The sequence below is a fragment of the Stomoxys calcitrans genome, chromosome 2 (assembly GCF_963082655.1).
Source record: "Stomoxys calcitrans chromosome 2, idStoCalc2.1, whole genome shotgun sequence".
In the NCBI taxonomy this organism is placed as follows: domain Eukaryota; kingdom Metazoa; phylum Arthropoda; class Insecta; order Diptera; family Muscidae; genus Stomoxys; species Stomoxys calcitrans.
This window is the reverse complement of record NC_081553.1, coordinates 125,748,812-126,034,035: the sequence shown is the minus strand read 5'-3', so window position 1 is coordinate 126,034,035 and position 285,224 is coordinate 125,748,812. Positions and strand designations below refer to the sequence as shown.

At 38.4% G+C, this 285,224-nt stretch overlaps 2 protein-coding genes across 3 annotated transcripts; one reads left to right on the top strand and one right to left on the bottom strand.

The window, feature by feature from the left end:
* Nucleotides 1-43,033: 43,033 nt before the first annotated feature.
* LOC106084478 (DNA-binding protein D-ETS-4) lies at nt 43,034-167,516 on the top strand. Of its 2 annotated transcripts, none has more exons than XM_013248182.2 (5): nt 43,034-44,578; nt 146,512-147,565; nt 152,678-152,838; nt 161,375-161,531; nt 161,591-167,516. In XM_013248182.2, exons 1-5 carry the CDS (start codon nt 44,519-44,521, stop codon nt 162,022-162,024), a joined length of 1,866 nt encoding a protein of 621 aa, XP_013103636.1. In that variant the 5' UTR covers nt 43,034-44,518; the 3' UTR covers nt 162,025-167,516. The 2 variants fall into 2 exon arrangements, with proteins under 2 accessions (XP_013103636.1, XP_013103637.1); XM_013248183.2 differs by lacking the exon at nt 43,034-44,578 and adding an exon at nt 141,619-141,825.
* Nucleotides 167,517-177,874: 10,358 nt separating this feature from the next.
* On the bottom strand, nt 177,875-200,038 carry LOC106084470 (UDP-glucuronosyltransferase 2A1-like). Its single transcript, XM_059363190.1, has 6 exons — nt 199,552-200,038; nt 199,292-199,475; nt 185,509-185,823; nt 178,624-178,986; nt 178,148-178,584; nt 177,875-178,075 (listed from the first exon to the last, which is right to left on the bottom strand). The coding sequence occupies exons 1-6, from the start codon at nt 199,680-199,682 to the stop codon at nt 177,916-177,918; spliced, it is 1,590 nt and encodes a 529-aa protein (XP_059219173.1). The 5' UTR covers nt 199,683-200,038; the 3' UTR covers nt 177,875-177,915.
* Nucleotides 200,039-285,224: the final 85,186 nt, after the last annotated feature.

Below are 285,224 nucleotides of genomic sequence, written 5' to 3'. Positions count from 1 at the left end.
GGGCCATATCGGTCCATGTTTTGATATTGCTGCCATATAGACCGATCTAGGATGTTGATTTCTTGAGCCACTCGAGGACGCAACTCTTATCCGATTTAGCTGAAATTTTTTATACCCTCCACCATAAGATGGGGGGTATACTAATTTCGTCATTCTGTTTGTAACTACTCGAAATATTCGTCTGAGACCCCATAAAGTATATATATTCTTGATCGTCGTAACATTTTATGTCGATCTAGCCATGTCCGTCCGTCTGTCCGTCCGTCCGTCCGTCCGTCCGTCTGTCTGTCGAAAGCACGCTAACTTCCGAAGGAGTAAAGCTAGCCGCTTGAAATTTTGCACAAATACTTCTTATTAGTGTAGGTCGGTTGGTATTGTAAATGGGCCATATCGGTTCATGTTTTGATATAGCTGCCATATAAACCGATCTTGGGTCTTGACTTCTTGAGCCTCTAGAGTGCGCAATTCTTATCCGATTCGAATGAAATTTTGTACGGCGTGTTTTTTTATGATATCCAACAACTGTGCCAAGTATGGTTCAAATCGGTTCATAACCTGATATAGCTGCCATATAAACCGATCTTGGGTCTTGACTTCTTGAGCCTCTAGAGTGCGCAATTCTTATCCGATTAGAATGAAATTTCGCACCACGTGTTTTGTTATTATATCCAACAACTGTGCCAAGTATGGTTCAAATCGGTTCATAACCTGATATAGCTGCCATATAAACCGATCTTGGGTCTTGACTTCTTGAGCCTCTAGAGGGCGCAATTCTTATCCGATTGAAATGGAATTTCGCACGACGTGTTTTGTTATGATACCCAACAACTGTGCCAAGTATGGTTTAAATCGGTCCATAACCTGATATAGCTGCCATATAAACCGATCTTGGGTCTTGACTTCTTGAGCCTCTAGAGTGCGCAATTCTTATCCGATTGGAATGAATTTTTGGCACCATGTATTTCGTTATGATATCCAACAACTGTGCCCAATATGGTTGAAATCGGTCCATAACCTGATATAGCTGTCATATAAACAGATCTGGGGATTTGACTTCTTGAACTTCTAGAGGGCGCAATTCCTATCCGATTTGGCTGAAATTTTGCATGACGTATTTTATTTTTACTTTCAACAACTGTGTCAAATAAGGTTCAAATCGGTTCATAACCTGATATAGCTGCCATATAAACCGATCTGGGATCTTGACTTCTTGACCCCTAGAGGTCGCAGTTATTACCCGATATGCCTGAAATTTTGTACGACGGATCCTCTCATGACCATCAACAAACGTGTTTATTATGGTATGAATCGGTCTATAGCCCGATACAGATCCCTTATAAATCGTTCTCTCTATTTTACTTCGTGAGCCCAAATGAGCGCAATTCTTTTACGAATTGGCTGAAATTTTACACAGGTCTCCAACATATAATTTAATTGTGGTCCGAACCGGACCATATCTTGATATCGTTTTAATAGCAGAGCAACTCTTTTCTTATATCTTTTTTTGCCTAAGAAGAGATGCCGGGAAAAGAACTCGACAAATGCGATCCATGGTGGAGGGTATATAAGATTCGGCCCGGCCGAACTTAGCACGCTTTTACTTGTTATGAGTTGTTTTGTTATGATTTCCAACAACTGTGTTGAGTATTGTCTAAATCGATTCATAGAAAAAGATACTGGGAAAGAAATCGACAAATGCGATCCATGGTAGAACTTAGCACGATTTTACTTGTTGTTTTTAATTTAATTAATTGAAGATAATGTCGGTAGGCTAGAGGATCCGTGCTAGACTACCAAACATGAGATCCTGAGTTTCTGTTCTAGGGCACCAAAATTATTATAATTTTTTTTAAGGGTAATAAAAGAGAGAGAGAGAGTGACATAGAAAAACCCGGAACAGCAGTAAAACGAACGAGACAAAGCAGCGCGAGCCGAACAAAGAAAATAGAAACACCACCACCCTAAGCAAAGCACATGTGGAGGTGGTGTTGTCGTTGTTATATGTTGTAACTCCTCGGAATATTCGTCTAAGACCCCATAAAGTATATATATTCTTGATCGTCATGACATTTTAAGTCGAACTAGCCATGTCCGTCTGTCTAACAAAAGCACGCCAATTTTCGAAGGAGTTAAGCAAGCCGCTTTAAATTTTGCACAAATACTTCTTATTAGTGTAGGTCGGTTGGAATTGTAAATGGGCTATATCGATCCACGTTTTGATATAGCTGCAATGTAAACCGATCTGGGATCTTGACTTCTTGAGCGGCTTGAGGGCACAATTCTTATCCGCTTTGGCATAAGGTATTTTATTATGATTTCCAACAACTGTACTGAGTATGGTTCAAATCGGTCCATAACCTGGTTAAGCTGCTATATAAATCGATTTGGGGTCTTGACTTCTTGAGGCTCTATAGGGAGCAATTCTAATCTGAAGTTGCATGACGGGTTTTATTATGACTTCCAATAACTGTGCTAAGAATAGTTCAAATCGGTTCATAACCTGATATAGCTGCCATATAAACCCATCTGACTTCTTGAGCTACTAGAGGGCGAAATTATTATCCGATTTAGCTGAAGTTTTGTACAACGGCTTCTCTTATGACCTTTAACATACGTGTCGAATATGGCATGAATCGGTTTACAGCCTAATACAGCACCTCTATAAATCGATCTCCCTATTTTACTTCTTCAGTCCCTAAAGTCCACAATTCTTACTAGATTTGGCTGAAATTATGACACAATGACTTCTACTACGGTCTTCAATATTCAGTTCAATTATGGTTCGAAATGAACCATAACTTGATATTGTTCCAAGGATAATACTTTTTTCCTTTGTTTGCCTAAAAAGAGATACCGTGGCAAGAGCTCGACAAATGCGATGCATGGTGGAGGATATATAAGATTCGGCCCGGCCGAACTAAGCACGCTCTTACTTGTTTTCCCATCCCATTGTGCGACGGTCGCTGCTAACATTGGCACAAATAACGCATACGCAATTTATGTATGTTTAACTTTTATATAGCTTATATGATCCTTTTAGATATGACGTACATAAATACATCGTTTTTGCTTTATTCGCACTCGTATCAATCCAAACTACTAACTAATCATACCAACTAACAATCAGCTGAACGTGCTAGCAGAAAACAATTTTGAAAATTGATAAAAAGCAAACAGGATAGCGAAACAAAAAAATTGAAATTTTCATTTCCTTATGGAAGATAGGATGTACACATAACCTGCGCCGCAAAAAGGTTTTGCTGCTAAAACGCTGATTTTTTTTTGCTCTTAGCATTGTTTTCCGCATTTTCATCTTTAGTCTGTGAAAATAGAGTTTAGGCGTTTGCTTAGCTGTGCGCTCAGATTGCCTTTACTGCACATGTTTGCCATATACCTTTCCCGGAGATGGTGTTCCTTCCCTTCTCGATTGGTAGTCTGTGCGGTAATGAAATTACAATTTTTATGGCTCTAGCCATGAAAAATAAATGAAGCCTAAAAACGTTCAGCCACAATATTACCTGTTCAATTGAACATTGCGATAGAATGCATTCTTATTTATGGATTGAAAATGTCTCAGTCACCCTGTGTGAATTTGCTTTTGAAATGAGATGGAACAGATAGAATTCCTTAAAAGCTTGAAATTTGATGCCAAAGAGTTGAGGCACCTGTAAACAGTAGAGGACATTTAAATTAAATTATAGGCAAAATTGTATAAATTATTGTATAATGAACAGAGAGAATAAATGCTTTACAAAATGCTATAGACATGTAAAATATGTGTGGCTTTTCAAATTCGAAAAACCACAAATCTTTTGAAGAATTATGTCATTGGCTGGAAATTTTTGAATGACAACTTCATAGGAAATGTTCCAATGAGGCCGGGTCGGATTCCCACCTATATGAGTTCTGCAAATAATTTAACTTAATTAACTTAGCTCATATGTCAATTATTATACCCGCCACCGAAGGATGGGGGTTTATTCATTTTGTCATTCCGTTTGCAACACATCGAAATATCCATTTCCAACCCTATAAAGTATATATTCTCGATCAGCTTAAAAATCGAAGACGATCTAGCCATGTCCGTACGTCTGTCTGTTGAAATCATGCTACAGTCTTCAAAAATAGAGATATTGAGCTGAAATTTTTCACAGATTCTTTTTTTTGTCCATAAGCAGGTTAAGTTCGAAGATGGGCTATATCGGAATATATCTTCATATAGCCCCCATATAGTCCGATCCGCCGATTCAGGGTCTTGGGCCCATAAAGGCCATATTTATTATCCGATTTTGCTGAAATTTTGTACAGTGAATTGTGTTAGGCCCTTCGATATCCTTCCTCAATTTGGTCGGTGCAGATTTGAATATAGCTGCCATATAGACCGATCCGCCGAATTAGGGTCTTAGGCCCATAAAAGCCACATTTATTATCCGATTTTGCTGAAGTTTGGGACAGTGATCTGTGTTTGGCCCTTCGATATCTTTCTGCAATTTGGCCCAAATCGGTTCAGATTTGCATATAGCTGCCATATAGACTGATCCCTGGATTTAAGGATTTTGGCCCATTAATGGCGCATTTATTGTCCGATGTCGCCGAAATTTGGGACAGTGAGTTGTGTTAGGCTCTTCGACATTTTTCTGCAACTTGGCTCAAATTGGTCCAGATTTGGTGCCATATAGACCGTTATCTCGATTTGAAGTCTTGGCACCAAAACAGGCGCATTTATAATCCGATTTCACTGAAATTTGACACATTGACTTATGTTAGGCCTTTTAACATCCATGTTATATATGGTTCAGATCGGTTTATATTTAGATATAGGCACTAAAAAGACCAATATTTTGTTATACACAATTGAACAATGACTTGTACGTATTTGGTCCAAATCGGATCATATTTCGATATAATTGCTATGGGACATAAGGTATGCAATTTTCACCTGATTTTGATGAAAGGTGGTTTACATGTATATCCGAGGTGGTGTTTACTTTTAGTTAACTCATCTTGCATAACAAATTAAGTAGCAGTCGTTTTCAGAAATTTAGCAGATTTTTCAGCAGTTATACTGCTGTTCTGATATTGCAAACATTTAGCTATGTCACCCTCTAGCCTCTAAGTCTTCTCCCGTGCTCTAGATTAGACGCTTCATTAGAAACAGACGCAGATCATCAACCGCCCAATGGATAACACTTAGTAGTTACCCTTGAGTGAGTTAACTTATTTTTTTCTGAAAGTAACAAACTATTACGAGTTAGAGAATATTCTTGTGGAACAAAAAAGGAAAAATGTCTGCCCCACTCAAAGATTTAAACAAGAATCTAAGATATGGTGAGTAACAGAATACTACTCGCAAAATTTCAGCCCAATCGGAGAGCGATTGAGGCTTCTAGAGGCTCAAGATCTCAAGCCGGCAAATCGGTTTATATGGGAGCTATATCCAAATCTGAACCTATATTGTCCGTTTGCAATCTCCAACGACCTACATCAATAAGAAGTATATGTGCAAAATTTCAAGCAGATATCTTTAGTTGTTCGGCCTCTATTTTGATTTCGACAGACGGACGGACATAGCTAGATCGACTTAGAGTGTCAAGACGATAAAAAAAAGATTACACCCTATTGTAAAGTGTTGACGAATTCAAATCTTATGGGCATGGACAAGTTCCAAACTCCTTTTAATACCCTCCACCATAGGATGGGGGGTATACTAATTTCGTCATTCTGTTTGTAACTACTCGAAATATTCGTCTGAGGCCCCATAAAGTATATATAATCGTGATCGTCGCGACATTTTATGTCGATCTAGCCATGTCCGTCCGTCCGTCTGTCTGTCGAAAGCACGCTAACTTCCGAAGGAGTAAAGCTAGCCGCTTGAAATTTTGCACAAATACTTCCTATTAGTGTAGGTCAGTTGGTATTGTAAATGGGCTATACGGTCCATGTTTTGATATAGCTGCCATATAAACCGATCTTGGGTCTTGACTTCTTGAGCCTCTAGAGTGCGCAATTCTTATCCGATTGGAATGAAATGTTGCACGACATGTTTTGTTATGATATCCAATAACTGTCCCAAATATGATTCAAATCTTGGGTCTTGATTTCTTGAGCCTCTAGAGTGCGCAATTCTTATCCGATTGGAATGAAATTTTGCTCGTAGTATTTTGTAATGATATCCAACAACTGTGCCGAGTATGGTTCAAATCGGTTCTTAACCTGATATAGCTGTCATATAAACAGATCTGGGGACTTGACTTTTTGAGCTTCTAGAGGGCGCAATTCCTATCCGATTTGACTGAAATTTTGCAAGACGTATTTTATTCTTACTTTCAACAACTGTGTTACATAAGGTTCAAATCCGTTTATAACCTGATATAGCTGCCATATGAACCGATCTGGGATCATGACTTCTTGAGCCTCTAGAGGTCGCAATTATTATCCGATTTGCCTGAAATTTTGTACGACGGATTCTTTCATGACCCTCAACATACGTGTTTACTATGGTCTTAATCGGTCTATAGCCCGATACAGCTCCCATATAAATCGATCGCTCTATCTTACTTCTTGAGCCCCCAAAGTGTGCAATTCTTATTCGAATTGGCTGACATTTTACACAGGTCTCCAACATATAATTTAATTGTGGTCCAAACCGGACCATATCTTGATATCGCTCTAAAAGCAGAGCAAATCTTTTTATACCCTCCACCATAAGATGGGGGGTATACTAATTTCGTCATTCTGTTTGTAACTACTCGAAATATTCGTCTGAGACCCCATAAAGTATATATATTCTTGATCGTCGTGAAATTTTATGTCGATCTAGCCATGTCCGTCCGTCTGTCCGTCCGTCCGTCCGTCCGTCCGTCCGTCCGTCCGTCCGTCCGTCCGTCCGTCCGTCCGTCTGTCTGTCGAAAGCACGCTAACTTCCGAAGGAGTAAAGCTAGCCGCTTGAAATTTTGCACAAATACTTCTTATTGGTGTAGGTCGGTTGGTATTGTAAATGGGCCATATCGGTCCATGTTTTGATATAGCTGCCATATAAACCGATCTTGGGTCTTGACTTCTTGAACCTCTAGAGTGCGCAATTCTTATCCGATTTGAATGAATTTTGGCACGACTTGTTTTGTTATGATGTCCAACAACTGTGCCAAGTATAGTTCAAATCGGTCAATAACCTGATATAGCTGTCATATAAACCGATCTTGGGTCTTGACTTCTTGAGCCTCTAGAGGGCGCAATTCTTATCCGATTTGAAGAAGTTTTTGCACGAAGTATTTTGTTATGATATCCAACAACTGTGCCAAGTATGGTTTAAATCGGTTCATAACCTGATATAGCTGTCATATAAACAGATCTGGGGACTTGACTTCTTGAGCTTCTAGAGGGCGCAATTCCTATCCGATTTGGCTGAAATTTTGCATGACGTATTTTATTCTTACTTTCAACAACTGTGTCAAATAAAGTTCAAATCGGTTCGTAACCCGATATAGCTGCCATATAAACCGATCTTGGGTCTTGACTTCTTGAGCCTCTAGAGTGCGCAATTCTTATCCGATTGGAATGAAATGTTGCACGACATGTTTTGTTATGACATCCAACAACTGTGCCAAGTATGGTTCAAATGGGTTCATAATCTGATATAGCTGCCATATGAACCGATCTTGGGTCTTGACTTCTTAAGCCTCTAGAGTGCGCAATTCTTATCCGATTTGAATGAATTTTGGCACGACTTGTTTTGTTATGATGTCCAACAACTGTGCCAAGTATGGTTCAAATCGGTCCATAATCTGATATAGCTGCCATATAAACCGATCTTGGGTCTTGACTTCTTGAGCCTCTAGAGTGCCCAATTCTTATCCGATTTGAATGAATTTTGGCACGACGTGTTCTGTTATGATATCCAACAACTGTGCTAAATAAGGTTTAAATCGGTCCATAATCTGATATAGCTGCCATATAAACCGATCTTGGGTCTTGAATTCTTGAGCCTCTAAAGTGCGCAATTCTTATCCGATTGGCATGAAATTTTGCACGACGTGTTTTGTTATGATATTCAACAACTGTGCCAAGTATGGTCCTAATCGGTCCATAACCTGATATAGCTGCCATTTTAACTGATCTTGGGTCTTGACTTCTTAAGCCTCTAGAGTGCGCAATTCTTACCCGATTATAATGAAATTTTGCACGACTTGTTTTGTTATGATATTCAACAACTGTGCCAAGTATGGTCTTAATCGGTCCATAACCTGATATAGCTACCATATAAACCGATCTGGGATCTTGACTTCTTGAGCCTCTAGAAGTCGCAATTATTATCCGATTTGCCTGAAATTTTGTACGATGGATCCTCTCTTGACCATCAACATACGTGTTTATTATGGTCTAAATCTGTTTATAGCCCGATACAGCTCCCATATAAATCGATCTCTCTATTTTACTTTTTGAGCCCCCAAAGGGCGCAATTCTTGCTCGAATTGGCTGACATTCTATACAGGTCTCCAACATATAATTTAATTGTGGTCTAAACCGGATCATATCTTTATATCGCTCCAATAGCAGAGCAAATCTTTTCTTATATCACTTTTTGCCTAGGAAGAGATGTCGGGAAAAGAACTCGACAACTGCGCTCCATGGTGGAGGGTATATAAGATTCGGCCCGGCCGAACTTAGCACGCTTTTACTTGTTTTATATCTTTGTTTTTGCCTAAGAAGAGATGCCGGGAAAAGAACTCGACAAATGCGATCCATGGTGGAGGGTATATAAGATTCGGCCCGGCCGAACTTAGTACGCTTTTACTTATTTTAGTCAGAGTTATTTTGGCCATATCTTAAAAAAGTACATCAATCTTAGTTCAAATTTAAATAAATTAAAAACAAATTTATTCAACTTTCTACAAGCTTTGGTTATTGAAAGCTTTGCAATAATGGGGAAACGAGTTTGCTTAGAACTACTAGATTATTCATTTAAGGAAAAACGATAAGTCCCATTTAAAATTTTTCATCTGTTGAAAATCATTCAATATTGTTATCACATATGTATTACCATAACATACCTCAATCACAAAGATACCCCTTTCATCACATTTATTCTCCTCTTCTCTGTTTAATAGCATTGTAATCGATATAATAAAGAATTTTTTCTTACACACAAACCAAACAAAAATTGCAAACAATAAAAGAGCATCAAATGTAATCCCGTTTTCGAAAGAAAAAATTTGGTTTGAATACTCGTACATGATAGACATCAATGATGCAAAAATTGAAAGGAGATTTATTTTCGTTTTTGTTCACTTCATGTATATGCAATTTAACAATACTGAAACTAAACCATTTTTTACATTTATTTTTTTTTTTGGTCTTGAGGGAAGTATAGTTTGTAAAATAACACAGTAATTGAAAAAATTTCCTTAAAATTCTGCATCGAAATTTGACTTAATGTTGAATTCATTGATCACATAGTGATAACTAAGAACGAAAAGACGCATATGTCGCATACAGTCGCACTATGGCGAAATGACCGATCTATCTGAAGACTACTTTCAATTCACCATAAATGCTCATTAATTTCTGCACAAAAAGGTTCTCGATGTTTGATGATTTAGTCGATCTAAAGAGCTCATGCACATGGCGGTGGCAACTGATGAACTGGGGTGACCTTTCTCTTCCAAACTTTGCTGCAGTCGAACTAAAACGCATTTCATTTTGCCGATATTCACGCTTGTTGAACTCATTTTACACATTCTGGAGTTCTTCTGCGATTGTTTGAGATTTCCCAACTTTTATTTGAGCGTAGTCAACTGAATTTCTTTGGATTTATTCTTGAGTGCCACAGCCTGATATTCAACGCTCTCAAGGCATTTGCCGTCAAAGTGCACGCCTCACTTCTCTAAAAAAAGCGTGCTTACTTAGTACTCCTTCACCCGAGCAGCTTTCCTGTATATAACTTTGTGGATTCCTGACTGACATGGGTTGGTATTTCAATGCCCTCAACGAAAAGCTGTTAGACCATTGCTGCTCCGTGGGACGACAGCTTTCAGCTTGTGACAAGACATTTTGCAATGCTTAATGGATTATGCTTCCTTTTACTGGTTGATGTGGCATTGTACTACTACTTTCAGAACAATCGGGTATCGCTGATTTGGTCGAAAGTCGCTACCATTGCCCTATTTCCCTTGGATGGGTTGATGGTATTGGCACCAGCAGGTTTGCCGCTGGTTCCTTGTCCAGATTTCCTTGTTCTTCTCTGTGTTAAAAGAGCTCCTCTTGATTGAAATGTTATATTATTTTCAATAACTTGAATGGAAAATGACTTGCCGCTATACAGGTTTGTCTGAACTTGTGGAATAACACAAATCGATCAATGAACACTTATTTATACTACGCATTTTTCCATATTTTACTAACAGGGATTCATATATAGGCGCTTATTATTTTGCTGTGGGTATATATGTGAGTTGGCACGTGTACATTGCAAATTTTTCAAAACATCTAAATTAATGATCCCTTATAAATTTGGGTTCTATAACAAAATCACCCTCAACAAGTAAGAGCGTGCTAAGTTCGGCCGGGCCTCACTAGGGTCCTCAAAAAGTTTCGTGTACATTTCTCTATCGGTTTAATTCCAGATTTGATTCCAAGATTTTTCGATTTGGCAACACTATTCATTGGTTAACCACCACCATGCATTTTGTTTATACTTTAAAGCACGCACTTAGGCGCAGTATTACTCTTCACCCGAAAACAGCTCGTTGTATTGTAAAGTACGACTTCTGCCTAAAACAGGGGACTAATTCTCGCATCCGCAATCGACTTATTACGATCGAGTTTCGTATTTTTATACCCATCACCATAAAATGGGCGTATACTAATCTAATCATTCCGTTTGTAACACCTCCAATTCGTCTAAGACCCCATAAAATATATATATATTCTTGATCGTCTCGACGTTCTAAGTCGATCTAGCCATGTCCGTCCGTCTGTCGAAATTACGATAGGGGTCGAACGCGTAAAGCTAGCCTCTTGAAATTTTGAACAGATACTTAATATTGTTGTAGGTCTTTGGGGATTACAAATGGGCCATATCGGTTCAGTTTTAAATTTTATTTTAATTAAATTTTACATGCGGTATTCTGTTATGACTTCCAACAGTACGGTTCAAATCGGTCAATAACCTGATTTAGCTCAAATATAAACCGATCTCCCGATTTAACTTCTTGATCCCTTACAAGCCGGAATTTTTGTCCGATTTGGCTAAAATTTTTCATGTGGTGTTCTGTTAAGAATTCCAACAACTGTGCCGATTACGGGCCAAATCGGTCTATAACCTGATATAGTGTTCTGTTAAGACTTCGAACATCTACGCTAAGTACGGTTCAAATCGGTCTATAAACTGATATAGCACCCTATAAACCGATCTTCAGATTTTATTTCTTGAGTCTTCACAAGCCGCAATTTTTTCCGAGTTGGCTGAACGTTTGCATATAATGTTTTGCTATGACTTCCAACAACTGTGCCAAGTACGATCAGAATCGGTCTATAATCTGATGTAGCTTCCATATTAACCGATCTCCCAATTTGACTTCTTGAGTGCCGCAATTTTTGTCCGATTTGGCTGAAATTTTCCATGTGGTTTTTTGTTACGACTTCCAACAACTGTGCCGATTACGGTCCAAATCAATCTATAACTTGATATAGCTCTCATTTAAACCGGGCTCTCGATCATCCTTGCTTTGTTCCTAGATGCTTCAATGTTTGCTGATTTGACAGAAGTTTGGTATGTAGAATAAAATTATTCAACAAAATGCATTTTGTTAAAATTTTTAGCAGAATCCATGGTGGTGGGTTCCCAAGATTCGGCTAGGCCGAAATTAGCACGCTTTTACTTATTTGGATTATGTTGTTGTTGCTGTTTTAGACACATTTTCATGTGGAGGTGGCGATCCTCGTCAAGCTCCTTTTGGTGAGCAAGCTCTTTCCGGTTCAAAGGACCGATCAACGCGGGAACAAGGTAGCTATTGGCTATTTAAAGCGACAATGACTCGCTTTGTCATCGAGCATCATAGGCACTCAGTATTTGTTCAAGAGTCGGTGCAGCCCGGGCTCTCACCGAGTTTCTCCACTCGATACCGCTGATTGTCCGCAACTGCCGTTGCATCTAGCCTGTATGGGGCATTCTATTATCCGCAACTTGTGGACCCGCCCGGTAGCTCGCAGCTAAGTTTCTCGTGCCAGCCTGTGTTGATTAGTTTAATAATAACTAATGTAAATAACCAATTATCGTCTATTTTCAAGAAGCTAGTCAAAAAATAGAACATCAAAGTATTTATTTTATAAAATAAAATAATAATTTTAATATATTCACATTTTTGGTCCAAATTAACTTTGTGCTTAAGCCAAATTTGGCAAAGCAAATGATCAATTTATCTGCAAACTTGGGCAAACAAAAAATTGTGTCATTTAACCACTAAATCTTTCAAACTAACCGTTGAGTTTCACGGACGTGTTTTCATTTCGCTCCTCGAAGAAAAATATCCGTACCTCGGAATAGGTACCCATTAAGAAAAATTTTGAAGGCAAAGACCTAACAGCTGCGGTGATGGCACCAGACCGTAGCATGTTGTCCACCTCTTCTATAGGTGTGGGTGCCTTGGCAGCAGTAGTCGGGAGTAATGCTTCAAACGCACAGCCAGTCGTCAGACTAACTAATGGGGTAGAGACGGATAAACCAGAGGGATGCGCAGTTGCTCCCCAGGCTATAAATAAAGGTTATGTTTTCGATTCAGACATCGACAGTGTCAATAAAACAGTCATCGCAGCCGAATCGGGAGAGAGAGAGAACAGCGGGATAATGGCAGAAGTGAGCGAGGGCTTCCTTAAGCTCACAAGAAGAGACAGAGGATGCTGGAATGGATAGAACTGACATCCCAAGCACTTTGACGGAAGCTGAGAAGAGAATCAGATCTCCCGAAGAACATTACACTGCTAAAATGCTGAAGAAGAAAAAGAGCTCCCTGCTTTAATGTACTCTGGGAAAACCAAGCCATTTCTCCCGTAATGGAGACTCCAGACAGTGTACTGCTGAGGGAGACGAAGTTGGTACAGGAACGAAGGAAGCGCGAACGGCCCCCGAGTCTTCATGGAGGACGGCGACTTCCAAAAGGAGGTGGAAGGGGAAGATGGTCGCTTAGAAAGGTAAGGAGCCGCCGTCTTATGTCAGAGGAGCAAGAAAGCACAAGAGAGATAAGCCAACTTATGCAGTCATCAATATCGGCAGTGCATCTGGTAGGATTCCATGAGATCGTCGAAAGATACGGAAGACAGTGCAGTGGCAGGCTAAGACTTGCATATACTCCAAAAGCATGAAAGGAGGCAAGTGTGGTATTTATACCAAAGCCCAGCAAGGCAAGTTATGCGACACCAAAAGAATACAGACCTGCAAGCCTTACGTCCTTCCTACACAAACCATGTAACGTATTGTGGACACCATGATAAAGAGCAGCACATCCAGCGAACTGTTCAAATTTTAACAGTATGCCTATGTCAAGGGAAGGTCGGGGCAGACTGCCCTGCACATGGTTGTGCAATAGAAAAATCGTTCGATGCCAAGACAAACACGTTGGTTGTTTGACGTCTACGGGGCTTTAAACAATGTGCGGACCGACACATTGATCTAATCCTTAGACCAGTACCGGGAGGACCCAGTCCTTATAGACTGGATAAACCATATGCTAAGGAACATATGGATAAATTGTGGGTCCTATGACGCAAATATAAAAGTGAAAGTGGCACAGGCCACTCCACATGGGAGCATTTTATCGCAACTCCTATGGGTGACCACCATAAATAATCTACTACGGATGCTGACTGAGAAGAGACTATAACCCGTCTGCTACAAGGACGATGTTATAAGACTTCTATTAGGTAAGGATCCGAACCAGCTATACAAATGGGCCATGAGGGTCTTGGAGATGGCATACGACTGGGCTATACCTGGAGGTCTTAATATTAACCTAGAGAAGACCGAAATTTGCCTGTTCACGAGGAAGACAAAGGTGGGCCATTTTGACGCACCAGATTTGCTCAATATAATGATTTCCATATCTGACAAGGTCAAATACTAAGGAGTGATCTTTAACAGGAAACTGAATTGGAAGTGTCACATTCAGGAATGTACCGAGAAGGCTCCTAAATGTTAGGTAGACGGCCTGAATCCGTGGATAGTCCACTGGCTCTACAGGAGCGTGATTAGACCAATATTTACTTATGCCTCAGTAGTTTGGTGGACTGTGATGTAGAACATTTTGTCTTGGCATAGACGGAGCGATGAGTACCACGCCCACTAGGGTCGGATATGTAGAATAGTCTCTATTCTAGATATCCGACCTATAGACATGCAGATTAAGTGTGAGGTGAAGTGCCACTAAGGCTATGAGACTTAAGGCGATGGGAGAATGAGGCACTGCTGCCATCGACACAGTCTTGGATTAACGGAACCCTGGTATTGCCATCAGGAAGATTATTTGGCATAGATGGATCAAAGCTAGAGAACAGAGTGTGCCTGGGATCTACATGGTGAATGCAGACACTGATATTTCTTTTTAACTGACTGACCATAATACGGTCCTGCAGGCGGAGATCCGGGTGATCACTGAATGCTTGAGGTGTTGGGGTATTTACGCGAGGACGCCCAATATAAATATCTTTACGGAAACATAACTGGCCATCACGGCAATAACAACAAGGACGGTAAAGTCACAAACAATCTTAGAGTGTAAAAAGGTGATTAACGATCTGCATCGTTTGGTTGCCGGGTCATAGCGGAGTAATGGAGAATAAAAAAGCAGAAAAATTGACGGTGAAGGCCATAGGACTGCTGCCAATAGACTTGGTTAACCCGAAGCCTTTCGGATCGACGCCGACCGAGTTAAGGGCGTGAACTACCAAAGCGCATTTACCGTCCTGTGGAACAGCGAAACGGACGACGATAACCCTATGAGGAATCCAGATTGTGAGAAGACGAGGCTATTGCTGAAAGGTAGTAAACATGAGGTCAGTGAACATTGCCGTATGTAGAAGAGTCTGGATGGGTGCCTTAGCCACCCACAGAGAATCCCCCAGAAGTTTAGTTAATACATATATTTTTAAACCCACCACCGAGGGATGGGGGCATATTCATTTTGTCATTCCGCTTGCAACACATCGAAATATGCATTTCCGACCCTATAAAGTATATATATTCTTGATCAGCGTAAAAATCTTAGACGATTTAGCCATGTCCGTCCGTCTGTCTATTGAAATCACGCTACAGTCTTCAAAAATAGAAATATTGAGCTGAAACTTTGCACAGATTCTTTTTTTGTCCATAAGCAGGTTAAGTTCGAATATGGGCTATATCGGACTATATCTTGATATTTAGGGTCTTAGGCCCATAAAAGCCACATTTATTATGAGATTTTGCTGAAATTTGGGACAGTTAGTTGTGGTAAGCCCTTCAACATCCTTCGTCAATTTGGTCCAGATCGATCCAGATTTGGATATAGCTGCTATATAGACCGATCCTTCGATTTAGGGTCTTAGGCCATAAAAGCCACATTTATTATAAAATTTTGCTGAAATATGGAAATGTTAGTTGTGATAGGCCCTTCAACATGCTTCCTCAATTTGGCTCAGATCGGTCCAGATTTGGATATAGCTGCCGATAGACCGATCTCTCGATTTAAGGTTTTGGGCCAATAAAAGGCGCATTTATAATCCGATTTCGCCAAAATTTGGGACAGTGAATTGTGTTAGGATCTTCAAAATTTTTCTGAAACTTGGCCCTAGTCGGTCCAGATTTGGATATAGCTGCCACATAGACCGATCTCTCGATTTAAGGTTTAGGGTCCATAAAAATCGCATTTATTGTTGGATTTCGTCGAAATTTGGGACAGTGAGTTAAGTTAAGCCCCTCGATTTACTTCTGCAATATAGCACAAATCGGTCCAGATTTGGATATGGCTGCCATATAGACCGATCTCTCAATTTAGGGTTTTGGGCCCATAAAAATCGCATTTGTTGTCGGATTTCGACGAAATTTGGGACAGTGATTTGCGTTAGGGCCTTCAACTTCTTAAATTTGGCCCAGATCGGACCAGATTTGAATAGAGCTACCATATAGACCGATCTCTCGATTTAAGGTTTTGGGCCCACAAAAGGCGCATTTATTATTCGATTTTGCTAAAGTTTGGAATTCGAATTCACTGAAATTTGACACAGTGACTTATGTTAGGCTTTTCGACATCCGCATCGTATATGGTGCAGATCGGTTTATTTTTAGATACTGCTACTAAAAAGACCAATATTTTGTACTTATTAGTATTTGGTCCAAAGCGGAACATATTTCGATATATGTAGCTGCTATGGGGAATAAGGTATGCATTTTTCACCGGATTTTTACGGAAGGTGGTATACATATGTACCCGTGGTGCTGGGTATCCAAAGTTCGTCCCGGCCGAACTTAAGTTTATTTATACCCTCCACCATAGGATGGGGGTATACTGATTTCGTCATTCTGTTTGTAACTACTCGAAATATTCGTCTAAGACCCCATAATGTATATTCTTGATCGTCATGTCATTTCAAGTCGATCTAGCAATGTCCGTCTGTCCGTCCGTCCGTCCGTCCGTCCGTCCGTCCGTCCGTCTGTCTGTCGAAAGCACGCTAACTTTCGAAGCAGTAAAGCTAGCCGCTTGAAATTTTGCACAAATACTTCTTATTAGTGTAGGTCGGTTGAGATTGTAAATGGGCCATATCGGTCCATGTTTTGATATAGCTGCCATATAAACCGGCCTGCGATCTTGACTTCTTGAGCCTCTAGAGGTCGCAATTATTATCCGATTTGCCGGATATTTTGTACGACAGATCCTCTCATGGCCATCAACATACATGTTTATTATGGTCTGAATCGGTCTATAGCCTGATACCAGCTCCCATATAAATCGATCTCTCTATTTTACTTTTTGAGCCCCCAAAAGGCGCAATTCTTATTCGAATTGGCTGACATTTTACACAGGTCTCCAACATATAATTTAATTGTGGTCCGAACCGGACCATATCTTGATGTCGCTCTAATAGCATATCAAATCTTTTCTTTTATCCTTTTAGTGCCTAAGAGGAGATGCCGGGAAAAGAACTCGACAAATGCGATCCATGGTGGAGGGTATATAAGATACGGGCCGGCCGAACTTAGCACGCTTTTACATGTTTATTTCCAAAGTGAATGAAAGGCAAAGTCATTGTACCACATTTGACAATATGCCATAACTCAAACTGAATAGAAACACCAAAATGTATTATGACTGCAACCCTAAAAGATTAAAGCTAAATAAAGTCTAGCATTAATACTTTATGTATTTTCAAGACAATGAAATAAATGTTTGTAAATGAAAAGGAGGATTTCTATAATGCTACTGCCAAAAATCAAACAGCCTTTCTGTGTTTCTCTATTCAATTTTACAATTTTAAGGATTTGCTTCACAAAGTGCACAAAGGATTTTTTTTCCTCATTTACCAATGGTTTGTATACCCAGAACCATAGGATGGGGGTATACTAATCTAGTCATTCAGTTTGTAACACCTATAAATATTCGTCTAAGACCCCATATACTCTTGATCGTCTCGACGCTCTGAGTCGATCTAGCAATGTCCGTCCGTCCGTCCATCTGTCGAAATCACGATAGCGGTCGAAAGCATAAAGCTAGCCACTTGAAATTTTGCAAAGTTACTAACTATTGATGTAGGTCATGGAAAATTGCAAATGGGTTATATAGGTTCAGATTTAGAGATAACTCCCATGTAAACCGATCTCCAGATTTGACTTCTTCAATCCTTACAAGCCGCCACTTTTGTCTGTTAAAAACTTCAGCTGTTCCAAGTATGGTCTAAATCGGTATTAACCTGATATAGCTCCCAAATAAACCCCTTTTCCGATTTGACTTCTTGAGCCCCTGGAATCCGCAATTTTAATCCGATTTGGCTAAAGTTTTTGTCCGATTTGGCTGAAATTTTGCATGTGGTGCTCGGTTATTACTTCCAACAACTGTGCCAAGTACGGTCCAAATCGGTGTATAACCTGATATTGCTCCGATATAAACCGATCTCTCGATTTGACTTCCTGAGTTCTTGCAAGGCGCAGTTTTTGTCCGATTTGGCTGATGGTATTCTATTACAACTTCCAACAACTGTGCCAGTTACGGCCTTAGTCTGTCTATAACCTGATGTAGCTGCCATATAAACCGGTTGTACGATCATCCTTGTTCGGTTCCTAGCAGCTTTTATTTGTGCTGGATTGATAGAAGTCTGGTATGTAGAGTAAAATGATGCCCTTCAACTAAATTTATTTTGTGTAAATTTGTAGCAGAATCCATGGTGGTGGGTTCCCAAGATTCGGCCTGGTCGAATTTAGCACCCTTTTACTTGTTCATATTTATAAGTTTTTTTTTTGAGGGAATCAACTCACTGTTATTGTACCCTACAACAGATATTGGTATCATAATGAAGTATGGTCTGGGGAGCTACATTAATTCCTGTTTAGATAAAAATTCCACGAAATTGGATGAGAAGCTTGATTTACTTGTTGAAGAAGGCAAATCAGAAAATTACAAAAGATTCTGAATATAATGTTATATTCTTTTTATTTCAGTCAATATATATATATTCAACAAATGAGTTGGCGACTGAAAAGTAGGAATCGAAGGTGGAAAATTTTGTGTGGTGTTTATTTATATAACTTATCATATTATGATATCATAAATTTGCAAATTGGAGGATACCGTGTTGCAGAGGTTAGCATGTCCGCCTATGACGACGAACGCCTGGGTTTATATTCCTGTGTGAACATCAACAAAATTTTAAGCGGTGGTTATGCTCTTACTAATGCTGGCTACATTTGTAAGGCATCCTGCCATGTTAACGTCTCTAGCAAATGGGGTCGCTAAGCGGCACACCGTTCGGACTCGGTATAAAAAAGGATGCCCTTCATCATTGAGCTTATACCGTAATCGGACTGCATTCATTAATATTAGAGTAGTATCCCAGGTTCCTTAATGGAATGTTCATGAGAAATTTATTAGTAAGTTAGGTTAGATTAGGGTGAAAAGAGGGTGCGGTTTCTATCCGCCCCATGCTACTATGGCCATACACCTAAGCCAGAAATCGGCTTGTTGTCCGCTTTAAAAACTAAAAAGTTACCTCAAAAATTAATTTTTAAGTTAGGAATTCCGTGCTACCTACAAAATCCTGAATTGTTTTCCATACCACTCCCCTAAGTTGGTTCATGTCTGGTATCGTTACAAGCGTTTGTCGCCCACGCCCTTAAATCGGACTGCGTCGACCCGAAAGGCTTCGGGTTAACGAAGTTTATCGACGGCAGTTCTCTGGCCTTCACTGCCAAATCGTCTGCCCTTTCATTCCCCCTTACTCCGTTATGGCCCATCACCCAAACGGTGCGGATTGTGTCATCCTCAGAGATTGTTGCTTCAGTAATAACAAGTAGAAAGGCGTTAAGTTCGGCCGGGCTGAACTTTGGATACCCACCACCACCTTTCATCAAAATTCGGTGAATATTTCAAACCTTATGTCCTATAGCAGTTATATCAAAATGTATTGCGATTTGGATTAAATACTAATAGTACAGTAGCTATATCTATAAATAAACCGTTCTGAACCATATGCGACACGGATGTCGAAAAGCCTAACATAAGTAACTGCCCAAGACTTTAAATCGAGATATCGGTCTACATGACAACTATCTGGAACGATTTGGGCCAAGTTGCAGAAACATGTTGAAGAGCCTAACACAAAGCACTGTCCCAAATTTCGGCGAAATCGGACAATAAATACCCCTTTTATGGGCCCAAAACCTTAAATCGAGAGATCGGTCTATATGGAAGCTATATTCAAATCTAGACCGATCAGGGCCAAATTAAAGAAATACGTCGAAGAGCCTAACTAAACTCACTCTCACAAATTTTAGCGACATCGGACAATAAATGCGTCTTTTACGGCCCCAAAACCTAAAACCTATAAGGCAGCTAGATCCAAATCTGGACCGATCTGGGCCAAATTGACGAAGGGCGTCGAAGGGTCCAACACAACTCACTGTCCCAAACTTCAGCAAAATTGGATAATAAATGTGGCTTTTATGGGCCTAAAACCCTAAATCGGAGGATCGGCCAATATGGCAGCTATATCCAAATCTGGACCGATCTGGGCCAAATTGACGAAGGGCGTCGAAGGGTCCAACACAACTCATTGTCCCTAATTTCATCAAAATCGAATAATAAATGTGGCTTTTATGGGCCTAAGACCCTAAATCGGAGGATCGGTCTATATGACAGCTATATCCAAATCTGCACCGATCTAGGCCAAATTAACGAAGGAAGTCAAATGGCCTAACACAACTCACTGTCCCAATTTTCAGCGAAATCGGATAATAAATGTGGCTTTTATGGGCCCAAGACCCTAAATCGGAGGATCGGTCTATATGGCAGCTTTATCTAAATCTGGACCGATCTGAGCAAAATTGATGTCGAAGGGCCTAACACAACTCACTGTCCCAAATTTCAGCAAAATCGGATAATAAATGTGGCTTTTATGGGCCTAAGACCCTAAATCGCAGATCGGTCTATATGGCAGCTATATCCAAATCTGCACCGATCTTGGCCAAATTGAAAAAGGATGTCGAAGGGCCTAACACAACTCACCGTCCCAAATTTCAGCAATATCGGATAATAAATGTGGTTTTTATGGGCCTAAGATCTAAATCGGAGGATCGGTCTATATGGCAGCCATATCCAAATCTGGTCTAGATCGTCTTTGATTTTTACGCTGATCAAGAATATATATACTTTATATGGTGGGAAATGGATATTTCGATGTGTTGCAAACGGAATGTAAAAATGAATATACCCCCATCCTTCGGTGGTGGGTATAAAAATTGCATTTCTCACTATCTGATGGTGATACCAATTTTGGAATGATTGTATATCTATATGTAATATATCATTGAACTTAAATTTGAATCGGACAGCTGCCAGCGATATGTGTGAAATTGCCCCTGTTCCTTAATGTTCATTGGCAAATTTCCAATATAATGGGTGATTTGTTTGGCTAATACCTTTATGGCATCACGCAAATTCTGTGTTTTGTTTCACTGTCAAGCATCTTCAGTTTGGTGTATAATTTAATCATGAATCGTTTTAAATTATTGAATCTGTCCGGACTATATCTTAATATAGCCCCCATATAGACCGATCCGCCGATTTAGGGTCTTAGGCCCATTACAGCCACATTTATTATCCGATTTTGCTGAAATTTGGGACAGTGAGTTGTCTTAGACCTCTCGACATCTTTCTTTAATTTGGCCTACATCGGTTCAGATTTAGATATAGCTGCCATATAAACCGATATCTCGATGGACTTCAACTCAATGGAAATCGATGCATAACCTGATAGAGCTGTCATATAAACCGATCTGGACTACTTGAGCGTTGAGACGTCACAAATTCTAAGCGATTTCTCAAAAATTTTGCACGACGTGTTTCGTTTTACTTTTAACAACTGTGCAAAATATGGTTCCAATCGATCTATAACCTGATATAGATGCCATATAAACCGATCTGGGATCTCGATTTCTTGAGCCCCTATAGGGCGCAATTATTATCTGATTTGGGTGAAATTTTGTACAACAGCTTCTTCCATGACATTCAACAAACGTGTCAAATATTGTCTGAATCGGTCTATAACCTAATACAGCTCCCATATAAAATGATCTCCCTATTTTACTTTTTGTTCCCCTAAAGGGCGAAATCCTTTTTCGATTTGGCTGAAATTTTACACAATGACTTCTACTGTAATCTCTAACATTTATTCCATTATGTTCCGAATAGGACCATAACTTGATATAGCTTCAATAGCATAGTAATTCTTTTCTTTTATCCTTTCCTTTCCTTTGTTTGCTTAAAAAGAGACACGGGGAAAAGAACTCGACAAATACGATCCATGGTGGAGGGTATATAAGATTCGGCCCGGCCGCTTTTACTTGTTTTCTGTTGTTCTTGCCAGGATTCGAACCCAGGCGTTCAAGTGGTCATAGGTGGCTTTCCATAACTATGCATTGAAGCTATATCTAAATCTAAACCCATTTTCAGCAAAATATATAGCGTTTGTCCCTAGGATAAGAGAGTGGTGTGGTAAAATTTCGACCTGCGCCTGCAATATTTTAGCCGAGTTTACATTATTCCACAATTTGACAAAACTGCCTAAAACAGAAGTCTTCAGATTTCTACATAAAGGTGGATGGTATAAAAAGTTCCATTCAGTGTAGCCTATTAATGTGTTTAGTTGTTCTTATTATATTTAAAGTCTATACTGCATGGATAAATTCTTAGTTATACGGTGCATGCATTACGACCATGTTCTTTTATGCCAGTGACAAAACCGTCTTGATCTCATCACTCGCTCGGCTTCTTAGGTCCTTTTCTTCTTATTTTTATGAAATCGTCTTAAAAACTTGTCGAGTGTAAAATTCATAACACAAAGGCAATAAAGTCATCTTTTTCTGGGTTCTGCTTACGATGATAAAGCAAGAAGCCGCCCTCAGTTCGTTGTCATTATTCCCATTTGTGTATCAACAGAAGACTTGGTCTATCCGAAATATCTGCAAAATGCAGATGGTTGTTATTTCCGTATACAATGGCTGAAGCAATTCAGTCTGAAAAGACTGACTGAAGCAGTTGCTGCCACTGCTCCTGTTGGTTCTTGGTAGACAGAATGTCTGGAATTGTGAATTTTCAGCGATTATTGTGGATTTTTGTTAACTTTGCCTATGTCGGCATTGCTGGAAAGAAAGCATTCCATTGCAAAGAAAAGTTGGTGACAAATTAACACTACATTTCACAAGTAAAATCATTCGCCCTAGACAATAATGGAAAACTTGAAATTGTATTTGAATTCTTAAAGGTAGCATGGTGAAGAAGAATTTGATTGGCAACGAACATAATATTGCACATTAATTTATAATACCCAACCTACTAACTGCTTGGGTCACCGACACACAGTGGAGCGGATAGAGTAAACAGGTGACAAAAATCAATATTTTCCAACGATTTAAAAAATGGTATAGATATGTCAGATTTTAAGTTAGGGAGTTTTCGAGATATTACACTTTAAGTCGGACTAAACTACCTAAAAATGTTGTGTTTTTTTGAAAATCGGAATTGGTGAACTTTTAACATATGACCGATCATTCAATTTCGATTTTCAAAAAAACACAACATTTTTAGGTAATTTAGTCCAACTTAAAGTGTAATATCTCGAAAACTAGTTAAGGTATTGACAATTTCATTTTTTCTATTGATGGATATCTTATATATAAAACTAGCTGGACAGGGCCCGCTCCGCTGCGCCGTCTTTCACTCACTTTTATCAGATTCGTCATCTAGTCTCAAATACCTTCCATTTGAGCCACATATTGTCATTATTGGTTTAAATTTCCTTTTTGAAGGATTTTGGAGGTGGAGCGGCCCCCCTAGATATCCCACCCTTAATAGGGATACCATTTTTCTGGTTTCGAGTTATAATAAACAAACCAAATTTCGCCCCACTCACCTCCGAGATCTGACATTTTTCAAAATATGGTAAAGGTAGGGTGCGCCCATTAAAGTTTGGATGTTAGATCTACTTCATTCTCTTGGTTTTGGTGGTGGATTAGAGTTGCCAAACGCTTTACCCCGAAAGTGGATGTTAGATTCAAACACCACATTTAAGCTACATATTGCCATAGTCGGTATATATGTATCGTTTAGAGGAATTTTATGAGGTGAGACGTCCCTGAAACACTTGGCCCTAAACAGATACCAAATTTGAGCCCCTTTTTAGCATAATCCACAAACATATCGAGTGGGCGGCAACCCACGCACTTAGCCCTGAAAAAATATCAGCATCGTGCTCTACTCTCAAATTTCTTTTTTATACCCTCCACCATAAGATGGGGGGTATACTAATTTCGTCATTCTGTTTTTAACTACTCGAAATATTCGTCTGAGACCCCATAAAGTATATATATTCTTGATCGTCGTGACATTTTATGTCGATCTAGACATGTCCGTCCGTCTGTCCGTCCGTCCGTCCGTCCGTCCGTCCGTCCGTCTGTCTGTCGAAAGCACGCTAACTTCCGAAGGAGTAAAGCTAGCCGCTTGAAATTTTGCACAAATACTTCTTATTAGTGTAGGTCGGTTGGTATTGTAAATGGGCCATATCGGTCCATGTTTTGATATAGCTGCCATATAAACCGATCTTGGGTCTTGACTTCTTGAGCCTCTAGAGTGCGCAATTCTTATCCGATTGGGATGAAATTTTGCATGACGTGTTTTGTTATGATATCCAACAACTGTGCCAAGTATAGTTCAAATCGGTTCATAACCTGATATAGCTGCCATATAAACCGATCTTGGGTCTTGACTTCTTGAGCCTCTAGAGGGCGCAATTCTTATCCGAATGGAATGGAATTTCGCACGACGTGTTTTGTTATGATACCCAACAACTATGCCAAGTATGGTTTAAATCGGTCCATAACCTGATATAGCTGCCATATAAACCGATCTGGGGTCTTGACTTCTTGAGCCTCTAGAGGGCACAATTCTTATCCGATTTGAATGAATTCTTGCACGAGGTATTTCGTTATGATATTCAACTACTGTGCCAAGTATGGTTGAAATCGGTCCATAACCTGATATAGCTGTCATATAAACAGATCTGGGGATTTGACTTCTTGAGCTTCTAGAGGGCGCAATTCTTATCCGATTTGGCTGAAATTTTGAGTGATGTATTTTATTTTTACTTTCAACAACTGTGTCAAATAAGGTTCAAATCGGTTCATAACCTGATATAGCTGCCATATAAACCGATCTGGGATCTTGACTTCTTGACCCCTAGAGGTCGCAATTATTATCCGATATGCCTGAAATTTTGTACGACGGATCCTCTCATGACCATCAACAAACGTGTTTATTATGGTCTGAATCGGTCTATAGCCCGATACAGATCCCATATAAATCGTTCTCTCTATTTTACTTCGTAAGCCCCAATGGGCGCAATTCTTATACGAATTGCCTGAAATTTTACACAGGTCTCCAACATATAATTTAATTGTGGTCCGAACCGGACCATATCTTGATATCGTTTTAATACCAGAGCAACTGTTTTCTTATATCCTTTTTTGCCTAAGAAGAGATGCCAGGAAAAGAACTCGACAAATGCGATCCATGGTGGAGGGTATATAAGATTCGGCCCGGCTGAACTTAGCACGCTTTTACTTGTTTTTTTTTTTTGAGCCCCAATCTCTATTGGTCTAGTGGGAGTTTATGAGATGAGACCCCCAATCACTTGGCCTTAAAATTGAATATAAAATTCTTTTTCTACTATCAAATACCTATCATTTGCTCCCCTTATTGCCATAGTAGGCAAATATGGCTGGTTTGAAAGGAGTTTAGGTGGCGGACACTGAAATAATATCACTATCGTGCTGGAGTACGATTTTGTTTGGCACCATAATGTCAAGCAAGCTACTACTTGGGATATCACATTTTTAAAGATCCATAGGTCCTCCTGTGTCACTTTTTACTCTTAAATTGGGATTAAGAGTAAAAAGTGTACTCTACTCAGACACCAAGGAATAAATTTTTATGTTAGATTTGTAGTCTACTTTTAAATACCGTTCCTTTGATACCCATATTCCCCAAAGCGGTGAAAGAGTTCTCTTGGGGTTTTTTTGGGGTGGGGGACCCCCTGTACACTTCGGTCGAAGTTTGTATACCAAGTTCGTACTCTTCTCTTAAATACCTTTCGTTTGATACTCATATTGTCCTAATCGATAAACATGTCCGTGCGGGGGGTTTTGGGGGTTGGAGAGGCCCCTCAGACACAAAGGGATTCATTTTTATGTCAGATTTGTACTCTACTTTTAAATACCTTTCCTTTGATATCCATATAGCCAAAGAATTGAAAGAATCCTGTTTGGGTTTTTTTTTGGTTGGGGGACCTCCCCGAACACTTTGGGCGAAATTTGTGTATCAAGTTCGTACTCTATTCTTAAATACCTTTCATTTGATACCCATATTGCTCTAATTATATAGCCCATGTTTCCTCCAGACCAGCCTGCGGACCGCCCCCATAGCCCAATTTTCAAAAACGCCAGATCTCGGAGATGGGTGCACCGATTTAAGCGGTGGGTTTTGTATCCCACCTTATGGTATCCTAAAAACAAGAAATTGGTATACGGGAGTATATAACGAATCTGGCATATAAACTCATGTCCAAGTATAGGGGGTTACCCCACCCCCACAAAAACCCCCAAATTGGGCACATTAGCCAATCACGGATATGTGGGACTCGGTTTGTTTGTTCCGTATAGACTGAAAAAAGAACCGATTTTCTCGAACTTTTCGCATATTCTGTAAGTTGGTCTGGAAGGAAACATAGCCTATATAATTTTTCGATACGGACGAGAGACGAACTCTCCCCCTTATGCCAAAACCAATCGGAACAATATATCAAATGAAAGGTATTGGAGGGTCGAATACGAATATGGTATTCAAATTTGGGTCCAAGTGCCCAGCGGGTCCACCAACCTCAAAACTCCTCTAAACAGATATATTCGAAGTTCAAGTCAATATGGGACCCAAATGAAAAGTATTAGGCAGTATATTACAAATATGGCATAAAACATTAGGTCCAAGTAATGGGAGGTCGCCTACCCACAAATACCCCCAAATGGGCATATTAGCCGACCATGGCTATATGGGACTCAAATGAAAGTTATTTGGGAGTAGATTACGAATATGACATTAAAATTTTAGTTCAAGTCTAAGTGGCGCTTTTCTTCCTAAAGATAGGTCAAATGGGTTATTTTACCTATTATGATAATATGGGACTCAAATGAAAGGTATTTGAGATTAGAGAACTAATTTGATATCCAATTTTGGAGCAAAGTGTTTTGGGGTACTCCCCAAAGTACCCCCTAAACTGAACTTAATTTTCGTTGGGAATAAAATACGAATTTCATATCTATTTTCAGCGCAAAGTGCCGGTGGCCGCCCCAGCCTCAAATACCCTTAAAATGGTTCTTATTTACCGGCCCTGGCAATATGGGGTTCAAAACAAAGGGATTTGGAAGTGAAGCACGAATTTGATATCGAAATTTCCATATTGCCCTGGCAATATGGGGCTCAAAATAAAGGGATTTGGAAGTGAAGCACGAAAATATTCGTTTAAGACCCCATAAAGTATGTATTGGTTTGCCCAAAAAGTAATTGCGGATTTTTAAAAGAAAGTAAATGCATTTATAATAAAACTTAAAATGAACTTTAATCAAATATACTTTTTTTACACTTTTTTTCTAAAGCAAGCTAAAAGTAACAGCTGATAACTGACAGAAGAAAGAATGCAATTACAGAGTCACAAGCTGTGAAAAAATTTGTCAACGCCGACTATATGAAAAATCCGCAATTACTTTTTGGGCAACCGAATATATTCTTGATCGTCATGACATTTTAAGTCGAACTAGCCATGTCCGTCCTACTGTCTGTCGGTCCGTCTGTCTCGAAAGCACGCTAAATTTCGAAGGAGTAAAGCTAGCCGCTTGAAATTTTGCACAAATACTTCTTATTAGTGTAGGTCGGTTTAGATTGTAAATGGACTATATCGGTCCACGTTTTGATATAGCTGCCATAAAAACCGATCTGGGATAAAAACCGATCTGGCTGAAATTTTGCATTAGGTGTTTTGTTAAGACTTTCAACAACTGTACTAAGAATAGTTCCAAATAGTTCATAACCTGATAAAGCTGCCATATAAACCGATCTGAGGTGTTGGCTTCTTGAGCCACTAGAGGGCGCAATTATTATCCGATTTAGCTGAAATTTTGTACAACGTCTTCTCTTATGACCTCTAACATACGTGTCGATAATGGCATGAATCGGTTTATAGCCGATCTCCCTATTTTACTTCTTCAGCCCCTAAAGTGCGCAATTCTTATTAGATTTAGCTGAAATTTTACACAATGACGTCTTCTATGGTCTCCAATATTCAGTTCAATTATGGTCCGAAATGAACCATAACTCGATATTGTTCCAATAACATAGCAATTCTTTTCTTTTATCCTTTGTTTATTTAAAAAGAGATACCGTGGCAAGAGCTCGACAAATGCGATCCATGGTGGAGGGTATATAAGATACGGCCCGGCCGAACTTGGTACGCTTTAACTTCTTAGTATTTAGAGCACACAACAAGCCGATCACTTGCTCAGGTGTATACCCATAGTGGAATGGGTCGGATTTATATCAGCCCCCATAAAAAAAATGAAAAAAATTTTTCATTTCATGTTTTTTATAGAAAGAGAATTGAGGCAAATTTCTATAATAATTTTTAGCAGAATCTTTTTGGTTAGTTCCTAAGACTCTGCATGGCGCGTTTTGCTTGTTTTGGGCTTATTTAATCAAATACTTAAATCATCGTGGGTTTCAAATTAAAATTCCATAATAACCGAGCGTCTAAACAACGCTTTCTAAGAACGATTAAATGTTGAATTCAATTGAGGTATTGTATTTGCTTAAATCTTCCTCTTTACTTCTCTATATTGGACATTGATATTTTAAATAAACTTTCTTGCTGTTCATGTAGTTTATTTTGATTCCTTAAAACTTACTCATCCATAGTTGGCTAATTACATAGATTTATAATTAGCTGTCCTAAAGAGAACCAGGTAGACGAGCTTAGGCAAGCATAAAAACAATCCTTTTGGGGATATCTCAATAAGCGCACCACAGCAGAAATCCTCTTCTAATTAAATGATAAATATAGAGCTCCCATTGAGGCAGTTCGGCAACAAAGACACCTTATTAGCCTATTTAATCCCAGATATCTTAGCATAGGCAAAATTCAGTTCATGTGAAACTCTTGTCGGTAACAAGACTAAAAATATAACAAAAGCACTGTCATCAGTGATGCTCTGAAGGCAATGAAAAGACACATTCGAAATTTTTAATTCACAGAGCGGTGATAATGGCAGTGACAACTGAAGCGTTTATATCATTCCCGCAACATATTTAGGCAAAGAAATTATTTCAAAGTGACGTTAGCGTTTGTTTCTAAAAAGCAGTGTGGCACCTTTGAGATTAACATTACACTAAAGTTGCAGAGCACAGTATTTTCATACACTTATCATTATTTGGTATGTTAAAAAAGTTCTGACATTTTCAATATAATAAACTCCTATTGAAATATGACAACAATATAAAAGAATTCTAAGTTCGGCGAATCTTGGGAATCCACCACCATGGATTCTGCTAAAAATGTATTAAACTAAATTTAGTTGAAGGGCATAATTTTAGTCTGCATACCAAACTTCTGTCAAACCAGTCAAAATACGAGCTTGTGGGAACCGAACAAAGATTATCGAGAGATTGGTTTATATGGGGGCTATACCAGGTTCGGATAAAAAGAAGTAAAATCGGGAGATCGGTTTATATGGGAGCTATATCAGATTATGGACGGATTTAGACCGCATTTAGTACAGTTGTTGGAAGTCGTAACAGAACACTATCTGCAAAGCATCAGCTAAATCAGACAAAAACTACTGTTTGTAAGAGCTCACAAAGTCAATTCGGGAGATCGGTTTATATGGGAGCTATATCAGGTTATAGACCTATTGGGACCGTACTTGCACAGATATGGGAAGATATAACGGAACACTCTACATGCAAATTTTCAGCCTATTTAGAAACAAGTAAAAAGGCGTTAAGTTCGGCCGGGCCGAACTTTGGATACCCACCACCTCGGGTATGTATGTAAACCAATTAGGTGAAAATTTCATACCTTATGTTCCATATCAGTTATATCAAAATATGTTCCGATTTGTACCAAATACTAATAAGTACATTAGCTATATCTAAAAATAAACCGATCTGAACCATATACGACACGGATGCAGGAAAGCCTAATATAAGTCACTTTGTCATATTTCAATGAAATCGGATTATAAATGCGCCTTTTATGGGGCCAAGACTTTAAATCGAGGTATCGGTCTACATGGCAGCTATATCCAAATCTGAACAGATTTGGCCCAAGTTGCATAAAAATGTCAAAGAGCATAACACAAAGCACTGTCCCCAATTTTGGCGAAATCGGACAATAAGTGCCTCTCGTATAGGCCCAAAACCTTCAATCGAGAGATCGGTCTATATGACAGCTATATTAAAATCTGGACCGATCAGGGCAAAATTGAAGAAGGACATCGAAGAGCCTAACACAACTAAATGTCCCAAATTTCAGCCAAATCGGATAAAAAATGTGGCTTTTTTGGGCCTAACAGTCAAAATCAGAGGATCGGTCTATATGGCAGGTATTGGGAAGCCCAAAAAGTAATTGCGGATTTTTCATATAGTCGGCGTTTACAAATTTTTTCACAGCTTGTGACTCTGTAATTGCAAATCTGGCCTATATGAAGATATAGTCCGATATATCCCATCTTCGAACTTAACCTGCTATTGGACAAAAAAAGAATATGTGCAAAATTTCAGCTCAATATCTCTATTTTGAAAGACTGTAGCGTGATTTCAACAGACAGACGGACAGACTTGGCTAGATCGTCTTAGATTTTTGCGCAGATCAAGAATATATATACTTTATAGTGTCGAAAATGGATATTTCAATGTATTGCAAACGGAGTGACAAAGTGAATATACACCCATCCTGCGGTGGTGTGTATAACAAGTAAAAAGGCGTTAAGTTCGGCCGGCCCGAACTTTGGATACCCACCACCTCGGTTATATATTTAAACCACGTTTCGTCAAAATCCGGTGAAAAATTTATACCTTATGATCCGATTTAGACCAAATACTTATAAATACAAGTCATCGTTCAGTTGCGACTTTTATGAGGCCAAGACTTTTAATCGAGATATCGGTCTATATGGCAGCTATATCCAAATCAGGACCGATTTGGGCAAGTTTCAAAAAAATGTCGAAGAGCCTAACACAACTCACTGTCCCAAATTTCGGCGAAATCGGACAATAAATGTACCTTTTATGGCTCCAAAACCTTAAGTCTAGAGATTACTCTATATGGCAGCTATATCAAAATCTGAACCGATCCGATCCAAATTGAAGAAGGATGTCAAAGGGTCAAACACAACTAACTGTTCCAAATTTGGGCGACATCGGACAATAAATGCGCCTTTTATGGCCCCAAACCTTAAATCGAGAGATCGGTCTATATGGCAGCTATATCCAAATCTGGACTGATCTGTGCCATATTGCAGAAGTATGTCGAGGGGCTTAACCTAACTCACTGTCCCAAATTTCTGCGACATCGGACAATAAATGCGCCTTTTATGGACCCAAAACCTTAAAACGAGTGATCGGTCTATATGGCAGCTATATCCAAATCTGGACCGATCTAGGCCAAATTGAAGAAGGATGTCGAAGAGCCTAACCCAACTGTCCCAAATTTTGGCAAAATCGGATAATAAATGCGCCTTTTACAGTTCCAAGACTTTAAATCGAGAGATCGGCCTATATGGCAGCTATATCCAAATCGGGACCGATCTGAAGCAAATTAAAGAGGAATGTCGACTGAACTAAGACAACTCACTGTCCAAAATTTCATCAAAATCGGATAATAAATGTAACTTTAATGGGCCTAAGACCCTAAATCGGTGGATCGGTCTATATGACAGCTATATCCAAATCTGAACCGATCTGGGTCAAACTTAGCCAGAATGTCGAAGGGCCTAACACAACTCACTGTGCCAAATTTCAGCAAAATCGGATGATAAATGTGGCTTTTATGGGTAAGACCCTAAATCGGCGGATCGGTCTATATGGGGTCTATATCAAGATGTAGTCCGATTTAGCCCGTCTTCGAACTTAACCTGCTTATGGACAAAAAAGAATCTGTGCAAAATTTCAGCTCAATATCTCTATTTTTATAGACTGTAGCGTGATTTCAACAGACAGACGGACAGATTGACATACGGACGGACATGCCTAGATCGTCTTAGATTTTTACGCTGATCAAGAATATATATACTTTATAGGGTCGGAAATGGATATTTCGATGTGTTGCAAACGGAATGACAAAATGAATATACCCCCATCCTTCGGTGGTGGGTATAAAATGGCAATGGAAACATAGTACTGGGAGAAAACGTACGTTTAGTACTGCAATTGGTATCATTTGGTACTTTGTTTACAGATGGAGTTAGAGGTCTAATATTTGGCATGTAGGTACAACTGGGAAATATATGATGGGTGACTAAATGATCGATTTACAACTCAAAAATTTTAGTTCCAAATTGGTACTTTCTTTACAAATTGAGCTAGAGGTCTGACATATTGACGGCAGTCCTCTGGCCTGCCAAATCGTCTGCTTATTCATTCCCCCTTACGCCACTATGGCCCGGCAACCAAACGATGCGGATCGTGATGGGTGACAAAATGTTTTATTCGTACATATTGTTATCGAAAAGCGATAAATAGTACGAAATAGCTTATCTTCGCCTACAGCGAGAGGGGACAGCTAGAATTAAGCACCTTGATACGAATTATCAGTCTTGACAAAAATACGATATGTCGTAACGGGTCGTACCAGAAGTGGAAGAAAATTTACCAATTGTGGAGTAATTGGTACCTTGAAAGCATATATTGGGCGACTTTTTTTTGGAAATCGTTCGGTCTCGGCTATAAAATGGAGGTCCCTTATCATTGAGCTTAAACTTGAATCGGAGTACAGTCCGATGTGATATGTGAGAAGTTTGCCCCTGTTCCTTAGTGGAATGTTCATGGGCAAAATTTGCACTTGTATCAGTAATTTTTTTTTTTTTTATTTTATTCATATGTATATATTTTTAGTTTGAAAAAAAAATCGATTTTTTTCATTTCACGTTTTTTAGGGCTGTGTTTATTTAGCACAATTTATTCATTTTGGACTCACATGCTTTGATTGACTCGTTTTTGTGGCAAACGAGTCGTTTTGCCCTTCCTGTAAAGGAAAGACGAGTCGATTCCTCAAAACAGCTTTGGTCTGAACGTAGTATTAGTGTCGTGCTTATATCGTAGACATGTTTTCGTGGTATACTCGACATAAGTACGACCTACTAATGAGTTATTCGGGAAATGGGCTATAAAGCATTTATTCCTAAATGGAAAAGTCTCAAAATTTAAGAGAACATTCATTTGAAATTTGTGAATATGATAACGTAAAAAAAACAACCATCGTTTTCGGCCTTAGTTATTTAAATTATTCAATTTAAAGCGCGTTTTTCTCAATTACTCAAAATGGCGTATGGAACAAGTTAGCATTGGTCAATGTTACCTACATCAATGGTGGAGGGTAAAAACATACTTCCACATTCTCGAAAACACTGTGCACGATGTTCAAGGCTTTAAAGGATTTAACGCGACAGCAACTGTGCTATCCTATAAAGGCAGTTAAACACAAATTAACATATCATCATCATCATTACAACAACAAGGCAGCAAGGGAAAAAAACGACAAAGACAGAGTGAAGGCAAAGCAAAGCAGAGCAGAGCATAAGGTAAATGGAATAGACGATTTAATGTTGCCAAGATGAAAGCAAACCCAAGACAGGAAAACAATGGAAATCATTAAAAAGAGTTACCGAATAAATGAAAACGCAAAGCCTGATGGTGAGCCAAGGTGTAGGGGTTGGCAAAGAAGTTTAAAATATCTCTCACAAGGGGTTGAGGGAATTATTCACACTCTAATTACTTTAAATGCCACCCATGCCCTTGCCCATGCACACACACACATCTACTACCTTTGGAGAATATATAGATATCTACCTATTCCTCCTGCCACCTTATGAAAATAACAACTTGCTGCTAATGAAAACTTAGATAGCATTTACAAATATGATATGAGATGACAGCAGACAGGAGTGACTTTGAGCATGATCGATTATTGCAATCAAATATTTCCATGGACAAAATATTATAAGAAAACTTGTAAAAAATGCTTTACAAAATAAAAACCAATCAAATGAAATAACCCCCCCCATTGCGCATTCAAGTTCAAAATTTTTGGAAATAGCTTCATCACTTCGGCGACTTAAATCATTTTTATACCCACCAGCGAAGGATGGGGGTATATTCATTTTGTCATTTCGTTTGCAGCACATCGAACTATCCTTGATCAGCGTAAATATCTAAGACGATCCAGCCATGTCCGTCCGTCTGATGAAATCACGCTACAGTCTTTAAAAACAAAGATATTGAGCTGAAACTTTGCACAGCTTCTTTTTTTGTCCATAAGCTGGTTGAGTTCGACGATGGGCTATATCGGACTATATATTGATATAGCCCCCATATAGACCGATCCGCAGATTTATGGTCTTAGGCCAATACAAGCCACATTTATTATCCGATTTTGCTGAAATTTGCGACAATGAGTTGTGTAAGGACCTTGGACGACCTTCCCCAAATAGCTGTCATATATACCGATCCTCCGATTTAGGGTCCTAGGCCCATAAAAGCCACATTTATTATCCGATTTTGATGAAGTTTAAACAGTGAGTTGTGTTAGGCCCTGCGACATAATTCGTTAATTTAGCCCAGATCGGCTCAGATTTGGTTATAGGTGCCATATAGACCGATCCTCCGATTTTGGTTGTTAGGCCCATAAAAGCCACATTTATTATACGATTTTGCTGAAATTTAAACAGTGAGTTGTGTTAGGCCCTGCGACATACCTCGGCTCAGATCGGCTCAGATTTGGTTATAGCCCCCATATAGGCCGATCGGCCGATTTAGGGTCTTAAGTCCATAAAGGTCACATTTGCTATTTGATTTTGCTGAAATTTGGGACAGTGAGTTGTGTGTTAAGTCATTCGACATCTTTCTTCAATTTGACCCAGATCAGTCCAGATTTGGATATAACTGTCATATATACCGATTTCTCGATTTAAGGTCTTGAGCCTATAAAAGGTGGATTTATTGTCCGATACGCCAAAATTTGGGACAGTGAGTTGCGTTAGGTCTTTCGACATCCCTCTTCAATTTGGCCAAGATAGGTGCAGATTTGGATATAGCAGTCATATAGAACGATCTCTCGATTTATAGTTTTGGCCCCATAAAAGGCGCATTTATTGTCCGATGTCGCCGAAATTTGGGACGTCAGTTAAGTTATGCCCCTCGACTTATATCTGCTATTTGGCCTAGATCGATCAAGATTTTGGGCGTATAAAAAGCGCATTTATTTTCCGATGTCGTCGAAATTCGTGACAGTGAGTTGTGTTGGACCCATCGACATTCTTCTTCAATTTGGCTCAGATCGGTCCAGATTTGAATGTAGCAGCCATATAGACCAATCTCTCGATTTAAAGTCTTGAACCCATAAAAGGCGCATTTATTGTCCGATGTGGTCGAAACTCGGGACAGTGAGTTGTGTTGGACCCTTCTACATTCTTCTTTAATTTGGTTCAGATCGGTCCAGAATTGGATATAGCTGCCATAGGGACCGAACTCTCGATTTAAGGTTTTGGGCCTATAAAAAGCGCATTTATTGTCCGATGTCGTCGAAATTCGGGACAGTGAGTTGTGTTAGGCCCTTCGACATTCTTCTTCAATTTGGCTCATATCGGTCCAGATTTGGATATAGCTGCCATATAGACCGATCTCTCGATTCAAAGTCTTGACCCCATAAAAGGCATATATTTGGATATGGCTACCAAAAATACCAATATTTTGTTTTTCAAAATTAAACAATGACTTCTATTTATTAGATCGCTCAATATCCGTGTCAAATGTGGTCCAAATCGGACCATATTTCGATAAAGCTGCTAAAATTATGGCATAAATTATGCATTTTTCACTGGATTATGGCGAAATTTGGATTTCATATATTTACCCGAGGTGGTAGGTATCTAAAGTTAGGCCCAGCCGAACTTAACGCCTTTTTATTTGTGTTTTGCATTGTTTTTGTCAAAAAAGTGTTTTCATTCATTAGTCTTTATTGAAAAAACTTGCTTAATTACCTTTAATATACCCCCACCTTCAATTAGGGGTATACTTATCTCGTCGTTCTGTTTGTAACACTTCAAAATATGCGTCTAAGACCCCATTAAGTATGTATATTCGCCCGTCCGTCTGTCTGTCGAAAGCACGCTAACTTTTGAAAAAGTAAAGGTAGGCGCTTGAAATTTTGCACAAATACTTTTTAATTAGTGTAGGTCGGTTGGCATTGTAAATGGACCAAATCGGTGCATACTTTGATATAGCTGCCATATAAACCGATCTTGGTTTTTGACTTCTTGAGCCTCTAGAGGGCGCAATTCCTTTCCCATTTGGCTAAATTTTTGCAAGTGATGTTTTAATATCACTCCCAAACATTATTCTAAGTATGGTTCAAATCGGCTCATTACGTGGTATAGCTGCCATATTAACCAATCTGGGATCTTGACTTATTGAGCCTCTGGAGGGTGCAAATCTTATCCGGTTTGGCAGAAATTTTGTACAACGGCTTCTCCCATGACCTTCAACATACGTTTTCAATATGGTCTGAAACGATCTATAGCTTAACAAAGCTCCCAAATAAACCGATCTCCCGATTTTGTTTCTTGAGCCCCTACAACGCGCAATTCTTATCCAATAGCATAACAGTTCTTCATTATTATTTTTTGTCATAAACGAGAACTCGACAAATGCGATCGATGGTTCAGTTGCAGCACAATCTTACTTGTTTTATCTGCAAAACTAGTAAGACTTTGAAGTGTGACATTAACTGGCATTTGACCGTCAGTAAAATGAATGAAATTTGAGTAAATATCTGCTTTCCTTGACAGGATCTTATAAGAATTAAAGTAGTTGCCTCAGCCTGAAAGTCATGCTAATAAACACTTGGCGTTTTACACATACAGGAATATAGAACGGAGATAAATATCTCGAAAACCTGTTTGAAAGTAAAGAACAAGACAAAAACGTTCTTTACTTTCCCATAGTTTAATTAAAAACAACTTTCAGCGGATTATATGAAAATCGCAATTTTACAGAAAAAGTTGAATTTTTACAGAAAAAGTCGCATTTTTACAGCAAAAAGTAGAAAAATAGGAATATTTTAAACTAGGAATATACATTTCAAAAAGTCTTACAAAAAGTCATTTGACTCCCACAATGGTTAAACTGTGCCCGGCGGCAATTCTAGAGTTCGGTCTAACCAAAACTGTCCCGCTGGCACCATTGCTCCGAGCTCGTCTTCAGGTATCCGATCGGAAACCTCTACCAGGATTCCTGGTATAGTGAATTCCAATATTTGGGAATCAGCTTATGACACTTACCATGTTTTTAGCAACATTTTCCGACTATGGGATCAAAGAGGTTCTTTATCCCTTTTTGGACATTAAATTCTCCAAAAACGATTTAAATATCATGGTCTCACTACACTTCTTAGTATATTCGTCCTTGTTTTTGGGATTAAATTCTTCAATCTAGTAAGAAATCTTCACAAGGGGTACCTGTGTGCAATTCAAATTTCAAACATGCCTAATGGGATACCTTTAAGGGGAATAATGTTGTGTCACAGCTGGAAAATCATAATTTGGATTTAAAATTAATTTACGATTACCGGTGTTATGAGCACAAAAAACGCATTTCAATTTAACATCACATCTTGAATACAATTGTGTATTACGAATACATCTTTACAATTAGTTATACAAATATACTGTAGCACATACAATAGATACGTATATATGTTCGTATTCATACACATGTATGCAGATGGAAACCATTTTGATCCTGCAAATGCCTTTTGCGCCCAAACTGTTTCAAACGATTCCATGATTTTTCAGCACCCACCCAGACTTGCTGTGGCGCTACTCATTTTTTCTGCTTATGCGGAGACGTCTGTTGTCTACGAAAATACCGTAGTCGGGTGGGGGATGATAGGGGAAGATGTTGCTGTGACAATTGAGAATTTAATTTCTATTATTTGCCTTGTAGGTGTTGTTGCGTTTGTGTGCTCGACTGAACAAAATTGGTCTCAAATCATAATTTCTTTTTTGGTTCTTTCACATTTATTATTTGGAATTCTGTGAAAAGACGGCAATAACCGTAAGAATCTAGCTGGTGAAGGACACCAGAATCAGGCAGGTGAAAAAAATGGCTCACAGTCTGTGATTATGATTGCACGAAAGTAAGGGAATCGAAATGGGAGTCATCTGTGGGTGTAGAATCTTTTGCTTTTGTAGATTCAAAACATGGACTATTTTTGTTAATGTCTATTACCAACATTGGCTGATATGTATGTCTCTGATGTAGCTGCGGAAAATGGAAGTTGGTAACAAAATGAAAATTTTCATGCTTATTGAAAATTGTAAAGTTAGTCGTATTTGCCTTACCATACATACGGTGAATATTGTTTTTAACTTCTAACGAAGAAAATAAATACTTGCTGGGACTGAAAAAGACTGGTGAATCTGCATTTGAATGGTGAATCTAGTTAAAATTAATTTAGGAATTGAATATGTTGTTTCTAATTCCGAGGAGAGAGAACAAGTAAGGAAAGGCAAAAGTAGGGCTGAGCCAATTGCATAATATCTTTGAGCTAAACATATATTTGGACTGTCCACAATGATAAAAGAGTAATCTCTCTTTTTACTTCATGGAATCAAGCCGATGTCCCCACCTGGCTGCGTCCCTTCTGGGCATAATATATGGATATGGATTCTTCCAATTCAATTCATTTAATGCATTCAGGAAAAGTCACAGTTAGGTGCAGTTTATGGGCTGGTGGCATCATTGGAACGTACTTCTTTAAAGATGATGGTAATCACAACGTAGCTGTGAATGATGAGCGCTACCGTGAGATGATATCCAATTTGTTTGCATAAAATGCAAGAGCATGACTTGCATGACATGTGATTTTAACACGACGGTGCCCCACAGCACGCGTAACAAAGGACTTATTGAGAGGTGAGTTCGGTCAACATTTTATTTCACGTTCGGGACTGGTCAATTGGCAGCCTAGATCGTGCGAATGAACACCTTAAGACTATTTATTGTGGGGCCATGTTAAAGCTCATCTCTATACAGACAAACCCTAATATTGAAGCATTTATTCGTGAGATACCGGCCGAAATGTTGGAAAGAGTATGCAAAAATTGGACTACGCGCATGGAGGAGTCGCGGTCAACATTTGCATGAAATAATCTTCGAACAGAAAATTATATGGACCGTTCTATAGATTCAAATAAAGATTTCATTCATTTTTCTGAACAGCTATATCAGGTTATGAACTGATTTCAACCATACTCCACACAGTTGTCGGAAGTGATAATAAAACACCTCATACAAAATTTCAGCCATATCGGATAAGAATTGTGCCTTCTAGAGGCTCATGAAGTCAAGATCCAAGATCGGTTTATATGACAGCTATATTAAAACATGGACCGATATGGACCATTTATAAACCCAACCGACCTACACTAATAAAAAGTTTTTGTGCAAAATTTCAAGCGCCTAACTTTACTCCTTCGGAAGTAAGCGTGGTGTTTTTTTTCTGTCAGCCAACACGCAGGGTATGTCTATGCTGTGCATTGCGTTGGTGAGAGGAAATTAGGAATTGGACGGGGGAAAAGGATCTAGTGCTTATTGACATTTGTCTTAAATCTTTAGATGTCAAAGTTGGTGGGAAAAATATTAGCCGGAAGTCGATTCCACATACGTATGGGTTGGGCAAAGAATTCTCTCTGTAATGCATTGTGCGGTCCGCTGGCCAATCAATTACAAACGGGTGTGAGTTCCTGGAATGTCTAGTATCCCTGACATACATCCTACCATCAGGAATAAGAAGACGAATATCAGACGAACACACACACCATGAAAGTACCGATAGAACAGCGCCAAACAACCCACATTGCGACGATGATGAAGGGACGCAATAGAGTTGGATACCCCACTGTCCCCAATCAACGCCATCGTTCTTCTCTGTACACGGTCCAGTTGCTCCAGAGATGATTTTGAAGCTCCAGCCCATATATGTGAGTTGTACTCCGTTTTCGGCCTTATGAAAGTGGTGTAGATGTTAGGAAGATCAAATGTGAAGATGTTAAGAAGATCACTTCAACTACATGTTTAGCCCAACGGACATCATATTGTATTTTCATGCCCAAAACATCAAAAGCTTCTGATTGCTCAACATCTACACCGTTGATAGACAAAGATGATCGCAATGGGTCAGCGAATCGTTTGTGTGACAAGAAGCAGCACTGAGTCTTCATTGGATTGAAATCTACTCGATTCATTCGACCCCACTCAGAAATGGCCAGCAAATCCTGGCAGAGTGTATCGTCCATAAGCCGCTTCTTGTCCTCAATCTGTCGAAGACTCTGCCTATGGTCGAATGAGTACGAATGACAGAGATTACTGTCATCCGCAAATGAGTAGATCTGATTCGATGTCTGACCCAACAGATCGTTGATTAAAATTAGAAAAAGAGAAGGGGAAATAACATAGCCCTGGGGTAGACCTGCGGTTAAATTGTGCTCATTGGATGAGAACCCATCTATGACGATTCGAATAGTGCGATCTCTGAGAAAGCTTGAAATAAATCGAACGAAGCCATTACCGACAAACAGACGGACGGACAAACGGACGGACAAGGCTAGATCGACTTAAAATATCATGACGATCAAGAATATATATACTTTATGGGGTTTAGACGAATATTTCGAGGAGTTACAAGCAGAATGACGAAATTAGTATACCCCCAACTTATGATGGAGGGTATAAAAACACCTGAACCATCTTCCAAGGCCTGGAAACTTTGACAAAGCTTATACCAACCACGTTAGTGGTGTAGGGTATAAAAATAAATTTTTATTCCTGATCAAATTTGAGAGCCTTTCATCATAAGCAAAACTTTTTGTTTCGAAATATTACAAACATTTTCCCTCGAGTGTTGTGCCAGAGCTTTTGGCAAAAGTTCTTCACAGGCACTGAAGAAAATGTTCAATTTGTGCTTGGCTTAAACATGTTCCAAACCATTAACAAGCCAATAACAAAAGCTACTGGTGTTAAGCACGATCTCGGCAAAAGCTTAACGCCATGCTTAATGAATGGCTGGCACAAAAGAGGCGGGTGTGCAAAAGCAAAAATTAACAAGTAAAATCGTGCTAAGTTCGGCCGGGCCGAATCTTATATACCCTCCACCATGGATCGCATTTGTCGAGTTGTTTTCCCGGCATCTCTTCTTAGGTTAAAAAGGATATAAGAAAAGAGTTGCTCTGCTATTAAAACGATATCAAGATATGGTTCGGTTCGGACCACAATTAAATTATATGTTGGAGACCTGTGTAAAATGTCAGCCAATTCGAATAAGAATTGCGCCCATTGGGGCTCACGAAGTAAAATAGAGAGAACGATTTATATGGGATCTGTATCGGGCTATAGACCGATTCAGAACATAATAAACCGTTTGTTGATAGTCATGAGAGGATCAGTCGTACAAAATTTCAGGCATATCGGATAATAATTGCGACCTCTAGGGGTCAAGAAGTCAAGATCCCAGATCGGTTTATATGGCTGCTATATCAGGTTATGAACCGATTTGAACCTTATTTGACACAGTTGTTGAAAGTAAAAATAAAATACGTCATGCAAAATTTCAGCCAAATCGGATAGGAATTGCGCCCTCTAGAAGCTCATGAAGTCAAATCCCCAGATCTGTTTATATGACAGCTATATCAGGTTATGGACCGATTTTAACCATACTTGGCACAGTTGTTGGATATCATGACGAAACACGTCGTGCGAAATTCCATTCCAATCGGATAAGAATTGCGCACTCTAGAGGCTCAAGAAGTCAAGACCCAAGATCGGTTTATATGGCAGCTATATCAGGTTATGGACCGATTTAAACCATACTTGGCACAGTTGTTGGATATAATAACAAAACACGTCGTGCAAAATTTCATTTCAATCGGATAAGAATTGCGCACTCTAGAGGCTCAAGAAGTCAAGACCCAAGATCGGTTTATATGGGAGCTATATCAGGATATAAACCGATTTGAACCATACTTGGCACAGTTGTTGGATATCATAACAAAACACGTCGTGCAAAATTTCATTCTGATCGGATAAGAATTGCGCACGCTAGAGGCTCAAGAAGTCAAGACCCAAGATCGGTTTATATGGCAGCTATATCAGGTTATGGACCGATTTGAACCATACTTGGCAAAATTGTTGGCTATCATAACAGAACACGTCGTGCGAAATTCCATTTCAATCGGATAAGAATTGCGCACTCTAGAGGCTCAAGAAGTCAAGACCCAAGATCGGTTTATATGGCAGCTATATCAAAACATGGACCGATATGGCCCATTTACAATACCAACCGACCTACACTAATAAGAAGTATTTGTGCAAAATTTCAAGCGGCTAGCTTTACTCCTTCGGAAGTTAGCGTGCTTTCGACAGACAGACGGACGGACGGACGGACGGACGGACGGACGGACGGACGGACGGACGGACGGACGGACGGACAGACGGACGGACATGGCTAGATCGACATAAAATGTCGCGACGATCAAGAATATATATACTTTATGGGGTCTCAGACGAATATTTCGAGTAGTTACAAACAGAATGACGAAATTAGTATACCCCCCATCTTATGGTGGAGGGTATAAAAATAAATCGAGGCATAGCCAAAGCTTAAGTAAATATTATGGGAAACCTGTTTAGCGAATACAACCCAACCAAGCGAGCAACCAACCAAGCACACCCCGTCGCCTCAAAGCAAAACAAACATGCCAAACCAAGATCAGCAAAACAACTGAAACAAGCTAGAGCCCCCTGATCAAGCAACTAGTCAGCCAGACCGCCCCACCGGCAACAAGAACGAGCGAAGCGAGTAGAGAGCCGACACAAAAGCTTCCCCAACGCAAGCCAAATCATAAGACGGCGGCAATTGTCAAGATCTGCAAAATCTCAACTAACACAATTGAGCGAAAATACTAAGCGAACGGTTAGATAGCGCGGAGATTTGAACAAAAATTAAACATTTTAAGCACACACAAATATTGCAAAACCAAAAACAACAATTTAATATTAAGCGCAAAAAAACAAGAGAAAAAAACAAATAAATAAAAGAAGAGGGCAACGAAAATGAAATGATAATAAAAACCTAAAAAAACACAAAAGCAAAATAAATAAAAAAAAAATTATCTCATACCAAAAATTTTAACAACAACAAAAGAAACAGAAAATCACACAAAAGAAAGGCGCATGCGCGGCTGATTTTGCAGATAATTTGACAAATAAAAACACAATTGCTGCCAACTGACAAAGTTCCAGGGGTTTCAGTAACTCAATTGAAAGATATTTTTTTTTTAATTTCTAGCAAAAGAACATGACTTAAAAGTTGATGAAACAAAAACATAATAAACCAACGAAATTGTATTAATTTAATCAAAAAACTTAGTCATAGAAATCGAATTTCCCGCCGCTGCTGACACCATAAAAAAAAAGAAAATTTCTTGAAAAAAAGAAAACCCCACCAGCAAGAACATGATAAATTAACTGGAAAAAAAGATCATAAATAAAAGTGAAGCTGTCAAACACGTCAAAAAAAATCCACAAACAAACAAACACTCGAAGTCAGTTATCAGTGCGCATGCGTCTGGTCGGCCATGCTAATTTAATGATTGCATGTGTTATTAGACTACACTGTCTCCCCAGCACCGTCCTTGACGGTAGAAAATGCTAATGCTACTGCAGCTCCCCACAACGACAGTGGAGATGACGACGACCGTGCCTGCACTTTCAGCCATTGGTGAATGTAATGCATGAAGAGAGCCCATCAGACAGACAGACAAACAGACAACAATGCATAAAGTTTCCTACATTAGCTCACCTGTCTATTGAACATCGTACATTGTCTGCTCAGAATTCCCACTGTGTGATCTCATAAGCAAATGTAGTAGACACCAAGAAAAAAAAACAACCAATCATCTTTTACAACAACAACAACATCAATTCACTATCACCAGACAACGGCAATGTGTAGATTGTTGTGGTTCTGTTGTTCTTCATACGCCAAGCGATATATGTCCACCTCCCCCGCCCCTTTGCCTGTCATTACCACTGCGGCCCAGAACACCCAACAACACCATCATTATTATCAGTCTCGTCTGAAAGTCTAGGAAAATCTCGTTTTTGTTTTCTTTTTCTATGAAAACTGGTCGATCTGTTGTTCTTTTTTATGCTCATTGAGTTTCCTGTACAAAAGAAAACGAATTGCTTAGGCGCAGGCGCACATTCACTTACTTGCACACAAGAGACACAAACAACGATAATCTAGTGCAATATCCACTACGTCTACAAGAAAAGAAGAACTCCTCATACAATAAGAGAGCATCTTTGGTATTGAGGTCCATTACCAGATATTTGAAATTCCCTTTTTTGTTTGAATGGAAAACGGCGAGAAAATGTTCTCTTTTACAGCAGCTACTTCGAATTCTTCTCAAAAGGTAAGTCATTGCTATTTTATGTGCTACAACGCAACAGCCTTTGGCTATTGAATGATGATGATAGTTGAGGAATAGAATCCATAAGGAAATAATTAATTAGATAATTAACTAGATGACATAAGGCACAGCTTTTGTATAGGTTAAAAAAAAGTGTGCAGCATGATTTCTAAACACGGTCCCCAAGAGGTGAATTCTTTACGGATTATTCTTGGTGCGAATATATAACAATTTTGTTGATCTTTAAGGGAACTTTTGGAGACTCCCACATGGGGATTTATCTGCTAACAAACTTGTTCAATATTCTAGGCCAACTTTTCATATTTTTATCCACCCAGTTCCTTAGTGGAATGTTGATTGGCAAAATTTGCATTTGTATATAGAATAGGGGATATACTAATCCGCTATCCCATTTCGTTTGTAACACCTTAAAATATTGATCTGGAACCCCCCGTAAAGTATATATATTATTGATCGACTCGACATTGTGAGTCGATATAGCCATGTCTGTCAGTCGAAATCACGAATGAAGATATCCCGCTAAAATTTTGTCCTGATTCTTCCTACTAATGTAGGTCGTTGGGGATTGTAAATGGGCCATGTCGGTTCAGATTTCAATATAGCTCCCACATAAATCGATCTTCTGATTTAACTTCTTGAGCCCCAGGAAACCTTATTTGTAATCCGATTTGGATTTCAAATTTTACACAGAGTGGTTTATAATGACTTCCAACAACTGTACCAAGTATGATCCAAATCAAAGTAACCGTCGAGTTAAGAAAAATATCTGTATTTCAGAATAGGTACTACCAATTATGTAAAAAGGCTTTCAGGAGTAGGTTCAAAATGGATTCCAAAGAACCAACAGCTGTAGTGGTGGCATCAGACCATATCCTGTTGTCCGCCCCTCCTGTAAGTGAGGGTGCCTTAGCACCTGTAGACTAGAGTTATGCTTCAAGCGCACAACCAGTAATCAGACTAACGAATGAAGAAGAGACGGATACTACCAATTATGTAATAAAATTAAATGCTTTCAGGAGTAGGTTCAAAATGGATTCCAAAGAACCAACAGCTGCAATTGCGACATCAGACTATATCCTGTTGTCCGCCCCTCCTATAATTGTGGGTGCCTTAGCACCTATAGACGAGAGTAATGCTTCAAGCGCACAACCAGTAATCAGACTTACGAATGAAGAAGAGACGGTGAAACCAGAGAGATGCGCAGCTCGTCCCCAACCTTTAAGTAAAGGTGGTGTTTCCGATTCAGCTTCTAACAGCGACGTGTCAATGAGGCAGTCATCGCAGCTGAATCGAGAGATGAGGACAACGGGATGACGGCTGAAGTGAGCGAGGGCTTTGATAAGCTCACAAGAAGACCGAGAAAGCAATTCAGGGCACGACGAAGGCGGCAAAGGAGTATGCACCGTATGGCAATCGGGCTAAAGCGCAGGATGCCTAAAAGGATAGAACTGACATTCCTGGCACTTCTACGAAAGGTGGGAAGAGAATCAGATCTCCCGAAAAGCATATCACTGCTGAAATGCTGAAGAAAAGAAAGAGCTCCCCGATGTCAAGTACTCTGGGAAGAGCAAGCCAACTAGCGGATTTTCGAACATATGTGGAACTCTGAAGAGAGTCCAACCATACGAATTATGAGCTCCGACTATAGAGGCGACATCTTAATGCTTCGCTTTGCTATAGCAAAATGTATTGCTATCGCCAAAAGGCTCGTTGGAAGTATCCAAACTCCCTGGGAGGGCACACAGCTCGACCTGGTGAGAAAGATGGACAACCCCAAACTCACAAAGGCGACGGTCTTCATTATGGGATGGGAAGACTAAGGTAGGCAAATATCCTCATATAGAGACTAACGAAAAGAGATTTGACGACGAAACCATCACCGACATTCTCAATATGGGGAAGACTAGGATAAGCAAAGATCTTAATATTGATACATCAATGCAGCCTAACGAACACGGAGCCGACGGTGAAAGCATCACCAACTCCCAAGAAGCCCATTTACTGGAGGACCAATGATTGAGGTCATTCACATAAACCTCCAACGGGGCGAGACAAATACACACGCTCTGATGAAGAAAGTCATAAAGGGCAAATTTCATATTGCCTTAATACAGGAGCCATGGACGATTCGGAACATAGTTTCTAGACTTAACCATATCACTACCAATTATGCTAACACTGGTACTCGGCAAAGGACCTGCGTTTTTTATAATAAAAATTTTAATTATATATGTAGATGCAGCAGTGATGTGATAGGGAGACTTTGGAGCATACCTAGAATCACTTTATCTACCTTTCGACTCTCCGACATCACCACCCACGTCGGAGCTGCATTTTTTAGTGAGGAAGGCAAAGTAGAATGGAAATAAAGTACCAATAGACTACTCGGAGGAAAACTTGGGTAGGGTAAGGTACTGAATGGTCCAAGCATAGAAGACACTGACGACATTGTCAACAGGATTACCACTGCCATAATGGAAAGGAAAGAAAGGAAATCAACCCAAAAAAACAGTGGGTACCAGGGAGACTAACAACATTGGGAAAGAGGTCCGCAGACTTTATAACAGAGAACGTAGTGAAAAGTTGCAGGGATGTGTAATACACTGAAAGAGTTTTTAAACCCACCACCGAAGAATGGGGGTATATTCATTTTGTCATTCCGCTTGCAACACATCGAAATATCCATTTCCGACCCTACAAAGTATATATTGTATATTTTTGATCAGCGTAAAAATCTAAGACGATCTAGACATGTCCGTCCGTCTGTTTTTTGAAATCACGCTACAGTCTTTAAAAATAGAGATATTCAGCTGAAATTTTGCACAAATTCTTTCTTTGTTCATAAGCAGATTAAGTTCGAAGATGGGCTATATCGGACTATATCTTGATATAGCCCCCATATAGACCGATCCTCCGATTTAGAGTCTTAGGCCCATAAAAGCCACCTTTATTATCCGATTTTGCCGAAATTTGGAACAGTGAGTTGTGTTGGCCCTTCGACATCCTTCGTCAATTTGAGTCAGATCGGTTTAGATTTGGATATAGCTGCCATATAGACCGATCTCTCGGTTTTAGGTTTTGGACCCATCAAAGGCGCATTTATTTTCCGATGTCGCCGCAATTTGGGACAGTGAGTTGTGTTAGACCCTTCGATATCCTTCTTCAATTTCACTCAGATCGGCCCAGATTTGGAAATACTGCCATATAGAACGATATCTCGATTTAAAGTCTTGGCCCCAAAAAAGCGCATTTATAAACCAATTTAACTGAAATTTGACACATTGACTTATGTTAGGCTTATCGACATCCATGTTGTATATGATTCAGATTGGTTTATTTTTAGATTTAGCTACCAAATAGACCAATATTTTTGTTATACATAATTGAACAATGACTTGTACTTACTTAGTATTTGCTCCAAATCAGTTCGTATTTCGATATAACTGCTACGGGACATAAGGTATGCAATTTTCACCGAATTTTGATGAAAAGTGGTTTACATATATACCCGAGGTGGTGGGTATCCAAAGTTCGGCCCGGCCGAACTTAACGCCTTTTTACTTGTTTTTTAGTAAGAATGTCTGCTACAACAATATGAGGCCAGCTAAAGAATAGATAGCAATAATTTTTGCCAAAATAGCAAACATTTTCTGCTATTCTCAATTGGTTAAAAGTTTAAAATAGCGATTCAATATAAATTATATCTAAAAAAATCTATGTTTCATCTATAAGCGCATATAGATAGATAGCAGCAAACAAAATACCAACTAAAATGGTATTTATGCCTTCAAAAAAGAAACATATACTTAAAATTCTTAAAAATTGCCCTTAATATATGTAGCAAATGCTTCAATTGTTGTTTAAGCCTAATACTGACATCCACTTTTCACACGAACAACTGTCAAGTCAGTACTAGGCTTTGGAAGTTAAAAGATTTTGAAGGGCTTCGTTCTAAAGTAGAAAATTTCAAAGTAAATGGCAGCACACAAAGCTGATATCAGCAGACTAATTTCTTTGGGTGTACATACTGTTCAAGGAATACATTAAGATTATCAGAGCTGCACGACGTGCTTTCTGGAAGCTTTTCTGCCAAGATGAAAAATTTCTCTCAAAACCCCATGTCCAAACTGACACTTTAGTGGATGATATGGAAGCGAGAGTAGACACAACGGAAAACATGTTGAGGCTTTTGATAAAAATGCATTATCCGCATGATGCGACGGCACTCACGGCGACTCCGGAATTTTGGAATAATGAGGTTGATCTAAGGCTTATCGTAATAGAATGTACGATAAAGAAAGCCTTGAGAAGATTCAAATCATTTAAGTCACCAGGACCTGATGGATTATTTCCGGCGTTACAACAGAGGGAGGCCGACTATCTGGCGCCCCATCTGACCACTTTTTTCACAGCGTGCCTAGGACATATACTCTAAAAGCCTGGCAGGAGACAAGGGTGCTATATATACCCAAGCCCAGAAAGGCAAGTTTTGCGACATCTACATTACTATACAGACATACAGTCTTTTAAAAATTACGTCCTTTCTACTCAAACCCATGGAACATACTATTGATACCATGATAAAGAGTAGGACACCCACCCGAACTGTTGAAATACAAACAACTTGCCTTTGTCAAGGGAAGGTGGGTGGAGACTGCCATGCACGGGATTGTACAAAAATTTGAAGAATCTTTCGATTCATTGACATCGTGGAGGCTTATAATAATGCTTAGACGAGTACCGGGTAGACTGGGTTCTTAGAGACTGGATAAACCATACGCTAATGAACAGCTGGACAAATTGTTTGTTTCATTACAGAAATATTTGGAAAAAAATGTCACAAGGCGTGCAGCAGGGTGGCATTTTATCGCCACTCCTAGGGGTGACCACGATAAATAACCAAGCAATGTTGACTCCAGAGGGATTTGGAACGATGTTACAATACTTCTAAGGCGTAAGGATCCGAACCAGCTATGCAGAAGAGCCGAAAGAGTCTTGCAGATGGCACACAACTGTGCTAGACCTAGGGGTCTCAATGCTTACCCAGAGATGACTGAAATCTGCCCGTTTATGAGGAAAAAGAAGGTGGGCCAATTTGACGCACCAGTATTTCTCAACAGAACTGTTTCGATATCTGACAAGGTCAAGTACCTAAGATTGATTTTGTACAGGAAACTGCACTGGAAGTGTCCCTCTCAGGACCCTTCTCTGTACGGTCCTGAGATATTGCAAAAACGGGTCGTGGGCTCGAAGTAGAGCCTAAATCAGAGGATAGTTCACTTGCTCTATAGGAGCATGATTAGAGCAATACTTACTTACGCCTCAGTAATTTGGTGGATTGCGATGGACCAAAATTTCAACGTATGGATAATACAACAGGTTCAGAGAACATGTTGTCTTGGCATAGGCGGCCAACCCATAGATAAACGATAAACAGATTTACTGTGAGGCAGCCACAGCGGCTGTGAAACTTAAGGCGATGGGAGAATGGAGGATATGAGCAGATCACACCGTTATAGTCGAGGCGACGATAGGAAACCCCAAAGAAATGGAAGTAGTTTGCAATCGGATACCTGAGACGACACTTGAGCTCGAGTGGAAGTTCTTGCTACACGGATGGATCAAAGACAGAAAAAATAACAATACAAAGCCCGAACAAAGAACACGAAAACACCACCACCCGAAGCAAAGCACATGCGTTAGTTAGATGGTTTTTTGCTTTGCTTATGGATATATTGTTGTTGTTATATGTTGGCTTGCAAATAGTGTCTTTCAACAACAAATTTTTACTTTGGGTCGTTGAGATTCCAAATAAATTGTTGCAGGAAAATTAAAACTTTCGTAGTTGTTTTTGCGACCAAAGTTGTTGTTTTTCAAAATTATTTTTATCTGTGAAATCATGCAGGCGGTCATGGAATGCGTGCGCTGGTGTGGTGTTAACGAGAGGACGGCTAGTGTGAGTATTGTTACGGACAGTAAACTGGCCACCACGGCTTTAACAACCAGGACGGCAAGGTTACAAACAGTCTTGAGGTGTAAGAAGGAGATTAACTTTTCCTCTGGGGATACCTGGGTCCGCATTGTTTGGAAGCAGGGCCATAACCGAGAATGAAAAAGCAGGTGATTTGGCAGTGAAGGCCAGAGGGTGAAGAATGTCCATCATACATTGTGGAACAGCGAAACGGTTGGTAGGTCGAAAATTTTATGAGAAGATCGTGAGAAGACGAGGCTATTACTGAATGGAAGAAGGTGCGAGGTCATTATAGCTTTCGGTATCATATAAGGACACATACTTATGACTTATGCAAAATATGCGCAGCAAGTGATAGCATGTAGGAAAGATAATGAAACGTTGGAGCATTTCCTATGACATTGCCCGTCCTGCTTTCCCGGCTTACAGACACCGGCTCTTAGGTTGGCACATAGTACTCGTACTAGACATAATTTGCATAGAAGAGAAAGCCGCATTTGTACTCCTCTAACTGGGGTAATATGTATATTTATTACTATTTTTCAGATGCAATTAGGAGATTTAGTTGCTCTTATTTGCAATTCCAAAGTATTCCCCTAAGTTTCATGAACATGTACATTGTAATTCATAAGTTGGCTGCTGTAACTTATACGACATGTGTAAGTGCCTCCATTTCAAGTGCCAACTTCAAATAAGGAAAGAAGATGCGGTACATATACACACGCATGCCATTTTATCTTTCTGCCTAAGTATGTGGTAGATTGTTCTAATTATCCATTTTCCTTACAAGAAATTACTTTTCAAACAGCAATTAATTTCCTTTGAATGCTTGTGTCTTTTTTTCTACAGATTTTGCCGCCTAGCCTAGAATGTAGTTATTTACCCACAATGCTGTTGTTTAGAATTTGTTTGGCATTTAATCTCATTTTTGTTTGAAATGCGATCACATGCTAGCATACTTGCTCAATAAGAAGCTGTTTTTGCTTCTTTGTGAACACTTAAAAGAGAGTGTTCTTTGAGCGATAACCCCAAAATGGACACGGCTCGAAATGTTATCAATTTGATGTTTCTGTTTTGAAATTTTTTGTAGAATCACAAACGCACAACATAGATGTTTACACTAATATATAGTATTTTAGTTTCACCCATATTGAATGTTTTTGAAAAAACGTATGATTTCAGGGTTCAATTTGTTAAAAACTCAAATATAGTAAATTTTTCAGGGTAGAAATGATACTAGGTCTGGGATCGATACTATAATATGTCTGCTGGTTTGAGAAGTTGAAAGCAGGAGTTGTAATGTAATATCTCAAATAAAGATGTAAGTCAATTGGATTGGTTTATGTTATAGTGGTAGTTTGAAATCAGTCCCACTTGGCCAATTTTTGTCCATTGCGATACCACAGTAGCGACAGACTAGAACCTCTTGTGTTAAACAAACCCACAACCCCTGCAATGGAACTAGCTACCAAAAACCGGAGAGTTTTATTACCTGCATTATTACATTTTCCAATGAGATTGATAAAGGCCAGCGTGGCGCAGAGGTAATCATGTTCGCCTATGAAGCCCAACGATTGGGTTCATATCCCGGCGTGAACATCAGAAACATTTTGAGCGGTGGTTAACCCCTTACTAATGTTCAAACTTCTCTACAAAGTGGTGTCGCTATGCGGAACACCGTTTGGTCTCGGCATAAACAAGGAGGATATGAGAGAAGTACCCCCTGTTCCTAAATGGAATGTTTATGGGAAATTTAGTATTTAGTTTAGTAGTTGTAGATTGATAGTCTAACTCAGATTTGCTAATGTCGTCAATATTTAGCTGGCTTTTGATTTAGGGATCTGGGTATCTTTGGCTTTTGTGGCTCCGAAATTTAATGTTGATACTGTCTTTAAAGAGCTTCGGTTGCAATAGTGTTAGCTACTGATATGATAACAATTCAAACAGGAAACTGCACTTCTCTAAACACTATATTCTATTCACTAAACTTAATGCAGCCTTAAAGTAGGTTTATTTGAAAATTCTATAAAGGAAATCTGCAAAATAAGTCTCTGTTAAAGCTGCAATAAATTTTGTGAATCTTAGTTAGGTAATTTTAGTTATTTGTTCATAAATTGCTGTTTTTATATCCACCACCGAAGGATGGGGGTATATTCATTTTGTCATTCCGTTTGCAACACATCGAAATATCCATTTCCGACCCTATAAAGTATATATATTCTTGATCAGCGTAAAAATCTAAGACGATCTAGACATGTCCGTCTGTCTGTTGAAATCACGCTACAGTCTTTAAAAACAGAGCTATTGAGCTGAAATTTTGCACAGGTTCTTTTTTTGTTCATAAGCAGGTTAAGTTCGAAGATGGGCTATATCGGACTATATCTTGATATAGCCCCCATATAGACCGATCCTCCGATTTAGAGTCTTAGGCCCATAAAAGCCACATTTATTATCCGATTTTGTTGAAATTTGGGACAGAGAGTTGTGTTAGGCCCTTCGACATCCTTCGTTAATTTGGCCCAGATCGGTTCAGATTTGGATATAGCTGCCATATCCTCCGATTTAGGCTCTAAGGCCCATAAAAGCCACATTTATAATCCGATTTCGCTGAAATTCGGGACAGGGAGTTGTGTTAGGACCTTCGACATCCTTCGTTAATTTGGCCCAGATCGGTTCAGATTTGGATATAGCTGCCATATAGACCGATCCTCCGATTTAGGGTCTCAGGTCCACAAAAGCCACATTTATTATCCGATTTTGATGAATTTCGGGACAGTGACTTGTGTTAGGCCCATTGATACCCTTCGTCAATTTGACCTAGATCGGTTCAGATTTGGATATAGCTGCCATATAGACCGATCCTCCGATTTATGGTGTTAGGCACATAAAAGCCACATTTATTATCCGATTTTGCTGAAATTTGAAACAGAGTGTTGTGTTAGGCCCTTCGGCATCTTTCTTTAATCTGGGCCTGATCGGTTCAGATTTGGATATAGCTGCCATATAGACCGATTTCTTGATTTAAAGTTTTGGGCCCATAAAATGCTCATTTATTGTCCGATGTCGCCGAAATTTGGGACAGTGAGTTAAGTTAAGCCCCTTGACATACTTCTGCAGTATCGCACAGATCGGTCCAGATTTGGATATAGCTGCCATGTAGACCGCTATCTCGATTTAAAGTCTTGGCCCCCTACAAGGCCCATTTATAATTCGATTTCACTGAAATTTGACATAGTGACTTATGTTAAGCTTTTCGACATCCGTTTCGTATATGGTTCAGATCGGTTTATTTTTAGATATAGCTACTGTACTTGTAAGTATTTGGTCCAAATCGGAACATATTTTGATATAACTGATATGGGACATAAGGAAATTTTCTCCCAATTTTGATGAAAGGTAGTTTACATACATACCCGATGTAGTTGCTTTGTCAACACCGTGCTTGATTTTTTCTATGGGTGTAGCAAGTGTAAAGGGAGAAGTATATCACCAAATCAATTTATTTAAAACAAGTAAAAGCGTGCTAGGTTCGGCAGGGCCGAATTTTGGAAACCCAACACCATGGATTCTGCTAGAAATGTATGCAAATTAAATTTAGTTGACGGGCATAATTTTATTCTACATACCAAACTTCTGTCAAACCAGTAAAACTTAAAGCTTCTACGAATCGAATAAGGCTGGTCAAGAGACCGGTTTATATGGGAGCTATATCAGTTTATAAACTGATTTGGACCGCAATTGTCACAGTTATTGTTAGTCGTGACAGAATGCCGCATGCAAAATTTCAGGCATATCGGCCAAAAATTGTGGATTGTAAGGACTCAAGAAGTCAAATCGGGAGATCGGTTTATATGGGAGCTATATCAGGTTATAGACCAATGTAGACCGTACTTAGCAAAAATTTTGGATATCATAACAGAACATAATGTTAAAAATGTTGGGTTCCTGCTGCTCAAGAAGTCAAAGCGGAAGATCGGTTTATATGAAACTATATCAGGTTGTAGACTGAATCACACCGAACAGAACACAACATGCAAAATTTCAGCCAAATCGGAAAATAATTGCGGCTTGTAAGGGCTCAAAAAGTTAAATCGGGAGATCTGTTTATATGGGAGCTACATCTTGTTATAGAACGATTCAGACCGTACGAGACTCATTTATTGGAAGTTGTAGCAGAACACTTCATGCAAAATTTCAGCCAAATCGGACAAAAATTTCAGCTTCCAGGTGCTAAAGAAATCAAATCGGGAGATCGGTTTATATGGGAGCTATATCAAAATAAAAGTCGATATGGCCCATTCGCAATTACCAACAACCTACATCAAAATTAAGTGCTTGTGCACAATTTTAAGCGGATAGCTTTACGCATTCGACCGCTATCGTGATGTCGACAGGCGGACGGACGGACATGGCCAGATCGCCTCAGAACGTCGAGACGATCAAGAATATGTATATTTTATGGGATCTTAGACGAATATATCGAGGTGTTACAAACGGAATAACTAGAATAGTATTGCCCCATCCTATGGTGGTGGGTATAACAAGTAAGGAGAGGCAAAATTCGGGCGGTGCCGCTATATAATACCCTACACCTATTCTATAAATGACAAGTAAAAACGTGCTAAGTTCGGCCGGGCCCAATCTTGGAAGCCAACCATCATGAATCCTGCTAAAAATTTATACAAAATAAATTTTGAGATTCCATTGCTGGATATTATCCGATTTAAGGCCATTGTTTAATGCTTTCTATTCAAAGAATGGTATAGCAAATAGCAAAAAACATTTAAAAGTAAGCAAAAAGTGTGTTGTTGCTAGAATCATTTAACTGGTTTCCTATATAGCGATTTCATTTTCTATCAAGAAAATTTATCAGCAGGAGATGTCAAATGGATCATGGTGTTTTACAACCATTCCAACTAGAGTAAGTTGTAAGGCACACATCTGAATTTGAATAGGGCTCTTTAAGTCGACTCGTTTCATAAGCGCAATAAAAAACAAATCGAATCTTACTTCCCTTATTCAAATCCATCTTATCCAACGATGCTAATAGCAACAAACACAAACATTTTTTGCAAAACTCTTTTGATGTTTGCACGGCGATCGCCCATCGGTTGATTCTGCCAGTGCTGTTTTTGTGTATAGGCAGTGACCTACACCACAAGGGACGTGCCTTTCGTTTGGTTTGTTTGTTTGCGCTTTCTTTTTTTTAGTCTTAAAATCTTATTCAGATTCTATTGCAGGTATTACAAATGGGCCATATCGGTTCAGATTTGAATTTATCTCCCATATAAACTAATGTCCCCATATGATATATTTAACCCTTAGAAGCCGCAATTGTTATCCGATCGGGCTGAAATTTATCCATTTGGTGTTGGTTACGATTTCCAACAACTGCGCCAAGTACGATTGAAGTATGTTTTTAACCTGACAAAGCTCCCTTATAACACTATCTCCCGATTTGGCATTTTGATCTATTACGACTTCCAACAACTTTGCTAAGTACGGTTGAAATCTGCTTATAACCCGATAAAGCTCCTATGTACACCAATCTCTCCATTATACTTGTTCGGTTCTTAGAAGCTTTGATTTTTGCCTGGTTTGACATAAATTTGGTACGTAGAGTAAAATTATGCCTTTCAATTAATTTTATTTTGTGTCAATTTTACGCAGAGTCCATGGTGGTGGGTTCAAAGATTCTGCACGGCCGAACTTAGTACTTTTTACTTGTTACAATATTGCAATATTACCTATATCTGAACAGATTTTTATAAAGTTCACTAGTATTGGGTTGCCTAAAAAGTAATTGCGTAATTTTTAAAAGAAAGTAAATGCATTTTTAATAAAACTTAGAATGAATTTTAATCAAATATATAATTGCATTTTGTTCGATAACCTTTTGCCATCTTCCTTGCAAATTTAGTATTACACGCTTATAGAACTTCTGGCCTTTATTTGCAAAAAACTGAACCAAGTGCGATTTTATAGCCTCATCATTGCCGAAAGTTTTACCATTTAAGGAGTTCTGCAAAGATCGAAATAAATGGTAGTCTGATGGTGCAAGGTCAGGGCTATATGATGGATGCATCAAAAGTTCCCAGCCAAGCTCACTCAGTTTTTGGCGAGTGACCAAAGATGTGTGCGGTCTAGCGTTGTCCTGGTGGAATATGACACCTTTACGATTGACCAATTCTGGTCGCTTCTCCATGATGGCTGTATTCAATTTGTCCAATTGTTGACAGTAAACATCCGAATTAATCGTTTGGTTCCTTGAAAGCAGCTCAAAATATACCACACCCTTCCAATCCCACCAAACAGACAGCATAACCTTCTTTTGTTGGATATCAGCCTTTGAAGTGGTTTGAGCTGGTTCACCATGCTTGGACCATGATCGTTTTCGACTAACGTTGTTGTAAACAATCCATTTTTCATCTCCAGTTATGATTCGTTTTAAAAGCGGATCGAATTCATTGCGTTTAAGGTGCATATCACAAGCGTTGATTCGGTTTGTTAAATGAATTTCTTTCAATACATGTGGAATCCATATTAAAATTGACGCCAAACAAACAAATGTAATCAAAATTTCGCGCACTTTTTTTCTAAAGCAAGCTAAAAGTAACAGCTGATAACTGACAGAAGAAAGAATGCAATTACAGAGTCACAAGCCGTTGAAAAAAATTTGTCAACGCCGACTATATTACTACTATATTATCGACAATTACTTTTTGGGCAACCCAATATTATCTAGAGTTATAAGAGAACATATTGTTTGAATCGGTTAGAAAATTACCACATTATTGTAATATTACGCAAAATTGGAAGAACATGTATGTGGGTCGGAAAATCGGATTGTAAATGCACTTGCAAAGTCTCCAGAAGTGAAAATCGACTCATGTGTATGGGAGCTATATCTAAATCTGAACCGATTTCCATGAAATACACCATTTATGTCAAGAGTCATAAGATAATTCTCCATGGCAAATTCCGTGAGGGTCGGCTAACAAATGACCACAATATTAGTCAAAATCGGACGAACATATATATGGGAGTTATATACAAATCTGAAGCGATTTCTTCTAAAGCGGAAAGCGCTTAGATGCTTTCATCCATTGTGATACCACAAAAACCGATTAACATTCCAGATCGCTTTAAAAATCCAACAACTTACGAATGTTCAATTCAGACAAATCCTCAAAGAAATGAGAACCAAAAATGGAAATCCTTCTGATCGTCATTACGGACACAATGACTGAGACGCCTGTTGTAGCCAACGACAGCAAAGCGGTAGACCTCTTCAAGTGTAGATTGGGCCACATAATTTGAGAGTTTCTGCGATCCCCACCTTGTGACCATCCATAGTTCGTTGCACTTCGGACCTCTTTATGAAAACCTAGCTTACATGTTGCTATAGGCATACCTACAGTTTCCAGTTCCCTTGGAATGTAAAAGGCAGTTCCCAGTCTCGCCTGGTCTACAATTCCCTGGAATATCTATGGGGCCTGGCACCCAGAACAGGTGATTTTTTAGCATCTCGAAGACTTCTTTCTACAAAACTACGTACATTCTATTATCATGGGCATTATAAATTACGGCTCAGGCATTGGATAAATTACACTTTCTGGAACATTGGGTATTGTTTCACGGATGACACAGTGTCCATAGGCGCCGTATGACCAAAGAGATCTACCTTAGCCTCGCCGCAGCAATTTCTCCACCAGAGTACAACACCATACAGCATTATAGGTGTGACGGCTTAAACTCTTAAACGGAGGCCACCATAGCGCCTAGGTTAGCATGTCCGCCTATGACGCTGAACGCCTAGGTTCGAATCCTGGCGAGACCATCAGCAAATTTTTCAGCGGTGGTTTTTCCCCTCCTAATGCTGGCAACATTTGTGAGGTACTATGCCATGTAAAACTTCTCTCCAAAAAGTTGTCGCACTGCGGCACGCTGTTCGGACTCGGCTATAAAAAGAAGGCACCTTAACATTGAGCTCAAACTTGAATCAGACTGCACTCATTGATGTGTGAGAAGTTTGCCCCTGTTCCTTAGTGGAATGTTCATGGGCAAAATATGCAAATATATGCTTAAACTCTCATATTTTCCCAAAGGCTCTCTTGCAGGTGTATAGGACAAGAGATTCCTTTGTTGTCCTTTCCAAAATGTAAGATTTGTAGAGCCATGTATGATTGGTCTTTAGATGAATTGAATATTTAATAAATGGGCTAGATATTATTTCAATATTTGTGCTCTGTTTGGCCATAGTTCAACCAACATTCAACTGCGCTTTATATATTGTTGCTGGAACTTTGAGTCATATATTGCTGGCTGGTTATCACATTCAATACGTTTGCGCCAACACAAGCACTTAACAAACAAATATAGTTTTGATAAAAAGAAGACAAACTTTTTTACCGCAACTTTAATATTTTACCTTGACTAAGAAAGCACTAAACAGATCATTCCATCCATAATCCCCCGTTGATGTCGCCCCCTGCGTGTTTACTCTCTAGAAAGTTCGCCCTGGCCCACTTTTTTTTTCGCAACAGTTAGAACTTTCTTCAATGCCGCCTAAGTCCGACGAAGACATTCACTAGCACTGGTATTACACTTACATATTTTAAGCCACATTATTAGACAACTTTTCTTTAAAGACAATACCAAAGCAGAAATGAATGAAATATTTTATCCAAGTCGACTGCCTGGTGTTGCCAAAGAGCATCACTTAGTACACTCAAAGCAGCTTCCCCCGAAAGGGGAGGCTGAAGCAGAAAATCAGTATTTATGTCATTGGAAAAATCATTTCCTTTTGAAACACATCATCATAAATGAATGACTGACTAAATTGCGTTGCTACTGAAGAAACCCCTCAGGGGTGGGAGAGAGAGAGGAAGACAGAGAGGGGCCAACTCAGACAACATAGTAAATGAACGCACAATGTGCAACGTGAATGCATTCGAATCATTGCTAAAAGTGCTAGTATTTATTTTATTATGACCATATCGCACGGATTCCTCCATCCAAGCAAAACATCAACAGCATCAGCAACAGCAACATAAACGGCTACTTAAGTAATGAGGAAAGGCTAGCACACAGCAGGTAACCGGCAGTCGGGAGACAGACGCTGAATCACATGTTGCTGCAACAACCACGTATCGCACCGCAAAGTGCACACACGCAGTGGGTTAGTAGTTGCAAGGAGATTGCATAGTTGACACTTTACGCACAGTCAACCACACTGGTCAGCAGGTAATAATAACAACAACAGAAGCAACAAAAACGATAACGATTTTAAAAAGTTGTATGTTTTAGTATGTTATCTGCAACTTTGTACAGCTGTGTGAACTACGTAGATCATTCATTCGATACCCTATAGTGATCTGCTAATCTTTGGTCCATTTTTAGTTCACAAGTGCTTATCTTGTAATATTAAGCTTTTGTAGACCCCTTGAGCCTATACCAATCAAGTAAGAAGGCATTAGGTTCGACCAAGCTGAACTTTGGATACCCAACACCATGGATATATTTCTTATCTCCTTCGTCTTCTTTAATTGGCTATGACTGAACATTTTTTCCACTAGCCGAACGTATAATAGCGTTCCAAGCGCCTCGAACTTCCGTGCTCATTCTAAAATCTTTGACACCAAGTTTCGAAGTGCCTCCCACTCGATCTTACCATCGGGTTTTTGATCTTCCCGGTTTGCGTTTACTATCGTGTTTCCATTCATGGTGAGTGCTACCGTGAGATGATATCCAAATATTTTTTACCCAAAATACAAGAGCTTGACTTGCATGTCATGTGGTTTTACAAGACGGCGCCACATGCTACACAGAACGCGTAAAAATGGACTAAATATAGAGGCGATTTCTGTGAACATTTCATTAAATTTTATTGCGATTTAACACTTTTATACTATTTTTTGTTGGGTTATGTAAATGCTCATGTCTATACACACAGGTCCGCTTCAATTGACGCGAAGACAAAATTGAAGCATTTATTTGTGAGATACCGGCCGACATGTTGGAAAGAGTATACCAAAATTGGACTAAGCGAATATTTTTTTTTTTTTTTGAAAATCTTTCCTATAGCTTTTAAAAAATCACCCTTTACATTTATGGCCTCCAACAAAGTTTGAGTATATTTTTAGCAGAATTCATGGTGGTGGGTTCGCGCAGTTTGGGCCCGCCGAACTTAGTACATTTGGAATCGGAGTAGAGCAAAATTTTTTGTCTCTGACTCAAACTCCGCAGATTTGCTTCAAACTTTAAGTTGATGGAAAGACTAACTTCACTGTGGAAAGTGATGCTGATATACATTACCAGATCTGGGAATGCTCAGTTCCAATACGGCGATTTGGAATAAAGGAAATGTAACCTTCATCGTCTAGATGTTACCTTTGTATCGGATAATATTGTCGGAAGATGATATCGTTACATTAGCTGCGACAATCGTTACATTAGCTTCAGACTTTTGTGAAAATACTGTAGTTGTCGCTTATCTTTTACCAAATTGTTTTTTAAATGTTGTTGTTAGTGGAATGTGTGCCAACTGTTAGTTTCGGCACGCATTCTACAACGCACTCTTTGTAAGCCTGAATAAGTAAAAAGGCTTTAAGTTCAACCGGACCGAACTTTGGATACCCACCACCTCGGTTATATATGTAAACCACCTTTCATCAAAATCCGGTGAATATTGCATACCTTATGTGCTATAGCAGTTATATCGAAATATGTTCCGACCTGGACCAAATATTAATAAGTATTGGGATTTTTCATATAGTCGGCGTTGAAAAATTTTTTGTACAGCTTGTGACTCTGTAATTGCATTCTTTCTTCTGTCAGTTATCAGCTGTTAATTTTAGCTTGCTTTATGTAGAGAAATCGGTCTATATGCCAGCTATATCCAAATCTGGACCAATCCGGCCAAATCGACGAAAGATTTCGAAGGGCCTAGCACAACTCAAATTGAAGAAGGATGTCAAAGGGCCTTACACAACTCCCTGTCCCAAATTTGTAGATTTTATGGGCCTAAGACCCTAAATCGGAGGATCGGTCTATATGGCAGCTATATCCAAATCTGGACCGATCTGAGCCTAATTGACGAAGGATGTCGAAGGGCCTTACACAACTCACTGTCCCAAATTTCAGCAAATTGGGTAATAAATGTGGCTTTTATGGGCCTAAGACCTCAAATCGGCCGATCGGTCTATATGGGGGCTATATCAAGATATAGTTCGATATAGCCAATCTTCGAACTTAACCTGCTTATGGACAAACAAAGAATCTGTGCAAAGTTTCAGCTCAATATTTCTATTTTAATAGACTGTAGTGTGATTTTTTTTTTATTATTTTTACGCTGATCAAGAATATATATACTTTATAGGGTCGGAAATGGATATTTCGATGTGTTGCAAACGAAATGACAAAATGAAAATACCCCCATCCTTCGGTGCTGGGTATAAAAATCTACTCATATAACCACCACCGAAGAATGGGGCATATTGATTTGTGATTCCATTTTCAACACATCGTCATATATATTTCCGATCTTATAAAGTATATATATATTCTTGATCGTCGTAAGAATCTAAGAAGATCTAGCCTTGTCCGTCCGTTTGTCTGTTGAAATTACGTTACATATAGTCGTTGTAAATGGATAATTGGCTGAAATTTTGCACAAATAAAGCTCCCATATGGAGCGATCTGTCGATTTAAGGTCTTAGGACAATAAATGGCACATTTTTCCCAATTGCGCTGAAATTTGGCAAAATGTGTTGTGTTAGTTCCTCGATAATCGCACCGAGCATGGACAAGAGCTGACTATATTTGGATACAACCGCCTTATAGACCGATCGCCGGATTTAAGGTTTCGGGGCCATTTTCGGCACAATGGGTACGCAAATAAGCAGACTTGTCGATTTTGGAGGGAAGATCAGCCAGAAGCATTGCATGAGCTACAAATGCATCCGGAAAAAGTCACAGTTTGGTGCGGTTTATGGGTTAGTGGCATCATTGGACAGTACTTCTTCAAAGATGATGTGAATCGAAACGAAACTGTGAATGGTGAGCGCTACCATGAGATGATAACCACATTTTTTTGCCCAAAATGCAGGAGCTTAACTTGCATGACATGTGGTTTCAACAAGACGCTGCCACATGACATACAGCACGAGTAACAATGGACTTATTGAGAGATGTGTTCGGTGAACATTTTATTTCACGTTCGGGACCGGTCAATAGGCCACTAGATCGTGCGATTTAACGCCTTTAGACTATTTTTTGTCGGGTTATGTTGAAGTTCTTGTGTATGCAGACTAGTCCGCTTCAATTGACGCATTGGAAAACAGCATTGAATCATTTATTCGTGAGATACCGGCCGAAATGTTGGAAAGAGTAACGGAGAATATTGCCGGAAGATGACAAAAACTTCTGCGACAATGGCTACATTAGCTTCAGATTTTTGTTGTTGTGCTAATGACGCTACCTCTTAGTTGTACCAATTGCGCTCCAAATTTCGATTAAAAAGGCGTTATAATTGGAGTGCCCCAAAACAAATGCTTCCCAAAAAAATATATATAAAAAAAAATATTTTTAAATATTTTTTTAAAAGATAAAAAATCGTCGCAGTCGAAATATATTTTCAAAACATCGAACAATTTTCCAAAAATATTTTTTGAAAAAAGGAATAGAATAGTTGTTTTTGTAGTAGAATTAAAACATTTCAGTTACAAAATGGTGAAATTAGACCCCAAAGTAAAATTAAATTGTGCGCTAATATTTTCTATTTCCCAATTTAAATGGAAAAGTTCAGATTTACATAAAAAAAACCAAATTGGCACCAAAAGCGGTATGAAAAAAGATCGCAGGACAAAAATTGGTCAGAAAAATTTTGTTATTATTCGGCATCTACCCGCTTGGGACATATTTTTATTCCGACCACCGAAGGATGGTATATATTAATTTGTCATTCCATTTGCAACACATCGAAATATCCATTTCCGATCCTTTAAAGAATATACGATAAGGTCTTCGGTCAATACAAAGCGAATTTATTGTCCGATGTCGCTGAAATTTTGAACAGTAAGTTGTGTTAGGCCCTTCGACATCTTTTTTTTAAATCTGTCCCAGATCGGTTCAGATTTGGATATAGCTGCCATATAGACCGATTTCTCGATTTAAAGTCTTGACACATTAAAGGGCACTTTTATTATCCGATTTCGCTGAAATTTGACACAGTCACTAACGTTAGGCTTTTCGATATCCGTGCTCTATATGGTTCTGTTCGGTGTATATTTGGATATAGCTAGCAAAAACATCAATAGTTTGGTCTACAAAATTGAACAGTGATTTCCATTTATTAGACCATTAAATGTTCGTGCTGAATTTGGATGCATAAGTTATCCAATTTTTACCGCATTGTGATGAAAGTGGGTTTACATATATACCCGAGTTAGTGGGTATCCAAAGATCGGACCGGCCGAACTTAATGCCATTTTACTCGTTTTTTATTAAACCGCGTACAGTTTGTTTGCCAATACCGTATTTTTTTGATAACAAACCAATGGATATTTTTACTGTGATCTTAAATCATTTATAATTTTTCCTGATATGAAAGAACTTTATGTGCTCTTTTTATACCCTCCACCATAGGATGGGGTTATACTAATTTCGTCATTCTGATTGTAACTTCTCGAAATAGTCGTCTGAGACCCCATAAATTATATATATTCTTGATCGTCGTGACATTTTATGTCAATCTAGCCATGTCCGTCCGTCCGTCTGTCCGTCCGTCCGTCTGTCCGTCCGTCCGTCTGTCCATCCGTCTGTCCATCCGTCTGTCCATCCGTCTGTCCGTCCGTCCGTCCGACTGTCCGTCTGTCTGTCAAAAGCACGCAAACTTCCGAAGGAGTAAAGCTAGCCGCTTGAAATTTTGCACAAATACTTGTTATTAGTGTAGGTCGGTGGTATTGTAAATGGGCCATATCGGTCCATGTTTTGATATAGCTGCCATATAAACCGATCTTGGACCTTGACTTCTAGAGCCTCTAGAGTGCGTGATTCTTATCCGATTGGAATGAAATTTTGCACGACGTATTTTATTATGATATCCAACAACTGTGCCGAGTAAGGTTCATATCGGTTCATTTTTTTATATGGGGTCTTATTTTCTTGAACCTCTAGAATGCGCAATTCTTATCCAATTGGAATGAAATTGTGCACGACGTGTTTTGTTATTATATCCAACAACTGTGTCAAGTAAGGTTAAAATCGGTTCATAACCTGATATAACGCCATATAAACCGATCTTGAGTGTTGACTTCTTGAGCCTCTAGAGGTCGCAATTCTTATCCGATTTGAATGAATTTTTGCACGAAGTATTTTGTTATGATGTCCAACAACTGTGCCATGTATGGTTAAAATCGGTTCATTACCTGATATAGCTGCCATATAAACAGATCTGGGGACTTGACTTCTTGAGCCTCTAGAGGGCGCAATTCTTATCCGATTGGAATGAAATTGTGCACGACGTGTTTTGTTTTGATATCCAAAAATTGCGCCAAGTATGGTCCAAAACGGTTCATAACCTGATATAGCTGTCATATGAACTGATCTTGGGTCTTGGCTTCTTAAGCCCCTAGAGGTCGCAATTCTTATCCGATTTGAATGAATTTTTGCACGAAGTATTTTGTTATGATGTCCAACAACTGTGCCATGTATGGTTCAAATCGGTTCATTACCTGTTATAGCTGCAATATAAACAAATCTGGGGACTTGACTTCTTGAGCCTCTAGAGGGCGCAATTCTTATCCGATTTGAATGAATATTTGAACGAAGTATTTTATTATGATATCCAACAACTGTGCCGAGTATGGTTCAAATCGGTTGATAACCTGATATAGCTGCCATATAAACCTATCTAGGATCTTCACTTCTTGAGCCTGTAGAGGTCGCAATTATTATCCGATTTGCCTGAAATTTTGTACGACGGATCCTCTCATGACCATCAACATACGTGTTTACTATTGTCTGAATCTGTCTATAGCCCGATACAGCTCCCATATAAATCGATCTCCCTATTTTACTTCTTGAGCCCCCAAAGGGCGCAATTCTTATTCGAATTGGCTGACATTTAACACAGGTCTCCAGTATATAATATAATTGTGGTCCAAACCGGACCATATCGTGATTTCGCTCTAATAGCAAAGCAAATCTTTTCTTTTATCCTTTTTTTGCCTAAGGAGAGATACCGGGAAAAGAACTCGACAAATGCCATCCATGGTGGAGGGTATATAAGATTCGGCTCGGCCGAACTAAGCACGCTTTTACTTGTTTTGCCTAAGAAGAGATGTCGGTAAAAGAACTCGGCAGATGCGATCCATGGTGGAGGGTTTATAAGATTCGGCCCGGCCGAACTTAGCACGCTTTTACTTGTTCCTGATATGAAAGAACTTTACGTGCTCCTTTTTTCTCTTTTGTTGTTGGGGCCATTGTCGAACAAACACCTTGACCGGTCAATTTTCAATTAGCAACAGAATGTGATTTAATATTCACCTTAAATAAAAAAGGGAAATCCCATAATTTTACATCAAACAATCATGTGTGTGGTGCGCGCTTAATAGAGGTAAGCACGCTTAATAGAAGAAGCAATGTCCGTGCCGAATTCGGCATTTTTCACTGGATTATACCAAAGGCGGTAGATATCCAAATGCCTTTTTACTTGCCATCTTTGGTAGGGGGTGTAATTTCCTGGGACCAAAATACATACCGCCGTGGACCACAATACCGGTTGGTCTAAGAATGGGTTGTAGAAGACTCTTCAAAAATCCGGGAACCACAAGAGCATCCTACAGTAGGATGCTCTTAGAAAAAGTAGTCTGCTGATATCAGCAAACACTGTGTGCTGATATTAAATTAAAAGTTTTGAAAAAATCCATTCAAAATGTTTGTACTTGTAAACAACAATTCCGGCATTTGCCGTTTATTAATAAAAAAGTAAAATTTTAATTTTTGATGTTAATTTTTAGTTTAAAAGCATAAACATAATAGTTGCAGTTAGTTTGTCTGATTTAATTTAAATTCGTTCAAAAATTAGCAAATTGTAGAAAACAGGTAAAATTTAACGATAAAATGGAATATAAAATTTTTTGAAATATTGAGATTCTATTGCAGGATAAAGCATTGAACAAAATGGTTTTTGGCCACACAATGTCCTGCAAATGAATTTTAATATTTCAAAAATTTTTTTATTCCATTTTACCTTTACCTTTTCCTTCAAATTTTCTACAATTTGCTAATTTTTGATCGTATATAAAAAAATATCAAGGATTTTTCGAGAAACTAAAAATAAAAAGCAAGTAAAAAACAAGTAAAGTGTCGAGGGGCCTAACACAATTCACTGTCCCGAATTTCATCAAAATCGGATAATAAATATGGCTTTTGTGGGCCTAAGACTCTAAATCGGAGGATCGGTCTATAAGACAGCTATATCCAAATCTGAACCGATCTGGTCCAAACTAACGAAGGAAGTCGAAGGGCCTAACACAACTCCCTGTCCCAAATTTCAGCGAAATCGGATTATAAATGTGCATTTATGGGCCTTAGACCATAAATCGATGGATCGGTCAATATGGGGGCTATATCAAGATATAGTCCGATATAGCCCATCTTCGAACTTAACCTGATTATGGACCAAAAAAGAATCTGTGCAAAATTTTAGCTCAATATCTCTATTTTTAAAGACTGTAGCGTGATTTCAACAGACAGACGGACGGACATTTCTAGATCGTCTTAGATTTTTACGCTGATCAAGAATATATATTTATATACTTTATAGGGTCGGAAATGGATATTTCGATGTGTTGCAAACGGAATGACAAAATGAATATACCCCCATCCTTCGGTGGTGGGTATAACATGTAAAAAGGCGTTAAGTTCGGCCGGGCCGAACTTTGGATACCCACCACCTCGGGTATATATGTAAACCACTTTTCATCAAAATCCGGTGAAAATTGCATACCTTATGTCCACCACATCGGGTATATATGTAAACCACTTTTCATCAAAATCCGGTGAAAATTGCATACCTTATGTCTTATGATTATAAATGGCAATTTTTTGGGGCCAAAACTTTAATTCGAGATAGCGGTCTATATGGCAGCAATATGCAAATCTTAATCGTTCTAGACCAAATTGGAGAAATATGTGGAGGGGGTTAACTTAACTCCCTGTCCCAAATTTCGGCAACAACGGACAATAAATCCGCCTTTTATGGCCCCAAAGCCTAAAACCGAGAGATCGGTCTATATGGCAGTTATATCCAAATCTGGACCGATCAGTGCCATAATGCAGAAGTATATCAATGGGCTTACATAACCCACTGTCCCAAATTTCGGCGACATCGGACAATAAATGCGCCTAAGACCCTAAATCGGAGGATTGGTCTATATGGCAGCTATATCCAAATCTGAACCGATGTGAGCCAAATTGACGTAGGATGTTAAAGAGCCTAACACAACTCACTGTCCCGAATTTCAGCAAAATCGGATAAGAAATGTGGATTTTAGGGGCCTAGACCCTAAATCGGAGGATCGGTCCATATGACAGCTATATCCAAATCTGAACTGATCTAGACCAAATTGACGAAGGACATCGAAGGGCCTAACACAACTCACTGTCCCAAGTTTCAGCAAAATCGGATAATAAATGTGGCTTTTATTGGCCTAAGACCCTAAATCGGCTGATCGGTCTATATGGGGGTTATATCAAAATATAGTCCGATATAGCCCATCTTCGAACATAACCTGCTTATGGACAAAAAAGAATATGTGCAAAATTTCAGCTCAATATCTCTATTTTTGAAGACTGTAGCGTTATTTCAACAGACAGACGGACGGACGTGTCTAGATCGTCTTAGATTTTTACGCTGATCAAGAATATATATATATACTTTATAGGGTCGGAAATGGATATTTTGATGTGTTGCAAACGGAATGACAAAATGAATATACTCCCATTTTTCGGTGGTGGGTATAATAAAAGCATAGTAGTACCTCACATATGTGACCAGCATTAGCAGGGGATAACCACCGCTAAAAATTGTTTCTGATGTTTTCGCCAGTATTCGAATCCAGACATTCAGTATTCGAATCCTCTGCGCTACGGTGGCCTCTAACTTCGAATTGGAAGACATTTTAATAAAGGGAAAATCAATGGAAAATATTTATCAGTGTTTTTTAATAAATTTAAAATGCGACTTTTTCCATTGGGCCATTATTTGTAACATTTTTACTAAGTGTAGGGTGAGCAACAACAATACTTTTATGTTTGACCAGTGTCACACTATTTTTCCTATTTTATAGGAGTTCTGTACTTGTCCCCGCTGAATCGATACAACTGTTGTTAACGCATTCGCATACTAAGATCATCAGTATCATCAAATCAATCACACACAAATAGATGAAGCTGGCATTTTTTCTTTTTGTTCAGCTTGCGATTGCTGACTGGTGCGTTTCCATTTCTATTTCATCTGTTTTTGTGATGTGTGTTAAACACGACACATGTCGTTGGCATTTTTCAAAGTGACATTCTGTAAATGCAGTTGCTGCAACACGTACTGAAGTCGTCGTCGTCGTCGGACGGTCACAATGAACGTGAGATGCAGCATGCATTGATGCTGGTGTAGTTGGCCTTAGACGGCCAAATCTTAAGTAGGTCTCTTGTAAAGTGTCGTCTTAGCATTGTATCTGAAAACCATCTTGGCAGGCATTGGGCGCATTGCGTCTTCCTTTGGAGAAATATGGACTTTGACTAGCGAGCTGTGTAATAGAATTAAACGAATTGTTGTATTGTTTCTGTCTGTCCGTTCGTATGTCTATTCGCTAACAATGTTCTATGTCTGATTCGTTCTGTGTCAGTCAGCCAGTTAGTCAGCCGGCAAGTCCATCTGTCCAACATCACTGTTTGCTGTTTGACCATCTTTGACAACATGGTCATCACAATTGTTCATTTGGTTGGCATTTACCAAAGTGAAAATGTCATTTCTCAGAATTTCTTAATTGTTAAGAATCTTTTCTCTTATTTTCATTTTTTTTTTTTTAACTCTGTCTGTCTGGCGAAAAATTTTCTTCTTAAAGGCGACGTGCTAAGGAAAATTCATTTACAGTAAAAATACTAAATACAAGAATGAACTGTAGTGGAAAGCAAAAAAAAAAAAAAAACTAAACACTTGCTTACACTCACTGTACTTGGAGTGGTGGAAAACAATCTACAATAGTATTTAGCAAATTGAAAGTTGTTGTAGTAATTAAAAATAGTTTTCCATTCTAACAAACGTTGATTTCAACTCATCGGCCAGAAACGCATTTCTGTGGCAATTTCTTAGTGGCCGAGTTACTGCTAAGATCTTGCCCACGATAGAATCGTTTAAAAGGAAAGTATCCTAATAAGTAAAGTGTTGACGGTGATGTCGCTATCAATGTTGGAGTCCATATAAAAGAGGTTAGAATGTGCTTTTACTTGGATGCAGGCCACCTTCGTACATTTGGAAACCTACACTTTTGCTGCTCCAACATGTTCGTGTAGTTCCAAACCCAGATTTGTAATAAACCATAAAACTATGATTTGTTTGTTGTCATTGAATTAAGTGTATAAACAAATGAATAGCCATAAATTATATGATTTTGATAAAATTTTATACGGTAAGTTGTTTTAGCACTTTCCAAATCTTTACAGATTAGGATACACAACCAATATATAGAATCTAAGGGGGCTCAGAATGCTTTTCATGTCCACCATCGAAGGAAGGGATATTTCAATTCATTGATATACCCCTTTTGCTATCCCACAATATAATGTGTGTACATATATTCTTAATCATCGTAAAATTGTAAAATGATGTAGCAATGATTGTCCGTCTGCCCGTCAGTTTGTTGTAATCACGCTACAGTCTTTAACAAGTAAAAGCGTGCTAAGTTCGGCCGGGCCGAATCTTATATACCCTCCACCATTAATCGCATTTGTCGAGTTCTTTCCCGGTATCTTTTTTTAGACAAACAAAGGATAAAAGAAAAGAATTGCTATGCTAATTGAATTGAGTGTTGGAGACCATAGTAGAAGTCTATGTGTAAAATTTCAGCGAAATCGAATAAGAATTGGGCCTTTTACGGGCTCAAAATGTAAAATAGGGAGATCGGTTTATAGGAAAGCTGTATCAAGCTGAGGACCGATTCAGACCGTATTTGACACGAATATTGAAGATCGTGGGAGAAGCCAAATCGGATAATAGTTTCGCCCTATTGAGGCTCAAGAAGTCAAGATAACAGATCGGTTTATATGGCAGCTATATCAGGTTATGGACCGATTTGAACCATATTTGGCACAGTTGTTGGAAGTCATAACATAACACGTCGTGCAAAATTCAATCCAATCGGTTTAGAACTGCGCACTCTAGAGGCTAAAGAAGTCAAGACCCCAGATCGGTTTATATGGCAGCTATATCAAAACATGGACCAATTTAAACCATACTTAGCACAGTTATTGGAGGTAATATCAAAACACAACATGCAAAATTATCATATCAAAACATGGACCGATATGGCCCATTTACAATCCCAACCGACCTACACTTATAAAAGGTATTTGTGCATTTCAAGCGGCTAGCTTTACTCCTTCGAAAGTTTGCGTGCTTTCGACAGACGGACGGACGAACATGGCTAGATCGACATAAAATGTCACGACGTTCAAGAATATATATACTTTATGGGGACTCAGACGAATATTTCGTGTTGTTACAAACAGAATGACGAAATTAGTATACCCCCATCCTATGGTGGAGGGTATAAAAATGATGTAGCTATGTTTGTTTGTTGTAATCATTAAAATAGGATATTGAACTGAGACTTTGCACATATTTTTTTTATACCCTCCACCACTACTGTGGTAAAGGGTATTATAACTTACAGACAAACCCGTTGCAATTGACGCATTAGAAGACAACACTCAATAAAAATAATTAAAAATTCAGTAAGCTCCGCTGGGCCGAACTTTGGAAACCCACTACCTCAGGTATATATGTAATCCACCATTCGTTAAAATCCGGTGAAGATTTTTTTTTAATCACCCATATCTTCTTACTTTTTAATTATCCGATTTGGCTGAAATTTGAGACAGTGAGTTGTGTTAGGCCCCTCGCCATCCTTCGTTAGTTTGTCCCGGATCGGTCCAGATTTAGATATAGCTGCCATATAGACCGATCTCTCGATTTAAGGTTTTGAGCCCATAAAAGGCGCATTTATTGTCCGATGTCGCCGAAATTTGGGACAGTGTGTTGTGTTGGGACCTTCAACATCTTTCTTTAATTTGGCTCAGATCGGTCCAGATTTGAATATAGCTGCCATATAGACCGATCTTTAGATTTAAGGTTTTTGGCCCATAAAAAGCGCATTAATTGTCCGATGTCGCCAAAATTTGGTACAGTGAGTTGTGTAGGGCTCTGCAACATACTTCTACAACTTGGCTTAGATCGGTCCAGATTTGGATATAGCGCCATATAGACCGATCTCTCGATTTAAGGTTTTGGGGCCATAAAAGGCTCATTTATAATCCGATTTCGCCGAAATTTGTGACAGTGAGTTGTGTTAGGCTGTTCGAAATTTTTCTGCAGCTTGGCCAAAAACGGTCAAGATTTGCATATAGCTGCCATATTGACCGATATCTCATTTTAAGGTCTTGGCCCCAAAAAAGGCGCATTTATAATCCGATTTTACTGAAATTTGACACAGTGACTTGTGTTAGGCTTTTCGACACCCATGTTGTATATGGTTCAGATCAGTATACTTTTAGATATAGCTACTAAAAAGACCAATATTTTGTTATACACAATTGAACAATGCCGTATACTTATTAGTATTTGTTCCAAATCGGAACATATTTCGATTTAACTGCTATGGGGCATAAGGTATGCAATTTTCACCGGATTTTGATGAAAGGTGTTTTACATAAATACCCGAGGTGGTGGGTATCCAAAGTTCGGCCCGGCCGAACTTAACGCCTTTTTCTTTGTCATTTATATATCACTTGATCCCCACATTGTTTTAATTGGTCAGTTAACTTATTTGGGTTCATTTTAAGGGTAAGAACTCCATCCAAATACTTGGACAGAAATTTTAGTTTCATATTCGCCATTTTCTCTCAAATAAGTTTTTTCTCTCAAAAAAGTTTCAAATTCATTTATCATAATCAGCTAACATTAATATTTGGGGACTGGTTTATTGATGTCTTATTCGTAATCTGCTTCCGAATACGTTTTATTTGAGTCCCATATTGGCACGATCATCCAATCTGCCTGTTTGGGGCGGTTTAGGTTTGGCACGATTTTGCCTTGGACCAGCCCCCTTGATACTTGGACCCAATTTTTAAAAGATATTCGTACCCTACTCTCAGTTACGTTTCATTTGAGTTCCATATTGTCCCGAATGGTCTACTTTTGATTTTGGTATATCCCCATCCTCCACCATAGTATGGGGGTATACTAATTTCCTCATTCTGTTTGAGACTGCTCAAAGTATTCGTGTAAGACCCCACAAAGTATATATACTCTTGATCGTCGTGACATTTTTAGTCGATATAACTATGTCCTTCTATCCGTCTGTCTATCGAAAGCACGCTTACTTTCGAAGGATTAAAGCTAGCCTCTTGAAATTTTGCCCAAATACTTTTTATTAGTGTAGATCCATAGGGATTGTAAATGAGCCATATCGGTCCATGTTTTGATATAGCTGCCATATAAACAGATCTTGGATCTTGATTTCTTGGGCCACTAGAGGGCGAAATTCTTATCCGATTTGGCTGAAATTTCGCATGACATGTTCTGTTTACTGTTAACTGTCTTTCAATATGGCTCAAAGCGGTCCATAATCTGATATAGCTACCATATAAACCTATATTGGATCTTGACTTCTTAAACGCTTAGAGGGCGCAATTCTTATCCGACTTGGTTGAAATTTTGCAACATCTAAAACTGAATCGATTTTGATTAAATTATGCTCATATGTTGAAACATTAAATAGATCGTCTTTTCCAAAACTTTGTAAAATCGCACCAAAATTATGGCTACTAGAGCCTAAAAATATCATATCGTATGAAAGATATATAGGATCGCTATATCTAAAACTAAACCGATTTTGACAAAGCTATGCACATATGTTAAACCATTTAATAGAACGTCATGTGCACCATTTTGTCAAGACTATAGTCTGTTTAGACTGAAGCCTAAAATGGCTATATCGGATGAAAGATATATATGAGAGCTATGTTTTAATCTGAACCAATTCGTTCGTCCTTGGGTCAAAAAAGAGACTGGTGCAAAATTTCATTTTTTTTTTTTTTTTTTTTTTTTTTTTTTATTTATTTTCATTACAACTGAGTTACACTCATCTAGTAATTTTAAGATAGCGTATAGATAAATAATACAAACTAGAGAATTTAGCCTAGTTCGAATTCATTTTGTGGAAATAGTTCAGTAACTACATCCTAGTTCTTGGGATTTAGGGCCTCTTAAGGGACTAGATCCATTGGTATAGTTCTTTGAAGTCTTCTGGTGGCTGGATAGTTTCGAACAATATTATTTAAGTCAGAGTTAACGTGACTATGTAACTTGTTCGCATGTTTCAGGGCGTGAATGGATATTTCCTCTGATATTGACCTCACTCCCAAGTCTCTGTGCAGATCGGTGTTTCGTATGTACCAAGGTGCATTAGCAATGGTACGAAGGATTAAATTTTGGGTTTTTTGAATCTTTTCTACTTCATTCTTGGCAGCGCAACCCCAAAGTTGTATTCCGTAGGTCCATATTGGTTTAATCATTTGATTATACAAAAGAAGTTTGTTTTGAATCGATATTCTATTGTCCACTAGCATCCAGTACAGCTCTGAGAATTTTATTTTTATTTCCTTATTTTTTTTCTTCACGTGCTCTTTCCATTTAATTTTAGTGTCTAGGGTCATTCCCAAATATTTTGCTGTGTTTGCGAATGGTATTACTTTACCATTTAGATATAACGGTAAATAATGAAGTTCTTTGTTTGTGAAAAGTATGTGGATTGACTTGTTTTCATTTAGATTCATCCTCCATTTGTTTATCCAAAGTAAAATGTCCGACAGAGCTGCTTGAAGTTTATTTGTAGCTTCAATTTCACTATTGGCAGTCGTAAGAATTGCAGTGTCATCGGCAAATGTTGCAATTGTTGCATCAGGCGGGTTTGGTATATCTCTGGTGTAAAGAAGGTATAAAACAGGGCCTAGGACACTCCCCTGAGGTACTCCAGCCTTTATTGGTTTCAGTTTTGAATAATTATTTTCTATTTTTACTCGAAAGTGTCTGTTGGTTAAGTATGATTCCAAGATTTCATAAAATTCCGTTGGGAGATCGTTATGAAGTTTGGTTAAGAGCCCTTGGTGCCAAACTTTGTCAAATGCTTGTCCCACGTCTAAAAACACGGCAGAGCAGACGAGTTTATTTTCAATGGCTCTTTCGGCTATATCAACTATTCGGTGAACTTGTTGTATAGTTGAATGATTATTTCGGAATCCAAACTGATGGTCAGGTATGAGAAGCCTACTTGTTAATAAGGGACGCAATCTTTTTAATAGCAACTTTTCAAATATCTTTGACATAACCGGTAGTAGCGATATCGGACGGTATGATGTTATTTCATGATCAGGTTTTCCAGATTTCTTGATTACGATAACTTCTGCAACTTTCCATTCTAATGGAACATGTCGCAGACGAAAACATGCATTTATTATAAATAAAAGCTTTTTAACAGCTATATGTGGAAGCTTTTTAAGTATTTTGGTTGTTATTAAGTCATAACCTGGAGATTTCTTAGCGCTCAGATCTTTGGCGATGAGATTTTCTAGCTCTTTAATTGTAGCTGGTTTAATGACTTGGTTGTCACATTTTTCTAATTTATAAGTTTCTTCATTGTCAGACCTACATTCAAGTGGTTTAAATATGTTGCTAAAATAATTTGCAAACAAAACTACTTTTTCTTCGGCTTTTTTTACCCATGATCCATCTACATTTTTAAGTGGTGGAATGGTTGGGGAAGCTTGATTTAATTGCCGCGTGGCCTTCCATAGATTGTAGTTGGTTTCTTTGGTTGCTGTTAGGTTTCCTAAGTATCTAGACATAGCCTTATTTTTTGACTCCTGTGTGATGCGTTTGAGTTCATTAACAAGCCTGTTCAATGTTCTTTTATTTTCGATTGTTCTTTCTCTTTGCCATTTCTTCCTAGCTTTTCTTTTCTTCGATAAAAGGTCTCTAATTTCCTTCGGATATGTGCCAGTAGTGTTGGTATGACTTGTAGTAGGAGTACTTTCCCATGCAGACGTTTGTATTGCGTTGATGAAGCTTGTCAACTCTTCATCAATTTGATCTTTGGTTCTAAGGGGAATCTTTAGTTCAATTTTCTCAGACAATATATATTTGAAAAATTGCCAGTTAGTACGATTATTCGAGAGAAAACTTGGAGTTTCTTTTTCGATAAAATTATCACTGACGGTCATTATCACTGCAGAATGATCCGATGATGATAATGCAGCTGTGTTCTCAATGTAAATAAAGTTTTTAGGTATATTTTTAGTAACAAAAAAATCAATTAAATCTGGAATACGTTGCTCATTCGATGGCCAATACGTAGGCTCGTTTCCTGAATATATCTCACATTTTAGAGCTCTGCATGCTTTGTGAAGTTGGTGTCCTTTGGGTGTAGTTAATCTAGAACCCCAGAGTTTGTTTTTAGCATTGAAATCTCCTCCTAATATAAAGTGATTTTGAAAACCTTTTAAAACTTCAATGTAGTGTTCGCTTTTAATGTTATGCCTTGGAGGTGAATAGATAGCACATATTTTAAAGGTCTTATTATTTTTTAAGCTCACTGATACACATGCAATTTGAAACATTTCATTCTCTATTTTCTCTTCTTCTTGGTGTTCAATATTATTTTTGATTATTATTGAGGCTCCTCCTCTCGGTCTTTGGGAAGGATGAACTGCATTATAAATCATGTACCCTTTGACACTGACATGTGTATGTCTAGTCAGATGGCTTTCTGAGATTAATAATATATCAATTTTGTGGTCGTTGAGAAAATATTCTATTTCATTAATGCGGCTCACTAAGCCATTACAGTTCCATGTTGTTATTCGCAGAGTAGCCATTATTGTGGGACTATATTTTGCGCGTTTATTATGATAGCGTTTATTTTATCTATTAATTTTTCATTTAATACCGCTTGATCATCCAAACGGCGATTAATTTTTTGCATATTTTTTAGGATTTCGTTTAAGATCAATGAATTATCTGTTGCATTTTGTGCGTTGTTTGGGCTCAAAGCCTCTGCAAAAGTTTTTGGTTGCATGTTTTGCCGGTTCATTCCTTGAAATGGTTGTTGGACACGTGCTTGTTGGAGTCTTTGGAAGGTTTGGTTTTGATATTGAGGTTGTAGCAATTGGTGGTCTCTTGTACGTGTTCCCAGTGGTTCTTCGTTATCCTGAATTTTTCTTGTTCCCTCTTTCATGAGTCTATTTTTATTTCTCATTTTTTGCAGTTCCTTTGCCACTTCGCAACCTCTATAGCTGGCTGGGTGGTTACCTTTACAGTTAATACATTTTGGAACTATTGTTTTAGGCTTTTCACAGTTTTCTGTGTCGTGTTTACCAGCACATTTAACACATCTCGCCTCCTTTTGGCAATATCGTTTAGTATGATTGAATCCCTGGCACCTTTTGCACTGCGGAATTAATCTCGTTTGTGCACGTACCGCTTCTACTTTAACTCTTAAGTTGAGAATGCTAGTAATTTTAAAGATATTTTCCATGTTATCATCTCTGTGGAAAGTGACTCGAAATATAGGCAGTTTTCTGTATGTATAAGAGTTGCTTTCTTCTTTTCTCTCTTTCTTTAAAATGTTAACTGCATCAAGGGGATTGAAGCCTTTGTTTTGAAGATCTTCTATGATGTCTTCTTTAGTGCATGTATGGTGGAGGCCTCTTATAATTACTTTGTTTGGCCTCTCTGTTTTATTTTCATATGTGTACCATTCGAATTTCATTGAATTTAATGTTGCTGATAAGTTTCTGTACCCTGTTGAGTCAGAAGTGTTAATTTTCCACACATTATTGTTCAAAGAAGTAATAGTAACATTTTGGACATTTGCAGATTTTAGAATGTTTTTTATTCCTTCATAGCTAGTTACTCCTACAACATTAATTGGAGGAGGTTTATCAACCCATCCTTGTTTCACTGCGTTTTGTTTATTTATATTGTTGTTTTCACTATTAGTTTTAGGTGGGTTGTATTGTTTATTACCTTGGTCTTGGTTGACTTTGTTAGCAGTTGATCTGTTCTTTTTTGACCTCTGGACGATCCAATTAGTTTCCCTTTCTAGTTCCTCTTCATCTGTTACATATTGATGAGCATTTACATTCACGTTTTGTTCCTCTTCGGAGTTTTGATCATAGTTTACGATGTTTTCATCAACCATGGAAGCGCTATCACTATATCTTTCATGTTGAAAATCGTTATTGGAACGATTGTCATGATGCATTACAAACGGAATGGCAGAATGGATAAACATGCTTCCATTGTTCAGAGGGGGGTATTGAAATAACGCTAGTTATCAATGAAAGTTATGATACGAATCTAATTTTCTATCATTCGAATCATTAGAAAATTAAATTAATTTCAGCATCAGTCATCACTACTTACAGCAGCCATGAATCATGACCTACGTAGCATGTGTGTGTTTGGAAAATCCAATTTGTTTGTTTTTTAAAGTAAATGAAATGTATAACAAAATTTGTTGATGGCCTGTTAATTACAAACCTAAAAAGTATTGGAATTTTATAGCATTTAATAAATGCTAAATATAGTCTTATATTTACAGTGTCAATCGAACTTAAACCACTCTAATTCCCGATTACTAAAGGTGTGCCAAGTTAAGCCAAACCGTACTTTGGATACCCACCACAGTTGTTTCTGCCAAAAATTTGATTTTATTTGCTTAGTTTATGTGTGGATTATCTTGAAGAAAACAAATTGGTGAAGCAATGTTACAATTACAAGTTCTACTAGTCAAACCGGAACATCGCCACAAGGCTTTACCTACCAATCTTGGGTATATTTAGCACTGTTTGGTGTGGAACAATATTAAGTCTTCTTGGAACTGAAGAAGTCAGGAAGAAAGATCACGTATATGTTGTGAGGATTATATCTTCAAGTTGAAAAATAATGTATATATCGTACAAAATTAATTCCTCATTTGAGAAATATTAAGCCGTCTAGAAGCTCTATAAATTAAACGATTGGTTTTTTTTGGAGTTATCATCAAAAATGTAATATCTCATGACCCACATCTACATAGATTTCAAGCTGTTTACTTTACTTAATCGCATTCTTACTTGGGTTTGAAAAAAACTTGAATGTTTATACGATTATGAAAAACAGATTTAGAACATAGAATGTTGATAGAATCAATACTATAATACAATCACAGATCGAAGTTTTAAGGTATTGCCAACGGAACGACGAGATTAGAATACACCCCAATTTATGGTGCAGGGTACACAAATCATTTGACAATTATTTTTACATAACACAATAGGTGTAACATAAACAATCACCTGTTAACGCTACATTGTTACAAACAGTATGGAATTGTAGAATGCATCAGCAAACATGTATACAGAGCTTTAACAAAGGATTTCTGGATTTTCATCTTTTGTCACGACCAATGCAATGAATGAACTCAAATGCTTTTGAAAATTAATTTTCAATAAATCCAGCATATCACTAAAAATCCAATGCAGAGCGAATATAGGTGTGGTCCGTTACAAAACTTGTTCAGTTTCATGAGATTATTAATAACATAGCTTCATAATAATAGGTTTTAATGAAGTTACAAATTTATCAGATCAGCTTTAGTAGTTCGTAATTGCTGTAATGGAGTTATTGTATGAATATGGTTTTTCTGTAAACACATTTCGTTTTAATCACGCAATAAATAATAGGCCACATATGCTGGTGGCAAATTTTGATTGCTCTGTTATAAATGAAAAGCACTAACAAATCATAAAAATATCGTATGGTATTTTTAAATAGTCAATTTGGTCTATAAAGATCCTCTAGAAGATATAGAACTCATATCCCTGATCCTTCTTCCTTCTATTTTACTTCTTTAGTCTCTGGCTCAAACTCGGTTTAAGAAGTAGGCGTATGACCACCAACTTTCTTTTATCGAGTGCAACCCTCGGCAGGGCCGAACTTTGGATACCCACCACATCGGGTATATATGTTAACCACCTTTCGGTGAAAAATACATACCTTACGCCCCATAGCTAATAAGCACAAGTCATTGTTCAATTTGTAAAACAAAATATTGGACTTTTTAGTAGCTATATCTAAAAATAAACCGATCTGAACCATAAACGATACGGATGTCGAAAAGTCTAACACAAGTCATTGTGTCAAATTTCAGTGAAATTGGATTATAAATGCGCCTTTTATGGGGCCAAGACTTTAAATCGAGATATCGCTCTATATGGCAGCTATATCCAAATCTGGATCGATTTGGGCCAAATTAAAGAAGAACGTCGAAGAGCCTAACGAAACTCACTGTCCCAAATTTCAGCCACATCGGACAATAAATGCGCCTTTTATGGCCCCAAAACCTTAAACTGAGAGATCGGTCTATATGACAGCTATATCCAAATCTGAACCGATCTGTGCCATATTGCAAAAAAATGTCAAATAGCTTAACTTAACTCACTGTCTCAAATTTCGGCGACATTGGACAATAAATGTGTCTTTTATGGGGCCCAAAACCTTAAATCGAGATATCGGTCTAATGGCAGCTATATCCAAATCTAAACCGATCTGGGCCAAATTAAAGAAAGATGTCGAGAAGCCTAAGACAACTCTTCAGCCAAATCGGACTAAACTTACGGCTTGTAAGAGTCAAGAAATAAAATGGGGTGATCGGTTTACATGGGAGCTATATCAGATTATTGACCGACTTAAACCGTAGTTAGTACAATTGCCGAGAGTTGCAACAGAACACTACATGCAAATTTTCAACCAAATCGGTCAAAAAATGCGGCTTCCAGAGGCATAAGAATTGAAATCGGGAGATGGGTTTATATGGAAGCTATATCTAAATCTGAACCGATATGGCCCATTTGCAATCCCCAATGACCTTCATCAATAGTTAGTATCTGTGCAAATTTTCCAACTGCTAGTTCTGCGCGTTCGACCGTTATCCTGATTTCGACGGACCGACGGATGCATAGCCGAACATGGCTAGATCGACTGAGAACGATCAGAAGTATATAATACAACAGGTAAAGAGAACATTTTGACTTTGCATTGGCGGTGCGATGAGGACCACACCCACTAGGGCACAGGAGACTCTTCTAGATATCCAACCCACAGACACGCACATTAAATGTGAGACAGCCATTGCGGCTATGAGACTTAAGGCGATGGGAGAATGGATAGAGGATGGGAGCAGCTCATACCATCGCGGTATAATCGAGGCGAGGATAGCAAAGCTGGAAGGAAGGGAAGAGGTTTCCGATAGAATACCCTAGACAACATCAGGTATGGCCATCTGGAAGATCATGCTGCACGGATGGATCAAAGCTAGCTATCTCCGATCATCCGGCCCATCGAAAGCACGCATACTTTCAAAGAAGTATAAATTAAAAACTTCTTATGCTATGGAGGGTGTTTTGGGGCTGGGCCGGCCACCGGCACTTTGCACTGAAAATAGATATCAAATGCGTTCTTTATGAACCAAATACACTAGGCTCCGCTGTGTACTTGGACCCAAATTTTAATACCATATTCGTTTTCTGGTCTTCAATAACTATCATTTGATACCTTTATTGTACCCATCGGACCACTTTCGGATTTAGGTAGCGTTTTTGGGGTAAGAGGGAGGGTCCGCCTCCACCCGATATCTAAAAACTATATAGACTATGTTTCCTGCCAGACAAACGTACACAATCTATGAAAATTTAAGAAAATCGGTTCAGCCAAGTATCATATAGTCATAATGGGTCTAATGACGTTTTTGAGGGGGGCGTGACCCCCTAAACTTCAATCTGATTTTGAATGCCAAATCTACTCCCGAATACTTTTCATTTGAGCCCTATATTGAAATGAACGCCCAATATGTCTGTTTGAGGGAGTTTTGGGGTTGGTTCGTATCCTACTCTCCAAAACCTTTCATTTGATATCTATTACCTCTTCTTATTATTCAGTTGGAATTATAAATGGGCCAAATCGGTCCATGTTTTGGTGTAGCTGCCATATAGACTGATATCGGATTTCTTAAGCCTCTAGAGGGTGCAATTCTTATCCGATTTGGCTGACATTTTGCACCAAGTGTTTTATTTTGACTTTCAACAGTTCTGTCAAGTATAGTCCAAATTGGTTCATAACCTAATAAAGTTCCCACATAAACCAACCTGGGATATTGCCTTTTTGAGCCGCTAGAAGGCGCAATTATTATCCGATTTTCCGAAATTTTGCACGGAGAGTTCTAGTTCGACCATCAACAACTGCGCCGTGTATGGCCCAAATCAGTTCATAACCTGCAATAGCTCCCATATAAAGCGATCTCTAATATTTACTTCTTAAGCCGCAATTCTTATCCGATTTGGCTGGATTTTTCATGAAATCTTTTGGTTTGACCATCAACAACTGTGCCAAGTTCATAACCTGGTATAGCTTTAATTTAATCCGATCTACCGATTATACTTCTTGAGCATATAGAGGGAGAAATTCTTATCCGATTTGGCTGAAAATTTGCATAACGACTTCTTGCATGTCCTTAACATGCGTGTTAAATATGGCTTGTATCAGTTCATGACCTGATATAGCTCCCATATAAACAAATTCCCCAATTTTATTTCTTGACCAAGTATAGGGTGCAATTCTCATCCGATTTGGCTGAAATTTTGCACTTTGGTCTCCAACAGCCAAATATGACCCCAATCGGTTCAGAACTTGATATAGCAGAAAAAGCATCAATTCTTATCTAATATCCTTTGTTTGTCTATAAAGAGATAACGGCCGAAGAACTTGACAATTGCGATCCATGGTGGAGGATATATAAGACTCGGCCCGGGCGAACTTAGTACGTTTTTACTTGTTTTTAAGTTAACTTCACTCTCCTTTCATGTGCGAGTAAATGTTCCAACAACAAAGAACTGTGAAAATAAACAACTAACAGGTGCTTAGATTGTTGTGATGGTTTCTCCCTCCCATGTTTAACAAGGCATTGTTATCACATGTCAAAATTGGTCAGAAAGCTGGAATTAAAATTGTATTAAAAATGTCATTGTAAACATTGTGATTTGGCCTTCGAAATGACCAGCCTTTTCTCCAAAGTACGTAGTGAAACCCCAATAGACTATCCTACCACCTAATCTATTTAGATAGCTCAAAAAGGTTTCCCCATAAACACCCTTGGTGTGGGGTACAGATTTGAGCTGATGCCCAAGTGAGTTTTTGAGGCGTTTCTCAGTATTATTGTTGTTTAATTTAACAAATTATTCGTGTTCTACAGTCGAAGTGTTATTTTGATTTTCTGAAATAACCTGCCCTACCCACAAAGGCAGCATGTGGTTCGCTAACATTTAACTTGGCTAATTCAATTTGGTTTAGTCTGTCCATTAAGCAACCGTGTCGAAAGATTAAAGGCAAACAAAGAACTGAATCATGATACGAAATGACCTTGAAGCAACGTAGTTCTTGATAGCCAATTAAGGCATAAAAATGAGTAGAGTTTTTTATTTAGAATTTAACAATAGTCAGAGAAGACAAAGGAAAAATTCAAAAGAATTAAATTGACCACCACATTATGATGTGAGCTGAAGTGCGTTAGCTCGCTAAAATGAATTTTAACAGAATATTAAATAAAGTTTTTTTTCGAAAGTTTGTAGCGAGTGTTAATGAAAAAGAACGAAATGCATATAACATTATCTACAATATCTTAATTAAAGTTGTAGAACAGTTGTAGATTTTCACAATATGAGGCGTACTGCTACAGATTAACTGTGTTAGGTGTATCATTTGGAATGCTAATTTCCCAAGTTTCACAATATTTTTACTGTTATACTTTCCCCATCAAAAGCGACCAAATATACAATGAAACGACTATTATACCATATACATATAAGTTTTAATATTTCATTGATCTTTAAATTCCACAATTTTTGTTTCATTTCAGGTAACTGTTTTAATTTAAATTGATTGCAAAAAAGCCAAATGGTATGTGTAAATAAAAAACAGAAGCAATTTTTAATGTAATAAGGACCCTGCAGGACTTTGACGATATATAGAATCGGACTGCACTCATTTGTATTTAAGAAGTTTGCCCCTGTTCCTTAGTGCAATGTTCATGGGCAAAATTTGCATTTCTTTTATTTGGGAGCTATATTAGGTTATGGACGGATTGGTACCGCACTTGGGACAGTTGTTGAAAGTCATAATTCAATACTTCATGCTCAATTTCAGCCAAGTCGAACAAAAATTGTGGCTTGTAAGATCTCAAGAAGTCAAATCGTGAGATCGGTTTATATGGGAGCTATATCAGGTTATAGACCGAACGAACCGTCCTTGGCACATATGTTGAAAGTCAGAACAAAACGTTACATGTTCAATTTCAGCCAAATCGGATAAAAATTAAGGTTTTTATGGCTCAAGAAGTCAAATCGGGAAATCGATTTATATGGGAGCTATATCAGGTTCTAAACCAATGCGGGCCGTACTTGACATTGTTGTTGGAAGTCATAACGGAACACCACATGCGCAATTTCAACAAAATCGGACAAAAATTGCGGATTGTAAGGACTCACGGAGCTTAATCGGGAGATCGGTTTATATGGGAGCTATATCAGGTTATAGACCGATTCAGATTGTTATTGGCACAGTTGTTGGAAGTCATAACGGAACATTACATGCAAGATTTCAGCAAAATCGGACAAATATTGCGGCTTCCAGGGGCTCAAGAAGTAAAATCGGTTTATATGGAAGCTATATCCAAATCTGAACCGATGTAGCCTATTTGCAATCCCCAACGACCTACATCAGTATTAAGTATCTATGAAAATTTTCAAGCGGCAAACTTTACATGTTCGACCGCTATTTCGACGGATGGACGGACATGGTTCGACTCTCAATGCCGAGATGATCAAGAACATATATACTTTATAGGGTCCTAGATCAATATTTCGTGTTACACACTGAAGGACTAGATTAGTATACCCCCATTTTCTTCAAAAAAGAGGAACATTTATAATATTTGGCTTTAAAATTAGGACCAACAACTAAAAATCCGTTAAGTTCGGCCGAACTTTGGATACCCACCACCTCGGGTATATATGTAAACCACCTTTCGTCATAGTCCGGTGGAAAATGCTTAGTTTATGTCCCCCTAGCAGCGATATCAAAATATGGTCCGATTTGGACCAAATTCGACACGGATATTGAGAGGCCTAGTAAGTACAAGTCATTGTTTCATTTTATAAAACGAAATATTGGTCTTTTTGGTAGCCATATCCAAATATAGACCGATCTGAACCATATACGACACGGATGTCGAATTTCAGCAAAATCGGATTATGAATGTGCTTTTAACGGGCTCGGACTTTAAATCGAGAGATCGGTCAATATGGCAGCTATATCTAAATTTTAACCGATTTGGGCCAAATTGAAGATGGCTGTCGAAGGGCCTAACACAACTCACTGCCCCAAACTTCAGCGAAATCGGACAATAATCACTGTGGCAGATTTCGCAACATGGGACAATAAATGCGCCTTTTATGGGCCCAAAACCTTAAACCAAGAGAGCCATATTGCAGATAGATGTCGAGGGGCCTAACTTAACTCTTTGTCCCATCAGACAATAAATGCGCCCTTTAAGGGCCCAAAACCTTAAATCGAGAGATCGGTTTATATGGTAGATATATTCAAATCTGGACCGATCTGGACCAAATTGAAAAAGGATTTCGAAGGACCTAACGTCCCAAATTTTGGCAAAATCGGACAATAAATGAGCCTTTTATGGCCCCAAAACCTTAAATCGGTCTATACGGCAGCCATATCCAGATCTGGGCCAAATTGAAGAAGTATGCCGAGTGACCTGATACAACTCACTGTCCCAATTTTCAGCAAAATCGGATAACAAATGTGGATTTTATGCTATTTTATGCTATATGTTTGGGGCTATATCAAGATATAGTCCGTTATAGCCCATCTTCGAACTTAACATGCTAAAGAAAAAAAAATAATCTGTGCAAAGTTTCAGCTCAATATCACTATTTTCAAAGACTGTAGCCTCATTTCAACAGACAGACGGACGGACATGGCTAGATCGTCCTAGATTTCAACGCTGATCAAGAATATATATACGTTATGGTCGGAAATGGATATTTCGAGGTGTTGCAAATGGAATAAAAAAAACAGTAATGAAAGGCAAAAGTCGGGCCGTGCCGACTATTTTATACCTAACACCACCTGATGCATGCAGTACCTTTTATTTGTAGAACTTATCCAGAAATCTAGTCAGACTGTAATTTGGATACCAATTGTAATAACAATTTAGGACCTTGTAAGATTTTTCTATCATAGGACAAAAGACTTGGATTTACACATCTTTAAAAGGCCATATCGAATAAAAGATTATATGGGAGTTATATTGATGGTGGTTTTCACTTCCTTAAAAGACCATATCGGATGAAATATACACATTGGAGCTATATCTAAATTAGGACTGATTTTAATGAAATTTTGCGCATGTGTTGGAAAGTCAATTTAAACGTCTCATGTAAAATCGAGCGAAAATTGTGGATTCTACAACCTTAAGAGGCTATATCGGATGAAAGATATATATGGCAACTATATCTAAATCTGGACCGATTTTTACGACATTTTGCACCCATATAGAGACGTCAAATAAAACACCCCATGCCAAATTTTGTAAAGATCGGTAAAAGATGTTGGCTTCTACAGCCTTAAACGACCATATCGGATGAAAGATATATATGGGAGCTATATCTAAATTTGGACCGATTTTTATGAAATTTTCAACCCAAATAGGACGTCAAATAAACCACTTCGTGCAAAATATTTTAAAGATCGGACTAAAACTGTGGCTTCTACAGCCATAAAAGTCCATATCGGATGAAAGATATATATGGGAGCTATATCTAAATCTGAACCGATTTTTATGAAATTTTGCACGCATATGTAGACCTCAAATAAAATACCCAATGCCAAATTTTGTGAAGATTGGAGGAAGATTGTGGCTTCTACAGCCTTAAAGCCATATCGGGTGAAAAATATATATGGGAGCTATATCTAAATGTGAACCGATTTTTTTCGAAATCAATAGCGTTTGTCCCTGGGCCAAAAAACTGACATGTGCAAAATCTCGACCTGCACTTTGATTACAAGAATACATGGACTCACAGACGGACAGACAGACATGGCTAAATCGAATCAGAAAGTGATTCTGAGTCGATCGGTATACTTATCAATGGTTCTAGCTCTTCTCCTTCTTAGCGTTGCAAACAAATACACATATCTATAATTCCCTGTACCACACTGGTGGTGCAGGGTATAATGAGTATACCCCCATCCTTCGGTGGTGGGTATAAAATTTTTCAGTATACCTCAAGATTTGACTTCTTGGGCCCAAAAATGCGGTCTATTCTTTGTACACCATTTTACATAGGACAGCCGTTCGGACAGACCGAATCCGAAAGTTATTCTGAGTTGATTCTTATACCTATTAATGAATCGAACATTGTTCTGAAGATATGAAAATGTTAATAGCCTGTAGTAAAGTAGTGGCGAGATGTAAAAAATTTATAGGGGGATTAAATCATCAACCACCCCCATATGGCCGGTTGGATGCATGTGCATTGTGTTTGAAATCAATATTGGAAAGTCTTTTACAAGCTACCTTTTCAAATTCTAATTAAATTGGCTAAGACAGACGAACACGCTCTAGACGACGAATCGAAATTATTCATTTAAAGCCGGCCGTACTGTTCAAAATGGTTGCTGCTATAGAAACACCCTAATATATTTTGGTTTGCATATCTCTATGTTATGTAAATATTCCAACACTTTTTAATTGTTATTCCAATCAACAAATGGCAACTGCCAACCAAAGAAATTGACAAAGACTTGGCTGCAAAAGAATTCCGAGTTGAGGCCATGTCATAGAACCTTAGCAAATGATAGGATAAAATCCATAATGCGAGTGGATTGATAACAAATTACTTACACATAAATGCCTTTTGCGAAGCCATAAATAAAGGGTGCGGCCCTTGTTCTGTGGCCAAACGTGTTGCCCAACATGTCCGCGCGTCCATATCCCACACATAGTCGCATAGGGTGCGAATTGTTGTTGTCGAATATTCAAACGAGTCGTTGGGTCTACTCATGAATTTATCTATCTACGGCTATTGATTGATTATAAATTATATTTTACACTTTTATTCTATGCCCAGCTAGCTGTTTGGCTGTTGGTTTGTTATTATTAATTTTACAATATTTTGTTGTGTTTTTTCCAAGATCTTTCCTTTTTTTTTCATTGTTGAATAAATAAATTACGTAAACCAAAATATAAGGTTTAAATAGTTGAGGGGGAAAAGAGTAGGGGCTAGATTCGGAGACCGACTCGAGCGCAAAAAGTTAAATAGAGGCGAAGAAAAGAGCAAAGAACAGCAACAACATGTTGTCAACTTGAAGTGACGTGTAAGACATTTTATTTGTTTATGTTTTCTTAAAAATAATAATTGTGGGCGCGTGTTCGGCATACAAGTGGGAGTAGTTGAATGTTAAATAGAATACATCAAAAGTGACACTTTCAGTCCCTTTGCGAGGCCTGCGGGGAGTGAAAGGATGGTGACGGCAGCAGACTAAATAAAAGAAGGAATGCTGGTTTTGTTAAGAAAAGAAGTACAAATAATGAAATACATCCACATTTACATTTGTATGTGTGTGCACTCACACACATTTGAACTTATCCATACACGCGTGTCTATGAATTCCTTCATACACTGTGTCGCTTCGAAGGAATTTTTTTAATATGACTATAAAAAAAGGTTTATTTGATTCGTCTATGGCATTAATATTTCATTAAGAACCACATGGAGAGGTTCAAAGGACATTGACATTTACTCTTCTATTATAAAATAGAGAAGAACTCACAGGTGCATTAAATTACACATATTTTCATATGGACTTTTGTGACAGAGCATTATTTTCATGTGTATGTTGTTGGCGACATATTCCTGGAAAACCCAAATTGCATAGTTGAATGAATGTGCAATTAGATTTTCTCATTACAAATACACAACTCCTGGAAGAGGGTTGCCTTATAGATTGCGGGGCCTGAAACTACTTAGTATACTTCTTATTTTTCGGGCGCTACATACACTATTGTTGATAGATGCCAAACCATACGTAAGTTACAGTTCGTATTAGGCTTTAATAGCATAGACAGTATTTAAGATTAAGATTTTTATATCCTGCACCACGTCAAGGGTACAGGGTATTATAACGTATGTTATAAACTAGCTTAACCGGGCTCGCCCCCGCGCATTCTTTTATGTGAAACAAAATTACACTTTGAATTTTTATTTTCCACAATTAAAGAGCTTTTAGTGAAATTTCATGCTACGAAAATAGTACATGCATTTCGCTTGACTAACAGTATAACGATATAAGTGCCTTTATCTGAATCCCATTTGATCTTTATTAGACTACGAATTTTACTCAGAGTTTAATGTCATTTAAGTTTGTGTGTTTTCTGGTTTATGCTTTCTGTTCACTTGGCCCTTAAAAAATATCAGCATCGTGCTCTTCTCTCAAATGCCATTTATTAAAACCCCAAATTAACATTGGTTTAAGGAGAGTTTATAGGATGGGGCGTCCCCCAAACACTTGACCCAAAAATTGGTTATCAAATTTGTTTTCTAATCTCAAATATCTTCCATTTGAGCCACATATTGACAGGGTCGGTAAATTTTTGGGGCGGTAAATTTTCACCAGTAATAATGAAAGTCAAGAAAAAATCCTTCCTGCAAATTTTGCACACATATTGGGACATCAAATAAAGCACTTGATGCCAAATTTTGTAACTATCGGTCCAATATTGTGGCTTCTACAGCTTTAAAAGGATATATCGGATGAAAGTTATATATGGAAGCTATAACTAAATTTAGTTTATCTTTGAATCAAAAAAGTGACTTGTACTAATTTTTATGAAAATCGGACCACAAGTGCGACTTGTACTTACATGAATACATGGACAGACAGACAAACGGACATTGCTAAATCGAATCAGAAAGTGATCCTAAGCCGATCGGTAAACTCTTCGATGGGTATAGATCTTCTCCTTCTTAACGTTGCAAACAAATGCACAAAGTTATAATACCCTGTACCATAGTGGTGATGCAGGGTGTATAAAACAACTTGTTGCAAAACTCACAAGAAGATCGAAAATACAAAAAAACAAGTCAAAGCGTGCTATGTTCGGCCGGGCCGAATCTCATATACCCTCCACCGTGGATCGCATTTGTCGAGTTCTATCCCCGGCATCTCTTAGGAAAAAGGATAAAATAAAAGATTTGCTCTGCTATTAGACCAATATCAAAATATGATCCGATTCGGACCACAATTAAATTTTATGTTGGAGACCTGTGTAAAATGTCAGCCAATTCAAAAAAGAATTGCGCCCTTTGGGGGTTCAAGAAGTAAAATAGGGAGATCGATTTGTATGGGAGCTGTATCAGGCTATGGACCGATTCAGACTATAATAAACTCGTATGTTGATGGTTATGAAACGATCCGTCGTACAAAATTTCAGGCAAATCGGATAATTACTGCGACCTCTAGAGGCTCAAGAAGTCAAGATCCCAGATCGGTTTATATGGCAGCTATATCAGGTTATTAACCGATTTGAACCTAATGTGGCACAATTTTTGAAAGTCATAGTAAAATACGTCATGCAAAATTTCAGCCAAAACGGATAGGAATTGCGCCCCCTAGAAGCTCAAGCATCAAGACCCAAGATCGGTTTATATGGCAGCCATATCAGCTTATGGACCGATTTCCACCATACTTAGTACAGTTGTTGGATATCATAACAAAACATGTCGTATAAAATTTTAGCCAAATCGGATAGGAATTGCGCCCTCTAATGGCTCAAGAAGTCAAGATTCAAGATCGGTTTATATGGCAGTTATATCAGGTTATCGACCAATTTGAACCTAATCTAACACAGTTGTTGGAAGTCATAGCGAAACACGTCGTGCAAAATTTCATTCCAATCGGATAAGAATTGCGCCTTCTAGAGGCTCAAGAAGTCAAGACCCAAGATCGATTTATATGGCAGCTATATCAGTTTATGGACCGTTTTGAACCATACTTGGCACAGTTTTTGGATATCATAACAAAACATGTCGTGTAAAATTTTAGCCAAATCGGATAGGAATTGCGCCCTCTAGTGGCTCAAGAAGTCAAGATCCCAGGTCGGTTTATATGGCAGTTATATCAAAACATGAACATACACTAATAAAACGTATTTGTGCAAAATTTCAAGCGGCTAGCTTTACTCCTTCGGAAGTTAGCGTGCTTTCGACAGACAGACGGACGGACATGGCTATATCGACATAAAATGTCACGACGATCAAGAATATATATACTTTATGGGGTCTCTGACGAATATTTCGAGTAGTTACAAATAGAATGACGAAATTGGTATACTTCAATCCTATAGTGGAGGGTATAAAAATCGATTTTTGGATTATTGTAGATCCATTTATTCTCAACCAAAAAAAAAAAAAAATATTGTCAAAACAAAAACAAAATCACTCTAAGCGCCGCCAAATCATCCAATTCGCCCGTTCGTGTGACCTTCGGACTCAGCTAAAAAAAAGAAGGTCCTTTATCATTGAGAAATTACGTCGCAGTCGTTGTGTCCATCATGACAGGCCACTGTCTGATAGGAAAATAAGCTGACAGACTGAAAGTTGCAAGTAACGAATTTTGCAGAAGCTATGAAAAGAGACTAGAGATCAGGTCAAATTTGCATTTGCATTCGCATTTGTCCCTTTCCAATGCATGTGCTTTGTTTTTAGTAATGGGTGTCCTTTTCTGAGGCGACTGGCTTTTATGCGACTTCTCTAAATTTACGACTTTTTGCCAATTTGTGTGACTTTTCCCAAGTTGTGCGACTTTTTTTACAATTTTTGAGAGGTACGTAAATTTAACCAGGTCACCTTGAGCATGTCAAATTTTGAATTGCTTGTCAAACAGTAGTAATTTGAACCGATTTTGATTAAATTTAGCAGAGACTTTCAGATGGGTAATACAGCACCCCATACTAAATTTCGGGCAAATCGGTTCATAACTGTAGAAAGTTCGCACTTACAAGTGTAAATCGGTCGATCTACAATATATATATGGGAGCCCTATCTAAAGGTGAGCCCATTTTAACCAAAATTCATAGCGTTTGTCTTTAAGCTAAACAAGTGATCTGTGGAAAATTTCGTGATGATTGGATAACGAATGCCATCCCCACCTTGATTTTATAAAAACGATAGACGGACTATCAGCACAAAATGGATATGTGGCCGGACATGGCTAAGTCGAATCAGGAGGAAAATTTGGAGCTAACTACACATTTTATCATAGCCACAGACGTAGTGCAAGGTACAAATGGTGGGCAAACATCATTCATCGATTTTTAAGTACAACTCAAAGAGAAATACATTAGTCATGAAACATTATGGTTATGCAGAACCAGCCTTCTTCACTAAACCAATGACCAAAATTATATACTAAAAACTTAAACCAGTAAAGTGATAATAATTACCTTATAAAAAATTACTTTAAAGGTAATGATTTTATTTTATTATTACCATTGTAATTATTATTTGAGATAAGTTGTTTGCCCTGTAAGTAAAAAGGGGCTCGTGACTGTAGTATCTTTAAGAAGATAACTACCAGTGTAGTTTTTTTTAACGTTCATTTATTAAATCTTGAGCTAATTTAGTAAAATATTGCGACTAAATCGATGTGGATTTGCACTCCTACCTGGTCAACCTTGAATAAGACAGTTGTTGGGGTTGAAGCCGTCGTCGCTGCTGCGCTGACAGTTTTTCATGCAGTGGCATGAAATAATCATATGCAATAAAATGCATTAAACAAAAGAAACTGCTATGGCAAATCCAACGCCATAGCTACCACCACCACCAACGACATTGCCAATATTTATAAACTCACGTAACTATAAATAAAAAATCAAGCAAACTCAACTACAACAGAACAAAAAATAAAAAAAAAAACATAAAATAATGCGCACTTAAACAACGACAAACGAAAACATTAAATGAAAATTTTAAATAAATTTCAAGCAAGAAACCAAAGCTGAAAAAAGTTATAAATAAGCCACAGTAGTTTTGCGAATTAATGGGCATAGATGTGTTTAGATGAAAGTTATGTCCAACAAAATAGCACAAAAATGAAATAATTTCTAAAACCATAAAAAAACTGAACTATTTGGATAGAATGCAAATATTTTATCTGATACAAATGTCTGCAAATAAGTTAAACAAGTAAAAAGGCGTAAAGTTCGGCCGGGCCGAACTTTGGATACACACCACCTTGGGTGTATATATAAACTACCTTTCGTCAGAATCCGGTGAAAAATGCATATTGTATGCCTCATAGCAGCTTTATGGATTTGGACAAAATTCGACATGGAAATCAAGACCCTGGGGTCTAGTAAGTACAAGTCATTGTTAAATTTTGTAGAACCAAGTATTGGTCTTTTTGGTAGCCATATCCAACTATTGTTCGATCTTAACCATATACAACATGGATGTCGAAGAGCCTATCATAAGTCGCTGTGCCAAATTTGAGCGGAATCGGATTCTAAATGTGCCTGTTATGGGCCCAAGACTTTAAATCGAGAGATCGGTCTATATGGCAGCTATATCCAATTCTGAACCGATCTAGGCCAAATTGAAGAAGAATGTCGAAGGCGCTGACACAACTTACTGTCCCAAATTTCTTCGAAATCGGACAATAAATACGCCTTTTATGGGCCCAAAACCTTAATTTGAGAGATCGGTCTATATGGCAGCCATATCCATATCTAAACCGATATGGACCAAAATCCAGAAAGTTGTAGAAAGTTATCCCTAATTTAGGAGAAATCGGACAATAAATGCGCCTTTTATGGTTCCAAGACTTTAAATCGAGAGATCGGCCTATATGGCAGCTATATCCAAATCAGATCCAATCTAAGTCAAATTGAAGATGGTTGTCGACTGGCCTAACACAACTCACTGTCACAAATTTCAAAATTTCAACGGAATGATAAAATGAATATACCCCCATCCTTCGGTGGTGGGTATAAAAAGATATACCTACCAATATATCACCGACTCGCGTTCGTGGAGTGCATACTTTAGCAAATATTGCAGCCGTAGAATTCAGATGAATGACGTAGTAAAATGTCAGTTCGCCGCTGTTCTCCGGCATGGAGATTTTCATACCCTCCACCATAGGATGGGGGTATACTAATTTCGTCATTATGTTTGTAACACCTCGAAATATGCGTCTGAGACCCCATAAAGTATATATAATCTTGATCTTCATGTCATTTTAAGTCGATCTAGACATGTCCGTCCGTCTTTCTGTCGAAAGCTCGCTAACTTTCGAAGGAGTAAAGCTTGCCGCTTGAATTTTGCATAAATACTATTTATTAGTGTAGGTCGGTTGGGATTGTAAATGGGCCAAATCGGTTCATGTTTTGATACATCGCCATATAAACCGATCTTGGGTCTTGACTTATTGAGCCTTTAGAGGGCGCAATTCTTATCCAATTTTACTGATATTTTGCACGTGGTGTTTTGGTATCACTACCACCAACTATGCTAAGTATGATTGAAATCGGTTTATGTTTTGATTTAGCTGCCATATAATCCGATCTTGGGTCTTGACTCTTGAGCCTCTAGAGGACGCAATTTTTGTCTGATTTGTCTGAAATTTTGCAGGTAATGTTTTGGTGTCACTTCCAATAACTATGTTAAGTATGATTCAAATCGGTTCATAATCTGATATAGCTGTCATTTAAACCCATCTTGGGTCTTGACTTCTTGAGCCTCTAGAGGGCGAAATTCTTATCCGATTTGGCAGAAATTTTGTATAACGGCTTCTCTCATGACCTTCAACATACGTTTCTAATATTGTCTGAATCGATCAATAGTTTGATACAGCTCCCATATAAACCTATTTCCCGATATTGCTTCTTGATACCCTACAAGGCGCAATTCTTATCCGAATGAACTGAAATATTGCACAATGACTTCTACAATGTTCAGCATTCATTTATGGTCCAAATCGGACAATAACTTGTTATAGCTCCAATAGCATAACAGTTCTTATTATTCAATATTCTTTGATTGCCTAAAAAGAGATACCGATTGGAACAATATGGGTATCAAATGAAAGGTATTTAAGAGTAAAATACGAACTTGGCATTAAAATGTCATTCTCAGTATCGGGGGGTTCCCACCCCCAAAAACATTACCCAACAGGAAACATTTACCGCTTTCGGCAACATGGGTATTAAATGAAAGGTATTTAAAAGTAGAGTGTAAATATGACAAAAATTAATCCTGTGGTGATTGAGGGCCTTTCCCACCCGCCAAAACTCCCCTGCCGTACATATTTACCGAATGGTACAGTATGGATATCAACTGAAAGTCACTTAAAAGCAAAGTAAAAAGCTGATATAAAAATGCATTCCTTGGTGTCTGAGGCGACCACCACCCCACTCCCCAAAACCCCTCAAAATGACATATCACCGATTGAAACAATAAGGGTATCATATGAAAAGGGTTTGGAAGTTGAGTACACATCTGTTATAAGAATTTGGTTGGATGTGCCTTCAGGGCCTCCCCAACCCCAAAAACCCTCAAAAGGTTCATGAATGGCCAAAGTCACAAAATAGATATACAATTAAATGTTTTTAGGATTTGACTACAAATCTGGTATGCACATTTGGGACAGACTCTGCGACAGGGTCTTGGACCTGTCCACCCACAAAATACCTTTCATTTGGACTGTAGTTTGATCGGGATAATATGGGAATTAAAAAAAGTTCTTTGACAGTAAAGTTCGAATTTAATGTTGATATAATGATACAAGTATCTGAGTTACGTCCTTCCGTTTAGCAGGACATGTATATCGCGACAATAAAATACTCAAATAAATTGTCTTTTAAGTCTTAGCGTCAGGGTGCCGCCTAACACTACATTCCCCTCAAACTGGACATATTTGAGGACTATGGCAAAAAGGGGCACCAATTTCGGCTCCCAACCTCCAAAGCCCGTCAAATGAAAATATAAACCAATAATGACAAAATAAGATGTTTGAGACTAGAGCACGAATCTGATATATAGGGGTCCGCCTTACCCTCAAAAATACCCCAATACCGGACATCTTTACCGACCATAGCAATATGAGGCTCAAATGCAAGGTATTTGGGAGTAGAGCACCAATATGATATCCACATTGGGCCGAAATATCTAAAAGGCCATACCGGCCATAAATTAAAGCAAGAAATAGTCTAAGTCAAAGAATTTATTTGTTTTTAATATGAAGCCTTCTGCTTCGGGTTTTCAGCAACATAAAAAAATATTTTTTTTCAACATATCTATATATACCTTTCTCGAAATAATTTTTTTTAGATTTTTTTTTCGAAATTGGTTCAAAAATGAACAAATTTGGTTTCAGATCCTTTATCGGGAGATCGGTCTATATGGCAGCTATATCTAAATACAGTCCGATCTAAACCATGCTTAGGTCAGATGTCGGGAGGCAATAATAATGGTTAAAATGGCTTAAATGTGGCTTAAAATAACCCACTGTTTCAAATTTCACCGAAGTCGGGTAATAAATAGGGCTTTTATGGGCTTCAGACCCTTTATCGGGAGATCGGTTTATATGGCAGCTATACCTTAACGTAGTCAGATCCGAAATCGGATAAAAAATAAATCTTTAATGGGCTTCAGACCCGTTATCGGGAGATTGGTCTATATGGCAACTATATCTAAATATAGTCCGATCTGAACCACGCTTAGGTCAGATGTCGGGAGGCTTAAAAGAGCCCACTATTTGAAATTTCAGCGAAGTCGGGTAATAAATAGGGATTTTATGGGCTTCAGACCACTTGTCGGGAGGCTTAAAATAACCCAATGTTTGAAATTTCAGCGAAATCGGGTAATAAATAGGGCTTTTATGGGCTTCAGACCCTTTATCGGGAGATCGGTCTATATGGCAGCTATATCTAAATATAGTCCGATCTGAACCATGCTTAGGTCAGATGTCGGGAGACTTTAAATAACACACTGTTTCAAATTTCACCGAAATCGGCTAATAAATAGGGCTTTTAGGGGCTTCAGACCCTTTATCGGGAGATCGTTTTATATGGCAGCTATACCTTAATGTAGTCCGATCCGAACCATATTTTGGTCAGATAATGGTAGGCCTAAAGCTATTCACTGTTTTAAATTTCAGCGAAATCGAATAAAAAATAAAGCTTTTACAAGCTTCAGACCATTTATCGGGAGATCGGTCTATATGGCCGATCTGAACCATATTTAGGTTCGAAGTTGAGAGACCTGAAACTACTTACTGTTTCAAATTCCAGTGAAATCGGTGGAAAAATAAAGGTTTTATGGGCTTAAGAACCTTTATCGGGAGAACGGTCTATATAGCGGCTTTATCTATGTATAGTCCGATCTGAACCATACTTAGGTTATATGTCGGGAGGCTTAAAATAACCAACTGTTTCTTATTTTAGCGAAATTGGGCAATAAATAAAGCTAAATAAACCGGCAGATCGGTCTATATGGCAGCTATATCTAAATATAATCCGATCTGAACCATATTTGGGTTCAGCTATCTCCAAATATGGTCCTATTTGGCCCGTTCAAGAACTTAACCAGCGTGCATCAAAAAGACGTATCTGTGCGAAGTTTCAGTGATTATTACAGACGGACGGACAGACACACGGACATCGTTAAATCGTCTTAGAATTTTACAACAATCCGAAAAATATATACTTTGTAGGGTCAGAAATTGATATTTCGAAGTGTTGCAAACGGAATGACTCAATGTATATACCCCCTATCCTACGGTGGTGGGTATAATTAAATTAAAAATTAAAAAACATGCTAAACTTTTCAACAGCCCTATTCTTTGCCGTAGAGATTGCTTTGACACGAGTTGCAAGAAAATTCCTAAATGAGAACACTTGGTTGCATACAAGCAACGCACTCAACTGCAGTCTGTAAGAAAACATAGAAAAAGTTATTAGTTAAGACCGCAGGTGTTCATAACTATGAGCATGTTGTGTCAAACCAACCAGAGCATCCAATCAAATTCATAGCATGTAAGTGACTACCTAAAGCTGTGATTTACAATATATCTTTTCATCGTCCAATTGGCCATGTTTCATAAAAGTCTGCCATTGCACAATCGACCACAATTGTTGTTGATGCCATATACCTACATGCATATACGCAAGAAATATTATTGCAACCTGAGACCCATGACTTTTGGCATAATCTGCTTAAATCGTGTTAACAAATCAGCAGCATTTCGTGCTTGTATATCTGCAAGTACCTCTTTGAATTCTTCAACTTCAACAAAAATCACCTTGAAATGTTGTATTGAAAATATTTGCAAAAGTCAAACAGATGCCCCACAATTTTTTTTTTTTTTTTTTTTTTTTTGCTAAGTGTTCTGATGAACTAATTTACAAGGTATAATTTCAATTTTTAGATGGTTTTAAATATTAGAGATATTCTGTGTAAATCTTTTTGATGTCTTAATTTAAAATCAAATGCAAATAGGCTTAAATATTGTAGATGGTTGGAATTCTCAAATATTTTATTCGAAATGGTGTCTAAATCCAAGCATAGTCCTTTGACTCTGCAAGAGCATGACTAGAATAATACCATTTTACGCCTGAGTAGTTTGATGGACGACGATGGGGAAAAACTGGAACATAGAGACAGGATCAGATCATGTTGTCGAAAGAAGTTAGGAGCAGGTCTGGCCATCGCGGTGCAATTGAGATCGGCTCAATTATGAAATTTGGCACGTGATGTTTTGGTATGATTTCCAAGAACTGCACTTAGTATGGCGCAAATCGGTTAATATGGCAGCTATATGCAAATCTTGATCGATCTAGAACAAATTGCAGAAATATGCGGAGGCGCTTAACGTAACTTAACTCTCTGTCCCAAATTTCGGCAACATCGGACAATAAATGCACGTTTTATGGGCCTAAAACATTAAATCGAGAGATCGGTCTATATGGCAGCTATATCCAAATCTGGACCGATCTGAGTGAAATTGAAGAAGGATGTCGAAAGGCCTAACACAACTCACTGTCATAAATTGCGGCGACATCGGACAATAAATGCGCTTTTTATGGCCCCAAAACCTAAAACCGAGAGATCGGTCTATATGGCAGCTATATCCAAATCTGGATCGATCTGTGCCATAATGCAAAAGTATGTCAAGCGGCTTAACTTAAATCACCGTCCCAAGTTTCGGCGCCATCGGACAATAAATGAGCCTTTTATGGGCCTAAGACCCTAAATCGGAGGATAGGTCTATATGGCAGCTATATCCAAATCTGGACCGATCTGAGCCATATTGATGAAAGATGTCGAAGCGCCTAAGACAACTAACTGATAATAAATGTATCTTTTATGGGCCTAAGACCTTAAATAGGAGGATCGGTCTATGTGGCAGCTATATCCAAATCTGAACCAATCAGGGCCAAATTAAAGAAAGACGTCGAAAGATCTAAGACAACTCACTGTCTCAAATTTCAGCGATATCGGACAATAAATGCTCCTTTTATGGTCCCAAAACCTTAAAACGAGAGGTCGATCTATATCCAAATCTGGACCGATCTGAGCCATATTGACGAAAGATGTCGAAGCGCCTAAAACAACTAACTGTCAAAAATTTCAGCAAAATCTGATAATACATGTGGTATTTATGGGCCTAAGACCCTAAATCGGAGGATCGTTCTATATGGCACCTATATCCAAATCTGGACCGATCTGGGCCAAATTGACGAAGGATATTTAAGGGCCTAACACAACTCACTATCTTAAATTTCAGCAAAATCGGATAATAAATGTGACTTTTATGGGCCCAAGACCCTAAATCGGCGGATCGGTCTATATGGGGGCTATAACAAGATATAGTCCGATATACCCCATCTTCGAACATAACCTGCTTATGAACAAAAAAAAGAATCTGTGCAAAGTTTCAGCTCAATATCTCTATTTTTAAAGACTGTAGCGTGATTTCAACAGACAGACGGACGGACATTTATAGATCGTCGTAGATTTTTACGCTGATCAAGAATATATATACGGATATCAGACTCTTCAGAGTTAAAAGTATGTGTTACGATAACGCCTTTAGCACCTTGGAAAAGTAAAACGGTCAGTAGGATGACGAAAATCCTATAGGGGTGGTCCGCATCATGAGAAGACGAGGCCATAACTGAGCAGGAAGGATGTTAATATGGATCCCGGTATCATTACGGGCCATACAGGACTACGAGGGCACTTATGCAGAATAAGTGCGGTAAGTGTAGGCCATTCGAAGAAATCGATAAAAAGTTGAAACATTTCCTTTGCATAAACATGGCTTTCGCGTCTAATAGACTCCGGGACTTAGGTGCGAATGGTATACAAGACTTGCACCAACTTAGGGTTCTTGTACGCAGCACGTTACTCACTTCGGCTTACTTCTAGGATTTTGAGCGTACAACAAGCCGAATAATGAATAAGGTGTATAGCCATAGTTGCATGACTCGGATTAGTATCCGAACCCCCTTTTCAACTTAAGACGAATATAATTGCGTCCTCTAGCAAATCAAGAAGTCAAGACATCATATCGATTGATTGAAAGTCATATTAAAATACTATGTGCAAAATAGCATGCAAATTTTAGCTGGGAAACTATCAATAATCGCAGCATTCGATATTTTCGATATTTTTAATAATAAATATCGATAGTATGGATACTATCGTTAATTTCCCATCTTCTATATTTCAAGAGAAAATGAAAACTAAAAATCAAGAGATGGATTTATATAGAAACAACATCAATGCATAGACCAAATAAAGCCAAGATTAACCAAAAAGTCATCTGGAAGTCATGAGAGGCATTATTGTACCAAATGTTTCTGGATGAAAATTGTTAAGGTTAAGGGCGTAGGCGACGAATGCGCATGTAACAATGTAGAACTGCGAAATGGTCGGTCGGATGGCGAAAATCCTATGGAGGATACGGATCGTAAAAAGACGAGGCTATTACTGAAAGAGAGTAAGAAGATCAGTATGGTTTTTGATATCGAAACGGGACGCTTAGGACTAGTAGCTCACCACTGTAGCAAGGGTACGGCAAGTGATAGCATGGGTAGGGTAAGTGGAGAAGATGATGAACCGTTGGAGCTTTTCCTATGTCGTTACTCAGACTTGAACCGACTTAAGAGTTTACGATTTTTTTAGTAGCAAGCAATTCCTGACGACATGTAAGCTAAGTTTTCGGGGCCAGGCCCGTAGGACAACGAATGATAGATGGTCACAAAGAGGGGGCTGTGAGCATTGCAAAACTATGTGGCCTAATCTAGATTTGAAGAGGTCTACCGCTTTGCTGTCATTGGCTAGAACAGACGTCTCAGTCATTGTGTCCGTCATGACAGGTCACTGTGTCTAATCGGAAAACATGCTGAAGGTTGCCAGCATAGAATACCTTCTATATGTATGTCCCGTACGAGCAGTCAGAAGAAGTTCCACATTAGGCTCTCATTTCCTTGAGAACCTGTCTGATTTAGCGAATGTGAACATTCGCATGTTATTGGGCTTTTTAAAGCGATCTGTTCCTGTGGTATCACAATGGACGAAATCTTATGAGTTAGTCTGATGGCAGACTGCCACTTAAACCTTACCTAGTATATGACCTAGATCACTAATTAGTATGTAGAGCGCGCAATAATCCAAATACCGGCTTAGGTGCACGCCCACAATGACTTGGGACAGATGATAATCCGCATCCTCTTTTCAACCTTACTTTTGTGTAATGGCAGACATTCTGTCTCTGGTAAATTACACTTCTTCCCTAGCACACATGATTTTGATCATCTGTTGGAAGCCATTAAGACAACTTCCAACATATGATCAAAATCATGTGTAGTACGGAAGAAGTGTAATTTACCACAGACAGAATGTCTGCCATTACACAAAAATAAATGCATTGGCAAAGGTACAGTTAATAAGCAGGGTTGTCGAGCTTGGTAAATGTGGTAATTGTATCATAGATGCGTTTTCGCAATTAAATACGATTCAAATACAACATGCCAACGCATGACCCTTGAAGCCATCACACCTAATGTGGTTGAAGGGTCTTCTAACCAAAGACGAGGCGCATCCCATGGTGGTTGGTGTGTGTTGCTATCTTTGGCTTTCCTTTTTCATTTGCATCTCCGATCATTGAGCTCGTCTCGAAAGAGAAACAGGCGAGAATTCTAATCTAATATGTTTTCTGCACAACATCTATTGGAAAAGAGAGAACAAATTTTGTTTCACATTGCATTTCCGGAAACCGCGAAATTTCTAACGACCATCATTTAAAACATAACGACTTCCAAAGTTATGTGTTGTATTTGCCACATTTGCTTTCTAAGGTGGTCCGTTGATTGCTGCTAAACAACAAAAATCATTTCTCCCCAAGTGGAAACAAGACAAAAGTTGTAATTATCACAATTTGTATTGTTTCAATGCTATTAAATTAAAAGCCCATAATGCTGATGATGGTTGTCATTGCATTTGGTAATCGAGCATATCGCATCATAAACCAAATTCACAGTTTGGTAATTTTAATTGAAATTAAGCATTAACTTTTACCGGGGATGTTAATGTGGATCTTTAAAAGTCGAAATATATTAAATGGTGTTGCTATTTGCAGAATAAGACACAGACAACATGGAGCTGTGTTAAACTTTGTGTAATTTATGAAACCATAAAATTGTTTTCAATTAAATCTGATGAGTAATGAAAAGAATATTAAAATAAAAAAGGGCGCTGGTTGACATACACAGTCGAACACACCCCTCATAATGCAAATAAAATTACTTTAAAATTTCTTGCGTTAACGACTCTTTAGGCAATAAACGAGAGCTGCAGCCAAAAAAAAATTAAATTAAAAGAAAAAGATCATAAACATTAAGAAAGGTAAGATAACTAAAAATTTTGCATTAGAATTTATGCTAAATGAAAGCAAAAAAAAAAAAAACGAACCAATCGTCTGTCCGGGCAGCGTGAAGAAGTTCATTTTCCCGCATTTGTATGCATGTGCTGGTTTGGTAGGCATGGATAAAAGCAGAAGTCTAAGCACGCATGCGCTCAAACGTGTGCCTTGAATGGTTAATGAAGAAATGTCGTAAAGCAATGGTCTTGGGCTAGGGTTTAATGCGCTCATAGCTTCTAATGACGAGTGTCAAAAGTATTTGTGCTTAAGAGTTCTCTCTAAATGTTGACCATAGAAAAAATGCAAAAATTATGCAATGTCATAGGCATCACGATAACAACAGAGAAATATTAAAAGAAAGAAAATTATGGTCTTCATTAAAATTGTTCTGTTTTTATACCCTCCACCATAAGATGGGGGGTATACTAATTTCGTCATTCTGATTGTAACTACTCGAAATATTCGTCTGAGACTCCATAAAGTATATATATTCTTGATCGTCGTGAAATTCTATGTCGATCTAGCCATGTCCGTCCGTCTGTCCGTCCGTCTGTCCGTCCGTCCGTCCGTCTGTCTATCGAAAGCACGCTAACTTCCGAAAGAGTAAAGCTAGCCGTTTGAAATTTTGCACAAATACTTCTTATTAGTGTAGGTCGGTTGTATTGTAAATGGGCCATATCGGTCCATGTTTTGATATAGCTGCCATATACACCGATCTTGGGTCTTGACTTCTTGAGCCACTAGAGTGCGCAATTCTTATCCGATTGGAATGAAATTTTGCACGACGTGTTTTGTTACGATATCCAACAACTGTGCCAAGTATGGTTGAAATCGATCCATAACCTTATATAGCTGTCATATAAATCGATCTTGGGTCTTGACTTCTTGAGCCTCTAGAGTGCGCAATTCTTATCCGATTGAAATGAACTTTCGCACGACGTGTTTTGTTATTATATCTAACAACTGTGCCAATATGGTTCAAATCAGTTTATAACCTGATATAGCTGCCATATAAACCGATCTTGGGTCTTGACTACTTGAGCCTCTAGAGGGCGCAATTCTTATCCGATTGGAATGGAATTTCGCACGAAGTGTTTTGTTATGATATCCAACAACTGTGCCAAGTATGGTTTAAAAACGGTCCAAACCTTATATAGCTGTCATATACATCGGTCTTGGGTCTTGACTTCTTGAGCCTCTAGAGGGCGCAATTCCTATCCAATTTGAATAAATTTTGGCACGTAGTATTTTGTTTTGATATCCAACAACTGTGCCAAATATGGTTCAAATCGGTTCATAACCTGATATAGCTGTCATATAAACAGATCTGGGGACTTGACTTCTTGAGCTTCTAGAGGGCGCAATTCCTATCCGATTTGGCTGAAATTTCGCAAGACGTTATTTATTGTTACTTTCAACAACTATGTCAAATAAAGTACAAGTCGGTTCATAACCTGATATAGCTGCCATATAAACCGATCTGGGATCTTGACTTCTTGAGCCTCTAGAGGTCGCAATTATTATCCGATTTGCCTGAAATTTTGTACGACGGATTCTCTCATGGCCATTAACATACGTGTTTATTATGGTCTGAATCGGTCTATAGCCCGATACAGCTCCCATACAAATCCATCTCTCTATTTTACTTCTTGAGGCCACAAAGGGCGCAATTCTTATTCGAATTGGCTGACATTTTACACATGTCTCCAACATATAATTTAATTGTGGTCCAAACCGGACCATATCTTGATATCGCTCTAATAGCAGAGCAAATCTTTTCTTTTATCCTTTGTTTACCTGAAAAGAGATACCGTGGCAAGAGCTCGACAAATGCGATCCATGGTGGAGGGTATATAAGATTCGGCCCGGCCGAACTTAGCACGCTTTTACTTGTTTTAGAATATATTTCTTGTTAACATTTTTATACCCTCCACCATAAGATGGGGGTATACTAATTTGTGCTCAAATACTTCTTATTAGTGTAGGTCGGTTGGGATTGTAAATGGGCCATATCGGTCCATTTTTTTATATAGCTGCCATATAAACCGATTTGGGTCTTGATTTCTTGAACCTCTAGAAAGCGCAAGCAATTTTTATTCGATTGGAATGAAATTTTGCACGACGTGTTTTGCTATGATATCCAACAACTGTGCAAAGTATGGTTCAAATCGGTCCATAAACTGATATAGCTGTCTTATAAAGTGATCATGGGTCTTGACTTCTTGAGCCTCTGGAGGTCGCAATTCGTATCCGATTTGAATGAATTTTTGCACGAAGTATTTTGTTATGATATCCAACAACTGTGCCAAGTATGGTTCAAATCGGTCCATAACCTGATATAGCTGTCATATAAACCGATCTTGGGTCTTGACTTCTTGAGCCTCTAGAGTGCGCAATTCTTATCCGATTGGAATGAAATTTTGAACGACGTGTTTTTCTATGATATTCAACAACTGTGCCAAGTATGGTTCAAATTGGTTCATAAACTGATATAGCTGTCTTATAAACCGATCTGGGGACTTGAGTTTTTGAGCTTCTAAAGGGCGCAATTCTTATCCGATTTGGCTAAAATTTTGCATGACGTATTTTATTGCAACTTTCAACAACTGTGCTTAATAAGCTTCAAATCGGTTCATAACCTGATATAGCTGCAATATAAACCGAACTGGGGACTTGACTTCTTGAGCCTCTAGAGTTCGCAATTATTATCCGATTTGCCTGAAATTTTGTACGACGGATCCTCTCATGACCATTAACAAACGTGTTTATTATGTTCAAAATTGGTCTATAGTCGAATGCATCTTCCATATATATCGATCTCTATTTTACTTCTTGAGCCCCCAAAGTGGGCAATTATTATTCGAATTGGCTGACATTTTACACAGGTCCCTAACATAAAATTTAATTGTGGTCCGAACCGGACCATAACTTGATAGCGCTCTAATAGCAGAGCAAATCATTTCTTTTATCCTTTTTTTGCCAGAGGAGAGATACCGGGAAAAGAACTCGACGTATGTGATCCATGGTGGAGGGTATATAAGATTCGGCCCGGCCGAACTTATCACGCTTTTACTTGTTCTTCATTTAACTTGTCCATACAATAAAAGGGCCGATTTGAGTTTTTCGGTTTAAAGTCAATGATGTGCCCCCCACAGGTTGAATAGATTTTGTTAGAGCCAATTGGCATTTTGGAATTTGTTTTAGTTGCTAATGTTTTGCTTATTTGATTTTTTTATTGTTTTAGGTTAGGTTGAATATAGGTTGCGGGTATTAATCCGCACCATGCTACTAAGGACTTACATTTAAGTCAGTAATCTGCTTGTTGTGCGTTCTTAATACTAACAAGTAAAATGGCGAGAAGTTCGGTAGTGCCGAACTTTATCTACAAATAAACCAATCTAAACCATACACGACAGGGATTTCGAAAAGCTTAATATTGGTTACTGTGTCAAATTTCAGTGAAATCGGATTATTAATGAGCCTTTTATGGGGCCAAGACTTTAAATCAAGATATCGGTCTATATGGCATCTTTATTCAAATCTAGACCGATTTGGGCCAAGTTGCAGAAAAATGTCGAAGAGCCTAACAGAACTTACTGTCAGAAATTGAGACATTGGACAGTCAATGCGCCTCTTATGTGCCCAAAATATTAAATCGAGAGATCGGTCTATATGGCAGCTATATGCATCTAGGCCAAATTGCAAAAATCGATCAATTTGATCGATCTAGGCCAAATTGCAAAAACATATCGAGGGGCTTAACATAACTCACTGTCCCAAATTTCAGAGACATCGGATAATAAATGGGCCTTTTATGGGCCCAAAACCTGAAATCGAGAGATCGGTCTATATGGCAGATATATCCAAATCTGTACTGATCTGAGCAAAATTGAAGAAGAATTTCGAAGGGCCTAACTTAACGCACTGTCCCAAATTTCGGCGACATCGGACAATAAATGGGCCTTTTAATGGCCCAAAACCTGAAATCGAGAGATCGGTCTATATGACAGCTATATTCAAATCAGTACCGATCTAGACCAAATTGAAGAATGAAGTCGAAGGGTCTAACACAACTCGCTGTCCCAAATTTCGGGGACATCGGACAATAAATGCGCATTTTATGGTCCCAAAACCTTAAATCGATAGATCGGTCTATATGGCAGATATATCCAAATCTGGACCGATTTGAGCCAAATTGAAGAAAAATTTCGAAGGGCCTTACCTAACTCACTGTCCCAAATTTCGGCGTCATCGGATAATAAATGGGCCTTTTATGGGTCCAAAACCTGAAATCGAGAGATCTGTCTATGTGATAGCTATATTCAAATCTGGACCGATCTAGACCAAATAGTAGAAGGAGGTCGAAGGGCCCAGCATAACTCACTGTCTCAAATTTGGGCGACATCGCACAATACATGCGCCTTTTATGGGCATAAAACCTTAAATCGAGAGGTCGGTCTATATGACAGCTTTATCCAAATCTGGACCGATCTGAGCCAAATTGAAGAACAATGTTGAAGGTACTAACACAACTCACTGTCCCGAATTTTGGCGACATCGGATAATAAATGGGCCTTTTATGGGCTCAAAACCTGAAATCGAGAGATCAGTCTATATGACAGCTATATCCGAATCTGGGCCGATCTGAGCCAAATTGAAGAAGAATTTCGAAGGGCCTAACTTAAATCACTGTCCCAAATTCCGGCGACATCGGACAATAAATGGTCCTTTTATAGGCCCAAAACCTGAAATCGAGAGATCGGCCTATATGACAGATATATCCAAATCTGGACAAATTGAAGGATGTCGAAGGGCCTAACACAACTCATTGTCCCAAATTTCAGCAAAATCGGATAATAAATGTTCTTTTATGGACCTAGACCCTAAATCGGCTGATCGGTCTAAATTACAGCTATATCCAAATCTGAACCGATCTGAGCCAAATTAAAGAACACAACCCACTCAAATTCTAATTTTAGCAAAATCGGATTATTTCAATTCAATGTTCTTTATTTCATATAACGTTACAAAAATTATTTCAATCTGCAGTATAATAATACTATATTAATAAAGAATGTCACAGCGTGGTTTATGTATAAACCGTCTGCTGGAAGAATGAGTATAATAGTTTTGATTAATAATTAAATTCCTCTATTAAAGTTTTTCTGTAAGCAATCGCTTTCTTCAAATAATTGCATAAAGTAAGCCAGCAAAAATCTTCACACACGTTCAGTATATATATTAAGTCATTTCGCTCCAATGATGATTGGTTGAAATATTTTATTCGTATCCCGTTTAGTACTGGGCATCTGCATATAAAGTGATCTAAAGACTCAACTTCCCCTGAATTACACAATGAGCATCGTTGGTCGACATCCGGCCCATATTTATTTCCATTTAGTGGGAAAAGGTCACCTCTTGCTTTCATTATAAGTGAAATTTGTTCCAAGGTAAATTTTTCATTGCAGTAGTAAACCCCTATATTAAAATCAAGGTATTTGTATCCACGCCGTTCGCTTTCTTGAGCTTTTTGGATATGTGAGTTATAGGCATTTTCTGTAATTTTGTAAAGGAGTTCTTGACTAACACCATGCCAACATGTCTGGTCAAGCATAATGTTTCTATTATCAATGTTATAGGATGAAAGTTGGACTCTATAATCTTTAAACCAGGCTAGGTTTTTTTCGGAAAATTTTAATGCAAGGATGTGTGGAAGTCTGTAATCTTCAAGCTTAAACAGCAACTTTGATAAATATGATAATTGTAAAGAATACGTGTGTATGTATCCGGGTTCGTATCCGGTTTCCAAAGCTACTATATAATTCGGTGTACATTCCGGTAGTCTCAATACACGTTTGATAAAATAACGATAAAGTTTGTCCACATCCTCAAAGTATGAGTTTCCCCAGACTTCGGCTCCATAACTATGAATGCAGCGGCAAACCGAAAGGAACATTTTCCATTTTGCTTTCAAAGATACGGCGGGTTTTGAAATAAAATTTTTCCATGTTGAGTTAATCGACACTTTAGCCGCTACTTCTTTTTGAGATAAGTGCTTTGAAAATGATAGTTTCGGGGTCAACGTTAAACCAAGGTATTTATATTCGTTTACAACTCGTATTATCTCATCATTGTACAACCATTTTTCGCTTGCGGCAAGGCGCCCTCCATTCCTGAACACCATAATCTCCGATTTGACTTGGTTTACTTCCATACCCCATTTTTTACAGTACATTTCCAGCCTTTTTATCATTCTTTGCAGAGTGTTTGGATCATCAGCCAATATAACAATGTCGTCCGCGTACATTAGGACGCGCAAATTTATATCGTCCACAAAAAGGCCTCCTTCGAGATAATCGTGTAGATCATTTAGGTATATTGAGAAGAGCATAGGCGATAGTAAACACCCTTGTTTTACTCCAGTAGTAGTGTTGAAGTAGTCCGATAATCCTGTACCGGTCCACACAGCTGACTTAGTTTCGATATAAATATTTTCTATAAACTTCACTATTTTCGAAGAAAGTCAAATCGGATTATAAATGTGGCTTTCCCAATATTTTGTTATACACAATTGAAGAATGACTTGTACTTATTAGTATTCGGTCCAAATCGGAACATTTTCGATACAACTGCTATGGGACATTAGGTATGCAATTTTCACCGGATTTTGATGAAAGGTGGTTTACATACATACCCAAGGTGGTGGGTAACGCCTTTTAACTTGTTTTCTTTTATCATATGTTTGCCTAAAAAGAGATACCGGGAAAAGTACTCGACAAATGCCATCCATGGTGGAGGGTATATTAGATTCGGCCAGGCCGAACTTAGCACGCGTTTACTTGTTTTTACCTAAGCCTTTTTCTCAGTGAAGTTTTGCTTGATTTTCATTTCATGGCTTACTATATTCGTTAAAAAGTTATCCTCCGTTTCATGGTTTTCTGTTTCCTCATTTTGGTTTCGCATATTTCTTGAAGACAACAAATTAATTAAAACTTAAAACTTAATTAAAAGTAAATTGAATTAGCCTAAATAAAAGCTCTTTTACTTTAAACACTACCAATAGTTTATTTTTGCCTCAAAACATAAGACAATATTAAATGACTTGGCATGTAAAATTAGTTAAGATTGGATTTCCTTGTGGATTTTTCCTTTATATTTAAATTTTTGCGGAAAGGGAATACTAAGCTGGCTTCTAACTTTGCTTACATCCTATGGTGTATTTGTAAAGACATTGCATGGGCTTTTACCACTGATATTTTCAATATTGAAATTTGAATAAATCACATTCCTTGGATATCTATTAAAATGTTTGCACTGTAATTTTTTTTTGCTATGGGGTTTTATTGGTTTTCCCAAGAACTGGTCACGATTGCTCTCAAACAAACAATGCTTTTTACTTGTTATACAATGTATAGAAGGTCTAATCTTTTCATGTGTGTATATCGAGGTGCAAGTGTGCACTTGTTTGTGTGTGTTTGAATTCTGAAGCACTTATGTTACCATAATTAATAAGCCTGGCTTGTAATGGTTCACTGGCAGTTACTGTCATTGGTCTCTGACGATGTCCAGTGATGTGAACAATCTGAGTCTGTCCGGGCACTTTGTTCTGCATACAGGCAATCCTACGCACGCATTCAATTTGAATATAATGCCCTGCCATGCCATGCTATGCCACTGAATAGGAAGAACTATCACTAAGATTTTCCATTCATAGACCGTTTGATATGCATGCAATGTATTGCGTACTTGAATTAAAAAAGAAAACAATACGGAGCATTAAGAGTAGGACTTTAATTAAAAACATGCCTACATTGAAATGTTGCGAACAAAGAACAATGGGAGCACTAAATATAAGTATGGGAATATTTTCTTTGAAGGACTTTGCTTACTTTAATAGATTAGTTCGCAAAATACAAAATTGAAAGTAAAATAGAGGCACAACTATGGGGTGGCCTATACTAGGGGTTACGTGTTGAGCTTTACATATTCAATAGCACATTCGATGTGTTAAATATGTGACCAAGTTGTTGACGAATGTAGTTGACAATCTTTATTATTGCTAGGGCAACCTTGACAAACCACTAAATTTCCAATATTTCGATTTCTGTAACGAATTCAGTCAATTTTATTACATTGGCGAGATTCTGCTCTCTTTGAGGCTTTGATGTAAGAGTAAAACACCTTTCGTCAAAATCCAGATAAACATGTTAACCTTATATCGAAATATATTCCGATTTGGACCAAATACTAATAAGCACACGTCATTATTCAATTATGTATAACAAAATATTGGTCTTTTTAGTAACTATATCTAAAAATGAACCGATCTGAACCATATACGACACGGATGTCGAAAAGCCTAATATAAGTCACTGTGTCAAATTTCAGTGATATAGGATAATAAATGCGATTTTTATGGGCCCAAAACCTTAAATCGAGAGATCAATCTATATGGCAGCTATATGCAAATCTGGACCGATCTGGGCCAAATTAAAGAAGGATGTCGAGGGTCCTAACACAACACACAGGCCCAAATTTCGGCGACATCGGACAATAAATGCGCCTTTTGTGGGCCCAAAACCTTCAATGCAGATATCGGTCCATATGGTAGCTATATTCAAATCTGGATTGATCTTAGCCAAATTAAAAAAGGATGCCGAAGGATCTAACAAAACACACTGTCCCAAATTTTGGGGACATCGGACAATAAATGCGCCTTTTATGGGCCCAAAGCCTGTACCGATCTGTAACATTTTGTAGAAGTATGTTGAGGGGCTTAACTTATTTCTTAAATTTCGCCGACTTCGGACAGTAAATGCGCCTTTTATGGGCCCAAAGCCTTAAATCGAGAGATCGGTCTATATGGCAGCTATATCCAAATCTGTACCGATCTGGGCCAAAATTAGGAAGAATGTCGAATGACCTAACACAACACTCTGTCCCAAATTTAAGCAAAATCGGATAATTAATGTGGCTTTTATGGGCCTAAGACCCAAAATAGGCAGATCGGTCTATATGGCAGCTATATCCAAATCTGAACCGATCTGGGCCAAAATGCAGAAGAATGTCGAAGGACCTAACACAACTCTCTGTCCCAAATTTCAGCAAAATTGGTGGATCGGGGACTATATGAAGATATAGTCCGATATAGCCCATCTCCGAACTTGACCTGCTTATGGACAACAAGTAAAAGCGTGCTAAGTTCGGCCGGGCCGAATCTTATATACCCTCCACCATGGATCGCATTTGTCGAGTTCTTTTCCCGGCATCTCTTCTTAGGCAAAAAAAAGGATATAAGAAAAGATTTGCTCTGCTATTAGAGCGATATCAAGATAGGGTCGGGTTTGAGCCACAATTGAACTATATGTTGGAGACCTGTGTAAAATGTCAGCCAATTCGAATAAAAATTGCGCCCTTTGGGGGCTTAAGAAGTAAAATAGAGAGATCGATTTATATGGGAGCTGTATCGGGCTATAGAACGATTCAGACCATAATAAACACGCATGTTGATGGTCATGAGAGGATCCGTTGTACAAAATTACAGGCAAATCGGATAATAATTGCGAAGAGGCTCAAGAAGTCAAGTCCCCAGATCTGTTTATATGACAGCTATATCAGGTTATGAACCGATTTGAACCATACTTGGCGAAGTTGTTGGATATCATAACAAAATACTTTGTGCAAAATTTCATTCAAATCGGATAAGAATTGCGTCCTCTAGAGGCTCAAGAAATCAATACCCAATATCGGTTTATATGGCAGCAATATCAGGTTATGAACCGATTTGAACCATATTTGGCACAGTCGTGCAAAATTTCATTCCAATCGGATAAGAATTGCGCACTCTAGAGGCTCAAGAAGTCAAGACCCAAGATCGGTTTATATGGCAGCTACAATATATCAAAACATGGGTCTCAGACGAATATTTCGAGTAGTTACAAACAGAATGACGAAATTAGTGTAACCCCTATCCTATGGTGGAGGGTATAAAAGAGGGAAGACTGTAGCGTGATTTCAACAGACAGATGGACGGACATGGCTAGATCGTCTTAGATTTTTACACTGATCAAGAATATATATACTTTATAGTCTCGGAAATGGGGATTTCGATGTGTTGAAAACGATATGACAAAATAAATAAAACCCCCATCCTTCGTTGATGGGTATAAAAATTCATCTATTCCTCGATTGTGAGTCCCACTAAATTGAAATATCTCAATATCTGTTACGAATTCAGTCAGTTTGATGACAATGGCAGATTCTGCTCATTTAAGAGCCACTTTTCTGTACCAATCAAATTTTTTGCCTAATTTGAATTCTTATCTTGCACATATCTAAATGGAGCTACGGGAGAAAAAGCTGCCAGCAAAGAATTCTGCTCCTTTGGCCTTTTTTGGATACCAAATTTTTCAAAATGAGCTAGAAATTACCTAAGAAAATTTTATTTTAAAATTTGTCTCAATTTTATCTGTTACTCGGTTGTGGGTACCGCTAAAATGAGATATCTCAGTTTCTGTAACGAATTCTGTCAATTTGAAGTTATGGTGGATTCTGCTCTTTTGGGGATTTCATTTTAAAGCCTATTTTCTCTGTTAATATTATTCAGAAATACCAGAAATGTGCCCATCAAACTTTTAGCAAATTTCAATTTTAATTTTGGCTTTCTAAGTGGAGCTATGGCGAAAATGTTGCCTTCTTCGGATATCAAATTTCCAAAATCCGCCTTAAATTGCCAGAGATATGTTGATGTTAGCTTTTTGTTTCATTTTCGCTCATTCTTATTTCATGTCTCGGCTAAAACAACGTTAACTTCACGCCCTCGTTTTGATAGATCTGCCATATAAAACATTCCTCGACTTTTTGAGCATCTGGAGCGCGCAATGTTTAACCAATTAAGCTGAAATTTTGCACGCGATGTTCTGATGCGACTTCCAACGCCTGTGCCATTTTTAGTTTGATCTGCAAAAGCTCCAATACGAGGGTTGCCATTTATATTTCGGTCTGAGCAGTCCAAACCTCGGTCAAAACCGAATAAGTGAAACGCTGAAGATATTTCAATTTGTATCCACTTATTCGATATTTTCAGTTAAGCGTAGTTCGGATAAGCGAAATTCATTTCCAGTTAGACGATGAAAGCATGAGTGAAATCGAATTTTTCAGCAAAGCGCTATTTATGTATGAAATAACTTGAGTTGGAAAAGAGCAATGCTCTGTTGAGCTCTCTAAATATCAGAGACAATCATTAGCGAAATTTTAAAATAAGTTTTTGCAAATTTTATTGATAACGAGAATGTTTCCAATTTCACATAGACACCATTAGAAATAACTTTTCACTTATGCGATTTTAGCTTCATAAATATAAAAACGGAATTAGAGTCTTTTCCACTTTAGCGATATTTTCTGTTAAGCGATTTTTCACTGAAACGAAATCAATTGTATTAAATAACACCTGTTTACTGTACTTTACCCTTATTTTTAAGAAATGAAATAAGTTTGAACTTTGATAATAACTCAAAAATATTTTAATATGAATCAGTATGTATTAACTTTACAGTACATAAATTTTTCCCCCTATTTTTAATATGTATTGATCTGGCAATTAGGGCTCTTTCTTTTATCTCGTTGGCAGTTCGCATATTCTACGAACTGGCCTGTCAAGTAAAGACTAAGCATAGGGTCTCTTCTTGTCTCAGCAGCGAACCAAATCACATCTCACCTAAGTATAAATAAAAGTACAAATGTAAGTTGTTTGAAAAAAGGAGCATTTTTATTTCCCTTATAACTTGACTGCAATATTTGGTATTGTGTCTGACCACAATCCCGTGGTTTCCTACTCGTTTCCCACAACTCCTTGGATCTTTCCAATTTTGAAAAGAATTGTTTTAGATCCATAGTATCAACTCCCGATACTCTTACCTTTTCCCATCCTCTGGGTAAAGCGATTTTCTCCCACCATTGGTGTAATGGTAATTCATAAATTTATTTATTTATGAACCCATTTTTAAATCTAAATGTTTTATCCCCATAAACTTTAACATGGTCCATTCGAGCCTTGCTTGTTATCTGGCAACCTCACCTTTACTAAAAAGTGCAACGAAGTAAAAAGTGACAGCTAGTGCTGAACACGTTTTATCACTATTTCCCGTATTCTCGCATTCTTTAAATTGCTACTCAATATCAATTTTTTGCGTGAAGAAAAAGTGTTTTGACAAAATATTCGCTGAATATCAATTTTTTTCGGGAATAAGAAAGTGTTTTGTTTTTGATAGTTTTTGCTGGACAGAACAGTGAAAATTAAAGGATAGAAAATATTAAAGGAAACGCAAGAAAGCCGGAAAGTATATCAGCATTCCATTTGCCAATCCAGATTCCCATCTGTTGTGTTCCCCCTACTGGATAGGGATTGGTCGTCAAACGTTTTTTTTTTTTTTTTTTTTCACAAAAACGTGCAATTCTATTATTTGAAGCAGGGGTGTATCAAAGGTTCACCCCCTCACCGACATTGGACGAAAGCCGCATGCTGCAATGCTCCTCTTGCCCACGGTCGTCGCAGCTGGATCTTTCATCCCACAAGTGGTACTTCACATGGAATTAATTCTCTTCACTTCAAAGTAAGTTTCCAAATTATTCCTATTTTATTATCACAAATACAGTCCATTTACTTATCCGTACACCACCCCCCTACTCTGGGGCTCCCGAAAAGTGTAACTCAATTCACTTAACCATTTACATATCCATTCCCCCCATCCCCTGGGGCTACCAGGAAGTGTAACTCAATTCAATTAACCTTGAAACAACGGTCTAATATACGAAAGAAAAAGAAAAAATAAACAACAACAACTTACGACTCAAATGTTGACATCCACTTGGAGCCCACATTAACATTTGCAAATAAATCCCCCAAATCAATTCTTGCTTGCGATCAGTGACTACTAAACTATATAACATTCGGTTTAACATTCAATGTTAGCACTCATTGCTTAATGTGGTTCTGAACGTGGGTGTTAAATTCCCACTTAATATGTACTACACACAGTAACATACATATTGTTATCCGAGGACAGTGCTATTCAAATTGTAAAAACTCTCTCGAAACAATCATTAACAAATGTTAAATTATTTTACCTCAAAATATTATATCAACAATTTGTTTTGCATGAACTCCAACTTAGCTTATTTGGGTTCGGATCTTCGGTGCTAGAAACGATAGCTTAATCGACCAAACCCAAAACATACATATTTTATCAATTTTATACGAAGTGTTGGTTAACATTGTTAAAATGAATGTACATATAGACGAAGGCTCAAAGTGAGAACAGTTTTACAGACCCTTGTGAATTTTGGAAACATTTGAAAAGCTGTTATGAAATTTTGCTTGTGTAACTGGGAACAGTTCGTTTTAATTTTTAAGCAGTAATTCAAACTATTATTGCCTTTACATTGAATGTCAGTGGCATATTCAAATTGGAAACAGTTTTTACATTTTTATGAACCAACAACAGTGTAAAAATCGGGCTTATAAATCTTTATTGATACCTTGTGGCGAAATTGGGAATAGTTTTCCTAAATACAAGAATTTTTTAAGAAACCATCGTTCAATTTTATATGTGAATAAGGAAATAGGTCTTTGAAAGATTTTATGTATCAAACCCCTTGATATTGAGATATTTATATTAGAACGAAGAAATTTTGTCCACACTGGGAACAGTTTTGAACCTATTACCTTTTTGAATTATATGGTACAAAGAACGAGAACAACCCCAACGTTAATTATTTATTTTTTATATTTGTGTCACTTCCATAATAGATATTATTATTTTCTGTATTTGTGTCACAAATATATACCGTCTTTTACATATATATATAAATAAATATAACAAAAATACCCATATTCTCTTATAGGTTTGTCCTCTCTGAAAACCCTTTTTATTATTTTTATTACTTTCTTTTACTCAAGCCTAAAGTTTTTCAAAACTTTGAGGGCACTTCCATTCCTTGGAAATTGCAAATTAATATTTTCATCCAGTTTTGATATATTTCCTTTCGGAATATCCCTTTATCCACAATGGAAGAATTCATTTTCGATTCTGATAATTTAATAACATTTTCTGCTAGCTTTGGCGACACGCCCGTGGAGGACCTTTCCGATTCTCGCCTTGAAGTTGCTCTTCAGGAGCTAAATGATAGATGGACAATTCTTCAAAAGACTTATAGGACACTTTGTATTTCGAAGGACTCAAATTCTGATGAGGGGCTGCTACAGTCAGCTAGAAAGAAGTTTGTTAAATGTACAAGTGACTTTCAGTCTTGTAAAGCCAGGATTTTGGACTTGCAAAAGACCCTCATAAACCCCTATAATTCATCCTCTTCTCCTGTTTTAGAAAGTCCAATTATGGACAACTCTGTTCCCTGCATAAAGGTCCCTCCTTGCGACACAGAGATCTTCTATGGGGGCTATGAGGAATGGCCCTCATTCAGGGACATGTTCTCCGCAGTGTATGGAGAACATCCCAGATTATCGGCCGTACAAAAGTTGTATCACCTTCGTTTGAAGGTAAGAGGCCAGGCGGCACTTATTGTGAAGAAATATAAGCTCTGTGGAGAGAATTTTGCTCTGGCGTGGGATGCTTTAAAGACTCGTTACGAAAACAGGAGAATTTTGGTTGACAACCAACTAAAAATCCTCCTCAATTTAAAGCAAATCCCCTCCGAAAGCAGCGAGGCCCTTCAGGAAATCCAGGCTACAATAAATGATTGTTTGGCCGCTTTAAATGCTCAGAAAATTTCCACAGCCGATTGGGACCCTATCCTCGTGTTTTTGTGCTCTACAAAACTCCCACATGAAACCCTTTCACTATGGGAACAGTCATTGAAATCACATAGGGATCTCCCCAATTGGGACCAAATGGATACCTTTCTTTCCAATCGGTATGAGGTGGTCGAAAGACTCAATAGCATCCAGGGCGCCAAGAAAGGGAACAGTAGAAAACAGGATTCTGATATTCATGCTTTCAATACAGAAAGTAAAGCCCAATTTCCCTGTAAGATTTGCAACTCCAACCATTCTCTTCGAAGCTGCCAAGAATTCCTAAAAATGAGTCCCCAAGCTCGCAGCGAATTTGTACGGCAGAATAATACGTGTTTAAACTGCTTGTCATATACACATATTCGGAGCGATTGCAAAAGCAAATTTCTGTGCACAACGTGCAAGAAAAACCACCATACGCTCTTGCACTTTCCCAATTCCAACACCAAATCTTCTCCAAACAAGTCTAACGTAAATACCACAAACCCTGTTGACGTAAACTCTCCTATTGAATTACCATCCACTTCCACTCCTAGCCAAGACTTTTACCAAGTGACCCAAACGTCGTCTCATTATGTTTCCGAGAACAACCAGCTCTGCGAGAAAACCCTTTTGCCAACCGCTTTAGTCTCCATAATCCATAATGGAGACACATTTAGTGCTCGTGCTTTTCTTGACCAAGGGTCAGAAAAAACCTTTATCTCTAAACGTTTGCAGCAGCGTTTGTTGCTTCCAACCGAACCAATGAATTTTCAAATACGGGGAATGGGCGGCGGTGTAGTGGCAAACTCAAAGTCCTTTTGTAAGCTCACCCTATATTCGAGGAAACATGACCACTCGCTGGCCATCCAAGCAATTGTCGTCCCCAAGATAACCCGACTACTGCCAAACTTTTTTGTCCCTCAATCAGATTATTCTTATGACGATTTATCTGATTTAGATCTGGCTGATCCTGAATTCTTTTCTCCTGGACCCGTAGATTTGTTGATCGGCAGCAATGTCATGCCAAAATTACTTCTTGATGGGGTCAAGAAGTTGCCAAATTCTCTTTTGGCCCAAGCGACTATATTTGGGTGGATAATTAGCGGTCCATTAGAAACCCTCAATTGCTCATCATTCGCTATTGAAACCACCGAAACTTCTGAGGATCCGATAAGCCAACAACTGCGATTGTTTTGGGAGCAGGAAGAGATTCTTTCAAGCCCTCCTATATCCCCAGATGATGAGTATTGCGAAAGTTTTTTCTGTCAAACCACCACTCGAAACGCAGAAGGTCGATACATAGTAAAACTTCCTTTTAAGTCCGAAAATCACAAGGAACTAGGTCTAGGCATTTCACGACATATTTCCCTTATCCAGTACTTGCGTATGGAACAGTCTCTAGGCAGGAAACCAGAAATGGCGAACACATATTACAATATATTAAAGGAATATATTTCCCTTGGCCATATGGAGGAGGTTACGCCTCATGAAATTTCCAAAGACTCATCTCAAAGTACATACTACCTGCCCCACCATGCGGTCCTTAAGCCTGACAGTCGTAGTACAAAAGTGAGGGTTGTTTTTAACGCCTCTCAGCGAACCTCCTCAGGAAAGACCCTTAATGACGTGTTGTATATCGGTCCATCCCTACAATTAGACCTTTCGACTTTGATTTTGAACTGGCGTCTGTATAGGTACGTTTTCAGCGGTGACATCGAGAAGATGTACCGCCAGATATTAGTTCACAAGGACCACACGAACTTCCAAAGGATACTTTTCCGGCCAGAACCCACTAGTCCCATTAGAGATTATGCCCTTAATACCGTGACTTTTGGTGTTAGTTCAGCCCCCTACTTGGCAATAAGGACAATTTTGCAGTTAGCTCGTGATTCAGCGGATACACACCCTCAGGCGTCTCAAATTTTGCAGAGAGAAATTTACGTCGATGACGTCCTCTCAGGAGCACACAATATAGCCTCAACTATTGATTCCCTATCACAATTAATCAAAGTCCTAAGTTCAGCCGGTTTTCCTTTCAAAAAAATAACTTCAAACTGCCCACAAGTTATAAATTCCGTCCCAAAGGATTGTCTGTTGGATACGAATTTTCTAAAGTTCAATGAAACTAGTTCGGCAAAGACATTGGGTATCCAATGGAACGCCCTCAACGACCAATTTTCGTATCAAGTTGCAAATATATCGCCCTCTGAAGCTATAACTAAAAGGCAAATATTATCGGCTTCTTCGAAGCTTTTCGACCCAGCTGGTTGGATTTCCCCAATAATCATCCAGGCAAAATTCCTTTTGCAACAGCTGTGGTTGGAAGGGACCGATTGGGACGAGAATGTAAAGCCCTCCTCTCTATTAAAGTGGAATAAATTTGTCGTAAATCTTTCCCAGCTGGCTGATATAAAAATACCTCGCTGGATCAATTTTGCCCCATTATATCATACGCAGATACACGGTTTCTGTGACGCCTCAGAAAAGGCGTACTGTGCTGCGGTCTACTTGAGAACTCGAACGGAGGATTCTGTCCAGTGCCACCTTCTTGTCTCCAAAACGAAGGTCGCTCCTATTGATCCAGTCAGTCTCCCAAGATTGGAACTTTGTGGAGCCGTTTTACTCTCGAAATTAATGAGACAACTCATAACCTCTCTCCCAATTCAGAACTACGATATGTTTCTCTGGTGTGATTCGTCCATTGTACTGGGCTGGCTGGAAAAACCACCTAATACGTGGAAAACTTATGTGGCCAACAGGACTTCCAAAATCCTCCACAATGTTGGAAACTGCATCTGGCGTCATATACGCTCCGCAGATAATCCAGCAGACCTAGGATCCCGTGGGTGTAGCTCTGTTGATCTCATGAATAACACATTGTGGTGGCATGGACCGACATGGCTTCTTGGCCCCCCCGAGGATTGGCCAAAGTCCAGATTCTTATCTGAGAATCCACCAGAAATGCGAAGGATAAAAGTATTTCACACGTTCGATGACCAATCCGACACATTAGAAAGGTTTTCAAAATGGGACAAGGCCATACGGGTTCTTGCTTATGTTTTCCGATTTTACTCCAAAATCTCAAGATCATTTGATTATCCCCCATTCACAACACCCACTATTTCCTTTCAAGAATTTAATTTGGTGAAAAATCGACTCATTACCTTAACCCAAAAAAGGTATTACGCATCAGAGTATCACTCTCTTTGTACAGCTAAAATAGTTAGCAAGAAAAGCTCACTTTACTCCCTTAACCCCTTTATTGACTCAGACGATACCATAAGAGCAAATGGAAGGTTGGTCAATTCAGATCTCACTTATAACGAACGTCATCCAATTATTTTACCGGCTCAATCGAGATTTTCTGAACTTTTTGTAAAATTTACACATGAACTCCTCATGCATGCTGAACACTCTCTTATGCTCAGGACCATTAGGCAAGAGTATTATATCTCAAGGCTGCGACCACTCATAAAAAAGTGTATTAGAAACTGTAAAACGTGCGTCATATACAAGCAAAAGGTTCAATCCCAAATCATGGCTGCACTGCCACCCGAAAGAACCAATTTTTCCCTCCCTTTTACTGTGACTGGCTTGGATTTCGCAGGCCCCTTTTCCATTAAGACTTCCATTGTTCGACAAGCAGCATATCATAAAGGATATGTCTGTATTTTTGTTTGCTTTTGCACAAAAGCGTTACACCTTGAGATCTGCTCTGATCTCTCCTCCAATTCGTTTATAGCAGCCTTTACAAGGTTTGTGGGTCGAAGAGGCCTACCGAAACAACTTTATTCTGACAACGGGACAAACTTCGTGGGAGCTGAAAGAATCCTTCGAGAGTCCTTTGAACACTTTATAAAGTCCTCATTCAAGGACATCTCTGAAAAGTACTCATCCCACGGTTTTAATTGGTCCTTTATCCCTCCAAATGCCCCACATATGGGAGGGATTTGGGAAGCTGGAGTAAAATCCTTTAAAACTCTTTTCCGAAAAGTGGCACATAATTATAAGTACACCTTTGAAGAGTTCTCCACTCTATTAATTCGTATTGAAGCTGTTTTGAATTCTCGGCCACTATCACCTATGACCGATGATCCCCACGAAATATTGGCATTGACACCAGGACATTTTCTGAGGGGTGCCCCATTGATGGCCTTTCCAGAAACACCCTCAGAACCCCTTTGTTTAACAGATAGATGGGATAAACTCAAGGCTCTTCAGCACCAATTCGCTCGTCGATGGAAGGACGAGTACTTGAAAGAACTCCACAGAAGGTACAAGTGGAAAAATGTAAAGGACGATATCTTTATCGGCCAACTCGTTGTCATTAAAGACGAACTTCTCCCACCATGCGAATGGCGATTAGGGAGGATTAAGAAAACTTACTACGGTAGCGATGGTCATGTTAGAGTGGCGGATATACGTACACAGATGGGTGTTCTCACAAGACCAATAACGAAGATTTGCCTTCTCCCCTCGGACACGAAGACTTGTAGTAAAAATCCTTCAACATTTCCTACAATATCCTAAAATCCCAAAATAGTTTACTTTCCCAAAATCATTTGAAAATCTCCTTTTTCAATAAAACATCAGAGGTGTCCAGTATTTGCTCCATTTCTTATTAAAGTTTTTGTAAAATGTTGCAAATCTTTATCATTTATCCAGAGAAATATTCCATTATAGGGGTCCTAAAAATTCAAACCTACACCAGTGTCTCATCTGCCGTAAGTATCATCCGTTGAAATACTGCAAAATGTTCTTGGCAATGAGCGTTAAGGATCGGCGTCGAGCTGTGCGAGCTCATGGGTATTGTATGAATTGTATGGCAAGATCACATGATTCGGCAGGCTGTACATCACCGGACTTGTGTCAGCGCTGCGGCCATGCACATAATACACTATTGCATCTTCCTATTACAGATCGTATACAAGCTAGACCTTCCAAAAAATGTGAAACTCCAAGAAATGTACGCTCTAATGTCACAAGGCAAAATAAATCGGTGAGAAACCAAAATGGAATTAACAGACGGAATTTAGCCGAGTGTAAACGACAACGATCTCAACAAAAGACAACCTCTTCACTTCCTCCCACTACAAATTTACGGCGATGTGTGCAGAATGCGATGATGGCATTGGATCGTCTGCAAAGGACTCTTTAAGGACATTAGACCTTCTCTCTTTGGCCAATACTGGCCAAGGGGGGCAGGATGTTTACTGTACTTTACCCTTATTTTTAAGAAATGAAATAAGTTTGAACTTTGATAATAACTCAAAAATATTTTAATATGAATCAGTATGTATTAACTTTACAGTACATAAATTTTTCCCCCTATTTTTAATATGTATTGATCTGGCAATTAGGGCTCTTTCTTTTATCTCGTTGGCAGTTCGCATATTCTACGAACTGGCCTGTCAAGTAAAGACTAAGCATAGGGTCTCTTCTTGTCTCAGCAGCGAACCAAATCACATCTCACCTAAGTATAAATAAAAGTACAAATGTAAGTTGTTTGAAAAAAGGAGCATTTTTATTTCCCTTATAACTTGACTGCAATATTTGGTATTGTGTCTGACCACAATCCCGTGGTTTCCTACTCGTTTCCCACAACTCCTTGGATCTTTCCAATTTTGAAAAGAATTGTTTTAGATCCATAGTATCAACTCCCGATACTCTTACCTTTTCCCATCCTCTGGGTAAAGCGATTTTCTCCCACCATTGGTGTAATGGTAATTCATAAATTTATTTATTTATGAACCCATTTTTAAATCTAAATGTTTTATCCCCATAAACTTTAACAACACCAAAAACAAATGGTTATTTTCATCATGTTTCATTTAAGCGGAATCTTTTATTTAGGTGTATTATTTTTCGGTGCACTTGTTTTAGTTTTTTCAAAAAAATCCAACTTAGCGCCCGGATGACGCTTAACAGGAAAATTTTTTTAAGATATATGTCCTATTTATCTTAAAAGCGATTCAAAAGTTTAGTTGATTCCATCAATTTATTGTGATATGGTTACAAATAGTTGACATCCACATTAAAATCAGCCTTAGATATCTGCAAATCATTCTGACCGAGTTAATTGTTCTTAGCTGCTATTCTTGTTTCTTGTGGGAATTATAAAATGCGTAATGACGCACATAGAGTTAATTGTTTTTCTTCTATTGGGTCGACAACAATGTATCACCATTCATTTACACATGTTAATGTCAGTTTATATCCATCAAACTAAATACTTCCTTGTTCCATTTAAGACTCATAGATTGTCTAAGAACTCCTTCTTCGTTTTATTGTGTTGAACACACCACTTAAAACTTTGTCACAATATTACTGACGTAACAATAATGTTCTAATGCTAAATAATTAAATTTCTAAAGATCGATCTAAAAATATGAATCGTGAATGGGATATCCATTCCATCAAATTGGTCTGCTACGAAAATAGACATAGAATATTGAAATGCACCCCTGCTAATGGCATGTAGACCACTGGGGCCAACAGCATAACAAATAGAACGTTCAACAAGATCTAAGTGTAACAAATTATTCCAAGTTCTTTATGATTCTTTTCTCTGTATTGTTTCATAAACGGCTAGCTTGTTGGCTGTCTGTCTGGCTAATAGCTGTAGCTTTATTCTCTATTCTTTGCTCTATCTGTATTCTGCATTGTTTAATTAACATATTGTTAGAATATTTTATGTGTTTCTTGTTTTTATTTTTTATTTTATTACATACAAGAAATTTCAATACAAACAAAAAAAAAAACAAAAATCATATCATTCTGAGCAGCTGCACAGGCATAGAGCAAAAAACTGGTTAATTTGTCTTCGATAAAATGCCCAGCAAAACTTGTGATAAATTGACTGACATGCTATTTTAAGGCAGATAAGATTAAATTATATTTAGAAAGAATTCAACCAGAAGTGTTTTGCGAATTATATAACGAAGACATAGTAAAACAAATTAAAACAAGTAATAAAAAGGCATTAAGTTCGGCCGGGCCTAACTTTGGATACCTACCACCTCGGGTGTATATGTAAACCCCCTTTCGCCACAATCTGGCGATCGCTCTGTATGGAAGCTATATCTAAATATTGTCCGATACAAACCATATTTGGGACGGACGTAGGGAGACCTAAAACCACCTAGTGTTTAATATTTCATCGAAATCGGGTAATAAATAGGGCTACACACCCTTTATCGGCAGATCGGTCAAAATGGCAGCTATATCTAAATATAGTCCGATCTAAACTGTATTTGGGTTTGGGTTCATTAAAAAATAATGCTTTTATGGGCTTCAGACACTTTCTCTGGAGAACGGTCTATATGGCAGCTATATCTAAATATAGTCTGATCTATACCATATTTGGGTCGAATGTTGAGAGGCTTTAAATAAACCACTCTTGCAAATTTCAGCGAAATCGGATCGAAAATAAAGCTTTTATGGCCTTCAGACCCCGATCGGTCTATATGGCAGCTATATCTAAATATAGTCCGATACAAACCATATTCAGTCAGATGTCAGGAGACTTAAAATAATCCATTGTTTTAAATTTCAGCGAAATCGGGTTTATTTAGAAGATCGGTCTATATGGCAGCTATATCTAAATATGGACCGATCTAATCCGTATATAGGTCGGATGTCGGGAGGCTTAAAATAACTTACTGTTGCAAATTTCAGCGAAATCGGGTTATAAATAAACTTTTTATGGTCTTCAGGCCCTTTATCGGGAGATCGGTCTATATGGTAGCTATATCTAACTGTAGTACGATCTGTACCATATTTGGGTCAGTTGCCGGGAAGCCTTAAACTAATCACTGTTTTAAATTTCGGCGACATCGAACAATAAATGCGCCTTTTATCTTAAATCGAGAGATCGGTCTATATGGTAGCTATATCCAAATCTGGACCGATCTTGGCCATATTACAGGAAGATATCTAAGAGCCTAGCTCAACCCCAATAATAAATGCGCCTTTTATGGGTCCAAAACCTTAAATCAAGTGATCGGTCAATATGGCAGCGATATTCTAATCTGGACCGATCTAGGCCAAATTGAAGAAGGATGTCGAAGGGTCTATCACAACTCATTGTCTCAAATTTGGGCGACATCGGACAATTCATGCGCCTTTTATCTTAAATTGAGAGATCGGTCTATATGACAGCTATATCGAAATCTGAACCGATTTTGGCCAAGTTGCACAAAAATGTCGAAGAGCCTAACGCACTGTCCCAAATTTTGGCGAAATCGGGCAATAAATGCGCCTTTTATGGGCCCAAAACCTTAAATCGAGAGATTGGTCTATATTGCAGCTATGTATATCCAAAACTGGTCCAATCTGAGACAAATTGAAAAGAATGTAGAAGGGCCTAACACAACCTAACTTTAATTTTGACAAAATCAAGACCTTAAATGGAGAGATCGGTCTATATGGTACGGTCTAATGGTAGCTATATCCAAATCTGAACTTATCGGGGCCAAATTAAAGAAGAATGTAGACGGGCCCAACACAACTCACTGTCCCAAATTTCAGCGAAATTGGATAATAAATGTGTCTTTTATGGGCCTATACTAATTTTGTTATTCCCTTTGTGACTCCCTGAAATATTCGTCGCAGACCCCCTGCAGTATATATATTCTTTATCGACATGACATTTTAAGTCGATCTAGCCATATCCGTCCGTCCGTCTGTCGATGGAGTAAAGCAAGGCGCTTGAAATATTGCACAAATACATCTTATAAGTGAAGATCGGTTGAGATTTTGAATGGGCCATGTCGGTCCATGATATAGCTGCCACATAAGCCGATCTGGGATCTTGACTTCTAAGGCCACTAGAGGGTACAATTCTTATCCGATTTGGCTGAAATGTTGCATGTTATGATTTCCAACAACTGTGCTAAATATGGTTCAAATCGGTCCATAACCTGATATATAGATCTTGACTTCTTGACTTCTTGAGCCACTAGGGGGCGCAATTCCTAACCGATTTGGCTGAAATTTAGCATGAAGTGTTTTGTTATGACTTCCAACGACTGTGCTATCAGTTCAGTGATCAGAAGAGTTATAAGAGAAACCTTTGTGCCAAATTTCAACTAAAACTGGCATCCATAATAGAAATCATAAAAGACAGACAAAGAATGGCAATTCCGCAAGTCATAAGGAAATTCTTTGGCTCAATTTTCGTCTAAATCAGTTAACAAATGATCACATATTTGTAATATTAGTCGAAATCGGACTAACATGTATATGGGAGTTATAATCAAATCTGTATTGATTACGAACAACGTCCACACGTTTTTTGATAGTCAGAGGATAAAGCGTAGTGCAAAAATTTGGAAAGATCCGGTGATTAATGCGCTCGCAAAATCTCTAGAAGACACAATCCGGGGCAATACATATAAATGGGAGTTTTATCTAAAAAATGCATCAGTGACGTCGAGAGTCATAGCCATATTTCGAGTGAATCGATTAAAAAATGTGTACATAATTGCAATATAAGTCCAAATCTGACAAACATATATATGACGGATATATTTAAGCGTTATGCAAAATTTTGGGAAGATTGAAAAATAACTGCTGTATATTCAGAAGTGAAAATGGTGCGATAAGAGAATCTCTCGCGCAAAATTTCGTGAGAATCGTTTTACAAATGACGGTGTTATTTCAATGCTAGTCCATATCGGACGAACATATATATCGGAGCTATATCCAAATACTATATTGTTCAGCATGTCCGCCTGTGACGCTGAACGCCTGGGTCGAACCTTGGCGAGATCATCAGAAATCAAATTTGCAAAATTTTCAGCGTTGCTTTTCCCCTTCAAATACTGGCAAAATTTGTGAGGTATTATGCCATGTAAAAACTTCTCTCCACTGCGGCAAGCCGTTCGAACTCAGGACCCTTATAATTGAGTTTAAACTTGAATCGGACTGCACTCATTGATATGTGAGAAGTTTGCCCCTGTTAGTTAGTGGAATGTTCATGGGAAAAATTTGCATTTGCATTTTGCATTTGCTGAGATCCAATATTGGTTTAAATGACAGCTATAAACATGGACCGATATGGCCCATTTACAATCCCAACCGATCTAAAATTTCAAGCTCTTTACCCCTTCCAAAGTTTGCGTGAGGCCTCACAGTGGGTACAGATATTTTGAAAGCATCAGAAACCCAACTTATGCCGACTAAAATCGAACGCAGCAGATTTTTCGGCACAGCCAAAATTAAATCTATATCCCGTATCCTTTACTGGAATATCTTTCATCAAACCACGCCGCAACTGAACTTTAACAGACAAAGTCGGATGGTGTCCATCCTCAGGTTCTTTATATGGCTTTCATATATATATATAAATATTGTATAAATAAACGTCCACGATCGAGGTTGACACCAGGTCCAAAATCCTATACCTTACATTTCGAATGTTATTCATCTGAAACAAGCAGTGGTAAAAAATTTTCTCCCAGAACGTATCCATACCAATTGAGGCATAGGCAGATTTCAGCCAAATCTTCCAGGGGCTCATGATGTCACATCGGGAGGTACGTTTATATAGGAGCTAGACCAATTTAGACCGTACTTGGCACGGTTGAAAGTTGTAACATAACACTGCTTGCAAATTTTCAGCCAACTCGGATAGCAGTTGCGGCTTCTAGGGACTCAAGATGTCAAATCGAAGAATAACCTTATATGGAAGCTATATCAAAATCTGAGCCGACGTGGCCCATTTAAAATGTCTGTATTTGTTCGACGACTATCGTGGTATACACAGACGGACGGACAGACAGGTGCAGGGATAGTTGAACGAACATGGCTGGATAGACTTATAAATTATAGTATCGAAGATCAATACTTCGAGGTGTTACAAACGGAATAACCACACCCAGAGAAATTTGTTGGAAAAAAGGCAAAAATTTTTGCTGAACCAGCAGAAAGTTAGCTGAAAATAGGACAGCAGTAAGTTTTTACTGAAACAGCAAACATTTTATGTTATTTGCAGATTTTAAAAGTTGAAATTAGCCTAATATGTTGCATCTCATATTTTATTATTGGAGGTATATAGAGTGAGTTTAAACATCTAACACTATGATGTTCTTAACGATTTCAAGTAATAGCAGACAAAATATCTACTGAGGTCATATATATGGAGTTAATAAATTAGGAAATGCTCTAAATATTATTTTGAAGTTCATAAATTTGAATAAGTTTTTCAATAGTCAAAAATTTTAATTTAAAATCAGCAGACAGTGTTTGCTGATGTCATCAAACTTATTTCTATGTGTGTAGATTAATATATCTCCATCCTATGGTGGACGCTATAAAACCATGTATTTATCCCGTTTTTATATCAATTTGTTTACTGGGTTAACTCCATGGTTTGTGTGGTTTGGTAAAACTTTGCGCTGCTTAACTAATTCAAAAACCTGTCAATACAGATGTGTCTCATTCGTGATTCAATTGGATTTTACACAACAATTCAACAATTGTCTTTTATGAGAATTGACTTTTAAAAGCATCGAAAAAAAGTAAAAACTCAAATACTTATAACTCAATGTTCTCCTAATGATCAAGAATGTCTGCCCGCTTTTTTGGAATTTCCACAATGATCTAATTTATCACATTTTTATGTCAGTGATTTATATTTTATTGTAAATTTGGATTTTTTTCTATTGATAAATTACTGACGTGAGTTAATTCAGTCTAACACCTTTTTTATGATCATCTAATGGTTGATTGAAATGGCGAACCATTAGAAGCCTCACAAAATACTCATATATTTCTACTGACCACTTTAACGGGTGACAAATAGTATACAGTTAAATGTTCTGTTTTAAATATTTTACAAGGGGAAATACCCCAAATTTATGACCTACCCAATAGAGCAAACTACCCACACTACTAGGGGTTATGGGACCATAAAAGAAAATACTTTTAATTAATTACACCTTACATTTTACAAAGTGGCTGAAGCAATTAGTGTCTTCTCGCTTGATTTTCAAATTAGGGTTTTTTTTTGTAGGCATTGAAATCGCTAAAAATAGAAAGAAAGAATAAGTAAAAAGCTTTTAATCGGCTCTACTTCCTTTATAGCACTAAAAGTTTATCAAAAAGAAATCATGACAACCCTTCGCAGAGTACAATCAAATGTTCCCCCTCCATGTTCATCATGGATTGACACGTCGGTGTCGAAGGTAAGAAAGAAGTGGCTGGAAATACACGTCTTATAGATGAACCCAGGAACGCCAGATCCTAGATTCCCTTGTTCAATTTTGGAGACATGTTATGGATTCATTATTTACAATATTTATATTCGAGAAGAAATGTTTTAAAATTTAAAAAAAAATTAACAAATTTATTGAAAAACAAGTAAAACCGTGCTAAGTTCAGCCGGGACAAACTTTGGATACCACCACCACAGAAGGATGTCAAAGGGGTTGACACAACTCACTGTCCCCAATTTCGGCGAAATCGGACAATAAATGCGCCTTTTATGGGCCCAAAGCCATAAATCGAGAGTTCGGTCTATATGGCAGCTATATACAAATCTGTACTGATCTAGACCAAATTTAAAAAGAATGTCGAAGGGCCGAACACAACTCACTGTCCCAAATTTTAGCAAATCGGATAATAAATGTGGCTTTTTTATGGGCCTAAGACCCCAAATCGGCGGATCGGTCTATATGACAGCTATGTCCACATCTGAACCGATCTGGACCAAATTGAAGAAGGATGTCGAAGGATCTAACACAACTCACTGTCCCAAATTTCGGCGACATCGGACAATAAATGCGTCTTTTATGGGCCCAAAATTTAAGTCGAGAGATCGGTCTATATGACAGCTATATCCAAATCTGGACCGATCTGCGCCATATTACAGAAGTATGTCGAGTGGCTTAACCTAATTCACTGTCCCAACTTTCGGTGACATCGGACAATAAATGCGCCTTCTGTGGGCCTAAGACCCCAAATCGGCGGATCGTTCTATAAGACAGCTATATCCACATCTGAACCGATCTGGACCAAATTGAAGAAGGGTGTCGAATCGTAAAATCGGATAATAAATGTGGCTTTTATTGGCCAAAGACCCTAAATCGGCGGATTGGTCTATATGAGGGCTTTATCAAGATATAGTCCGATATAGCCGATCTTCGCACTTAACCTGCTTATGGACAAAAAAAAAGAATTTCAGCTCAATATCTCTATTTTTAAAGACTGTAGCGTGATTTCAACAGACAGAGGGACAGACAGATGGGCATGGCTAGATCGTCTTAGATTTTTACGCTGATCAAGAATATATATTCTTTATAAGGTCGAAAATGGTTATTTCGATGTGTTGCAAACGGATGGTGGGTATAAAAATGGCTTTCTTTCGACAAGCCAAAATTTCACCAGAACATAAGATCATGTTTTGAAAAATTAAAAATTTTTAGTCAGTTTCATTAGTCCACTTTACGCCAGTAGAAACTGCACTGTGATATCTCTTTTCTTGCTACAGCTAGAATTTTTTAAGACAGCTCTATTCTAGGGTATTTTTCTACCCATTCCTTAATGGGTTAATAAGTGGGAATACCAATTTGGTCAATTGTTTTGCACACCTAAAATGTTTATGAGATACCTTATTGTTGTTATGCTTCTAGCCACATTTGTATGTGGAAGAAGTGATCCTTGCCAAGCTCCATAGATAAGCAATCCAATTACTCGCCTTGTCATACCGAGTATCAGAGTCATTCATTTTTAAAGCAAGAGCCGATTCCGGGCGGCCTCTCATTGAGGCACTCCACTCGATTGTTCTCGACTGCAGCTACTACAACTTTCAACTAGTATTCCACTACCCGCAAACTGCGGACGCAGAGGTAATCATGTCTACCTACGACGTATTTGCCATGCATAGAAGCCATGTAAAAGCTTCTCCCCAAAGAAGTTATCATTGAGTTCAAAACTTGAATCGTATAGTACTCATTGATATGTGAGAAGTTTGGCCCTGTTCCTTAATAGGATGTTCGTGGGGAAAATTTTTACATTTCTATCATTTTTCACAACCTCCGACGCAGATTATCACGACAAGAGTGCATTGATGAACTTAAATCTTGGTATGGTGATGAAGTACCTATAGCACTGAAAAATTGGTTTAATGAATTCAATCATGGCCGCCGCTTGCTCACAGACGAATTCCTTGAAGGTCGTCGAAAACCGCCCATTGTACCAGAGAACATTGATGCCTTCCCGCACGGCATCAATGTAAAATCGTGCGAAGAAAAATACGAACGCGTTGCTTCAAAAGGCGTCACAGGTAACGAATCATGGATCTATGCGGGTAAGCCCGAAACAAAACAACAATTGACCGTGTGGGTCTTCGAAGACAAGCCAAATCCAACAGAAGTTGTTCGCGAAAGAAGCACTTCGAAGCAAATGGTCGTCTGTTTCTTTGGCAAAACTGATTATGTGGCGACTGTTCCGTTTGAGCAACGTAGGAACGGCAATTCTTAGTGGTATCCCACAATTTGTTTACACGAAGTCTTCGGAGAAATTCGAATAATTGTTCACCATGATAATATGAGCTCTCACACATTGGTTCAAACCAACGTCGATTTGTTAAACATTAAACCCGTCGATGGCTAAATAACAATTAAGAGCATTTGATGTGTTTTCTGGTTCAATAATTTAATTTGTTATTGGAACCAAATGCTTAATAGATTAACCGGATATTTTAAACCAAACTCCAAAATCAAATATTTAAGTGCTTTCGTACGTCAAATCATCTAGCTTATAGCGCTGTTTTTGATTCCGACTTTTCCTCTGGCGACATTTGAGTTCAATTCAATTAAATCATAATTTGTTAAGTGGTAATTTCAATCAGATTTCTACGAAATGAACTGTTCAGATTTCAATCATTTTCAAATCCATCAAATTCAAGTAACCATGGGAAATCCTATGACTTATTGAATGAAATGATGTTAGTGTGCACAGCTATTAATAGCAAGAAAGTAATTATAGTAAATGCAATTGGCTCCGTAGTATGGCTATAAATAAGTTCCCAGCGAAAAGTGCGCCCCTTTGTCTGTCCGTCGTCTAGTGGTAGTAGTAGAACTTCAGGAAAAAACCCTTAACAAGTTTTCTTCGTGGTATCTTTAGCACTGCCATATTCAACAATCGCATGGTCTCCGTTGTATGCATAAAAAATTTAAACTTTAGTAAAATATATGTACAATACAAATTATTTCAAAAACCAGTTTGACAGACAAACAATCGCTTAAGAACACCGAGTAAAAAGCTTTTTTTATGTCCCCCTACTTGCGGTGGTGCGGTGAGGGGGATTGGATTGAAATATTGTGAGGTAATAAATTTTATTTGTATGTCAGAATGTTTTCTGATCTTTTCATTTACAATCTTCTAAAAGAAAACAAAACGACAACAACACAGCATTCAGTCATTAAACATTTCGGTATTACCAGATAGCTGTTAAGCATTTTTAAAGGAGACAAAAAAAAAACACAAAAAGCTGTCATTTTATATTTGCACGTTTACGGCCAGGTGTACAAAGGCACACAAATGAATTGAATAAATTGTTATGGCCAGTTCTAAAAGGCAAAAACCTCACATTTTAAAATGAAGCTGCAAACAATTGGATTTCTATGCTAGAGATCTGCAAATATGAATATTTATATGAAAAGCTCCTCAATTATTTTGTCAATTAATGAACATTTTATTAGATATTAAAAGACTTATCATGTTCTTAAACCTCCATCATATTTTAGAGAATAGCTTTGCGCAATCAAACGAGGAGAACATTGTACAACAAAGAATGAAGAAAACCAATTTCTTATACTGACCAGGCGTCTTGTAATATCATAAATCCGCACAAAGAGATCAAAAATCAAATAACATTCCTTTCTATTGGGTTGCCCAAAAAGTAATTGTCGGTAATATATTGGGTTGCCCAAAAAGTAATTGCGGATTTTTCATATAGTCGGCGATGACAAATTTTTTCACAGCTTGTGACTCTGTAATTGCATTCTCTCTTCTGTCAGTTATCAGCTGTTACTTTTAGCTTGCTTTAGAAAAAAAGTGTAAAAAAGGTATATTTGATTAAAGTTCATTCTAAGTTTTATTAAAAATGCATTTACTTTCTTTTAAAAAATCCGCAATTACTTTTTGGGCAACCCAATAGTAGTAACATAGTCGGCGTTGTCAAATTTTTTCAACGGCTTGTGACTCTGTAATTGCATTCTTTCTTCTGTCAGTTATCAGCTGTTACTTTCAGCCTGCTTTAGAAAAAAGTGCGCGAAATTTTGTTTACATTTGTTTGTTTGGCGTCAATTTTAATATGGGTACCACATGTATTGAAAGAAATTCATTTAACAAACCGAATCAACGCTTGTGATATGCACCTTAAACACAATAAATTCGATCCGTTTTTTAAAACGAATCATAACTGGAGATGAAAAATGGATTGTTTACAACAACGTTAGTCGAAAGCGATCATGGTCCAAGCATGGTGAACTAGCTCAAACCATTTCAAAGGATGATATCCAACAAAAGAAGGTTATGCTGTATATTTGGTGGGATTGGAAGGGTGTGGTATATTTTGAGCTGCTTCCAAGGAACCAAACGATTAATTCGGATAATTACTGTCAACAATTGGACAAATTGAATACAGCCATCAAGGAGAAGCGACCAGAATTGGTCAATCGTAAAGGTGTCATATTCCACCAGGACAACGCTAGACCGCACACATCTTTGGTCACTCGCCAAAAACTGGGTGAGCTTAGCTGGGAACTTTTGATGCATCCACCATATAGCCCTGACCTTGCACCATCAGACTACCATTTATTTCGATCTTTGCAGAACTCCGTAAATGGTAAAACTTTCGGCAATGATGAGGCTATAAAATCGCACTTGGTTCAGTTTTTTTGCAGATAAAGGCCAGAAGTTCTATGAGCGTGGAATACTAAATTTGCCAGGAAGATGGCAAAAGGTTATCGAACAAAATGGCAATTATATATTTGATTAAAGTTCATTCTGTTTTATAAAAATGCATTTACTTTCTTTTAAAAAATCCGCAATTACTTTTTAGGCAACCCAATATAAGAAAGAGTTAACAAGTAAGAGCGTGCTAAGTTCGGCCGGGCCGAATCTTATATTACCTCCACCATGGATCGCATTTTTCGAGTTCTATGCTCGGCATCTCTTTTTAGGCAAACAAAGAATATTGAATAAGAAATGTTATGTTATTGGAGCTATATAAAGTTATTGTCCGATTTGATCCATAATTGAATGCTGAACATTGTAGAAGTCATTGTGTAATATTTCAATTCATTCGGATAAGAATTGTGCATTGTAGGGGCTCAAGAAGCGAAATCGGGCGATAGGTTTATATTGGAGCTCTATCAAGCTATCGATAGATTCATACCATATTTGACACGTATGTTGGTGGTCGTGAGAGAAGACGTTGCACAAAACTTCTGCCAAATCGGACTTGCGCCCTCTAGAGACTCAAGAATTCAAGATCCCAGATCGGATTTATATGGCATAACAAAACACCTCATGCTAAATTTCAGCCACATCGGGTGAGAATTGCGCGCTCTAGTGGCTCAAGAAGTCAAGATCCAAGATCGGATTAATGACAGCTATACCAGATTATGAACCGATTTGCGGCATACTTAGCACAGTTATTAAAAGTCATAACAAAACACCTCTAGTGGCTCAAGAAGTCAAGACCCAAGATCAGTTTATATGGCAGCTATGTCAGGTTATGTACCGATTTGAACCATACTTGGCGCTGTTTTTGGAAGTGATACCAAAACACCGTATGCAAAATTTCGATCAAATCGGACAAGAATTGCGCCCCTAGAGGCTCAAAAAGTCCAGACCCAAGATCGGTTTATATGTCAGCTATATCAAAACATGGACCGATATAGCCCATTTACAATCCCAACCGACCTACACTAATAAAAAGTATTTGTGCAAAATTTCAAGCAGCTAGCATTACTCCTTCGAAAGATAGCGTGCTTTCCACAGACACACGGATGGAAGGAGGGGCAGACGGACGGACATGGCTAGATCGACTTAAAATGTCATGACGATCAAAAGTATATATACTTTATGGGGTCTCAGACGCATATTTCGAGATGTTACAAACAGAATGACGAAATTAGTATAGCCCCATCCTATGGTGGAGGGTATAAAAATGGCAGAGATCGTTGCCGTTTTGGATATAGATCCCACACGTACGTTCGTCCGATTTGGAATACAATTAAAATAGCATCGTCATTTGTTACTCGATTCTCACAAAATGTTACACGAGGGATTTTTTATGAATCTCGACATTACTAGTAAATTGCAAATTTTGCCCGTGAACATTCCACTAACGAACAGGAGCAAACTTCTCACATATCAATGAGTGCAGTCCCATTCAAGCTTAAGCTCAATGATAAGGGGCCTCCTTTTTATAGCCGAGTCCAAACGGCGTGCCACAGTGCGACACCTCTTTGGAGAGAAGTTTCAATGGCATAGTACCTCACAATGTTGCCAGCATTAGGAGGGAAATCTCCGCTGAAAATTTTTTCTGATGATCCCGCCAGGATTCGAACCCAAGCGCTCAGCGTCATAGGCGGACATGCTAACCTCTGCGCTACGGTGGCCTCCATTTACTGGTGAAATTGAAAAAAATGGGTTTACGCCTTAGTGCCCAAATGAACGAATTTCGCCCAATATATAAACACTATCAAGGTGTAGGTGTATCAAAATTTTGAGAGCTGTAGCCCAATTTGTAGGGAAAGTACGATTTTGAGCGTTTTAGTACCTAATATATATAGCTTAAATACGTTGATGGAACTGTATCCCAATTTAAAAGCTTTACCTTAATCCGTAAAACAAACCAGTAAGGAAAGGCAAAAGTCTGGCGATGCCAACTATATAATACCCTACACCTTCACTTTAGGTACAGAGTGGGAGCTAAATCTAATTCTGAACCAATTTTCATGGACCTCGGTGGATGTTTTCGGATAGTTTATTAAACACTCCGTATCAAATTTCGAGCAAATATGTCAAAATACGGTTGACAAATGACAACATTATTGCAAATTACCCAAAATCTGACGAAGATATACATGGGAGCTACATCTAAATCTACCGATTTTGACCAGATATTGTAGTAGGCATCGTGGAAAGAATTGTGCACAATTTTGGCAATATTGGTCAATAATGCGCTTGCAATAACCCTAGAAGTGAAAATCAGGAGAAATACATATATGGCAGCTATATATGAATCTGAACCGATTTCTATGAAATTCACCACTAATATTAAGTCATAAGTCTTCCTGCCAAATTTTGAGAGAATTGGTTACCAAATAAGTACTTTATTGCAATATTAGTCCAAATCTGACGAACATATATATGGGAGGTACTTCTAAATCTGAACCGATTTCGAGCAAACTTCTTAGATATTGTGGTAGTCGTCATGTAAAGTGTTGTACAAAGTTTTGAGAAGATTGGTCAATAAATGCGCTTGCATTGACCATAGAAGGAAAAATTGGGCGATATATTATATATAACAAGTAAAAAGGCGTTAAGTTCCACCCACCACCTCGGGTATATATGTAAACCACCTTTCATCAAAATTCGGTGAATATTTCATACCTTATGCCCATTATCTGTTATATCAAAATATGTTCCCATTTGAATCAAATACTAATAAGTACAGTGGATGTCGACATGCCTAACATAAGTCACTGTGTCAAATTTCAGTGAAATCGGATTATAAATGCGCCTTTTATGGGGCTAAGACATTAAATCGAGATATCGGTTTACATGGCAGCTATATCCAAAACTGCACCGATTTGGACAAAGTTGCATAAAAATGTTAAAGAGCCTAACACAAAGCACTGTCCAAAATTTCGGCGAAATCGGACAATAAATGCCTCATTTATGGGCCCAAAATCTTAAATCGAGAGATCGGTCTATATGGAAGCTATATTCAAATCTAGACCGATCTGGGTAAAATTGTAGAAGGACGTCGAAGAGCCTAACTAAACTCACTGTCTTAAATTTCAGCGACATCGGACAATAAATGCGTCTTTTATGGCCCCAAAACCTTAAATCGAGATATCGGTCTATATGGCAGCTATATCCAAATCTGGACCGATCGGTGCGATATTGCAAAAGTATGTCTAGGGGCTTAACTTAACTCACTGTCCCGAATTTCGGCGACATCGGATTTTATGGGCCCAAAACCTTAAATCAAGAAATCGGTCTATATGGCAGCTATATCCAAATCTCAACCGATCTGGGCCAAATTGATCAAAGATGTCGAAGGGCCTAACCCAAGTCACTGTCCCGAATTTCACCAAAATCGGATAATAAATGTGGCTTTTGTAGGCCTAAAAACCCCAAAATCTGAAGATCGGTCTATATGGGGGCTATATCAAGATATAGTTCGATATAGCCGATCTTCGAACTTAACCTGCTTATGGACAAAAAAAGAATCTGTGCAAAATTTCAGCTCAATATCTCAATTTTTAAAGACTGTAGCGTGATTTCAACAGACAGACGGACAGACGGACGGACATGTCTAGATCGTCTTAGATTTTTACGCTGATCAAGAATATATATACTTTATAGGGTCGGAAATGGATATTTCGATGTGTTGCAAACGGAATGACAAAATTAATATACCCCCATCCTTCGGTGGTGGGTATAAAAATCAATTTGCGTTTGTTTGTTTGTTTGTTTATTTGCTTGTTTGTTTGTTTGTATGTTTGTGTGTTCCTTTTAGACTCAGAAACGGCTGAACCGATTTTCTTGAAATTTTCACAGATGGTGCACAATGAGCCCGTGGTAAAAATAGGGTACTACATTTTTTCATATCTAAAGGGGGGGGGGGGGGGGGGGCGGACCCTCCCCTTACCCTAATTTTCAGAAACGCCAGATCACGGTGATATGTGGTGCGATTTAAGCGAAATTTTGGGTGCTCTCCTATCATAACCTAAAAACAAGTAAAAGCGTGCTAAGTTCGGCCGGGCCGAATCTTATATACCCTCCACCATGGATCGCATTTGTCGAGTTCTTTTCCCGGCATCTCTTCTTAGGCAAAAAAGGATATAAGAAAAGAGTTGCTCTGCTATTAAAACGATATCAAGATATGGTCCGGTTCGGACCACAATTAAATTATATGTTGGAGACCTGTGTAAAATTTCAGCCAATTAGTATAAGAATTGCGCCCATTGGGGCTCACGAAGTAAAATAGAGAGAACGATTTAGATGGGATCTGTATTTATATGGGATCTGTATCTATAGACCGAATAAGACCATAATAAACACGTTTGTTGATGGTCATGAGAGGATCCGTCGTACAATATTTCAGGCATATCGGATAATAATTGCGACCTCTAGGGGTCAAGAAGTCAAGATCCCAGATCGGTTTATATGGCAGCTATATCAGGTTATGAACCGATTTGAACCTTATTTGACACAGTTGTTGAAAGTAAAAATAAAATACGTCATGCAAAATTTCAGCCAAATCGGATAGGAATTGCGCCCTCTAAAAGCTCAAGAAGTCAAATCCCCAGATCTGTTTATATGACAGCTATATAAGGTTATGGACCGATTTCAACCATACTTGGCACAGTTGTTGGATATCATAACGAAATACTCCGGGCAAAAATTCATTCAAATCGGATAAGAATTGCGCACTCTAGAGGCTCAAGAAATCAAGACCCAAGATCGGTTTATATGGCAGCTATATCAGGTTATGAACCGATTTGAACCTTATTTGACACAGTTGTTGAAAGTAAAAATAAAATACGTCATGCAAAATTTCAGCCAAATCGGATAGGAATTGTGCCCTCTAGAGGCTCAAGAAGTCAAGCCCCAAGATCGGTTAATATGGCAGCTATATCAGGTTATGGACCGATTTGAACCATACTTAACACAGTTGTTGGGTATCATAACAAAACACGTCGTGCAAAATTTCATTTCAATCGCATAAGAATTGCGCACTCTAGAGGCTCAAGAAATCAAGACCCAAGATCGGTTTATATGGCAGCTATATCAGGTTATGGACCGATTTGAACCATACTTGGCACAGTTGTTGGATATCATAACAAAACACGTCGTGCAAAATTTCATTTCAATCGGATAAGAATTGCGCACTCTAGAGGCTCAAGAAGTCAAGACCCAAGATCGGTTTATATGGCAGCTATATCAGGTTGTGGACCGATTTGAACCATACTTGGCACAGTTGTTGGATATGATAACAAAACACGTCGTGCAAAATTTCATTCTGATCGGATAAGAATTGCGCACGCTAGAGGCTCAAGAAATGAAGACCCAAGATCGGTTTATATGGCAGCTATATCAGGTTATGGACCGATCTAAACCATACTTAGCACAGTTGTTGGATATCATAACAAAACACGTCGTGCAAAATTTCATTCCAATCGGATAAGAATTGCGTACTCTAGAGGCTCAAGAAGTCAAGACCCAAGTTAGGTTTATATGACAGCTATATCAAAACATGGACCGATAAAGCCCATTTACAATACCAACCGACCTACACTAATAAGAAGTATTTGTGCAAAATTTCAAGCGGCTAGCTTTACTCTTCGGAAACTAGCGTGCTTTCGACAGACAGACGGACGGACGGACGACAGACGGACAGACATGGCTAGATCGACATAAAATGTCGCGACGATCAAGAATATATATATACTTTATGGAGTCTCTGACGAATATTTCGAGTAGTTACAAACAGAATGAAGAAATTAGTATACCCCCCATCTTATGGTGGAGGGTATAAAAAGGCGCAGCGGAGCGGGCCCGTGTCAGCTAATATGGTATAAAAGTTTGGGTCCAAGTACCCAAGCCCAAGTGGTAAAATTCGATATCCTTTATCGTTACCCATAAAAAATTCAAAAGGATACATTTCACTGACATCATTTTTGCGGGAAGTTCTCGATATATAGAAACATGTGTACCCTATTGAGTCTGAGACTTAAGTGTTACTATATACAGATTCAAACTTTTAAACTTTTCTTAGTCATTCACATTATTTTTAGTCAAAATCTAATTTCTTTACCAAAAGAAATAAATGTAAAATCCAAACAAATTGTTAAAATGCGATATGAAATAAATTTTTGGGTACTTTACCCTGAATCTTTAGTTTAGACCATTTTCAACGACTTGCTCACTTACATTTTCCCCACAATTTTTCATTCAACAAATAATTTTTCAATCAAGGGAATTATGGTGATTACTAAGTAAATCAGTGTGCCTGTAGGGTTTTTTACAACCCCAAATTCACCCATTTATGGCAGTGGGTTTTTTTATTCATTCACATTCATACTATTTTTCAAGTTCCCATTTAAGTTTTGTTTTTGCCCACCCGTAACGTCACTGATTGGCGATTTTTCCCCCAAAGCTAGTAAAGTGGCCTATTCAGATTCAATAACGTCATCAATCGATGCTTTTGTTTTGTTTCACCTACTATGAGAGTGTTGTTTCTTTTGTTTTTGTGCTGCGATATAGTATTTTGCAATTTTATTAGGGGTTTTTCCCCCCTCATGTTCATTCAGCATTCCAAGCTGGGTTCTGTGGCCCAACGGATGGCTAGAACAATCGAAGTTAGCATGGAGCAAAAGCTTGATAAATGTTAGACAATATTTTTATTAGTTTAGTTTGTTTTTGCCGGTTAAACGTGTAACACAGCGCCAAAAGAGAAAAAATGTAAAAGGTTTATATTTTGTTTAAAAATAAATCTTGATAATCGCTTAGTATTTTTATTTGTAAATAAAATGTACAAAAACCAGTATTAAAAAAAGTTAAGCTCCTAAAATAAAAATAACATCAAATATAATTTAATACCAAATTAATTTAAACAAAAAATTCTTTGATGTGTGATTGCCAAAGCCGCGCTTGTTTTTCTAGTATAGTGTTATGATTTACAAATCTTTTGACAAAAGCCACTTTTAATTATATATTGGTGAGTGCTTTCGTGATTTCGTTATACCAATAAATGTGTTATTGCATTTGAAAAAGTGAGTGTTTTTTATTTAATGTTGAGTAAGAAAAAATTTTAAATTTTTTTATATACAACTTTTTTAACCAAAAAACTAAATATGCTTCAAAAAAGTTACAATTCTGAAAAAACTAACGAATGAATTCTTATCTCAAAAACACTAAACATACAAATTTGTATTCAAAAACGGAATGTAATACAACTTTTCATCTAGTAATGGAATTCGAGTATTATGAATATTAGTCTATTAAATAAGTCTTAAAGTGCGTTGTTCCACCAACTTTTTCATGTGGATAAATAATAGGCAATATACTTTTTAATATTGGAAGGGGGCAGACCCTCACCCTAGCCCCAAAAGCACCACGCAAAATTAAACAAGTAAACGTGTGCTAAGTTCGGCCGCGCCGTATCTAATATACCCTCCACCATCTATGGAGTTCCTTGCCCTGTATCTCTTTGTAAGCAATCAAAGGATAATAGTTAAGAATTGCTATGCTATTGGCATAACTCCCAAAATAATCCAAAAGGTACAAATCCAACAAAAGTATTAAGGACCAATTGTCTCAGAGCCGCCAAAAATCCGCTCTATGGTATAAGTATATCCCATATATATGTAACTCCCGATTTGTAGCTTTCATTCGACTGACAACAAAAACAGCTGATTTCTTTATGTTTTTGTCAGAAGTAAGAGCGTACTAAGTTCGGCCGAGCCGAAATTTATATACCCTCCACCATGGATCGCATTTGTCGAGTTCTCTGTGCGGTATATCTTTCTAGGCAAACAAAGAATAATGAATAAGAAATTTTATGCTATTGGAGCTATACCAAGCTGTAGTCCGATTCGGACCATAAATGAATTGAATGATGAACATTGTAGAAGTCAGTGTGTGAAATTTCAGTCCATTCGGACAAGAATTACGCCTTATAGGGGCTCAAGAAGCAAAAAAGATCAATTCAGACCATATTGTACACATCCATTGAAGGTCATGGGAGAAGAGGTGTTACAAAATTTCTGCCAAGTCGGATGAGATTTGCGCCCTCTATTGGCTCAACAAGTCAAGATCCAAGATCGGTTTATACGACAGCTATACCAGATTATGTACCGATTTGCGCAGTTTGCGCACAGTTGTTGGAAGTCATAACAAAACACCTCGCACAAAATTTCAGCCAAATCGGATAAGAATTGCTCCCTCTAGAGGCATAAGAAGTCAAGATCCAAGATCCGTTTATATTGCAGTTATACCAGGTTGTAAACCGATTTCAACCATACTAAGCACAGTTGTTTTGGAAGTGAAAGCAAAACACCATGTGCAAAATTTCAGCTAAATCGAACGATGATTGCGCCCTCTATAGGTTCAAAAAGTCAAAACCCAAGATCAGTTTATATGGCAGCTATATCAGGTTATTAGCCGATTTCAACCATATTTAGCACAGCTATTGAAAGTGATACCAAAAAACCATGTGCAAAATTTTAGCTAATCGGACGATAATTGCGCCCTCTATAGGCTCAAGAAGTCAAAACCCAAGATCTGTTTATTTGGCAGCTGTATTGGGTTATAGACCAATTTGAACCATACTTAACACAGATGTTGGAAGTGATACCAAAACACCACTGACGATAACTGCGTCCTCTAGAGGCTTAAGAAGTCAAGACCCAAGAAAGGTTTATATGGCAGCTATATCAGGTTATGCGCCGATTTGAACCATACTTAGCACAGTTGTTGGAAGTTATATCGAAACACGTCGTGCAAAATTTCATTCCAATCGGATAAGAATTGCGCCCTCTAGAGGCTCAAGAAGTCAAGACCCAAGATCGGTTTATATGGCAGCCATATCAAAACATGAACCGATATGGCCCATTTACAATCACAACGACCTACACTAATAATTTACTCCTTCGAAAGTTAGCGTGCTTTCGACAGACGGACAGACGGACATGGCTAGATCGACATAAAATGTCACGACGATCAAGAATATATACGAATATTTCGAGTAGTTACAAACAGAATGACGAAATTAGTATACCCCCATCCTATAGTGGAGGGTATAACAAGAAAAAAGGCGTTAAGTTCGGCCGGGCCGAACTTTGGATACCCAGCACCTCTGGTATACATGTAAATCACCTCTTTTCATAATCCGGTGAAAAACGCATAAATTATGCCACTATAGCAGCTTTATCAAAATATGGTCCGATTTGGACCAAATTCGACAAGGATATTGAGAGGTCTAATAAATACAAGTCACTGTTATATGCAAATTGCAAATTTTGCCCATGAACATTCCACCAAGGAACAGGGGAAAACTTCTCACACATCAATGAGTGCAGTCGGATTCAAGTTTTAAGCTCAATGATAAGGGGCCTCCTTTTTGTAGCCGAGTCCGAACGGCGTGCCGCAGTGCGACACCTCTTTGGAGAGAAGTTTTACATGGCATAGTACCTCACAAATGTTGTCAGCTTTAGGAGGCGGAAAACCATTTTGTCATTCCGTTTGCAACACATTGAAAAATCTATTTCCGACCCTACAAGGTATAAATATTTTGGATTATCGTAAAATTCGAAAACCATTTAACGATGTCCGTCTGTTGTAATCACTCTACAGCCTTCCAAAAATTGAGATATTGAGCTAAAATCTTGCAAATCTTGAATTTCTTTAATAAGCTCTTAATAAACTCTTGAACGGGCCAAATCGGCTCATGTTTGGATATAGCTGCCATATACACCGATGTTATGATCTAGGGTCTTAAGCTCATAAAAGGTGTATTTTTTATACGATTGCGCTGAAATTTGAGTTAAACTAGGTCGCCCGATATCCATCCGATATCCGAATATGGTTCATATTTACATATAGATGCTTTTTAAGCCCATAAATGCCGCATTAATTGCCTAATTTCGTTGAAATTTAGAACAATGAGTGGAAGAAGGCAACTCAGTATCCGAACCGAGTATGGTCCACATCAGACCACATTTGAATACAGCTGCCATATGGATCCATCAGTCGTCTTAGGGTCTTAAGCACATAAAAGGCGCATTCGTGACCCGATTGGACTGAAATTCGGAACTGTGATTAGCAGTAAGGCTCCCGATTTCGGAACGGAATATGATTGGGATCGGATCATAGATGGATATAGCCGTCTGCGGACTCAGGATTCAGATTCTTAAGGGGATTTAGGATCTTAAGCCAATAAAAGCCACATTTATAACCTAATAATGGACCAGGTATTTGGCCAACCGATATCCGAACCGAGTATGGTTTAGATTTGACCCCACTTGGGTATAGCTGCCATATAGACCGATCTCCCGACTTAGGTTCTTAACGTGTACAAGGCGCATTTATTATCCGATTTCTTTGAAATTTGAAAATTTCGGCATCCTGATATCCAAACCGAGTATAGTCAACAACTAAACTTATATAGATATAGCTGTCATATTGAGTAATCTGCGTACTTAAGGTCTTATACAATTAAAAGTTCATTAAGAATCTAATTTGGCTGACATTTTGGAAAAGTGAGAGTGTCGGACATGACCATGACCCGATTGGGGGTGGGTCGAGCCGCCTGAGAATAGACCCCAATTTTCTATATAAGTTTCGCATTCTACTCTCAAGTAGCTATATTTGAATTCCATGCTGCCCCAATCGGCCCACATGTCCATTTGAGGGTGGTTTTTGAGGTGGGCGGCCCCCTGGGATTTTACCCCAAATTTTAATATAAGTTTCATATTCTACTTCAAATTATCTATTATTTGATATCCAATCCGTGAATTGTAATTTTTGAGTGGGTTTTGGTGATGGGGAGGGCCTCCTGACACTTGGGGTTAAATTGTTATATGAAGTTCGTACTCTTCTCTTAAATACCTCTCATTTGACACCCATATTTTCCAACTCGGTAAATATGTCCTTTTGGGTAGGTTTTGGGATAGGGCGTCCACCACGGTTATTTGAGCCCAATTTTGTATTGTTAGGTTAACATAAGGTGGCATACAAAATTTCGCTTAACTCGATGCACCCAACTTCGAGATCTGCAGTTTTTGAAAGGGGAGTGAAGGGAAGGATCCTCCCCCTTCAAGGATATCACAAAATGAAGTACCCCATCTTCACCGGGGACAAAACTCTATCATCTGTGACAATTTCATGAAAATCGGTTCTGCCATTTTTGAGTCTACTTTACTGAGTCTGATAGGACTTAAAAAAATCAACTAATAACCTTAAAAATCACTACATCCAATTTTGGACTTCGTGTCGGAAAGGGTAATCGTTTACCGATCGCCATAATATTTCGTATTTTACTCATTGGGATCAAAAGAAAAGAAAGAGGAGTGTATGCGTTCCTGTATTTGCAAAAATTGTTTCTCCTATATAGCATGGGGTAGAGGATTTTACATAGCCATTGCCCTGTGTGCCTGTGTAACTGTATAATAAACCACAAACTCAATTTCTTTACTACTTAGCAACTCACTAAAAGTTGAAATAAATAATCGCAGACATTTTTTATTATCGATATTTGGTAGTGGCACCGACAAGCTCACAAAGTGTTAATTGGACATTATTAAGAGCAACGAACTCAAAGGTTTTACAAACTAGTCAAGCATTCTCGGGCAGGCCACTAAACATCTAAAGACCCATTACGAAGAATGTATAGCAACAATTATTCTTTTTGTTTTATTTATATTAATTTCCTAATGTTGTTTTCATTCTTATCATTGCAGATGCCGCAGACAGACTGTTCAGTAACGACGTCCCAAGCCATAACCAATGCATCGGTAGCCATAGCTAATAATTTCTTTAAATTTGACCAACAAAATTTCTCAGCTGCAGCAGCAGAAGCAACAACAAACGATCCCTATGCCACATACACTGATAACTTTGATCTATCTCTACTACCTCAAGATTGTGCTGTCGCAGCCACAAACAAAACATCTTCCTTATCTACACCAATAACGGCAGCTCACTCATCGACAAATCTCATCGAGAATATACCCACGACAGTTTTTAATTTCGAGAAAACAACGACAGAACCGAAGCCACAACTGCTCGCAGTGCCCGATATTAAAATCGAGCAGACGTGGTCTTCATGTCCCTCCCTGAACACCATAAAACAGGAACAAGCCTATCAAAGTTACTTCCCCTTGAATAGCCAACAAAATCAATTGATTCCTCCGCCACCTGCTTATCCCGCGCATATCTATCCCTCGCCACAATCTAGCCCAGCCCAGTCCGAGTACGGGTTTCCACAACGACAGTTTTCCGGCTGTTACGAGTCGTTGAGTTCTTCGCATAACTCCCTGTATGGAACCGCCTCCTCACCCTGCCCATCGATCGATGTACAAACCATAAAGCAAGAACAAATACACATTCTACCCCCCTCCCCGCCCGAGTCCAGCTGTGATACACCCACACCACAATCAGCGTGTAGTAGTGGCAGTAGCAGCGGTTTTGACTTCAAATCGGAACCTTTCGATTCCGATGTAGAAACGTTCAGTGATTTGAAGATTACACCAAATAAAGACACAGTGCCATCCTACAACCAATCTTCAGCCGATAGCCAAAACTCTCAGTCCCACCAGGATCACCAGGTACTACGTGAATATCTGGAAGATACTAGCTTCCAAAAAAGACATAATTTGAAACCATTGGCTCTGGATTCGTTTATCGGTGGACTTGATGAGGTTCGTGATAACATCGAGCCGGTTATATCATTAGCTTTGGAACATGCCAAACGTGAGGCTGATGCAACCTGCGCTAGGTTACAGATATCACAGGGTGAGTTCAATTTCAATGAAAAAATTTCATTACTCAAACCTAATTTTTCATATAATTTATGATTTCGAAATATTATTATACCCTCCACCATAGGATGGGGGTATACTAATTTCGTCATTCTGTATGTAACACCTCGAAATATGCGTCTGAGACCCCATAATGGATATTCTTGATCGTCATGTCATTTCAAGTCGGTCTAGCCATTTCCGTCCGTCTGTCCGTCCGTCCGACCCAAATGTTGGTCTATTTTTGTCCCCTACACCACGGCTATGGGTAACTTTTGGAATTTTTTCCAGATAAGAATTTTGATTAAATCAGATTAACCCTTGGCCTCGAGCTTGAAGTTTCAATCAAAATAATCTGATTTGGAAATTTGATTATAATTCCAAGAAGGAGAAATTACAAGAAAATTTTCGGGTACAAGCTCCTATTTGGCAACCCCACACGTATGTGCAGCCCTGGAGCATCGTTCCACGCGTGTCAGCCAGTTGTCCTGCTCGTCTACGTATACATGACCACGTGTGCAAGATTTCATCGCGTTCACTGTCGAAACCATCCTGTTTTATCCACATACCTGAGGGAGCTTCCCAAAGAATTCTGCAAGAGAATCACAGAAAACTAACTCCCTAAGATAGGAAGCATGTGCCGTTGTAGACCTGGGTATGAGCAGAACAAGTACTCGGCTTTCTCCTTCTCCTCACCATAACAGCTTCCGCTGTAATCATTATTCGGGATTCTCGGTCATATGGGCTATTACACTATACCCGGTTATAACTTCTGTAATCGCATTCAGTGACCTTTTATCAAAGACCGACAGCTCCTTTGTCCTCTTTGGGTAAACGTTAGTTCAGAGTGTCCTGATAGTTTGGCGACCAGCCATGTTCTCTACTACGGATAGTAGATGGCACATTTGCAAGACCAGCGACTAGTTCGCTCCCAGTGGAGGATTCCTTTCTGGCTTACTCTCCCGCCTTCTGTTTTGCCGGAATGCCATCGTGTCCGGGAACCCAATTTAGCGCTATGTCGTGAGCCCAAAGTCTATTCAGGGATTTCAAGACTAAATTAGCAGAGACAACGCCTTACCTCACAAAATATTTAAATTTTGTCTGATTGAGTCAATAAGGGATTTTAATGAAAGGTGGTTGACAGTACAGTTTGATCTGTTACCAATGGAATGTGGCCGGAAAACTATTCTAAACCAGAATGAAAGGCAACATTCGGTCGGTGCTGACTTTATAATACCCTACACCTACCCTATAGGTACAAACAGGTAGCCATATCTAATTCCGAATCAATTTTGTGGACCTCGGCGGGTGTTTTTAGATGAATTATTAAACAATCCGCAGAAAATAACGAGCAAATATTTTCAAACTGTAATAAATATAGTTGACAAACGACAACATTATTGCAAATTACCCAAAATCGGATAAACATATAGATGGAAGCTACATCTAAATCTTAACCGATTTTTACCAAACTTCCTAGGTATTGTGGTAGGCATCGAAGAAAGCGTTTTGCACAATTATGGCAAAATTGGTCAACAAATGCGCTTACAGTGGCTCTTGGAGTAAAAATCGAGTAATATACGTATATGGCAGCTACATCTAAATCTAAGAAAAGAGAAAATTCTTCCTGCCAAATTTCGAGAGAATCGGTAAACAAATGACTAATTTATTGCATTATTACTGCAATTTGGACGAACATATATATGGGAGCTCTATCTAAATCTGAACCGATCTGAGACGGACGGACAGACAGACAGATAGACATAGCTTATATGAATCAGAAAGTGATTCTGAGTCGATCGTGTATACTTATCAATGGGTTTTTCTTTTTTCCTTCTGGGTGTTACAAACAAATTCACTAAGTTATAATACCTTGTACCACAGTAGTGGTGTAGGGTATAAAAAGCCGAACCCCTGAAACATTCCATATACAATAAACACTAGCAACCTTTTACCACGGATTATTTTTATACAACCACCACTATTGGATGGGGGTATACTAATCTAGTCATTTTAATTGTAACACCTCGAAGTATTGATCTGCGACCCCATAAAGAATATATATTTTGAATCGTCTCGAAATTCTGAGTCGATCTAGTCATGTCCGTCGGTCCGTCTGTCGAAATCACAATAGCGGCCAAACGCGTAAAGCTAGCCGCTTGAAATTTTGCACAGATACTTAATATTGATGTGGGTCATTGGGGATTGCAATCGGGCCATATCGGTTCAGATTTGGATATAGCTCTCATATAAACCAATTTCACGATTTGACTTTTTGAGCCCCTGGAAGCCGCACGTTTGTCCGAATTGCCTAAAATTTGCACAGAGTGTTTTGTGCCAAATCTGAACCGATATAGCCCATTTGCAATCCCCAATGATCTACATCAATACTGAGTATCTCCGCAAAATTTCAAGCGGCTACCTTTACAGTTCGGTTATAAATATCAAGGTTATGTTTTTTGCTAAATATGGTACTGTCGAGTTTTTGCTATCTCGGTTTCCGAAATAGCCATTGCTCTGTGTCAGTACAATTTTAATAGAATAAGTTCTATGAAAAAATCGAATTTGCAATAAAATACTATGTTTAGAATTCTTCAGCCTTCTACTCTGATGGTTTGCATTCAGTCAACATTTCATTAAAATTTTGTCCTTGGAGATATTTTTATATATTTTTTAAAGCTTTCAATGAAATTTTGTGTTTAACGAAAATTTTAGTTAATGTTTTTATTCGAAAGAAATTTCATTAAAATTTTTGTCTTTAGAGAAGATTTCATTGATATTTTAGGTTTAAACAAGTAAAAAGGCGTTATGTTCGGCCGGGCCGAACTTTGGATACCCACCACTTCGGGTATATATGTAAACCACCTTTCGTCAAAATCCGGTGAAAAATGCATACCTTATGTCCCATAGCAGTTATATAGAAATATTTTCCGATTTGGACCAAATACTAATAAGTATTTTATGGGCCCAAAACCTTAAATCGAGATATCGGTCTATATGGCAGCTATATCCAAAACTGAACCGATCTGGGCCAAATACAAGAAGGATGCCGAAGGGCCTAACACAACTAACTGTCTCAAATTTTGGCAAAATCGGATAGTAAATGTGCCTTTTATGGGCCCAAGACCCTTAATCAGCGGATCGGTCTATATGACAGCTATATCCAAATCTGGACCGATCTGGGCCAAATTGAAGAAGAATGTTGAAGTTCCATAACACATATCACTGTCCCAAATTTCAGTAAAATCGGATAGTAAATGTGGCTTTTATGGGCCTAAGACCCTTATTTGGAGATCGCTCAATATGGGGGTTATATGGCCCATCTTCGAACTTAACCTGCTTATTCAGCTCAATATCTCTACTTTCATAGACTGTAGCGTGATTTCAACAGACAGACGGATGGACAGACGGCGGACATAGCTAGATCATCTTAGATATACTTTATAGGTTCGGAAATGGATATTTCGATGTCTCGCAAACAGAATGACATAATGAATATACCACCATCCTTCGGTTGTGGGTATAAAAAAAAATATTAAAACTTTATCTCTGGCTATGAAATATTAATATATTGGGTTGCCCAAAAAGTAATTGCGGATTTTTTAAAAGAAATTAAATGCATTTTTAATAAAACTTAGAATGAACTTTAATCAAATATTCTTTTTTTACACTTTTTTTTCTAAAGTAAGCTAAAAGTAACAGATGATAACTGACAGAAGAAAGAATGCAATTACAGAGTCACAAGCTGTGAAAAAATTTGTCAACGCCGACTATATGAAAAATCCGCAATTACTTTTTGGGCAACCCAATATTTATGGATTTATTGAAAGTAAAATGCAAATTTCCAAATTTTGCCCATGAACATTCCACTAAGGAAGAAGGGTAAATTTCTCACATATCAATGAGTGCAGTCTGAACCAAGTTTAAGCTCAATGATAAGGGACCTACTTTTTATAGCCGAGTTCGAACGGCGTGCCGCAGTGCGACACCTCCTTGGAGAGAAGTTTTATATGGCATAGTACCTCACAAAAGTTGCCAGCAATAGGAGGGGAATACCACCGCTGAAAATTTGTCTGATGGTCTCGCCAGGATTCGCACCCAGGCGTTCAGCGTCATAGGCGGACATGCTAACCTCTGCGCTACGGTGGATTATTGAAAATAATAGTAAATAAAATCGAGCAGCCCTCATTATTAGAGCTTTAACTTACCAAAAATTGGAAAATATAGACGAAAATTTTGAACTAAAGTATGAAGATTTAATTAAAATTTTTTAGGAAATATTTTACGATTTTGACGACTTTTTTCTCAATTTGGACGATTTTATATGAAAAAAAATCTGGCAGCACTGTTCACAGACTTTCTGCTGTTACAGCAAACATTCTTGTTTTCCTTACAAACAAATTTCTCTGTCTGTAAGAATTGTAAAACAACAGTTATGTGGTAATTTTTTAACAGATTTTCTTAAAAATTACCGCGAACAATTCTCTTATAACTGGTGAATTTCATAGAAATCGGGTCAGATTTAGTTATATCTCCCATATAAAGGTATCGTCCGATTTTCATTGCTGGAGCCTTTGCAGCCAATTATCAATCAATTTTCCCAAAATTTTGCTTAACGGCTTTTTCTATGACTTCAACTATGTACGGTTTTTGTTCGAAACCTGTTCATATAGAGATAGAGCTCCCATATATATGTTTGACGAACTTTGGGTAACATTGAAAATATGTGGTAATTTTTCAACCGATCCTCACGAAAACTGGCACATATAATTTTCAAATGACTGTTGACATTTGTATTCAATTTGATCAAAATCAATACAGCTTCCATGTACATATATACCTCACTGTAGTTGTTACAAATTAAAATGATTTGTTCGAAATTTGATGCGGATTATTTAATAACCCACCCAAAAAGCTCCGCTGAAGTTCATCAAATCGGTTCGCAATTAGATATAACGCCCGATCTCCACTTAAGGGTTAGGTGTATGGTATCATACAGTCGGCACCGCCCGACCTTAGTTTCCTCCTATTGGTTTTCTTATGTTTATATCCCAAAAAGTAGTACCCAACAAAGCAGATTTTATTTCAATATTTTTTTCTCTTCCAGATCCCTCCGATTGGTCACCAAAACAGGTACACGCATGGCTACGATCCACCATTCAACAGTTTGATTTACCACTTATTGATAACTTGGAAAACAAGTTTAATGAGAGTGGCGCCGCTTTGTTGCAATTAACAGAAGAGGAATTTGCACAGAGAATACCAGAGGTAAGATTAAAAACAGACAGAAGACTAGCAGAAATCCGACAGTCATTGTGCTGGACAGAAGAACTTAAAGAAATTCCAAGAATAAATAAAAATATAGCAAAATGTTACCGAAACATAAAATCAGATTTGTTTTTTAAACAAAAGACAAGGTCGTTTAGAGTGATCAAACCCAATAAAAAAACCGCAGTCATGCCTCTACACTTATGTGGATAGAATGGAAAAAATTCAAACCACAAACAACGTTGTTGACCAAAACAACGCACACGCAGACACACAGAAACAGAAATGCCGAAAGGAAAATAAAGAAGAAATTAATGAATTAAACAAACAAAGCCAAAAAGTTATGAAATCTTTTAGCTGACGTCATTTGGCCACATTTTCGATGTTTGGGCCAAAATAAACGTCTTTTAAGAAATAACCACAACAAAGAAAACTCAACAGAGTGTTGATATCAAAAAAATAACTATCGAAAAACGTGCTTTTTCTGGAAGAGAGTGAGAAAGATAGGGGAAGAGAAAAAAAAAATACTGAGGCAAAATGAAAGTAAAAAGCTTTTAGGGGGAGAGAGCTCAGTTTCCATAGAAGAGAGAAATGAGCACATCGAGTTATGATAGAAGCAACCAAAAATCAAAACAAAAACAATAAAATCTACTAAAAATGGAAAAATACCAAACAAAAAGCAATCAGATTGAAGAAACATAAGACTTAAGACACAAGCGCGAGCTGCAAACGCTCACAAAAAAACCCGAAGCAATGCGAGCACACAAACGACTTAAGACACATGCACCACATTCATTCATTCACCAAAATTCGAATTGACGGCAGGCGCCGGCGGCAAGCCAAACGCCAATAGCAATGTAATGCCAAAAAAATGCTTCATTTATTAACCGTGGTCATGGCTATAGGTCCAAAGAATGTTATGAAGGTTATTTAGTGAAAACATTTTTGTGTTAACGGGTGCTTTGAATGGCAATGCTAAACGAAGGGGCAATGGGTTAATTTTAAAACAAGCACTCACACACAAATTAAATGAATAACATCGCCAAAAGAGGCTAATTGTCAAAGTTAGGGAAACGAAAACAAAGTTAATATTAGGATAACATCTTTATACGGAAACATATACATGGGCAAGTAGTGTCAAATATTCTATTCAAAACCTAGTACTGAATCAAAACCATTGTTAAGTCGAGGTCAGTGTTAATTGTAGGACTTCCCATTATTTATCAAATCATATTGAAATATGTTGCAGCGATTTTTATTATGGGGGTAATTTTACAAAAAACAAGTAAAATTGTGCTATGTTTGGCAGGGCCGAATCTTGGGAACCCACAACCCACAAATATGGTAGCTATATCTGGTTAAAGACCGATTTGGACCGCACTTAGCATAGTTGTTGAGAGTCATAACATTACACTACGTGCAAAATTTCAGCCAATTCGGATAAAAATGGCGGCATCCAAGGGCTCAAAAAGTCAAATCGGGAGATCGGTTTGTATACGAGCTATATCCAAATCTAAACCGATATTGCCCATTTTCAATACCTGACGACCTACATCCATATTAAATATCTGATCAAAATTTCAAGCGGCTAGCTTTACGCGTTCTATCGCTATCGTGTTTTCGACAGACGGACGGAAGAACGGACATTCTGCGCTCGAAATTTGGTGCCAAGGGACACGGCGGCCAACCACTTCCAAAAAACATCCCCAATCGGACATATAAGTTGGTCGGGACAATATGGGACTTTGGGCTTTCGCCGCCATACCTCTAAAAATAACCAAAGGATATGGAAGCTGAACGGGACATGGGGATGATCTTTAGGAGTAGAAGATCAGACATATTCCAATCACACATGTAGACCGACCGCGACAAGGAATGAGGAATCAAATACTTATCTGACAATTGAATGTTGGGTTGTGTATTTAGGGTTCAACATAATCTAAAACACCAATGGCTCTTTAAAATTGTGAAACATAACAACTTCCAGGGCTGCGTAGACTGACCAACGGATTACAAGTGAATAAAAAAGAGGTTAGGCAATTTAAATAAAGCAAATCCGAAAGGGATCCACGGCTCCGAGTTTCGTGAACCTTTTTAACCATTAGACACCATCCTATTTCATACACTCTCTAACAACACTTTTGTTACAGCTGTGCCACTGTGTATTTTATAAGGAGTACAGCAATCAGTGTAGCAAAAGTACCAATGATGTGGTTAAAGGTATAGTTTTTGTTTAGACCTCCCTTTTGTTTAGATATGGCCAATTATTTTTGCAAAGGAGTTCTACAAAGCTTAAATAGTCACCATTTGTCTACATTTATGAGGCAGCACCATGCCAAAAACCGATTTATAACCACAACTGAAGGACGGGGGTGTTCATTTTGTTTGTAAAAATATCCATTTCCGTCTATCTGTTGAAATAACGCTACACTCTTCAAAAAATAAGATATTGAGCTGAAACTTTGGTCAAATAATTATTTTTTACCAAGTGCAGGTAAAGTCCTTCTATGTCTTGATATAGCCTCCAGACGCATTTATAACTAAATATGGTACAATGAGAGTTGTATTAGATAGCTACATACTCTTGATGAATATGGTCCAGATCAGGTCACATTTGGGCATAGCTGTCATACAAACCGACAGAAGCCTTCGATGAATATAGTCCGGATTGGACTATTTTTTTCGTAGTCGTGGGTATTCAATGTTCGGTTCGGCTGAACTTTATGAGTTTTTACTTGTCAAGCATCATATAGTAGCATGTAGACCTATGCGTCAGACCTATGCGAAACTGCGGTCCACTTATTGTTATTGTGCGGTCCACTTATTCTTGATGGCGCATGTGGCTGATAACTTCTCTTTTCCAGCCTCTGTTGAAACTAGTCAGTCCAATTTTTGGATTTGACTATATTATACATCAGTTGCAGTAGAGATCCAAAAGTTTAGGTATATTTTTATACCCCCACCATAGAATGGGGTTTACTTATTTCGTCATTCTGTTTGTAACACCTCGAAATATGCGTCTAAGACCCCAAAAAGAACATATATTCTTGATAGTCGTGACATTTGAAGTCGAACTAGCCATGTCCGTCTGTCTGTCTAACTTTTGAAGGAGTAAAACTATCCGCTTGAAATTTTGTACAAATATTTTTATTAGTGTAGGTCGGTTGGGATTGTAAATGGGCGAATTCATTCCATGTTTTGATATAGCTGCCATATAAACCAATCTTGGGACTTGACTTCTTGAGCCTCTAGAGGGCGCAATTCTTGTCCGATTTTACTGAAATTTTGCACGTTGCGTTTTGATATCACTTCCAACAACTGTGCTAGGTATGGTTCAAAACGGCTCATAACCTGATATAGGTGCCATATAAACCGATCTTGGCTCTTGATTTGTAGAGCTTTTAGAAAACACAATTCTTATCCGATTTCGCTGTAATTTTGCACGTGGTGTTTTGGTATCACTTCCAATATTTGTTCGAGGTATGGTCCAAATCGGTCCATAACCTGATATAGTTGCGATATAAACCGATCTGGGATCTTGACTTCTTGAGCCTCTAGCGGGCGCAATTCTCATCCGATTTGGCACAAATTTTGTACAACGGCTTCTCCCATGGCCTTCAACATACTTGTGCAATTTGGTTTGAATAGATCTATATCTTGATACAGCTTCCATATAAACCGATCTCCCGATTTTGCTTCTTGAGCCCCGCATCGGACCATAACTTGATATAGCTCCTCCTTCTCCTCCGTTCTTGTTCATTATTCTTTGTTTGCCTAATGAGAGATACTGCGCAAAGAACTCGACAGATGCGATCCAAGGTGGAGGGTATATTACATTCGACCCGGCCGAAGTTAACACGTTCTTACTTGTTTTAATTGTTCTTCTTATACCTGTCGAATTATATATCAATCGGTATTCAATTGGATCATATATATTTAAAGGGGTAAAAATTGGACCTTTGGTTTGATGTTACCGTAATTCTAAATAGAAGATAAACTTGGATATGTCTTATATGCAATCATAACCAAACGTCAAAAATGTTAAACGAAAATTAATAGTAATATATATCTCTATGAGTTTCTAAATTCTAATGACTTGAATAACCACCCTCGTTTGGTATACTATTGTCTATTATAAAGACAAAACAAACTGCATTTGCTGCATACAACCCACCACTCACCTTATAGCCTACAAGAGTAGAATAATGTGCGAGAAGCACCAATGGCGTGTGTTTACAAACTCAAACTCTAGCCATGGTACCAACAGCGTAAAGAAGAAACCTTTAAGTACATTCACCATCTAGCCACGCTTAGAAGCATGGCCAACAATAAGTTTAGGCTTACACGATTTTGAATGTAACAAAAGACCAAAACAAAAACTAAGCCAACGACCAGCAACGGCATTGCAAGGTGAAAGTGAGTCGCTGCCGCCATCGTAATAATCCCCATGGTCATGATTATTGGCGATGAAGATAATCATCATTGTCGCCAAGACATGATGTGCAGCTCCATGTAAATGTCACAGTTAAAAATAACTTCTTGTTTTGAATCATTATCCTCGAAACGACAATCGGATTGATGAGTTTCTGTAGCAATGTTAGGTTCTCTTTTCCGCAAATGCAATATTCACGAATTGTTTGTGTTGCATTTTTTAATTTGGTAGCTTTTTGCTGCTTAAGCATTCGTTTTCACAGGCTTCATTCGATTCTTGTTATGAGTGTAAACACCTACACTTCTCACATGAATTTTATGCATAAAAGATCAGTTTTTTCATTGAAGTAGAATTTTTTGTTAACCTGAGTTTTTAAAAATTAATGCGTGTAGTTTTTTCTCTATTTTTGTTGCAATTTTTCAAACTGGTTGTTATAATTGTTGTAGTAATTAAATCGGGAAAATGGTATATATGGGAGCTATATTAGGTAATTGGCCGTTTCGGACTATACTAGAAATAAAGCTCATAGCAAACCACCATATACAAAATTTCAACCAAAGTGGAAAATAATTGTTAATTTAAAGGGTTCAAGAAGTCCTATTAGAAGGTCGGAAGCCGAATTTTGCATACTTACAGTTTTGTACACAAAAAAAAAACTAAAAATGTGTCATTGATCGAAAAATTATACCCTGAACCATAGGATGTGGGTATACTAATCTATCCCTTCCGTTTGTATCACTTCGAAATAATTATCAGCGACCTCATATTTTTCTTCGTCTTGACATTCTAAGTCCATCTAGCCATGTCCGTCCGTCCGTGGAAATCACAAAAGCGGTCGAACGAATAAAGATATCAGCTCGAAATTTTGCACAAAAATCGATGTAGGTCGTTGGAGATTGCAAATGGGCCTATTGGTTCTGATTTGGATTAAGCCCCCATATAAACCGATCCTCAGTTCCAATTTTTTGAGCCCCCAGATACCTCAATTATCATCCCAAGAACTTATGCCCTGACCTTCCATATGACGTGCCGAGTATGATCCGAATTGGTCAATAAACTGATAAAAGCTCCTAGGCCATAATTTTCAACCGATTTGGATTAAATTTGGCACAAAGACTTCTGTTGCGACTGCCAGAATCCATATCAAGTAATGATATAAGCCCACCTAAATACCTATACCCCGATGTGAATTCTTGATACCTCGATCAATTTCCGATTGGATTGTTACAGAATAATCAAATACAAACTCAACTAATTAAATTAAATTTTTAGCAGAATCCATGGTTGTGGGTAACTTAGATTTCGCCCGACCGAAACTTAGCACGTTTTTACCTGTTTCTAGTCAAAGAAGAAAAACTTGAAATTAACAAGTAAAAGGGTACTAAGTTTGGCTGCGCCGATTATTATATACCCTCCACCATAAATCGCATTTGTAAAGTTCTTTGAATGATTTTTTCAAATATATCAAGTTATTGACCAATATTGAAGTCAAAATAATACATTGTACCACAGTAGTGGTGTAGGTTATAAAAATACCAGCTCTCAAATTTCAGGCAAGTTTTTAACCACTTTAGATCATACTTAGCACACCTGTTGAAAGTCATACCAAAACAACATGTGCAAAATTTCATCCAAATGGGATACGAATTGCGCCCTCTAGAGGCTCGAGTAGTCAAACCGAGAGTTCGGTTTATTGGAGGTCATACCAAAACGACATGTGCGAAATTTCAACCAAAATGGATAACAATTGCGTGCCCTAGAGGCTCAAGAAGTCTAATCGGTAGATAGGATTATATGGCAGCTATATCAGGATATGTACTGATTTCGACCATACTTGGCACAGCTGTTGGAAGTGATACCAATACGGTTTGTGCAAAATTGGATAAGAATTGCAGAAAACAGGCGATCAAGAGATTTGTTTCTATGGCAGCTATATCAGGTTATGAACCGATTATGACCGTACTTAGCATAGTTGTTGAAAGTCAAAATAAAATGGGCAAATTTTAAGACAAATCGGATAAGAATTGCATCCTCTAGAGGCTGAATAAGCCTAGATCCGAAATCAGTTTATATGGCAACTATATCAAAAAATGGGCCTATATTGCCCATTTACCATCCCAACTGACCTCCACTTATAGTAAGCATTCGCGAAAAATTTCAAGTGCCTAGCTTGATATTTATGGTGGAGGGCACAAAAATCTTATCGTTATGTCTAAACTTATCAATAATTTAAAGATTCTTTTTATACCCACCACCGAAGGATGGGGCTATATTCATTTTGTCATTCAGTTTACAACACATCGAAATATCCATTTCCGACCCTATAAAGTATATATATTCTTGATCAGCGTAAAAGTCTAAAATGATCTAGCCATGTCCGTCCGTCTGTCTGTTAAAATCACGCTATAGTCTTTAAAAATAGAGATATTGAGCTGAAACTTTGCACAGATTTTTTTTTGTGCATAAGCAGGTTAAGATCGAAGGCGGGCTCTATCGGACTATATCTTCATATAGCCCCCATAAAAACCGATCCGCCGATTTAGGGTCTTAGGCCCATAAAAGCCACGTTTATTATCAGACTTTGCTGAAGTTTGACACAGAGAGTTGTGTTAGGCCCATCGACATCCTTCGTCAATTTGGCCCAGATTGGTCAAGATTTGGATATAGCTGCCATATAGACCGATCCTCCGATTTAAGGTGTTAGGCCCATAAAAGCCACATTTATTATCCGATATTGCTGAAATTTGGGACAGTGAGTTGCCTTAGGCAATTCGACATCTTTCTTTAATTTGGCCGAGATCGGTTCAGATTCGGATATAGCAGATTTGGATATAGATAGACCGATTTGTTGATTGAAGGTTTTGGACGCATAAAATGCTTATTTATTGTCCGTTGTCGCCGAAATTTGGGACAGTGGGTTAGTTTAAGCCCCTCGACATACTTCTGTAATATCGCACAGATCGGTCCAGATTTAGATATAGCTGCCATATAGACCGATATCTAGGTTTTAGGTTTTGGGGCCATAAAAGACGCATTTATTGTCCGATGTCGCTGAAATTTGAGACAGTGAGTTTAGTTAGGCTCTTCGACGTCCTTCTTCAATTTTTCCCAGATCGGTCCAGATTTGAATACAGCTGCCATATAGACCGATCTCTCGATTTAAGGTTTTGGGCCCATACAAGGGGCATTTATTGTCCGATTTCGCCGAAATTTGGGACAGTGCTTTGTGTTAGGCTCTTCGATTTTTGAGCAACTTGGCCCAAATCGGTCTAGATTTGGATATAGCAGCCTTGTAGACCGATATGTCGATTTAAAGTCTTTGCCCCATAAAAAGAGCATTTATAATCCGATTTCACTGAAATTTGACACAGTATCTTATATTAGGCTTTTCGACATCCGTGTCGTATATGGTTCAAACCGGTTTATTTTTAGATATAGTTACTGTACTCATTAGTATTTGGTCCAAATCGGAACATATTTTGATATAACTGATATGGGACATAAGGTATACAATTTTCACCTAATTTTGATGAAACGTGGTTTAGATATATACCCGAGGTGGTGAGTATCCAAAGTTCGGCCCGGGCGAACTTAACGCATTTTTACTTATTCATGATACTTCTCTCATATCAATAAGTACAGTCCGATTGAAGCTTACGTTCAATGATAAGGAACCTCTTTTTTTAATGGCGAATCCGAAAGTCATACCCCATAGCAACACCACTTGGTACAGAAGTTAAAACATGGTAGCATACCTCACAAATATAGCTAATATTAGAAAGGGCTACTTACTCGTACTTCTGAAAGTTTTTTTGATGATCACCCCAGGGTTTGAACCCAGGCGTACGGTGTCATAGGCGGACATGCTGACCTCTATGCCATGGTGGCCTCCTATGCTTCCCTCACATCCTTGAATACGAAAGTAGCGATCTTTGGCAAGCTCTCTTGCGGGAGCAACGTCGTTCCGGACGCTGGGGGAACGTCGTGCATTTGTTAGATTATGGTATTGGTTTGCAATGCCCAGGCACTGATAGCTGAGTACAATTTTACCACACACACCACTTATTTAAACCACAATCTTATTCTTCTCTTTTATTTTAATAGGGTGGTGGTATACTGCACGCTCAATTAGAGATTTGGAAATTGACTCACTCAGATGATTATCGCATAAACTCGAGTAATAACTACATGCAACAGCAGATGTGGCCGCAATCCGCAATGGCAACACAATACAGTCAAGAAATGGAAGAAGACACAGAAGGTAGGTATCGAACTTCCCAATTCATTAAAGGACACAATTAAATAATTTCTTTTTGGCAGACGAAGAAGATTTTCTTCCGACTTTAAATAACACATCCGCTAATAATGCTACCGCTAACACTAATGGCCACTATTCTAACTGCGATGGTGCTGTTGTTGTAAATGGAGCAAGCCAGGCGCCAACACCTGTCAAGAGAGTTGGGGCACGTAACGGAGGATCTCATATACATTTGTGGCAATTCCTAAAGGAACTTTTGTCAGCACCCCATATAAATGGTACCGCCATACGTTGGATCGATCGCAACAAAGGTATCTTTAAAATCGAAGATTCCGTCAGGGTGGCCAAGTTGTGGGGCAAACGCAAAAACCGCCCCGCCATGAATTACGATAAGCTATCACGCTCCATTCGGCAATACTACAAGAAGGGAATAATGAAGAAAACTGAAAGATCCCAACGATTGGTATATCAGTTCTGTCAGCCTTATCATATGTAAACAAAGGACATGTGGGTGATTATATACATATAATGAAAACAAAAACCGAAAGAAACTAATTTATTTATTTATTTATTTGGATAGCTTTAAGTTATTTATTTATTTATTTCAAATATTTGTTTATATAAAATATTTATTTATTTATTTATTTATGCATAACTTATTTATTGAATCTTTAATTTATTTATTTATTTCAATTGCATAAATTAATTGATGTGCGAATATTAAAGTTATGATTGTCTATTTATTTATTTATTGTTTACAACTTAAGCATACACAAAATCAATTCAAGGGATACTAGGGTTCCCACCTGCTTTTTCTTTTTTATTTACATATATTTTGAACATTATTTTCGTTTCGATCGCAGTTTGTTTTAAGTCACAAAATGCTACAGGCAAGACATTTAGTACTAATGTATCTTCAGTTAAAACACATCGAACATTTATCTATCTACCGTTCATAGCAAAATTCAAATGTGGAAAACACTATTCAACTAGAATAACAAAATTAAACGTCAAAAATCAGCTTTATCATATAAAAACCAGTTGTCATGAAGTTGATTCCATAACGTATACCACAATGCCAGATCACAACTGTGTTCTAAGATATTCTAAACTTGTAAACTATATTGCTCAAATCAATAGCAAATTCGATATAACCATGCCCATACGTTCGCTTGCCAGTCTGTCCATATGTTCATTTAATCAAGGTTCAAGTCGTATTTGTTAACCAAACGTAGAAATTTTTAGCATGCATCACCTATCTCCATTCAAATTAATGTACCTTCAATATATGTTTTACTCGATTTTATATTTTACCGGCGAAATAATCTAAAAAATATCTGTTCTACTGATCTATACCACCATTACTAAAAATTGCTTATTTTCTGCTAATCATCCCTCGACCTGATTGCCATTCTTTGGACTCTGCGATAACATGATACTTCTTCTATTTATTAGCATGTTCTCCAATCTGAAAATGTGACTCAGAAATAAGCGAAGTCGCCATACAAAATTCGGTATGTCCTATTAGTTTTCGTCAAATAACTTTGAAAACCTTAGGGAAAATCTTCAGGAAAATTTTGCTTCTACTGACATATCTTTGAAGATTGATAAATCCCAAACTGGCCGCAATATATATTCTTGTAAGTAAATTATTAATAAACTTCCTCGCGGAAATTTCGGAAACCTCGCCTAAGTTAAACTGTTCCCTCTTAATAATTGAAGGCCTTCTATGCAGGCGACAAGGTCATGAAGGCAGTTTCATAAAAAGTGTCAAACTAACGTAGCGAAAATTGTTTGTTCCTCTTCGAAGCCTTTTAAAAAAACACTCCGTTCAACAGGTATGGGAACAGAGGATATCTTCTTAAGCCAAATAGCTATTGGATCAGCATGTAATTCCACTGGTAACACATTATCGGGGCTTGTTATTTTAAATAGGTCAAAACGCCCAAAGAATTCTTTACTCAGTAACAATTAACTCGAACATACCCAATGAATTCATTTGAGCATCATACTCTTCCGGCCCTATGTTGTCCAAAGCAGAGCTCCGCGGGAAATATGTATCTAGGAGTAGTTCAAGTTTTAAGCGACATTGTCATTGACATTGTCCTGCAATAGACCAGTTATGGAGTTCGGAATGTCTGATAAGGTCAAATACTTAGGAGTGAAACTGAATGGGAAGTGTCAGAAGACTATCTACATCGGAAAATACTAAGAAAAAATTAGTCGTGCGAAAGCGAGTAGAGATAACACTTTTAAATTTGGAATGGTTAGAGCTGAGTCGCTGTTAGCGAGATCGTGTGCAAGGCCTTTCAAGGTCCTGGGTTGTAAGGGCGCCTTTTGGCATGCCCCTAATGTTGGTCATCTCGGTACTTCTAAAATTTATTGGGGCTTGTGGTTCGATTTCCAATTTTTCAAATATATGAAAAAGGCGTATTTTGTGCAATCTTTGGTCAAAAAAAGTATTTTAGTTGATTAGTCTTTATTGAAAAAACTTGTTTAAACAGTAACATTTTTATACCCTCCACCATAGGATGGGGGTATACTGTAATTTTAAGCATGTCATTTTAAGTCGACCTAGCCATGTCCGTCCGTCCGCCCGTCTGTCTGTCGAAAACACACTAACTTTCGAAGGAGTTAAGCTAGCCGCTTGAAATTTTGCACAAATACTTTTTATTAGTGTAGGGCGGTTGGGATTGTCAATGGTCCATGTCGGTCCATGTTTTGATATAGCTGCCATATAAACCGATCTTGGGTCTTGATTTTTTGAGCCTCTAGACGGCGCAATTCTTCGCCGAATTGGTTGGTCTTGGATAAAATTTTCCATGAGGTGTTTTATTACGACTTTCAATTACTGTGCCAAATATGTTTCAAATTGGTCCATAACCTAAAATAGCTGCCACTTAAACCGATCTGGGATCTGGTTTTTTTCGATTTTCTCCCACAGTGTGAAGACAGGAAGCATGGAAAGAATGGAGGAGGTTTCCGAACGGATATCAGAGACGAATGGTGGCACTCTGGTATTACCACCTGGAGGTTCATGCTATACCAGGGCTAGAGGACAGAATTGACATGGAATGTACATTGAGAACCCGAGACTGAGATCTGTTTTCGACCGCCTGACCATAGTACGGTTCTACAGGCAGAGATCACGATCATGCTCTATCCCGGAATGCGTCAGGTGGTGTGGACATCGAGCTTCCATATAAACAGTGCGACACCTCTTTGGGGAGAAGTTTTCTCACGGCATAGTATCTCACAAATGTCGCCAGCATTGGGAGGGAATAACCATCATTGAAAATTTGTCTGATGTTCTCGCCAGGATTCGAACTTAGGCGTTCTACGTCATAGGAGGACATGCTAACCTATGCGCCATGGTGGCTTCCAGCAGAAATCTAGTACGTAGAGCAAAATTGTGCCCCTTATTTTGTGTACATCTTAAGCAGAATCCAGGATTGTTGGTCCTCAAGATTCTCAAGCCGGGCTTGAACTTAGCACGTTTTTAGTTGTTTTCTCTTTTTATACCCTCCACCATAGGATGGGGGTATACTAGTTTCATCATTCTGTTTGTAACACCCCAAAATATGCGTCTTAGACCCCATAAAGTATATATATTCGTGATCGTCATGACATTTTCATATCCGTCCGTCTGTCTGTCGAAAGCATGGTAACTTTCGAAGGAGTAAAGCTAGTCGCTTGAAATTTTGCACAAATACTTTTTATTAGTGAGGTCGGTTGGTATTTTAAATGGGCCAAATCGGTCTATGTTTTGATATAGCTGCCATATAAACCGATCTGGGAACTTGACTTATTGAGCTTCTAGAGGGCGCAATTCTCATCCGATTTGGAAGAAATTTTGAACAACGCCTTCTCTCATGACCTTCAACATTCGCGTCTAATATGGTCTGAATCGATCAATAGCTTGATACATCTCCCATATAAAGCGATATCCCGATTTTGCTTCTTGAATTTATATCCGAATGAACTGAAATATTCCACAATGTCTTCTATAATGTTCAGCATTCAATTCATTTATGACCCGAATCTGACTATAACTTCATAAAGCTCCAATAGCATAATAGTTCTTATTCAATATTTTTTGTTTGCCTAAAAAGAGATACTGCGCAAACAACTCGACAAATGCGATCCATGATGGAGGGTATATAAGATTCGGCCCGGCCGAACTTAGCACGCTCTTACTTGTTAATACTCAAAGGCTCAGCTGGTTATATTTTCCTACTAGAAATACTTGCTTCTTACTGGTCAATATGTTTGAGTTTGGTGACGTTCGGTTCGACTTACTTGGCACAAGATGATGTAAAGAAGATTCCCTAAAACCCAAAACAAAGGAACTATCTGCTAAATGTATTGTTCCTAAGGATCCTAATAAAGGAAAAATTGATATTTAGATTGTTGAATGATCAGTTAACTGCTATTTATTTGTATCTCATTTTATATAAAACAAAAAAATAATGTTAGAGCATTTTGAATTTTATTTTTTTATTTTTTTTTAACTATTATTTTAACTAATGGTTTTTAATGAAAAAGAATGATTATGTCATTATAAATGCACTTAATAATGCATATGAAATGTCATCAAAATCAGACAATGGGTTAATACCAGACGTGAGGTTTAAACCATCCAAAGGTTGTTTGTGCTATTGCAGAAAGGCACTTCATAAATAAGCAAACTTTAATAAATAATTTTTAAAACATACTGTAAATACACAATTAATGAAAAAAAAAAAATACAACCATAAATATGCATATATCCATAATGCATTGAAAATTATCATTAGCAGTTACAACCCTAGTCGACATATGTCCCTTTTGTTTATGCATCTTCTCAATTGAATTGTGTAAACTATGGAGCAACGAAACGGAAAGAAAAACTATAATGTTATACTTTATTAACCAAATCCTAAACCAATTTGTTTTAATTGAATAAATATATCCATGATATATGATTTGAATAAAAGACGAAAAAACAACGCAAAACAAAGTAAATACAAACATGAGTTCTATGAACCAACAAATATTTGCCGAACAAACAGCGAGTAGTGACTTTTTCTAACCGACCCAACAGAAACTGTGCAAACAAATAAAATTTGCATTGCACTGTGTAAATAACTAATTTATGAAAACAAAAGTAAATAACTTTGTTTTTATTACTATTTTAATTTTTTCTTAACAGCAGATCCAAATGAAAAGAGAAATTCTGCCATACTCATACGTAAACAAATATGAGCTGGAAAAGCAACCATATATTCATACATTATATGTGAAATGTAATTATTTTTGTTTACTTAGAACATAAGGTGTTGGTCGTTTCTTTTTTTTTTGTTTTCAAGAAAGAAACATATATTTAATGGGGTTTTATTTATTTCATTTATTTATTTCCAATTCTTAAGTAATATTTTGCCAGCTCAATTATTTATTGAAATTAATTTATTGTATATCCTTATATTAATTTATTTATTCTGTAATGAATTGCATTTAAGAAATGTTAATTGCCAGTTAATTTATTTTATTTATTGATTATAGCATAAGACTTTGAATTTTATTTATTTGATGAGAGGTAGGTTACCTCCAATACCCGATTGCGATGTAAATCCAATGTTGTGTGCCTAATTACGAGTATATTTTACAGAATATTCTATTTATTTATTTATTTATTTGCCCTTTGTCCTAAGTAATTTATTGAAACAATTTTTGTAATTATTTATTTATTTATTTTCATTTACGATATTTATGCCACAAATGTTTTGTCTACACTTTAAAATAGAAACGCCACTCAATAAAAAAAATGCATTCTAAGGCCTTTCTATAATAAAGTGTACAAAGGATGATTAAGGTTTACAGCATCACATGAATGATTGCTCATTACATTTTAAACCTCAATTGATGAGTGCTAATTTATTTTTAGCTAAGCTATTAAAAACTCAATGGAATAAACATACAAATATTTATTTATTTATTTATTTATTTATGACCCGAAGCTTATTTATTTATTAACTTTTTTCATAATTTATTTCATACTCAAAAAATAATGTAATGAAATAATTTATTTATTTAATAAAAATAAACTCACTTAAAAAAATATTTTGTTTGCTTTGAGACAAAAACAAGTAAAAAGGCGTTAAGTTCGGCCGGGCCGAACTTTGGATAGCCACCATCTCAGGTATATATGTAAACCACCTTTCGTCATTATCCGATGAAAATTGCATAATTTAGGCCCCCATAGCAGCTCTATCGAAATATCGTCCGAATTGGAACAAATTCAATACTGATATTGAGAGATCTAATATGTACAAGACATTTTGGTAGCTATATCCAAATATAGACCGATCTGAACCATATAGGATAAGGATGTCGAATAGCCTAACATAAGTCACTGTTGTAAATTTCAGCGAAATCGGATTATAAATATGCTTTTTATGGAGCCAAGACTTTAAAGAGATCGGTTTATATGGCAGCTATATCCAAATCTGAACCGATCTAAGCCAAATCGAAGAGGGCTGTCGAAGGGCCTAACACAACTCCCTGTCCCAAATTTCAGCGAAATCGGACAATAAATGCGCCATCTATAGGCCCAAAACATTATATCCAGAGATCGGTCTATGTGGCAGCAATATCCAAATCTGTACCGATCTGTGCCATAATGCAGAACTATGTCAAGGGGCTTAACATAACTCACTGTCCTAAATTTCGGCGACATCGGACAATAAATGCGCCTTTTACGAGCGTTAGACCCTAAATTGGAGAATAGGTCTATATGGGAGATTTATCGAAATATGAACAGATCTGAACCAAATTGACCAAGAATATCGAAGGGCCTAACACAACTCACTGTCCCAAATTTCAGCAAAATCGGGTAATAAATGTGGCTTTTATGGGCCTAAGACCCTAAATCGGAGGATCGGTCAATATGGCATAACATAACTCACTGTCCCAAATTTTGTCAAAATCGGGCAATAAATGCGCTTTTTATGGCCCAAAACCTAAAACCGAGAGATCGGTCTATATGGCAGCTATATCCAAATCTGGACCGATCTGTGCCATAAAGAGAAGTATGTGAAGGGGCTTAACCTAACTCACTGTCCCAAATTTCGGCGACATCGGACAATAAATGCGCCTTTTATGGGCCTTAGACCCTTAATCGGAGGATATGTCTATATGGCAGCTACATCCAAATATGGACCGATCTAAACCAATTTGACGAAGGATGTCGAAGGGCCTAACACAAGACACTGTCCCAAATTTAGGCGAAATCGGACAAATCTGGACCGATCTGAACCATATGCAACAAGGATATCTAAGGGCCTAACACAACTCCCTGCACTAAATTTCGGCGAAATCGGACAATAATATCTTGATATAGCCGCCAGATTTGGATATAGCTCCGATCTCTTGATTTAAGGTTTTGAGCCCATATAGGGCGCATTTATCCTCCAATGTCGCCGAAAATTTGGAACAGTGAGTTGTGTTGGGCCCTTCGACATTTTTCTTCTCGATTTAAGGTTTTGGGGCCATAAAAGGCGCATTTATTGTCCGATGTCGCCGAAATTTGGGACAGTGAATTGTATTAGGATCTTCGATATTTTTCTGCAACTTGGCCCAAATCGGTCTAGATTTGGATATAGCTGCCATATAGACCGATATCTCAATTAAAAGTCTTGGCCCCATAAAAGACACATTTATAAACCGATTTCACTGAAATTTGACACAGTGACTTATGTTAGGCTTTTCGACATCCGTGTCGTGTATGGTTCAGATCAATTTATTTTTTGATATATCTACTAAAAAGATCAATATTTTGTTATACACAATTGAACAATGACTTGTACTTATTAGTATTTGGTCCAAATCGGAACATATTTCGATATAGCTGCTATGGGGCATTAGGTATACATTTTCACCGGATTTTTACGAAAAGTTTGTTTACATATATACCCGAGGTGGTGGGTATCCAAAGTTCGGCCCGGCCGAACTTAACGCCTTTTTACTTGTTTTTTGTTTTTTTGGAAAACTTTCTATAGCTCCTCTTAATATAGCTCTCTGAATTCTGTAATTTAGATCACTTCCATTGGTGAGAATTCGTGTCAGCTATGCTGTTGGTGTGGTTCAGGCCCCTCGGAAACAATTTTACGATCTGACGGGAACGCACACTCCACAATCAACTCGTTTAGCTTAGTTTCAAAAGAGGGTGCGGATATTAATCCCCCCATGCCACTATGGGCATACACCCAAGACAAAAATCGGCTAGTTGTGCATTCTAAATACTAAAAGTAACCTCGAAAAAAGTCAGAAACTCCTTGGTTCTTACAAATCCAATTAGTTTCCATACCAAGCCCTAAGTTGGCTTATGTCTGGTATTGTGAAGCCACTAAGTGCCGATGTCTGTTAGCCCCGAAAGCCGGGCAATGACATAGGAAATGTTCCAACGTCTTATCATATTCCTCACTTGGCCTACACATACTATCAACTCGGTAAATCGATACCTCACAAGGTTCAATTTTGCAGAAGTTTATATAGATAATCGCCCGTCAAAGCATTTTTATACCCACCACCGAAGGATGGGGGTATATTCATTTTGTGATTCCGTTTCCAACACATCGAAATATCCATTTCCGACCCTATAAAATGTATATATTCTTGATCAGCAAAAAAATCTAAGACGATCTAGCCATGTCCGTCCGTCTGTCTGTTGAAATCACGCTACAGTCTTTCAAATTAGTGAGCGGAATCTTTGCACTAGGGTCTTAGGCCCATAAAAGCAACATTTATTATCCGATTTTGCTGAAATTTGGGACAGTGGGTTCTGTTAGGCCCTTCAACATCCTTCGTCGATTTGGCCCAGTTCGGTCCAGATTTGGATATAGCTGCCATATAGACCGATCCTCCGATTTAGGGTCTTAGGCCCATTAAAGGCGCATTTATTGTCCGATGTCGCCGAAATTTGGGTCACTGAGTTGTGTTAGGCCCTTCGACATCCTTCTTTAATTTCACTAAGATCGGTCTAGATTTGAATACAGCTGCCATATAGACCGATCTCTCGATTTAAGGTTTTGGGCCCATAAAAGGCGCATTTATTGTCCGATGTCGCCGAAATTAGGGACAGTGAGTTAGGTTAAGTCCCTCGAAATACTTCTGCAATATGGCACAGATCAGTCAAGATTTGGATATAGGTGCCATATTGACCGATCGTTCGATGTAAGGTTTTGGGTCCATAAAAGGCGCATTTATTGTCCGTTGTCGCCGAAATTTGGGACAGTGACTTGTGTTGGGCCCTCCGATATTCCTCATCAATTTTGCACAATTCGATCCAGATTTGGATATAGCTGCCATATGGACCCATCTCTCGGTTTTAGGTTTTGGGGCCATAAAAAACGCATTTATTGCCCGATGTCGCCGCAATTCGGGACAGTTAATTGTGTTCAATTTCTCTAAGATCAGTTCAGATTTGGTTATAGCTGTCATATAGACCGATCTTTCGATTTTAGGTTTTGGGCCCATAAAAGGCGAATTCATTGTCTGATGTTGCCGAAATTTGGGACAGAGAGTTAAGCCCCTCCACATATTTCTGCAATTTGGTCTAGATCGATCAATATTTGCATATAGCTGCCAAAAAAGGTTCAGATTTGCTTTGTTTTTAGATATAGCTACTAAAAAAACCAATATTTTGTTGTATACAATGGAACAATGACTTGTACTTATTAGTATTTGGTCCAAATCGGATCATATTTCGATATAACTGCTATGGGACATAAGGTATGTAATTTTCACCGGATTTTGACGAAAGGTGTTTATATAGAGGTAGAGGCCGAACTTAACGCCTTTTTACTTGTTAAAATTCAGGTTTGCTCTTGGTTTCACTTTCCATTAAAAACAGATCGTTTATTATCACGATATTTAAGTATCAAGTTTGAATTTATTGTACGTTGAACGACTTTTTGGTTTTATCAGGCGTGTTCCGGTTTTCGAATTGGTAAAATGCAAAAAATCGCGATGCGTATATTTTCCAAACCTTATTCTTTTAAGGTTTGAAATTACTTGGATAGAAATTTGAATAGAGAAAAAATTCACATTTTTATCTAACAAGGTCCGCAACAGACCAAAAACTTGAAAAATGAAAAAATTTGGCAGAGCCTGGCCGGGATTCAAACCTGGGCACACGGAGCAATAGCAAGAGCCGTTGTCTAGCGTTCGAAGCCATCAATACAACGTCCAACAGATGCACAGAATCATGTGTACTACGGAGAAGTGAATTGCCACAGAAAAAAGTCTGTCATTACACAAAACACATGTATTGGGAAAAGTACAGCTAATATACAGGGTTGTCGAGTGTGGTTAATGTTGTAATTGTATTATAGATGCGTTTTCGCAATTAATGCGATTCAAATACAACATACCAACGCACATCCCTTGAAGCCAGCGCACCTAATATGTTTGAAAAGTCTTCTTACCAATGACGATACGCGTCTCATAGTGGTTGGCGTGTGTTGCTATCTTTAGCTCTCCATTTGCAATCTCCGATCATTGAGCTCGTCTCCTCGTCTCTTGTATCGAAAGAGAACACACAAAAAATGTTAATTTATTGTTTTAAGGGATGAAAGGGAAATTGAGACCAAAAACTGTCCTGAATATAATTTTAATTTGAAAACACAATAGTGAGTAAACAAAATTTGAACTAAATGAAATTTTAATAGCTGTTTAATGAGATCTATTGAATTTGAATTGCAATTTTTGGTCAACTCGAAATTGAACACTTTTTACATGTTACAATTTATATCCTTTTATATAACACCCACACTTTACAATGGCTTTAAAATGCACATTACTTGTGTATCTGGTATCTTGAATACGACTCACTTCCAAACATGAAATGAATCTTAACGATGATGAAGTTGGTAAAGATGATGTTCATTTAGCTGTCATTCCCTGGCATTGTAGAAAAGTGATATAGCTGAGCTTTTATTAAGAAGGAACATTTGATTGGAGTGTTTGTTAAAAGGATTCACGCTGAGCGCACAGTCGACTGCTTTTGTGTCATACTCTCGCAGTTAACAGCTTACACATTCTCTGGCCCACATGTTAGAGTACTTGTATGTATGTGAGGTATGTTGGCAGTTACAGCAATAAGAATTGAGTACTACAAATGCCTAAAATGACTAAGTCCTCTTGGACAAATTTAAAAGTTTCAAATATGCCGAACAAATAATTTGTATTTATTTGAAAAAAAAATCCAAGTAAATCTATACAATTTAATTTCAACATTAATTTCTATCGGTATGTAACACCATCCACCACCACCAATTCAGAAGAAATTCAGGGAATCTAATCTTACTACTTTCCTTAATTTGACATATTTTGATAATGTTTACTTACTTACATAGATGGGCATCACCGAACTATCGGTTTCAGGGCAGAACTTGGAAAATTTCTCTTAGCGCGAAGTCATGTTTGCTATAATCCAATTCTTTACGTTAACCGATATTTCTAAGGCTAGGTTTCTCTGTACTTGAAACACATTTTTTCCTCTCTATCCCGGCTGAATGACTATAGCCTGTGTGTCGGTCTCCTATAAAGGTGCAGGTTCGGCAGAAAAAAAAAACTGATTTAGGTTTGTGTGACTCATTCTAAACGCAGAATTTGTCAACCAATCAAAAGGCGCTAAGTTCGGCCGGGCTGAACTCTGGATACCACCACGAGTATATATGTAAACCAAATTTCGTCAAAATCCGGTGAAAAATGCATACCTATGCCCCATTGCAGCTTTATCGAAATATGGTCCGATTTTAGTCCAAATCGGATTCGACGCGGATATTCAGAGGCCTAATAAGAACAAGTCATTGTTAAATTTTGTAGAACAAAATATTGGTCTTTTTGGTAACTATATCCAAATATAGACCGATCAGAACCATATACGACAAGGATGTCGAAAAGCCTCACATAAGTCACTGTTTCAAATTTCAGCAAAATCGGATTATAAATGTGCTTTTTATGGGGCCAAGACTTTAAATCGAGAGATCGGTCTATATGGCAGCTATATCCAAATCTGAACCGATCTAAGCCAAATCTAAGAAGGCTATCAAAGGGTCTAACACAACTCCCTGTCCCAAATGTCGGCGACATCGGACAATAAATGAGCCATCTATTAGCCCAAAACATTATATCCAGAGATCGGTCTATGTGGCAGCTATATCCAAATCTGGACCGATCTGAACCATATGCGACAAGGATATCGAATTGCCTAACACAACTTACTGTCCCAAATTTCGGCGACATCGGATAATAAATGCGCCTTTTAGGGACCCAAAACCTTAAATCGGGAGATCTGTCTATATAGCAGCTATATCCAAATCTGAACCGATCTGGACCAAATTGAAGAAGGATATCGAAGGGCCTTATCCAACTTACTGTCAAAAATTTTGGCAAAATCGTTTGGCAAATGAGCCTTTTAGGGGCGTAAGACCTAAAATCGAGAGATCGGTCTATATGGCACCTATATCCAAAACTGGACCGATCGGAGCCAAATTGAAGAAAGGTGTCGAAGGGACTCACTGTCACAACTCACTGTCCCAAATTCCAGTAAAATCGGATAATAAATGTGGCTTTTATGGGCCTAAGACCCTGAATCGGCGGATCGGTCTATGTGGGGACAAAAAAAAATCTGTGCAAAATTTCATCTCAATATATCTATTTTTAAGGACTGTAGCGTAATTTCAACAGACAGACGTAGGGCCAGGGAGGGCTAGATCGTCTTAGATTTTTACGCTGATCTTTATAGGGTCGGAAATGGATATTTCGATGTGTTGCAAACGGAATGACAAAATGAATATACCCCCATCCTTCGGTGGTGGTTATAAAAACTCGTTTGAGATTGACGAGTGTTGTAAATACTGCTAAACAAAGTTTAACATCCGTCACGTGGTAGTTCACTATCGAGCACCCTTCTCCTGCAACCTTAAATTTAACTAATTCGATTCGTGACTACAGAAAAATATTAGCTGGGTATCTTTACACACGCGATTAAAAGTGGAAGAGATGCAACCCAGAAAGGTTTGCACTACTATCTACCACTTATCAGTATATTTCAAAGTCTCATCAAACAAAAAAGGCACAACATTAAGCCAAATTAAACTTAGACCACTTCTAAAATCACATCCATGATAATGCGAACCCACTTGTGTTGCCATTTCCACGATTATGTGGAAAAGTGATGCCAGGCCCTCCTGTTGCTGTCACTATTGTGAAGAATTCAACAAAACGATAGTTTATTGAATTGAATTTTATTGTTTCGCATAAAAAGGCATCGCACAACTGAATACGTTGTAGTTCGTATGAATAAAGATGTTATTGCACAATGACATTTTGAGGTGCCATCTTCTTGTGTGCAGCATAGATTCTACAGCTCCTTTAAATCGAGTCGTTTGGAATGTTTATCATTTTGATTGAATGTTGTCTTCTTTTGTTGCAGACGAATGCTTTCGTTTTTATGAACAGCGATATTGACAGCATATGGTGAAGTAAAAAGGAATAGACAATAAGACAACGTTAACGTAAACGTAAACACCCATTTAATGTTTTTTAAGCAATATATTTTTTTAGTACACAATTGCAGAGATTCACTATTTAAGTATAAAGGGATGTCAATAAATAAAATTTGAAGGACAAAGGATTAAAGTGTAAGAAAGTGAAATCGCTAAAAAGTTATCAATGAAAAATGGTGGAAATATATACTGGGGACATTAGACAAAACAAAACATTAGACGAAAAAACACATAAAATAAATAGCATGCAAAACTTTATGTGTATAATTTGTACCACTACTAGCTGGCCCGGTGTGCTTCTTTAAACTTTTAAATATTTGTGGCCGCCTTTTGATACGGTCCAAATTCGAAAATAATTTATATTCGTATTCGTTTGAATCCCATATATATCCCGGCTATATCAAAATCTAGACCGATCTGCGCCAAACTAAGGATAGATGTCAAGAAGCCTTACATAACATACTGTCCCAAATTTCAGCGAAATCGGTAAATAAAAGTGGCTTTTATGAACCTAAGATCTTATATCGGCAGATCTGTCTATATGGCGGCTATATCACGTCCTATATAGCCCATATTCGAAATTAACCTACCTATGGTCAAAAAAGGAATCTGTGCGAAATTTCAGCTCAATATCTCTATTTTTTAAGACTGTTGCGTTATTTCAACAGACAGACGGACGGGCATGGCAAGATCGTCTTAGATTTTTACGCTGATCGAGAATATATTTTATATACTTTATAGGGTCCAAAATAGATTTTGCAAACAGATGTGTTGCAAACGGAATGACAAAATGAATATACACCCATCCTTCGGTGGTGGGCATAAAAATATGCTTAAATATTGAAACAAAATCTGCTGAAAGCTCAAGACGAGCTCAATGAACGGAGATTTTTCTTTCTATTATCCGATTTTGCTGAAATTTGGGACAGTGAGTTGTGATCAGGCCTTCGACATCCTTTTTAAATTTGGCCCAGATCGGTCCAGATTTGAATAAAGCTGTCATATATACACAGATTTCCCGATTTAGGGCTTTGGGCTCATCAAAGGCGCATTTATTGTTCGATGTCGACGAAATTTGGGACAGTGAGTTAAACTAAGCCCCTCGACATACTACTGCAATATTACACAGTTCGGTCCAGATTTGGATATAGCTGACATATAGACCGATCCGCCGATTTAGGGTCTTAGGCCCATAAAAGGCACATTTATTGTCCGATTTTTGGACAGTGAGTTGTGTTTGGCCTTTCGAAATTATTCTTCAATTTTTCTCAGATTGGTCCATATTTGGATATGTCTGCCATATAGACCGATATCTCGATTAAAAGTCTTGGCCCCATAAAAGGCGCATTTATTATCCGATGTCGCCGAAATTTGGGACTGTGAGTTAAGTTAAGCCCCTCGGCATATTACTGCAATTTGGACTAGATCGATCAGGATTTGAATATAGCTGCCATATGACCGATCTCTCGATTTCAGGTTTTGGGGCCATATAAGGCGCATTTATTGTCCGATGTCGCAGAAATTTGGGACAGTTAGTGGTGTTGGGCCCTTCGACCTTCTTCTTCAATTTGGCTCAGATCGGTCCATATTTGGATATAGCTGCCAAATAGAACGATCTCTCGATTTAAGGTTTTGGGGCCATAAAAGGCGTATTTATTGTTCGATGTTGCCGAAATTTGGGACAGTTTTGTAAGTTCCTTCGACATACTTCTGTAATATGGCACAGATCGGATCAGATTTGGATATGGCTGCCATATAGACCGATATCTCGATTTAAAGTCAAGGCCCCATAAAAGGAGGCCACCGTAGAGCAGAGGTTAGCTTGTCCGCCTATGACGCTGAACGTCTGGGTTCGAATCCTGGCGAGACCATCAGAAAAAATTTTCAGTTGTGGTTTTCCCCTCCTAATGCTGGCAACATTTGTGAAGTACTATGCCATGTAAAACTTCTCTCCAAAGAGGTGTCGCACTGCGGCACGCCGTTCGGACTCGGCTATAAAAAGGAGGCCCCTTATCATTGAGCTTAAACTTGAATCGGACTGCATTCATTTATATGTGAGAAGTTTTCCCCTGTTCCTTAATGGAATGTTCATGGGCAAAATTTGCAAATTCGCCCCATAAAAGGCGCATTTATAATCCGATTCACTGAAATTTGACACGGTGACTTATGTTAGGCTTTTCGACATCCGTGTCGTGTATGGTTCAGATCGGTTTATTTTAAGATATAGCTACTTAAAAGACCAATATTTTGTTATAGACAATTGAAGAATGACTTGCACATATTAATATTTGGTCCAAATCGGAACATATTTCGATATATGGATACCATTTCGGTGGGTATCCAAAGTTCGGCCCGGCCGAACTTAACGCCTTTTTTCTTGTTTATTTCATTATCTTAGTGAAGACACATGCTAAGCACGATTTGAGCTAATAAATAAATACAGAATATTTTTAATTGGATAAAGTTTTGTTAAAAATTCGTCCACAGATTGCACAGATCTGGACACATCGCACTCACTTCGCATGGCCACATTATCGGTAGTTTAGCTTTTTAGGTATATCTAGATATATAGCTAAGTATATAGGTATAAATAAATGAATAAATAATAATGAAAAATGATGATTACACTTATAACATCAAAATAACCCATTTTATGGTTAATATATTTTAAACAAATGATTTAAAATGTTATTGACTTTAACGTTAAATATTGAAATTTGTACTTTAATGTTGAGTTTTGTGCTTTTGTTATACATTATTTGCTGCAAACATAATACGTTAGTATTTGTTGTTTACAAACATATTTTTCTCAGAAAATCTCGTTTCTACACTATTACTTAATACTGTTTTAAATACTTATTTTGACGCCTATGGCGTAAGTGTCTTCTATTTCCATGCTGCCACACATACATCAAGATTTTCGACAAAATTATGAGAATGCCACCAAAAACAAACATGGAGATGCCAATCAAGTCCAGCGAATAGTATATGAAACAACTGAAAGCCAAACGAGCAACAAATGAAAATTTCAAACAAATTTTTTCTTTTGCTATGACTTGGGCCACAAACCTCATATGCCGCACTGGAGATTGCAGATGGGAAACATCGTTATGTCTCATAAGGAATTCAGACCAAAATATTGCTGTGTCCAGTGGTGTGGTGATTTGATCCAACAACAATTGACTTTTCTCTTGGACTTTTCGTTTATATTGGCCATTGTTCAAAATCGCAATTATGGCCTGATAGAGTTTATCTGCTGTAATCGTTTCAAGTGGCAATCGTATGGCATATCCATCCGATTCGGCTTTAGCTGCATTTACATCATGATCACAGAACACGGGCAGCATCACCATAGGAACCGCATGATAAATGGCTTCGAACATGCTGAGCAGGCCGCCATGTGTGACGAAAGCCTTCATCTTCCGGTGTCCTAATATGTCCTGTTGCGGCAGCCAGCCACTCAAACGGACATTCTTTGTGACCGCGCTCATATTTTGATGCGTTGTCTTGGTCAAACGGGGGGCCATATGTTCTGCAGTGTTTACCGAGCCACCTGCATCCCACTTCCATAGGACATGATATTGCGGTAAACGAGAAAATACCTCGACGAGCAAACGGCGAAATTCCTCAGGCACATTTGCCGCTCTCACCGATGAACCCATTGAAAAAAATATTACACCCGCCGGAGCTGATTCCATGAACTCTTCCAGGTCTAGTGGTAGACAGCCTGCGGGCCTGCAGTGAATGCATGCAATTTCGATAACATTCGGATAGAATGGTCTTGCATTTGTTATGCTGGCATGGCCATTCTGCAATATGATGGAAACGTTCTGCATCAGTGCATAGGGATGGGGTATGCTGGCACCGAAGTGTTTCATCAGGACACCATGCACTTGATTGGTATAATACTATTGGCCGCGTTCGTTGTTGTTGTTGTTAGCGTTCGGGTTGTTGCATTTTAATATGCATTTTAACCATTTCATGAAATATGAAAAATATGGAAAAGCAAAAAAAAGAGGAATGTATTGAAACGACAAATTGATATTATAAACAAAATTGAATTGAGTGCAAACAGTGCCTACCTTGTGAAAACTAACAAGTAAAAGCGTGCTAAGTTCGGCCGGGCCGAATCTTATATACCCTCCACCATGGATCGCATTTGTCGAGTTTTTTTCCCGGCATCTCTTCTTAGGCAAAAAAGGATATAAGAAAAGAGTTGCTCTGCTATTAAAACGATATCAAGATATGGTCCGGTTCGGACCACAATTAAATTATATGTTGGAGACCTGTGTAAAATTTCAGCCAATTCGTATAAGAATTGCGCCCATTGGGGCTCACGAAGTAAAATAGAGAGAACGATTTATATGGGATCTGTATCGGGCTATAGACCGATTCAGAACATAATAAACACGTTTGTTGATGGTCATGAGAGGATCCGTCGTACAAAATTTCCGGCATATCGGATAATAATTGAGACCTCTAGGGGTCAAGAAGTCAAGATCCCAGATCGGTTTATATGGCAGCTATATCAGGTTATGCACCGATTTGAACCTTATTTGACACAGTTGTTGAAAGTAAAAATAAAATACGTCATGCAAAATTTCAGCCAAATCGGATAGGAATTGCGCCCTCTAAAAGCTCAAGAAGTCAAATCCCCAGATCTGTTTATATGACAGCTATATCAGGTTATGGACCGATTTCAACCATGCTTGGCACAGTTGTTGGATATCATAACGAAATACTTCGTGCAAAAGTTCATTCAAATCGGATAAGAATTGTGCCCTCTAGAGGCTCAAGAAGTCAAGACCCAAGATCGGTTTATATGGCAGCTATATCAGGTTATGGACCGATTTAAACCATACTTGGCATAGTTGTTGGGTATCATAACAAAATACGTCGTGCGAAATTCCATTCCATTCGGATAAGAATTGCGCCCCCTAGAGGCTCAAGAAGTCAAGACCCAAGATCGGTTTATATGGCAGCTATATCAGGTTATAGACCGATTTAAACCATACTTGGCACAGTTGTTGGATATAATAACAAAACACGTCGTGCAAAATTTCATTCTGATCGGATAAGAATTGCGCACGCTAGAGGCTCAAGAAGTCAAGACCCAAGATCGGTTTATATGGCAGCTATATCAAAACATGAACCGATAGGGCCCATTTACAATACCAACCGTTGTGCAAAATTTGAAGCGGCTAGCTTTACTCCTTCGGAAGTTAGCGTGCTTTCGACAGACAGACGGACGGACGGACGGACATGGCTAGATCGACATAAAATGTCACGACGATCAAGAATATATATACTTTATGGGGTCTCACACGAATATTTCGAGTAGTTACAAACAGGATGACGAAATTAGTATACCCCCCATCTTATGGTGGAGGGTATAAAAATAAAAAGCCAAAGCGAACCATAGTTTGGGAGGAGTTTTAAACGTCGTCACTGTTTTTAATTGCCGGTTGGCAGTGAGTAAACATTTTATTTAATCTTTAAAGGTCATGCATCCACTGTATGATAACAGGTTATGGAGATTTTAAATGCTATGGAAAGAACTCAGCACGAACCAAGAAAATATTTTTAAAGTGAAATGGTCAACGTTGGGCTGTGCCTCATTCCTCCACCTTATGCTTTAATTGGACCTTTTATATTTTATGAAAAATTCAGAAAAAAATTAGATTTGTTTTTATAACTATTATTGGCAATAAAATTTGATTGAATTATGACATGTTTTTCCGCATGTGGTTCCAAATCATTACACAATAATTCAGATTAGGTTAAGAAAAATATGTTTATCCGTTTTTTCCAACGGAAAAACTAATGTACCAAAGACAGGGTACGCCCAAACTAAAAAAAAGGAAATGTCATGATTTAATTATGAAATAAAAAAAAATTTTTTGTTGCTTTTGAAATTACAGATTTTTAATGTGGTACACAAACAGCCCTATATGAACTATTTTGAACAGTATGAGAATATATTTTTTTATTGTTACACTTGTACACATATATCGTGAGCTTATATACCGAATTTTGTAAAATTTGTTACACTGTGGCCAAAATGAAAAGTTTTTCTCTGGACGATAACATATAAAGTCTTCCTGATCTCGGCTTTAAGACTAAAGTGTTACTGTTTATACAATTACTAGCTGACCCGGGCCCGCTCCGCTGCACCTTCTTCTACTTTATATGGAACAAAGTTTCCTTGAAATATTTATTTTCGACAATTAAAGATCTTTTAATGAAATATCATGCTAACTTGACTAACACTTTAACAATATAAGTGCCTTTATCTGAATCCCATATGATCTTTATTGGTCTACGAATTTAAGTTTGGATGTAAGTTGTACTCCATTCTTAAAATACCTTATTTCAGCCCGATGTGCTCATGATGTCTGATTTAGTGGTGTTTTCGGGGTAGAGGTAGTCCCCCAGATACTTGGCACTGAAAAAATATCAGCATCGTGCTCTTCTCTCAAATACCATTTATTTAAACCCCATATTGCCATTGGCTTAAGAGGAGTTTACGGGATGAGGCGTCCCCCAAACACATGGCCCCAAAATAAGTTATCAAATTCGTTTTCTAATCTCAAATACCTTTCATTTGAGCCACATATTGGCATGGTCGAAAAATTTTTTCCGTTTGGGGGTGTTTTGGGAAAGGGGTGATGCCCTTAATACATGGTCCTACATTTGGATATCAAATTCGTATTCTACTCCCAAAAACCTTTATTTGAGCCCCATATTGCGATGGTCAGTAAAAAATTGCTGTTTGTGGGGTATTTTGGGAAAGGGGTACCCCCAGAAAATTGGTCCCGAAAATTGGTATCAATTCTTGCTCTACCCCTCAAAACCTTTCATTTAAGCTCCATATGGACAGGGTCGGTAAATATGCCCGATTTAGGGGTGTTTTAGGAATTGGGGTGGTCGCCCAAAACGAAGCCCGGAAAACATATATGCGCCGTGCTCTTTTCTCATATATCTATATATCATATATTTGAACCCCATATTGCCATTGCCCTCAAAATTGGATATCAAATTCGTTTTCTAATCTCATTTAAACTCCTTATTGCAAAAGTCAGCAAATGTCCGGTTTGGGGTATTGGTCCTAAAAAATATGAGTATTAAGTTCCACTCTCTTTAAGACCCAAATTGTCTTGGTGAACAAATACGTCCTATTTGGGGGTTGTTATTGTGGTGGGACCGTTGGCCCCTTATGTTGATATCGGATACTTTCACATACCTTTAATTTGAGACCCATATTTCCATAGTCGGAAAACATGACCGGCTTGGTTGGTGTTTTGGGGGATGGGCGGCCACTCAGTGAGTTGGCATTGAAAATATTTAACGGATTCGTGTTTCACTTTAAAACCCCTCTTATTTGAGCCTCATATTGCAATAGTCAGAAAATACTTACTATTTGGGTTGTGTTGTGGGGGTGGCGTGGCCCCGTAGACACTTTCCCCGAATATTGACATCAAATTCGTGCTTTACTCCCAAAGACCTTTCATTTGAGCCCCATATTGCTATGGTCGTAAATTTCTCCCTTTGGGGGATGTTTTTGGTGAGAGGCGACCCCCCAAACACTTGGTCCCATATTTGGATATCAGATTCGTATTTTAAATTCAAATACCTTTTAGTTAAGCGCCATATTCCCATGGTCAGTAAATAAGTCCTGTTTGGGGGGTGTTTGGGAAAGGGGTAGACCGCCAGAAACGTGGTCCCACATTTGAATATCTGATTCGTATTCTACTCGCAAAAACCTTTCATTTGAGTCCCATATTGCCATGGTCGGTAAATACGTCCGATTTAGGGGTGTTTTGGCGCTTGAGGTGGTCCCCCTAGCACTTGGTCCGACAATTGGATATCAGATACGATTTCTCATCCTAAATACCTTTCATTTGAGTCCCATATTGTCGTGATTGGTCTAAATATATGTTTGGTAGGTTTTAAGTGGGGCGTCCCCCCTAGGTACCCCATCCGAATTTTGCATATCAAATTTTTATTTTTATGGTTCTATATGAGAGCACACAAACTTTCGCTTAGATCGCACCACCCATCTCCCAATCTGACGTTTCTGAAAAATAGGGTAAGGAGGAGGAAGTAAACTTGGAAAGAATTGAAGGAGAATCTGTGAAAATGGGTCTGGCAGTAAATGGAGATAAGACAAAATGGATGGTATCAACTACCAAAACGCCTTGCATAACAGATCAGTTAAAGAAAATGGAGAAAGTTAGGAGCCACAACTTTGAGATAGTCAGCAACTTATCTTAATCGGCAGCGTAGTAACCGAAACGAATGACACGTGATTTGAAATACAGCGAAGAATAATATTGACAAACACATGCTACTTTGTTTAGAAACAAAGCCACCTCTCGTCAGACGAAGATGACACTATAAAAGACATTGATACTACCCGTGTTGTTATATTGTTCTGAAGCATGGGTACTTGTGAAAGCAGATGAGGTAGTGCTTGGAGTGTTTGAGCGAAAGATTCTTTGCAAAATATATGGACCAGTTTGCGTTAATGGAGAATAAAGGCGACGTATAAACCCGAGCTGTATGAGCTGTATGACGACGATAGCATAGTGGTATACGCAAACCGGGACCGAAAGCGTAAAGCTAGCCGCTGGAAATTTTCCACAGATACTAAATATAGAAGTAGGTCGTTGGAGATTGCAAATGGGCCATATAGGTTCAGATTTAGATATAGCTTCATATAAATCGATCTCCAGATTCGACTTCTTGAGCCCCTGGAAGCCGCAATTTTTATCCGATTTGTCTGAAATTTTGCATATTGTGTTCCGCTAAGACTTCCAGCAACAATGCCATCTATAACCAGATATTGCTCCCATATAAACCGATCTCCCGGTTTATATGGGAGCATATAAACTTAACACGATTTTACATGTTTTAATATATATATAATATATATATATAAAATATATATATATATATATATATATATAAAAAGGAGGCCACTTATTATTGAGCTTAAAACTTGAATCGGACAGCACCCATTGACATGTGAGAAGTTTGCCCCTGTTCCTTAGTGGAACGTTCATGGCCAAATTTGCATTACAACATACATACGATTTTTACGTTGAACACTAAGCTCCTATATAGTCATCTCTTGCTACATTGGGATTGGATTTAAGAAACACTGCTAGTGCTATCTACAAATAAACAGTAGGGGAACAGTATTTTAATTGATTACAGTTCCGAGAAATCAAAGAAATAAGAACGTGCTAAGTTTGAGTTCTTTAGACCCTAGAAGCCGGGCCGCTAGAAATTTAACCTTATTAACTGAGTTTGGATTTGAATTATTTTGTAGCTATGAAATTGGGAATCGATTGTGGTTTCAATGATCTCAAGAAGTCATATCGGGATATCGGTATTTAGGGGGACCTATCACCACATTAGGATAAAACTTGGCACTGATGTTGTAAGTTATAAGATAGGTTTTAGGGTGATATTTTAACCAAATCATGTGAAAATTATGCTTCTAGGGAATCAAAACGGCAAAACCGGGGATCGGTTTATATGGGGGCTGCATCTTTTTATAGACCGATTCTTATCGTACTTTGCATGGAAGTCATAATAAAAGTTCTTGCTTCAAATTTCAGCCAAATCGGATGAAAATTTACGCTTGTAGGGGCTTAAGAAGTCAAATATCAGTTTATAGACCGACTAATATCGCACTTGGCATGGTTTTGGAACTCATAACACAAGTCCTTGTTCCAAATTTTAGCCAAATCTGATAAAAATTGAGGCTTCTAGGGGCTCAAGAGCTGAAAAGCGGGGATTGGTTTATATCGGGGCTATATCCAAATCTGAACCAATATAACCTCCATTTGGAACCATTTGCAACCCCCAACGATCTACATCAATTAGAAGTATCTGTGCAATATTTCAAGCAGCTGGCTTTACGCGTTCGACCGCCTTCGCTTTTTTTTAGCAGGTTTCGGCTCGGCCGAACTTAGCATTATTTAACTATTGTAGTTTATGCAGATTTATCGTTTTGTTGACTTTTCAAAGAAACTTTGGAAAAGTTTCATTTTGGAGCTAGCCTAGAGATCGAATTTATCGATAAATATAACTGTATTTTCGAATATCGTCATCGAATATTGTCTTTTTTTCATCAATGAAAAAATTTATTATTATATCTTAAATTTGAAAAAATCAACTAAGGGCCATTTTGAGAGCCAAATACCACACCGTGCATCGGTTCGGTATAATTGTCATTAGTTTCATCTATTTGTTTTCAAATGTTATGGAAACATATATGAACTAAGTTATAATACCCTATTCTACAGTAGTGGTTCAGTATACCATTCAAATTTCTTTTCATTTTTAAATTGCATTGGCCAAAACATGTGAATTCTTATATTAAAGTGCAGTGACTGGCTAACACTTACTTATTGCCTTACCATGTGCAGTATATCGGCCAAGCGATGTATCAGAGAATTCTCCACTCGCTGCAAAAGATTCATTGTCTCTGTAAATGCTGTAAAGACATGAGGAGTTACGGCATAAGTAATTGGATTTCCTGCCATTGCCAGACTTCCTGTGTAGAAGCCTACCGTATTGATAAACATGAATGGCAGACCCAGGCGATGTACGATACCCAATGCACATTCCGGAAATGCTCCATCTACAATTGCCAAATGGAATCTCTGTGTCAATAAGTCATCCGTAACGGTAACTCCACTTTGGGCATCGGCCTCCAACAAACTGTTGCATGACTGTGAACGAAATGGAAATAGGAGGAAAATAATGACAATAGTAAGACAAAGAATTTTCCTCAAAAAATATATTTGAGCAAGCTTTAGAAATGGTGCGTTATCTTAACAGTGAGTTTAATAAATGCATTCTAATGTCGCAGCAAGTGAACACACGCACTCAAGCACACAGTTTCCCCCGTTGAGTTAAATTCGGGCGGACCCATAGTTCATTGAACCATAAGCCGGAACATAAAACATATTCATATTGGTTAAGAATGGTACCTTCTTGGCTCTCAAGAAGTTAAATCTGGTAATCAGGATTTATTGAAGATTAAGATTTCTGCATTCCACAGGTAATCAGGATTTATTGAAGATTAAGATTTCTGCCTTCCACAAGCCCATGGGCACAAATCGGGAGAATGAGAGATACGTTATGAACTGTGGATAGAGAAGTGAAGTCGAGAGATTCGTTTATATGGGAACTATATCTGAACAGAGACAGGTCCAATACAAATTCCATACCGATATCCGTTTTAAATTCTTCGAAATGAACTGCAGCAGCTGCAGAATGAATGTCAACACATTCTATTTCCGAATGTCGTTTTGAAGGCAATGTTATTTGTCGGATGTCGATTCTTCAAACTAAATTTTTGGCCGAAAAAATAATTCTCTTTGTGGAAACTTCGTATTTTTAACCTTTCAGTTTTTTGCCTGTTAGGGCGAGATCAATAAATTTTACAATTTTTGTTAGTTTCTCTTTCGAGACGAGCTCAATGATCGAAGATGCAAATAAAGGGTGATTTTTTTGAGGTTAGGATTTTCATGCATTAGTATTTGACAGATCACGTGGGATTTCAGACATGGTGTCAAAGAGAAAGATGCTCAGTATGCTTTGACATTTCATCATGAATAGACTTACTAACGAGCAACGCTTGCAAATCATTGAATTTTATTACCAAAATCAGTGTTCGGTTCGAAATGTGTTCATTCACCGTTCAGCGATGAGGCTCATTTCTGGTTGAATGGCTACGTAAATAAGCAAAATTGCCGCATTTGGAGTGAAGAGCAACCAGAAGCCGTTCAAGAACTGCCCATGCATCCCGAAAAATGCACTGTTTGGTGTGGTTTGTACGCTGGTGGAATCATTGGACCGTATTTTTTCAAAGATGCTGTTGGACGCAACGTTACGGTGAATGAACACATTTCGAACCGAACACTGATTTTGGTAATAAAATTCAATGATTTGCAAGCGTTGCTCGTTAGTAAGTCTATTCATGATGAAATGTCAAAGCATACTGAGCATCTTTCTCTTTGACACCATGTCTGAAATCCCACGTGATCTGTCAAATACTAATGCATGAAAATCCTAACCTCAAAAAAATCACCCTTTAGAAAAGGAAAGCCAAAGACAGCAACACACACACCAACCACTATGGGACGCGTTTCGTCTTTGGTTAGAAGACTTTTAAACCATATTAGGTGTGATGGCTTCAAGGGCCGTGCTTTGGTATGTTTTATTTGAATCGTATTAATAGCGAAAACGCATCTATGATACAATTACCACATTAATCAAGCTCGACAACCCTGCTTATTAGCCGTACTTTTCCCAATGCAAATATTTTTGTGTAATGACAGACATTCTATCTGTATCAAATTACACTTCTTCCGTACTACACATGATTTTGTTCATCTGTTAGAAGTTGTATTGATGGCTCCGAACACCAATCAAGTTATCGTCCGATTCGGACCATAGCTGAACTGAACGTTGGAGACCATAGTAGAAGTCGTTGTGTAAAATTTAGTAGAATCAAGATGCAAGATCGGGTTATAAGGCAGCTATATCAGGTTATGAATCGATTTAAATCATATTTAGCATAGTTATTGGAAGTCATAACAAAACACCTTATGCAAAATTTCAGCCAAATTGGATAAGTGGCTCAAGAATTCAAGAATAAAGATCCAAGATAGGTTTATATGGCAGCTATATCAAAACATGGACCGATATATCCAATTTTCAATCCCAAACGAACTACACTTATAAGAAGTATAGGTGCAAAATTTCAAGTGGCTAGTTTTAATCCCTCGAAAGTTAACGTGACAGACTGACGGACGGTTGGAATGTTGCTCAGACCTGTGCATCCTCAAAATTATTTTTTTCAATCAAAAGATTTCGATAAATTTCAATAACATTCTCCTAAATTTTTATACCCACCACCGAAGGATGGGGGTATATTCATTTTGTCATTCCGTTTCCAATACATCGAAATATCCATTTCCGACCCTATTAAGTATATATATTCTTGATCGGCATGTCCGTCCGTCTGTCTGTTGAAATCACGCAACAGTCTTTAAAAATAGAGATATTGAGCTGAAATTTTGCACGTTTTGTCCATAAGCAGGTTAAGTTCGAAGATTGGCTATATCGGACTATATCTTGATATAGCCCCCATATAGACCGATCCGCCGATTTTCGGTCTTATACCAATAAAAGTCACATTTATTATCCGATTTTGCTGAAATTTTGGACGGTGAGTTGCGTAAGGCCATTAGACATCCTTCGTCCATTTGGCTCAGATCGGTTCAGATTTGGATATGGCTGCCATATAGACCGATCCTCCGATTTAGGGTCTTAGGCCCGCAAAAGCCACATTTATTATCCGATTTTGATGAAATTTGGGACAGTAAGTTGTATTAGGCCGAACGACATCCTTCGTTCTTAATTTGGCTCAGATCAGTCCAAATTTGGATATATCTGTCATAAAGACCGATCCTCCGATTTAGGGTCTTGGGCCCACAAAACCCACATTTTTTATCCGATTTTGCTTAAATTTGGGACAGTGAGTTGGGTTAGGCCCTTCGAAATCCTTCGTCAATTTGGCCCACATCGGCCCAGATTTGGATAAAGCTGCCATATACAACGATTTCGCGATTTAAGGTTTTGGGCCCATAAGAGACGCATTTATTGTCCGGTGTCGCCGAAATTTCGGACAGTGGGTCAAGTTAAGCCCCTTGCTATACTTCTGCAATATGGCACAGATCAGTCTAGATTTGGATATAGCTGCCATATAGACCGTTCTCTCTGTTTTAGGTTTTGGGGCCACAAAAGTCGCTTTATTGGCCGATTTCGCCGAAATTTGGGATAGTGCTTTGTTCTCTCTCTCTCTCTCTCTCTCTCTCTCTCTTCGACATTTCTCTGCAATTTGGCCCAAATCGGTTCAGATTTGGATATAGCTGCCATACAGACCGATATCTCGATTAAAAGTATTGGCCCCAAAAAAGGGGCATTTAAAATCCGATTTCACTTAAATTTGACACAGTGACTTATGTTAGGCTTGTATTGTCGTATATGGTTCAAATCGGTTTATTTTTAGATATCGCTACTGAACTTATTAGTATTTGGTTCAAGTCGGAATATACTTCGATTTAACTGCTATGGGACATAAGGAATGCAATTTTCACCGGATTTTGATGAAAGGTGTTTTACCTATATACCCGAGGTGGTGGGTATCCAAAGTTCGGCCCGGCCGAACTTAACGCCTTTTTACTTGTTAAAGTTTCTTATAAACCTCCACCATAGGATGGGGGTATACTAATTACGTCATTTTGTTTGTAACTCCTCGAAATATTCCTCTGAGACCCCGTATAGTATATATATTCTTGATCGTCATTACATTTTAAGTCGATCTAGCCATGTCCGTCCGTCTGTCCTTCCGTCCGTCTCTCTGTTCGTCCGTCTGTCTGTCGCAATCACGCTACCTTCCAAAGGAGTATAGCTAGCTGCTTGAAATTTTGCACAAATACTTCTATTAGTGTAGGTCAGTTAGGATTGGAAATGGGCAATATCGGTCCATGTTTTGATATAGCCGCCATATAAACCGATCTTGGAACTTGACTTCTTGAGCCACTAGAGGGCGCAATTCTTATCCGATTGGAATGAAAATTTGCAGGACATGTTCTGTTACGATATCCAACAACTGTGCCAAGTACGGTTCAAATCGGTCCATAATCTGATATAGCTGCCATATAAACCGATCTTGGGTCTTGACTTCTTGAGCTTCTAGAAGGCGCAATTCTTATCTGATTTGCCTGAAATTTTGTACGACGGATCCTGTCCTGACCACCAACATTCGTGTTTGTTACGGTCTGAATCGGTCTATAGGCTGATATAGCTCCCATATAAATCGATCTCTCTATTTTGCTTCTGAGCCCCCAAAGGGCGCAATTCTTATTCGAATTGACTTACATTTTACACTGGTCTCCAACATATAATTTGATTGTGGTCCGAACCGGACTATATTTTGATATCGCTCTAATAGCAGAGCTAATCTTTTCTTTTATCCTTTTTTTACCCAAGAAGAGATTCCGTGAAAAGAGTTCTACAAATGCGATCCATGGTGGAGGGCATATAGTACCATAAAATAGCACCTGCGTGCTCATTGCCATAAACATATGTTTTAATATACAAACCATCGAATGCAACAAGATACTAAAATCGATTTAAAAAATCTCACTCCTAAGATTTTTAAGAAAAGTTTTTGTTAGATATTTTTTGGAGTGTGAAAAATTTCCGACTTTCGAAAGCCAATTCCCCCACAACATGACCTTATATCACGGGAAAAATTGATTTTAACTAGTTTTAGCCGTCTTCTTTACGCCAATCCAAATTTCATTGGGATACCTCTTACCTAGCTCGAGCTGGAATTTTTCTAAGACAGCTCCATTCTTGGGTATTTTACTACTCCTTCGTATTTAATGGGTTAATGACATTCTGTTTAAAGACCGAATCACCCAGATTAATTGACATTTTAAAATAATTATTTCAAATGAAACCATTTCATTTTTTCCTTGGAATTTCATAATTACCAATACAGTATTGAAGGCAATTGATACGGAACTCATAGTGAGTTAGGATTGAAATTTATTAGTCAATAGCAAACTGCTTTGATTCTAGTAAAAATTTGTTAGTTCTAGGCTTTGACCGTAGTGCTAAGCACAGTGAAACATTTTTTAAAAAATTTTAAAATTTACTTTTTGAATTATTGACTTTCTTCAAAATTTTTTTTTACAATGAAAAGATCTTAATACCGACTTTATGTAAGGAAATGTGCTAAATTATATTAGTCGGCAGTCTTTTATCTATTAGAGCAAGTTTTATATTACGCGAACGGTTGTCGCTTGGTCATTTGATATTATTTATTAATTTTATCTACCGAGTAAAATTTAGTAGACAAAGAAAGAAAAAAGTCTACCACTGCAATAACGTGAAAATCTCTTCATATTTCTGAGTTCTAGTTCTATCTTCATTTTTATTTTATTTTCATTAAATTAGGAAACATGTATGGCTATACGGCAATAGTTGGATGCAATTTTTACCGGACATCTTTTCCATCAAACACGGATTTTCGAACGATTTTAGTAAGGAGGACAAATTAGCAGTATTACTTAAGCAGAAAGTAGATGGTTCGTCGTAAAAATTGGTCAATTGAAATAATAGCTACGTCCCTGATGAGGTCTGTATATAAATCTGATCCGATTTCGATGAAATTCTACAGAGAATGATAAAAGAAACCGTCGTGCAAAATTTCGTGATAATCGGTTAACAAATGACGATGTTATTGTATTGTTAGTACAAATCGAAAGAACATATGGTAGCAATATCCAAATCTGAACCGATTTTTTCCAATGTCAATAGTCTGTGTCTCTCGGCCAAAAACCATGCCTGTACCAAATTTGAAGACGATCGGATGAAAACTGCGACCTGTAAATACGGACATAGCTAAATTGAATCAGAAAGTGATTCTGGGTCGAACGGTATACGTAATAATGGGTTTATATCTCTTCCTTCTGGGTGTTTCAAACAAATGCACTAAGTTTTAATACACTTAACCACAGTAGTGGTGTAGGGTATAACAAGTAAAAGCGTGCTCAGTTCGACCGGGCCGAACCTCCCCAATGGATCGCATTTGTCGAGTTCTTTTCCCAGCATCTCTTCTTAGGCACAAAAGGATATAAGAAAAGATTTGCTCTGCTATTAGAGCGATATTAAGTAATGGTCCGGTTTGGACCACAATTAAATTATATGTTGGAGACCTGTGTAAAATATCAGCCAATTCGAATAAGAATTGCGCCCTTTGGGGGCTCAAGAAGTAAAATAGAGAGATCGATTGATATGGGAGCTGTATCAGGCTATAGACTGATTCATACCATAATAAACACGTATGTTGATGGTGATGAGAGGATCCGGCGTACAAAATCGCATAATAATTGCGACCCCTAGAGGCTCAAGAAGTCAAGATCCCAGACCGGTTTATATGTCAGCTATATCAGGCTATGAACAGATTTCAACCATACTTGGCACAGTTGTCGGATATCATTACGAAACACGTCGTGCACAATTTCAATCAAATAGGATAAGAATTGCGCACTCTTGAGTCTCAAGAAGTCAAGACCCAAGATTGGTTTATATGACAGCTATATCAGGTTATAGACCGATTTGAACTAAACATGGCGCAGTTGTTGGATATCATAACAAAACACGTCGTGCAAAATTCATTCCAATCGGATAAGAATTGCGCCCTCTAGAGACTCAAGAAATCAAGACCCAAGATCGGTTTATATGGCAGCTATATCAAAACATGGACCGATATGACCCATTTACAATCCCAACCGACCTACACTAATAAGAAGTATTTGTGCAAAATTTCAAGCGGCTAGCTTTATTCCTTCGAATGTTAGTGTGCTGTCGACAGACAGACGGGCGGACGGACAAACGGACGTGGCTATATACTTTATACTATATGGGGTCTCAGACGAATATTTCGAGTAGTTACAAACAGAATGACGAAATTAGTATACCCCCATCTTATGGTGGAGGGTATAAAAATAATATTACACTGTGACCAACCTCGATTGTTTGTATTCAGCAATTGACTCCATATCCATTGATTCCCAAAAACAAAATGGTATTAAAACTATTTGCCGCAAATAAAATAAAATAACAGCTGGTATTAACAAAGTTGCGTCATTTTTCTATCAGTGTATTAGTCAAAATCGGACGAAAATAAACGTGAGAACAATAAATAAATTACCCATAATAGGAACATAAAAAAAGTCATAAAAGAAGACATTGTGCAAAATTTTGAGAAAGTTTGTTAAGAAATACGCAGACCAAGGCTCTTAAAGTAAAAATTGGTAGATACATATATTTGGGGGCTATATTTAAATAGGAACTGATTTCTATTAAATTCGATAGGAATATCGAGAGTCATAAGGGAATTCTTTATGTCAGTTTTCGTGTGAATCGCTTAACAAATGACCAAATTATTGCAATACTAGTACAAATCGGCCGAACATATATATGGGGCCTATATCTAAATCACAACCGGTTTCTATGAAATTCCAAAACCAATAATGTCGAGACTTATAAGAGAATCCCTCCTGCAAAATTCGTGAGAATCAGTTTACAAATGACGATATAATTGCAATTTTAATCCAAATCGGACGAACATATATATGGGAGCTGTATCCAAATCTGAACCGATTTTTTCCAATTTCAATGGGCTTCGTCATTATGCCCAAGAAAATGATTGTGCCAAATTAAAAGATGATTGGATGGAAAATGCTACCTGTACTTTGTAAACACATTACATGGACAGACGGATAATTCGAATCAGAAAGTGATTCTGAATTGATGGGTATACTTATCATGGGTCTATGTGTCCATCTCTCTTCCTTTTAGGTGTTTCAAACAAATGCACCAAGTTATAATACCCTGTACCATAGTAGTGGTGTAGAGTATAACTATGCTATTCGAAACTTTGGAGAGGGTGAACCATATGAAATGATTTCTTTTTCTTTTCCACGTACTTCTGGATCCTAAATATCTCTAGTTTTTATTAGTCCGCCAACGGATGGCAATACCAAAGTTTCGACAATACAAGACTGTGACGCTGGCAAAAGTAACTACGGTTTATTCACGAGTATCCGATCAGAAACCTTTTACAATCCATTCAAGTTTCTGAATCTGAATGACCATGGGTCGGACATCTAGAACTGTATCCAGTGCTCTAGTAGGCGTGGTTCTCATCGCCCCACCAGACAACATGTTCCTTGAACCTGTTGTTATATGTTATAATAATGCACCTTTCTCAGTTGCCGTCCATTACACTACAGAGGCCTAATTACAATTCTATGAAGCCAGAGGACCATCCTCGGTTTAGTGGTGAATCGAATTGATGCACCGTCGTCGCCCTTGTTAACAGGCAGATTTCATTCTTCTTTGGGTTAACCTTCTGGTCCAAAGAAGACTAACCTAGCCCCTTCAAATGCCATCTCCAAGGCTCTCTCGACTTTCCTGGAATAAATATCAGGAATGTAACAAATAGGGTCTCCAAACAAAGTATAGTTGATTGCTTTTCAACGAAGATTTATTTACTCCACACTTGCCATATTCACCAACTAGGTTTTTACCAAGATTTTGGACAGCCGAAATGTTTCCCTTTAATCTTTTTACAAATTATTATTAAGTTCTTAGCTCAGGTTGAAAAGAGGGTGCGAATATTAATCCGCCCCATTCAACTATAAACATACAACTAAGCCAGTAATTCGCTTGTTGTGCGCTGTAAATAATAAAAAAGTAACTTTGAAAAAAAATCTAATTCAGGAATTCTGTGCTAATTATTTTCCATACCACGCCCCAAAGCTTGGTCATGTTTGGAATTGTATCCCCAAATAAGTGCCGGTGTCTGTAAGCCGTGCATGTGGGGCAATGACATGGGAAATTCCCCAACGTTTCATCATATTCCTCCCACGTCCAATACATGCTATCACTTGCCGCACCAATTTTGCATAAGTGGGCTTGTAGTCCTTTGTGTCCCGCTATGATACCAATAGCTATACTGACCTCCTTCTTACTTTCTTTCGGTAATAGTCATAATAGGTAGGTAAAAGGATTTTCGCCGTCCTACCGACCGTAGCGCAGAGGTTAGCATGTCCGCCTACGACGCTGAACGCCTGGATTTGAATCCTGGCGAGACCATCAGAAAACATTTTCTGCTGTGGTTTTCCCCTCCTAATGCTGGCAACATTTGTGAGGTACTATGCCATGTAAAACTTCTCTCCAAAGAGGTGCCGCACTTGCGGCACGCCGTTTGGACTCGGCTATAAAAAGGAGGGCCGTTATCAATGAGCTTAAACTTGAATCGGACTGCACTCATTGATATGTGAGAAGTTTGCCCCTGTTCCCTAGTGGAATGTGCATGGGCACAATTTGCAATTTACCGACCGTTTCGCTGTTCCACAGGGTTACATGCGCATTCGTATCCCACGCTCTTAACTCGGACAAGGTCGACCCGAAAGGCTTGGGGCTAACCAAGTTTATTCAAGACAGTTCTCTGCACTTTACTACAAAATCATTTGCTTGTTCATTCCCCTTACTCTAAAATGGCCTGGCACCCTAGCAATCCGGATCGTGCTATTCTCGGAGAAGGCTTTTATCTCCTACTTAAACTTCAAGACTGTTTGTGACCTAACCTTCCTGGTTGTTATAGCCCTGATGTCTAGTTTACTGCCAGTTAAGATGTTCAAACTCTACGTCCTCGCGTTGATACCACACCACTTTAAGCATTACATGCACGACCGCATTATGGTCATATAGTGGAAAACAGAGGAAAACAATCCCTGGGTTCTCAATGTAGACATCTAGGCACACACTGTCCTCTAGCTTTGATCCATCTGTGTAGCATGAAGTTCCAGATTGCAGTACCAGAGTTCCGTCCATCCAAGACTGCGCTGTTAAAAACAATGCATCGCTTTCGCCCTCAAGTGTCGTCTCAGGTATCCGATCGGAAACCTCTTCCATTCCTTCAAGGTTTCCTATCGTCGCCTCGGTTATACAGCAAGTGTGTGACCTGCTCTTATACTCTATCCATTCTCCCATCGCCTTAGTTCATAGCCGCAGTGGCTTCCTCACACTTTATCTGTACGTCTATACGTCGGATATCTAAAATAGTCTTCAGCACCCTGGTGGGCATGGTGCTCATCGCCCCACCTATGCATAGACAACACGTTCCCTGAACCTGTTGTATGGTCCTTATGTTGCACTTTTTCTCAATAGCAGTCCACTATACTACTGAGGCGTAAACAAGTATTGGTCTAATCATGCTTCTGTTAACACCCGTTAGGAGCCTACGTAGCGTCTATTACTACTACCACTAAATTTCACATGAGAATTCCACAAAGAAACAGGGAATACTTCTCTTTTATCAATGAGTGCAGTTCGATTAAAGTTTAAGCTCAATGATTAGGGGCCTCCTTTTTTATGCCGATTCCACGACCCTCCTTAATAGTGCCCAACATTTGTGAGCCTACTCGGTACGCTCCTAAATTTGACACTTCCATTTCAGTTTCCTATCCAAGATCACTCCTAAGTATTTGGCCATTTCAGATATCGAAATCGTTCTATTGAGGCAATATGGTGCTTCAAATCGACCATCTTCGTTTTCCTCGTGAACAGGCAGATTTCAGTCTTCTCTGGCTAAACATTGAGATAGCTAGATCTAGCCCAAGAGTTACCAAGACTTGGAGCAGTCCCCTTTAGTCACTTACAAATGAACTTTAGCTCTTAATTCCCCAAATAACTGCAGCACATAATTGCAATACCTGTGAAATAGTACTTTGGCACACTAAGTTCTATATTTTGCGCAGCAGTTCCGCAAGCTTCAATGTCATACCAAATTTTAATTTAACTTTTAGTTTTGTCGAAATGCGTTCATCACTATGGATTCTTATAAGAATTTGCCAATTTTGAACTCTCTTGAAAAAGCAAGAAAAGAAAGCGAGTCTGTGACTACATATCAAATGCCATACGTACTTGCATCTGATATGGAGACAAAGAAATATGGTGTGGTTAACCAAAAAAATACATACATATACAGTAAGGAAAGACAAAAGTCGGCTGGAGCCGACTATACAATACCTTACACCTACCCTACAATTAAAAATTCGGGCAATATATAAATATATATGTAGATGGGAGCTATATCTAAATCTGATCCAACTATTAAACAGATCGTTCGAAATTTGTTGTTACTACGGCCATATAAGTGCAAATCTGGCAATAAATATGTATGGGTGCTACATGCAAATCTGAACCGATTTTGATGAAATCTGGCAAATATGTTAAGATCAGTAATAAAACAATCCGTGCCAAATTTTGATCGGTTACAAATTGTGTTTATTACAGCCTTATAAGTATAAATCGGCCGATACATATATATTGGAGCTAAATCCAAATCTGAGCCGATTTTGATGAAATCTAGCAGATATGTTAAGATCAGTAACCAAACAATCCATGCCAAATTTTGTGCAGATCGGTTGAAAATTGTCCTTTATACGGCAATTTAAGTGCAAATCGGGCGATACATATTTATGGGAGCTATATCTAAATCTGAACCGATTTTGATGAAATTTTGCAAATATGTTAAAATCAGTAACAAAACAGTCCGTGCCAAGTTTTGTGCAGATCGGTTGAAAATTGTAGCTACTGCAGCCATTTAAGTGCAAATCGGGCTATAAATATGTATGTGAGCTATATCTAAATCTGAACCGATTTTGATGAAATTTTGCAAATATGCTAAAATCAGTACCAAATTTTGTGCAGATCGGTGGAAAATTGTCCTTACTACGGCATTTTAAGTGCAAATCGGACGATACATATATATGGGAGCTATATCCAAATTTGAACCGATTTTTATCAAAATCAATAGCGTTTGTCGTTGGAGACAAAAAGTGATATGTGCAAAATTTCGTGATGATTGGACAACAAATACGATTACAAGAATATATGGACTCACAGACGGACAGACAGACATTGATAAATCGAATCAGAAGTGATTCTGAGTCGATCGGTATACTTATCAATGGGTCTAGCTCTTCCCCTTCTTAGCGTTGCAAACAAATGCACAAATATATAATACCCTGTACCACAGTGTTGGTCCAAGGACGAACGCTATTTTTTGAAAAAATTGGCCAGATTTAGATATAGCTCCCATATATATCTTTCATCCGATGTACACTTTTAAAGCTGTAGAAGCCACAATTTTGGTCCGACCCTTACAAAATTTGGCACAAAGTGTTGTTGTTTACGTCCCAATATATTTATATGCAAAATTTGCCCTTTTAAAAGATGTAGGAGCAACAATTTTGGTCCGATCTTTACCAAATTTAACATGAGATGTTTCTTGTGACGTCAAAATGTCTATGCAAAATTTCATCGAAATTGGTTCCGATGTAGATATAACTCCCATACATAACTTTCATCCGATTTGAACTATTAAAGCTGTAGAAGGCACTATTTTGGTCCGATCTTTACAAAATTTAGCATTGGGTGTTTCATTTAATGTCCTTATATGTGTTTGATTAAGGTATAGCTCCCATATATATCTTTCATCCCAATTGGCCTTTCAAGGCTGTAGAAGCCACAATTTTGGTACGATCTTTACAAAATTTTGCATGAGGTGCTTTATTTGACGTTCCAATTGCAAATTGCAAATTTTGGCCATGAACATTCCACTAACGAACAGGGGCAAACTTTTCACATATCAATGAGTGCAGTCCGATTCAAGTTTAAGCTCAATGAAGAGGGACCTCCATTTTATAGCCGAGTCTGAACGGTGTGCCGCAGTGCGACACCTCTTTGGAGAGAAGTTTTACATGGCATAGTACCTCACAAATGTTGCCAGCATTAGGAGGGGAAACCACCGCTGAAAATTTTTCTTGATGGTCTCGCCAGAATTCGAACCCAGGCGTTCAGCGTCATAGGCGGACATGTTAACCTCTGCGCCACGGTGGCCTCCATTTGACGTTCCAATACGTGCACAAAATTTCATTAAAATCGGTCTTAATTTAGATGTAGCTCCAATGTGTATATTTCATCCGATATGGACTTTTAAGGCAGTAAATCCACAATTTTGGTCACATCTCTACAATATACGGCATGAGATGTTTTATTTCATGTCCCAGTATGTGTCATTAAAATTGGCACAGGTTTCGATATGACTCCCATATAATCTTTTATCCGATATGACCTCTTAAAGATGTGGAAATCCAAAACTTTTGTCCTATGGTAGTAAAATCTTACAAGTTTCTAAATTGCTATTTCAATTGGTATCCAAATTAAAGTCTGACTAGATGTCGAGATAAGTTCTACATATAAAAAGTACCACATACACTAGGTGGCGTAGAGTATTATATAGTCGACACCGACCGACTTTTGCCATTCTTACTGGGTTTTTCATAAACACTGTGAACTCACAAGTTTATTTAGGCACATAACTTTGGGGAATTCCTTTGTAGCATTTGCCTCAACAAACCGAAAGAAAGAATTTTTTGAGAGTACAAATCCAATTCGAACCCCTTCACAGAATACATACAATGGACAAACCAACAGGCCGGAGATACAATAAGCAAATGACACAAACTAGAATTTTACCTCAGCCGGATACCGCAATGCCTTCCAAATGGACAAAGGAGCTTTTTGGGCATAACGAGCTCCTACCAAATCCCAGTCAGTGTAGTTTTGAATGTATTCAACCAAATGCATTGGGGTGATTTCCTTAAGACCTTCCATGTGAAAATCTGCTTTAAATCCATTGAGAAATGTTACATGATGTCCTCTGCAATTGAAACAAAGCAAATACATAATAATTATGTGGACCATGAGAGAGAGTAAAGAGTAATGTCACCACCTACTTTTTGATCAGACCTTTGGCCAATTCCCAAAATGGTATTTTGTGGGATTTCGTACCACCCATAGTCACCATTAAAATATGCTCGGCACTGCTTAATTGTAATGAGATTAAAATCATCCAAATCAAATTCATTTCTTTTTTGTTTCTTAATTTTTTGATTTGTTCTTTTTTTTCTCTCTTTTTGTTTTCGTATTTGTCTTCGATGTATAAATTTATTTATATAGGCCTATGTTTAATTTGAAAAAGGAAGACACTATGGTGTGGCAGGAATAAATGGAAACACAAATTAAATCACGAACACAGCTCTCAAGAGGGCAACCACTTTCCGTTTCGAATTATGGTTTATGACTATTGCCACTTCATTTCCAACCGAACGAATTTATTTATTCCGGTCATGACACTTAACACGACACTGACAAGGACCCCACAACATCGACGCACACCAGGAAAATTAATTATAGAAATAAATGTACGTGTGTGTTTATTTTTAAATAAAATTCAATTTTTTAAAAACTTATTTTTGTAGTTATAATAACTGTCTATTACTTTCAATCAAACAATGTTAAATATCCCAAAATAGTTGAATAAATGCGTATTAGATGAAATCGGAATAATAAACCTTAAACTATATGGCTGTCGCTTTCGGAGTACGGAGTACGCAGCAAATGTATGCAGAGTCATACCTAGTGAGGGAGTGCAATGTCTTGCGTCATAAATAAGCTTAGAGTACCACCTATTCACCTCAGCATAGGCATACTTATCAACTCATTCCATTTGTAGTACCTTTGGTTAGTTTTATATATTGTAGTTTTTATATACACATGATATTTATAGGGGCCGTCATTATTGGAATCTTCTCTTTACCCAGATTTTGAAGAAAAGCAACACACTCTTTGTTATACCCTCCACCATAGGATGGGGGTATACTAATTTCGTCATTCTGTTTGTAACTCCTCGAAATATTCGTCTAAGACCCCATAAAGTATATATATTTTTGATCGTCATGACATTTTAAGTCGAACTAGCCATGTCCGTCAGTCCGTTGGAGGCTCAAAAAGTCAAGATCTCAGATCGGTTTATATGGCAGATATATCAGGTTATGCACCGATTTGCACCATACTTAACAGAGATGTTGGAAGTCATAACCTTACACGTTGTGCAAAATTTCAGCCAAATCGAATAGGAATTGCGCCCTGTAGACGCCCAAGACCCCAGATCGGTTTATATGATAGCTATATCAGGTTATAAATCGGTTTCAACCATACTCAGCACAGTTGTTGGAAGACATAATAAAACACCTCATGCAAAATTTCAGCCAACTCGAATAAGCACTCTAGTTGCTCAAGAAGTCAAGATCCAAGATCGGTTTATATGGCAGCTATATCAAAACATGGACCGATATAGCCCATTTACAATCCCAACCGACCTGCACTAATAAGAAGTATTTGTGCAAAATTTCAAGCGGCTAGCTTTACTTTTCCGAAAGTTAGCGTGCTTTTGCCAGACAGACGGACATGGCTAGATCGACTTCTTGAGCTACTAGAGGGCGCAATTCTCGTCCGATTTGACTGAAATTTTGCACGTAGTGTTTCGGTATCACTTCGAACAACTGTGTTAAGTATGATTCAAATCGGTTCATAATCTGGTATGGCTGTCATATAAACCGATTTTGGATCTTGACTTCTTGAGCGCAAAATTCTCATCCGATTTGGCTGAAACTTTGCTAGAGGTGTTTTGTTACGACTTCCAATAACTGTGCTACGTATGGCTCAAATCGGCACATAACCTGATATATCTGCCTTATAAACCGATCTGGGATCTTGACTTCTTGAGTCTCTAGAGGGCGCAATTCTCATCCGATTTGGCAGAAATTTTGGACAACGGCTTCTCTCATGACTTTCAACATACATGTCTAATATGGTCTGAATCGAACACTAGCTTGATACAGCTCCCATATAAACCGATCTCCCGATTTTGCTTCTTGAGTCCCTACAAGGCACAATTCTTATCCGGATGAACTGAAATATTACACAATGACTTCCACAATGTTCGGCATTCATTTATGGTCCAAATCGGACTATAACTTGATATATTGTAGCTCCAATAGCATAACAGTTCTTATTCAATATTCTTTGTTTGCCTAAAAAGAGATACCGCGCATAGAACTCGACAAATATGATACATGGTGTAGGGTATATAAGATTCGTCCTGGCCGAACTTAGCACGCTCTTACTTCCTATAACTTCATAGTTATATCTAAATGGGGGCTGGTCTGTATCATATTTTATTGAGGTCCAGAGGAGAACTCTTAGGCAAAAAACAGTTTCAGCGAAACCAGGCAATAAATTCGCGGTTTATAGTATTAAGACCCTAAATTGGAAGAATGGTCTATATGACAGCTATATTTATACAGTCTGATCTGAATCAATTTTGGCTCGGACGTCAGAAGGCTTAACACAACTCAGATTTTTCAAATTTCATAATAAATAAAGCTTTTATTGGCTTCTGGCCCTTAATCTGCCGATCCGTCTATATGGAAGCTATATCCAAATATAATCCGATCGGAACCACATTTGGATCAGATGTCGGCTTAAAATAATTCACCTTTTGCAAATTTCTGCAAAATCGGATAATATTTCAAAAGTACATTGCATCTCTCTATTGCATTAGCAAATGTGGATATTTCTGGATCTTTTGAGTTTCCTTCGTCTGACACTTCGGAATACCCACCAGTCTCGTAATCTAAGCTTTGAATCGCCATACGTATTATATCGGTATCAGATAGAATAGCACATTATGTGACTTCATCATCGCACTCGATCCATTTAATGAGGTCATCAATAGAACATCCAGGCGGTATTATAATGTCCGATTATACAACTGCGTCATAGTTCGCATTTTCGTTATCTTGGGACATTGCGTAACACTTGTGGTGTTACCTTGTCCTAAGATATATCTGCTGTCCACAAAGCTGTCTCAATATTCAAAGACTTGGCGAAATCATGTCTGCTGTATGCAGCCAAAAGTTTTTGGACGATTAATTTTATACCCACCACCGAAGGATGGGGGTATATTCATTTCTATATATATATATATCCATTTTCGACCCCATAAAGTATATGTATATTCTTGATCAGCGTAAAAATCTAAGACGATCTAGCCATGTATGTCCGTCTGTCTGTTGAAATCACGCCACAGTTTTAAAAAATGGATATATTGAGCTGAAATTTTGGAGAAATTCTTGTCACAAAAGCCTCATTTGGCCGATTTTGCTGAAATTTGGGACAGTGAGCTGTGCTAGGCCTTTTAACATCCTTTTTCAATTTAGCCCAAATAGGTCAAGATTTGGATAAAGCTGCCATATAGACCAATCAATCGATTTAAGTATTTGGGCCAATAAAGGCGCATTTATTGTCCGATTTCGATTAAATTTGGCACAGTGAGTGACGTTAAGCCCATCGACATATTTCTGCAATTTGGCCCAGATCAGTATAGATTTGCATATAGCTGTATTATATTATTGTCCGATTTTGCCGAAATTTGGGACAATAAGTTGTGTTACAATATTCGAAAATAGCTGCCATATAGACCGATATCTCGATTTAAAATCTGAACCGATTTCGAGCAAACCTTATAGACATTGTGAAAGTCGTCGAGGAAAGCGTTGCACAAAATTTTGGGAAAATTGGTCAATAAATGCGCATGCAGTGGCTCTGGGAGTGAAAATCGGGCGATATATGCATATGAGAACTATATCTAAATCTGAACCGATTTCCATGAAATTCACCAGCAATGTCGACAGTCGTAAAAAAAAATTTCCCAAATTTCGAGAGAGCCGAAAATTGCATAATTACTGCAAATCGGACGAACATATATATAGGAGATATATCCAAATCTAAACCGATTTTTTCCAATTTAAATAGGCTTCATCTCTAGGCCGAAAAACATTCCCATATCAAATTTGAAGATGATCGGATGAAAATTGCGACCTATAGTTTGCACACAAAGTAACATGGGCAGACGGACAGACAGATAGACAGACGGACATAGCTAAATCGTATCAGAAATTGATTCTGAGTCGATCGGTATACTTATCAATGGATCTATATCTCTTCCTTTTGGCTGTTACAAACTAATTCACTAAGTTATAATACCCTGTACCACGGTAGTGTTGTAGTGTATAAAAAGGGGAATCCCAGAATTTTACATCAAACAATGATGTGTGTGTTGCACAGTTAATAGAGGTAAGCAGGGTTAATAGAGGGAGCATTATTGACGCACGGATAATAAAGTTATATCACGGTTAATAGAGGTTCAAAATCAAAAGCACAGTATGCCGGTTAAAAGGGGTAACCGGTTAATAGAGGCCCGGATATTCGAGGTTCAACTGTATTGTGGGGCTTAAACCAACTCACTGATTTAATTTGCAACGAAATCAGGTAAAATGCAGCTTTTATGGATATCAGACCCTAAATCCCCAGATCGGTCTATATGGCAGATATATCCAAATATGGTATGATTTGGCCCGTTCAGATTACAACAGACGGACAGAAGGTCACACAGACATCGTTAAGTCGCCTCATAATTTTACGACGATCCGAAATATATATACTTTGCAGGATCGGAAATGAATATTTTGATATGTTGCAAACGGAATAACTAAATGAATATACCCCCATGTCCTTTGGTGCTGGATATAAAAAGGAGCGGAGTAGGGTGCGGAGCGACAAAAAATTTTCCAGAGAGCACCATGGAGCGATGCGAAAATATTTTGCCGGAGAAGAGCGGGAAAAAATACCCGCTTCGGATCGTTGACAGAATTTGTCGGTTTTACATCGTATATTTCTCCAATGATGTGTTTAAGGATTGCTTGGAAATGTTCTCTTCATCTAGATGGCAATATACAATAGTTCCGCAGACTCCAAGTTATTGATAAATAACAAGCAAATATAATATTTGGCTTAAATTTGATTGACCATGCGCTAAACTCAGTCCAGTCTAATATACTTCAATTCTGAGATTGTAGATGATCCGGAGACGTTTCGTTTGATACCTAGTGCGTATACTAAACCATTGTGGACAAAACACATTGAATTTGTAATTCCGTTGATGATTGCTGTACTACGTGTTCAATTAGATGGCTCGTCCTTTTTTTTGGATTTTAAATTACAAGTTTATATTAAAACAAATTTGAAACAATCAAACACAATACACTAAGGAGTCGTTAAATTTAGTTATGATTCGGAAGTTACAGACCCTTAAGATTGCAATTGCCTTGTTCGTTGTCTAATTTTGGCAATATTTGATTTTTATTTTATAAATGCAGGCTAATCAAAAAATAAATTAAACTGACTGAAACTGAGGAATTACCATAATTTGATTGGTTTTTTTTACATACATGTATGTCCATATTTAAATGAAATACTTGAAAATGTATTGGAAATACAATACAAAATTTCCCCATGAAAATTCCATACAGGAATAAGGTATTTGAAAATGTACTGGCTATAAAAACTAAGATTTTATTTGATTTTTATTAAAGTTAGTGAAATACATACGCACTTTTTTCCGTCTATTCTTTTGTAGTTCTTCCTAATAATAAAAAGTCATTTGGTTCTGTTAGGTGTGGGAGAAACATCCTAATATTTTTCGAAATTATTTATACAGTTAGATTAGCATATTAAATATTCAATTTCAATATCTATTCAATTTGGGCTGTATGTTCAATAGATATTAATTTTCTATTCAATTCTTTTAAAATTTTCTTTGATGCATTTATAATAGTAAGATTACTATTTAATTTAAAAGCTAAATATGACAATTTTATCTTAAATCAATCTACAATTAAAAAAGGAATAAATTAAATAACTTAAAGGAAAATCAATAAAAATAACACAAATTTCCTTGTTAAATGTCAATACGTATTGAAGGGTAAATTTCAAACACGAATAAGGTCAAATGTCAACAGTAAATTCGTAAATGCTACAAGCGAAAGAAATTTTACATGTGAATAGCCGTAGTTTGTTAATTGATTTCGCATGTCTATCTATAAAAGCAAATACATTGATGGAAAGCAAAGCAAACAAACCAATCAATTTTCCATTAAGATGTAGATATAAGCCAAAAGAATAATATCTCTTCAAAAGAAACAATATTAGTTACACACAAGAACTATTGGTACACCATAAACCGTATGATTGGGGAATACTAATTTCACCACTCCGATCATGAGCATATTTATAAAATATTGGTTAAAGGCCCTTTTATGCCCGTCGCACTTTTTACAGCCTGAATTACCATAAAACCATCTAGTCACTTAGTTTATATTCTCAATGTACAATTGCTCAAAATTGTAAAGCTCTAACGAAAATACCTACACCAATAGTACCAGATATAGCACTTAAATTACATTTGTATACCCTCAATCGTAGGATATCGCCATTCAGTTTGTAGGTTAGGATTAAGTGGCAGGCCGCCACTTAGACGTTTTCGTCCATTGTAATACCACAGGAAAAGAAAGAGGAAGATGCCGTCTAGTTCCTATCGTTGAACCATCCACAATGCTTTAAAAAGCCCAACAACTTGCGAATTTTCACATCCGCTAAATAAGACAGGTTCTCAAAGAAATGAGAACCTGAAGGAGAACTCCCTCTGACTGCTAATGCGGGACATACGCACATAAGGTGTTCTATAGTCTCCTCGTCTTCGATGTCCTCACAGGTTCTGCAAAAGTCGTTGCTGGCAGTCTGTCAGCACGTTCCCGATTAGTCAGTGATCTGTAATGACGTCTTTTCTAGCCAGTAACACCAAATCGGTAGACCACTATAAGTCTGGATCTAGCCCATAATATTGGAATGTTTACAACCCCCCTTTGTGACCATCTATCATTCGTGGCCCTTCGAGCCACATCCTGGAAACCTAGCTTAGGCATACCCACAGATTCCAGTTCCCATGGAATGTATTAGGTAGTTCCTAGTCGAGTTCGTCTGCTTCACAATTCCTTAGCGGTCACGCAGATCAGATGAATTTTGAATTTTTCAGTTATCTCGTTGAGAGATCTGCGACATTCGAGGGCGGTTTTTGTGTTCAGAAATACATTCTCCACGGATTTAATGACTGCTTGGCTGTCTGAGAAGATATTTTTGCCAATCGTCGTTATGAAATTATATCTCAGCCCAGATCAGTTGAATTTTGAATTGTTTAGCCATCTCGTTGAGAGACCTGCGACAGTCGATTTAATGGCTGCCTGGCTTTCTGAGAAAATATTTTAGCCAATCGTCGTTATGTCAATCTTAACCAATTCCCTGGGTGGCCGGGCACCCAGATCAGATGAATTTTGAATTGTTCAGTCATCTCGTTGAGAGATCTGCGACAGTCAAGGGCGGTTTTTGTGTTCAGAAATACATTCTTCAGGGATTTAATGGCTGTCTGAGAAGATATTTTTGCCAATCGTCGATAGGACATTATATCTTAGCCATTCCACCACTTCCTTAATTGCAAGGATCTCCGCATGATACACACTGCAGTGGTCGGGTAATCTTTTCGATATGACCAGTGCTAGATCTTAAGAAAACACCCCAGAGCCCACCTGGTCGTCTAGTTTGGAACCATCCCTACAGAAGACTGTGTAACTTCTATAACTAGCGATATCGTAGTTCCAATCGGTTCTGTCAGGAATAGTGATACAGTACTTTTTATCAAAAAGCGGCTCAGGTAGGGTGTAATCCACACTGCCTGAAATATTGGATATTATATCAAGGAAAACACAGTATCCGCAGCCACCACATGACCAAAGAGAAAGCTCCCTTAACCTCACGGCAGTGGTCGCAGCAATTTGTCTAGCTACAATGGGCAGAGGCATTGGATGTAGGATTAAATTCAGTGCATCAGATGGTGTCGTCCTCAATACGGATGTAATGCACAGACAAGCTATCCTGTGGATCCGGTTGATTATTGAGCAGTAGGTGGACTTTTGAAGTGCCATCCACCAGACTACAACTGCAGTACATACCCAGTGCATGACGTGAGGTCTAAACCCCCAAATTTTGCCAATGGCCCTCTTGCAGGTATATACGGCAAGAGTTGCCTTTCTTGCCCTTTCCAGAATATTGGATTTGAAGTTTAATTTCCAGTCCAGCAAAACACCCAGGTATTTTGCGCTTTCTGTAAATGGAACATTCTCACCACCCAAGGGACAGATTCCACTGACAAAGACAATAATATATTGTTACTGGTTGTATTCCTAAATAGAGGAGTCATTACACCTCCACGAGGTGTTCCTCTGCTGACCCATATTTTTAAATCTACAGATCCCAAGCCTGTCGTAATGCATCTTTTAGTAAGTAAGAAATTAATAAAATTTCTTAGGGTAGAGTTGATGCCTAAAAACTCCAACTCCTTCAAGATTAACGTCGGTTTTTCATTATTGAAAACACCTTCAATGTCAAGTAGGTCATGAAGGGCTGTTGCAGTGGATTTGCCTTTACTATATGCATGCTGCTGCCGCGACAGCTGATCTCCAGGGATCTTTGCCCTATGATATATTTCTATCAACCTCTCGAGAGTTTAAAGTATGACAGACTAATAGTAGGAAAATCTTTCGCTTTCGTGTGGTAAGGTTTTCCTGCTTTCGGAATGAAAATTACCTTCGTGTCCCTCCATCCCACAGTTATATATGTCGTAGTTATTACAATTTTGAATACCTTGTTTTGGATTGTTTTATATCCCATCTGAAAATCTTCACGAATTAAATTAAATTGAGTTCAGGATAAGATATGGCTCCCAATTTCAACTTATAGGATAGGTGTAGGGTATTATATAGTCGGCAATGCGCGACTTTTGCCATTCCTGACTTGTTTTCAATAATATTATTAATAATATAATTTTAAATATTAGTTAAACAATATTGTGAGAATGAATAGAATACTACATGACAACAATACGCCTTCTGTGACCTTAAAAACCAAATCCAAAATCGATCTATTTGAGGGATGAATCGTTAACTTCCGGCACAAAGAAATAACCCCCAATGCTCGAATTAAAAGGTACACAAGAGAATAAGCGTTAAGAAGAAAATCGAGCGCTCGATTTAACAAAAAATTTTCGTCCGCGACCTCGGCCATTAAAAAGGAGACCCCTTATCATTGACCTTAAACTTGGATCGGACTGGACTCACTGATATGTGAGAACTTTGCCACTGTTCCTTAATGGAATGTTTCTGGCCAATATTTGCATTTTTTTTACCCACCACCATAGGATAGGGGGTATATTCATTTAGTCATTCCGTTTGCAACACATCGAAATATCAATTTCCAACCCTACAAAGTATATATATTTTGGATCGTCGTTAAATTCTACGACGATTCAACGATGTCCGTATGTCTGTCAATCTCTCCGTCCGTCTGTTGTAATCACTCTACAGCCTTCACAAATTGAAATATTGAGCTGAAATTTGGCACAGATACATCTTTTTGATGCACGCTGGTTAAGTTCTTCAACGGATCAAATCGGGCCATATTTGGATATAGCTGCTATATAGACCGATCTGCCGATAAAAGGTCTAAAGCCCATAAATGCTTTATTTTTTATCCGATTTCGCTGAAATTTAAAACAGTGAGTAGTTTTAGACCTCCCGACATCTGACCCAAATATGGTTCAGATCGGACCGTATTTAGATATATCTGCCATATAGACCGATCCGCCGATAAAGGGTTTGAAGCCCACAAAAAGCTTTATTTATTACCCGATTTCGCTGAAACTTGGAAAATTGAGTTATTATAAGCTTCCGGAGATCTGGTCTAAATATGGTTTAGAACGTACTATATTTGGATATAGCTGTCATATAGACCAATCTCCCGATAAAGGGTCTGAAGCCCATAAAAGCTTTATTTTTTAACAGGTTTCGCTGAAATTTGAAATATGGCTTAGATTTTACCGTATTTAGATATAGCTGCCATATAGACCGATCTACCAGAAAAGGGTTTGAAGCCGATAAAAGCTTTATTTTTTATCCGATTTCGCTGAAATTTGAAACTGTATGTTGTTTTGAGACTCCTAATAATTGACCTTAATATGTTTCAGATCAAACTATATTTAGGTATAGCTGCCATATAGATCTGCCGATTAAGGGTCTAGAACCCATAAAAGCCGCATTTATTACCCAATTTCGCTGAAATTTGAACTAGTGAGTTGGCTAGAGAGTAGGCTTACCGCCTTCTGATCCAAATTTGATAAAAATCGGACTATATTTAGATATAGCTGCCTATCTGCCGATAAAGGGTCTGAAGCTCATAAAAGCTTTACTTATTACACGATTTTGTTGAAATTTGAAATAGTAAGTTGTTTTAAGACTCCCGAAATCCGATCCAAACATGAGTCAGATCAGACTATATAGATATAGCTGTCATATAGACCGATCTCCAAATTTAGGGTATTAATCCCATAAAAAGCAGATTTATTGTCTAAAAATCTTACTTGTATATGAGTTCTCGGGACCTGAATAAAATTTGCTCGAAGCTAGTACCTATTAAGGTCCCCTATATAACTACCGATATAGTAGTGGAGTTATAATAAAATAGGATGATTATTATATTCTTGTTTAATTTGGTTCAGATCGGTCCAGATTTGTTTATAGGTGCCATATACAAGGAAGTCTCGATTTAAAATCTTGCCCCCTATAAAAAGCGCTTTTATTATCTGATTTCGTTGAAATTTGACGCGGTGACTAATATTAGGCTTTTGGACATTCGTGTCCTATATGGTTCAGATTTGTTTATATAGCTGTCAAAAAGACCAATATTTTGTTCTAGAAAATTGAACAGTGACTTATATTTATTAAACCACTGAATATACATGCCGAATTTGGGTGCATAAATTATCGAATTTTCACCAAATTGAGACGAAAGGGGGTTCGCATATATACCCGAGGTGGGTGGTATCCAAAGTTCGGCCCGGCCGAACTTAATACCTTTTTACTAGTTTTTTTTTTTTGGGGATGCAACATTTGTGTGGCATCCTACCATGTTAAAACCTCTCTACCAAGTGGTGTCGCTATGCGGCACCGCCGTTCGGACTCGGCATAACAAAGGAGGCTCCTTATCATACAGCTTAAAACTTTAATACTGCAAACTTTAGGACTGCACTCGTTGATATGAGAGTGGTATCCCCTGTTCCTTAATGGAATGTTCATGGAAAATTAGGCAATTTAGAAGTAATAAATGAATTAGAGTTACTTGAGTTCAAAATTGGGCGTGGTTTAATTTTTTTTTTTTGGGTATTATTTCATAACTTTTTTTGTTTGGAGGTTCTTTCACAATGAAACAACGCCCAAAACATTGGGGTTCATTTCATTACTTTGATTTGGGGTTTATTTCATTTATGTTGGAGATTATTTCATTAGGGGTTATTTGATTTTCGCTTTGGGGGTTATTTCATTAGCGTTTATTTTGTAGCTCCTTAACTTCCCTTATGTATCCTCTACTCGTCAAAATTTAATATTAATTTTTAGAATTCCCAGGTAGCCGAGTTGCTTGGATTACTAGAGCTAATGCATTGTAATTAAAATGTTGACAATCATCAAAACATTTCAATGGTCAATCTCCCTGCGATAAGGTTTCTTAAACAATCCTAAACAAATAAAAAGGAAGGCGACTTTAGGTATTCGCACAAACAACCACATTTATTTCAAACCTGCCATTACAATCCTTCCACAGTTAGTGCCATTGACCTTGGGGTATACTTCCTTTTTCAGCTATATTGATGGCCATTCGCAGAGTTATAATTAAAATTATATGCAAATTCAAAAAATGCGGTTTATGAGTCTGACACAGACATAATTTGCAGTATATTTCTTCAAGCCTTACAGTTTGTTCTTGTTGGACGTTGTGAATATTTCTCTTTTACTGCAAACTCATTGTTTGCTGGCGTTCAATTTGCAACTATTGCAGCTATCCTTGATTCGCCCTCTGTTAAAAACACATTTCGCCTCAGGTTTTTGCATGTTTAGTTGAAATGTTTTATGTTTCATTATACATCACTCTATTTGCATAATATTTTTCCATGGGAATTGATTTCCTCTCTAGTTAAACGCTTGTTTTTTATTGGTAGAAGAGAGTTTGAGGTCAATGGAAAACACTGAAACAAGACAAAAGTAATTAAAAATGAATTATCACCGTAAAGGTCAAACGCGAAGATTTGTATTTCATGGGAATATTTTAACGAAATTTAAAATGTGTGATCTGCCCTTGACATTGTAGCGCAGAGGTAAGCATGTCCGCCTATGACGCTGAACGCCTGGGTTCGAATCCAGGCGAGACCATTAGAAAAAAATTTCAGCGGTGGTTTTCCCCTCCTAATGCTGGCAACATTTGTGAGGTACTATGCCATGAAAAACTTCTCTCCAAAGAATTGTCGCACTGCGACACGCCGTTCGGATACGGCTATAAAAAGAAGGTCCCTTATCATTGAGCTTAAAACTTGAATCGGACTGCACTCATTGATATGTGAGATGTTTGCCCCTGTTCCTTAGTGGAATGTTCATGGGCAAAATTTGTTTTGTAATTGATCTGCCCTTGAAAACAAACGATTTAAGCGAAGCTATTTATAGCTGCAGTTTTATTTGTGGTTAACAACATTCTTTGAAACTTTGGTACGCAAACATTAAGGTAGTTCCTAAGGACCTGGGTAATGAAATACCAGACATGAGGAAAAAAATACCAGCATTCAATCACATTTAGACATTTGGCATAATGAAGATAGATGCCTTCAACTTCTTGCATACGGCAGCAAAGCAGTAACCTCTTCAAGTCTAAATTGGTAACTTACTTTTTGGAGCGCTCACAAACCTTTTTTGTTCGTTGACTTCACACCTCATCCTGTAAGCTTAGTTTACATGCCGCTAGAGGCATGCCCATGAGGCATGGTCTCGCAAGCTCGTCTGCTCTTCAATTCCCTGCTATATCTCAACCATTTCGATGAGAGATCTGCGACTGTCGAGTCATAAATACATTGACTAGAGAATGAATGGCTGTCTGAGAAGATATTTATACCAATCGTCGTTATGACATTTCAAGGATCTCCGCTTGCTACACATCACAGTGTTCCCGAACCATCTCGTAATGACCAGTCATAGTTCTTCAGAGTACAATCTAAAGCCCAACTGTTCGGCGAAAAAAGGATTCTCTCGGTATTGCATAGTCCGGTTCGCTGGTCAATCAAATACAAACAAGTGCGAGATTCTGGAAAGTCTATATCTCTGGCATCAAGAATAAGAAGACGAATATTAGATTTGCAAACACCAAGAAAATACCAACAGAATCCAGAAGCCAGGCAGCCCACGTAACGACGATGTTCAAGAGAGGCAATTGTCACCTCTCTCCTCTGGAGTGAATCCACTAGCTCCAAAGTAGTAAAGTAGCTCTTACACCGCTTAAGTAAGCCAAAGCACTTGAACACTACTTTTGACACATCGAAAGCGGTAAAAGAGAACGATTTTATTATTTTTATACCCACCACCTAAGGAAATATCCGTTTCCGACCCTATAAAGTATATATTCTTGAGCAGCGTAAAATTCTAAGACGTTCTAGCCATGTCCATCCGTCCGTCCGTCTGTCCGTTGAAATCACGCTACAGTCTTTTAAAATTGAGATATTGAGCTGAAATTTTGCACAGTTTCTCCTTTTGTCCACAAGCAGATTAAATTCGAAGATGGGCTATACCGGACTATGTCTTGATATAGCCCCCATATAGACCGATCCGCCGATTTAGGGTCTTAGGCCTATAAAAGCAACATTTATTGTCCGATGTCGCCGAAATTTGGGACAGTGAGTTTTGTTAGGCCCTTCGACATATTTTTTCAATTTGGCCCAGATCGGTTCAGATTTGTATATAGCTGCCATACCGATTTCTCGATTTAAGGTCTTGGACCCATAAAAGGCGCATTTATTGTCCGATTTTGCCAAAATTTAGAACAAGGAGTTGTGTTAGGCCCACCGACATCCTACTTGTATTTGATCCAGATCGGTCCAGATTTAGCTGCCATATAGACCGATCTCTCGATTTAAGGTTATAGGCCCATAAAAGGCGCATTTTTTGTCCGCTTTCGTCAAAATTTGGGTTACTGACTTATGTTAGGCCCCTCAACGTCTTTCTGTTATATGGCACAGATCGGTCTAGATTTAGATATAGCTGCCATATAGACCAATCACTCGATTTAAGATCTTGGGCTCATAAATGTCGCATTTATTGTCCGATTTCGCCGAAATTTGGGACAGTGAGTTTTGTTAGGCCCTTCGGCATCCTCCTTCAATTTGGCCCAGATCGGTCCAGATTTGAATATAGCTGCAATATAGACCAATCCGCCAATTCAGGGTCTTAGGCCCATAAAAGCCACGCTTATTATCCGATTTTGCCGAAATTTGGGACAGTGAGTTTTGTTAGGCCCTTCGACATCCTTCGTCAATTTGGTAGAGATCGGTTTAGATTTGGATATGGCTGCCATATAGACAGATCTCTTGATTTAAAGTCTTGGCCCCATAAGAGGCACATTTATAATCCGTTTTCGTTCAAATTTGATACAGTGACTTAGGTTAGGTTTTTCGACATCCATGTCGTATATCGGTCTATAATTGGATATGGCTACCAAAAAGAACAATATTTTGTTCTGCAATATTGAACAATGACTTGTACTTATTCGATCACTCAATAACCATGTCGAATTTGGTCCAAATAGAACCATATTTCGATAAAGCTGATTAGAGGCTTAAATTATGCATTTTTACCGGATTCTAACGAAAGGTGGTATATATATATACGCAAGGTGGTGGGTATCCAAAATTCGGCCCGGCCGAACTTAACGCCTTTTTAATTGTTTTTCATTTATACATCTAAAATAGATCACTGTTTGGTAAGCTAAGAAACCCATGCAATATTTAGAAACTTTCTGGAAAATCATAACATTGAATAGTTATTGAAATTTTTATACCCACCACCAAAGGTTATGGGGAATACTAATCTAGTCATTCCGTTTGTAACACCTCGAAATATTGATCAAGGACCCCATTAAAAATATATCTATTCTTGATCGTCTTGACTTACTGAGACGAAATAGCCATGTGCGTTCGTCCGTCCTCCCGCCCGTCCGTACGCCTGTAGAAATCACGATAGCGGTCGAACGTGTAAAGCTAGCCTCTTGAAATGTTACTCAGATATTTAATATGGATGTAGTTCGTCGGGGATTGCAAAGGGGCAATATCGGATCAGATTTGGATATAGCTCCCATATAAACCGATCTCCCGATATGACTTCTTGAGCCCCCGGAAGCCCCAATTTTTGTCCAATTTGGTTGACATTTTATAGTGTTCTCTTAAGACTTCCAACAACTGTGGAAAGTACGGTCGGAATCGGTTAATAACCTGATATACCTCCCATAAAAACCGATCACCCGATTTGACCCTTTCCCCCTTACAAGCCGCGATTTTTACCCGATTTGGCTGCAATTTTATGTTATGTATCTCAACAACTGTGCCAAGTACGGCCCAAATCGGTCTTTAACCAGATATAGCTCCCATATTTAGCAGAATCCATGGTGGTGGGTTCCCAATATTCGGCCCGGCCGAACTAAGCAAACTTTTACTTGTTGAAATTATTACAATGAAGAATTGCGCTATTGCAACTATTATTATTATTATTATTGCGATGCGAATGTATACCCCTTAAAGATTTCTCTTTAAATCTTTGCCTTATCAAGTTAATTTTTATAATTGTTCATTTATCTGAGCATGCATGTTTATTTACTTTACCGAACCGGTTCCTAGGACATTAATATCCTTTTTATTGAATGCATTAACAACAGTAAACAAATGACTACACTCGGAAAAATTACTTTAATAATGCAAAATAATAAATGTATTTAAAAATCAACGGATCGACTTAGAATCACTCCTTCTCTGAGTGCCGGGCCGCATCAGAATTAAAGGGACGAGCGGCAAACGAATTGGCCAAAAGGGCCAGAGGACTGCCATATGTAAACTTCTTGAATGCAAAACTTTTCGTAGCGACACAGTCCGCGTTAAAGGCGTAACACAGTGCAATGGTCGGTGGAACGACGAAACGCCTATAGAGGGATCCGGATAGTGAGAAGGAGGTCAGTATGGCTTCCGGTATCATCAGAGTTTGCATAGTACTACAGGCGGTTTTATGCTAATAGACTCAGGGATATGGGTGCGGATACGATATCAGATTGGAATCAACTTAGGGGCATAGATTAGAAAACTATTAAGTACTTTGTGAGCAGGAATGCATGATAAAGGTTTCGGCCGGGTACACTTTTTCGGATTAAGAGAGCACAACAATCCAACTACTGCAAATGCATATTTGCCCATAAACATTCATTTTGGAAACATATCAATGAATGCTGTCAGATTCATGTTAAAGCTCAATGATGAATTGCCTCCTTTTTTGTAGCCGACTACGAACGAAAATATAGAGCCATGTGTTTTTGGGGAGCCGCCCCACCCCAAAATACCCAAATACCACCCCATGGTGGAAATTTATTGATTTTCGTGAAATTTATATTCATTTTCGGGACAAAGAACCTGGGATCCACCCCACCGTCAAACACAACTTATTTAGCGATTATTTAGCGATCATAGAGCACGAATCTTATATTTACTTTGATGGCCAAGTGAACACCCCCGAAATACCCACTAAACCCAAAATATTTACCAATACAGTAATATGGGGCTCAAAAGAAATTCATTTGGTAGTAGAGTAAAAATTTGCCCAGGAACCGAGTAGGGGAAAACTTCTTAGACACCAATAAGTGCTTTCCGATTCAAGCTGAGTTTATCAACGATAAGGGACATATTTATAGCCGAGTACGAACGGCGTGCCGCAGTACGATACCTCTTTGGGGAGAATTTTTTACATGACCATGTATGGCATGGTACCTCGCAAATGTCGCCAGCATTAAGAGGGGATAACTACCGCTTAAAATTTTGTCCGAACTTCCGCCAGGACATAGGCTACAGTAGCACGAATTCAGGGCCAAATGTCCCCAGGGTGGAATGTCCCCAGTGCGAAATGTCCCCACCCTGAAAAGATATTAGAGAGTTAAAGAATTAAAAATTAATTTGTGTTTGTTTGTAGGTTTGTTTGTTTGTATGTTTGTGTGTTCCTTATAGACTCAGAAACGGCTGAACCGATTTTCTTGAAATTTTCACAGATGGAGCATAAAGACCCCGTGGTGAAAATAGGGTACTACATTTTTTGATATCTGAAGGGGGGCGGACCCTCCCCTTACCCTAATATTCAGAAACGCCAGATCTCGGAGATGGTTGGTTCGATTTAAGCGAAATTTTGTGTGCTCTCATATAGTACCCTAAAAATAAAAATTTGGTATCCAAATTTCGGATGGGGTACCTAGGGGGGCTGCCCCGCCCTAAAACCTACCAAACATATATTTAGACCAATCACGACAATATGGGACTCAAATGAAAGGTATTTAGGACAATAAAATGTGTCTGATATCCAATTGTCAGACCAAGTGCTAGGGGGACCCTAACCCCAAAACATCCCCAAATTGGACATATTTACCGATCATGGCAATATGGGACTCAAATGAAAGGTATTTGCGAGTAGAATACGAATCTGATATCCAAATGTGGGACCACGTTTCTGGGGGTCCACCCCTTCCCAAAACACCCCCCAAACAGGACTTATTTACTGACCATGGAAATATGGGGCTTAAATAAAAGGTATTTGAATGCAGAATACGAATCTGATATCCCCCAAAGGGGACAAATTTACGACCGTAGCCATATGAGGCTCAAATGAAAGGTCTTTGGGAGTAAAGCATGAATCTGATGTCAATATTTGGCAAAAGTGTCTATGGGGTCACCCCACCCCCACAACACCGCCCAAATAGTAAGTTTTTGCTGTCTTTTGCAACATGAGGCTCAAATAAGAGGATTTTTAGAGTGGAACACGAATCCGATATTTATTATTAAGGCCAACTCACTGAGTGGCCGCCCATCCCCAAAACACCCCCCAAGCCGGTCATGTTTGCCAACTATGGAAATATGGGGCTCAAATTAAAGGTATGTGGGACTAGACCACGTATATGATATCAACATTAGGGACCAACTGTCTAGGGGATGTCCCATCACCATAACAACCCCCAAATAGGACGTATTTGCTCACCAAGACAATTTGGGTCGTAAAGAGAGTGGAACTAAATATTTTTAGTTTTTAGGCCCAATAACCCAAACCGGACATATTTACTGACTTTTGCAATAAGGAGTTCAAATGAGATTAGAAAACGAATTTGATATCAAATTTTGAAGGCAATGGCAATATGGGCAATATGCTGATATATTTTCCGGGCTTAGTGTTTGGGGGACCACCCCAATCCCCAAAACACCCCTAAATCGGGCATATATACCGACCATGTCAATGTGGAACTTAAATGAGAGGTATTGGGGGTTAGAGCTAGAATTGATACCCATTTTCGGGACCAATTTTCTAAGGGTCTACCCCTTTCCCAAAATACCCCACAAACAGCAATTTTACCATCGCAATATGGGGCTCAAATTAATGTAATTGGGAGTACAATACGAACTTGATATCCAAATGTAGGACCATGTATTTAGGGCATCACCCCTTTCCCAAAACACCCCCAAAGGGTAAACATTTTTTTACCATGCTACAATAATATGTGGCTCAAATGAAAGGTATTTGAGATTAGAAAACGAATTTAAAACCCTATTTCGTGGCCATGTGTTTGGGGGACGCCTCATCCTGTAAACTCCTCTTAAGCCAAAGGCAATATGGGGTTTAAATAAATGGTATTTGAGAGAAGAGCCCGATGCTGATATTTTTTCAGGGCCAAGTATCTGGGGGACATCCTCTCCCCGAAAACACCACTAAATCAGACATCATGAGAATATAGGGCTGAAGTGAAGTATTTTAAGATAGAAGATTTTAAGATGTCCAGATAGTTGATTATATAGCTTGATATTTGATAAACAAAAGTTCAACTTACTAGTGAACACATTTCTCTTTCGTTGATTTGGTAGCCCGAAATATGGCCTGAGTTTTTTAAAGTGCTTTTCAGTCAATACGAAACAAGACTGGAAATGTTTCACACTGTCAGATATGCTTAAACTTACACTAGCAGCTTTAAGGTTTGTTTTTTGTAAAATTTTAATTAATTTCCATTTCGGTAAGAATGTTGCTCGCCGCATTGTAATGGTGAACTTTATTTCGGGCCGACTGGACTGAACAAAACATCAATGATTTCTCCGTTGCGCTTACGGTGTTGGTTTTTAAATAAAATTACTTTTTTAATTGAGCATAATTGTATACTTTACTGAAATATCTCGCGAAAGAGGAGTGTTAATGGCGGACAAGATAAATGCAAATAATAGTGCAAATTATCATCATAATTGAATGAAGAAAAATATATTGCTGGCATATTTACTCCCGTAATATTTCGAGTAGGGAAAATATTTCGTATGCAAGTGGGCTATAACCAGTAATTGATGTCAATAATTAACAGCCCGCTCAAAATTAATTTTCATCATTCACATTTTCCAAGTGCGCGGATACACAGAATATTACTTAATATACAACCAAATGCAAATGTTTCTTTATTTTCGTTCGTATTTTTTTAAGCGTGCATTAATAAGGAACAAAATAAATATTTGTTACTTGGTCATTAATGTTGCACTTAACCCATTAACGCCTCAACCTCGATACCATTTACCGCTTTTGATGAAATTTCGTATCTTCATTATCTAAAGCAGGTAGTAATTTTTATACATTTTTGAAAAAAAAAAATCTTGGTTTTTCTTGCTATTGCTTTCTATTCAAAGAACAGCATAGCAGAGAACATATAAAAGTTGTGAAAGTGTTTGTTATTATTCAAAACACTTTAACTGGAATGATGGATCGCGATGTATCTTCATCAACAACCTAAAGACTTTGGGTATGTAGACAAGAAGAAAAAACTCACCTTCGAGATTATGATCCAGTCAGCCAATTCAGGCCTATACAGAACTGCAGAATGACAAGAGTGCTAAAAGAAGTTTAGGTTGGAGTGAGGTGTTCACCTGCAGAAGTCTGCCTCTCCCTGTGGCCAGCGCGACGTCAAAGACTTGACGTGTCACAGTGGGATGGAATCGGCAAAACTAGTAAAAAATATGCCATTTGAGAACGCATACAGATAACTCTTTCAAATGGTTGAAGCTGAGGTGTAATCGAGATCATATACAAAATTTTAAATCCCTAGGTGGTCCGGGCGCCTCTTGGCAGGACCCTAAAGTTGGTCACCTTGGCATTTGGAAAAATTGTTCGGGTTCCCAAATTTTTATTCAAGGCCCGATTTTTAAAATTCTAGATAACGGCTAAAGGTATCTTCAACATTCTCTTTGAATTTAGCAGATAAAATTTTCTTTGAAAAACCAAAAATAAATACTGCCCGAAATTGCCTACACAAATACCCAAACTTTCCATTTTGGACAAAGATAGTTTTCACAATGGCATTTGGTAGTAAATTTTAGAGGCTACAGATATTGTTAGGTGCAAAAAAAAATTTCCATTGGTTTAGGGGACATATAAAATGAAACAAGTAAAAGCGTGTTAAATTCGGCCGGGCCAAATCTTATATACCCTCTACCTTGGATCGCATTTGTCGAGCTCTTGCAACGGTATCTCTTTTTAGGCAAACAAACGATAAAAGAAAAGAATTGCTATGTTATTGGAACAATATCAAGCTATGGTTCATTTCCATATTGGAGATTATAGTAGAAGTCATTGTAAACAAGTAAAAGCGTGCTAAGTTCGGCCGGGCCGAATCTTATATACCCTCCACCATGGATCGCATTTGTCAACTTCTTTTCCCGGCATCTCTTCTTAGGCAAAAAAGGATATAAGAAAAGAGTTGCTCTGCTATTAAAACGATATCAAGATTTGGTCCGGTTCGGACCATAATAAACACGTTTATTGATGGTCACGAGAGGATCCATCGTACAAAATTTCAGGCATATCGGACAATAATTGCGACCTCTAGGGGTCAAGAAGTCAAGATCCCAGATCGGTTTATATGGCAGCTATATCAGGTTATGAACCGATTTGAACCTTATTTGACACAGTTGTTGAAAGTAAAAATAAAATACGTCATGCAAAATTTCAGCCAAATCGGATAGGAATTGCGCCCTCTAGAAGCTCAAGAAGTCAAATCCCCAGATCTGTTTATATGATAGCTATATCAGGTTATGGACCGATTTCAACCATACTTGGCACAGTTGTTGGATATCATAAAGAAATACTTCCTGCAAAATTTCATTCTGATCGGATAAGAATTGCGCACGCTAGAGGCTCAAGAAATCAAGACCCAAGATCGGTTTATATGGCAGCTATATCTGGTTATGAACCGATTTGAACCATACTTGGCACAGTTGTTGGATATCATAGCAAAACACTTCGTGCAAAATTTCATTCCAATCGGATGAGAATTGCGCACGCTAGAGGCTCAAGAAGTCAAGACCCAAGATCGGCTTATATGGCAGCTATATCAGGTTATGGACCGATTTGAATTATACTTGGCACAGTTGTTGGATATCATAACAAACACGTCGTGCAAAATTTCATTTCAATCGGATAAGAATTGCGCACTCTAGAGGCTCAAGAAGTCAAGACCGAAGATCGGCTTATATGGCAGCTATATCAGGTTATGAACCGATTTGAACCATACTTGGCACAGTTGTTGGATATCATAACAAAACACGTCGTGCAAAATTTCATTCTGATCGGATAAGAATTGCGCACGCTAGAGGCTCAAGAAGTCAAGACCCAAGATCGGTTTATATGACAGCTATATCAGTTTATGGAGTATGGTTCAACTTGGCGCAGTTGTTGGATATAATAACAAAATACGTCGTGCAAAATTTCATTTCAATCGGATAAGAATTGCGCACTCTAGAGGTTCAAGAAGTCAAGACCCGATATCGGTTTATATGGCAGCTATATCAGGTAAAGGACCGAATTGAACCATTGTTAATACAGTTGTTGGAAGTCATAACAAAACACATCATGCAATATTTCAGCCAAATCGGATAGGAATTGCTCCCTGTAGAGGCTCAAGAAATCAAGACCCCAGATCGGTTTATATGGCAGCTATATCAGGTTATGGACCGATTTGAACTATACTCAGCACAGTTATTGGAAGTCGTAATAAAACACCTCATGTTAAATTTCAGCCAAATCGGATAAGAATTGTGACCTCTAGCGGCTCAAGAAGTCAAGGCGCTAGATCGGTTTATATGGCAGCTATCAAAACTTGGACCAATATAGCCCATTTACAATCCCAACCGACCTACACTAATAAGAAGTATTTGTGCAAAATTTCAAACAGCCTTGGCTTGATATCAAGATATATGGGTTTAGTTTAACTCTTTTTGGCACAGCGGATCAATGTGTTTTTCGGGCGTCTCCTCCTTTGTTGTCTTTGTGGGTTCCAGTCTAGGATATTTCTCATTGCACGGTCGGAGTAGAGTTATGACTTTTTAAAAGCTATAGAAAAGTTTTTCAAAAACAAAAAAACGCATAAAATTTAGAAAAAGTCATGAAATCTTTATTTGAATCGATAGTACGGTCCATATAATTAAATGTTTGAAGATTATTTCATGCAAATGTTGATCGCGACTGCGCCTCAAATGGTTCATCCGTCAAATTTTGGGATACTTTTTCCTACATTTCGGCCGGTATCTCTCGAATAAATGCTTCAATGTTGTCTTTCAATGCGTCAATTGCAGCGGGCTAGCCTGTATAGACATGTTCACCGAACTCGCCTTTCAATAAGACCATTGTTATGCGTGCTGTGTGGCATGTGGCGCCATCTTGTTGAAACCACATGTCATGCAAGTCTAGGTCTTGCATTTAGGCCAAAAAAGAGTTGGATATCATCTCACGACAGCGCTCATCATTCACAGTTACGTTTCGATTCGCATGATCATTGAAGAAGTACGGTTCAATGATGCCACCAGCTCATAAACCGCACTAAACTGCGACTTTTTCTGGATGCATTGGTAGCTCTTGCAGTCATTCTGACTGATCTTCACTCCAAAATCGACAATTCTGCCAGTTTATGTACCCATTGAGCCAAAAATTAGCTTCGTCGCTGAACACAATTTTTCGATAAAAAAAAAGTGAATCTTCGGCCAACTTCCTAAGAGCCCATTCACCAAAAATTCTGTATTGCGGTAGGTCGTTCGGCTTCAATTCTTGCACCAGCGGTTTTTTGAAAGGCTTCACACCTAAGTCCTTCCGCAAAAAACGGCGACGAATCGATAATTGATGGTCATCATTAACACTGGCCGATACAGCTGCGATATTTTCTTCAGTTCGCACTCTAACTAAGTGTGTTTTGTGGTTTAATGTCCAACAATGTAAATTTGGTGCGAAATTTATTCACAATAGTCCCGATAGCCGCTTCGGTGGGTCGATCAAACTGACCATAAAATGGAAGAATCACACGATGAACTTTCTTAACAGAGCACACATTATGATAATAAAATTCAATAATTTGCAGGCGTTGTTCGTTTGTAAGACGATTCATGATTACATTATAGACCAAACTGAAGATGTTTGACAGTGAAACAAAACATTAAACGTGCGTTAGCTTTTTAAACTAATGTTGCCAAAGAGATAATGGCTAAGAAATCACGCTTTACATCGAAAGGGAAAGTGTTTGTTCTTATTTGCAATTCTTCATTTGAAATACGGTTTGGCCAGAAAATTCGAAGTATTTGCCATAGGCAGCAATTTATCAAAACTTGGATTATGCGGGTAGTCGCTTGTGTCAAGCTGCAAGTTGAACAGCCATATAAGATGATAGATTTCACACTTCTGTTGAAGATTCTGACTTTTGTATTATGTGAGATGTCACTGCATCTTCAAACATTGTTGAGTTTAAGAAAGGCATTTCTAGCCTTGTTGATACTTCCGCGCACGTCTGCTTCTGATCCTCCGTCCTTTGTTATTTGCTGCCTAGACAGGAAAAGTTATCAACATTTTCAATGGTCTATATGGCAGCTATATACAAATCTGAATCGATCTGCTCCAAACTGAAAAAGATGTCGAAGGGACTAACACAACTCACTTTTAACTAAGTAAATATTTTAAAATAAAGGGTGATTAGTTAATTACTCCTCTCATTTATAATATAAAATTATTCGTAGAAAAATTTGTCAATGGACTTCTTATTAGACCAACACCTATTTCTTTGAAGAAGCTCCTTACAAAAATAAACATGGTAAACACACCATGTTTTCTAACATCTATATATGTTTATGTGTGATTGTTATAAAAATACATAACTATCATAATTAAATGTACAAATTATTATGATTTAAAATGTTAACATAAGGTCATCATTATCACAACTATTAACATGAATTGACGTCAATTCATTCTGTGGCGTTATTAGTATCTTCCATGTAAAGGAAAGTGTAATAAATAACGTGTTTACAATAATATGAGAGAGGTTAATTTGTGAAAGATTAAATTCCATCACTAGCCCAGACGGAATGAAAGCTTTTACAAACAACCCGAATTTAAATTTAGATCGTTTGAAGCAGTTTATCGAAAATTTAAAATTAGAATAATTAATTCAAATATTTAGCCTTTTGCTTTTACCCTTAATCGCTTTGCGTATGTATGTACATTTGGCCGGGTCGGTCTTTTTTTTCAAAAACTCATATAGCAAAAACGTAAACTACATACCATTCTAAGAAGTTTCTCCGAAGAAACCATGTTTCAAAAATAAAATCCTAATCCGCGCCTCTCGACTTCAAAATGTATTTCCTGTTCTTTCGATATTTGATTTTCTTGTGATCAAGGTACAGGTCACATATGTTGTTCGATAATCGTAAGATATTGCACAAGTCACCTTTCATCCGATATGATATTTTTTGGGTCTAGTAGCCATAGTTTTAGTCCGATCTTTACAAAATTTTGCACAAGACGTTCCATTTAATGTTCCAACCTTTGTGCATAATGAAAACTGAACTAAACCGAATTTGATAAAATTGTGCACACATATTGCAATATTAAGTAGAACGTCTGGTGCAAAAGATCGAACGAAAATTATGGCTACTAGGGACTAAAAATGTCAGATCGCATGACAGATATATATGGGAGCTATATTTTAAACTGAACCGATTTAAATAAAATATGCCCACATGTTGGAACATTAAATAGAACGTCTTTTGCAAAATTTTGTAAAGATAGGACTAAAATTATGGCTACTAGATTTTATAAAGGCCGTATCGGATGAAATATATATATGGCAGCTGAACATGTTGGAACATTAAACAGAACATCTTGTGCCAAATTTTGTAAAGATCGGACCAAAAGTATGGCTACTAGAGCCAACAATTTTCATATCAGATGAAAGATATATATGGGAGCTGTATCTTGAACTGAACCGATTAAGATAAAATATGCACACATGTTGTAACATTAAAATGAACGTTTTGGGTAAAATTTTGTAAAGATCGAACCAAAATTATGGCTAGTAAAGTCTTAAAAGTCCGCATCGGATGAAATATATCTATGGGAGCTATATCTAAATTTGAACCGATTTTGTTCGAAATCAATAGCGTTTGTCCTTCGAACAAAAAAGCGACTTGTGCAAAATTTTACGATAATCGGACAACAAATGCGACCAGTACCTTGATCACAAGAATATCAAATATAGAAAGAACAGGAACAAATAAAAGCGTGCTAAGTTCGGCCGGGCCGAATCTTATATACCCTCCACCATGGATCACATTTGTCGAGTTCTTTTCCCGGCATCTCTTCTTAGGCAAAAAAGGATATGAGAAAAGATTTCCTCTGCTATTAGAGCGATATCAAGATCCAACAATTAAATTACATATTGGAGAACTGTGTAAAATATCAGCCAATTCGAATAAGAATTGCACCCTTTGGGGGCTCAAGAAAATAGAGAGATCGATTTATATGGGAGCTGTATTGGGCTATAGACCGATTCAGATCATAATACACACGTATGTTGATGGTCATGAGAGGATCCGTCGTACGAAATTTCAGGCATATCGGATAATAATTGCGACCTCTAGGGGTCAAGAAGTCAAGATCCCAGATCGGTTTATATGGCAGCTATATCAGGTTATGAACCGATTTGAACCTTATTTGACACAGTTGTTGAAAGTAAAAATAAAATACGTCATGCAAAAATTCTGCCAAATCGGATAGGAATTGCGCCCTCTAGAAGCTCAAGAAGTCAAGTCCCCAGATCTGTTTATATGACAGCTATATCAGGTTATGAACCGATTTGAACCATACTTGGCACAGTTGTTGGATATCATAACAAAACACTTCGTGCAAAAATGCATTCAAATCGGATAAGAATTGCGCCCTCTAGAGGCTCAAGATGTCAAGACCCAAGATCGGTTTATATGGCAGCTATATCAGGTTGTAAACCGATTTGAACCATACTTGGCACAGTTATTGGATATCATAACAAAACACGTCGTGCAAAATTTCATTCCAATCGAAAAAGAATTGCGCACTCTAGAGGCGCAATCGGTTTATATGGCAGCTATATCAGGTTATAAACCGATTAGAACCATACTTGGCACAGTTGTTGGATATCAAAACAAAACACGTCGTGCCAAATTTCATTCCAATCGGATACGAATTGCGCACTCTAGAGGCTCAAGAAGTCAAGACCCAAGATCGGTTTATATGGCAGCTATATCAAAACATGGACCGATATGGCCCATTTACAATACCAACCGACCTACACTAATAAGAAGTATTTGTGCAAAATTTCAAGCGGCTAGCTTTACTCCTTCGGAAGTTAGCGTGCTTTCGAGAGACAGACGGACGGACATGGCTAGATCGACATAGAATGTCGCGACGATCAAGAATATATATACTTTATGGGGTCTCAGACGAATATTTCGAGTAGTTACAAACAAAATGACGAAATTAGTATACCCCCATCTTATGGTGGAGGGTATAAAAATAAGTAAAAAGGCGTTGAGTTCGGCCGGGCCGATCTTTGGATACCCACCACCTCGGGCGTATATGTAAACCCCCTTTCGTTATAATCCAGTGAAAAATGCATACCTTATGCCCCACATGAGCCATATCGAAAAGCGATTTTCTGGATCCAAATCGAGATATCGGTGAAGGGCCTAATATAACTCAGTGTCACAAATTTCAGCAAAATCGGATAACAAATGGGGCTTTTATGGGCCTAAGACCCTAAATCGTCGAATCGGTTTATGTGGCAGCTATATCCAAATCTGCATCGATCTGGGCCAAATTGAAGAAGGATATCGAACTGTCTAACACAACTCACTGTCCCAAAAAGCATCAAAATCGGATAATAAATGTGGCTTTTATGGGCCTAAGACCCTAAATCGGCGGATCGGTCTATATGGGGACTATATCAAGATATAGTCCGATGTAACCCATCTTCGAACTTAACCTGCTTATGGACGAAAAAATAATCTGTGTAAAGTTTCAGCTCAATATCTTAATTTCAACAGACAGATGGACAGACGAACGGACGTGGCTAGATCGTCTTAGATTTTTACGCTGATCAAGAATATATATTTTTCGATGTGTTGCAAATGGAATGACAAAACGAATATACCCCCATCTTTCGGTGGTGGATATAAAAATTTGAAAATGAGAGGCGCGGATTAGGGTTTTATTTTAAATACATGATTTCTTCGGGGGGTATACTCATTTCGTTATTCCGTTTGTAACAACTCGAAATATGCGTCTAAGACATTTTAAGTCGATCTAGCCATGTCCGTCCATCTGTCCGTCCGTCTGTCTAAAGCACCCTAACTTTCGAAGGAGTAAAGCTAGCCGATTTAAATTTTGCACAAATACTTCCTATTAGTGAAGGTCGGTTGCCATTGTAAATGGGCTATATCGCTCGATGTTTTGATATAGCTGCCATATAAACCCATCTTTGGTCTTGACTTCTTAAGCTTCTAGGGGACACAATTCTTATTCGATTTGGCTGCAATTTTGCACGTGGTGTTTTAGTATCACATCCGACAACTGTGCTAGGTATGATCTAAATCGGTTTATAACCTGATATAGCTGCCATATAAATCGACCTTGGGTCTTGACTTCTTGGCCCCTAGAGGGCGCAATTCTTATCCGATTTTGTATGAAGTGTTCAGGTATGACCTCCAACATTTGTGCCAAGTATAATCTATATCAGTCCATATCCTAATATAGCCGCCATATAAACCGATCATCCGATTAGACTTCTTGGGCTAGTAGAGGGCGAAATTCTTCATTCCAATATGGTTGAAATTTTTCATATGTCGTTTTGGTATGACTTCCAACTACTGCTCTAAGTATGGTCTAAATCGGTATATAAACTGATATAGCTGCCAAATAAACCGATCACCCAATTTGACTTTATGAGCCTCCGGAGGGCGCAATTATTACTCGATTTACCTGAAATTTTGGAGGTGGTGTTTTTCTTTGACTGGTGTTTTTCTATTCGAAAAAGTCATTTAAAGAAATGCGATCCATGGTGGAGGGTATAAAAGATTCGCTCTTACTTGTTTTTATACATACAAATCAACCCGGCCTAATGTACATATTCTCATATTTTTTGCATATGCTTTGTAATTTGGACGTGAGCAAATTAACATTTTTTTTTGCCATTTTCACACACAATTTCAAATTTGAATATGAATTTGAATTGAATATGATGAAGAAATTGTCATTTTATTCACATAATGCAAATATCTGAAGACAGTTTTATTTGAAATCTGATTTGTAATTGCAATTAAGGAACTGCGGGGAGATTTCTTCCATATCAATGAACGCTATCCGGTTTAAGTCTTAGCTGAATGATTAGAGATCTTATTTTCATAACATTTTACAAATCTCTAGCATATGTGAGAGAATGGTCAGCGCTCAACATTTTATTCAGTCCTTTTCTTTATGATCTGTAAAAATCGAGCCTCATTTAGGGTTCTCTTGAAAGAAAAAATAATTTTGTGATATCACCAAGAAATTTCTTCGAAAGTTTGTGGAGGGTTTGCTGGGTTATGTCAAGCCGTTTGTCGATACTTAACACATACCAAGGACCTGAGATCTTCCTTTATCTCTGGTGTAGGCAACCAGCTAATGCATATGTGAGAGAATGGCTAGCGCTTAGCATTTAATTCGGTCTTATACTCGATGTTCTGAAAAAAATCGAGGCCCATCTGAGGTTCTGTAGAAACAAAACAAAAGTTAGGTGACCCCTTCATGTAGTTTCTTCGAAAAATGGTTTAAAGGACCTAGGATCTCCCTTTCCTATGGTGTAAGCAACCAGCAAATGCACATGAATGAAACCAATGTCTGATACCAACAATGTTTCTAAGATATGAGAGATTTTTTTTTTTCAGTGTTTCATCACACAGAAACAATGCCCTTCTGTAAATTCCATTGCCTATACTTATTTAATCACTAATGGGTCATCCCATTCTATATACAGTAGAAGAATTCCCTCACGAAAATATTGAATTAATTATGGCCATACACGTATTTGTCCCATACTTTGCTGCCTTCGCACTTCATCTTCGTCACCGTTGATTGTACTCCAATCCAAGCCACCACCTACCAACACTTCAACAAAATCTGTTTTGCCTCAAGGATAATCTGCATTAAAGATAAATAATTTTGAAATTTCTTACCAGTCCCACAGCAAAGAAGGCCCAGCCGAGATGGGGATGGGAAATCCCTCAGTGGGAAAATTAAGAAAAAGAGAAGACGAACATTTTAATAAACAAAAAGCGTTCCGGAGGAAAAATTCAATTAAATAAAATTACAATTAATAAATGTTGTTTAATGGAAGCGATGCGTTGCATGGCCAGACTTTTTGAGAGCCGCCTGTGGACACGGATGCTGTTTGGTCGTTCTCCTCACTTACATCAGGGTCGGGAGTTAGGGCAGGATCCGCGAGCAGGCAGGTCATGTCCTACAGCGAAAACATGTTGTCTGCAGTTAAATTACAAACGTGTTTGTAATTTTTATACATGGAACTCTCACAGGCAGTAGGTGTTTAAGACAAATCACCAGGGTCTGTTAAGTGTTACATGGTGTAATTAATATGATTTCAGTTTAAGCGGCTCACAACAAAGGCTGCCAGAATCCGTTGCAGGAATAATATATTTCAATATTTCCAACTATGGCATGAAGAATAAGTATGATTTATAACAAGACGGCATTTCATGAATATTCTAAGCAGCTCAATAGACAATGAGCAGCAGTTAACAAATCCCCATTGAACAATGCCCATCAACAAATCTTCAATGGAGTCTGAAAAAAGGCGTTGTATGCTGAAGAGCAACATAACATAAATTCACTTATTAAACATAGGTCAAGTCGAATATTATGTTTGTTGGCTATGGAGCTATGTCGGATTGACTTATATCAAAAACTGAAGAACTGTTTGCATAAAATATCCATCGAAATTCCTTGTTTATTCGTAAGTAAAAAAACTTTTCTTAATTTTGATTTTTTTTCCTTTTTAAGACTTTAATATCAATCTTTATCAAATTTGTATATCCTCCACCATAGGATGGGGGTATACTAATGGGGGTATAGTAATTTCGTTATTCTGTTTGTAACTCCTCGAAATATTCGTCAAAGACCCAATAAAGTACATATATTTTTGTACGTCTCGACGTTTTGAGTCGATCTAGCCATGTCCGCCGTCCGTCTGTCTGTCCAAAGCACGCTAACTTTCGAAGGAGTAAAGCTAACCGCTTGAAATTTTGCACAAATAAAGGGTGATTTTTTTGAGGTTAGGATTTTCATGCATTAGTATTTGACAGATCACGTGGGATTTCAGACATGGTGTCAAAGAGAAAGATGCTCAGTATGCTTTGACATTTCATCATGAATAGACTTACTAACGAGCAACGCTTGCAAATCATTGAAATTTATTACCAAAATCAGTGTTCGGTTCGAAATGTGTTCATTCACCGTAACGTTGCGTCCAACAGCATCTTTGAAAAAATACGGTCCAATGATTCCACCAGCGTACAAACCACACCAAACAGTGCATTTTTCGGGATGCATGGGCAGTTCTTGAACGGCTTCTGGTTGCTCTTCACTCCAAATGCGGCAATTTTGCTTATTTACGTAGCCATTCAACCAGAAATGAGCCTCATCGCTGAACAAAATTTGTCAAAATTTGAACACATTTCGAACCGAACACTGATTTTGGTAATAAAATTCAATGATTTGCAAGCGTTGCTCGTTAGTAAGTCTATTCATGATGAAATGTCAAAGCATACTGAGCATCTTTCTCTTTGACACCATGTCTGAAATCCCACGTGATCTGTCAAATACTAATGCATGAAAATCCTAACCTCAAAAAAATCACCCTTTACTTCTTATTAGTGTAGGTCAGTTGGGATTGTAAATGGGCTACATCGCTCCATGTTTTGATATATTGCGTTGCCCAAAAAGTAATTGTCAGTAATATAGTTGTAATATAGTAGGCGTTGACAAATTTTTTCAACGGCTTGTGACTCTATAATTGCATTCTTTCTTCTGTCAGTTATCAGCTGTTACTTTTAGCTTGCTTTAGAAAAAAAGTGCGCGAAATTTTGTTTACATTTGTTTGTTTGGCGTCAATTTTAATATGGGTACCGCATGTATTGAAAGAAATTCATTTAACAAACCGAATCAACGCTTGTGATATGCACCTTAAACGCAATGAATTCGATCCGTTTTAAAACAAATCATAACTGGAGATGAAAAATGGATTGTTTACAACAACGTTAGTCGAAAACGATCATGGTTCAAGCATGGTGAACCAGCTCAAACCACTTCAAAGGCTGATATCCACCAAAAGAAGGTTATGCTGTCTGTTTGGTGGGATTGGAAGGGTGTGGTATATTTTGAGCTGCTTCCAAGGAACCAAACGATTAATTCGGATGTTTACTGTCAACAATTGGACAAATTGAATACAGCCATCAAGGAGAAGCGACCAGAATTGGTCAATCGTAAAGGTATCATATTCCACCAGGACAACGCTAGACCGCACACATCTTTAGTCACTCGCCAAAAAGTGAGTGAGTGTGGCTGGGAACTTTTGATGCATCCACCATATAGCCCTGATCTTGCACCATCAGACTACCATTTATTTCGATCTTTGCAGAACTCCTTAAATGGTAAAACTTTTGGCAATGATGAGGCTATAAAATCGCACTGTTCAAAAATGGTTCAGTTTTTTGCAGATAAAGGCCAGAAGTTCTATGAGCGTGGAATACTAAATTTTCCAGGAAGATGGCAAAAGGTTATCGAACAAAATGGCAATTATATATTTGATTAAAGTTCATTCTAAGTTTTATTAAAAATGCATTTACTTTCTTTTAAAAAATCCGCAATTACTTTTTAGGCAACCCAATAGCTGCCATATGAACCGATATTGGATTTGACTTCTTCAGCCGCTAGAGGGCACAATTCTTATCCAATTTGGCCGAAAATTTGCATGATTTGTTTTATTATGACTTCCAACAACTGGGGTCTTGACTTCTTGAGGCACTAAAGGGCGCAATTCTTATCCGATTTGGCTGAAATATTGCATGAGATGTTTTGTTATGTCTTCCAATAACTGTGTCAAATATTGTTCAAATCGATCCATATCCGGATATAGCTGACATATAAACCGATCTGGGATCATGACTTCTTGAGCATCCAGAGGGCGTAATTATTATCCGATTTGGCTGAAATTTTGTACAACGGCTTCTCCCATGACCTTCAATATAATTGTCAAATATAGTGCGAATCGGTCTATAGCCTGATACAGCTCCCATATGAACCAATCTCTCTATTTCATTTCATGAGTCCCTAAAGGGCGCAATTCTTACTCGAATTGGCTGAAATTTTACCCAATGACTTCTACTATGGCCTCCAACATTCAATTTAATTATGGTCCGAATCGGACTATAACTTGATATAGCTCCAATATTACATCAATTATTATACCCTCCACCATAGGATCGGGGTATACTAATTTCGTCATTACATCAATTATTTTCTTTTATTCTTTACTTGCCTAAAAGGAGATATCGGGGAAATAACTCGACAATTCCGTTTATGATGGAGTGTATTTAAGATTCGGCCTGGCCAAACCTAGCAAGCTTTTAGTTGTTGTTTATTTTTCGAAGAATTTTTTAAATTTTAAAATAGTATAGTCAATTGTTAATAATAGTGCCACAATTTCAAAAATGCCGAAGTTAACTTGACTGAAATCTTAAAAAAAAAATTTTGTAACTCCAATATCTCATAACAAGTAAAAGCGAGTTGAGCTCGGCCGGGCCGAATCTTTCTAACCCATATGGAAGCTATATCCAATCTGAACCGATATGGCCCATTTAAAATCCCCAATGATCTACATCAATATTTAGCATCTGTGTAAAATTCCAAGAGACTAGCTTTACGCGTTCGACCGCTATCGTGATTTCGACAGACAGACGGTCGTGACTATATCGACTCAAAACGTCGAGACGTACAAAATTATATGTACTTTATGGGGTCTTAGACGAATATTTCGAAGTATTACAAACGGAATAACTGGATTAGTATATCCCCATCCTATAGTGGTGGGTGTAAAAAAGGATGGTATATATCTTTGGGCCAATAGTCCGAAAATTTAGCCAACACAAAAAAATTTCAGATAATGGATTGAGGCTAATAGACTTTGCCGCGGCAAAGAACATGGTAGTTAGCAGTACTAGATTCCAACATCGAAGGATTCACATGACTGTCACCCTATCAAAACACTAGAAACTAGATCATGTTGTGGTAGATGGAAGGCATTCATCCAGCGTGTTAGATGTACGATCAAACCGAAATGCGAACATCGATTCGGATCAATACCTTATAGCAGCAAAGGTTCACACCCGTCTTAGTGTGGCGAAAAACGTACGATCTGACACTGCACTGAAGCCGGACATCGGAAAGCTGGATACACAGCAGGTGGCAACGGCATTGTCCACTCGGCTGACCCAATTGCTAGAAGAAAGCACTCCCTGCCCTGATAGTATACCAGCGCAATAACAAACCATTGCCCACACTATGGAATGGGCCGCAAGATCCGCACTTGGGTACCAAAGCATCCCCCAAGCATCCCATAGTACGAACATAAGTAACGAAATGCAACTGAAGCCACGAAAGCGGCATACATAGCAACACTGCAATCACCAGCTACGCGCCAGATGAAGGAATAGTAACGGGAAAAAGGAGAGAGGAGAAATGCCTATTACGCAGAAACAAAAAAGAAGTGGAAAGACGTGAGCGTGAGCGAATTGAGATGTACAGGAGTCAGAATGAAGTCCAGAAATTCTTCCAAAGAATTAAACAACAGCAGTCAGAATGAAGTCAGAAAATTCTTCAAAAAATTTAAACATCATGCCGATGGCTTTGGTGCAGGCACATCCACCTGCAGAGACAAATAAGGACATCTGGTAACTGACACAGATAGCGCGCTGAGGAAACCAAAAGAACATTTTACCCAACTGCTATTGTCCGATGATGGCGGCGAAGAGAATACCGCAGAACCATTCCCTGATGATGGAATAGAATGTTTACATCCAAGTCAGAATGAGATGTAAGTAGCTGTGACCCGACAACAAGGCAGCAGGAGCCGACGGGTTACCCGCTGAACTATTTAAGACCAGAGGCGACACGCTGATAAGGCGTATGCATCAGCTTGTCTGCGCGATTTGGCTAGAAGAACGCATACCCGATGATTGGAACCTCAGCATACTATGTCCCGTACACAAGAAAGGAGACAAGACGGAATGTGACAACTACAGAGGAATTAATCTCGCTCCCCATAGCATACAAGATACTCTCGAGCGTACTGTGTGAAAGATTGAAGTCTAAAGTCAATGATATAATTGGGCCCTATCAATGTGGCTTTAGACTTGGTAAACCCAACCTAGTCTAGACATTTACACTACGCCAAATCCTGGAAAAGACCCGAAAAGGACAAATCAGCACCTACCATCTCTTTGTTGACTACAAAGCCGCTTTCGTACTCCTATACGTTCAAATATATTTCAAGCCATGTCTGAGTTTGGTATCCCTGCAAAATTAATAAGACTCTGCAGGATGGCACTTGCTGATACGCGTTCCTCAGTAAGAATAGGAAAGAGTCTCTGCGAACCATTCAATACCAAACGAGGTTTTACCCAAGGAGACAGATTATAGTGAGATCTCTTTAATATTCTGCTTGAGAAGATTATACGAGATACAGATGGGAATAGATATGGCACACTACTCACAAGACAACACATGATGGTATCAATTCCCAAAACGCCTTGTACAACCGATCAGATAAAGAAAATGGAGAACGTTGGGATCCACAACTTTGAGATAGTCAATAACTTTGTCTCCCATGGCACCGTCGTATCCGAAATGAATGACACCAGTTTTAAAATAAAGCGAGGAAAAATATTGACAAACAGAAGCTACTTTGGAGTAAATAAGAAATTTAGAAACAAGACCAAATCTCGAAAGACGAAGATAACACTATACAAGACACTGAGACTATCCGTGTTGTTATATGGTTCCGAAGCATGTATACTTATGAAAGCAGATGAGGCAGTGCTTGGAGTGTTTGAGAGAAAGATTCTTCGCAAAATGTATAGACCACTTTGCATCGATTGCATTGCACTGATGAGAGTATTGGCGTCGTATGAACTACGGACTGTATGAGTTGTATGGCGACATTAGCATAGTCAAACGTATCAAAATATAATGGCTGCGCTGGCTTTGCCATGTTGTCAGAATGGATGAAGAAGCTCCAGCAGAGAAGTCTTTTGAAGGCAAACACGGTGGTACAGGCAAACACGGTGGTACACGCAAACCGGGACGACCAAAAGCCCGACGGAAAGATCAAATGGTGGTAGACACCTTGAAACTTGGTGTCAGCGACTTTAGTATGAGCGCAGAAGATTATCCATTACTGGACGTTATTTCGTGGAGGCTAAACTTTCCAACTGTTGGACCAAAAATGTCTTCGTTCCTTATTTTCGCATTAAAATCTCCCAGAACGATTTTAATATCATGGGCGGGGAAGCGGTCATATTCTCTCTCTAGTCGCTCGTAGAAAATATGCTTGGTCTGCCCGTCTTTGTCTTCCTTCGGGGCATGGACACAAATAAGGCTGATGTTAAAGAATTTGCCTTTTTTGCGCATTGTGGCTGTTCTCTCATCCACCGGAGTAAAGCTGGAGACAAGGTGTTTCAGTCTCCGACTAACCACAAGTCCACAGCCAAATTTATGCCTCGTGTTACGGCAGCTATAGTATAGTTCGTCACCGTTTGGTGTTGTAGTGGCGCTATTCCCAGTCCATCGAACTTCCTGTAAGGCGGCAATATCTCCCTTGTACTTCTCTAACACATCCGCCAGCGCGTATACTGCACTTTCTCTATAAAGAGTGCGGACATTCCAGGTGCAAATCCGCAAACCATGGTCCTTTTTTCGTTTGCGTGGGTCGTCAACGTTGGGCGGTCCGTTTTTACTATTCCTTTGTTTCTCATTGTAGTTCTCATATTTTTTCGGGGGCGGGCTATTGGCCAAGCACCCCAACCGCATGACGCCAGCATTAGTGAGGGGATAACCTCAGCTGACAAATTATTTGCTTTGTTCTGGCCAGTGTTCAGCATCATAGGCAGACATACTTACAATTCAAAAGTCGATTATACCACTAAAATATCAATTCATGATATGCATTAGGACAAACTTTTCTTAATTTCAATTAAAGTTGAAACACTGCCAGTGCAACACTTGAGCATTATAAAAATGATTACCTTCATACTAAATATTAGAAGATTTTATAGAATACTCCCGTCAGCTTCCCTGTAAGTTTACCTTTTATTAGAATTGTTAAAAAATGCAGCCTGTTGAACGAAAAACATTAAATTTAATTAAAAACTTTCATCGCAGTTGACATATTGCCTAAGAAGTTACATGCCACAGCCAAAAAGGCACCAGCCCAATATTGCATAACTTAACCATCACACCCAGGAAACGGTGTCACCGTCAGCGGCTTGTCCAACTCAGAAATCGATTAGAATTCAGTGTTTCCTTGTTTTTGTGTGGAATGTTTCAGGTAACATTTGTTACCATATTTTTATGCACTTGACATTCTTGGGACAACAACAATTTGCTTTTTATTACAATAAGGAAAAGTTGTCAACACCTCCACGTGGCTGAAATGCAGACAGAAAGTTTCAAATTAAAATTCTTAGTCAACGAAAACGAAAAATAAAAAAATTGCCAAACCATTTGTCCATCACAATCACCGGAAGTTTGGCAAGGAACTCAGCTTAAATTTCAGTGTGCAAACCGGAAGTGGCGACATATACACGAACAACGCGAAAGTACTTACACCCATGCACATTATTACTCAAAGTTCATGCTTTTACATCGCTCAGTGGCCAACGAGAACCTACGAACATGCTTTTGGTCATAGAGTTTACCCTACAAAATATTTCGAAGAATATTTGTGGAAAACAACACAAAACCTATTTTATAAACGGAAATAAATAAGAACAGCACAAATAAAACAAGTAAGGTGAGGCAGAAGTGCTGGCTATATACATTTTACACCTACCCTACAAGTGTAAATTAGACGATATCAATATCTTATATATAAAATTTAATTTGTGTTTGTTTGTCGGTTTGCTTGTTTGTTCTGTATAGACTCAAAAACGGATGAACGGATTACCTTGAAATTTCCATAGATTGTGTAGGTTGGTCTAGAAGGAAACATAGGCTATATAGTTTTTTGATATCGTGAAGGGGGCGGACCCTACCCCTTACCCAAAAAGTGGAGCGATCGGGACAATATAGGATTCAAATGAAAAGTATTCAAAAGTAAAGTACGGATTTCATAATGAAAAGTTGGGTCCAAGTACCTGGGGGGCCGCCCCAGCCCCAAAACCCCTTAAAATACGTTTATTTGACGATCATCACAATATGGGACTCAAATGAAAGGTATTCGGGAGTACATAACAAATATGGTCAGGAAGAAGAAATATGCTTTATAATTTGTTGATATCGGAAGGGGGCGGACCCTCCCTGTTACCCCAAAAATACCACCTAAAATCACAAGTGGACCGGTAAAGACCATATGGATATCAAATGAAAGGTATTAAAGAGTAGAATACGAATATGGTATTTAAAATTTGGTCCAAGTACCCAGGAAGTCGCCCTAATCCCAAAATGTCTAAAAACAGACAAATTGGTCTGCCATACTAATATGGGGCTTAAATTATAGGTATTTGGGGGTAGATTACGAATCTGGCATACAAAATCAGATCAAAGTGTAGGGGGTCATCCCACCCCCCAAAATCTCCCCAAATGGGCATATGACCCATCATGACTATATGGGGCTCGGTTTGTTTGTTTCTTCCGTAGTATCAAAAAAACGAAACATAGGTTATATAATTTTTACATATGGGATGGCGTCTGACCCTCCCCCTTACATCAAAAACGCCACTCAAATCCAAAAGAGGACTGGTTAGCAAAATATGGGAATCCAATGAAAGGTATTGGAGACTGAAAAATAAAAACCATATTAAATTTTGTGTCCAAGTACCCAGCCGGCAGCCCCAACCCAAAAACTCCTCTAAACAGAAACATTCGACGTTCCTATCAATATGGGACTCAAATGAAATGTATCCGGCAGTAGATTACAAATATGGCACAAAAAATTAGGTCCAAGTAATGGGAGATCGCCTTACCCCCAAATGGACATATCAGCCGACCATGGCTATAGGATTCAAATTAAAGATATATTGGGAGTAGATTAAAACTTGCGTTAAAAAAAAGTACGTTATATGTTTGTAGAATTGAAAGATGAGCTGAAGTATAAATTTTTTGCAATATTTATAGAACTTTTGAGCTTTTTATCTTTTAAAATTTTAAAATGTTTGCTGTTTTAGCAACAAACTACTGCTGTCCAATTTTCAGTAGATTTTCTGTTGTTACATCCAACAGTTTTTAACTAAAAAATTTCTCTGAGTGTATATAGCTTAAACAATTAAAAATGAGCTTCGGTCCTATTGGGTACCCGCCACCATGGATTCTACAAAAAATGTCGACATATGAACTCAGTCGAAGACATATGTATGTGTTTATTACGTACCAAATTTCTGGCAAATCAGAAACAAGTTGAAGCTTCTAGGGGCTATAGAAGCGTTATCGGAAGATCGGTTTATATGAGAGCCATATCAGGTTATAGACCGATTTTAACCGTACAAGGTACAGTGGTTGGAAGTCATAACAAAACACGCCGGTCAAAATTTCAGCCAAATCGGATAACAGTTGCGCCTCCCAGAGACTCAAGATGTAATGTCGGGAGATCTATATATATGGGGCTATATCAGGCTATTGGTAGATTTAAACCATTTTTGGCACAGCTGTTGAAGACATATCAAAACACTGCGTCCAAAATTTCAACCAAATTTGTCAGCGGTGGTTTTTCCCTCATTATGCTGGCGACATTTCTTAGCTACTATGAGTATGCCCTGCAAAAACTTCTCCCGTAACAGGTGTCGCAATGCGACAAGCCGTTCAGACTCTCCTAAAAGGAGGCCCCTTATAATTGAGATTAAACTTGAATGGTACAGCAATCATTGATATGTGGGAAGTTTACACCTTTTCCTTTATGGAATGGTCATGAGTTCATTTGCATATCGAAATATAAATCGATTTCGACCGAAATACGCACGATTTATTGCAGGCAGCATATTGCAAAATATTGAAAGCACCGGTTGATAAATGCCCTTTAGAAGTGAACATTGGACGATACATTCATATGGCAGCTGTATACAAATCTAAACTGATTTCGATGAAATTCATCAATATCAAAAGTCATAAGAGAATCCCCTGTGCAAAATTTCTTGAAAATCGGTTTACAAATAACTTCCTTTTTGAAATATTAGTTCTTATCAAACGACCACATATATGGGAGCTATATCCCAATATGAATCGATTTTTTTATATCCACTACCGAACGATGGGGGTACATTCATTTGGTCATTCCGTTTGCAACACATCTAAATATCCATTTCCGACCCTATAAAGTATATATATATATATATATTCTTGATCGACGTAAAAAACTAAGATGATCTAGCCATGTCCGTCCGTCTGTCTGTTAAATTCGAAGATGGGTTATATCCGACTATATCTTGTTATAGCCCCCATATAGACCGATCCGCCGATTAAGGGTCTAAGGCACATAAAAGCCACATTTATCATCCGATTTTGCTGAAATTTGGGACAGTGAGTTATGTTAGGCCCTTCGTTGTCCTTCTTCAATTTGGCCTAGATCAGTCCAGATTTGGATATAGCTGCCATATAGACCGATCCGCAGATTTAGGATCTTAGTCCTATAAAAGCCACATTTATTATCCGATTTTGCTGAAATTTGGGACAGTGAGTTGTGTATGGCAATTCGACTCCCTGATCTTCAGATCGGTTCAGATTTGAATATAGTTGCCATATAGACCGATATCTCGATTTGAGGTTTTGGATCCATTAAAGGCTCATTTATTGTCCGACTTCGACGAAATTTGGGACAGTGAGTTGTGTTAGGCTCTTCGACATTTTTCTGCAACTTGGCCCAAATCGGTCTAGATTTGGATATAGCTGCCATATAGACCGATCTCTCGATTTGAGATTTTGGGCCCATAAAAGGCACATTTATTGTCCGACGTCGCCATAATTTGGAACAGTGAGTAAGGTTAAGACCCTCAACATACTTCTGCAATATTGCACAGATCGGTCCAGATTTGGGTATAGCTGCCATATTGACCTAAATCTCGATTTAAGATTTTGGGACCATAAAAGGCGCATTTATCGTTCGATGTTGCCGAAATTTGGAACAGTGAGTTAGGTTAAGACCCTCGACATACTTCTGCAATATTGCACAGATCGGTCCAGATTTGGATACAGCTGTCATATTGGCCGAACTCTCGATTTAAGATTTTGGGACCATAAAAGGCGCATATATTTTCCGATGTCACCGAAATTTGGGATAGAGAGTTGTGTTGGGCCCTTCGACATTATTCTACAATTTGGCTCAGATCAGTCCATATTTGGATATAGCTGCCATATAGACCGATAAAGTCTTGGCCCCATAAAAGGCGCATTTATAGTCCGATTTCACTGAAATTTTAAACAGTGATTTATGTTAGGCTTTTCGGCATGCGTGTCGTATATGGTTCAGATCGGTTTGTTTTTAGATATAGCTACTTAAAAGACCAATATTTTTTTATATACAATTAAATAATGACTTGTACTTGTAGCTGCTATGGGGCATAAGGTATGCATTTTTCACCGGATTTTGACGAAAGGTGGTTTACACATACACCCAGGTGGTGGGTATCCAAAGTTCGGCCCGGCCGAACTTAACGCCTTTCTTTTTGTTTTAATTTTAAACGGCTTAGTCTCAAGTCCGAATATCGGACGAGAATTGCGAACTGTTAAGTTAGGTTAGGTAAGAACGGCACTCCTTTTACAGACTCACTTAGCCAATTTTAAGTCCATTGTGCTACCACACAGTAGCGACAGACCAAGGGCTTTGGTGGGAATCGAACTCACGACCCCCTGGCAAAGCGAGCACGCTACCAACTCGGCAACCGAGACAACTTTATGCACAAATTATTAGGGACAAACTGACGCACATAGCTAAATCGAATCAGATTGTTATTCTGAGTTGCTCCAAATTTACTGTGTTATAATTCCTGCACCACAATTGTGGTGTAGGGTATAAAAATGCATATTTACTTGTTATACCCTCCAGGCATTTAGCATGAGGTGTTTTGTTATGACATCCAATAACTGTGCTAAGTATGGCGCAAATCGGTATATAACCTGATATAGCTGTCATATAAATCGATCTGGGATCTTGACTTCTTGAGTCTCTAGAGGACGCAATTATCAGCCGATTTGGCAGAAATTTTGTACAACGGCTTCTCTCATGACCTTCACCATACGTGATTAATATGGTCTGAATCGATCTATAGCTTCATACAGCTCCCATATAAACCGATCTTCCGATTTGCTTCTTGAGCCCCTACGAAGAGCAATTCTTATCCGAATGAACCGAAATATTACACAATGACTTCTACAATGGTCAGCATTCATTTATGGTGTGAATCGGAATACAACTTGATATAGCTCCAATAGCACAACAGTTCTTCTCAATATTCTTTGTTTGTCTAAAAAAAGATGCTGCACATAGAACTCGACAAATGCGAGCCATGGTGGAGGGTATATAAGATTCGGCCCGGCCGAACTTAGCACGCTCTTACTTGTTTTATTTTCTACCTTTTAAAAACTCTAAATCCAACATTCATAAATACGATCTATACAGACAGGGTAAATAAGATTCGATGGGATTTCACTTGCTTTCCATAACCAGTCAATGTATGAGGGAAACATAATGGTCTCAGGAACTTTATATGCTAAAAACTTTCGTAAATGCTTTTTTGTGTTCACTACATATGGATTTGCAAAATACTGTGGTTTTAAATTTTAAGCCTCTATAGCTATTTTTAGTTCCAATTAATTAATATTGATCTTATTTTTCCATAACTCAAGCAAACCAATACACTTCAGTGACTTTATCTTAGGGTAATCTTATTTGAACACTTGGTCCCCCATGAGGTATTTCAATCTGCAAATCTTTATATTGCATTGAATCGCTTTCAACTTCAACAGATAATATAAATTGCAAAATCAAATTAAGCCATTATTCACCAATAATCTGCAGCCACATCAAGTCGACAACAATAACTACGCCGGTGCTGGGCTAAATCAAATTGCTGCCAGAACGTCATGTAAGCACTCCTGCGCCATAATCCAAACAAATACGTTGGTAATTGCTGCCATGATGAGCTTATTGAATTAAATGCTATCAAACAACAACAAACAAGCAGCACCAACGGTGGGATAGAGCGAGAGAAAAAATTACGAACGCTCCAACATGATGACAGATAAAAAAGCACTCAATTTTCATAAACGGAAACCGAAGAGAGAGAGAGAGAGCAAAAACTCTCATGCACACAAAGCGAAAAATAAATCGAAATGAAAGAAAATCGCATTTATCATGTCATTACAGTCAAATAATGATACTGCACATGCAATCTACAAAAGTTGGCAAAAGAAATCATCATCATCCTCCTCCTGGCACCTCTTAGAGGAGCCTAGTGGAAGCAAGGAGTCAGGAATCGAGAGTGATAGAGAAAAAAAATAATGTTTGCCAAACGTGAAGGGCAATTTAGCTTTCCGCTTTTTTCCAACATAAAGCAATTCGTTGGTTTTTTTTCAACAAGAATGTCGTGCAAAAGTTGAAAAAGTCCTCAATCCTTCAGGCCAGGCTGGTGCTGATGGTTGGAGATGAAAATAAAAACAAAATTTCTACCAGAATATTGTCGTTGTCGACATCGTCAGTCAAACCACCCACCACAATGGCTTTCCTCCTAATCGTTTAGGGTATGAAATAGTTTTTTACCATCACAAGGGCACATTTCCCATTATCATCAAACAATTGCTGGTATTACTGGCTTCCCAACCACTTGCACTCGTTTTTCCTCCCTCCCGCCCTGAATAATAACAACCAAATGGCCATCAACTATGAAAGAAATGCAGAAAAGCAGAAAAGTATTCTTGAAATTAGAAGATAATGCGATTATTATACTTGACTTAAACAACAACAACAACAATAAGAGATACAACAACAACAACAATGAAAAGCCCCTCGAATCGGTGTGGGAAATATTGAGAATGCGAATTAAGTGATAAATGTCCAACGATGTCAAAAGAAGACCACTGAACCGGACTTCAGCAGAATGGTAGCAAAAAAAAAACACAAGACACTTGGAAAGTTTAATTAATTGATGTACTAGTTTGTGTGAGCGTGGGTAAGGAATGGAAAAGTTGCTCGAGGTTATATTTAGTATTTGCAATTAGTTTATGTGATCTAAAGTTCGACAAGTACATCCTTCAATTTCCATATTATCCACCAGACCATGCTAAAACTTAGAAAACTTATGCACATATGTCATGGAAGTGGCACTTTAAATAAATATATTCAGTGTTAATCTTGTGCAACTTTCAAGATGAATTGTGTCCACTACAACAAAAGAAGAATAGTAATGCAAACAAGTATCAGTTTGGCCGTGCCGAACTTTGGATACCCAGCAAATTGTAAAAAATTGAAAATTTTTCCCATGAACATTCAACTAAGGAGCAGGGGGAAAACTTCTCACAGATCGATGAGTGCAGTCCGATTCAAATTTAAGCTCAATGATAAGGGGCCTCCATTTTAAAGCCAAGCCCGAACGGCGTGCCGCAGTGTGATACCTCTTTGAAAAGAAGTTTTTACATGGTATAGTACCTCACAAATGTAGCCAGTATTAGGGCATCCAAACCTCTGGGCTACGGTGGCCTCCATCATGCATAAAATAGCCATCCTCTTTCATAACAACTCCACTGCCATATCCAAAATAATATGCAAATGGAGACTGGTTTGGATCATATTTGATTCAGGTCCCGAGAATCCTTGTACAAGTCACAGTTTCAGCGAAATCGGGCAACAAATCCGCTTTTTATGGGATTAAGACCCTATATTGGAAGATCGGTCTATATGGCAGCTATATCTACATAAAGTCTGATCTGAACCATATGCTGGTCGTTTGATCTGAACCATATGCTGGTCGGCTTAATACAAGTCACTGTGTCAAATTTCTGCGAAATCGGGAAATAAATGCAGCTTTTATGGGCTTAAGACCCTTAGTCGGCAGATCGGTCTATATGGCAGGTATATCTAAATATAATCCGATCTGAATCATATTTAAGTCGGATGTCGGGAGGCACAAAACAACACTCTTTTTCATATTTTAGTGAAATTGGATATTGATTGCGGCTTTTCTGGGCTTTATACCTTCAATCAGCAGATCGGTCTAATGACAGCTATATCTTAATATTGTCTGATCTGGATCACATTTAGGTGTGATGAAGAAAGGCTTAAAATAACTCACTGTTTTAAGTTTCAGCGAAATCGGGTCATTTTATGGGTTCAAGACCCTTAATCGCCATATCGTTATATATGGCAGCTATATCCAGATATAGTCCGATTGGGTCCATTCAAGAACTTAACCTGCGTGGAAAAGAAATATTTCAACTCAATATCTCAATTCTTAAAGACTGTTGCGTGATCATAACTGACGGACACACGGGCGTTAAATCGTCTTCGAATTTTACGACGATCAGTAATATATGTATTGGGTTGCCCAAAAAGTAATTGCGGATTTTTTAAAAGAAAGTAAATGCATTTTTAATAAAACTTAGAATGAACTTTAATCAAATATACTTTTTTACACTTTTTTTCTAAAGCAAGCTAAAAGTAACAGCTGATAACTGACAGAAGAAAGAATGCAATTACAGAGTCACAAGCTGTGAAAAAATTTATCAATGTCAAATATATGAAAAATCCGCAATTACTTTTTGGGCAACCCAATACTTTGTAGAGTCGATAATGGATATATCGATGTATTGTAAACGGAATGACTAAATAAATATACCCCCTATCCTATGGTGGGGGTATAAAAACAGTAGATCGTAGGGCGAAATCGGGCATAGGATTATGCACATTTAGGTTAATGCTAATAATGTTTGACCGACACTGTTCCTAAATGAAAGTGATAGATTTGATCCTACCCCTAATGTTGTTCAAAAGCTATGGTAATTGCATTGGCGTAGCTAGATATTTTTCCTGGGGTGCTACATCCAAACCAAAGAAAAAACCACAACAACAAAAATTAAAACAAAAAAGAAGGCATTAAACCACCGGCTGGTGAGAAGATCTCTGAGGACTATTCTCAAGGTCCCTGGGCAAGGTTCAATCAAAAAATTTTAAAATTAATCAAGTAAAAGCGTGCTAAGCTCCGCCGGGCCGAATCTTATATACCCTCCACCATGGATAGCATTTGTCGAGCTCTTGCCACGGTATCTCTTTCTTGGCAAACAAAGGATAAAAGAAAAGAATTGGTATGTTATTTGAACAATATGAATTTATTGTTCATTTCGGACCATAATTGAACTGAATTGTGTAAAATTTCAGCCAAATCTAGTAAGAATTGCGCACTTTAGGGGCTCAATAAGTAAAACACGGAGATCGGTTTATAGGGAAGCTGTATTATGCTATAAACAGATTCATGCCATTTTCGACACGTATATTAAAGGTCATGAGAGAAGCCGTTGTACAAAATTTCAGCAAAATCGGATAATAATTCCGCCCTCTAGTGGCTCAAGAAGTCAAGACCCCAGATCGGTTTATATGGCAGCTGTATCAAATTATGGACCGATTTGAACTATTCTTAGCACAGTTGTTGAAAGTCATAACAAAACACCTCATGCAAAATTTCAGCCAAATAGGATAATAATTGCGTCCTCTATAGTCTCAAGAATTCAAGACCTCAGATCGGTTTATATGGCATCTATATCAGGTTATGGACCGATTTGAACCAGTTGTTGGAAGTCATAACAAAACACATCATGCTATATTTTAGCCAAAACGGATAATAATTGCGTCCTCTAGTGGCTCAAGAAGTCAAGACCCCAGATCGGTTTATATGGCAGCTATATCAGGTTATTGACCGATTTCAACCATACTCAGCACAGTTGTTGGAAAACATAATAAAACACCTCATGCAAAATTTCAGCCAAATAGGATAATAGTTGCGTCCTCTTGAGGCGCAAAAAATCAAGACGCCAGATCGGTTTATATGGCAGCTAAATCAGGTTATGGACCGATTTGAACTATTCTTGGCATAGTTGTTAGAAGTTATAACTTAACCCGTCGTGCAAAATTTCAACCAATCGGATAATAATTGCGTCCTCTAGTGGCTCAAAAATTCAAGACCCCAGATCGGTTTATATGACAGCTATATCAGGTTAATGACAGATTTCAACCATACTCAGCACAGTTGTTGGAAGTGCCAAATACGGTCTAAACAGCCATTTGGGGAAAATTTCAAACGGCTAGCTTTACTCCTTCGAAAGTTAGCGTGCTTTCGACAGACAGACGGACGGACGGACGGACAGACGGACGGACGTGACTAGTTCGACTCAAAATGTCATGACGATCAGGAATATATATACTTTATGGTTCTTCTTTTCCTCTTTTATACCCTCCACCATAAGATGAGGGTATACAAATTTCGTCATTCTGTTTGTAACTACTCAAAATATTCGTCTGAGACCCCATAAAGTATATATATTCTTGATCGTCGTGACATTTTATGTTGATCTAGCCATGTCCGTCTGTCTGTCCGTTCGTCTGTCTGTAGAAAGCACTTCAAATTTTGCACAAATACTTTTTATTAGTGTGGGTCAGTTGGTATTGTAAATGGGCCATATCGGTCCATGTTTTGATATAGCTGCCATATAAACCGATCTTGGGTCTTGACTTCTCGATCCTCTAGAGTGCGCAATTCTTTTCCGATTGGAATTAAATTCTGCACGACGGATTCTCTCATGACCATCAACATACGTGTTTATTGTGGTCTGAATCGGTCTATAGCCCGATACAGCTCCCATATAAATCGATCTCTCTATTTTACTCCTTGAGCCCCCAAAGGGCGCAATTCTTATTCGAATTGGCTTACATTTTACACAAGTCTCCAATATGTAATTTAATTGTGGTCCGAACCGGACCATATATTTATATCGCTCTAATAGCAGAGGAAATCTTTTCTTATATCCTTTTTTGCCTAAGAAGAGATGCCGGGAAAAGAACTCGACAAATGCGATCCATGGTGGAGGGTATATAAGATTCGGCCCGGCCGAACTTAGCACGCTTTTACTTGTTACCTCTCAGATCAACAGGTAAAAAGTTGTGGACTTATTTCAAAATTTTTGCCGTTTGGTCCACTGTGAAACGTCTCATCAAGTGTGGGCTCAGGTAACGAAACCTCTTCCACTTCATCCAGGTTTCCTATCGTCGCTTCGATTACACCGCGTTAATCTAGCCGGCTCCTATCGTGCATCCATTCTCTCATCACCTCAAGCAGGTCCTTATCACCGCGCCTACACGAGGACAATATGTTCTCTGAACCTGATACATTGTTTTTCTTTTCTCCATCGCAATATACGAAATTACTGAGGAGTAAGATAGCATTGGTCAAAACACTCTCCTTTCGCACCAATAGACTATCCTTAGACTCGAGCCCCAATTCGAGCCACCTACATAGTAGCCAACATATGTGAGCCTTTCTCCTGGATGCGGCGCTTCCAATTTAATTTCCTATCCAAAGTTGATTTTAGAAACAAGGCGCCTCAAATAGCCCCACCTTCGTCATTTTCATAAACAGACCGTTTTTAGTCTTCTTTAGCTTAACATTCACACCTCTATGGCCCAGTCGTATGACATATCTCCATGACCCTTTGGGCCTTTCTACATAGCTGATTTGGGTACTTATCCCTTAGAAGTTCGAAACCCTTCTCAGTCAAGATCCGTTGTAGACTATTTATGCTGGCAACCGATAAAATACCCCTGTGGCATCGCCTGTGCCATAATGCCCCTTATACTTATGTCATGGGTCTCATAATTTATCCACCAATTCCTAAGCATATGGTTAATCCCAGTACTGGTCTAAGAACGAGTGTGAACCCCTTCGATGTCAATACATACCGCCAATGTGTATATCTCGACATCGAAGGATTCTTCTACTTCAGGCTCAACTTCGGTCTCCACCGACCTTTCCTCCCCTTTATCTTGGCATTCACAGCACCCTCCATGATTTGGACTAGAAAGGACGTAAGGCTTACAAGTCCTAGTCGTTGTCCCAACTTACTTGTCTAGCTTAACATTAAACTTTTCGTGTTAAATGTTATCCCTGAAATTTAAATTCTTTCTAATTTTGTACTTTTTAAGATACATACCCCCACAAATGTGTATTGTCTAAATAATGGTAAGGAACAGCATTATCGCTGACTGTGGCGACGAATGCAAATGTCATTTACATCCAATAAGAACTTTTTGCCATAAATTATGAATTGAATGCGTTTAGATTGCTATGGCGTTTTTGCGAAGGATTTCTTATAAACCAAGTTAGACACTTGTTCTTAAGAGGCAAACTCTATTACGTGACACTGTCACCACACAAATTTAATTCGACTTTTCACGCTGTATCCACTGCGAGCAAGGGGAAACCCATTTTGCCTCACTTAGCGAAACTAATCGAATTAGCAAAAGTAAAGCGTATTTTCTGCATCATTTCAGTCGAATATAACTTTGAGAATTATCATTACTTATTACTTGTACGTTAGCACTTCATTGCCAATAGCGGTGGAGGGGGTACCACTACGCAATCGATACACCCTCTGACAAAGTGCTTCAAAAATCAACCAAAGTTACCGAAGCACTATTTGAGTTACAAGGATATGTATGCTGCGTGCCGAAAACACACACCAACATAATTGGGTGTGTATGGATATGTGTGTGACAGTTATGATCTCAACAAATTTCTTCAAGATATTTTATTTTTATGCGAACCAAATTTCTTAAAACGGTTCAACAAAACGGAAAGATGAAATGTTTTCAAAGAGGCCGTATTTGTCTTTTACAAAATGCAGACACACACATTTTTATACCCTCCACCATAGGATGGAGGTATACTAATTTCGTCATTCTATTTTTAACATCTCGAAATATGCGTCTGAGACCCTATAAAGTATATATATTCTTGATCGTCATGTCATTTGAAGTCGATCTAGCCATGTCCGTCCGTCCGCCTGTCCGTCTGGCTGTCGAAAGCACGCTAACTTTCAAGGGAGTAAATCTAGCCGCTTGAAATTTTGCACAAATACTATTTATTAGTGTCGGTTGAGATTGTAAATGGGCCAAATCGGTTCATGTTTTGATATAGCTGCCATTAAAACCGATCTTGGGTCTTGATTTCTTGAGCCTCTAGAGGGCGCAATTCTCTCCCGATTTGATTGAAAATTTACACGTAGTGTTTTGGTGTCACTTCCAACAACTGTGTTAAGTATGATACAAACCGTTTCATAATCTGGTATAGCTGTCATATAAACCGATCTTGGATCTTGAATTCTTGAGCGCGCAATTCTCACCCCATTTGGCTGAAATTTTGCATGAGGTATTTTGTAATGATGTCTAATAACTGTGCTAAGTATGGCGCAAATCGGCATAAAACCTGATATAGCTACCATATAAACCGATCTGGGATCTTGACTCTAGAGGGCGTAATTCTCATCCGATTTGGAAGAAACTTTGTACAAAGGCTTCTCTCATGACCTCCAACATACGTGTCTTAAATGGCCCGATTCGATTTATAGCTTGATACAGCTCCCATATAAACCGATCTCCCGATTTTGCTTCTTGAGCCCCTATATATTACACAATGACTTCTACAATGTTCAGCATTCATTTATGGCCCGAATCGGACTATAAGTTGATATAGCTCCAATAGCACAACAGTTCTTATTTAATATTCTTCGTTTGCCTAAAAGGAGATACTGCGCATAGAACTCGACAAATGCGATCCATGGTGGAGGGTATATAAGATTCGGCCGAACTTAGCACTCTTTTACTTGTTTTTTTTTTTTTTTTTTTTTTTTTTTTTTTTGGAAAGTTATGTAACTATCGATCTGGGATAGGGATGTACTCCACTCTACTCTAACAGGGCTTTTCCGGTTTTCAGAAATGCTAAGGCCTAGTAGGCAACTCAAACGAAATTTTTGGTCACAAAAAACTATGCACCCTTTTTTGCTGATAATCTACGCATTTATCAAAATTAAGCTTTATTTTGTATAAATGAATCCATAACGTCGTGCAAAACATGAGCACAGCTATAGAATTCTTGATATGAAACCAAATAAATATCCATAGCTTTCAATGCCCTGCCGAAAATTTCGCTTAGGATATGTCAATGCATTCTTATGGCAAAGTTTCGTTTGAGGTGCATACCGCCCTTTAACGATAAAATTTCTTTGCTATACTTCTTGCAAACCTTGTCACGTCGATGAATATCACAATAATCAAAACAAGTAAAAAGGGCGTTTAGTTCGGCCGGGCCGAACTTTGGATACCCACCACCTCCGGTATATATGTTAGCCACCTTTCATTAAAATCCGGTGAAAATTTCATACCTTATGTTCTATAGCAGTTATAACGAAATATATTCCGATTTCAATTGTGTATAACAAAATATTGGTCTTTTAGTAGCTATATCTAAAAATAAACCGATTTGAACCAATCGATCTGAAAAGCCTAACATAAATCACTGTGTCAAATTTCAGTGAAATCGGATTATAAATGCGCTTTTTTGGGGCCAAGATTTTAAATAGAGATATTAGTATATATGGCAGCTATATGCAAATCTTGATCGATATAGACCAAATTGCAGAAATATGTGGGCTTAACTTAACTCTCTGTCCCAACTTTCGGCTACATCGGACAATAAATGCGCCTTTTATGGGCCCAAAACATTAAATCATGAGATCGGTCTATTAAGGCAGCTATATCCAAATCTGGACCGATCTAAGTTTGAAAAAAGGGATGTCGATGGTCATAGCACAACTCACTGTCCCAAATTTCGGCGACATCGGACAATAAATGCGTCTTTTAAGGCCCCAAAACCTAAAACCGAGAGATCGGTCTATATGACAGCTACATCCAAATCTGGACCGATCTGTGCCATATTGCATAAGTATATCGAGGAGCTCAACTTAACTCACTGTCCCAAATTTTGGCGACATCGGACAATAAATGCGCCTTTTATGAGCCCAGAACCTTAAAACGATAGATCGGTCTATATGTCAGCTATATCCAAATCTGATCCGATCTGGGCCAAATTGAAGAAAGATGTCGAAGGGCCTAAGACAACTCTCTGTCCCAAATATCAGCAAAACAGGATAATATGTGGCTTTTACGAGCCTAAAACCCTAAATAGGAGGATCGGTCTATACGGCAACAATATCCAAATCTGGACCGATCAGAGCCAAATTGACGAAGGATGTCGAAGGGCCTAACACAACTCACTGTCCCAAATTTCAGCAAAATCAGATAATAAATGTGGCTCTTACGGGCCTAAGACCCTAAATCGGAGGATCGGTCCATATGGCGGCTATATCCAAATCTGAACCGATCTGAGCCAAATTGACGAAGGATGTCGAAGGGTCTCACATTACTCACTGTCCCAAATTTCAGCAAAATCGGATAATAAATGTGGCTTTTATTGGCCTAAATCCCTAAATCGGAGGATCGGTCTATATGGGCGCTATATCAAGATATAGTCCGATTTAGCCCATTTTCGAACTTAAGCTGCTTATGAACAAAAAAAAAGAATCTGCGCAAAGTTTCAGCTCAATATCTCAATTTTTAAAGATTGTAGCGTGATTTCAACAGACAGACGGAAATGGATATTTCGATGTGTTGCAAACGGAATGATAAAACGAATATACCCCCATCCTTCGGTGGTGGGTATAAAAACAAAACTTACAAATTATATCAGCAAAACATATTTTTGCATTTTGTGAATTCGATCTCCAATCTCATAAACGATTTAGCTATATAGGTTTTATAGGCACTTTTACCTTCTCGGCCAACAGTTTAGCCCTGTAACAGACGGATTCGTGTGATGTAAAAACTTGCAATCGATCTTTACAACTCGACGATCCTCTGCCCTGTGAGAGTTTCTTCCCGATTCACATGGTTCCCAACTTTTTGCCCAGCGCGTTGGACTCATTTTCCAGTCGTTTTTATACCCTCCACTATAAGATGGGGGGTATACTAATTTCGTCATTCTGTTTGTAACTACTCGAAATATTCGTCTGAGACCCCATAAAGTATATATATTCTTGATCGTCGTGAAATTTTATGTCGATCTAGCCATGTCCGTCCGTCTGTCCGTCCGTCCGTCCGTCCGTCCGTCCGTCCGTCCGTCCGTCCGTCCGTCCGTCCGTCCGTCCGTCCGTCCGTCCGTCCGTCCGTCCGTCCGTCCGTCCGTCTGTCTGTCGAAAGCACGCTAACTTCCGAAGGAGTTAAGCTAGGCGCTTGAAATTTTGCACAAATACTTCTTATTAGTGTAGGTCGGTTGGTATTGTAAATGGGCCATATCGGTCCATGTTTTGATATAGCTGCCATATAAACCGATCTTGGGTCTTGACTTCTTGAGCCTCTAGAGTGCGCAATTCTTATCCGATCAGAATGAAATTTTGCACGACGTGTTTTTTTATGACATCCAACAACTGTGCCAAGTATGGTTCAAATCGGTCCATAACCTGATACAGCTGCCATATAAACCGATCTTGGGTCTTGACTTCTTGAGCCTCTAGAGTGCGCAATTCTTATCCGATTGGAATGAAATTTTGCACGACGTGTTTTGTTACGATATCCAACAACTGTGCCAAGTATGGTTCAAATCGGTTCATAACCTGATATAGCTGCCATATAAACCGATCTTGGGTCTTGACTTCTTGAGCATCTAGAGTGCGCAATTCTTATCCGATTGGAATGAAATTTTGCACGACGTGTTTTTTTATGACATCCAACAACTGTGCCAAGTATGGTTCAAATCGGTCCATAACCTGATACAGCTGCCATATAAACCGATCTTGGGTCTTGACTTCTTGAGCCTCTAGAGTGCGCAATTCTTATCCGATTGGAATGAAATTTTGCACGACGTGTTTTTTTATGACATCCAACAACTGTGCCAAGTATGGTTCAAATCGGTTCATAACCTGATATAGCTGTTATATAAACCGATTTTGGGTCTTGACTTCTTGAGCCTCTAGAGGTCGCAATTATTATCCGATTTGCCTGAAATTTTGTACGACGGATTCTCTCATGACCATTAACATACGTGTTTATTATGGTCTGAATCGGTTTATAGCCTGATATAGCTCCCATATAAATCGATCTCTCTATTTTACTTCTTGAGCCCACAAAGGGCGCAATTCTTATTCGAATTGGCTGATATTTTACACAGGTCTCCAACATCTAATTTAATTGTGGTCCAAACCGGACCATATCTTGATATCGCTCTAATAGCAGAGCAAATCTTTTCTTATATCCTTTTTTTTGCCTAAGAAGAGATGTCGGGAAAAGAACTCGACATATGCGATCCATGGTGGAGGGTATATAAGATTCGGCCCGGCCGAACTTAGCACGCTTTTACTTGTTTCTATCTTATACAGTGGCAAACAAAGAATAATGAATTGGACATTGGGCACGTATGTTGAAGATCATGAGAGAAGCCGTTGTACAAAATTTCTGCCAAATCGGATAAGAATAGAGCGCTCTATAGGCTTAAGAAGTCAAGATCCGAGATCGGTTTATATGGCAGCTATATCAGGTTATGTCCTGATTTGCGCCATACTTAGCACAGTTATTGGAAGTCATAACAAAACACCTTATGCAAAAGTTCTGCCAAATCGGATGTGAATTGCGCCGTCTAGCGGCTCAAGAAATCAAGATCGGTTTATATGGCAGCTATACCAGATTATGAACCGATTTGAATCATACTTAGCACAGTTGGTGGAAGTGATACCACAACACGACGTGCAAAATTACAGCCAAAACGGATAAGAATTGCGCCCTCTAAAAGCTGAAGAAGTCAAGATCCCAGGTCGGTTTATATGGCAGCTATATAAGGTTATGTACCGATATGCGCCATACTTAGCACAGTTGTTGGAAGTGATATCAAAACACGTGCAAAATGTCAGTCAAGTCGAACGAGAATTGCGCCCTCTAGAGGCTCAAGAAGTCAAGACCCATGATCGGTTTATATGGCAGATACATCAAAACATGAACCGATTTGAACCATACTTAGCACAGTTGGTGGAAATGATACCAAAAAACCACGTGTAAAATTACAGCCAAATCGGATAATAATTGCGCCCTCTAAAAGCTGAAGAAGTCAAGATCCCAGATCGGTATATATGGCAGCTATATCAGGTTACGTATCGATTTAGCGCAATATTTAGCACAAGTGTTGAAAGTGATATCAAAACACTACGTACAAAATTTCAGTCAAATCGGACGAGAATTGCGCCCTCTAGATGCTCAAGAAGTCAAGACCCAGCTATATCAAAACATGGACCGATTTGGCCCATTTACAGTCCCAACCGACCTACACTAATAAATAGCATTTGTGCAAAATTTGAAGCGCTTAGCTTTACTCCTTCAAAAGTTAGAGTGCTTTCGACAGACTGACGTGGTCCGCATTCGACGGACGGACATGGGTAGATCGACTTAGACTGTGGGTCTGGCTAGGCAGTTTAATAGGTGACGTGTATCGTGTGGTCCCTGGTTACAATTGGGACATACATCTTGCACGTCGGCATCAATCCTTGCTCTGAAGAAGTTAAGGCAGCTGCATCAGCCGGAACGTAATTGAGCCTGAACTACTCTGGTTTCCCGGAGGAGATCAATTTCTTTAGGTGTAATGGGAGGGGGACGTACTCCAAGGACTACATTTACCCGGTAGCTATTTATGGCATCTGCTACCATGTCTGCATGGTCATCAAGACCTGCTTGATATGCCTCTTGATCTAGGGGTTCTCTCTTGTAGCGCCGAACCTCACGCTCTAGATCGTGTAGATCTACCTTAAAGCTTCTGAGCAGTGGATATCTATCCACAAGTTGATGATTTGGATGGTTTTTGTGATAACAGCCCAAAAGGTATTGCTTAGCCAGCATGTAATTATGTCTTCGCACTGGTAGGATCTTTGTCTCCTGATGGAGGTGGTCCACATGGCAACTGAGGAGACAGCCCTCATAATTCGGAGGGCGGCATTCTGACAGATCTGTATATATTCCACTGCGTGTCACAAAGCTGACGAGACCACACTGGTGCTGCATAACTTACCACATACCGGCCAATTTTCTTGTACATGGTGAACAAGGTTTTTTTGTCTGCTCCCCAAGTGTTGCCGGCAAGTGATTTGATGACTTTTGACTTTATCGCAAATTGCTGTAGCATTTGGGGAGATTGTGTAAAAGCTGTCAAATGTGACGCCAAGTATTTTGGGAAACTTGATGGTCGGAATCATTTCTCCATCGACCATCACAGTCAGCTCGGTATTCACCTCACGCGTATTTGTAGTGAACAACGTGGTTGAAGATTTGGTGACAGATAACTTCAGATTTCTTGCAGCGAAATATGAGGCAAGTTCGTTGAGGTAGACGTTCAACCTATAGCAGATGTCAACTATGGGTGCGGGTCCTGATGCCATGATCGTACAATCGTCCGCATTTGATACGATTTCTCCGCCATCTGGAGGGCGTGGAATGGAGGATAGGTAGAGGTCAAACAGTGCCGGAGATATCACCCAACCTTGGAGAACTCCCAGTTTCACTCTACGGTGCCTCGACTTCCTAATCCTAAATTCCACAAATGACAGGCGAACACACAGATAATTCGCCACCCAGCGTTTCAGGCCTGGCTGGAGAGACGTGTTGGCGATTTCCTGAAATTGTTTGGCATCGCTGACCGTGGCGATTGCCTTCGATAGATCCAGTGCCATAGGACCGTCCTATCACATGACCTGGGCTGATTGAAGCCACGACAAATATGTGCGGTGCCGCCATGTAAAGCAGTTGTCAAAATCCATGTTGATGCTCGAATGAAAATTGTACGAGGCTCGGGAGGAGTAATACCTCAAGCGTCTTTGGCCAAATGCATTGGATGATTTGGCGCCACGGATGACATTCGTAACTTCGCCCACGGTAAATTGTGATGGCTCTCCATCGGCTTGGAGACCAAGGATATGACGAATGACTTTCCTCTTGCTCTGCCACTTTCGGGATGCACAATAAATTGACGGTTAAACAACCTGTCGCATCTCTTCGGATAAGACACGATTACGTCGCCAAAAGTGACTGTGGTCCTGTCATCCCGTCTACCGGGGTTCGAGAGTGACTTAACAGTAGACCACAGCTTGCGCAAACCCGTGCCTAAGTTACATTGCTCCAAGTGTTGCAGCCACAGATTCCGCCTATGTTCTTTGACTACCCTGCATATTTCCAGATTCAGCTCGCTGATTCTGGGGTTAGTGGGGTTCATAAAATGAATCCCACCACGCTCGTCTGCGAGTACCACGGCCTGGACTGGGAAATCTTGCGGGAACTAGCACATCCGAGAGGGTGGCAGTTTATGAAGCGGCGATTGATATACTCTCTGAAGCCAGCCCAATCGGCCTTCTTCTGATTGATAAACATACGGCGCTCAGAGGTTATGAAGTCGGGTGGTCGGTCGATCGTGAGAATTACGGGGAAGTGGTCCGACCCCAGAGAGATTAAGGCTTGCCAGGATACGTCACTCAGGAGATCAGGGGATGCAATGGGCATGCATAGTCCGACGACGACGTTTGTGACCCAATGTTGTCTATGTTCGCCCAGCACCTTGCAACATATACAGTATGACTATACTACAGTAGTGATGTGAGGCCAGAGCAATATCGAAGTTCTGGCAAACCGAACCGAACCAGGGTCCGGGGTTCTTTTCAATCCCGGCAGGGACCAGAAGCGTGCGGAGAAGGCACTCCGAGATGTGCCTCTCCCATGACGTAAAAAGACTAACACGTACACTGAGGCGGCAGCCCTTGCCGATGAAGGATTCCATTGGGTCAATCCGGTGCGTACAACCGGCTGCCATGGGCTTGTCTAAGTGAGCCTGATGGCAGACTGTTAATTAAACCTAATCTAAACTACTTTTAGTGGTCGGTACATTTATACCGACCAATAAGTAGACTTGTTTCTTGTAGGTTGGAATACTTTTCGGTTCCTCCGTCTATCCATTCACCTGTCTGTTAGTCCTTCTACATATCTACCTGTCCGCCTTTCAATCTATGTGTTATAATAATTACCTTCATTCTATAATAACACCCTTTGCATATAAGTACCGTATATGCTGTTGAGTTTTTTATAAGCACATCTCTGAAATAGAAGTGCTGAAATTATTCTTTTTTCGTCCTTCTAATTTTAGTTTTATACTCCTTGGCTTGTACTTGAAGTAAGTTCCTCTTTCCGGCGAAGATTTATGTGCGAACTTTAATGTCATTTGCTCCTTCGTTCCCATTCGAGTTCTCTTTGGAGGTTAGTTCATTTTGTGTGTGTGTGTATGTGTGTGAGTGTACGCGTGTGTGCATGCGAGTGTATCTCTTCCTCTTCGATTATGTCATATTGTGAATTTTGTTTCCAATTTTCTTTTTTTTTTTTTGTTTCCTTCATTCTTGCCTTTGTTCAACACTTCCATTTTGTACACACCGCCCGAAATCAGGCTGCTTGATGGCAACTATGCACAAAGCCCACTGTGTTTGCATGATGTGGCATCCAAGGGAAATTGTTGATATTGCCGCTGATTTTGTTGTTGCCTGGTGTTTGGTGGCATCATTAAAAGTTTGTACTGCAGCTGTAGTTAAATTATGGCATTGTATTGAAAAGTTTTTCATTTTTTCCTTGTGGTGCTCTTCAATGGAAAATATGTCTTGGCAGAATTCGCTGCACTTGAGAGCAACTTCTTTTGAGGACTTGAAATCGCGAAGAACTGAACTTCGCCAAAGTAATTTAATAATAAAAGGAAATCCCTGAATATACATCATAAAATACGTTGAAAAAATTGACGGCAAAGCGGATCAATATGAATTTGCTCGTTAAAGGCCTATAAGTAGGTATTACAAACCAAAATAAAAAAAATTGAAAAAATATCTTTCATAAGTATGGGTAAATTGAATGTACTCGTATATTACGAATATGTTAACACAAATGTTTTTTATAATCCCAGCGGGAAACTGGAGTAGGTCCCACATTTGGAAACCTTCCATAAGGCTTTAAGCTCAACCTCAAACATAGCAAAATCAAATTCTAAACGCCCTATAAAAACTTTTTTCCAAATTCAATTCTTTCTAAAGCACCTTAAATAAGATCAAGTCTTTGGACAAGTAAACCTAGCGAGAGTCTCCAGGTGTAAAATCTACTTCTCAAAGGTCTTATTTTGTAGCAGGAAGACATTCCATGGAGATTTCATACTCCTTACCTTTTAACAAGGCATGCCCAAAAATGTAAGGCCTTCCTTTTCATATACAAAAGAAGGGCTTACAGAGGGCCGTTTGCCGAAGGAGGATTTATAATGTTTCTCTTTTGACACGAATCTCCGAAAATCTATTTTTAGAATGAGAATTTTATTTTGATGTCGCTTTTACATTTTCGAAAATTTAATTCGCCTTCACAGGAATCTGGTCCAATGACCATCTGATTGTTAAGCCGATGTGTTATCTGCTGGGCTATCGCGCATCGAATCCAGACGTCGTCAAAAGCCTTAAATGTGTTTGAAATCGACTTGCTTTTTGTATTTTTTGTGCAAGGACATGATGAACTCATACCTAAGAATTGCCCTTACAGAAGGTTCTTTTGAACGAAGTGAACTTTAAAAGTGAAAAGAATTCGATACAAAGGTATTATATAATGGCAACTTTTGGAAGGACGATTAGATATTGGTTTTGCTATGTTTGAGTTTAAATTTTAGTCCCTATGGAAGGTTTCTTAATGGGTTTCTTCTAAATGCAGGTCCTACCTAAGTTGTTTCCCGCTGGGATCAAAATGCTTACAAAAAGCAAGCCGATTTCAAACACATATTAGGTTTTTGGCGACGTCATGGTTCGACGTTTAATAAAATATACTCCTTCTGTAAACCCTACATTGTGATATGCGAAGGTAAGGCCTGACTTTTGTGGACATCCCTTATTAAATAGCAAGGAGTATGGAATGTGTATGACATATTTTCCTCCTATAAAATAACGAAGTAATTTTTATATCCTTCATCACTACTGTGGTACAGTGAATTATAACTTTGTGAATTTGTTTGTAAAGAAGAAAGACCCCTTAATAAGAATACGGATAATATATCTACAAAGTACAGATCACAATTTTTTAATTTGTAGTAAACATTTCTTTTATCTTGATACCAAATTGGAAATTGGAAGAGATAGTATTAGAGTTGGATACAGCTCTCATATATACAATATGTTGGCCCACTTTGAACAAATATTTCAAAAATTAAGCAGATATAAACAAGCCATAACCAAATTTGTGAAGCAAAGTCGACTTTCAAACTACGGGAGAATTCGGGTCAGATTAAAATATGGATCTCATATATTGTGTCTGCCGATTTTTACTTCTACAGTCTTTGTCAGCGTATTTATTATTTTTTTTTTTTTTATTATTTATTCCCGAAATTTTGCACAACGCTTTTCTTAAAGCATGCCACAAACGTGTTTAACCAAAATCAGCTCCGATTTTGATACAAATCCCATAAATATCTTCTTCCGATTTGGACTAATATTGCAGTAATGTAGACATTTTTTTTATCCGATCTTCACAAAATTTGGCAAGAAGGATTCTCTTAGCTATCATAACATTACGGGTGGATTGTTTTCTTAAAGTTTTGCACATCTTCTCCGTTTGTGATTTCTACTAGGTGTTCTTAGTAATATTGGAATAATATGGTAATTTTTTTACAGAACTCACGAAATTGCACAATTGCCATTCTCCTATGACTGTTGATTTTGTTAGTGAATTTTATCACAATCAGTTTAGATCACACCATCGCGGTATAAACTGGTGACGATAGGAAACCTGGAAGGAATGGAAGAGGTTTCCGATCGTATAACTGAGACGACACCTGAAGTCAAGTGCGACACTGCTGCCAGCGGCACTGTCTTGGATTGACGGATCTCTGGTATTGCCATCTGGAACTTCACGTTACACGGATGGATCAAAGCTAAAGGACAAGTGGGCGTAGGGGTCTGCATTGAGAACCCGAGGACTGAGACCTTTTTTAGACTGCCTGACCATAATACGGTCCTGCAGGCTATCAACGAAAGATATAGGAAGGAGGTGAGTATAGGTACCGCTCACTTATGAAACAAGTAAAAAGGCGTTACGTTCGGCCGGGCCGAACTTTGGATACCCACCACCTCGGGTATATGTGTTAACAACCTTTCGTCAAAATCAGGTGAAAAATGCATACCTTATGCTCCATAGCAGCTATATCGAAATATATTCCGATTTGGACCAAATACTAATAAGTCATTGTTCAATTGTGTATAACAAAATATTGATCTTTTTAGTAGCGTTATTTGAAAAAAACCGATCTGAACCATGTACGATATGGATGTTCAAAAGCCTGTGTCAAATTCAGTGAAATAGTGTCAAATTTCAGTGAAATCGGATTAAAAATGCGCCTTCTATTGGGCCACTACTTTAAATCAAGATATCGGTCTATATGGCAGCTATATCCAAATCTGGACCGATTTGGACCAAATTCCAGATAAATGTCGAAGAGCCTAACACAACTCACTGTACCAAACTTCGGCGAAATCGGACAATAAATGCGCCTTTTACGGACCCAAAACCTTAAACTAAGAAATCGGTCTATATGGCAGCTATATCCAAATCTGAACCGATCTGAGCCAAATTAAAGAATGAAGTCGAAAGTCTTAACACAACTCACTGTCCCAAATTTCGGCGAGATTGGACAATAAATGCACCTTTTATGGCCCCAAAGCCTTGAATCGAGAGATCTGTCTATGTGGCAGCTATATCCAAATCTGGACCGATCTGGGCCAAATTGAAGAAGGACGTCGCAGAGCCTAACTAAACCCACAGTCTAAAATTTCAGCCACATCGGACAATAAATGCGTCTTTTATGGCCCCAAAACCTAAAACCTAGATATCGGTCTATATGGCAAGTATATCCAAATCTGGACCGATCTGTGCAATATTGCAGAAGTATGTCAAGGGGCTTAACTAAACTTACTGTCTCAAATTTTGGGCGACATCGGACAATAAATGCGCATTTTATGGGCCCAAAACCTTAAATCAAGAAATCGGTCTATATGGCAGCTATATCCAAATCTGAACCGATCTGGGCCAAATTGAAGAAAGATGTCAAAGGGCCTAAGACAACTCACTGTTCTAATTTTTAGCAAAATCAGATAATAAATGTGACTTTTATGGGCCTAAGACACCAAATCGGAGGATTGGTCTATATGGCAGATATATTCAAAATGTATGTACTTTATAGGGTCGGAAATGGGTATTTCGATGTGTTGCAAACGAATTAATTTACAAGACTTCCCAAAGTACCCCCTTCGGGCAAAGATAGTTTCAATATTGGCATTTTTTGGTAAATTTGCTATGGAAGCTTTAAATTTTGTTAGTTACAAACATTTTTGTTTTTGCATGGGCCTAGAGGAAATATGGAGTAAACAAATATGCCCGCTTGGGGAAACTGGGTTTTGGAATTTGAGAACTCAGGGTGCCGTTCTAAATTTTTTATAACAAATTGCCTCTTTTGGAGTACATATAGCACCCGTTTACGTTGAAAAATCTCGTTCAAGTTTGACTTAAAATGCATCTGCAATACGTCTTCTTCACAAAAAAAAGAAAAAACAAGTAAGAGCGTGCTAAGTTCGGCCGGGCCGAATCTTATATACCCTCCACCATGGATCGCATCTGTCGAGTTCTTTGCGCAGTATCTCTTTTTAGGCAAACAAAGAATAATGAATATGGGCGGAGGAGGAGGTGGAGCTTTATCAAGTTATAGTCCAATTCGGGGCTCAAGAAGCAAAATCGGAAGATCGGTTTATATGAGAGCTGTGTGAAGCTATAGATCGATCCATACCATATTGCCATGGGAGAAGCCGTTGCACAAAATCTGTGGCAAATCGGATAGGAATTGCGCCTTCTAAAAGCTCAAGAAGTCAAGAACCAAAATCGGTTTATATACCAGCTATATCAGGTTATGGGCCGATTTAAAACATACTTCGCACAGTTGTTTTAAGTAAGATTAAAACACATTGTGCAAAACTTCAGTCAAATCGGATAAGAATTCCGCCTTCTAAAAGCTCACGAAGTCAAGACCCAAGATCGGTTTATATGGCAGCTATATCAAAACATGGAGCGATATGGCCCATTTACAATACCAACGGACCTACAGTAATAAGAAGTATTTGTGCAAAATTTCAAGCGGCTAGCCTTACTCCTTCGGAAGTTAGCGTGCTTTCGACGATCGACGGTCGACGATCAAGAATATATATATTTTATGGGGTCTCAGACGAATATTTCGAGTAGTTACAAACAGAATGACGAAATTAGTATACCCCCTATCCTATGGTGGAGGGTATAAAAACTAACGTATTTAAGCAAGTTTTTTCTAAAAATACCAATCATTAAAATATTTTTTTTTTTTTTTTGACCAAAAATACATGTGGACACTTTTTGCGGCAAAGTCGTTGTAAATTTTGCCACGAATCCAAATCATGCATAAACATAAAAATCGATCCCCAAATGACTTTGTATATATAGCGTCCATATATTGATATTGCCCAATTTGCATTTATACACTCAACCAAATTTGATATTCAAAGGAGCGAAAATGTTGGCTAAAAAAGCAGTTTTTATACCCACCACCGAAGGATGGGGGTATATTCATTTTGTTATTCCGTTTGCAACACATCGAAATATCCATTTCCGACCCTATATTCTTGATCAGCGTGAAAATCTAAGACGATCTAGCCATGTCCGTCCGTCTGTCTGTTGAAATCACGCTACAGTCTTTAAAAATAGAGATATTGAGCTGAAATTTTGCACAGATTCTTTTTTTGTCCATAAGCAGGTTAAGTTCGAAGATGGGCTATATCGTACTATATCTTGATATAGCCCCCATATAGACCGATCCGCCGATTTAGGATCTTAGGCCCATAAAAGCCACATTTATTATCCGATTTTGTTGAAATTTGGGACAGTGAGTTGTGTTAGGCCCTTCGACATCCTTTGTCAATTTGGCTCAGATCGGTCCAGATATAGCTGCCATATAGACCGATCCTTCGATTTAGGGTCTAAGGCCCACAAAAGCCACATTTATGGTCCGATTTCGCTGAAATTTGGGACAGTGAGTTGTCTTTGGCCCTTTGACATGTTTCTTTAATTTGGTCCAGATCGGTTCAGATTTGGATATAGCTGCCATATAGACCGATACTCCGGTTTAGGGTCTTAGGCCCACAAAAGCCACATTTATTATCCGATTTTGATGAAATTCGGGGCAGTGAATTGTATAAGGCCCATCGACATCTTTCGTTAATTTGGCTCAGATCGGTCCAGATTTGGATATAGCTGCCATATAGATCAATCCTCCGATTTATGGTGTAAGGCCCATAATAACCACATTCATTATCCGATTTTGCTGAAATGTGGGACAGTGAGATGTGTTAGGCCCTTTGACATATTTCTTCAATTTGGCCCAGATCGGTTCAAATTTGGATATAGCTGCCATATAGACCGATTTCTTGATTTATGGTTTTGGGCCCATAAAATGCTCATTTATTGCCCGATGTCCCCGAAATTTGGAACAGTGAGTTAAGTTAAGCCCCTTGACATACTTCTGCAATATCGCACAGATCGGTCCAGATTTGGATATAGCTGCCATATAGACCGATATCTAGGTTTTAAGTTTTGGGGCCATAAAAGACATTTATTGTCCGATGTCGCTGAAATTTAAGACAGTGAGTTTGGTTAGGCTCTTCGACGTCCTTCTTCAATTTTGCCAAGATCGGTCCAGATTTGGATATAGCTGCCATATAGACCGATCTCTGGATTTAAGGTTTAGGGCCCATAAAAGAGGCATTTATTGTCCGATTTCGCGAAATTTGGGACAGTGCTTAGTGTTAGGCTCAACGACATGTTTATGCAACTTGGCCCAAATCGGTCCAGATTTGGATATAGCTGCCATGTAGACCGATATCTCGATTTAAAGTCTTGGCCCCATAAAAGGCGCATTTATAATCCAATTTCACTGAAATTTGACACAGTGACCTATGTTCGGCTTTTCGACATCCGTGTATATAGTTCAGATCGGTATGAGGTATATGAGTATAAGGTATGAAATTTTCACCGAATTTTGATGAAAGGTGGTTTACATATGTACCCGAGGTGGTGGGTATCCAAAGTTCGGCCCGGCCGAACTTAACGCCTTTTTACTTGTTGTCTGCTGAAAGTGGGAAAGCAGACATAACAGCTGTTTCAGCAAACATGGAGCTGCTGCATCAGCAAAAATATCGATCAGCTAAATCAGCAAACAAAATCTGCTATTTTTAGTATACAAGTCTGCTGAAAAAAAAGTATGTTTGTTTTTTTAATACCCTACACCATAGGATGGGGGTATACTAATTTCGTCATTCTGTTTGTAACTACTCGAAATATGCGTCTGAGATCCCATAAAGTATATATATTCGTGATCGTCATGCCATTTTAAGTCGATCTAGCCATGTCCGTCCGTCTGTCTGTCGAAAGCACGCTAACTTTCGAAGGAGTAAAGCTAGCCGCTTGAAATTTTGCACAAATAGATCTTATTAGTGTAGGTCAGTAGGGATTGTAAATGGGCCAAATCGGTCCATGTTTTGATATAGCTGCCATATAAACCAATCTTGGATCTTGACTTCTTGAGCCTCTAGAGCGCGCAATTCTCATCCGATTTGGATGAAATTTTTCATGTGATGTTTTGTTATGACTTTCAATGACTGTGCCAAGTATGGCGGAAATCGGTACATGACCTGGTATAGCTGCCATATAAACCGATCTGGGATCTTGACTTTATTAGTCTTTAGAGGGCGCAATTCTCATCCGATTTGGCACAAATTTTGTACAACGGCTTCTCTCATGACTTTCAACATACGTGTTCAATATGGCCTGAATCGATCAATAGCTTGATACAGCTCCCATATAAACCAATCTCCCGATTTTGCTTTTTGAGCCCTTACAAGGCGTAATTCTTATCCGAATGAACTGAAATATTTCACAATGACTTCTACAATGTTCAGCATTCATTTATGGTCCGAATCGGACTACAACTTGATATAGTCCCAATGAGTGTAGGGTAGGTGTAGAGTATTATATAGTCGGCACCGCTCGACTTTTTCCCATCTTACTTGTTTATTGAAGCCATTAAAAGATATCCCACCAAACAACCAAAAAAAATAATTTCGATGGTCTGCCTATACAAAGCTTAAATAGGAGTTCAATTTTAGGGTTAATTCAGATTTTGAAATAAAACTGCAGAAACCTATTTCGCTTTAGTTTTTAATCGGAACCTTGGTATCAAAAGTGAAAATAAATTTCATCGACAAATTAGGTGCGAAAATAAATATGGGTATACTAGCTTCGTCGTTCTGATTGTAACATATCGAAATTTTGGTTTATGACTTCATAAAGTATTTTCTTGATCCCTATGACATTTTTAGTCCAGCTAGCCATGTCCGTCAGTCCGTCTGTCGAAAGCACGCTGACTATTAAAGAAGTAACAAGTAAAACCGTGCAAAGTTCGGCCAGGCCTCATTATACCCTCCACCGCGGATCGTAAATTGGCTATATCGGTCCATCTCTTGATATAGCTCCCACATCTAAGCCGATATCTCGATTTTATTCCTTGAGGAACTTTAGAGAGTTCAATTCCAATTTGGCTTAAATGTTGTACTATGAGGTTTTCTATGACATTCAACAGATGTGCTAAGTATAGTTCGAATCGGTCCAAAACCTGATATAGCTCACATATACCCCGATTTCCCGATTAAACTTCATGAGCCTCTAAACGCCGCTACTCTCTTCTGATTTGCATAATAATTTCTCCTATGTCCTCTAACATACTTGCCAAGCATGGCCTGAAACGGTCTAAAACTTGATACAGCTCCCACATGAACTGATATTCCGATTGCACTTCTTGATACCCTAGAGGGCAGAGATTTGGTCAGTTTCGACTGAAATTTTGCACAACATCTTCTCCTACGACTTTCAACATACGTGCCAAATATAGTCTGAATCGGTTCACAGCCTGATATAGATCCCATATAAAGCTATATAAACCAATATCCCGATATTACTCCTTGAGCCCCTATAGGGTGCAATTCTATGCGATATGGCTGAAATTTGCACAATGTCTTCTACTATAGTGTTCAACATCCAAATCAAGTATGGCTCGTTTCGGTCCATAACCAGATATAGCCCAAATTATTATCCATTATCCTTGATATGATAATGACTTGAGATGATAACTTGATATGATATCATGACTTGATATGATAACATGACTTGGCCGATCTTAGCACACTTTTATTTGTTTCATAATGGAGAAGTTTGCGTCGAGGAAGACGATACTATAGTTTATCTGCCAGTGTACCTGTCCTGCACTGTTTAGCAGATGAAGTTCTACCTTAGGTTCTTATTTCTTTAAAGACTTGTCTGAATTATCGTAAACATTCAAATATTATTAGACTTTTTAAAGCAATGTTACTGGTTTATGTCAATAATTACGTAGGTAGGAAGGCATTAACGGCCTTACTCACAAAACTTATTGTAGATTTGTAATAGGTTTATTTGACAGATTTCCTTTATAGAACTGTCTAATAAAAATTTTTCAAATCTTCATTAAGTTTTGTGAATAAGGCTGTAAATGTTTAAGTGAATCTGATCTCAGACTGAGACCTTATTTAATCCCTTGATTAAGCTTTAACATGATGATCGTTGAATAATCACTCCACCATCTCGATGTACAAAAATTTGAGCCCGCCAAAATTAATGCCCTTTGGCTTATTACACGCATTTTGACTTTTCTAATGATTATCTATGATTATGTATTGCTCGAAATCTTAGCTTTAATAAAAAATTATTTTATTTCGACTCAAGCAAAAGTTTCAAGCAGCTTCTCATTAGTGTCAGCAATACAATCAATCATCATAATGTAGACTCCTACATGAAAATCAAATGGAAATCTTGCTGAATATATTATCACGATTAAATAACTTGCAAAGCCCACTGACTAACAAACATATTGACTAGTTCTTCCTGGAAATCCTTGCCGAACCCGATGGTTATTGCTATCCCATTAGGTTTAGTGTTTGTCGTTTTTGTTTTGTTCTACTTTTCTTCTCATTTGACGAACAATTTATTTCTTAAGGGATAATAAATGTAACTCATTAAACAACTGGAATTGTCTTCGAAAACATAAATTCAACTTTTATTGTTAATGTTTTAGGTTTGTGTTGCGTATACTGCGATGAATGGCGCTGCCTTTCCAAGTCAACTTCGAACATGGTCCTTTGTGCAAAGGCAAGCTAGTAGCAAAAGAACAACAAATGAAGAAATATCGAAGAAAGAAAGCCAAAGGATGAGCATCATCTGCTTCATCACGCACAAGAACAGCGTCATCATGTAATTTTTCTAATACTTATATTGTCTTTAACAATATTTGCGCACAATTAGTGAACACAAAAGTTTTTATTTCCCCACCTTACACAGTGCAATTTACTACAGCCAGGGGTCAGTGAATTATGTAACTATGATATCTTTATTGAAATTTGACAATTTAAACACGAACACTCCATTAAGGAACGGGGAAAAACTTCTCACGTATATCAAAGTGCTTTCCGATTCGAGTTTAAACTCGATAATGCGGGGCCTCCATTTCATAGCCGAATCCGAACGGCTTGCTGCAGCGCATATAGTGTTCTGGTATGACTTCCAACAACCGTGCTAAGTACGGTCCAAATAGGTCTACAACCTGGTATAGCTTCCATAAAAACCGCCATCATTCATGCCATATTCGACACGTATGTTAAAGGTCATGAGAGAAGCCGTTGTACAAAATTTCAGCCAAATCGGATAATACTTGCGCCCTTTAGAGGCTCAGGAAGTCAAGACCCCAGATTGGTTTATATGGCAGCTATATCAGGTTATGGACCGATTTGAACTATTCTTAGGACAGTTGTCGAAAGTTATAAAAAAAAACGCATCATGCTAATTTTCAGCTAAATCGGATAATAATTGTGCCCTCTAGTGGCTCAAAAAGTCAAAACCCCAGACCGGTTTACATGGCAGCTATATCAGGTTATGGACCGATTTGAACCATTCTTAATACAGTTGTTGGAAGTCATAACAAAACACGTCATGCAATATTTCAGCCAAATCGGATAGGAATTCCTCCCTGTAGAGGCTCAAGAAGTCAAGACCCCAGATCGGTTTATATGGCAGCTATATCAGGTTATGGACTGATTTGAACCAATCGTAGCACAGTTGTTGGAAGTCATAACAAAACATCTCATGCAAAATTTCAGATAAATCGAATAATAATTGCGCCCTCTAGTGGCTCAAGAAGTCAAGACCCCAGATCGGTTTATATGGCAGCTATATCAGGTTATGGACCGATTCAAACCATTCTTATTACAGTTGTTGGAAGTCATAACAAAACACGTCATGCAATATTTCAGCCAAATCGGATAGGAATTCCTCTCTGTAGAGGCTCAAGAAGTCAAGACCCCAGATCGGTTTATATGGCAGCTATATCAGGTTATGGACTGATTTGAACCATTCTTAGCACAGTTGTTGGAAGTCATAACAAAACACCTCATGCGAAATTTCAGCCAAAACGGATAATAATTGCGTCCTCTAGTGGCTCAAGAAGTCAAGACCCCAGATCGGTTTATATGGCTGCTATATCAGGTTATGGACCGATATAAACTTTTCTCACATAGTTGTTGGAAGTCGTAACAAAACACCTCAAGCAAAATTTCAGCTAAATCGAACAATAATTGCGCCCTCTAGTGGCTCAAGAAGTCAAGACCCCATATAGGTTTATATGAGAGCTATTTCAGGTTATGGACCTATTTGAACCATACTCAGCAATGTTGTTGGAAGTCGTAACAAAACACGTCGTGCAAAATTTCATTCCAATCGGATAAGAATTGCGCACTCTAGACCCTCAAGAAGTCCAGACCCCAGGTAGGTTTATATGACAGCTATATCAGGTTATGAACCGATTTGAACCATACTCAGCACAGTTGTCGGAAGTCATAATAAAACACCTCATGCAAAATTTCAGCCAAATTGGATAAGAATTGTGCCCTCTAGCGACTCAGGAAGTCAAGATCCCAGACCGGTTTATATGACAGCTATATCAAAACGTGGACCGATATAGCCCACTTGAAATATTTGTGCAAAATTTCAAGCGGCTAGCTTTACTTCTTCGAAAGTTAGCGTGCTTTCACAGACAAACGGACGGACGGACGGAAACAGGATGACGAAATTAGTATATTCCCATCCTATAGTGAAGCGTATAAAAATTTGAAGTATATGTATTAAATTGCCCCGGTAGGGTTCGAAGGGTTAACTATTCAAAATTTCATCAAAGTTGCATGGGGAAGGCATATTGTTCGTCGAGTACAAGAAAACAAAACGAGATTGTTCTTCCTATATAAAAAGTCAAACTTTTGTGGTTTGCTTGTTTATTACAATAGTTTGGTTGAACGTTGTTCGGTGTTTGTTTTTAAGTTGTTAGAGTACATATCTGAAGTCCTCAGTTGGGTAAAAGTATTCAGATAGCCGTCCTACCCTAGAAAAAACCCAAAATTCACATTTATGACGAGTAAGAAAAGTATTTAGATATTCTTGGATCAATTGTTGTTATGCAGATGAACCCGTAGAATATTAAACTCAAATGTGTGATCTTTGTGAGTAGAATATGAATTACATAAGTTTCAAAACTTGGGAACAGGTGTTGATGGACCACCAACCAAAACGAACAGTATGGGATTTTAATAAAAATCTTTGGGGGTAGAATACAAATATTAGTATTCGAACCAAGTTTCTTGAGAACCATCCTAACCGTCTACAAAAAATTCCTAAAAGTCCTTAAACAAACATAAAGACTGATCGCAATAATAGAACTTAAGTGAAAGGTCTTTGAAACTAGTGTATAAGTATTAAATCGAAATTTTGGATCATTATTGGCCTAGAAGGGACTAGTGAATGGCATTTTTAAGACGATAACTATGGTGGAAGGTAAAGCTGCTAAACATTTCAGCAGTTTTCTCTGCTCTAAGGGAAGCTATAACCCAATCAAAAAAACTTTTTTTTTTTTTTGCTATTCGTACACTTCAATTTAAATCAGTATGATCTGTCGTCTTCTGGTCCCAAAATTTCGAATAAAACCAATTTAATTTTCTGTTTCCATCAAAATTAGTTACTGATCGAAAAAGTCCCGATTCTTTTGTGCCTAATTGGCTTCTTGCTTCGTTATGGCTTCTTGATGTTGAATTTAAGAAAGCTCAATTCCAAGTGATTTTCAGACGTCAATAAACTGGGAGCTAGTGAAATTTTGTGAATGCTAGTGTATTTTTTGAAAGTGTTAATAGTACTTTTCCAGTTTAGTTCACAGGAAATTTTTAACTTTTGTTGATTTCTTGCATCTTGTCCGCAAATATCGAATTAAATGTCTTAAAAAATCGCCAAGTTAAACAGAATTTTCCTTGGGCACCACTTATTTCAAGACGTTGAATTCTCATACTGATATCTCGTGAAGTTTCGTGAATGTTGGCTTATTTATGGTAATCGTTGCAGAGTACATTTAAGTAAAATGTGCATGAAATTTAGAGCTATTGTTGGCTTTCTGTATCCTATCACCAAATTTCAAATCACATGTTCTAAAACAACCCCAAGTTACACTGCAATCAATAATGAATATACTTTATGAGGTCTTAGACGCATATTTCGAGTTGTTACAAACGGAATAACGAAATTAGTATAAATTAGTATTAGTATTTAAAATAAAATCCTAATCCGCGCCTCTCATTTTCAAATTTTTATATCCACCACCGAAGGAAGGTGGAACATTCATTTTGTCATTCCGTTTGCAATACATCGAAATATCCATTTCCGACCCTATAAAGTAAATTCTTGATCAGCATAAATCTAAGACCATCTAGCCATGACCGTCCGTCTTTCTGTCTGTTGAAATCACGCTACAGTCTTTACAAAAAGAAATATTGATCTGAAATTTTGCACAGATTCTCTTTTTATTCATAAGCAGATTAAGATCGAAGATGAGCTATATCGGACTATATCTTGATATAGCCCCCATATAGACCGATTCGCCGATTTAGCCACATTTATTACCCGATTTTAATGAAATTTGGGTCAGTTAGTTGTGTAAGGCCCTTCAACATCTTTCTTCAATTTGGCCCAGATCGGACCAGATTTGGATATAGCTGCCATATAGACCGATTAGCCGATTAAGGGTCTCACATCGGTTGAGATTTGAATATAGCTGCCATAAAGATCGACCCGCCGATTTAGGGTCTTAGGCCCATAAAAGGCGCATTTATTGTCCGATTTTGTCAAAATTTTGGACAGTGAGCTACATTAGGCCCTTCGACATCCTTCGGTTCAGATTTGGATATAGCTGCTATATATACCGATCTCTCGATTTAAGATCTGGCCCCCAAAAATCCGATTTGTTAGGCTTTTCGACATCCGTGTCGTATATGTTTCAGATCGGCTTATTTTTAGATATAGCTACCAGAAAGACCAAATTTTGTTATGCACAATTGAACAATGACATGACTTATAAGTATTTGGTTCATATAGCTTTTATGGGTCGTAAGGTATACATTTTCCACCGGATTTTGAAGAAAGGTGGTTTACATACATACCCGAGATGGTGGGTTCCAAAGTTCGGCCCGGCCGAACTTAACGCCATTTGACTTGATTTTATACTTACTGCAGAAGAATGGGGGTATATTCATATAGACCGATCTGTCGGTTTGAGGTCTTAAAAGCCACATTTATTATCCGATTTTGCTGAAATTTGGAATAGTGAGTTGTGTTAGGTCATTTGGCATCCCTCTTCAATTTAGTCCAAATCGGTTCAGATTTGAAAACAGCTGCCATATAGTCCGATCTCTCGATTTAAAGTATTGGCCCATAAAAAAACCCATTTATTGTCAGATTTCGCCGAAATTTGGGACAGGGAGTTGTGTTCGGCCCTTCAACATGCCTTTGCATTTGTTTGCAACGCTAAGAAGGAGAAGAGCTAGACCCATTGTTAAGTATACCGATCGACTCAGAATCACTTTCGATGTCCGTCTTTCCGTCTGTGAGTCCATGTTTTCTTGTAATCAAGGAACAGGTCGTGTTTGTTGCTCAATCGTCACAAAATTTTGCACATGATACTTCTGTCACTCAAAGACGAACGCTATCGATTTTGGTAAATCGGTTCAGATTTAGTATAGCTGTCATATATATGTATCGCCCGATTTGCACTTTAATGGCTGTAGAAACTACAATATTCCACCGATCTGCACAATATTTGGCACGGATTGTTTTGTTATTGGTTTTATCTTGCTCTCACCCGCACCTAGCACAATCGGTTCAGATTTGGACATAGCTCCCATATATATGTATCGCCCGATTTGCACTTAAAAGGCCGTAGCAACTAAAATTTTCAACCGATCTGCACAGAACTTGGCATGAATTGTTTTGATACTGATCTTAACATATACGAAAGACTTCATAGAAATCGCTTCAGATGTGGATACAGGTCATATATATATTTATCGCCGGATTTGCACTTATGTGGCCGTAGTAACAACAATTTTCAAACGATCTGTTGGGAAAAAGTTGGTTCAGGTTTAAATATAGCTCTCATATATATAAATATATTGCCGTAATTCATAATTGTAGGTGTAGGGTATTACATAGTAATCCCCGCCCGACTTTTCCTTTTCCTTACTGGTTTAATTTGGCCTAGGTCGGTTCAGTTTTGGATAAAGCTGCCATATAGACTGCTCGTTCCATTTAAAGCTTTGGCCTTGTAAGAGACGTATTTATGATCAGATTTCACTGAAATTTGCCACAGTGACTTATGTTAGACTTTTCGACATCCGTTTCTTATGTGGTTCAGCTGGGTCTATATTTGGTATAGCTGCCTAAAAGACCAATATTTTGTTCAACAAAATTGAATAGTGACTTGTATATAGTAGACAACTCAATGTCCGTGCAAAATTTGGTCCAGATCGGACCGATAAAGCTACTATGGATGCATAAACAATGCATTTTTCACCAAATTATAACGAAAGGTGGTTAACATTTATACCCGAAGTGGTGGGTATCCAAAGTTCGGCCCGGCCAGGCATTTTAACTTTTACTTTAAAAATTACAAAAAAACGTAAAAAAACTAAGCACTAGCGCCTAGAACATATAAATGCTATGTAAATGTGGGCTTTGTTTGCAAATTTCAATCTAGGACCTGGCCCTAGAACATATAAATGCTATGTAAATGTGGGCTTTGTTTGCAAATTTCAATCTAGGACCTGGCCTAGGACGTCTATAATATGTACCCTCCACATGGGTACATGTAGGTATGCCTAATGTTGTCCAAATGGATATAATGAACTTGTATACAAAAGAAAATGTCTGCTTCCACTTATATGCCCGACATCATAAAATTGAGGATACATAAATTTTGCCATTTCAGCGAAATCGAGTAATAAATGAACCTTTTTTCACGTAACCAACACGAAGTGCATTGCGTTGGCAATTAGGAAAGTTAAGGGTTGGAGGGGGAAAAGAGGGAGTGGTGTTTATTGATATTAGTCTTAAATTTCTGAACGTCAATGTCGGTGGGAAAGACATTAGCCGGAAGTCGATTCCACATACGAATGGTTCGGGCGAAAAATTAATTTTCTCGGTAATGCATGGTTCGGTCTACTGGCCAATCAATTACAAACGGGTGTGAGTTCGTGGCAAGTGTTGTATTCCTGGTGAACATCCTAACGTCAGGGATAAGGGACGAATATCCCCGGACCACACGCCATGAAAATAACGATAGAGCAACGCTACCCACATTCCGATGTTGTTGAAGAGAAGCAATAGATTTAGATACCCTACTGTCCCCAATCAACACCATCGCTCTCCGTTGAACCCGGTCAAGTAGCTCCAATCATATTACTTTATTTACACGACGCGGATCCTTTCCATCAATTCAAACTGGTCTATAAAGTTTACAAATAATCTTTCTCTCAAACACCCATTTTCACTAATTCTCTTTCGATTCTTTCGAAGGCTGCAGTTATTACTTCCGGTGACCGAGCAATGTGCCATATCTATTCAAATTTGCATCTCGTATAATCTTCTATCGCAGAATATTAAAGAGATTACACGACAAGCTGTCGTCTTGGTTGAAATCTCGTTTGTTATTAAATGGTTCGGAGGGATTCTTTCCTATTCTTACTTAGTTACAAAGTGCCATTCTGCAGAGTCTTATTAATACCTTTGAACGTAAACGGCTATCGAAAGCGGCTTTGTAGTCAACGAAGAGATGGTAACAGTTGGCATGCCCTTCTCTGGTCTTTTCCAAAATTTGGCGCAGTGCAAATACCTGGTGTACATTGGATGTACCAGGCCTAAAGCCACATTGAAAGGTCGAATTAACTCATTGACTTTAGGTTTCAATCTTTCGCACAGCATCTTGTATGGGATGGGGAAGAGACTTATTCATCTGTAGTTGTCACTTTCCGTCTTGTCTCCTTTCTTGCGTATGACACATAGTATGCTGAGAGTCCAATAATCGGGTATGCGTTCTTCTAGCCAGATCGCGCAGATGAGCTCATGCATACGTCTTATCACCGTGTCGCCTCAGGTCTTAAATAGTTCAGCGGACAACACATCGACTCCTGCTGACTTGTTGTTCTTCAGTTGAGTCACTGCTACATGAATGACAGTTATATTTAAATATATTTCAGAGTGGACTATATTTGGTACGGATATCAAGGAACTAATGCAACTCACTGTTCCCAATTTTATGGAAATCGGATCAAAAATACGCCTTTTATGAACCCAAGAAAACAAATCTAGAGATCAATCTACTTGAGTGCAAGCATTGGGCGTTTTTCCATATTTGAGTAAAGACTTAACACCTTATTGACAATTTTAAATACTAGTTAACTTTAGAAATAAGTCATTGATTGTGAAGTTATCATGAGATGTCCTTTGGGCTGTATGCATGAACATTCAAAGATATTTTCACAAAATCACACCCATGCACCCACACCAATAGCACCAATAACTACCCAAGGACGCATCTGTACGCAATGGAGTAAAATATCCATATACTACACACACACAACCATACTGTAATACATAAATAGTTGTGCATGTATATGTACGTGTACATGAATACTTTTTACAAGGATATTCACTAATTATGAGTTTCCGTTGTGTGAAGTTAAGAAAAGGAAATCCACGTAGCACATACTCACTTTTCATCTGTGCTAAGATGTGTATCTGATGTAGCTAGCAGTCTTTGTGTAGCAACGTGAATATCCTACAATGCACGTTTGATTATGTGGATGTGGATATGTGAGTGTGCATATGTGTTGGTGTGTGCCTTGTGTATTTTATGCCATAACTACAAATCACTTGAGCATGTGTTAGAAAATATAGTTTAAAGTTAATTCGTATACTCTCGAACATTTCTTTGTCTATCTATAACGGGTGTACATTAATATACACGAGTGCATGTGTATGTGCCTCCTCCAAGTTTAGCTTGTGGGTGTGTTTGTGCTAGCCCTATTGGTGAAAGTATGAAGAGTTGGGAAAACAAGTTTTGTGGTTCTTTAACAGCCTCCATAAAGGATGTTAAAATAAATGTTCGCCTCGTGTTCGTTACGACAAAGGAGCTAAAACAACAAACTCCACAAAAACTTAGCATAAAATACAAAGTCACTACTAACCACGCTCCCATTCGCACTTTACACATTTGCGAATTGCAAAAAGTTTTGGATTTTTCTTTTTGGAAACATTGACGATCATTACACCACGTAAAAATTCATAGAAGCCATCTCGCGGCAGTCTTTATATGTCCGGATGGTAATATAATGAAATTAAATTATCATGCCAAGGGAGACTTGAAGACCAAGCAACGTTTCTGATAGGTTTTAACTTGGCAAAATCCAGGCTTATCTTGGTTTCCCTTCATCTCAAATGTGGACACAAACCACCCCGCGGTGTCACCTGGGTAGCTATCTTTAACTTCACTTAAAGTAAGTGTGCTAAAATGTGTCGTGAGTTCATCCGTTAACGATAAAAAGTAGGTTGGGGCTTCAGGTTAATATCCCATCACCCGGAAAACTTAAAAATGATTGAAAACGGATACCCCCTATGTTGGAGCCCCCGTTTTAATGACCATGTCTTGCGTATCTGCACCTGGAATATCCGATCTCTTTATAAAGAGGATGCAGTATATGCACTGGCGTATGTATTGGGGAAGTACAGGGCAGGCATTGCCACCATACAAGATTGCTCGGAAAAGCTCCACAATAACACCGAGAGGTGATGCCATTTATTATAGGTGCCATGAAACAGGGCATTAATTTGTGGTAAATGGGTGACCCAAACACCTTGTCTCCAGGTTTACTCCTGTGTATGAGAGACTAGCTACAAAATTCTTCAATGAAAGCATTATCTGTGGCCATGCCTCAACAGTAGATAAGAATGAATAGACCAAGAATATTTTCTACAAGCACCTAGAAAGAGAATATGAATGCTGCCTCACCAAAGATATTAAACAAGTTCTGGGAGATTTATGCGAAGATAGGGTGGAACATATCTTTGGCCCAAAAATTCGAAAATTGAGCCTGCATGAAAAACTTCCGATTATGGATTAAGGCTAACTGACTTCGCCGCAGCAAAAAACATGGTAGTTAGCAGCAAGAGATTCCAACATCGAAGAATTCACACGGGCACATGGCTGCCACCCGATCAAAACACAAGAAACTGATTATGTTGTGATAGATGAAAGGTATTCAAGAAGAGTGTCAGATGTCCGATCAATCCGAATGTTGCAACAAAGGTTCGCACACATTTATGAATGGCGACAAAAGTACGATTTGACACTGCACGAAAGCTGTACGTTAGAATACTGGAAACACAACAGGTGTCAACGGCATACTCCATTCGGCTGACCCAATTGCCGCGACGATCGCTCCTTTGGACCGGTACGAGCTTCCTCACCTTTACAAATTGACGAGGATTGCTATCTCCACATTCAATTGTGGCTACAAGAACAACATCCTGCGAAAAATGCACCAGCTGTGTATATCGACATTTGTTCCGATCTGGACCAAACTCGCCAAAATTCACTCTTTAAGATTTGAACAAAATAGGACAATAAAGGGGTCTTATCGATTTATATATACGTCCGTTTTATCCAAATATGTTTCAATTTGTATCATATTGGGGAGGATATGTAGGGGTTAAACATAGCTCACTGTACTTAATTTTAGCAAAATCGGGTTATAAATACGTTATATATGGGTGAAAGACCTTCATCCGGAAGATCGGTCTTTCGGCTATACCGAAAAGGTCCGATCTAAACCATACTACTCGGCATGGACACCTAATACAGCACACTGTGTTAAATTTCAGTGAAATCGTCCGAAACAAGCGGCTTTTATTGGCCTGGGAGCTTAAATCGGGACCAATATCTTATTGTCTAAATATTAGTCTAAACAGGTAATAAATTCGTATTTTATAGGTTTAAGACGTTAAATGAGAAGATCGATCTATATGAGGGCTATATTGAGGTTAAGTCCGATTTGGACCATATACGCCACGGATGTCGGGGATCTCAACACATATTGAGCCAAATTTCAGTCAATCGCTTAATAAATACATTACATCGGGAGATAGGACTATATGGGGGCTATATCAGGATACAGTCCGATATAGCCACCTTCAAACAATAGGCAAAAAAATTATCTGTACAAAATGTCAGCTCAACATCTTATTTTTTTTTATTTTTAAAAACTGCAGCATGATTTTAGCATATAGACGGACATGGCTAGATCGTCCCAGATATATCCGACTAACAATAAAATACATTATCTCACGCTGTAGGGGAGAATTATTCTTTGCAAAATAGTGAAAATAATTTTTTTCCTTTTGATCCCAATAAGCAAAGTATGACGATTGGTTAAAGATAACCCGTCGACATGACGTCCAAGTTGGACGTCGTAATTTCTAGGGAATCCAATTGAATATTTTCGGTCCTAGCTCAAAATTGGAAAGAAAATATACGTGTGGAATCTTCTTATATATAAAAATCAATTTGTGTTTGTTTGTTTGTGTGTTCCTTATAGACTCAGAGACTGCTGAAACGATTTTCTTGAAATGTTCACAGATGAAGCATAATGATCCCGTGGTGAAAATAGGGTACTACATGTTTTGATATCTGAAAGGGGGGGGGGACCCTCCCCCTTACCCAAATTTTCAGAAACGCCAGATCTCTGAAATTGGTGGTGCGATATAAGCGAAATTTTGTGTGCTCTCATATAGTACCCTAAAAATAAAAATTTGGTATCCAAATTTCAGGTGGGGTACCTAGAGGGGGCGCCCCACGCTTAAACCTACCAAATATATATACACCAATCACGATAATATGGGACTCAAATGAAAGGTATTTATGATAAGAAAATGTATCTGATATCCAATTGTCAGACCAAGTGTTAAGGGGACCACCCCAACCCCGAAAACACCCCTAAGTCGGACATATTTACCGACCATAGCAATATGGGACTCAAATGTATTTGCGAGTAAAATACGAATCTGATATCCAAATTTGGGACAAAGTTTCTGGGCGTCCACCCCTTTCCCAAACAGGACTTATTTAATGACCATGGGAATATGGGGCTTAAATAAAAGGTATTTGTATGTAGAATACGAATCTTATATCCACATGTAGGACCAAGTGTTTGGGGGGCCGCCCATCCCCGAGAACATACCCCAAAGAAGACAAATTTATGACCATAGCAATATGGGACTCAAATGAAAGGTCTTTGGAAGTAAGGCACAAATCTGATATCAATGTTCGGGAAAAGTGTGTATGGGGTCATTCCACCCCCATAACACCACCCAAATAGGAAGTATTTGCTGACCATTGCAATATGAGGCTCAAATAAGAAGTATTTTGAAGTCGAACACGAATCTGATATATATTTTCAAAGCCAAGTCACTGAATCACGAATCTTATATACCCTCCACCATGGATCGAACTTTAGAAGTTCTTTGAATGAGTGCTTCAATATATATATGAGCTACACCAAGTTATTGGCCGATATGGGTCGTATTTTTCATGGATGTTGGAAGTCATAGAAAAATATTGCCTCCAACATTTCAGGCAATCGAGTAAAAATTGCGCCTTCCAGTAGCTCACAGCCTCAAATTTGAAGATCGGTTTATATGGCAGCTATATCAGGTTATCATATGATTTAGACCATACTTGGCACAATTGTTGGAAGTCATAACAAAACGACATATGCACAATTTCAACCAAACTGGATAAGAATTGCGCCATATAGAAGCTCAAGAAGTCCAATCAGGAGATCGGTTTATATTGCGGCTATTTCAGGTTTGATCTGATTTAGACCAGCTTGGCACGGTTGTTGGAAGTCATTCCTCAACGATATATGCAAATTTTCAGCCAAATCAGAATTGCGTTCTCAAGAAGCTCAAGAATTCTAATCGTTAGATCGGTTAATATGGCAGCTATATCAGATTATTAGCCGATTTTAACCATACTTAGCACAGTTATTGGAAGTGATACCAAAACACCACATGCAAAATTTCAGCCAAATTGGATAGGAATTTTTGCCCTCTAGAGACTCAAGAAGTCAAGACCCAAGATCGGTTTATATGGCAGCTATATCAAAAATATATCTATATCCCCGTATCGTTTGTCCATCTGTCGGGCATCGCATTTTTCATCAAATCAATTTCCACATATATAGCCCAAAGACAAATGCTATAACTTTTGGTAAAAATCCTACCAAGACCTACATCAGCAAGGATTATCTGTACAATATTTTAAACCAATTGCTTTTTTTTCTCTCATAATTCATTCGTAGTACTTTATCGTTGCAATGACCATTGACTACTAATGTCCTCTCCTCCTCTCCGGAGGAAACATTGCTTCACATAAGCCAACTAACATAATTCTCAAAAATTGCATTTTCGTACTTCTTGTCACTCCAGTTAACTGGTTGCCAAGAGCAAATAATTTTATCCTTGCTACTTTTAATTCGGTAGTTAAAAGGTCAAAATAATTGATTAATGATGGATGTGATTTTTGCCATTGGACTTGTGACAGGTTTGTATCTGTACTCCAATTTGTGTTGGATTTATGGACAAATGTATATAAGAAGTAAAAGGCAGAGTTAAACTCCCAATTAATTTGAATTATGTTAACACTTTGACAATGTTTCTCTTGCTCACCTAGATTTACCATTTGGTACTCTGATGTGTCTTTATTTTACCAAATTTCAAAAGGGTCACATTTGCTTAATTTGCGCGGCATTTATCATAATAGGATTAAAAAAAATTGTTGGTGTTAATTGCTTTCGTTGTGTGTTTGCTTTGTTTTGTTAATTTTATGTAATTATTTTTTTGTACAATAATCCTTTTTTCAATTAAGCGATTCTTTATTATCTCATTGGAGTAATGTTAATTTCATAAAATTATTAACTAATTAATGGGATATTTGTGTTGAAAATGTTTTCCCCCGTCACCGCGTTGTCAGCATTAAAGAGATAACCAAACAATGGTAAGCTAACATTTTATGCTCCCATTAAAACTATTTAAAAATTTATCAAGCTTGGCAAAATTCAAGGCTGCTAAAAAGTCTCCTAGGATGGCGACTTTTAGTCAACAAAAGTCATTAAAAGTGAATAAAAGTTAATTACTAGCCTCAGTGAAAATGTCTTCATAAACACTAGGCTTGTTGTTTTCAAGAATAACGAAGTTGCGATTGTGGCTGGTGTTTTTATTCCCTCCACCACAGGATAGGGGTATACTAATAAAGCATATATATTCTTGTTCGTCATGACAATTTAAGTCGATTTAGCCATGTCCGTCCGTCTGTCTGTCGAAAGCACGCTAACTTTCGAAGTAGTAAAGCTAGCCGCTTGAAATTTTGCCAAATACTTCTTATTTGTGTAGGTCGGTTGGGATAGTAAATGGGCTATATCGGTCGATGTTTTGGTATAGATGCCATATAAACCAAACTCGGGTCTTGATTTCTTGAGCCACTAGCGGGCACAATTCTTATCCGATTTGGCTGAAATTTTGCATGAGGTGTTTTATTATAACTTCCAACAACTGTTCTAAGTATGTTTGAAATCCGTTCATAACCTGATATAGCTGCCATATAAACCGATCTTGGGTCATGACTCCTTGAGCCACTAGAGAACGGAATTATTATCCGATTTGGCTGAAATTTTGCAATTTTCCAAATTTTCCAATTAAATATATATATTCTTGATCGTCATGAAATTTTAAGTCGATCTAGCCATGTCCGTCCGTCTATCTGTCGAAAGCACGATAACTTTCGAAGGAGTAAAGCTTGCCGCTTGAAATTTTGCACAAATACTTCTTATTAGTGTAGGTCGGCTGGGTTTGCAAATGGGCTATATCGGTCCATGTTTTGATATAGCTGCCATATAAACCGATCTTGGATCTTGAATTCTAGAGCCAATAGAGGGCACAATTCTTATCCGATTTGGCTGAAATTTTGCATGAGGTATTTTATTATGACTTCCAACAACTGTGCTGAGTATGGTTGAAATCGGTTCATAACCTGATATAGCTGTCATAGAAACCTATCTGGGGTCTTGACTTCTTGAACGTCTGCAGGGTGCAATTCCTATCCGACTGAAATTTTGCACAACGTATTAGGTTATGACTTTCAACATCTCTATTAAGTATGGTTCAAATCGGTTCATAACCTGATATAGCTGTCATATAAACCGATCTGAAATCTTGTCTTCTTGAGCCTCTAGAGGCCGCAATTCTCATCCGATTTGGCTGAAATTTTGTACAACGTATCTAATATGGCCTGAATCGATCGCTTGTTGCAGCTCCCAGTTCGGTTAATGTGGCAGCTATATCAGGTTATGTACCATGTGGTACATAACCTTCGATGTCGGGTCGCAGTGTATGCTAGTGGCAATCTCTTTTGGCGTCACGTTGGCCATTGGATAGTTTCCCAGGAAATGTGAATCAACGAGTTTTTCTAGTGTTTCCTCGTAATAGGATAGGATCTATGTAAGCCTAGAGGCCTCACATGTATCCTCCACGGAGAATTTTACCCAAGTTTTGTTTTGGGTAAAATGAACCACAAGCTGTATGAGCTGTATGACGACAATAGCATAGTTACACGCATCAAAATTCAACGGTTGCGTTGGCTTTGATACCAGAATGGATGAAGAAGCTCCAGCAAAGAAGTCTTTTGAAGGCAAACACAGTAGTACGCGCAAACCGGGAAGATCAAAAGCCCGATGGAAAGATCAAGTTGTGGGAGACACCTCGAAACTTGGTGTCAGAAATTTTAGAATAAGCGCAGAAGATCGAGTCGCTTGGAACGCTATTCTACGTTAGTGGCTTACTTTACTTTAATTGGCTATGACAGAATATTTCTTCCACTAGCCGAACGTAGAATAGCGTTCCAAGCGCCTCGATCTTCTGCGCTCATTCTAAAATCTCTGACACCAAGTTTCGAGGTGTCTCCCACAACTTGATCTTTCCATCGGGCTTTTGGTCTTCCCGGTTTTCGTGTACCACCGTGTTTGCCTTCAAAAGACTTCTTTGCTGGAGCTTCTTCATCCACTCTGACAACATGACCTAGCCAACGCAGCCGTTGTATTTTGATGCGTGTTACTATGCTATCGTCGTCATACAGCTCATACAGCTCGTGGTTCATACGTCGCCTATATTCTCCGTTAACGCAAACTGGTCCATATATTTTACGAAGAATCTTTCTCTCAAATACTCCAAGCACTGCCTCATCTGCTTTCACAAGTACCCATGCTTCAGAACCATATAACAGCACGGGTAGTATCAGTGTCTTGTAAAGTGTAGTCTTCGTCTGTCGAGAGATGGCCTTGTTTCTAAACTGCTTACTTAGTCCAAAGTAGCATCTGTTTGCCAGTATTATTCTTCGCTTTATCTCAAAACTGGTGTCATTCGTTTCGGTTACGGCGATGCCGAGGTAGATAAAGTTACTGACTATCTCAAAGTTGTGATTCCCAACTTTCTCCATATTCTTTATCTGCTCGGTTGTACAAGGCTTTTTGGGACTTGAAACCATCCATTTCATCCTATCTCCATTTACTGACAGACCCATTTTCACTGCCTCTCTTTCGATTATTTCAAAGGCTGCAGTTACTACTTCCGGTGACCGATCTATGATGTCGATGTCGTCGGCATAGGCGAGTAGCATGTGTTCTCTTGTGATAAGTGTGTCATATCTATTCACATCTGCATCACGTATAATCTCCAGCAGGATATTAAAGAGATCACATGATAGGCTGTCTCCTTGTCTGAAACCTCGTTTGGTATTGAATGGTTCGGAGAGATTTTTTCCTATTCTTACTGAGGAACGCGTATCAGCAAGTGTCATCCTGCAGAGTCTTATTAATTTTGCAGCGATACCAAACTCAGACATGGCTTGAAATACCTTTGAACGTAAAGGAGTATCGAAGGCGGTTTTGTAGTCAACAAAGAGGTGGTAGGTGTTGATTTGTCCTTCTCGGGTCTTTTCCAGGATTTGGCGTAGTGTGAATATCTGGCCTAGGGTGGATTTACCTGGTCTAAAGCCGCATTGAAAGGCCCAATTATCTCATTGACTTTAGGTTTTAATCTTTCACACAGTACGCTCGTGAGTATCTTGTATGCGATGGGGAGGAGACTTATTCCTCTGTAGTTGGCACATTCCGTCTTGTCTCCTTTCTTGTGTACGGGACATAGTATGCTGAGGTTCGAATCATCGGGTATGCGATCTTCTTCAGGCCAGATTGCGCAGATAAGCTGATGCATACGCCTTATCAGCGTGTCGCCTCCGATCTTAAATGGTTCAGCGGGTAACCCGTCGGCTCCCGGTGCCTTGTTGTTCTTTAGTCGGGTCACTGCTACTTGGACCTCATTCTGACTAGAAAGTAAACATTCTGTACCACCATCATTGATTGTTTCTGCGGTATCCTCTTCGCCGCCAACGTCGAAACAGTTGGGTAAAATATTTTCCATATCCTCAGCATGTTATCTGTGTCAGATTTCCTTCTTTGTCTCTGCAGGAGAATGTGCCTGCACCAAAGCCATCGGTTTGATGTTTAATTCTTTGGTAAAATTTCCATACTTCATTCTGACTTCTGTACATCTCAATTCGCTCACACTCACGTCTTTCCATTTCCTTTTTCTTTCTGCGGAATAGACGTTTCTGCTCTCTCCTTTTCTCCCTATACCTCTCCTACATCTGGCGCGTTGCTACTGATTACAGGGTTGCTCTATATGCTGCATTCTTGGCTTCAGTAGCTTCTCGACACTCTTGGTAGTACCATGGGTTTTTTGGAGGAGGCTTTCGGTACCCAAGTACGCATTTCGCGGCATTTTCCATGGAGTTGGCAATAGTTTGCCTCTGCGCCATTATATCATCGGAACAAGGAATGCTTTCATCAAGCAGTTGGGTCAGTCGTGTGGAGTATGCCGCTGCCATTTGTTGTGTCTGCAGCTTTTCAATGTCCAGCTTCCGTGCAGTGTCAGATCGTACTTTCCTCGCCATGTTCAAACGGGTGCGAACCTTTGCTGCAACAAGGTAATGATCCGAATCTATATTCGCTCCACGGATCGA

What these genes read in the sequence shown, in the direction of transcription:
- LOC106084470 (XM_059363190.1), bottom strand. Translation starts at nt 199,682, where the DNA reads ATGAATTTGATTTGGATGATTTTAATCTCATTACAATTAAGCAGTGCC. An exon ending in TGGCCGATATACTGCACATG is followed by an intron (nt 178,987 to 185,508) that starts GTAAGGCAATAA and finishes CGCGGCCAATAG; the next exon opens with TATTATACCAATCAAGTGCA. An exon ending in AGTGGGATGCAGGTGGCTCG is followed by an intron (nt 178,585 to 178,623) that starts GTAAACACTGCA and finishes CGTTTGACCAAG; the next exon opens with ACAACGCATCAAAATATGAG.
- LOC106084478 (XM_013248182.2), top strand. Translation starts at nt 44,519, where the DNA reads ATGGAAAACGGCGAGAAAATGTTCTCTTTTACAGCAGCTACTTCGAAT. An exon ending in CTTCGAATTCTTCTCAAAAG is followed by an intron (nt 44,579 to 146,511) that starts GTAAGTCATTGC and finishes TTATCATTGCAG; the next exon opens with ATGCCGCAGACAGACTGTTC. An exon ending in TTGCACAGAGAATACCAGAG is followed by an intron (nt 152,839 to 161,374) that starts GTAAGATTAAAA and finishes TTATTTTAATAG; the next exon opens with GGTGGTGGTATACTGCACGC.